This window comes from Plectropomus leopardus, chromosome 2 (genome assembly GCF_008729295.1).
Source record: "Plectropomus leopardus isolate mb chromosome 2, YSFRI_Pleo_2.0, whole genome shotgun sequence".
Classification (NCBI taxonomy): domain Eukaryota; kingdom Metazoa; phylum Chordata; class Actinopteri; order Perciformes; family Serranidae; genus Plectropomus; species Plectropomus leopardus.
In genome coordinates, this window is record NC_056464.1 from 27,768,964 (window position 1) to 28,013,938 (window position 244,975).

The following is a 244,975-nucleotide window of genomic DNA, read 5'->3' on the forward strand; positions in this document are numbered from 1 at the left end:
TTCCTAAAACTGCTTGGAATTGTAGTTGTTAGCAAGCCTTACACAAACAGGAGTAATAAGTGTATTTATTTTTTGAACTGCAGTTTTGGTGCTTTTGTGCCGAATTTTATCATACTGAAAGAACATGTTAGTCAATGCAACAGTGCAACTCACTGATGTGTTGTTAACAGTTTTTTTTGGTTCATGCAGGGCAGCTGCTGTTCAACCCACATTAGTTTTGGCAAGGTGCTGAAAACATCAATAAGTTCCAACTTGTTAAAAAAGATTTCCGTGCACTTACATCTATGCAGTGTTCCACGTTATTCTGAGCTTTCAGTCTGTCAGACCTTCATCTGAGCATTCATGAATGAACCACTCAGTCGAATCACTGCCAGTATACAACACATCTGTGTACAGCCCTGGTGGTAGAAGCTCCACCTCCTGGTAATTGTAGTTTTTCAGTGCTGAATGGAGTACTCTGAGGTATACAAATGGAAGCCATACTTATAACAAAATTTCAACATACAAAGAAAGCTGAAACACAACAGATATATAAAAACATATTCAATCAGGAGGCACCTTTTAGTAGTACCAAAAAATGGACAAAGATGGCACAGAAGAATAAACCATAGGCCTTAGCTACACAGGTAATACTTGTTAAGACCAATTAATTTTTAAAAATTAAAAGAAAAGAATAAAACTACCCTAATCTTTCAGAAGACAGTAAATAACACAGTGAATAATTATGTGAACTATGCAGTCACAAAACTATTGCAGTCAGTAGTATATGTGATTGGTTGGACGGGGTGATAACCTCTCTGTGCGGGGAGTCAGGAGGAAAAACACGGCCGCTGCGACTGATCAGATCATCATTGATGCCGGGTCATGCATTCCTGAAAGAAGGTCTATCCAGCCAAGTTGCTCTGAACACCCTGGAGTATTCTCTCAAAATGAATAACATGTCTCTCTTGAACTTTGACTCTCTGCCGTGCTGAGTTGTGATTGTTTTGCCCCTGTTGGAGTATGATTACATAAGGCTCTTGATTTTAACAGCAACAACAACTTTGTGTTCAGACACACATGCTGGGGGAGAGGTGATGAAGTGAGGGAATGTTAAACCTCAGGAGAAAACCACTTCTGCAGCTCCCTTTCTAACCGTCACACTTACAGGTCTGTAAAGGCATGACACCAAAACAAGAGTGCTCATGATAATCTACAGCAGCCATCAGGGTCACAATTTGTAATCTGAGGGAGCTTTATGATGCTGGATTGTTTTTGCAAAAGTGATTCGCAGAATACATGTAAAAGGAAAGTGCCTGGTAGAACCCTGACGCACAGATTCCCCTCAGAAAATAAAATTAGGGCAATTAAATTAGAACAATAAAACCAATGCTTATCATTGTGCAGCCCTTTAACCATTCAATTATGCTGTCTTGAGAGGCTGCAGGGATCAAATCCTGCCCTGGGCCAAACCACATGAGATGTCTGCTTCATAGAAATAGCTGGGTGTTCCCTCAGTTAGATGCATGTTCAAATATTTTAGCAAGCTGAAACAGAGGTGAGGTCAGAGGAGCTTCTACGAGGAATTCACCTTTTCAAAAAAAGGAATTTCACCACTAAAAGAAATCATTGTTTTTTTTGTTATATATTTGTAATGAAAGCTTTGGTCTACAAAGACAGAAATGATTGCTTTTTAAAACTTTAAAATCTTTAGAGTCGTAACTTCCACGGCGTCTTAAATCTTATTTTTAATTGTACTGATGCACTGCACTCACCGGTAAACATCATTTTGAAGTACTTGTGTTTTCTATTTTAGGCTACTTCAAACTTCTACTTTACTACTTTTCAGAAGCAAATATTGTGCCTTTTACTCCACTACATTCATTATCTCTGCAGGAGAACCTAAGGTGGAGGGGATCGTGCATTTGGTCATGTGTGTGAGTGTGTGTGAGTGCGTGTATCTGTCTGTCCGCACTCTCACAAACTACTGGACCAATCAGCATAATATTTTATCTGCACATTTATGACTGTATGATCAATGATCTTCATGATTGCGGTTATTCACGAGTGTTTAAAAACCTGTTTTATTGACTGCTTTATACCGTCATTGACTGCTGACTCCACTCCTCTTTACTGTCCAGCAGGGAATGCAAGTTTTCCAGTAATCATCTCAGCTAAAAAAAAACAAGCCTAACTGTCTGTTGCTGGCCACATTTTGCCTTTGCTGTGCCTCTAAAACTGATATCAATTGAAAAGTTCTGAACAGGAGCATTTGCAGATTAACTCCATACTTGATATGTTAAGATAAATAATGATACACAATGGAGATCTGCACTCTACTGGGTGTATTTTCTGGTTTGATAACTTTATCCACTAGCTACTTTGAAGATTCAGATTCTCAAGACAAAATATAACTCAACTAATAAATTACAAATTAAAAATACAAAGTAGTGTATACAGCAAGTAAAATTAGCCCCGTCTTAACCAGCTGCAAAATTAGGGTGATGAAAACACATTAATACATCACCAATTATAGTTCAGTTATATCATATATAATTATGAAACAGATCATATTTTCTGCACTTTAATTTTTTTTATTCTAACACTTTTGTTCTGCTACTTGATTAAAAATTTGAATGCAAGACTTCTGCTTTTTACATTATAGTATTACTACTTTTCCTGAAGTACAAAATCTGACACCAGTGCTCAGCGTTGACCTTCATGTTGTCTTCACTTGCACAAATTCAGAGCGATCTCCAGTTTCCAAAGCAAAGGCCGATCATGTGTGTGTACTTGTCTGTTAAAATGTCTGACCTCTGACCTCTGCAGTAAACAGACTTATTGGGTTATGTCTGTTCCTCTGACATTGGAGTCTGAGGACGCCACTGACGAGACAGCAAGGGGTCAGGAATTAGGAGCAGCAGGGGAGAGACGAGTTTTGACTGAGATTGGATTTAAGAAAAATGCAGCCATCTGAGGTGATAAACACAAGGATCAGTCTGCTGAAGTCAACAGTAAAAGACATTATTTTAGAGATGGTTCTGACTTGGCAGAAGCAGGATTTAACATTAAGATACTTATACTATTAATATTAATATACAAAATATCAAAAAAAAATATACACATTTCCCCACAAGCAGAATTGTCAGTTTTCAACCAGATAGAAAAACCTCATTGTACTTTGACCACTTTAACCTCACCAGCCAAATTTGTCCAATCAGTCAGCAATGTCGTGCAATTGTTTGACATTCTGTGTAAGTGTGTCTATGAGTATTTACTTCTTGTTTTGAGGGGCTTGTGAGTGGGGTCTGCTCCCCATTGAACCCGCATGCTTCTCCAGCTAACATGGCTGCCGTAAAACAAACATACCCTGCACCACAGCGTGTAGAAAGGGATTTGTTTGCAGAAGCACATTCAACAGCAGTTCATTAACCTTGGAGAAGCTGCCAAATTCACTTTTGTGTTTGGAGTATACAGCTGGACTAATTGGGTTATCAAAACAGTGGATTAGATTTCACTTCCAGATATCCAAAGACAGACCAAGGTGATGCTGCAGATAATGTGAGGCCTAAATATTTATTGCTATTTAATACCAGATGTCTGTAATACAAGATAACTGAGGCAACTACTGAGAATCTAAGTCAGATTCAGCATTGCGTAGGAAACAGAGTTGCTCAATTGTGGCCCAACATGGCCCAACACTTTGTCATAAGATCTTTCTGAGCTACATAAGAGCACTGGTCCATCCCTCTGAGCATCCCCTGCGAGCTTCCGACTTGGCATCCCCGGGGGAGCCCTCAGCCCGTGTCCACACTAATTGCTCATTGATACAGATTGTGATTATCTGTGCTTATGGGGTAATTATGTAGTGTCAGAGTCACTAAATCAGGGTTGGAATGAGGCTATCACAGTGTTGGCTCTCCGGGGATTAAGGGGGGTATGTCTGGGCTGCTGCGTTATCTCGATTCCTCTCCTGTCCTTATCTCCAGAGCGTGAGCCTGGAGAGAAACAACAGCCGGGCCACAGCCAAAGCAGACAGATAGTTGGAGTGCCAGGCATGCAATGCAAAGACACAGAGCGAGAGGATGATCCACACAATGTGCACACACACACATGCATGGCTCATTTTGTTGCTTTTGTGTGCGCCAGTATGAACAAACGCCATTTCACACTGAGAGATGAAAATTTCCCTGTTAACAAAAACAACTCCAATTTACAATTTAATTAAAATTTGGCTGTAAATTCAACTCCAACATCTTGTCAGCCTTTTTGTTTTTATATGTTTCACCAAGCTTTTATTTGGAGCCCAGTTTTTACACGTCCAACAAATACTGACTAAACTGTTGGTCGACCATTTTATGGCTGGGTGTTTTGACATCACATCATGTGGTATTATATACAGCCTGTGCGACTGCAAAAGTAGGCCAAGGCTGACCGAGTGCCACAATTGTCTTAGGCCCCATTTGTTAAACTGAATGAGAGCCCTCAGCACAAAGCAGCACCAGCACAATGACCTCAGAGAAAACACTGTGCTGAACTAAAAAGTTACTTTGGGCACTTTTGTTTATTTAAATGCATAGAGGGAGAGATAAAATGACCATATATTTTAAATGACCCGAATTTTATTTTGTGACCTGTTTTTAAAGGCAACCGCACTGATTTACTGTTTATTATGAGTGATGCTTCCATTACAATATCCTCTTTGTATCCTCTGAGTGTGTTTGGCTCTCTCAGTTCACTGTCTGCAGGGGTGCCTGTCAGTCAGAGTGAGCGAGCTGAGACCTCAGCGCAGAAATTAGGACTATATGTAGTCATCATTCAGGAGCAAACAGTCTGCCTCTAAATGAATTTTCCATCCTGCAACATTCAACATGGATTTTATAAATTACAGTAAGTTTGTCAGCCTCCAAGAACCGTGGAGTCTAATGTGCAATTGTGGACTCCCTCTTTTATTACTTCTTACGTGGGTGGGTCATTTAATTCTAAATGCTGATAAGATATTTCCACATCTCCATAATATTTTGCAAACCTGAGAGGGGATGCATGTTGTTGGTGCTTCCATGCACAGCTTTTTTCATTTCTTAAAGTCCTTACATTTTAATCTTAAGGCCAAGAAACACCAAGCCGACATCAGAGAACAAGCGATGAAGAAAGCTTTGACACATTTACGTTGTTGCCTCTCAGTCAAACAGTTGCACACTAACACACCAAACTGACAAATACCCCTCTTTACCAGCAGATGCTGTCTGTATTCATCATTCGAAACAGGAAACCGAAAGACCACCATCATGCCAGTTAGCCAGCTAGCATATTAACAACACAATCCAATGCTGAAAGAACAAACCATACTTGCTGTGCACCACTGAACAACATCCAAAAAAACAACCAGGAAAACTTTTAACTACTTTTCACTAGCTTAATGGTGAGGTGCCTCGTAGCTCCACAGGAGGAGCGGGTGCCCCATGTACAAAGGCTTAAAGGCTTAAGCTGTCCTCTATATAATGAAGGCAAATGCCAAAAAAATAGTGATTTTACTTACCTGTGCTCCATGGCCGCCACCAATTCAACATGCTGATTTGTCGGGAAAAAAGCTGATGAGGGTCGAAAATGGTGTGGGACACACTGTGCTTGGCGTGCCCAACGTGGTCAGACAGCCGACCATCGGCTTGGTGTGTCATGGCCTAGAAGGTAGAAACACAATAGAGTGTTGATGAATATCAAATTTTAAATAAGTAATATTTAATTTGTTTTTATAACTGCCCATTTCCATTTGAGATTGTGTTACAATATGGAGTCCACCTGCCTTAATAAATATTTGTTCATTGTGTCAAATGTTTCAAAAGTGATGTCCAGTGAAGAAAAGTTTATCAGTGTAATTTTTATGAAAGCTTGCATTTTAAACAAGTGGCAAACCCTGGGACAAGAGAATTGATCCAAATCTAAAAAAAACACAGGAGTCCACAAAACAATGGGTAAATTTCACTATTTTATCCTATATGAGATAGGCCACTGAATATTAAAATCTTTACCTCAGATAACCACAGATAAAATCAATGCCTTTGTGTGTGAGGGTGTTTTGAAAATTCACTGTGCATGGTGACCACAGTACGGTTAAGTTTATGGAGAGACTGTGGTTATGATAAATAAACTATGGTTAAGATTATCCAACCAAAACATCTGGTATATGAAAAGATTGTGGTTACTGCGGACAAAAACATAAACATTAATTTTAGATCTGCTGTGTGAAAAAAAAAAAACATCTACTGCATGAAAATGAGATGCCATCAACCACCCCACCTCCACCTTTACACCCTTTATTCTCACTCTTCTGCTTAATGGGCACACTACTTCCTGCATTGACATTCAAACATTTAGCATGAAATAGGTGCAAGATCATCCAATATGGATGTAATTCCTACGATTCTTGGGTTGTTCTTACACTTTTACCCAAACCATACAATGACAGCATAAAATAAAAAGCTTCACAAATCTCTTGCAAGTTGGAAACTTACTAAAAAAAGAGTCTTAGTAATGTGCTCCTTGCCATGGTGACATATGGATTCCATATGTCAAAAGTTCTTAAAAGTCAGAATGTTTCTCATCAAAACGTGAAATGGGGAATGTTTCACAAGAGAATAATACTCAATTCTGAGAATATTTCTCTGTGAGCACTTGAACATTTCTGTTTCTGCATCTGCACAATGTAACAGCTACAATTTCTCATGACAACTCTCAAGTTCTAAAGGATCTGCTCTCATGACAGAAACTTCCCATGACCCTGCATCCATTCTTCATATAGCCTCCTCTCTTCCTCTTTCTCCTCTCTGAGGTCCTACTTCCATTTTAGAGCATCAATAAAGTGATTTTTTTCATCTTAGCATTGGCTCTTTCCTGTCTCTGGCAGCAGTTGTTCAGCTTTAATGGGGATCTTAGAACTGGATAACATTGTGGAAAACTATAATGTCACTTGGAGCATGTCTACTTGGCTCAAGAGATTACATGTAAAAAGTTGTAACATGTTCAGAGAACTGCACAAGAAGAATTTATACTCCAACCTTGGGAGCATAAACAGGGATACAGTACTCAGTCGCTGCGGTAAGAATGAAGCACAAGTGATGGACTTTTGATTGATGCATCGTTGGACGGCAGAGCAGGAAACAATTTCTCCAATCACATTCAAATGGGTTTTATGTCTTCATTATGAATTTTCTAATTGGACTTTTTTTTTAGATTGTTTTTTGGCTTTTGCCTTTATTTGAGATAGGACTGCTATTGTGTAAAAGGGGGAGAGAGAGGGGATGACATGCAGCAAAGGGCTGAAGCCAGAATCAAACCCGCAGCCACTGCGGCAAGGACATAGCCCCTATACATGGGGCGCCCACTTTAACAACTGAGCCACTGGGCTCCCCTTCTAATTCGACTTTTAAAGGAATAGTTTAACATTTTGGGAAATATTCTTAGTCCCTTTCTTAGTGTGAGTTACATAAGAGGAGCGATACTGCTCTCATATCTGGATGGTAAATATGAAGCAGCCAGTTAGATAAGTTTATGAGTGAAACAGGGGGTAACAGGTTGGCTGGCTGAGGATACATTTAACAAAATTTACCTTCTAGCACCTCAAAAGCTCTGTAATCGGAATGTAATATCTCATCTGTTTAGTCCATACAAAAAACAAAATGGGAAAAAAAATGTGGTTGTGGTTTTAAGAGTTTTGAATCCACCCACTCCACAAAGTTGAGTGATTCATCTGGCATTGTGACATGAAACAGTGGTTTCTTGGTTTACAAGCTATTGATCAAATGTCAAGCTCTGCGCAAGCATCATAGGATGTATGCAAAGATAGACGTATAACCAACATGTTCTCATCCTAACTCGTCACATGGTGTCGCTCTGTCAGTGACCTTCCGCTTCTACATATGGCATTTTAGGTATCCTTCTACATCAGCTGTTTACACTCCGGGATGCCGTTATGGTGATGTCAACAGAATGGCACATGGTGTGATGACGTCATGGTGGGATGAAGCAGCATGATCCTTATGTTTACACAACAGCGCGGGCTGTCACGATCGTAAGGATTAGGCGAAAGTGGCACATGGTAAGGTGTAGAAAAAGAATCCCACACACATCCACACCAGAAGCAAACTCCAGACTCCCGCACAAAAGTCAGTTGTTGTGGGGAACCATCCACCACCCTTCTCACCTCACCAGTCAGTAGAAGTGGTGATGCATCATCCATCTTTGTATTCAGTGATTGGCTGAAACTACGGTAATTGAGGCTGTTCTAAATTGACGTGTTTTTTCAACACCACCTGATATCGTATGTTTTTTACTTCCTTTTGCTAAACTCCAGCAAAACAAGTATGTTGGCAAGGCTTCACATTAGTGAGGACTTAAAATGCCATTAAATTCAGGTGGTTACGTTGGTCTCCAGTGATTGGTTATGGAAAACTTGAATCTTCAAATCAGTCTGAGTGGAGGCAATGTCAGACTGAAGATGGAAACAGGGTGAAACAAGTTGACAATTTATGGGGGGTTATGTGCTGGACTATTTCTTGGCCTGAAGCAGTGAATTTCTGGAGTCTCTGCTGGTTGACTGCCAACCATTTTTATACAGTACAAATCAAACAAATGAGACATAAGGTGTTGATAAGTGTGCTGAAGAGGTGGTGGAGGATTTTTTTTCAGACACACTCATATTAACATGCCCTTTTTCCAGTCTTCATGCTAATCAGCCGCTGGCAGCAGTTTTATATTTACCATGTGGACATAAGAGTAGTATTGATTTTCTCATCAAATGCTCAGCAAAAAAGTGATAAGCATCTTTCCCGAAATGTTGAACCACTCCTTTGAGTGCAGCATCTCTGTTTGGTCTGAATTTCCCATTGTTTGGTAGAATACAAATGAACTTTAGAAGTGACATAGCCTTTCAATGTTTCACACGTTTGGCACCACCAGTTCCACAAACAAAATAATTGGGACCTGCAACCTTCCAGCTCTCCGTACAGCCCCAAATACACATACTACATAATGTTTAACTACACCAATATGTTGATTGTAGTTGAAGGTCCAAGTTCCCTCACAGTCCTAGTAAACAAAGCTTTGAATATGCTTTTAGTGCCCTTTTCCAGCTGCTCTTACTGTATTTAGATTATGATCGTGGCTTTGTCTCATTTAATGTCTGGATTCAACCTCCATGCTTCATGATGACCATGCCATTGCTGTTTTGCCATTGCTTTGCACGCTATTTGACTCAAGGGTATTGCTGGACTCTCATCCTTCTCTCTTTCTGATCTGCCTCTCTTATCTCCCACTTCAAACAAAAGTCACTCTCCATCCAAAAAACATTGTCTAACAGCCGCTAAAGATGCTCATGCTGCTTTCAACTCACTTAGTCCCCCCTCCTCCCTTTCGCTGTCAATGCACGGCATACAGATTATCAGCAGAGCATCCCTTTGTTGTTGCATGGAGGGCATGGGGGTATTTGAGTTAGATCTCCTGGATAACATTCGGAGCACCCAGATTTCATTTCACGCAAGGCTCTTTCATGCTGACAGAGTTGCTCATACTGGGATGCTGATATGGTTATTATTTTTGGGAGAGTTTGAGAAGGAAACCTCAAACTCACCAACTTCAGTGTATTACTCTTAAGTATAGGGGAAAGCTTGAAAGGTGATGACAAAACAAATGTGTTAATAGTTCATGTTTTCTCTTTCTCAGGCTCCTATAAGCTGTCTGTCTTCCCATCTGTGTGCTTAGACTCCTTACTGGGAGAGGCACTGGGAAAGCAGCCTCCTGCAGACAGACAGCTCAGTGATGTTGTTGCTTTTTATGGCATGATGGACTGGCCTTATCAGGGGGAATTCTGGCAAAGCTGACAGACTGAAGGAGGAGATCTGATCTGGATTTTTGTTTTGATCTCCTCAGACTTCTTATCTCTGAGTGAGTTGGGTGGAATCCAGCCGCAGACGTAACGTCCAGAAAGGAGACGCCACGCTATGGTTACAGGTTATCGTCTCTGCTGAAACGCGCGCGACCCACCTTGGCACCAGCACATCTGTTGCCATGGTTACCTCTCCAAACTGTTTGCATGCTAAGGCAGTATTTTGGCTTGTTTAGCTACTTTGTGTACTGTTGATAGTTTGAGTTGTAACCATCTTTATGTTTTCTCTTGATTTCTGAGCCATGCATAGTTCTAAGCTGACCATTCAATGGAATAGTTTGACATTTTGTACACTTTTTAACTCTCTTGCTGATAAGAGGATTCATGCCACTTTCATGTTTGTACAGTTAATATAAAGCTAGAGCCAGCAGTTGATCAGCTTAGCTTAAATAAAACTGGAAACAGCGAGCATGGCAGCTGTCCAAGGGTAGAAAAATCCACCTACAGCCACTAATAAACACAAATAACACTTTAAATCGTTTCTTTAAGCTGTCCTAAAACCAAAGCCCCTAAACAGCAAGTTGCAATAGTGTTGTTGTCACCGTGACGTTGCCAGGCAACCAATGCATACTCCAGACAGTTAAGCCTAACTTATGCTTGAGCACTCGACAGGTTTGATGAGTGTCGCTCGACGGACATGATGACGCCCATCTATTTCGGCCATAACTCTGCAAAACAGCATGTATTTCTCAAAATACAGTTCAATTAAAGGAGACAGTGGACTTAAAGGCAATCTGTTCCTCTGTGTTTGTGAAACCTCTGGTGAATCACACACAGGTTTTTTAGCCTGACTTGTATTTGTCACTTAGGTGGCACAGCCTAATGTAAGCCATGTGAGTGGAAAGTAAACACATTGAGAAGGTCGCCACAGGAGGCGGAAACAAATATTTAGCAGGATAATACATCACCTGCAGAGTGACTGTGAGGTTTTAGTATCTGCTGTATTCAGAGGCCTCACATCGCATAAACCAATAACTCTCACCTCCATGTGTAAACCTTTTTAAAGCAATATTTACAACATCCGAACGATATCTCAGAATCAGGATCATTTATTTTGGATTACTTTAAAGAGTGTTTACCAGGCTTCCTGTCAGAGATGCTGTCATACACAAGAAGATTGTTTACAAGAGAGGAGAAGGCTCTTCGGAGCTATATTCGGCATCTGTGAAAGCATTTGTCTTGAGATAAAACTATTAATAGGCCACATTGTTACATCTTCTGTATGCTCATGTTAAAATAAGTGTGCTTTTGGGTGCCTGGTACGAATGATAGCATAATGCTCCTAAATAAAACAGGATGAGACTTTATCAAGTTGAGTTCAAGGAATGCCCATATCAGACTTATTCCAGGTCTCACCGAGGAGACCGAAGGATCATTTCTCAAAGTGGAGAAGACTTATCCTCACACTTAAAACAGAGCTCATCCATCTGCTGCTATCAGGGCATGCCTCACTGAGGAACAAAAACAAAACAGTTCATATAGAAATCCAGAGTGAGCTCATATACTGTAAAGCATTATGGGAATACTTCAAAACGAAACCAGACTCCGAAAGTGTGGATTGGGCAGAGCGTCTTGCCAGACTCTGAGCTTTTCCCTCTTTGGGCCACAAATGAGCTTCATGGAGAAGTCATCACACTCAGCACATACACTGCCAATAAAACTGATTTATTCCCATGAGGAGGATTCCCATAAATTGCTTTTGAGTTTTTAAATCCCACCTCCTTTATTTTCTCGATGACTGATGTGCCCTGACATTAGCAATCTCTCTGCGTCATTTGACATTTTTCTTATTTTTATAAGGCAGCTGTAAACATAGTGCTTCTGTTTGTTTATACCAAGTCGCCCGTCTCTCCCTCAGTGCGGGTTAGAGGTTCGATAATGAGTTGGCGTGAAAGTATCATTCAGGGATTGTCAAAAGAATCAAGTGTTTTCTCTTTCAAATTTGATAAACAAATCAGTTTACTAGTCAAAAGTAGGTTCTTTCAAATAAGACTCCTATCCAAGTTTATCCTCTATATTTATCTGCTTTGTATTTTATGACTTTTAAGCACTTTGGTCAACTGCTGTTGTTTTAAATGTGCTCTACAAATAAAGTTTGACTTGACTATAACATTTGCCTGCAATTTTCATCCAACCACAAATGCAGATATGTTTTATCATCCCCATTCATCTGCAGAGGTAAACCAAGCTTGCTTTGACCTGAGAAACATTGATATGATGGAGTCAGATGTGGAGGGCCGAGGTACGAGTTCAGTCTGAGTAACCTACTACACAGTCATAGTACATGAGGAGAGATTGTGTTACACTCAGAGATGTCCTCCTCTTAGAAGTGGCGATGTCCTCCTCTCTTTCTGAGGGGCATTCCACACACACCAGGTCCAGGGAGCGGCTCACGTCAGACGATCCTCTTTCTACTTCATATGCGACCGCAGGGCTGTCGTCAGAGGGCTTTACCAGCGGTGTCTGTGAAACCTGAGTTGCTGGACAGGCTTCACACTGGGGGGGGGGCAAGAGGTGACGGAGGGATGGGTTAGTACTGTTGAAGAGGTAATGCACACCTCAAGTAGTAGGGAAACTGTGGCATGGTGGCTCACCACAGGGCTGCCTGAATGTGAGGAAAGCCAACCCGCCACCTCTAAGAGGATCAAATTTCCTCGCAACTTGTTGCCCGATGCTATATAAACTCTGGCATGCAGTGCTGACACCTGATCGGACTAAAAGGGCCGCTGGAGAGCCGTGTCCCCTGCTCTTTCAAGTCCAATGCCCCCCTCCTTTTGCCCACACCCACCCACTGGCATGGTCACCCTCACTGGGGCCCACGGTGGAGCTCCACCACACAGCTCTCACTCAGTTTCAGTCATCACTGCTCTGCTAATTAGGGTCTCAGGGGACAGTCTGCCACAACTAAAGGGACACTGTGGGGCCAGGGAGCTCCCTTTAGCTACTGAAGGAACCTCCCTCCTCAAATTTAATGTGTCCCCGGTGTGTGACAGCTGTCCATCTGGCTGCCAAAACACTCCAAATGTGAACTGAGACATGATATCATGTTTGACAGGCCTGCATACAATCACAACAGTTGAATGTGGCTCTGAAATAGAGATTAAAAGGGGCACTCCACTAATTTTACACATCAAGATCAGTTCACTCGTCATGAGGAATAGGCTACTACTCAAACAGTGAGCTATTTTCTATTTCTTTCTGCTCTGAAGTGACTTTTTAAAGTCTGGATAAAAAAAGAAACACTGATGATGTCATTAGGTTTATATCAGCTTGGGCTTGAAGACTACTTTACCTCCACTTTAAAAAAAAAACCCTGTGTTACAAACTTGGGGTGTATTTTTTTAAGATATTTACCAGGTAGGGCAAATTAAACCCTTCACTGAGTCCTGCCTCACTGTGCAGACTGGCCAGTCATTATAGTGCAGCATTGGCTGGATCCAACAATGGTCCCAGCACTCGTTTTGGATTTCCCTCATTTTCAAGTTTGTTTTGTGGATTTCTAGCTAAACGTTGTGCCTGGGAAATTATATAACTCATTATTTTGTTCGTAGTAGCTATCAATTTCTTTGAGTAGTTGGACATTTTAGCATATACATCTATCAGCTGTAGCAAGCAAGCAAACTTGAAACAATATAGGATACCAGACAAGCTTATAAACAAATTAAAAGGTAAACTACACACCTGATGCACTTTCTATGTGCTTTGTTCTGCTGCTAAAGCACAAAGGAGCTCTTTGCTATTGCTTCAGGTAAAACATAAGCCATAAAAAAAAACCTTTTTACTTCTAGTGACCATTTCTGAGCAGAGCACTTGAATGCATGTGTGTCATCATTGACTGTTCAACTTGGAAGTATGATATTTCCAAGAAGCATGTGAAGGCAGCATTAGTTCATTCATCATTCATTCATTCATTCATTGAATTATAGAATTTTCCAACAGAGTTGCACTATTATCTGATCACTTTGTGTTTGTAATCATAGTATAGCTAATATACATGTAGCTAGAATATTTTGATAATTAGCAAATGGTGGAGATTATTTTCATCATCTTGCAAACATACAGTAAATATGTCAGGAGTGCAAACAAGCAGCTGAATTAACTAAAGCCATTAGAAACCTTGACCGCCATTACATCAATAAACAACTTGAGGTTGGCAGTTCCACAAGCCCTGAATGGAATAATGAGTGCTTCAAGCATCAATTATTCAACTTTATTGAGCAGGGTAAGAGTTTTCTCTTCTTTCATCAGAGACATGGTGAGCTGGCAGCCGCTGAGAGATGTCCAGTCTGACGTAAATTTATCATAACGCAGAAATCAGCCAGTCGATATCACATATGTCTGTGAAGATAATGTGCATGGCTGACTGAGTGTTGTTAGCTCGGAGAAATGAACCGAGGACGAGAAACTGAGTATGAAGCGGGAACAGAGGAGCGATAAAAGGCTTCATCCTGGAAAAAAATCCAGATGTGCAGCACAGCAGCAATGCCTGTCTACATAAAAAGAAGTCCTTAAATGAAAAACAAAGACAACATGTATGTGGAGGACATTTTTCTGTACTATAACCAATACTTTAGCCATTTAAAAAAGCAGCAAAAAGTAAAGGTTTTAGAAGATGTTAATGAGGATCTAGGCTGTAAATAAACTCGTCTTATGTGACATAACATTTCAAGTAGGTCTCTTTAAATTGGGCATCAGCACCTTCAGTCTTGAACCTCTCTGCTATCGGCTGCTCTGCTTGTTGTGTCAGTGTCAGCTTGAACAATCCTCCCTGTGACCCCCGAGATGCCTAAAGCTCTTTAGAGAGTCACTTCAGATGAGGATTAGGACCGGGTGTAGAAGAAGTATTCAGCAACAGGAGACAGCTCTTTTTGTTTCAGCGAGCGAGGAAACAGAAAAAGACTGCATATTTCTGCAAAAGCTGCAAAGAGACAGAGCAAGAGTTAAAAAAAGAGGGATTAAAACACCAGAGGGCCCCTCTTTCTTCACTCAGGATGTTGTTTATATTGTTGACAGGCCTTTTAACCTCCCTAAGCTCATTCTGTGAGGTCTCTTTGGGAGCTCACTTTGGGTTTGTAGCCCGTGGAGTCTCCATTCAGCCTGCATCCAGTCAAGCAGCTGCATTATTTATGAGTGCTGTTATTCTGACTCCCTTATTGAGATTGCTGATGCCTCATCATGGAATAAAAATAATGAGGGGACAATAAATTCAAGCGCTGTCAACAGCCACTTGAGTGAACAACATGTCAGGTTTCTCTCCCCCAGATCCTGATGACATCAGACTTCTCTGCATGTGATATGTTTTCCTTTTTGGACAGGTCCAATGGTTTGGCCTCAAGGCCCATTTCACACTGGATTAGTTTCCATTTCAAGCCCCGGCCCAACCCCCACCTCCTGTATCAAAGACATCAACTAAGGTTAAATCCTTAGAAAGTCTTTTTCATCTTTTGTGATGGGTTTAAAAGCAGTGTGACAGAAGTTTGCGATTGTGGCATAAATAACATTAGGTCAGGCCAAAAAAAGACTTTCTAATCAAGTTAATTGAAATGGATTAGACAATGACCACAGTGCTGTGCTTAAATTTAGAATAATGCAATCTCATGCCAAGGTTCCTACACATTGTCCTTTTCAAAATACCCAAAGGAGTACCTAAAAGATTGCCCTGAGGTATATGGAATTATACAGTTAAAATTTAACAAAAATAAAAACAATACCCCAAGATAGTATACAATGATAATAATAATAATAAAATAATACATGATTAAACATTGAGTGCTAAAAATACCAGCTCCCTGCCTGTTCTTCTTCCTAATCACCTGATTCTCCTCAAATAAGCCTCGCCGCTCTTTTCGCCACCTGCACTTCATCCCCTCGTCAGACTAGTTTGTAAGTAAGTCCTGCAGCCATATAAAGTTGCTCCTTGTGATGAAATTCTAAGAAAATTGTTAGAATTCTGACATTTTCCAAGATTTTCCCTGTAAAGTTAAGAGTAGGTCCTGGTAAAGACTGAAGTCAGGTTGTGTGGGCTTAAACATTATGTTATTATCCAGTTGCTGGATTTTTTCCATGTAACTCACAACTAAATGTCAATATTCACCTCAGAATGACGTAAGCATGAGAGGTTTTGAAGACACTTGATTTTGATTACTTAATAACACAACACAACTTAAAACCAATAAAATAGCTTCATCAGGCATCAGTACTCTATATCAAATTGGCATTAGACAAGGTCCTGATGTTGAATTTTGGTCACCTGATGTCACAACCTAAATTCAACCAAATATTTATGTCTAATGACATTTTTGAGAAGCTTGTTATTGTTGTTAACTTAGAAATGTTCACACAAATTTGATATTTTGTTAATTTGGATGCTATGTATACGTGCAATTCAAAAACATTGATGCATTTTCTTTCAGACTAATGTTGTTACAGATGTCTGGATTTGGTTTTGTAACAAAGCCCTTGGTTGGGCAGAGATGCTACTTCTTGCTCGTTCTGGCCCATCTCCCTCACACAGCGTTGTAGAAATTTTGGCTGTGCTGTCTGTCTGCTCCAAACGCCATTAAAAACACTCTGCTTCTATGATCTATGTATTGGTGCATTCATCTGGGGTCCTGTTTACCATGTTCACAATATAATTCCATCAGAGACCGCCTCTCGTGGTATTTACAACCTTGTAAGAGGACATTTTGCAGAAGCTCCGAGTTCACGAGTTGTAACGTGTTTGCTGATGTTTTCAGAAATGGCACAGGCAGTGGATGCTAGTTTTTCTGCAGACGGTTGGTTGATATATTATAATTTTAGTTGTATAGTGTTGTTCTTCGTAATTTAAAAAAAAAAAATGTTAGTTTTTAAAACGGCCTCATCTTTTTGTTTTGACACTCTGCCTTTGCATTTCCTGCAAAACGTGACTCACCATTAGCTACATTGTTAGCCTCTGTGGCCTCTAGATGCTGACAGTAGCGTCCATATTACCGTTGCCTAGTAGTGGCGCTCTCATGACTTAACCACTTGAACGCCATCTAATGTTGTAACTACGAGCTCACAAATTCCATTTGAACACAACATTTTTTTTAGATTTTCTGAATATTACATCTTAGAAAACCGAACAGAGGCAGTAGTCTGGCAATAGCTATTTTTCTATACTCTTTTCTTTTTTCCCACATTTATCCAGAAGTGACTAAAACAGTTATATTTTTACATTCTGTGTAGGATTCCTGTCATGTTAAACCTTCATTGCCTGCATATACACTAGTAACAATACTCATCAGACCACCAGCATACAGCGCTGTACATTCTTCTCTTCACTCTCATCAATACACTTTCTGTCTCCAACACAGTATATACACAAGTAAACATGCATGTTTATCCACATGCCTAAAGATGCACTGAGACTACAAACATCAGAGAATATACACACACACAAGCACACACCTGCCTTAACGTGCAGACAGACTGAAAGTGCACAGAACATTTCCCGTATGGGGAGTGTTTTAAGTAGACATCTGTACATGTATAAGCCATGAGCTCCTCATCAGCGAGTGTACTTCCAGATGTGAACACAAATCAGTCACTCAGAGCAGCCTCACTCTCCATCTCCTCACGCATGCACAGAACAAAATGGGTGTTTGTATCAGGGGAAATCATAACAGGAAAGGACCAAAGCGGGCGCGTTATCCCAGCCGAGGGAAAGTTCCAGCACATCTCAGACTCTAGACAGACACCTCATTACCGTCTGTCCACGAAGCATCTGTACCTGACAGAGAATCAGTCCACTCAACCCGTCATCTGTTAGTGGCAAGGACATTTCCGCAGAACCGAAAAGGCAAAGACATTTCAAAGGATCTCAGTGTGTTGAAATCAATGAGAGCACCGGGTACATTCATTGTAACCCTTAAAGCAACAAATGTTATGTTGTATTCTGTTATCAATTGATCTTTTTGTCCTGTTACTGCATCTGTATCAGCTCTTCTCCTGTAGCACCTCATCACAATAAACTTCCAGTCACACAACATTAGCAGAACCTCAATGAGGCCAGTTTAAGGAGTAAAACCATTCGTGCTCTGACCCTTTGACACCAGTTCATGCATCCCTCACCTTTGATTTTTGCAGTGCATGCTAACAAACCACAAAGTGACATAAAATGCCAAACTCTGAGAAACATGACAGAATGTTTCTCACATCAGATTGGCTACGTAACTTGAGGTTATTTTAGAAAATGTTGTTTTTTTCCCCCCAAAAAAACACATTACATCATATTTGAAGTGGAAACAGACTACTTTTCAGCTTTTCTTTGATGTTTCACAAAAGTTCAAGAGAAGACTAAAATGCAAGAAACCACACAGGCGGGACATGAGAACAAAAGTGAGCTTTAACTACATAAAGCTGATATAAAAGACAAAAACTCCATCCAGCATCAAAACAGAGGAGGCAGGAAAAAAAGAAACAGCACACCAAAGAAAAATACAAAAACCAAACTAGAAACAAACCAGTATGCAAGAAACATGTAATGCATGGGAGCAATGCAGATGGACTGGCCAAAGACAAGGGGAGAACAAGGACAAAATTCACAGGAAGAGCAAGAAAACACAAAGGGACAAGTGACAGCAGGGGTGATGAGGAACAGGTGAAAAAGATTAGGGTGGGGATAGACGTTCCTCTATGGTGGGAAAAACACACAAAGGCAGGAAGTTTTTCACTTTAGAGATCCAAGTTTCCAAACATACTAAATACGTGGATGAATTATGCAATATAACTACAACATTTCTATTTGATGAAATAAAACAGCCATAAAAACAGAAAGTCTTGGGTTTGGAAACATAATTCTATTTAAACATCATATACCACCAACGAAGAGCTGCACCAACTGGAGACTCAATTTGTGGAATTGGATATTTTAAGTGAAAACAAAAGAGGAAAATCAAGGCCGTAAATATATTTGAGGGGGCCCCAGTATTCAAATATGTTTGAAATGCCCCCCTGCTGCTCCCCAGTGTTCACTCTGACTATGGCCTTGGAAAAAAGTTATGTTTGCTGTGAATCTGCAAACTGGAACCCTTCAGCAGTTAATTGTCCTTTGGCATAAAAGAAACTTAATGGAAAATATCCCTGTTGTATTTTGATCAGCATCAATCTCAGGGAAGCAATAATAACTCAGTGGGCTCTTTTCTCGTTAACAGCGGTTTTGCTCTGGTACTGTCCTTGGTGCTGCCTGCAGGAGCTTGTAACAAGCATGAGGACCCTCTTAGTCCAGCTCTCCAACAGAGTGGCATGTGGATGACTTTGCCACAAAAACTCAAGGGGTTCTGCTGGCCAGCCCGGCTTCATTAGCAGAGTTAACCTTCAAAATGTGCCGCTGCCTCCTGCTCTGCCCTCGGGTCTGTTATGGCTGAGAGGAAGTTGGAGCAAGACTTGTGTCAAATATACTGTCAACGCGCTAAACAGGAACAGCTTGGACACAGCCAAGTGGCAGTCAAGAGTCCCGCTGGGAGGAGGAAAGTTTGCTGAATACCACAGGAAGTTATGGGCCTGTCTTTGAAATAAAACTGCCTCCTGTCTGCAAGAAAACGTCTTCAGGCTTCAGCTTTTATCTGATTAGTTATAAGGGAACTAACTGAATGAGGAAACAACACACCAGCAGAACTTTGCTGTGGCTCTGGCCTCACCTCACTACAGCGTGAATGGTAGTATTTATGGGACATCTCTGTAAGGTTATGTAGCAGCAGTCTCTGATCATGGTTTCACGATGCAATTTTTGGATTAGCGGTCACTGGATCCAAAGACCATTTGCAATGTGGCATGGATGATATCACTACATGAAAGAAGAAAATAGCTGTCCTATATGTATTAAGCATACTCAGTAATCATGATGCCCTCCCTCCATATTGCACTGGTTTACCTTTCTCTGGAGGCCAGACTCTCACTCTGAAACAAGGGAAGTATTATATGACCTGAAACTAACTCAAAGAAGCTGTGGAATTTGTCAGGATGGATATATACTGATGTCAAATGATAGGGGCTGCTCGGAATCAGTCTTTTGGAGTCTAAATTCATTAAAAATAAGGAAGACCAGTGCCGAAAAAAGTCCTATCTCATCACATAATGCTGTAACTCTCTAGATCACTCTTTTATTCATGTTCACGCTGCTTTTATTGCAAAGCTTTGACTTTAAGACAAGTCTGAACTCATCTGGACGAACTTAAATCGAAAATGAAGTGAGACCTAAGGTGAGGCTGGCTCACCCAGGTGTCACACCTTTGTTTCCTTAATTTCCTCTGCAGAGAGCCCTTGTGCTCTGTGTGAGGCTGTTTCACGCCTCCCCCTCTGCTGGCTGGAGGCCTGATGAGGTCCAGATGTGGTCCAGATGAGGCCCCCTGTCTGATGCACGGGCCTGAGAGGAGCTGTAGACTCTGGGGGCTCATCAAACTTCTAGAGGTTCTGCTCAGATTGATTTCTGACAGAGAGGTGCATGTTCTGCCTTAGATTCAGTGTTTTTATGTATTTATAAAGGTTGTGCAACAAAAATGATACACTAATTCATAATTTACTTCATACAAACCTTCTATATACAGTTTCAAACTTTCTAATTTTTAGCAATGATCATGTAAATAGTCTGATCATGCACTTTGGACAGGATGTGGAGTACTAGATCTAATGTCTAGATTTAATGTCTTTTTTTTTTTTTTTGAGGGCTAACACAGAGGTTAGCGTCATCCTGGGTCCCTTGTTAAAAAACAAAATTATTACTTATTTTTTCAGTGGATTTTGGAATATTGCAGAATAAAAGCTCTGTAGCATATATGTTAATGATACCTGCGCATTTTGTTCAGTGAGATAATTGCCACAAATTAACACCACTTTTATGATATGTGACATTTAAGAAACCCACTGACTGACGTGAGGGACTCCACGTGTACTAAAATACTAACTCATTGCCAGTTCTTAGCACTCATTCCAGCACCATTTCATGTCAACTGCTTCTTACTTTGAAGCATGTTTATCCTATTAATTCATTTTTTAAAATACCTTAATAATATTGGTGCTTATTTGGGACTTATTAGTTAGACTGGTTTAATTTTATGAATATAATAATAATAATAATATTTTTTTAAAAAAACATCAGACTTCAAATGCACTTTTCAGAGTCCTCAAAGACATTTCAGGATATCAAGAAAAAAACCCTCAAAATTCTTTAAAAAAGACAATAAAATAAAATGAAAGATTACAACTGGATTTAATCAACTGCGGAAAAAACATAGTTACGAACTTCTGAAGAGGTGGTTTTGAGGACCTTTTGGAATGCTGACCAAAAAAATGGCTAATGTGTAAGCGCGGTATGTCTAGATAGTTGTGTATCTATGTGGAGGTAATGTTGGTATAATTCACCCACTGCAGACAGATTCGGGATTTGACCAACCAGTCTCAGCAAAGGGCAGAACATCACATGGAAGGTTTAAAAGCTCAATCTATTATCTTGAAATGAAATTAAAATCAAAGAGGAAAAATGTTTGTGCAATCCTCTATGAGCCCAAATTCTGCCTTACGAGAGCGGCACCTTGAGCAGAGCCTGGCCCTGTTAAAATAGCTTTCAGCCCCAGACACAGAAAACAGTAAAGACCTATAAACGAAATTTAATAAACGTAATACATCAAATAAAAGTGTGTTAAGCTTGCTGTCTGACAGTTTTTGTGTTCCCATTTCCACTGACACTTCATGCCATGAAGGTAAATGGGTTTAAATGGCAGGAAGGAGAAAGTATGAGGGCTGTGATACCATGGAAATTTTCGGAGATGGGCTGCGTCTTTCTCATATTTCTTCCATGGCCTCTGTCTCTATCTGCTGGTTCAATCATTCACTTACACCTAAAGATATTTGTCAGCATATTGTGGCCTACTGACCCCATTAAAGGCTCGCTCAGTGCATTTATTATGGTTTTCTATGAGTGGAAACATGTATAGGGATTTGATTGATGGGTTTTTTGAAATAAGGCTAAATATGGATGTTTTTTATTGGTCTATTTCTTCTAATGACATCTAAGTGACATCAAATGAGTTTTACTGTTATTTGGGAGCCAAACAGGTTGCACAAATGTACCTCAAAATTCCGAGAACCTGCCTAAAAATGTCTTTACTTAATGCTCACCCATTGTGTTCTGCTTTATTTTATAAGTATCTTTCTCAACACAGGTGACTGATGTTGTTTTATGGTTTCCTAGAGCTTTTGGGCAAATATTTCATTATTTAAAGGCATATTAACTCTGAAATTATGTTTTTTTCCGGCAAGGGCCAAAATTTCCATGTATCCTGTCTTTCATTTAATCTGGTCCAGTAGCATTTATACTGATCTTTACAGCTGTCAAATTCATCTGGCGTTTGTTATGCTTAGTCTAAGCCCTTGACTATTCATATGGGGCTTGTGGTTGCTGAGATATTCTCAGTATTTAAAGAAATACAATTTTTGATCGCAGACCTGAAAAAGGGGAGCAATGTATAACAGGTTAAGTGTATGTGCGTTTGTGCATGTATATACTGTATGTCGGAGGACTGGTTACAATGTTAGCACGTGTAAACTGTGATGATGGTACAGTGTAGGCAAAGCTCATTCCCTGCAGCAACAGCTGCATGATGTGAGATGTTGAGCAGAGATTGGACAGATGTGTGATTTGAAGTATGCAGGAGATTAAGCCTGCAGTCTGCAGAGAAATCAGAAATGTTAAGCAAGTGTACAGCGGGACAGCGATATAATTTAGGTGCTTTATTTTTTTAGCTTGACAGAAGATAAAGGACATGAAAGAGAAAACTGGAAACAAAAGGTTTAGAGAAAATAAGAATGGGAGCTCTGTACACAGTCTCATATGATACATGACTTGTTTATAAGGAATTTGGTTACTTGATGTGTTTGGCAAAGGTTTTTATTTGCCTCATTAACAACATGGGAGATTTGTTATGCTTCTTATCAGTCTGTAAAACTTCTACAGGGAATAATCATGTGTCTTTTTTGTTTCTTTTGTTTGACCACAGATCAGAGGTTGGTGTGTGTCTGTCATGCTTAAAGTTCACCTCCAGACCATGTGAATTCTCGCAGGCTCAGGCCTCAGCATCCTTGGAAAGTCTGTATGAACAGGATTAGAGACTGAAAGATATGCCTAATTGCCCACAATTCCTGTGTGCTGATTATCTGCATCTCAAGCTGTTGCGCCAGCGAAATAGATCCCATGACAAAAAGACATTTGACAGACCTGAGGATTATGCAGTGCTGCAGGGAGAAATGCAGCCTGATTTATCCAATTATCTTTTCTTTGTTGATATATTTCTCATAAGCCTCAGGTTAGAGCAGTGGGACAAAGAGACTGTAGCAGCTTTTTTTGTTTTGTCTTTACAGGCAAATATAAAAACACAAAGTGTTGAGTCATTTGAATCTCAATATTACATATTTTCTCACTTACATCTGGTGAAATTTAGCTCTCTTTTTATATTCCTGGGGTTTTGAAATATCTGCAGCTGAGATTTCTGCTGACACCCCAATATACTGTAATAGAGCTAAAGGGAATTTCATTTATGGTCTTTAAACCATTAAAAATTCACATTTGAAAAACTCAACAGCAGCTTGTCTTTCCAGAAACAATGCCCAAGTTACTCAGCATAAACCACAGACCACACTGTGAACAGTTTTCATTGGAAGTACTTTCTACTGAAGAAAAAATCCCAATGAACACTGTCTCCGCTGTGGTTATTTTTTTTAAATTTACCCTTTCATTATAAAAACTATAATTTGTAATTCTGAACTGTTAGCATGTCGGCGTGTAAAGATCACACCAAAAAGAATCGGGACTTTGTTTCCAGGTTTGTAGCGCCTACATTTGTCAAGATGCTTTCTGCGTTGTGTTTGACATAAAAATACTTTTGAATAGACACAGTTAAAATGGGACTAAGAAAGACTGAGCATAAGAATCTGAGTAGACAGAAAAGAAGATAGTTGTTGTCAATATTAAGAAATGCACTTTTGTTTCTGTTACAGTGATGGACAGTTAATTTGTATTTAATAAGAGGGATGTTCTGAGATTACGACTTTGTGGCATTAAAGTTTCAGGCATCAGCTCCTTCCACATGTGTTTAGAGTGAAAGCAATGTTGAACTTCTAACATTAATGTTTACGAGTCTACATGAATTTATGTGCATCAAGGTTCATGTTAAACTGTAGAGAACATGATTATATATTTTGTCTTTACAGGGGGATTATAAATGCTGTCCAAAGCTTATCTTCTTTGTCTCTCTATACTACATAAGGGATTTAAAAAAAAAAATCTCAGTAAGCCTACAACACTGTTACAAAAGTACAAGTGAAGTAAAATGTAATGAAAAACAATATCCTGTGGAACTATAACGCAAGAAATTGTAGAATTATAATACATCACCTAGAGATTTTTGGGTGATTACACCGAGGAAACGACTATAACGGCACTTTTACTATTATATTATGAATAAAACAAATTGACCTTTGATTTTCTGCTTAGTGTGTCATGACTGACACACTGTGCATTCCAATAGCCACACTACTTTACTATATAGTTGCCAGAAAAAGATTTAGGGTGCGTTCCAAATCGCATACTAATTCTTTTCACTTGTAGGAGGTACTGCAGCTTCCCTTATCAAGTATGTGCTGTTGCATGCAGCACACACAGAAACAGGACATACTACCTCTCCATAACACGGCCGCCTGAACTTTCAACCTCTTTTTCTTAAATCCATTACCACAGAGATAAAACAAATCACTGATTGCTGAGTGTTCTTATGTTTCAGCGACACTGTAGTCAACATATGTTAAGGTTTATAGGCACAAAAAAAGACTTGGTTATGGTTAGGAAAAGTTTGTATTATGGCTTAAAACAAATGCTTGTAGTGGCACAATCCTGGCTAGAAAAAAACAGCTTTTCATGGCACTACATCCTCAATGAAAACACATTGACCGCTTACTATAAAACCCACTACGTCCGGTGGCTAACAAGCTGATAGTACTCCAGCAATGACTTGCTAAAACACAACCCATTTTGTTGCTCTTTGTCTTGAACAGTCATCAACAGCTTGGCATGCACCTCACCACTGACCATCACCTTCATCTCCCATGACAACATCGACTCATATACTACGTCACTTTTGATAAGATACATGAAACATACATATGGGACATATCCATGTTTTGCAGAAATGTACATTTCTTCTGGCTACTGACCAACTCATGTGGTCATATGTTTTATGTTGTATGGAGCGTTGCACAGTTTATAAATTGTGAAATGAGTCTGTTCTTTGATTAATGCATCGAGGCATGGCTTTACATGTTTCCATATAGTCCTTGTTCTAGGTGCATGCATGTGGTGACACTTCTTTGGCGTTACATTGTTGCGTTTGGCACCCAATGCACAGAACCATGGAAACTTAATCCTGTGTAGCTTTTTTATTTGACCTGAGAAAAAGAAAATTACCTGTTTCCTTCAGGGCTAAGAAAAAAATGGGGGAAAATTGTATGAGCAATTGTATTAACAGCTTTCAGCAGATCAGTTTAAGGGAATAATTCATCTGCCTGTACAGCTACTATATCCATCAAATACCTTATTACCCAACACCTCAAAGCAGGTCAGATAACTGTCTTTTTGGCTTCTCAGTGCGAGCCTCTGAAATCATATCAGCACCTATAGTATAATGTGGTCCACCTTTATCAGCACTGTCTCCAATATCAAAGCTCGGGTTGAGATTGAACACCCAGAAGAATCCAGGTAGATTTCTAAAGCAGAAAAGGAGAGAGACAAAAAGTACTGATAATTAATGGCTGTCACAGGATACGGAGTGGATGCAGAACGATTACAGATGACATATAAATTGCTGTGTAATTTCAGATGCTATGGGCGTTTTCTGTGGAGCAGGTCTCCTCTTGTACTGCCTGACAGATGATATTCGAATTGAAGTCGAGGCCAGAGGGATAACATGCCATTGTTGAAGCATCTGATATGCCAAGGACATACAATGGTCCGGGCCGCATGCAGAACAGCAGATCAAACACGTTCTAGGATTTCAGGGGAGTGCAGTGTAACACAAAACAAGCTCTCTGAAAAGACCCACATCATTATACTCTACACTTCACATCAGTAACTATTGACAGACAAGAAACAACAATTATTTATATTAATGCAAGTGTTGCTCTCCATTTACTGTATTTACAACCTTGGACATTTGGTGCAATCAGCACATCCAGTTTGAGAGCATTCGTGGTCACTGATTAGTCAAATATGCCAACACCCCTTCTCTTAAAAGACCTCATCAAGTTTCCTTCTTTGATTTACGCCTGAACAGCTGCAGAGGTGGCATGCACACCAGCCAGGTCTGACAAAAAGGTGCATCTGTAACACAGTCTCCTCTGTCTCTCAGTCACTCCCGATACAGTTTGAGGACCTATGATGGTTATTAGGGTCACGTGAAACATGCGAGGCACTGGAGCTCGTTGGAGGTAACAGACAGCTGATGAGCTGTGTGTTCCTGGATCATGAGCCCGTTTGCTGGCTTGCAGCACACCATGACTATGATAACATTTTGATCAGTGGTCAAAGAAACTGAATGGCATGGCCAAGCAGAATCTAACATGTCCATGAAGATTAAAACAGATCACATGTGATGTGACCCCTATGTGACTTGTACAGGTCGCGAGGGAAAACATGTTTTAGTCGAATTCACTAATTGAATTGAATTCACTAATATTTTACAGATTTTATATTGCATGCATCAGTACATCTGAGCAACACTGGTTTAATCTTGCAACAATCACTATCTGCAGACAGCCTCTCACTCAAAGTGGCTTGCTGTTAATTATGTGTAACTTTAAGATCAAATATGGTTTAGCAGGCAAGTTATATAAACAGTCATACCCTCGTACAGTTGTCATAAAAAGGGAATTTAGCTATAGAGACCAAAACCATTTGTTGTTCTAGGCTGTAAACATGGAATTTCTGCTGTCAAGTTTGGCATTCTAACATAGGTGTCTGTGGGAATTTGCTAGCTTCTGGAGCCAGCCTCAAGTGGCCATCCAAAGAACTGCACTTTTTGGCACTTCTGTGTTGGCCTCATTTTTCAACCCTGGAGGTTGTCGCGTGTGTGTCACAAAATCACATAAACCTCATGTTGGTGCTATGGAAAAAATCAGAGGATTACCAAAGGCATTTGGAATTATCCTCTGGGCACCATGGATATCTGTAAAAAAACAATAAATAAATAAAAATGTATTGCAATCCATCCAATAGTTTTTGAGCTATTTCAGTCTGGACCAAAATCTCTATTGCAGTTTCAATATGAGGCCAGACCAGATTGTGTCATTATAAGGTTTCTATGTGATGCAGGCATCCTGTCAAATAACTGCAATCCTATAAATCTTTCAATGTACTGACATGCGCACAGATGAAGAGTAATCCCACATCTAAATCCAATCATACTGCAGTCATGGCAGTCCAGACTTGAACGTTTATAACAGACTCTCATGCACTTTGCACTGAATGCAGCTTTGGTTTTACAGTTTACTGGAAATTGTATTTTTCATGTGCATGAAATCAACAAAGAGACAGTTGGCACGGGATTACAACAAGATGTACTCTGATTTGAATGCCACACCACAGTTTTACTACCAATAATTATTCATTAAAACACACTAACCCCATGATACTTGATTAAGTTGCATGCTTGGACATCAGATCTGTACTCAAGGTACAGATTTAATATGGAAAGCTGCATCAGTGTTCCTTGTACCATGGTTATGCTTACAGAGACCAGGAGACAAAGATAAATGACTGTCCTCATTTCCCCTCCAAACATGTTTGCCTTGTTTCTGCACTGCAAGCTATCAATCAGGCCCTGCTAAAGGTCGCCATTCACTGTTAAGGCGGTATATGTGCACGGATACGACCACCCAATCTGATCTGTGATTGAGGGTGGGCTGTGACATGGTGACATATGGCTCCTCCTATTTGGATTAAAGTCAGTAGACTTGGTTCTTCAATGCACCAGCTCTACAAAAGCCCTGTCTTTAATTCCTGCTTTTCAAAGTGAAAAAATTCACCAATGTGATAAGCAGAAGAGAGCTTAAAGGAACATGTCGAGGGATAAGAGGCAAGAGTCACGGTGTTGACACTAATTAGGAAGTAAGGAACTTAGAACTGCAAAAACACTTCAGAATACTCTAGGATTTCAAAGGTAGGAATCTGGGATCAGATGCAACGGGACAGAAACAGCTTGAAAGTCGCTCTCAGCACACTTACGGATCTGTATGCAGACGTTCTGAGCAGAGATATTCAAAGATAGAGGGGAACTGCTAAACAGAAGTGTCAGAAGTGATTGAAGAGTTGCTGAGGTGGACATCAATATATTGACTGCTGATCACAATAAACAATCTGAATGATGGTAAATTACTATTTGCTGTTTAAGAGCCCAACCTGAAAACATAAGCCAAGACAATAGTTTCAAATGAGGATCAAGAAAGCCAGTCAGTGTAAAAGGCTGTTTTTCTGCTGTTGTATTATGTAACAATATAAGAGATCAGTCGCTTTACTTTTTTTAAAACGTTCATAAAATAAGATAAGGCAGTGTCCCTGAAGGTAAATTTGTTCTGGACTCCATCCACAGAAGATAAAATCATATAGAACATACTACTCGGTGGAACATCTCAACAATATATATTCCATAAAATAATTTGGACATACACATCTTCTGACAGTGCTAATCTATTGCACAACCCTTGTTATCAACATTTGCATTAACTTGTCAGTATCAAGAGTCTTAATGGACATGGACAGGAATGAATATTTATAGTTCAACCTACTCAGAGGAACCCTGAATCAAGGTTAGATAGTAGTTAGATTTTCGGCAAGTGACACCAAATTGGTTTATGTATAAACTGTAAGATTTATTACTGTACATTTAAGCAACTACAAATTGTGGGAAAGGTCAGGAAATGTTTAAGTTAGAGTGATGAACGAAGCATGAAATATGCACGTCATTACTACTTTTGACTGATACAGCTTTAAACAACACGTCCTCATACCTAAACAACACAATAGTGCTTGCCAATGACTCCCAAAATGACATATGGCAGCTGTAGAGTACTAGGCACCAAAACTATTTGGCACCAAAAGTATTTGGTTAGGTTTAGGAATAGATCACAGTTTGGGATAAAAAAAAGTTTTAAAATAAGTATGTTTCGTATGTAAGTTAATCTATATTATGTCAGTAACATAAGTTAAGGACATTCAAACATGGTGTAAGTTAGGTATTTTAGGTAAGTTAACTTTGGTATGTAAGTTAAGATACGTCAATGGTGACTTTTGGTTTCACAGAGGGACACAAACAAGGTCTCCTGGGTCATCCTCCAAGCTGGCACCTTACGCCAAAATGATGTCACAAAGACAGACTCTTAGGTCAGACAGATACTAAATTTTGGTTGGAAAAAAAATTGGGTTGATGGTGTTTTAAATGTCCAACTACATTAAAATTTAATTTTGTGTTGATGTTAACAATATGACATTTTGCAGATGTTGAGTTTTGTTCTCCATACCTTATGACTAAATGTTATTATTCCATATCAAAACGACGTTGACATAAGAGATTTGGAAGATGTTGGATTTTCGATACCTAATGACACAACTTTAAACCAACAAAATATCAACATCATCTGTTGTCAGCATTCTGTGTAAAATTTGTGTTGGCAGTAGATGTCCTGACATTGAATTTTGGTCACAGGATGTCACAACCAATGTTAAACCAAATATCAGTGTCTAAGGCCATCCATTTAACCCAACCTTCCCCCTATGTGACCTTTGTCCGCCTTTTAATTACTACAGCCACCAGAGGTTGCAGCCTTACTTTAAACATAAATATGGGTCATAATAACTACTTATACAAACAACCTATGTGGGGGTGCCTTTGGTGGGAGGATGATCTAGTTTTAGATGAACGGTAACTTGCATAATTTTCAGTAAAAGCATTGCTGAAACATCTCTTTTAACCAACAGGAAATTGCTGGCTCATTACAATCCTAAGATAGATGCATTTCATGAAAGCCCTTTTGCCAGAATCACTTCTCTCCTGAACCAAAAGAATTCTCTAGAAACTACATCTCTGCTAACATGCATGCAGATACGCCGCTACACTTGAGGTTTAACAGGCTCCCATTAAGACACACACATTACAGCAGCTCTCTCTTTGCTCTCAAACCCACGCTTCATTCAGGGACGGGCTGCCCTGAATGGCTGTGTTGTCGTCAGTACTCTCTCTCCTGGGAGGTGAAAGTGTCTCAGGTTGAGAGAAGCTTTCTCTGCTATATGTGTGAGCCACTTGACACAGAAAGAGGGGAAATTAAAGGCTGGTAGGTAGATGAAATCATTTTAAACATAAAGCTATTTAGATGTAATTTAAACATACTTACATATGTGTGCATTTTATCTGACATGATCCCGTGCTTTACATGCTCGGTTTAATGCAGTTTGAGGTCTGCGTTTCTAAAAGAGACACAATGATTTATGGCCTCCGTTTGTCACCCACAGGGCCTCAAGCACTTCATCCGAAGACAAATGACATTTACAAGAGACAAAGACTCCTGTTCCTTTCTTATGTACATGCTGACTTTGTTACAGAAAAGGCATTTCTTTCTCTTTTAAATTTTTTAATTACACACAGTAACAGGCAGCAAATAGTAGTCCTGTTTTTTTCTCTCTACATAAACGTTAAACTGATTTGGTTTGAAAACCCCATTACATACAGTAGATAAACACAAATGGAGACTATACCTATCATAGTGAACATCAAGAGGAGACAATAACATTTGCATGTTTCCCACCAGCCCTATCTGTTCTCATTTGTGTTAGTGTGCAGGCAACATTACAGAATGCTATAATCCCTCAAAGCTGACAATCGTGATATGGCTGTTAATGTTGTCACTGTACTGGTTTGTGCCTCCAGGACAATGCATAATTTGTACAGTCATTTTCACTCCAGGAATTGGCTTCCACGCAGGTGATTGGGTTACAACAATGGTGTCATATAAAAAATGCACTGGATGTTGTAAAGCCAAGAGCAGGAATGAAAATATCCTGAAGCCAGCTTAACGGGGATCGAGTTGTAATGTCGAGTGAATGAGAAAAGGCAGCAACACTACGTCTTCATCTGTTTCCCAACACTGTGCTGATAGGTTTATCAGCTGAGGAAAACTAATGTAAACCTACTGCTGATGAAACTAGCCATGTGCTCTCCGGTTCTTTCCACAGATGGAGACGGAGTTGAGGAGAGCTTTTGTTCTGGGGTAAAAAGCTGGTGTTGCGAGTACCTTTCAGCACTCTCTGATTCAGTGCACATTTACAGGGCCCCACTACACAGGTATGGCCCTGTAGGAAGTTTGAAAAGCATGGTAATGTTTCTGTCGTCAGGGGTCTATGAGAGGGATCTGTGTTCCAGCTGTGACAAACTTGCCACGGAAAACGTTCGTGATATCCTGAGAAGTACAGGTACAGCGGCAGCAGGAGATGATCATTCACACTTGTAAGTATTTTGGGGAAGCTGTGTCTGTGAATTTAATGTCAAGGAAAGAAAGTAGTCGAGAGTCAAAGCACCAGAGGAGGAGTGAGGCCTTCTGCTATGTTACCTTCAACCCCCAAGTGTTTTCACCATAATTTTAGCAGTAAGAAAAATCAGGACATACTGGATGGAAAGGGGCTACATTTTACACTCCTGACCTACCAGATGTTGAATGCAAAGAGCTCCAAGTTCATTTCCATGTGGCAAGATATCACAATAGATCAATTCAGGTTTTTAACGTGAAAGAATTTGACCTGTTTGGCAATAAGAACGGTGACAATATTGTAACCCTAGTTCTATAAGCACAGCCCTCTACTGGATTCTACAGAGTGCCCCAGGGATGACATTTTCCAGTAGGCTGACGTAGAAGTTAGCTTTGCCCTAGTTACTTTGTCAAAAATCTATGGGATTTTTCTATTGGATTATTGCAGAAAATAAGCTCTGTGGTGAATGAGTATTTATGATACCTACACATTTTGTACAGCAAGATAATCTAAATGAAATCTACTTTGAAATTTTTGAAGCCTAAATGCAATCACCACAAGTAAAAAGCTAACATTAGGCTATAAAAAAACTACAGTATGGTCACATGACTTAATGTCGCCCCGAACATTAAAGCTGTGAAGCTGTGTACAGAACGGTTTGGCGTCCTGGCATTCTGTAGTCTCATTTAGCCACTTGCTAGCAACCGCCTTTTCGCAAGTAGGGTATTATATGTTGCAGAACAAAACATAAAAGTCTCTTAGGCTTGTGTTAAGCAGAGACCTTATTATTTCAGGCATCTAACAAAAAAAAAAAAACATCCAAACAAACCCAGTGAGGTTGAGATGAGGGAATCAGAGGTGCTAAATTCTAACAAATTTCTAGGTTTTGGGACTCATTACTGGGTTTCTCTACCCTCCCTTCATCCACAACCAAACATTCGCTCTGTGACATTTGCAAGAACATAGCTGTCCAATCAGAACTTGCCTACCTGAATATACTCAAAGCCCACAGTATATGTAGGAGCTATATGATGGCATCAGCATCATTCACTCTTTTCAACCAATGGCGTAATAGCATTAGGGCCCCTCACATGGAGGGCTTCACCTGTTCTAGTTGAACTAGAAGTGCCAAAAAAACTGTTCCTCTAATGGCCACTTGAGGCTGGCTCCAAGACAAATTCACTATACACCCCCATGTTAATATGCCTTTAACTTTAACTTTACAGCAGAAATAAACATGTTTACAGCCTATTACAAAAACAGTTTTGGTCTATAGCTAATTTCAACCCTTAGGCGGCCCTCCAGGCAATCAACACTCTGACCCAAGATAACAACATAGGAAAAACAACCAAATTCTATGGAATTTATTGACATAAGACAAGCAAGCAAGACAATAAAAATCTCAGGCAGAGAGGCAGCAGGATCAGCAGTCCCAACGCTACAAGACTCTCTCCTCTGCTGCTGACAAAGAAGCTTTTGAAAGAGCTCCTTCCCCATTCAGGTGCAATGTACCTCATTAGGTGATGCACACCTGGGCAGATCTACACAGGGGACAACAGCAAAGAACACATACAGCCATAACACAACACTTATGAAAACTGTTAGGATAGTGATTTTGTTTTTTTATAATTCACCTGTAAACATTTTCTTATTATGCCCATAGTTACGCATATTTTAGTGCCGGCTGCTTAAGTGACAAGCTGTTTGAGGCCTCACCGCAGTCTATGAGTCAGATCCGCTCCTTGTTCATCCACAGCTCCAACCTTCCATCCAAATATGTCACACATCCACCCAGCCAAACTGGTAAGTGGGCAACCACCGTCACTTAAGAGAAAAAGGGTGCTGATGGCATCGTACAACTCCTTTAAATTGGGCTCTGCATGTACTTGGGTAGGCACGTCCTGATTGGCCGACTATATTTATGAAAAATTCAGTGGTTAAATATGTGCTTGTCATTCCAGGAGAGCATTACCCACAGAGTCCAGTAAAGATGATTATTCCTCTCAGAGAGAGGTTCCTCAAAATGAAAAATGGACTCTACATGTCAGACAAGACGGTCAGCTAGGTATTTATGTCATTTCTCAAACAGCATAACAAATAACGACAGCATGCTTCGTATTTTCCACAACATCAATACAACAACACACTTTAGCTACAAGCATTAACATGATGCAAAGTTATGAGCTAAGGGATGTACATTGATGCAACTATAGAGGATTAAACTGGATAAAGAGAGAAAATAATACAGGCGCGAGAAGGAGATGATAGTTTGAAAGCAGCTAATATGGTATGAAAATGGACTTTTAGACATGGCCATGCATAATATAGCAGTAATGGCTGATTGCAAGGATGGCTATTTCCACTTCATGTGACTTACAATAATAAACTGAGGCAGGAAAACGACCTGAAATGATGTTTCATCCATATGGCTGCTATGTTAAATTCATCAGATATATTCCCATGGGTTAACATTATTACTGCAAAGTGTTAACAACATTTCTGCCAGGTATTTCTACGCCAAATGAAAGAGTCTTACAAATAAAAATTCAAAATGAAACAGACATGTTGGTTATTACAGACATTCCCTCCTGTTAATATTGACTTAGTATGCGATTTTTTCTTCCCTCATCCTTATGGTCCCTCAGCCTTTTGCTCACTAACCTTATATTACATTAAAAATTTAACAAGCCATTAATAATATACAAGAATAAAAATCTAAATATCTGAGGGCTTGAACTCCTTGGTCATGCTAAATCTTATGGCTGGACAGAACCTGATTCTGGGGAAAAGTTCTACACACCAGCCAATCAATAAGTTTGGTTTTTATTTTTCTCTAGCTCTTTTGCTACTCGAGCACCCAGCTGACTGGTGAGTTAAACATTGAATAACCACACTGACATTTCATGGGCCAGGGGGATGTATGTGCATGTTTTGGAACATGTGTCCAGGAACAAAGCAGTCTGACTGAACAGAGAATTACCAACTTGGAAATATTTTTCATTGCTTTTGTGGAGGGATCATGCTGCTGCCTTCAGGCAAATACAATGCTGTCATATTACACACATGTGGTGAAAGAATCCTCCTGGTCCCCACGCTCAATGCAATTAGCATAAATAGTCATGTATCTAAAATATGCTGATGTCTGATGGGAGGATAAATATGAGAACTGCTGTTTGGCAAGATGCAAGAAGCAAGATATGCACGGGACCCAATCCCAGTCTTTTCAGTCTAAGATTTTGTTGTAGCTATATTTTGAAGAAAGAGCTCTTCAACATTCTTTGTAAGTCCAAAGGTTCTCTTCAGAACCCCTGTTAAGCAAGAGTTCTTCAAGGATTGTTGAAAGATCCTCATCCCTGATTATTCAAATGTTTACCAGTGTTTCTAGTGGTATTTTAAATGTAGCTGTACCTGAAATTACCTTAATCAATTCACTTTACTTGTTTACTTGTGATAACTTTTACAATCATTTTATGCCATGCAATATCACATAGTCTGCCAAAATTCTTTTTTTAGGGGTACGTGGTACTTGGCAGTTCGGAACTGGTTTTAATTTAGAAGCGAGTTTAGTCTCCAAACCCCGGTGCACCATTGAAACAGTAAAGTAACAACAACATATGCCTCTAATTAGCACCTTTATTTCTAGGAGTGTCACATCCCACAAAGCAATTTAACCATGAAAAGATGTTTAATAAATGTCTATTATATGTCTAGTTTCTTTGGCTGTTTAGATTTATTTGTCTATAGATGTATAGATTTTGGATATACAAAGTTGAAAGGTAAAAGTTTAGTAGACGTCTAGCCTTAGACTAGATTAAAAGAGTAAACAGAATCTGTGTATAAGACAAAAATAAACATTCATCAGGTAAACGTGGTGGTATGCAGTACTTATGTTCATTATTTAAAGGTTTTCATGTATTTTTAAGATATTTAATGATTATTATAAAATATGGTCAAAATTCTATATGTCGCCAATAAATCCTAGTCTACTATAACAGGGCTAAAGCTTAGAGAGTTTGTTTAAATTAGGTCTTTGGATCAGTGGGATAGCATGTGTAAGAAGATAAAGCTGAAGATGGTTGTGACATTACAAAAATACAACTTCTTCCTTGGCTACAGTCACAGGTAAGCTTAGAATTAGCTGAACTATGTATCGGAACAAAGCAAAACTAGCATTAAAACTTACTTTTAACTTAAAATTTCGCATTGTGAATGACAACTGCCAAATATAAAGTGAGGTGAGAAAAATAATCAAGGTCTAAACATTGTCAGATACAGCTATTATATTATTATATGAAAAATGATTCACAGAGCATTCAATCCAACTGCCAAGTGTCATGATGGCTGACATTAAAATGATGCAGAGCAGAGCTTTTAACTTTATGGCAACAGGGTTACACTGCAATTATAACAGTCTGGGTATACTTTACAGATCTTTGACGGCTCTCAGAGGGAGTGTTTACAAAAGCAATGCACAGTTGTAGCAACGTGCACAAGAATTGCTTAGCTGTAAATTATAATTACATCAGTCAGTCATCTGAGGGATAATTAAATGAGACGACTGAAAATTATAGAAAGCTACAAGAACAGCTATGAGGGGTTTTTTTAGAATCAGAAAAGGCGGAGAGTAGAAGCTAATATTCCAGCTGTCTGTTTTCTGTATTAATATATCACTATCGCTGCTGTCATTTCTCCATCAGTACTGGAGCGCAAAACCATGACATCATTTCCAAATGTTTTGAATGTATATAAAGTTCTCAGTGACAGTCCGCCAGCAGAATTGGTTCTACTGCGAGCAATGGTCCAAACTTAACATAAGCTGTGCTCTGAAGTATGTCCCACGGCTGGCAATCACAAGGACATTTTCAAGATGATGTTATAGATTAGCAATCAATAACAGACATCGTTTTTCAACTTGAACTTGAAAGGATAAGCCAGATGGTGAAAATTGCTCAGACAAGCGTGATTTTCCTACGAGGCTCTGATGGTATAGTCTCTTTTGTTTGCATGGGGGTGACCACAAACACATGCTACTGCTTAAGGGAGTCATTCTACATGGGATGTGTTTTTGATCATTTGTCATAACAGACAAAGAAGAGATTCAAGATAACCACACAGTCATCCAGCATGTACGCATATTGTAAACTAATCCATTTCATCTTTAATACTACATGGATTTAATTTCAGGCAGCTTCTTTAAGGGGCTTCTTTGAAAGGAAAAAACTGGAAAAACTAGGCGATGTCTGGTAAACTGCCTGTCCGTTGGTGTTGATTTAGATGGATGTTCCAAAATATTTTTTTTGGAACTTTTTATTGATGTTTCTTTTTTTTTAAATAATGCCCTTAAATGGGACCATATAAAAATTACATGTCTAAAAATAAATATTTTTTTAAACAAAAAACAACAAAAATAAGCAAACAAAGAAATAAACACTATTCTTCTGTATACAGTTCAATAATTTAAATCAAATAAATATGAAACTGAGATTTACAGAGAAAGGAGGCATTAACAGCAGAGCAGGTTCAACATCTGAAAACGACGACGCTTTGAATGATATTTCGTTATTATAAAATCAATTACAACGACCAATTCTACTTGATGAAAACCCCAAATATGATGTGACTCGACTTCACCTTTGTGTAAAAGTATCCTTAGTATATGCCTCTGGTCCTTACTATATCTCACTTTAGATATAACTCCTAAAAAAATATCAGTGAGTCTGATGGGACATCTAACTCCATAATTCTGTCAATTTCTATTTTAACACTTCTCCAAAACCCCTGAATTACTGTGCAGTCCCCAAAAATATGTCTCCAACACAATGCCACCGACGTTTCTTTCATGACTAAATAATGTAAGAGTATTAAAATATGTGAATTTTAGTTACCAATCAAACCCTTTCCGTAACTGACAATTAATAATATAAAAATGTTCAATGTGTTTTTTCACCATTAAGAGCATTTTTGTTCATCTGCAGCAGCTTGGAGTCAGACCTCCATGAAAAGCAATCAAATGTTTCTCCCTCCTGTTCTCTCGCCTCTGCCTACTGACAGCACATCTCAACATCTGAGAGTCCTGCTGACTGTGTTCGTCTTCTGTCTCGTCCCCAGACTGCTGCTCCAGCTCCACCCGCCTGCTGCTAAGAGCTGTCCAGCTGGGATAATTGGCCCCCCTGTCCACCTTTTTCTGACATTCACGCTGCCTGAAAGCTCTCTGTCACACATGCAGGGGATACTAACACAGCAGCTCTCCGTGCCTTACCTCTCTGTTTGGCCTCTCATCCTCACAGACGAACTGCACATTCATTTTCATTCCATAGACTTTTAGGACTGGGTAATGACGACATCTGTCACTGGGAGCTGGATGTGTCTTTGGGGTCTTGTGACAGAATGGAGAAAAGAGGAATGGAAATTAGTCCATATGAAATAACAGAAAATAGGGAGATTTCTCCTGCAAATACCCCTCTGCTGCCATTTTTGAGAGAAAAAAGGAATTTTCATCTCGTCCCTCGACCAATGACTTTATTTGAAATTTCTGCATCAATCAAGATGCTACAATCTAATATTGTTGACACTGTGCTTCACATTTGTATCTTATAGGCTCTGTAATCTTGGTATCAGAAAATACTGAATGATAATTTGTGCTATAATCTGAAAATTGTATTTCAGTCTTCTGTATGATCAAACAGTTTATTAAACAGTCTAGGACATGAAAAGCATTGTCAATATAGTCCACGATACCCTAAGTCCATGTGAATCTTGGTAATAAATATTCCATTTATATGCAAATACACAGACAGTGTGCCTAAATCTGTTGCTCTGAAAATGTATTCATTTGATTGATGTCGCAGGATAAACTGACCTACATGGAATTAAAATATGTGATCGCTTCATCCTGCCAGCATGACAGACAGTGAAAAAAAAAAACTGCAAATATGGAAGCAATTTAAAAGGCCTCACAACATCTAAAGATCAAACCTTGGATTTCAAGCAGTCCATTATTTCAAGGACACATGGAAATACAGTGACCGACCACCTACATTTCAGAGAAATAGGCAAAAGTATAATGGTGTTCGTTTGTGGTGGTGTACGAATACATTAATAATTTATATTTTGACAAAAATGTCAGATAGAATCTTATGATTCTAAGGTGGCTATTCTTAAACTTTTATTTTATATGAAACATTTTTTTAAGTAAACAACAACAGGTGATGCTGGCTAATTTGCTGTAACCTGTGGTCTGACGCATGTAACTGAGCAAATACATTATAGAGTTAATATGCAGTAAACATTCATGACTGACAAATATAGATGTTAACTAAAACGTTAGCTTGAACCCTTTTTGGCTCCTGGTAGAACTATTTGTAAAGCGTCCATCTTACAACCCTTTCTGAGGGTTTTACCTTCAATCCAACATAATTCATCATCATTGTGGTTTGCTCTTCGGGTCAAAGGAAAACCTGCTTTTTTGTTACAGCTGAGAACCAACTTTTCAAGATGTGAAACAATTTTCTTTGATCAAAACACAACACAGCTAAATCAAATGATCAGGTATCACACAGCTTCAGGAGTTCTTAAAGAGCTGATCATTTGAATCAGCTGTGTCGGAGAAGGGAGAGATCTAAAACGTGCAAACAAGTGGTACTTGACAAGAGGTTTGGGTAACACTGGATTAAAACCCAAAACAACAGAAGTGTTTGTAAAGAGCACAGACATATGAACTCAAGATGAACAGAACAAGTTTAAACTCAGTGCAGTACGGTATTACCCTTGACCCATCCTGAAGAGAAGGGCATGATGCAGAGGTTGAATACTTGCTTGCTAATTTACAGAATGTGATTTAGATAAGAGTGAAATAGTAGGTTCCTTTGAATCCACACCACCTTAACAGCAGGCTGGCGGTTTCACCTTTAATTCCACTAATGTTTGTCTGGCTCTGCCCTAAAGACTTTCTCCATAAGTAAATGGTATAATTACTTCTGTTTGCTGCTACACAGTTGATAAAGACACAAGCCTTTCATATAAATGTGGATTTTATGACTGAAAAGCAAATGCAAAGGCAAGTTGTATTAGGGTTTCACTGCAAAATATCAGAACCTGCAGATAATAATTGTAGTTTCGTTGCCAACCCACAGAACAAGGTTTGCACTGAATTGTGAAGGTTTGTTACCATGTCGCGCTGTATCCTCAGACAAAGAGACTCAATGTACCATCAGTCACTCTGAAAAAATAATGTACACCTCTGCCATTTTTATTAAATGCCAATTGCAAAGAGACAAGAGTATGGGGGGGATGAAAGTAAAGTGCCTGCTACCTGTTTGTTGACATACTCAGCCACAATTTTCCCATTAGGTTGTCCAAAAGCAAGCACACAATAGGAGGGGGGATTTCATTCAGATTTAAAGGTGTTGGCTCCGGGTTCTCTGCAGTGTTTGAGTGTTTCTGCTGTTTGTCACTGACTGCAGTTCCTCAGGCTCCCAGGTGTTCTAGTTACTGCTCTCTGAGGAGTTAGTATGTCAGCAGACTAAACCCAAGGCAGTCCTATATACATCGAACCACAGCCATAGTGACAGCAGGGGCTGGTTCCTTCATATCAGTAAAGGTCAGAGTGGAGCCTTTTTGATCTGAATCCTTCAGTGCACAACTGGGAAATATGAAAGCTGAATCCACAATGAACTGAAAATGTGCCAAAGGCAAGACAAGTCTTAACTGTAATCCATGGGACAAAGTCTAAAATGCATACACATGAAAATTATCATGCATTTCTCTTGAACTCGATATATACTAATAACCAAAGCTGATTGAGTTTGCATTCTTCCTTTACATCGACACAAAATAGAACATGGTTGTTTGCTGCCATCTAGTGGACAAGAGATGCACGCACGACAGCAACAGCATCTTGTTTTACATATTGAACACAATTTAAACACTGAAAAGACAGAAGGGTTTGTCTGTGATTTTTTTGTTTTACTTAAAAATGTTGTATATACAATAGCAATTCAGACCCATGAAAATGAAAATGTTAAAATTGCTTAGTTTTAAAACAAAATACATCTGTGGCCAGCGTGACAGTATAAGACTACAAGAGCAGTTTTTGGGCTACCTGCCTCTTTTTTATTTATTTTGATTTTCTAACCAATTCTAGCAGTCAGAATCAAGTACCGTACTTTACTGGATTCAGAAGAACCTCAAGTTTCTGACTCATTTAAAGTCGCAATTTTACACTTTTTTTGTCTGATATTGAATGAATTTAACAAGAGGTTTTTAAAAAGCCAGTAAAAAATATGTTTTGTTTTCTTTTTTACTTTAAACACAGACAGAACTTCATGAAGTTTTTTTTTAATTTAGAAGGTTGTTATAGGTTTTGGTATTCCAAATAAATTTTGGATGAATTCTCACCTTCTGCAGTGTCTGCAGGATGCATGCTGATGAGGACAGTGGCCAGGGCATCCCCTTTATCATCCTCTGTAATACAATAGAGAAAATAGAAGTAAATGTACAGATATAAATGTGAAGACAATTATTTTCATGCCTTTGTTAGTTATTTTTCCAGTGCATGGATCATCCTACCTCAAATTCATACACACACACACTAAATGCCCCCTGCCCACACTAGCTAATTTGATGGTATCAGTAACTGAATTGTTATGCAATGCTGTATGCATTGCATAACAACAACGAACTACAAAAAGGTAAGCCTGGTGAAGAAATATGTAAAACACATTGCCTGCAGTATCTTTTCCTGAAATGCATTACTCTAGTGGGTATCGAGATTTTTTTATGCAAGTTTGTTTTGACTTTACATTACAACAAAATTACGGAAAACAGCCATGTATTAGGAGACGCCAAGGACTTATTTTGTCCGTTTTATAGAGAAATAGAAAACAGTAAGTGATTTCCAAACTGTCCAGTTTAAAGTTAGTTATGTTACTCACCTAATATCTCCAAAAGGGACGTTGTCCTGCCTGTCCTCCTGCTGCTGCACCAGCTGTGTGTGCGTGACCATCAGCTGCACCCTTCAGGCCGAAAACACTCATTCCAGCGCCCATTCAACCCTTCGCCTTTATTTTCTCATCTCGATCTTGCTTTTTGCTGTGCTCTGTCTTGTTAAATATGTTATTTTTGGGTATATTTCCATGTAAACAAGCACACGTACTTAGTCTCGTTTTTCCCACGTGTATGTTTAAATTTCCGGAAAAAAAACCCACCAAAACCAATGTTGATTGTTGGAGTAAATGACCAACCACGCATGGACTCTGACATTTTCATCCAATCGGGACACAGCCTTCACAACCCTTGCTGTTTGGCTCAGAGGGCTGAAAAACTTGGGTTTTTCTGGCGGATCAGAGTTGCAGAATTTGATGATGTACGCAAGCTCACTGCGGAGCCGCCGGATGTGCAAACAGGGCATATGTGATATCAACGGAAAGCTTAGTTTCTTCACTTTAAGTGACTTTATAAAGTATGTTGATAGGATTAGCGGTACAAAAGATATTAAACCTTTTATAAACGGTGGCTATTTTTATAGCCGCGGACAACTAAAAAAAAAAAAAAAAACCTACCATATTTAATAATTCTACATACAGGCCAAACATAAAACATGGACAAAAATATTCAAATCGACAGCATGAATAATATACACTTTTTATACAACATCAACTGTTAAGGGCATCAAATAATTCCTGATTTTACTCATTGTATCGCAACTCTAACCTTGTGATGTGATTTATACACATCATTTTTCATTTCAGTGTAGAAAAAAAATGTGTTTCTTTAATGTAATAATGTCTCAGGCAGAGAGACAGTAAAAACAGTCACGGGATTTCTCATGCTAAGGTGGGCAAGCATGTCATATTAATAATTCACATATCAAAGTGAGGATGTGTTCAGATGAGATCACTCGAGTTCCTTAAACCGTGCAAACATGGCCTTGCGTACTGCTTGTTTGTAGGTGGCATGGTTCCAAACGACGGGCTCTTTCTTTTTTCTCTGCTGGACAGAACACAAAGTGCAATGAGGGTTTTAATAAACTAACAAGAAACAGCACAAAAAAAAATTAACAGTGAAATAAAGCTTCACACTTACCGGGACAGGTTCAGCTCCTAAACCAGGTCTTTCACTGACTTTACTCGTCTCCCTGAGAATAGACAACAGACGATTAAGGCAAAGATGTCTTCAGTAAAAACCACTTGAATACTTTGTTGTTGTAATTTCAATAACAAATGTTACTTTGGTATTTTTCAGCCTGGATGCTGTTTTCCAATGTTTTGGGTGTCTAAGTGATTCATTGGAACAATTTCTGATATAGGTCCAGTATTTAGCCAGTGTGCTGTACAGTTGTATTGTAACATCATGTTCACATTGTCAGTTTATCCACTAAAAGAGCTTATTTTCACGACTGATTGGCTCAGGTTATTTCAAGTGTCTGACAACATTATGGAAAGGACTCCCTACGGAGGTCGACTTCTTTGTTTAAGAGTAAGATTCTTTTTTGTTTCATCAGAAACAGGCCTGAAATTGCCATCGCCAGCTTCACCAGATTCCATTTAAATTAAAAATAATATTGGTATGTATAGAGCCAGCATATTTTCACATCTCACTGAGTGAATTAAGGGTTTCTTTTAAACAAATTAGAGTTGGTGATTGTTGAAAGAGTGAAAAGATGAACCAACACTGCTTTTGTGAGCTTTATTTTGCTTCTGTCGACTCTGAATGAAGTATGTTGTACAATGATAAGATTACTGTTTATCTAAATGGAGTCTGGCAGTTACAATTTTAGGGCTGTTTATGTTTAAACAAAAAGGATCTCACACTTTACAAAAAGGTCTTTCTCTGTATGCATCATTTTCATAATGTCAAACACTTAAAATAATAAACTGAGGTTGTCAGAGGCAAAAGAAGCACTTTTAGAAGACCTACATGACACAGCGCTATTGCCCAAGTGGTTAAATTGCAGCCTGTTTCGTGGCTGCTGGCTGCAGCACTTTTGCTCAATACTGGACCAATTTGAAAAACTGATGTCTCCATTAGTCACTTAGACACAAAATCGTGGAAAAATAGGGTTCAGGTTGAAAATACCCAAAGTTACCCTTAAAGCACACAAACCTGGAGCTCCCAGCCCAGGTGTTATGATGCTGCTGCGGCTGTTGGTGTTTTCTTCTTTTCTGCTCAGGCGACCTGGTAGGTTCTCTGGCACTTAGCTGTGAACAACACATTCCACCTTTATTAATCAACCCAAAACCTGATAAGTCTTCTCAGCATATTTTCCCCAACCCATTGAATTTCACTTACTTCTTTTTCCTGGTTCTCAAGTGCCTCTAGCTCCTTCTTTGACCTCTTGATCTTTAGATGGATCTCCATATTTTGCTGTTGAGACAATTATTAAGTATTAGAGGCTGTATTTTTAAGATCACTGTCAACTTTTGTTCATACAGAGATTAATAAGTTGTACTTTGTGCAGGTCGGAGAGCTGCTGATGGCGGATCAGAGCGTCCTTGTTGGGGAACTGTCTCCGACACAGCAGGCAGGCCATCTTTTTCCAGTCTGTCAGCTTGCTGTCCTTGTCTTCAGGCTGGCCACCCTGACTGCTTTTAGCTGCATCCTCCTTATCTTCTTCCACCTCTTCATCACTGCCAGCTGCATAGTCCGATGCCAGCATTCCCAGGGAGCCCATTGGACGCTGGGGAAGTTAAACAGGCAAATGTTAAAAACAACAACATTTTTCCAGTTGCCAAATATCTTAGTGTGATCGCTTCATTTCTGGCATAATATTGTCATTGTGTGGAATGGAAGATGTGAGCACATCTCTAATGAGATCGACCACAAACCTTATCCCTGCACCCTCTAATCTGCAGCATTTCCTTTACTCACTGTCATCCAGTGTTTGAAGAAGTGTTTATCTTTACCAGGATCTAGTCTTAACTTTAAGGGTAAACTTTTAGAAAACCTCAATATTCTAAGAATTTTCTTAGAACTGTCATTAGTAGCAACATTTTGGACTATGAAGTTTTGTGAATACAGCCCCTGGTCTATCAACTTTTGCATTTCTTTTTTAAATTTAGTGCTCTGAACAAAGTTAACGGGTGAGTAAGAAAAGCCACACATCATAAGGTCACAAAATGTGGTTAAAATGAGGATTCTTACCTTTGACTTTTCATCTTTCTTAGGAGGAGCAAGGGGCTTCTTAAAAAGATCATCTGCACCTGATATCTAAGAATATAGACAAAGGACAGGGCCAAAAATGAGTATAAGATACAATAAATTAATACCTCCCTCCCTAAAAAGCAATGCACAGAATAGATGCGGTTGACGGAGGCGAGTTTCTCACCTTCCTCTCAAAGATGGCAAAACCAGCATCAGCTGACTTGGACTGCCTCCTTTCATCGTCCCCTCCGGTCTTCAGCAGCGGTGATGCAGAGCGGACGCTTTCCTTTTGTCGATTCTGAATCTTTGCCCAGCGCTCCATATCTTTCATGATCTGCAAGCAGCAGCAAATGTCTTAACAATCACCCCCTTAAACAACCGTGTTTCACATTTTGTGCACTGTTATTGTAATCAAAGTTCTACCTTGACAGCAGCAAGACTTCTTGGCTTTTCCTCTTTGTTATCCTTCTCTTTCTCCTTTTTAGCAGAGTCTTCCTCGTCTTTCTTTTCAGGAGCTGCTGAAGAAGTTTGGACAGGCTCCAGAGCAGAGGCAGCATCAGGAATGGGATCTTGGGCCAGAGCTGCTGCTGTGTTGGTAGACCCTGATACCTTCTTCATTTCCAAAGGAGCATCTGCTGCTGGGTTGGAAAGAATAGCCTGGTCTTCAGCAGTCATGGGCATAGGTTGAGTCGCTGCAGGGTTCCCTCCTGGAACTGGGATGTAGGTCTTTGATGTAGCATCCCAGTACAGGTAATCTTGGGTTTGAGCATTGTAGAAATACTACACACAAAACATTAGGGGAAAAAAGGAGGAATGAAAGCTTAATGAAAAGCACAACCAATCATTTAAGAATTATTTATGGTGGCTACAGGCTGTCTAGTTGGTGCATATGTAGCGGAAACTGCAGTTTATGTCCTCTCATTAAGATATCAGTCAAAACCCAGATTATTATGATAACACAGTGGCTTCTTTATAAGGATTTCGGTTAATATTTTCCTCTTCCATGCTGCAGGACATTTATAAGTCTTCAGACTGTGACACAGTTAAGGAACAGCTCTTTAGTGCCTTTGAAATTAAAAAAAGAGAGATTCATTCAGTGTTCATCTATAAATAAGATATCTAAAATTATATAGAAAGTGTACTGGTCAATAAATGTGCATATTATAGGACACAGTTACTTCTGTATAAATATGTTTTAGCTCTACATTATCTTATATTCTCTGGTTTGTTACTGACTGCAGTACATACCAAACATTACCAAACCTGTTTCCCCATAGTTACTTTTTTTCCTAATCATAGGCCAGAAGAAGCCAGGACCACTGTGCTATCTTGTATTCTCACCCTTGAGTTGGGGTCATAGTACAGGGTCGTCTCTGGGTCGTAGTAGAAGCCTGACGTCGAATCGTACAAGTAGTTGGTGATGTCTGGAACCTCAGGGCCTGGAAGAATTAGGACATGACATTTACATGACATTTATTCATGTTGCAGACGCTCTTGCCAAGAGCAATGTACAAATAAGGTAAAATCCAAGCCAGAATAGATCAAACAGTCTTCAAGAAGAAGTGCCTTGACATTCAGTTCAACAAATATTCTCTAAATACGTCACCATTTTATATCCGTGAAAGTGCAACACAGCTTTACTGGACTAATTTACTACAATGTGGGAACGATAGACACAACATTACTAATTCTTTTTTGGATTTTAATGCTTGATTTGTTTCTTACCATAGACATAGGGCTGTGATCCGTCTGCGGCAACTGCCATCCCAGCTGATTCTGTGGGCACATGGGGTCCACCAGCCTGGTACAATGGATCAACAGCTGGAGTCTCACCATAGCCAACTCCCTATAAGGCATTAAAGCAGGCATACAGGTTACTACTCAGATTTGAGACAAGATATCTATCTAAAAAGCTTTTGCTTTTCACTTTGTAACTAACCTGTACCATGCTGTGGTCTGATGACAGAGCAGGGTTTGTGCTGACTGTCGTCAAATCACCTGTTGGAAAGAAATGTGAGACTGCTTAGGACAGTTTGATGTTCATGCTTAGTAAGAATAAACAGTGTTTAGGGCACAATATACCAGAATGTGTGCTGCTTGAGTCTCACCTTGCATTATAGCAGAGGCACCAGCTGGTGGCTGTAGAGGTTGTAAGTACTGTGGAGGTTGAGGGTATTGCTGCTGCGGCTGCTGCTGCGGTGGCTGCTGCAGTACCAGGGGAAAAAACACAAGTCATCCACTTTTTAAAAAAATATTTTGTTATACAACACAATTAAGACTTCAACTTACCACCATCATGCTAGGCTCAGGTGGATACCCGAGGATGGAACTGTTTGGTTTATCGTCTTTCCTGACAGTGAAACAGACAGAAAATCATCAGGTCAAAATGAGATGATATTGGTCTCCTAGACATTGCCACTCTGAAAATCCTTGCAAAAGGCTGACTTACTTTTGGTTCTTCAGAGGTCTTGCAACCTCAGCATAAACTCTGACTCCATCAATATAAAGGGGTCTGGGTTTAGTGAGGAGCTCAACCAGGCGTGTCACTTGCTGCAAAAGAAGACACAATGCTAAGTGCTGGAAACTCACAGGGAAAAGCCGCAGTCACAAACTCTGATAAGACATGAAATTAACAGCAAACTCTGTGCATTTATATTTGAGGTACCTCGTGAGAGTCCATGTCAACAAAGCAGAAGCACTTGACTCCTGGCGGCTTGGCCTTGACTAGGCGAACGTTTCTTTCATCCAGATATGCAAAGGGATCCAAGGCTTTCAGAATCATACTGACTGTGGTGGTGGGCTTCACATTTTTTATAATCATGGCTGTAAAGTGACACAAGGAATGTGTTGTTTACCTGATTTGGTTACAATAGCACATACCAAATATATCCAAGGATTGTTATGTTATGCTGCAGAGAAAACCCAGAAGCTTCAGTCAACCTACTTTTGCTGTTTGTAAAGACGGAGAGAGGATGAGAGTGATTGCGGTTGGCCAAAGACTCTGCCTGCTGCTCCGTTTCTTGCTGTTGGAGCTGTTGGTCTACCTGCTGTTGCCAGGCCTCGGGAGTCAGGTCAGAGCTACGCTGCCACTGGTTGTGGGACAATGGGTCCATAGGGCCTTTTGGTTTGGATCCATTTAGATTAGTCTTTAATTGCTCTAAAGGCTCATCTTGTCTGGGCAACGGGGGCTCCTGGAGTTGAGGTACTTTGTGATCTGATTCCTAATTCAAAGAGAAAGGTGGAAGTAAGACTTCATTACTTAAACTAGAATGAAGCTTTGACCAAAAAATTCTAATCAGTTCATCACTTAGTCCAAGTGGAAAATTTTGCCAAATATGTAGACATTGCCTCAAGGTGTCCTTGAGATACTGCGTCTGAGAATGAGGCGGACGTAACATCACACTGATAGATACATTTCTTTTACTATACTCACATGAACACTTCTTTCACACTCATCTGGCTGAATGTACTTCATGGTTGTTGTTCTAGTGCCAACCTTTAGGGATCCCTGAAAAAAGAACACACAATCAATCAGCATCATATGACGTAGGTGACTAATATAAAATCAATGACACCCAACATGCACTGTGGCAAGTTTAGCCCTCTTCTTCACTGCCGAGGATAACACCGGCAAACACTTATGCTGGTGAGCAAAGCCCAGATCGAGGATCATGCTTCACACAGCCAGCTCGCCCCACACTATACTAAATAGTTTGAAGTTTAAAATTACATTAGGGTTGCAGCTAAATTATTTTCAGTATCAACTAATCTGCCGACTACTGAAAATTAGTAAAGTAATCATTTGGTCCTGAAAAAAAAAGGTAAAAGTGGCCATCACAGTTTCCTATGGCCCTGGGTAATATCTTCTAATTGCAGATATGCAGTTTACAACATCAAAATCCAAACAAAAGCAGCAAATCCACACAACTTAAAAGCAGAAACCAGGATATGTTTGGCATTGTTGCTTGAAGGTGCTGATATCTGTCCACAGCATAATCCAAACAACAGAACTTCATAGTGTCACATGAGAACCATGCTCTCAGTAGTTTAAGTGTACAAACCAAACTATGCCATTGTAAAAAAAAAAAACATTTCCAACTCTAGACTGCATTCAGATGAGAAATAAGCTGTTTGAAAGGGAAGCTCATGGCACATCTAAACATACTTAGCAAAATGGGTAGCACTGTGTTAAACATCCAATATTCCGATGTTGGGCGTGTATCTCAAGGCTGTCTTTAAATCCAGTGGTTGATTACAGAGACTACCTCATTCGCACCGAGGTAACCACTAAAACAATACATCGAGTCAAACCATAGAGCACAAAGCAAAAGCAAATCTTTACCACTCTGGATAGCTTCTAAGTGGCTCTTGCAACTGATATTAAAGTTACTGACCATGCATCTGTCTGCATCATATAGTTTTCATCCTGAGATACCACAAGCTGCAGAATGCCGGCCAAAAGCAACCAAATGCTCCAATAATAGCGACAGTAGGGCCAAACGATAAACTACACTGAGCTGATGGACTACTCTATAGTCTTCCAGACATCATCAAAGCACATGAATCCTGGCCAGTGTTGAAGACTTTGTCCATTGTGTCAAGAAGCAAACTAAATTCTCAAAAATGCTCAGAGCAATTAAAAGAAAGTAGAACTCATGGTGCTCAAAGTTCACTGATGATGAGTTCAACACCACCAAGAGGACATAGACTCACACAAGACTGAAAATGCCTTGAACTGGTGAAAGAATTTTGCCACATAAGGACTGCCGCAGACAGCTAAAGATGATAAGAAAAGAGTCTGCAGGCACACGGGCACCTTTGTAAGGCTGTAATGCTGATTGTGAAGAAAACAAAACTGTTAAATAGATAAAATGTAAAGTAGAAAAGCCAAAGAATCAGACAAATTTAAAGTTTGACTTGAAGGCGCTAAATGAAAAGTTAGGGGATCACCAAAGAGCACAAAGACCACAAATTTCTGGATCAAAACAAGAAGAGAAAGATTATCCATCCAACAGTTGTTGAGAAATTTCATCCTGAACCACAAATTCAACCTCATGGTGGTGCTAGAGGAAAACTCAGGGATCATCGAAGGCATTAAAATTCATCCTCTGGGAATCGTGGATGTCTGCATCGAAATATGTGGCTATCCATTGCGTAGATGTAGAGATACTTCACCAGATAAGTCAAGGGGATAACCAAAGTTGTTTCATCCTTCAGAAACCAAAAATGTCAACCTCATAAGAGCACCAGAGAAAAGTCAGGGGATTCCCAAAACCAGTAGGCTTCATCCTTCCAAGGAACACAGTTAGTTGTACAAAATGTCACTGCAATGCATCCAATAATTGATAGTTGACATATTTCAGTTTGCACCTAAGTGGTGGACCAGCCCACTCACAAAATGGCCTACAAAGTCATCCATAGAGCCACTGGCATAGCTAAAAAAAAACCAAAGGCAACGCAGACCCAGTAGTGATCACTACAATGCTTTACCTGTCCTAAAATTCTTATTTAAAAAACAAAACAAAAACATTTATTCTCATAAATGGTCATTTTCTCGCGATAAATCTAGCAAACGTTGTACTAACAGTTTAACCGTAACTGCATGGTTCTAAGCAATAAGGTCATGCTAAGACTAATTTCACCCTGTGTAAAAAAAGAACTGCAACCTTCTCAATTATTTGATTGCGGCCAGTCCGGCAACATAGCACGGGGGGTGGCACAATCAAGTCTGCTGGACCCCAGAGCAGCATCCTCCTGCAAGGTGCAGTGTTCGCTAGTCAATTCCGCACACATTCCTGGTAGATTACACTGAGATTCAACATACTACTTCAGCTGTTTACATTGCAAACATCATCAGTAAGGAACAAATACCTGCCCCCCCACACCGGTTTGGGGGGCAGTATTTTGGTCGGTTTGAAGGGGAGGTTGGTCTGAATGTTCACTAAGGCGCGCTCACTAAGGCATTGGTAAGTAAAGTGTTCAAATCTGCAGCTGCTTCCTTGACAACAAAAAACTTCTTTAATGGTAGAGCAAAGCAAAACGGAAACCAACGGAAACCAGACACAAAGACTTCAAAGTGCTCCAAGTGGTACAAATTCCTTCCATCTTCTTCGTTGCAAAGGCAAAATCACAACAAAGGACATGGTGGCTTCGCACAGTACTTTCATTGCCAATAATTAAGTCTTCCTATAATTATCATAAAATTAAAGATGCATAACCTCTCAACTGTTAGACAATCCCACGGAGGGACAGATGTTTTCCCCCAAACATCTGTATTTTCTGGTTAACTCCATTCCAGAGTTGTGCGCTTGGGGGTTGAAATTTGAAGACTTATGACCAGTAGAGCTGGTAAACAATGGGAGGGAAACCTAGTGTATGTATATACTGTATGTGTACATACTAAATTATTTAACATATTCTGTAAATCAGTGGTTACCAACTGGTGGGTTGCTGTCCAAAAGTGGGTTGCAGATCCATCCTGAATGGAACGCAAGTGACTCCAGAACGTGTCAAGTTCTTAAGAAACACACTTAATTTCGAATTTCTGGCACAGGGCTTTTACTTTGAAGTGCTATTTCTTGCTACTAAGCAACTATTTTATTGCCCTGTTTTGGAATTATCTGGCCAATTAACATTCTGTACCTTTGCAATGTTTTCATGCCACTGATCTTGAAAAAATAATATGTTTTTTTGGGTTGCAATGCTATTTTTTTTACTAAGTTTTAAGTATGTGCTTTGTTATGTATTGTGCTTTATTCTTGCTATATGTTTTATTTAACTGTGTTCTAGCCCGCATGTTGAATACATTTTGTGAAATTAAACTTGGATTAACTTGGAAACTTGGAAAATGGACAAACTCTGGACCCCGTTGCTGGACCAGTTGGGAACCACAATTCTAAATCTTTTGGGCGTTTAACAGGTAGCCCAACCTGACGTACAATTACGGCTTTGTGGATACGTACTTATGATTTAATTTATGTTTAATTTTAAATTTAATATTATTTAACTGTTGAGGGCTGAAATATCAGCATCTAAAAATGTCAAATAATGACACTCTGGTCTCCTTAACCAAAGTTAGCTCACTAAAAAGTAAAGCAACCCCTTCCCAGGTTCTCCCCCTCCCGTCTACTAAATGCCCTCTCCACCCCTCATAATCCTGATGGGAGAGACGGCCTTCGTAGAGTGACGAGGATGGGCCACCTTGTTGGACTCCATGAAGCGGACTGCATCCTCGAGGTTTAAAAACTCCACATAGGCCGTATCGTAGCTGTAACCTGGGGACAGCATTTGAAATACAGATGGGTTTTAGTTAGTCAATGCCAGTAATGACAGTCACCCACTAAAACACAAAGACAGCAGTTCGTGAATACATCGAGATCAGTGTGAGCGAATTCCTACACCTTTACTGACACATACCTTTTCAGGAAAACACACATTTTGTTTATGCTTTGCTCTATTCAGTCTTTTGATGTCATATCAGTCTGTGTCTCTTAAAGCTTGGCTTTACAAAGCCTTTCCGGGCAGATATTCCAAACCAGTGGCAGTGAACAACTACGTGGTGTGCACAGTGGAGACAGAAAGTTTACCAGTCATGTTTATATCACATCTATAGACACCTAATGTCTTTGTTCGATGAAGATTTTGATGTATTCATGCAAAATTTGCAGCCTTTGTGGCATAATAATCTTCAGAAAAAGGCTTGGCATCATCGATATCCATGTCTACAGCGATCCACTGTGGAAAAGTCTCTAAAGGAGATCAACGGGATGAAAAAAGCGCTAACAAAACAGTCTCCATTTCAGGTTTGCGGACACTCTTGTTTCAGTATGGATAAAGTGTCACAGCGACACATTCAGTGAGTCACTTGTCACAGATCTTTTGTAACTGACACCCTTCAAAGCTCCTAATACTGAAACCTTGGTAAGTCCTCTTAACCCTGCAAATGACCCGACATCCTCAGACATAAAAAAAAAGATGGCATAATAGGACTCCCATTCCTTCTTTTTTGAGCAAGTTCACACAGACCACCAACAACAAAAGCAACCAACGTGAAAAAGAAAGAATGCGGCGTTTCGAATGTCGTAAAAGCGAAATGTCGAGGGACATGTTAGCGATCGACTGCCCCAAACGGTTCCACAAAGAAACTTAATTCTTACCTGGCACCACATTTTTGATTTTCATCCCCTGCATTGGCACACCATCACGGACTGCAAAGGCACCAAGAATCTGCAAAAGAAAGGGTTAAAAACAAGTGAGTCATCCATGTAAACGAAAACAGACACAGTCTAAAAAAATTGTATAACTGTTGACACATTATGTTGATTTTCTGTTTGATTATTACCTGCTCCATTGTGGCTGTCTTTGGGATGCCAATTATGGATATTGTGTTGGAAACTTTGTCCTCCACTGATGCATTCCTGTAGTCCTGATCCTTTGACAGTAATTTTGATTTAAATTCGGGTTATGAAACATCAAAACGTTATGATAAATGCAAATAATTTCTTGAGAAATACACCAGCAACAAATTAAAAATGCACATACCTGAGAACCAGACTCACTAAATTTTGAGGGTGTGATTGGTTTAGACTCTTTGATGAGTTTCTCTGGTGCATGAAGTGCATCCCGCTTGTAGTCAAAAGCCCTCCCGGACCCTGTTCTGTAATCGATGTCCCTGTAGTCTTGGTCTCTCGCCTGTCCACTGCTACTGCTTTCGAAATCACGGTCCACCCCCATCTTAGCCCTGGCAGGTCCTTGATTGTGTGGGATATCTTTCAGCCCTTTAAAACAATCATTTGGCTCCTGAATCGCAGGTGAGGGCTGATTCTTCTCTTGATGGTAAGGAGGCCTGTCGTCACGATTTGATTTATTCTGGCTGTGCTTCGGGTTCCTTTCTCCAAGCCAATGTTTACTCTCATTTTCTCTCCCTAGAGGGCCAGTGAGGGGACCTATATCTGGGTGTGGATGGTCTTGTTGAGCTTTGCTGGCAATTGGTGGTAGATTCATAGCTGGAAAGCAATCATCACGTGGAAAGCTGACATCTTTGCCTGGGAAGTCAACAGATGGCCTGTCCCTTTCCTGAAATGGTGGTGGATCTCTGACATTCATGTCTCTGCCAAAATCCACAGGAAAGCTAGGTTTGGGTACACCTCCCATGCCTTTACCCATGTCTAAGTAAGGGTTCTTGTCCTTTCGACGGTTCTTCCATTCCTCTGCAAGAGTCATCTCCTCACCACTTCGATAATCCATAAGGGGGCTGCCACTTAGGTCTGGATATTCTCTTTCTCTGAGTGGGTCTTCTGCACCCATAAATTCTGATCTTGGTGGGCCAGCAACATCTGGAGGCATGTCTGGTCTTGCCCTGTCCACCAGAGGACCATCACTGTTTCCAAATCTTAAGGGTGATCGATCCCTACCTCTAAATTCAGCTGATGGACCAAGACGATTTCTGAAATCCATGTCAGAATCAAATCCCCCTCTTGTATTGAAAGGCGGTCCTCCTCTTCTGTCAGTGTCCATCATTCTCCTTTCACGTGGCGGTAAGTCCACATCATAGCCATCAGAGTCACCCATGCCCATTGGGGGCCTGTCCCGCATGTCCCTAAATCCATCATTTCGTTCCATTCGGTCCATGGGAAACTCTCTTCTTCCATCCATATTTGGATGGTTGTACGGTGGCATGTCAAAGTGAAATGACTCTCTGTCCCTCATGTCCATAAATCTGCTGTTTGGTTCCCGTGGTGGCATACCCCTCCCCCCCATGTCTACTGAGTTCCTTCCTGGTCCCGGGAAGCCAGGAGAATTCATTAGTTTGTCTCTGATGGAAACATCATAGTGCCTTCTAAGACTGAAGTCTGGCTCTTCTCCAGGTCGGCAAAAATCTCTCTGGTCTCTACCTCGCATATCACGCGGGTCCATATCACGTCCCCTCATTGGTGGCCCATCCATCCTTCTCATGTCCATAGGTGGCAGATCTAGAGGTCTTGGGCCCATATGACCCATTGGACCCATGTTCATCCCATCTCTACCTCTATAATCAGGCATGGGACGATCTCTGCCGCCAAACATTTCTCCACGATGATCACCACTGGAATATACATCAACATGTTAGGCTACTGATTTGTTTGAAACGCACATATCCGATGAAGATAGCTTACAACAAAGTGTAATAGACAGGAAAAATTGAGTTCAATTTCAAAATTGCTTAGCCAATCACCATAAAGTCTTACAGAAGGGGTGGACAAACGGGTAATAGATATTGTGAGCCTAAAGAAATGTGTCTGGTATCAGAGATCTTGTCATAAAGTGAATAAGATAACATAAGCTAAAACCTTGATTAACCCCAAATGGGGAAATTTGATTAAAAACAAATGGAGGGAGCAGTCGAATGCAGACTTGCGAGAAAATGCTTTATGCCAAATATGTACATAAATACAGGCACTCTATGGTTTAAAAATGTCATGCATCAGCATATGGGCCTGTAGAATAGAATAGAATTACTTTATTAATCCTGTGAGGGAAATTGTTTTGTTACAGTAGCAAATAAGAGAGCAGCATCTGAATAAAATAGTTGTTAAAAATGTGAAATAATGCAAATATACATACAAAGGAAGGCACTTAACATAGAATAAAATAGAGAATAAAATAAAATAACAATAACAAGAAAGATATGTACAGTATATACTGAGAACAAACAAACAAAAAAGTCAAAAAGATTAAAAAAAAAAACAATAAAAAAGAAAAAATGTACAAATAGGTGTGCAAAAAGTGAAGATGTAACATATAGTATTATGTTAGTACATATACTGTAATACCAGATATTAACCATACTGAAAACCCCTAACAAACAGCATTAGACACAAAGTGCAGTTACTTAAAAATATTTTTATTTCTTACTATCAAGTTGAAATTCTTTTAAATCAATGCCTATGACTGAATGACGCTTTTTTACCGAAAGGGTGGTCCTCCTCGTGGTCCTTGCCCTGGTCCTGGTCCATCCCACATGTTTGTGTCTTAGTATCTAAAAGCAAAATTGAAGGTTTGTATGATTTTATTAGGGTAGATGAATGCACCACTGGCATGGGCAGGTATATCCAATAATGTACTAATTAACAAACACTTAGTATTGGTGTTTTTAAGCATATTATTTATTAATATGGCAAATACAATTAAGCTTTTGGTTGCATACTACAATACTAAAATAAATTGCTTTTTCAGTCCACTTGATACATTTTGCAGCAATAAAAATGATTAAATAGGGATTACTAGACCAAAGACTTTTTAAAAATCTTATCAGACAAACTGATTCTGACAAACATTTCCTTTTGGGAAATAATTTGCAGATGAAACACATGTAAGAAATATATGTTGCAATTAATTGTATTGTAATTCTCAGCACATGTCATATTTCCTTTTCATTTATTTTAATCATTAGGGCAGTACACATTAATCTACATTTCTGTAAATGTTCCAGTGTTCGCCATCAAGCTAATTTTCAACTGTAGTCCTTTGGCAAGATGTTTTGAAACCTATGAAGTGATAAAATTCGCATAACAAGGGCAACAGGACATCACTAAAACAGCAACAGCTACAACAGGAACTCCCAAGACAGAACACAAGCCATGCGAAGCAACATTAAACAGCACACCACCAGCACAAAACAACATAAAGCATTTTAGCAAAAAATAGCCATGCACTTAAAATCAAGTTGTGATTTACGTATTGCGATAATATTGTATTGATGGGGCCTTTGGGGACTGCCACCCCTAAGAAATGGACTTTGACCGCACGGTGCGAAAATAGAGTGATCAGAAATCCATGAGCCCATGGCCACATAAAATTAAATCTGTACAGCATACCACACCCTGTGACCAGATAATAAAAAGCTCCCGGACTAAAGACAACAAAACATCCTCAAGAAGAACAACAGAGGTATGATCTATCTTTAAGGCCCAATAGACATGCAATAATGCCGTATGTACCCTTACAGGGTGGAACAACGTAAAATCACAACATAGACAATCAGGATGACGAATGATACAAATACAGGCGAACTGAGGACAAATTCAAAAGTTATCTTTTGTATGTTGTTGGGTCTAATTTCGGTGCTACAGTGATGATACTTAAAAGACGGCTGTATACGTCAATCCGAGAGCTAACAACACTGGGTGGTGTGATTGCTAATGCTAGCCCACTGAAGAGTAGCCAGCTGCTTACTGCTATCACTAGGCCCCCCAAATCTACGCCACAACATAAACAAACGGCGTGGATGTTAGAGTGCAATAAACAACCTAAAATAAGGAAACTAGCGCTTTGTGACGACAATGTTAGCGTGACTAAAGTAGCGAGCGGAAGCCTTGTAACAAACGCTAGCCCAGCGAAGACCATTCACAGGGTGACGCTATCTGAGCTAACTTGGCTAATCTGCGTTAGCTTGCGGCTGAGCGGCAGCATCCTTGACACACACAACACTCCAGCGGCTGTAACGTTAACATGCATTTAACTGTTATCTCGTTCAGTTTTATATTGTTTATTCATATATAACACCCACCTTGCTAGCTCTTTGAGCTCTGTGTCGATATTGCGGAGGTTTGTCGCCCAGGTCGTCGATGGTTTTAACCGACGGACTGGTAACAAATGGAGACAGACGTCCTATTTCTTCTTCTGCAGTTGCTGCAGCGGAGACGAGCCGTCTTCTTCTTCGTTGCATTTCTGACATACATGCAAGTAGACGCACAATGGCAAGTTGCTGCCACTCAGCGGTTGTTAAATGCAACTACTGGCATCTTTCTCAAATATTTGTATTTTACTTTATTGATTTTACACCAGTGCTGTGAACATTGTGCAAAGGCATATCTTGGTATCTATATCCATATCATATAAGACTTTTGATTTGATTTAATTTGATTTGATTTATTTCAAATATGTTAAAAGGGAAATAGAGAACTGATGATATAAAAGCAGAAGGACCAAAAAAAAGTAATGCAGACAGTGAAGCAATTAAAGCAAAAGAAATGGTCAAACACATGATGATTAGTATTAATTAACTAGCTTCCTTATTCATTTTAACGTATATTATAATTAATTAAATGTATACATACATCCACATACTCAAAATTAAATATCGACTACTTTTCATTATTATTTACAGCAAAAAGAGGAAGATAAACTATGAAAACAATAAATATTAAATGACCAAATAAATAAACAATAACCCCTGTCAATGCCTGGTTACTGTCAAACCCCCTCTTCATCCATGTACTTTGTGAAAATCATCTCCATAAACAAAAACTTTTTCTAGTGGTACAAACACTTTACAATTTGATACTAAATTTTCCCCATAAATTTTAACCACCCTCTCGGTCACTGAACAATTTTTGAATATTTTCTGGTAGTAGGGTTATTTTTAGCCTTAAACATTATTTACACTGTTTGAAATTCCACGAGATCTGTACATTTTAATATTTTTGACTGTAAGGATAATGAGTTAGTGTGATCCAGATATCGACATGATGTGAATGATTCACATTGCTCTTTTATTGGAAAATAGAAAGTGAATATAATGGCCTTTTGTAGAATTCACTGAGATAAGACATACATGACCATACCTACTATTGAGGTCATCAAGGTCAGGACCTCTGTATGTTTTTCTAAGTATACAGTTCCCCTTTTCAAAAGGGAGCCGTGGAGCATTGAAAGAATATATTCTAAAATCACAAAAGCATTGAAAAATATATTCTCTGATACTATTCTGAAGTTAAACTAAGAGTCATTGCTTTGTGTTGCAATAAAAAGGTGGATCAATGTGAAATGGTGGTCATCAGAGAGATACAACTTGAGAAAATGTCACAGTTTCAGCAATATCAGTATTGCTCATTTTATTGATTCACAAGCATCGTAGCAAACCATTAGCTCAGCTAAATGTTGCTTAATACACACAGAAATAAAAAAATACACATGTATACAATGCAAAAATACATAGTGGTACAGTATATGGACTCAGCTATAAACTCTGCAATTTACTAATTACAAGTGACAACACAACAGCAACAGCTAGAACATCACTCCACATACAACGCTCTAAGTTTAGTTTTCTCTGTTTTAATTCGTGTGTGAAAGAGGACGGAACACAAGTATCAATACAGCGGCATTAAACTAAACAGAAGGGCAAAGGAAAACAGCTAAAATATTTCAAAGAAATCAGTAAGTAATTAGAATCAAGTTGTTTCTTTTGAAACATTTCAGTACATTACTGCAACAAATATTAAGGCACTTCAACTTAAAAGTATGCTTTCTTAATGCCTTAAAATTGTAAGTTGACTGAAGTTGTACCGAAGATAAACCAGCAGATATATGGCTAAAATTCAGTAACTGATTATCATTATGAAGTAACTTGTAAGAATATTTCATCAGTGTGTGATAAATTAAAAATAAATAAATAAATAAATAAATAAATAAATATATGCAACTGTAATTCCAATTAGAAGAAGCATGGTTTCTGAAATTTTCACTAAAATACACATGCAGGGAAGTATTTTAAAAAATTAGCACATTTTCAAATCTTGATATGATCAATTTACCAATTCTTTCAACTCATAATTTTAAGTCACAAGACACGAACTCAGGATTGTAAGTTCTGAAGCTGAAAACTAGCATTTTTTTGAAACAGACAAATACACCTATATACAATGAGCTTGATGAATAAAGATGAGCTGATTTCACTAAATAACACTATGACTTTTTACAGTTTTCAGGAAAAAGGAAACAACATAAGAGCTACTTTGCAACTAGCCTTAAAGGGACTTCTACACAAAATAACGAGGGAGAGTGAAAAACACTATTCAATAGACCAATCAATACAGAAGGCAGAAATGTTGAAATGCATGGCGTTGTGAAATAACTCTGCAAACTGGGGGGTAGTCAAACAGCACAGAAATGGTATCATCATGCCAATTGTATTGGCTCTCCTGCACATGTACTTGATAGTTTGGCCAGGGTCCTCTTCTCGCATTTGTCTGATGCCTACTCTGCCTTTCGCTGTGGCAACATTTGGGGAACATCGCCGTTGCACCGTGCCTGTGGCTGCTCTTCCTGTCTGGCTGCACTGGGCAGGGAGAGTGCAGAGATGGTGGCAGTCTGTGTGTCAGGAGCCTTTTCACTAAGAACAGCCTTTATGCTGGCAGCAACGCCCCCACCGCCGTCGGCTGCAGGAGCAGGAGTGCCGCCGGGCGTGTTGGGGTCTGCTGCAGCCCCGGCAGCCCCAGAATCCCCCTGCTCAGACGCTCGAAGTCTCTTCATGAGGGTGGTCACTCTAACAGCTTTCTGTGAGTAATTACAATATGCAGTATGAGTTTAAATAAAGTGAAGGCATACAAATATATAATAATATCATGCAAACAACACAACAACTAAACTTTGAAAAGTGCTTTAAACTGCAGTTACTGCAGTTAAGTCACTTTGGACAACTTTAGGGATATATATTATATATATATTTATATATATATAATTATATGTGTGTCGTATGTATATATGTGTGTGGTGTGGGGGTGTGTGCTGGGTGGTGTGGGGTGTATATAATATATATTTATATATATATAATATACTACATGGGTATATGTTGTCTTTTATTTAGACTGACAATATCCCGTTGATTGGGGGGGGGGGGTCCCCCCCCCATAAAATGTTTTTGTAACACAACTGGCAGAGCCATACGTTAATGTATGGAATAGCACTCAAAATCTTTACTGCACCGATTGTAGTGGTTAATAGCAGTGAAAAAAGTATGTTTTATTAGGATTAGCTGTTGCTATTAGCATTCAGGGTTATGTATACTTCCTCTGTTGGACAAAGTTTTTTGTTCAGATTCTTTACTTAATTAAAATGTACTAAAAACTTGACACTGTAATAAATACTCCGGGACAAGTAAAATTTATTTAAACCCCCCCTAAGGTAAATTAAGTGCAATCAACAAAATGTACTTAAAGTATGAAAATAAAAAATAATCATCAAAAACTTAAAATTTTTTTCAAAATAATGATGATTGCATTAATTTTCTGTCAAACTGCCTAATTGATTAGAACGGATACTTGCTAACCTTTTGTGGTAATTTGATTTACAACTTAAACGTTCATATTTATAAATTTCTCTCATGTTTTCTATGCAAAAATCTTTAACTTGTAAATTAACCAGTAACTAAAGCTTCCAGGATAAAATGAAGTTACGTAAAAGTACCTATATTATCCATTGAAATGAGGAATTGAAGTATTTAAGTGATGTGAAAAACAGGAGACATAGGTCATAGGACATTCTAAAACCACATTTATAAAAGTAAGGATATAAATATGCATTGGACATTTTAGGATTAATGATAATATGTATTACCTTCCACTTTGCTTTTATTTTCTGGGCAAAGTTCTTTTTCTATATTGTGTGCACAAAACGCCATCCTGGATGTTTCGTGTCTGAGGCAGCCAGTCCAGAAATCTGAGTGCAGAAGAAACATAATGATTTTTTCCTCAGTAAACGATAAATATAACATCATTGCGGGAAAATAAGTGTGGTTGGTGTGAACACAATTTATATTTTGATTAACTTTATTTTTTACCATTTCATGGGCAATAGCTTCCGGGGCAGTCAGACGCTGAATCTTGGTCAACTTCCATCAAAGATGCCACCTAAGTTTTTGGCTACATACAAACATACAAAATATGTCAAACAATGACCATGGCTTTCAAATATTATGATTTTAATACAATACCAGCAGTTGAAATGCAAAATACGCATTGCACGGCGTACGTATGCATTTTAATTAAAGTGAGTTCTGTATTCACCCAGAATCTGAGATGTCATCCAATATGGTGACGAATCAAATTCATAGTCCCCTGACAAAATCGTTAGGAAAAGATTTCTTATCACGATCATTATCTTCATCTGCACTCATCATAGAAAAAGAGGGTTTCCAGGACAAACTGTGAGGTTGGAAAGAAAAGAAACCGGTATATGGACTGAAAACACATTTTGGTTAACGGTACTTAAAATATTATCAGAAATAATTACTGTGGTATATTTATGTAGGAGTGCCTTACAGTAATATTACATGGGCGACACCGATGGTCCCAACAAGTCCACAGGGCGTCCATTAGCCTTCTGCTCTCCATACCTCACCTCCGGAGCTGCATGCAAAAACCAAGCTTTTAGTAGCTTTATGATGTCGCTTTACACCAGGGATACTCACTTTAGGCCCATTGAGCGACTAAGGGTGGCAGCGTGGCTTGCCTTCCATTTTCTACACTTCTAATTCACACTTGAGAGGTTAAAAGGATTCACACTATGAAAAGTATGTTGGGCAGTAAATAAGATACCAGAGTGCTATAATAAAAAGCATAAACATGGAGCTTGTCTATACAAGAGGAATAAAGTGAAAAATTACCAATAACACAAAGTTCCTTTTAAAAAACTGCATGTAACGCAAAAGATTTTGATTACGCTCTTCTAAATAAAACAGCTGGGATGTTCATCTCCTCCAGCTCACACTCTGGCTATTTGATTGTACTCTCATTTACTCTTTCTCCAGGGGTTTAGGGTTTCTTTGTTTGATTGTTTTGGTTTTTTGACAGTTGATTCTCACTGTATATATATATAGTATATATACTATTATACATTATAGATTCAGTTGTTAATTGTTTCTATTCACTTCACCTAAAACAAACAAACATTAATTACTTATAATTATTCTATTTTCTTTACTAGTTTAATTACCTTTTTTAAGGTAATAACCTTGTGTTAAAAAATAAGACATGTATATGTATGTATTTTATATATTTTATTATATTTTTCTGTAACAGAATTTTAATATCAAATTCCAATAATAATAAATATGCTTTTCTGGACATTTTTCTTTATTTTTTGGATAGTTTTCTAATCATCCTCCCCTCTTTTTTCAAACTAAGTTTTAGGTATTGTTCTTCGCCTTTCACTGATTTCTTGTAATGTGTGGGGCATTTCTTGTCAAGTTGGTCATTGCCTTTTCCGCCCATGTTTAAAATCAAGAAATTAAGCCAAGTTGCTCAGGTTTCAGAGCGCAGCATAGGAAAACTGATGTTGATCCAGGCTTCAAAGGGTCAGCTAGCTGCTGGCCTCCTTTTGTTTTGCAAAGATTGGCCCCAGGGCAAGCCAAGTTGAGTATCACTGCTTTAGACTAATGGACTACGATTACAAACCTTTCAAATTAACTTGGTTAAAACTTAATTTTACTGATCTGCAGTCTGGTTTAATGTCACTTACCGAGATATTCTGGAGTTCCACATGGGTCCTTAATGAGTTCATTTTCCAGTTTTGCCAACTGGAAGTCACTGATAACAATTTTGGAGTGCTTCAAACGATTAAAGTACACCAAGTTCTCCAACTGTATGAGTAAACACAAGGATTTATCAGCCTGGAAAGCATTCTGGTTTTTCACTCGGGATCCTGTTTGCCGTGTGGTGAAATGCTGCTATTTTTCACTAGGTGTCAGCAGTGTAATATACCTTAAGATTTCTGTGGACAATTTTCAGAGAGTGCAGGTAAGCTACAGCCTCCAACACCTGCCTCATAACATTGCTGGTGTCCCTCTCAGAGTAGTATCCTTGATCTAAAATCCAGTCAAACACCTCTCTGCCTGTAGCGCTGGAGAGAAGGGACATTTCAATTGAATGCATATCACTTGTTGAATAACCACACATGTTGAATAAAACATTAGTTTTGTACAAGTTGAGGAAGTATTTGTGCATAGCAGCAGGGTTGCCAGGTCGGGCTACTTTTGAAGTGTTGCCACGGGTTGAATTTTTTGTTTGCTGCTTGGGTAGACTTGTTTTGCATGCAAATAACATGAATAATATCTACAAATATTTAAAATGAAATAATTTATTTGTGCCCAGATCTGCATGAACGCACATGGACACGGGACACGTCACACGCCCACACACACATAGAGTGCTCTAATGCCTAATTGCCTAATGCTCTCCGCCCACCAACACGGTGTGAAATAAGGTTTTGCATTAACTACAGAAAATGCATATAAAGTAAAAACAGTACAGTTCTTGTGCAGGCAGGGAGGTGGAGGAGGAGTGAAAAGACAAACGAACAGGTTAACTTGTGTGTCAGTAAACTGGTCTACACATTCACAGAGCTACATTCTATCTATAATAATTTTCTGTATCTAATTAAAGAAGACCACTTCGGGGCTTAGGTGAAAGAACTGTGTACGGAAAAGTGCTTTTAATGCTGGCACACTAAATATTTATGGTAGTACTTTGCAGATTTTACAATACATTTGGCAATGATAGCAATGCTACTGGACCTTAAAAGCAGTGTATATGGTATGGCAAGGGCATATTTTCAGTTCTGGTATTGAGCCGTTTTTTTTGGCTTGTTTTAATTGGCCGTCAGGCTGGTTTTGTCACAAAGACCTGGCAACCCTTCACAACAGTCTGAGCCAACATTTCTCTCAAGGGCTTCCCATAATACTCACAGCTCCAGAAAAATGAAGTACTCTTTCTTAGTTTCAAAAGCATCAACCAGCTGGAGGATGTTATGATGTTTTACCCTTTGAAAAGCAGGAAAGAGGGGCAAGGGAGTGACGGGAGGGTGAGGAGAATGGAGGGACATAAGTGGGGTTAATATGAGCAATAAATAAAGTCAATGAGTAGCAGAAGCTGTAGAGCATGCAGTCTCATGTCGAACATTCAAGGCAGTCAATCACATCTGAACATCTGACTACATATGAAAACTACCAGATTTACTCAATTTTGGGCCTACATGTTGATTAATGCTAAAATATTTTATTTTCTAGTGATATATTGGCCTTTAATATGTATTGTTCTTGCAATGCAAATTGAAGCAACAGTTAACCCTTTGAAACATGAGTAAACTGGCCTTATTTCTGTCAAAAACATTGGAGGATGGCAATGAGCAATGAAAAAAAATTATGTAAAAACTAGCAAGAAACTTGTAAAAATTACCTGGTAAAAAACCCACAATGACAAAACAAAAACAAGGAGAAAAAAATAAGAATGTGCTTAAACATTATAATAATTCTGTAACATAATTTGAAATATATAATTATGATAACTATAAATATTATTTTTAGCTTTTCTCTTTCTTTTTTTTTGTCATAGACATTTTTCCTAGCTTTTTTTCTTTAGAACTGTTTTTCTCAATCTATCAATTTGCCAATCATGCCAAGTTGCTCACTGAGTGTTTTTGAAAGAAAACAGCACAAGTTTGCTCAGGGTGCAAAGGGTTAAATACTTGTGAAAGCTGAAAGAGTTATGTCACTCTAGGTTTCAAAGGTGACATCAGAGCATGTAAGCTGAGCAGAGCGCAAAGAGGGCGGGAGCAGAATGATTTTGGTCGGAGCTCAGAGCTTTTTTTTTTTTTTTTTTAAGTTGGAAGGCTCCCTCCTGCTGCAATTTGGCTCCGAAGCAATTTGAGTTCAAAGCATGACCAACTCAGAATGCATTTTTGCATTGCACTTGCCATATACTGTATAGAATAATATAAGGAGCTGGTGTTACATCACCCATTAAAAGACTTCTGTTTTTGTCTTTTTAAATTTTTTTAAGCCAGAAGTGATGATGTTTGGATGAGATGTTGGAGCTGTGGAGGACTGAGGGGTGGATCCGGCTCATAAACTGTGGTGACGCCTTGCACCTTGAGTGTCACTCAAAAAAAATGTATTCTTAGTTATGTAAAAAATGACCCCCTGTACAGTTGTCAGTGTTAAACAATAAGCTGCAGAGACAAAAAATGTTTTTGTACCAGGCTGTAAACATGTTTCTTTCTGCTGTGAAGCTGAACATTTTAACATGGGGGGTCTATGTCTCTGACTCACTTTTGGTGCCGGCCTCAAGTGGACATTTGATGAACTGCAGTTTTTGGCACTTACGCATTGGATTCAGTTTTCAGTTGCTGCTTGGCACATTTTCTATTTTCTGTCAAAAATTGACTACAACAAGCTTGACCATGGAGTTTACAAAGTACTTTCAAAAGAAAACTAAGAAATTGTGCTTTTCCTTTTACACTAAATGATTGTAGCTTGTGTTTAAGATTAAATTACCGACGCAGGTTTTTCTTCTTTTTTTTTTGAGTGAGCATCAAGTGGAGCGGCCTGGAGTGGCACTGAGCGGGGGAGCGGAGGGACAAAACAGTTCTGTGAGCAGGGAGCAAAAATTCTCACCACTCAACTCCACTCACATGCTCTGGATACATTATATCATGTTACTGCAGTACATCAGTATCTTTTACAAAACATAGTTTTAAAAGATAGGGTTGGCAACATTCTATATTTGTGTTACTGTCAAGAAATCTCATAAAAAAGACCAAAACCATCAATGTTGTATTGTGTCACATAATACTTTTATACTTCATGACCCTGTCTGTGGCACTCAGCCTCAAATTCATGGTATCTTCTGAAGATATAATAAAGGCTAATCAGTGGTAGAAGTATTCAGATCCTTTGCTTTAGTGAGAGTGCTAATACCATCCTGTAAAAATACTCTGTTAAGAGTAAAAGTTCTGCATTGACAATAGTACTTAAGCAAAAGTAAGTAAATATAATCAGGAAGGTGTACTTAAAGTATTAAAAGTAAAAGTAGCCACTACAGAAAAACCTACCTCCAAACAACTCAAATTTTTAAAAAAAGAAAGAAAAAAATACCCCAAATTTGAAATTATTAAAACAGAAGTAAGTAGTAGTGTATTTGTCGAGGCCTATTTTAAGTAACATATTTGTTGCTCTGAGTATTGCAGCAGGACAGTAAATGTGGAATTAAATCAAAATAAACTACAATGCTCGTGTTGATGGTAATAAAGAAACATATCATTCAGTGCAATGGTTAAATAGTTTTTGGACAACAGGTGATATCTATGACAGAAGAATATGATATAGCAAAAGTTGGCTACACAGTCAACATTACAGGGATCAATTCATCGTTGGTTTTGGATTTTTCACCAGATTAGTTGACAGTAAGAAAAATCCATAACATCTCCTGACTTGTGCTTGTGTATTTCTCTAAGAATGCACAAAGGTAAAACTTCCTGATGCTGGTTGTTGAGCTTTTGCACAACACTTTGCTGTGTCTTTGAAGAATTAATTTTGCTGATCAGCTGTGCTTAATCTTTGTCTCAGTGCCAGGACAACGCCTCAGACATGGTGGCTCTATAATGAGGAGCTTAAAACATCACTTACATCTTTAGGATCATTATCTCATTCTTGGCAGCTTTCCTCACTTTCCTGCCATCCTTTTTGTGGAACTTCTTACAAGTGTACATTTTCAAGGTGTTCCTATCCTTCGCCCGAAATATCTCGCAAAACTCCTCTCTGTTAAAAAATGGAAAAAGGAAACACACATCAGATTTTGGGCAGATTTCTTAAAAGTTTCTATCAACTTTGCAACAGAGATTTACTCACGATTTAACAATTTGTCCAAGGTCATATTTGTCGGCCACCTCTGAGGGATGGTTGTAATCCTTCTTCTCCCCGAGTGTCAGACAACCAAATGGCATGGCAGCTCGTGCCCTACAGCCAGGGAATCACCTGCCACAACACAATCTGTTGATAATATGCAACATGTAAGATTCACCAGAACAGTAAAGCATGCATATCCTCAGTACAAAGTGAATCTGAACACCGGTGTGCTACTGTACTGTAAATGTTGTGTTGTAAAGATTGCAGCCCAAATTGCTTTACAGAAAAACAAGCTGTTTCATTAATGACAATAACAGAAATGGAGGAAACAGTTGCTCACTGATGGCACTTAACACAAATGAACGCAGTACATCAATGCACACATTTACACGGAGTAGTTTGGGCACATGATTATTGCCTTCTGGGAAACCTTTTTGGTCATACATCTGAGAGTAGATAAGTGTAATTGAGCCAGTGGGAGCAAATTATTTCAAATTACCACAAGAGCAAAACAACATATAAACAAAATTCACGGATAACGTAATCAACCTTGGTGATCTCTGTCAGACTGCCAGGCTTGTTTCTTTCCGCTCTGCAGTGAGTCAGCTCTGTACTGCAGCAGCAAAAGCAACTGTAGCATTATTCATCTGTCTGCTTTCTACAGAAAAGAATATTCAGATTTACTTGACCCTGCGCTGTTGCTGTAACTTTTTGTCTCCTCTTCTTAGATTTTGAAAGACTCTTGAAAGTTGAGAACGCTATTAACAAGCGTAGACGAGTTCTGTTTAAATTCCTGCTAGCAAGCTAGTTGTGACTGCCCGCAATTATAATGACATGCACACTTCAGATCCAGAATTTTCACATTAGCAGAAGTTCATAAACTGACAGCAAAATGAATTATCATATCTTTGCACAATTACATAACATTCGCTGTGATTAAAGCTGTAGCTGTTAACTTTCATTAAATTACCTTTTTGTCATATTTGATGAAACTGTCACTATATCCATACAGAAGTATATTAGACAAATAATATGTAAAAAAAAAAACAAAAAACAACTGTCTAACTCTGCCCTCTCAAATTTCGTTTGATGGTATCACAACACATGTATTAAAACAATCAATCAGAGCAGAAGAGTCTCTAATACAGCTGTCAATAATGTCAATCACTTTGACATTATTGATAGTTCTTATCATGCTGATGTATGATGAAGAATGAGTTTTTGGATTATTTTTCAAAATAAGTTTGGTTTTAATTAGCTATTGGATGCTATGAAAACTTTCAGGATAATTTATTGCATCTAACATTTAGAACTGTAGACAGGAAAAAACCCTATAAATGTAATTCTCCCACGTGAAGTTCTTTAACACATTTATATGCCAGTTTCACAGCCTCACTAAATAAATAACTTAATATTAAATATCATAACACTGCTGCTTTTTCACCATGAAACTGGAGAACTATCATGGACATAGGGTAATGTAATGCTGGTGTATTTGTTAAAACATGTTTTTCTGATATAGCTTGAGCAACTAGGCCTTTAGTTTTTGGAATTAAATGCCTATTTCATTAGTAACTTCCTGACGTGTAGTAAAATACACTATTACTAGAGGACCCCTTTGTTGCAAATTACTGCAGAAGTACAGTAACACACTTATATATAAATAAATACAATTTTAAATTAGGGTGACTTGAATTGCTGCAGCTGCACAGCAGAATATACAGGTCCACTACTACAAGCTAAATATTGCTGGTGAAATGTGATGCTGGTACGAAAAAGAGACCCAGTTTTTTGGCAAGCCTTACATAGAAATGGCAGCCAGCGAGGGAGAGTGGGAGTAGAGAAATTCTGACTGAGGTGCTGTCTGGAGCCTCAGTCAAGACCCTTTCAGAGGCAGAGATTTCTCCCAACTTTAGCACACAGTAGTATCTGCACTACAAAAAAGAGTGGTCTTAAAAATATAAAGTAAAATGGGATTTCAAGACTGCACATGGTAAGGGGACTGATCTATAAATGTGAATTATTACCGTTTCTTACTTGCAAAGCAGAAGGTCTCATGAAGAAAATCTCCTGTTTTGTGAATCAGGAGAGAGTCCTTTAGTTGAAGACAGTATGCTGTGTATACAGTGCTACTGTCCACAAGGGGACTCATTACTCTCTGATCCAATCTCCTCAGATCGCTGCTGTAGTGCTGTTATAAAATGTGAATCATATGTAAATTGCTTGGTTTTTATAACCTTTGAGAGTCTGTTTCCACCAATGTTCCCCATTAACCCCTCGTTACTGACACTAATTTATTGGAGATTATCTCTCTCTGATCAATATACTGCAGGGAGAAAATATAATTCATGAAGTTTTTTGATTCATTTAGATACAGTCCTGCAGGGTATTCAACTTTTTGGGCCCCAGTGCATCTGATATTTTTCGTCCATTATCTTGGAACTCATTGGCTATTGGTCAGACGAGAATAAGCCTCTGTGGACAATGTTTCCAAGTATAGCTGTGGCTGGAGCAGCTACGTCACCCGCCCACCACCTACATGACTTGCCCACCATCAGTCCATGATCAGCCCCTTTTGCTCCTTGATCCGAAAGTGGAAGAACCAAGCAGTAACTTCTGAGGCTGAAAAATGAAGGCAATGCAGAAATGCCAAAAACTGCAGTTCCTCTAATAGCCACTTGAGGCTGGCTCCAAAACAGAGTCAATCCCCACAGACCCCCATGTTAAAATGCCCGATTTTACCACTGATGCCAGCCAGGTAGAAAAAAATGATTTTTGCTAGTTTCAACATCCAGAATTATTGCTGCGTTCAAATGGAACGTGTGAGCTTGCAGTTGCGACATGGGAAGCCATGCACAAGACATGCTTGCAGTCCAAGTGGTTAAGTTGTGAGAGCAACCCCGCTTCACAACAGGATGGAAAAACATGGATGCTATACTATTGGCATATAAAAGCCACCCAGGTTAACAATTTAGCAAGGGCGTGAGCAAGTCACACAGGCTAATGCAGGTAATGCAAAGACATAGGAAAAAGATAAAGCCGTTGGGAATATCAACATTTTCCTTAGACATTTTAAAATTATGAAGAACAGCACTATACAACTAAAATTATATGATATTAACTGACCATCCGCATAAAAATTAGCATCTGTGGCCTGTGCCAATTTTAAAAAAGTCATCAAACATGTTACAACCTGGGAACTTGGAAAATTTCTACTTATGAGGTAGTTAATACAACCCCAAATGAACGCACGATTCTGTATGAGAGCTAATTATTTTTTATGACTCACCCGTTAACATTTTACTAAGGCCCAAAGTTATGCATATTTAACAGCTGGGCTGCTTTACTACAACTTCTAAGGTGATTCATGTCTTCACTGAAATATAGAGTGGACTGTTGCTACATTTGGCCTTGTAATTATTCACTACAATGTGGTGCAAGAAGGGTTTATACAACCGTAGTGTTGATGGGTTTGTCTTGCGGTGGATGCAGTTTGTAGGTTATAGTAGCTATACTGTGCCTTCCAGGTCGAGGCTTCCTGTTTTGTGTGCCAGTCATTTTGGCTAGTCTCTGTAAACAGATATTTGCATATGAATTAATTTTTTTCATTAAAAAAAAAAAAAGCTCATAAAAATCTAAATGCACATCAGATGACAGCCAATGGATACCGAGTTTGCATCTCGGCTAATGTATTCTTCCTCCCCACAACTACTGTTTCCCTGCTGCTTAAACATTATTGTTCAATACTACTTGAAGCACAAATGTGCAAACAAACCGGACAAACACAAACAAAAATCTTGTTTCACTACCTACAGACTCTGCATGCATATGCAGATATCTCCTTGTACAGATTATTTCTTCCCCCATAGACTGATTACATGACCTTCACATGGGACAGATCAACATGTCACTGTTTTTCTTGTTTTTTTGCACATTTTTGATTGCATTGGTTAATAATTAACAGGCACAACACAGGTAACAGGTAACATTAACAGGTATATTAGCCGCAATATGTTCATCATGGGACTGGGAGAAACAACCTGACTTTGGTAACTTTAACCATTTTAATATAATAAAAACACGAAATCTATTCATATGAAGTCTTGAAGCAAAATGACAACAAATTTGTGCATAATTTCTTTTTAATACAACTTTAGCTTGGATCTCAAGGACAGGCATGTCACGCACTGACACTGACAAACACACTGTGTTAAATCATCTTCCTGTAGAACATTACATAAGCAAAACAAGGTGTATACATTTTATAGGACATTTATGGTAAAGCTCTTTACAAGAAGTGCTCATCCCACCTATAACAAGAGCTCTTACCTGCCCCTGATGTTACCTAATCCTCTCAGTGGGGCCCCACATGTAGGCTACTGATCTTCACTGCAGTTACCGGCAATACTATCTGGTTTAATGCCAGAGAAAGAGTTTAAAGCAGTGACAGCCAAAGTAATTTAAGCTGAAAGTTGCCTGCTACAGACCAAATTCTGAAGGTGGAGCGTTTTTAAGTATGACACAGATTCAGTATAATTTACAGGGGTAAAATACTTGTTAATACTTTTTTTCCAAATTAGGCTACAGAACTACATCAGTTACACATTTCAGAAGGGGAACCATGATTTTTCCTAAAGTGGGTTAGGGTAAAAACCCTTGCATATTTCTAATTTCTAATTTCTAATTTATTTAGAATCTATTTCTATTTTCTTATAATTTCTCTGTCCACATGTACAGAATAAGAGCTACTGTGACATATTCAGAGTATTCTGAATCTGAATAGAATGGTAAGGGTTAATTAGAAGAGGTCCAGGATGAGTTTGACTTTACATCGTTTCTGATCAGGTGAGGACAAGCTTTGCTTTACCTCAGCATCTCTAGTTTCTTTAATTATAAAGCTCATATACCATTGTCAAAATGGGTGTTACATTTGGATTTTAAACACAAGCTGAGCAAACAATGTATTCTTATTTCCATGACACTAATTTATTAACTTTAGTTCATGTCAAGGCAAGCACAATCTACTAGTGTTTGTAGGTCACCAATAATTTATGTGAGAAAAAAATTGCCAAAAAACTAAAAATTCTGAAAAGTAGAAAAAAAAACACTGAAAAAAAAAAATCAAAATCATTTTTAAAAAATGTAGAAAAACATCCACAATTTTTTTTTTTAATCAAAATAGATACCAATTTTTTTTTTTGAAAATCAGATAATTTCTTAATCAACTAATCATTGCAGCATTGAAGTACAATTACCTCAAATTTGTCCTTAAGTAAATGCACTCAGTTACATTCCACCACTGACCATCACATGCCGTATACCCCAGTGAAATGTAAGGAAGGTATGCTGTTATGAAGAAACGGATCACCCAATTCTACCATAGAGTGTAAGAAATGATTGATTAAGTCGCAGAGTAGTAGCCGAAGGGATCAAGTCACTTCTATTCAGCTATAATCTTTCTTCAAAGTTGATCCCACAGATGATTTTGATTTAGTGCTGTATTTCTTCCAGAAGTATTTACAAGTGAAGAACACCCAGAGGTGGGTAAAGAAGGTTAGACAAACTCAATAACTATTCAAAAACAGAGCCCATCTCTTACCTTGGCAAACAAACACGATGTATTTCAGAACACCATTGGCCCGATCAACATGCAGCATATAATAACATGCCCCTCTGTGCTGAAGAGGAGGGCTGTCAGTTTACCATTAGCCTGGAGTATGATGAATTTTCTATTCTTCAATTAAATCACAATCTCTGCATGAATCCGGCAAGAACAATACCCACACTCACCATTAGTGTTTTCTGGCTCTCACCTAGATTCACACAACTGCGCTGCCTGGGTATCAAAATGATTTCTTTTCATAATACATGCCTAAATCCTCCTCTGCCATGATGCTCATTCCAACCAATAGATGCATGAGTGATGAAAACAAGGACAAATATTTCTACTTATTTATTTTTTATCATGCCTCAGCTCGGGTGTATTTGGTGTATTTGATCAAGAGATGACAGCAGATCTTTCAAAATGGCTTAGACCGAACGTATCGAGCCACGTCCGAGCAATATTACGTCTCATCTTGAATGCTTTTAAACACCTAGGTGGCCTCTGTTTCTCAAAATAACCAAATAGTCACCCCACAAAGACACACAATACTGTGCATTTCAAGCAAAGTTAAGGGGCAAGGCTTATGTGAGACCATTTAATGCAACCATTACACCACAAAGTGAATCATCGATCGTTTCACCGGTTCTCGGAGGCTTGACTCACAGCACCACAGTGCACCAAACACTAAACAGTAAGTATGATAAGTCAGACAGGATTTTCTGCGCACTTGTTCCACCTCCCCCTTTCATAGCAATCTTGGAGATAAAAGACTGTTCTCCTTCACCACAAGAAGAAAAAGGATAGAAGGCACTTGACTATTGCTGAATCAGGGCTCTTTTATCTTTGCCTTTTGAAAGATCTGAATGAAGTGTTCTTCATTAATGGGAATGTAAATGCTGTTTCAAACTCTGTCGCAGAGCTCAGCATTGAGAAAACTTAGCTGTGGACACCCTTGGGTGATAAAGACAAAGGCAGCGCTATTTGATAAACAGATTTCATATCCGTGTCCAATTAATTTTCAAGCAAACCTCTTCAGTTGAGATTATTTTGTTACCGGAGTAATAATGGGCATGATAAACAAACTATAAGACTTGGAGTCATATTTCCAAAAATAAGCAATTCAGGACTACATGATTTCTTCTATTTCTCAGTGAGTGCAATGGGGATAAAGTTTCTTTGTAGGCCAACTTGGAAGTTAACATAGCCTTTGTCATTCAATAAAATGCCTATGGTATTTTTTCATTTGATTTTGGATTACTGCAGAAAATAAGCTCCGTGGCAAACAAACATCTAGGAGGCTTACAGGTTTTGTTCAGCAAAATAATCTTCACAAATAAACACCACTTTTATAATTTTTTTAGGCATTAATACAATTGCCAGAAGAAAAAAAAATCAAATGTTAGGTAAACACCAAACTACACAACTGTCTCCTGTCTTCAAAATGACCACCAATTAGTTTTCGTGTTTGGTATGATGAAATTTAATGTTCCCATCAATATTTGAAGTCTTGTGTAGCATATTAACACTGCCTTTTAAGACATGTAAAAGCTTAAAAATTCACTAGTGGGGTAGCTACTGAAATATTTTATATCGTAGAACAAAACCTGAAAATGTCTGTTTGTTTTAACCACAGACCATATTTCTGGCAGCCAACCAAAAAATACATTCAAAAAAACCCTTTGACTTTGAGGCAAGGGAATCACAAAAGCAAATGCTAATTCATCTGGGTTTTTTTGGACTCATTCCTGTAGCACTCTATATAATAAAGTTGTTTTTTTATTTACTAATATTGTTAATAATGAGTCACTGCATGGATAAATAACAACTCAATGGAGAAAATAATTATCTGTCATTTATGGTAACACCACCATGACCACAGATCAAGACAGCGCTTCCGAATTCAAAAAGCTTTTCCTGACAATTCAAGATATGTATGTTGGTGTTATTGAGTAAAACTAGCTAGTGTTCAGCTACATTTAGCAAAATGATCACTGCCCCCAGTCCAAAAGAGGGTCTGGCAGTAACAGGGCAAATAATACACAGCAAAAATTTCAACACTGTAAATCAGAAGATAAAACAGAAAAATTGTTGCGCCCCATCATGTGGCTGTCTTGTTCCCCCAATGACGCCAGAGATGGAGCCAGTCAGAGTCTGGCGAACATATCAGGATGCCACGGTCAATGCCACCATTGACATCAATATATACACAGAGTCTGTGCTGGGTTTCTTTTTTTTTTTTAAATGAAAGAAGCAAATGTACTAATCTAAAATCTAATCCATTCACAACATTACCAGAACCATCTGGAAAAATGTGATATTATAAATGTTATGTTGTGTTATGTTATGGTCTGCTGTATTATATCGTATTATATTATATTGCATTATATTAAAATAATTTATATCATTTTATATAACATTACATTACATTATATCATGGTTTGTTGTGAGGTGCAAGAAAATGATGATGGCCTGGAGGCCTAACAGACCTTGAGATTATGGACATCACTATTACTCAACATGACTAACAAATGATGTCACTGTCATTCATTTGTTTATCCACCTGTTAATATCTCCGGTGAGAGTGAGACACCCACCACTTTTCTAAATTTGCAGAATAAAAACATAAAAAGGATGCTGCATCTTCACACTATGCTCCAGCTGTTGCTGCATGACACTGACTAGCCTGAGCGGAAATGCTATAATCTTAAATAAAACATGTTTCCCTCCAACACCTCTCACACACTGTTGGTTCTGCTTTCCACAGGAGGAGAAGGCATCTCTGCACTGTGTTCTACATGTCAGCCTAATTTTGACAAAACTGGGAAAAATTATGCATAGTTCTAGCAATTAAAATGACAGTAATTGGTCTGGTGAGGTTTAGGAACCCAATTCCAATCTCCTAAATCTGTAACTCGTTACACCAACTAAAACTGGAAAGCACACTTAACAAAGTAATGAGGGTAGTGTAATTAGAGGTAAAATATGCAACTAAACAGCATTCCAGCTGTTGCAGATATGCAATGTTTGGCCAAAGGGGAACATTATAACTCAAGCTAAACTATGTTTAAAACATCTAAGACACTCCAACTTTGCTGAAGGGATGATGCATTCTGGCTCTCTGTTCTGGCATTCAGTAACATACCAATTGGCCTAACTGAGGTGCTAAATCTAAATTTCACTGTTTAAAAGTCTTAGAGCAGGGTAACATGAATCTGCTGCCATATTTTAATCCATGTGTGAAATGATTAAATTCATGTTCAGCACACTGAAGTGAAGGGCCATAAAAAATGATAAAATATTTAATTTTAGAGTTTCCGCTTCCCATAAGTGTCAGTTCAGTGTCAAATTGACATGAAGCTTCAGTGTGATCCAGCTCGACCGCTTTCAGACTTTTAAACACTCTAAAACTGATTTGCTTGCTGAGTCGTGCTGAGATGAAAAGTGGATGATGCATACTGCTTTTCCCTAAAGCTGCTCATTTTTATGGATATTGTTTACTGTTGCCTTGTTACAGTTTGTTGTAGGTCCTACTGGCTCACTTTGTCAGTGTCCAAGGGGAGGCATGTAACTGTTTGTGAGAGTGTGTGAGTGTGTGTGTGTGTGTGTGTGTGTAGGAGGATATTTATGAAGTATCAACTGAAATTCCTTGAGCATCTTCTGAATGCAGTTTGGGGGCACTGAGAATACACAGTCACACAGTCCAACTCAATTAAAATGTTTAATTAAGATCACTGAATGAAGATGTAGAGAGTGGAGATTTGGTTTTTTTTTGTTTTTTATTTGCTACATAACAACAGACATACATGTGGTTTGGTGCCATTTTTTTGATCAAATAATCATAATGTTGCTATTTTAGAACTCAGGTTTGTTGGTCAAAGTCATGTCGAACGGTGGCAGTAGGCCAGAGAGAGCCGTGAATTTGGCCGCAGCTGAGCCTCTTCAAAGGGAACGGCTCGGTGACAGGGGGCAGATGGCGGTGGTGATGTTTGAGCCAAATTTTAAAGCCTGTAATGCCTTATTTGTGGCCTAAATGTTGCGCTTGCAAACTGCGAACACAAAGAACACATTCACACTTCGAAATTTTCAAGGACACTGTATCAGACTGGAACAGGTGCAGAGAAATGTGTTTGTTTTTCTCAAACTCCAGAGAGAGGGGAACATTTTGATCACGCAGTCCTCCTTTGTCTTTGACTCCTCTATGCATTGACTCTACCATTCATATCTTCATCACTGGCTCATCTGACCAGTTTCTTCAGATGTTGTTTTGTTGCCATGGTCACCAAGTGCTACAGTATGCACCATGGTACTGTCTGTGCAGAATAGCTCTCTGCGTCCTCATCGACATTACTGCCCATGACAATTGCCACTGGATGTGGCTGAAAATCCCATTTACTGATCTGAACTTAAACACAGTTAAAACAAAGTCCAAAATACCAATAAAACTAATAACAACAAATTATTATTGGACTTCTGTTCATTCTACCATGTCATTTTGTAAACAATGTGTGCCCCAAATATTTAACGGCTGCTTAAACTAAGCTGAATGCCCAGTGACACACACCATGACCCAGGTAACACATTCAGTTCACTGTTACATAAACAGAAGGCCCAAATTCTATTCAAATAAGTCTTTGAAGCATCCTATTCAATGATGACTCTTTCACTGTTTCCCAGAATGAACCATAAAGGTTAAGAGAAAAAACAGACACCTGTGAAAAAGGATGGCGTGTGCCAGCATTTCTGAAGAGCAGAGGCGCATGTAGCAGCTTACTGTACATCTATCGAAATTGTTTTTTATTGATTTTCCTTCATAAACATTTGATCTTGCTAAATCTTTGAATGTCAGCCATTCATAAATAAACCTAAACATACAATTTTAAAAAAAGTATTTCCAATAGCATCATCTTATGCCTATAAAACATCAAAAAAGTGTTTTCTAATCTTAGTGCATTCCAACACAACATCCCTTCTCATGGCAAGTCTGTTTCCTGCGTCAAAGCAATTGGCAGTGCAGCTGGGGTTCCAAAACTTTTCTTTTTTGCACAATAAATTGTGCACATCTGCCAGCCCACTGATGTAATGCCCTATGACTGATCCAAGTGAATTTATCTCTAATGCTGAAATTAAATTTACACAACATTGGAGCGCTCGTAGACATCCACACACACCTTTGTGCCCTCCTTTTTTCTGGTTTACTCAGTAGACGACAGGCAGCATCACTTCCCTGGCCTCTCAGTGCACTAGCTCTCCTTCTGGGGTGTATGAAGTGGCGTCTTGGCTTTGGCAAAGTATTGCAATCTCAAGCACTTTGGGTGTGAAATGATGACAAATAACGTCAAGGAGGCAGGGACACCGCGAGACTGAGACTGTGAAAATGTGAACTCAAGAGGTGCTGCAGTCTGAGTGCATGAACAGCATGCCTTATGTAAACCTGAGGATCAGTTTGAGCAAGTCTTTATGAACTATAAATCTCATATCGTGAAAAGACTTGTTGATCGTAATGAGGAGAGAGAATTATGCGTAAACTTTGGCGTTAACAGCAAAGCAGTTGTCACCGATTATTGCCTGGAAATGTCCTGACAACATCACTGCTCAACAGCTTGACAGTTAAAATATACAGTTTTTGCGCATCGCACAGGTTAGACTCGTGTTGCAGAAAACTCTCCTGCAGGTGTCTTTAATTGCGCGCACTTCTGATATTTCATCCAAAAATCTTTTATCGCCGCAAAAGTTTTCGAAATCATGCACGCAAGGTGGTCAAGACACACTGAATGAATGAAAAAAAGCTTGAAAATTCCTCCACATTCTTCACTTCTCGCGTTTCTGGCAGCAGTGTTTTGCAATCTTATGACGGTGAACAGATTACGCAAATTGCATTCACTTACCTTCAATGAAGTAAACTGGCGACAATCAATAATCCAACCCTCTGTCTAATATTTGGTGTATTTTCCTCTCGCGGCTTCACTTTCCCTTCCACTGATTTTACAGCCCGCGTGCTTGCAGAGAGATTTAAGATCCTCGAGCATTTCCAACAAGTCAGCTTGTTCACGGGAGTATTACGTGAACGTGTGATGGTAACAGCGGGGTATGATGCAGGAAGGAGGGGAAGTGTGTGTGTGTGTGTGTGAGTGTGTGTGTGTGTGTGTGTGTGTGTGTGTGTGTGTGTGCGCGCGCGCGCGTGTGTGCGATGCGCTCAGCACAACTGCAAGTTGTGTGTGCGTGCGTGCAACAGTGCAGCAAATGTTTTGATATCATGTCACCATATTTAGGACTTTTAACAGTGATTGAGCAGGGGCAAAACATTTTTTAGATCGTCCCGGAAGTCGGTGCCACTCATTCAGCAAAATCATCTGATCCCAGAATAAGAGCAGCTTCTATCAACTCAGCCCCCCAAAAAACTTGCTTCAGGCTCACAGTCTCCATCTGTCCTCGACTGTGTTCAAGGGTTTGTTTGCTCATTATCAGTCGTGGTGATTGTCTTTTATATCATTTTTGGCTTTTAAGTTTAATGTATTTAGACAGAGCGGGAGAGGCACACACTGTGCTTTTCATGAAGTAAAATAAAGATTGTGCTTCCATGCAGACAAATTATTGAGTATTTCATCATGAAATTAAAATTAGAGAAGATGAACAAATACATTAACTGGTTTCAGGACTCCATGGGGACAGGGAAGTAGAAAACAAAGCCCCAAAGACACAGCCTGATTGACCTAACATAATGCAAGTAAGTAGGCCTAATAATAATAATAATATTATATCTGCTGGCAGCTGGTCCATACAAAAATGCAATATGTTGGTGAGACAAACAACATTGATTCATGAGACACACTTAGCGGTCACAACCTGCCAATCATGTTAATCAGCAAGCAGCAGATGACTGAATCAGCCTAGTCACCAGAAATGTTGGCATTGCACATTTTTGCAAACCACAGATTTGTTACTTTTTATATGTTTTGTATGTATCATATCAACATTTCTGAAGTGATATAGCTCAGATTACATGTGAGCTGAGGCTGCCAAGCAGCCAAGAGACAACCGAAGCCAATAACGCTGAAGTGACAAAAATTGCAATTTCTTGAATAGTCACAGTTACGTTGCTCCTAAAATGGTTTTGGTCTCTAAAGATAATTCAAACATTTGTGGCAACTGTTTGAGGGGTGAATTTTTTTATAACTCACCTGTTAATATTTCATTAAATCTCAAAGTTACACATATTTAAGGGCGGAGCTACTTGATTGACAGGCTGTCTGAAAGGCAGCACTACAGTCTATCAGTCAAAAAGTGTGCCCTGGGATGACATTTTTCTGTAGGCCAACCAGGAGGCTAACGTCGCCCTGGTTCCCTCTTAAAAAAAAGCCTATGGAATTCCTCCATTGAATTTGGATCATTGCAGAACATAGACAGACGTTTTTGAAAGTTACACAATGAGTTCATGGGTGGAATATTTACCGATGTATTTTATGTTGTAGAACAAAACATGAAAGCTTCAGACCTTATTTCAGGCATCACACCAAAAACCCATTCAAAAAACCCATTGACTTTGAGAGGAGGGAACCGGAGGTGCTTAAATGCTAATTTATTTCCAAGTTTTAGGGCTCATTACTGGGGTTCTCTATCCACCCCTTGCTGCACTACAGCTCCACTCTCTCATCCAAACATGGTCACTTCTGGCTTCTAAAAAACAAGAAACAGCAGAAATTTTGAAATCTGGGCTTCGAAACCAAAGTCCAAAAACCAATGAGTAACATCACAGTTATTATGTCCATTATTTTATACAGTTTATGGAAGCAGCAGAAGACATCAGACCACAGTTAGAAACCAACGAAAGTGGGTATTCACGACACATCTTGACATTTACAGCTGTGTTTGTTGCTACCAAACCAGGTATTTTAAGAGAAAACATTATTTTTTCCTAACTCTAACCAAGTGGGTTTTGTTCCTAAACCATACCACAGCTTTGTAACAACATAAAATAACATTTAAAGTTTCAATGTATCTATAACATATGAAAACTCCAAATGTAACATCTCCATATTTTGCTGAAACATACAATGGCAACATTTACTCTGATGACTGGGTTGAAAGATTACTGTGAGACCCAGCTCTGCTCTCAACTTTTGCAGGCCCTTTTCAAAGTATGAAACACCAACCTATGGAAAAGGCAAAAATCCCATAAGACTGAGACAAAACTTGGATGAACTAAGAGATCTCAGATTCACACACCCGCTTCGCTGGGTCAGTGCCAGCAACACTGCTATGTTTAGAGACAAAGGAGATCATCTCGATTGGCTTGAATTAATCCTAGAGAGCATGAGCTCCTGTCTAGATGGTTTCTGATGTGCATTTTAACACACTGTCTGTGGCGACTTTCACTAAGTTCAAGTCTCTGCAATTTGATCATCAAAGTGTTACTAAAATGAACTGAAACCAGAGCTGATTGGAATGTGTGAAACTGCATTTCCAAAGCAGTTTGGGGGAACAACTTTCCCATTTCAGAGTTGATGCATAAAAATAAAGCCGTGAGGGCAAAAAAAAAAAAAAAAGAAATGTTTTTTCTCTTCTCTCCGGGTGAGATCAGTGCAGGGCTCAAGTACCTGAAGTGGTGCTGAAGCAAGGTAGAAACAACATAAACACCGTATTTGTTCATGCACTCCTGGAGCAGGCACCGGCCTCAACCTCTTTTTTTCATGTGTTGTGGATGAGACCACTATGTGTCATGTTTCATGAGACCAAATGCATTCATTACAACATTTCTGTTTGAAAATGTACATTTTATTGAAAATAATAATACACTATCCAGATTATACATATATATACCTACAAACGCACATAAACAAATTAAATTGCATAATTATAAACTGCAAAACTGCATATATATATATATAAGTCTGTAACCAGTGGGAAGGTTTTGGGATAAGGGTGAGTGGGATATTTGGATTCAGAAGATTAGGGAGTGAGTTAACAGGATTGGTTTGTTTCATGTTCTTCTTCTTGTATGTCTTACATGTCAATTAGAGACCAGTATATTCTGCCATCTCAGATATGCCTTTGCTCAGTGTCCACACTACTGGTGTAAAATCAATAAAAAATATTTGAGAAAGAAAGGAAATAGGGAAGACTGATTTTAAGATGTCAACATACAAGTAACATATCCAAAGTAACCTTGCTACAGAAATCTTCAGTTTCTACAGACCTCTGTGTGCATGCGGTGCAAACTGATCTGACCACCAACAGCACGCTGCAATTATGTACAGGTATACGTAGGATCTGCAGGGATCTTAGCTAGTAGGCAGACTCTGTAGCATTGGCTTATGTAACATGAGTGTCTCTTTCCTAAAATGAGTAATGCCGCTAAAAGGCCATTGGGATAACAGGAGAGAGAGTGGCGGAGCATCTTTAACCTGCTCCCCACCTACCCACAAAACCACCTACTCTCTCTTTTCTGACTCTCGGTATCACATGGCTCAGCAGAACTCTGGTTGTCTTAGCAATACAAGTTGTGCTGTATCAGAAATCGGAGTCCTGGAATCCCTCATATCTCTGTCATTATTTTGGAGCGGGAGGTTTATAATCCTCCTCCAATCCTCCACAGCAGGAGGGAGTCAATCACAGCTGTCTAAAAGTTTAAGTCTAAAAGTGACTTTGAGACATCAGCCTGAGATGGGAAACCTGAATTTTAATGGGAAAAAAACAAATCTGAAATTGTTTAAAGGTAAAAGTACACTTGGCAATAGAGATATAACCCCAGCGACAAAAGTAGAACAAGAGCATTTATTCACCAAAAGCAGTTAGGAAGTGGGGAGTTTGTATCAAAAATAGAGCTCAGGTACACCCTAGATTTGGATATTGTGTAGATAAAAGGTGAGGCGTCTCCATTTTTGGAGACAGCTCAGAGTGCCAAAGGCACAAACATGTCAAGCGCAAGTCATAAATGATCGACATAACATGACAGCATTAAGATTTCACTTCATTTTCCTGTGTCTCTTCTGAACTGCAGGCCGCCTCATCAGTGCATATGTATATTGAAGGATTGTTCTGCAAATATGGCTCAACTCCACACTCAAGTGTTTATGTTCTAATAATTGCACATCTATGCTCTTGACACAACAGCTAAATTGGCATTGACATCCTTGCTTTTGGTGCGCTGTCACCATAGTAACAGCCTCTTCAGGGACATATATATTGCAGCATTTGGTGCCATTTAAAGGACGAAGCTATAATAAAAGTCATTTTGCACTAACAAATCTCACAGCGAGGATCCCTAAAGCAACTTTGAGGATCATTTTCAAATCTCAGAGACTCAGAGGGTACTTGTAAAGTAATGATTATTGTTAGCTTTAAATTAAAATGCTTAAAATGTACAGTTTGGTGGCTGCATGATCATATTAGAGGATTTAGTGAGTCTTGTAGTTTTAGACTAACTTTTTTTGTTTCTCTGACCCTTAGACTCAGAGTACACACTGCTTTTCTTTTTTTTAATCTCTTTTGGGGATCGTCTGATGTCATTTATGAGGAACAGTTCCAATTCTGTTAATCTTTTTATCTCAGTATTAGAAGCTGTGCCCCATTGTCACGGTCACTTCCACTGCCTGTCATTTGAATGAAGATTTACATAGAAATTTGACCTTCAGCAGTCATAGTTGTCTGATAAATGAGAAAGTGATTACAGCCAATACACTGTAGCTGCTCAGGCGATGCAATATGCATGATCCCTACAGGTCATCAATTATTAGCCATCGCTCAAGTTATTTTTATCATATGTATTTTAATAGAGCTTAAAATATCTCATCAAAAAGATACCATTTGCCCCCAATGGTAACAGTGTGCCCATGCAGTACTCTCCCCTAATGCGATTTATATCAGCTGTAATTATCCACAAGCAGCCTTTTTAGTCTGCCATACAGTAGAAGCATACGCAAAAGTGGAATCTGCGTCACAAAGCTCGCAGGCAGTACCTCACTGTGCTTCTCTGAAACTACTCAATGCTCTGCTCATCCTTATGTTACCATGGCTGCATCTAGTTAATCCAGCATTTGTAAGTCTATGAATGGACTCGAGTGACTCCCCTGCTTCACTGTTGCTACATGTCTGTCTTCTCGCCTGTATCTGAAATCCCTCACAGAGTCTTCACGGAGGAATTTAAAATAGATAATGTGGGCAATGTTTGTATCGCATCAGATTTTGCTGTTTCACAGGGATTTATATTGTGAGAGGGAAACGAAGTAAGACACTGACAAAAATCCTCACCTCACAAGCTGTATTTTAGGTGTTTATCCCATTTTTTCATTCTTTTCTAGATATGGCAAGTATGAACTGTAAAGTTTTAAATAAGGCCTCTCCCATGTATTTTAAAACATAGACACTAAGTAAACATTCCCATGTAAGTAACATAAGATGAGACATACAGAAAAATTAGGACTGTGTGTCGAAACACTGCAGATCATCTCCCATAAGTCACACTGTCTCAAATTCAGACTTGACAAGAATCAATCCGGCGCAGGCTCTCCTTTTTTAGGAACATTCTAGAAATAGGTTGCATTATTCAAAAAACAAAAACAAAAACCATATAGAATAAGGTAACTTATCACATAATTTAAATAATGTAATTCTCTCTGCAATCTCTTTTCATTGTTTTAAGAAGACAGGATTGGGTTTTTGTGTGTGTGTGTGTGTGTGTGTGTGTGTGTGCGCGTGTGTGTGTGTGTGTGTGTTTTCAGTGCAGGATTGTCCCTGAATTCATATTCTGGCCAAAATATTTTTCTCCACAACCCTGTACTCCAGCTTGTAAAAGATGAGTCAACTTATAGTTCAACTTAGTTGTCATAGAAACCAAAACCAATAGTCATGGGGTCTGTGATGGAAACCTTTTGAAGGGCTGAAGGCATGCTTCTCACAAGCGTCAGCGGAGACCTTGACAGCTATTACAGCAGATTCTGAGGACATTCAAAACATTTCCAGAGAAAACTTACAATTACACAATGTAACATGTAAGCAATGTTAAAAGTAATAGTCCAAATGTAAGTGAATACATAAATTCATGACAGGGGTACTTGTGATTTATATATAAAAAAGGTTCTTTCAGGAAACAAATCATGCAAAAGAAGGGTTCAGCCATAGAAAAGTACAGTGCTAAAGGGATATCTAAAATCATTTTGCTATAGGAGGTTTTTGTGGATTGCATTCTTAAGTATTTACAAAAATTGAGCATATTTATGCAGGAACATAAACCTTTCTAATGTGGCCAGTTCTGAGAGTCTTTGCGGACAGGCAAGTTTTGATGCCTTTCAAGCAATCCTACAACATGCAGCATTTTAGGAAAATATGTCCTGCAACCACCACATTTGTCTCTGTTTTTGCAAATTAGGCCAGTGTAAATGCTCTAACTTGATAACACAGGCGCCGAAATGAAAAACAACACGCTCGGCGCTGCTCACACACTCCTGATGCACGCCGTGTGAAATGAGCCTTATGCTCCTTGCTTCAGTTGTAATCGAGTGTTTTCTTATAAATTCCAAATTCAATACACTGCCTGTATACTTTTAATTTGTAATTTACACATTTGCCTGTCAACAGAGGTTAAATGTGCTGCTCAAAGCATTGAAAATTCTTTTTTTTTTTTACATGAAAATAAAAACCAACAACTAAACATCTTTCCAGAAAAGAATGTTCCTGTTATGGAAGCCTCAAACATGCATGTTTGCATTTTTTTAATGCCATAATCTTGAGATCATGAGTTAACTAAAAAAAAAAAAAATCTGAACAAAGCTCGTTTTCTTGTAATTAGTGTCTTCTACCCCATATGAAAGCATGAAAGTAGCAGAGGAAATTTATTTTGACAAAATTGGAGACAATAACACTATAAATTCATACAGACGAGCTTCAAATTGAGGCATAAAAATTCACCCGAATGCAGGAAATTAAGTGCTCGATGCTCAAGAATTTCTGGCAGAGGACCCCCAAACCTCCCATTCCATATGTGTCTCCCCAGTATTGAAACTAAACGTATACTTCCTTGCATGCTGGCATTGCACTCCTGTTCTTGTAAGTAATAAGCCAAAATGACCTTTTTTTGTGACATGAAGTTGTCAGTTGGTGGTGTATTCTGTGTATTGTTTGTATCTGAGGAGATCGGCCCTTTAACAGTAAATCATCTCGACAGTTGGAGAGGTCCTGTGGATTTGACTGTTTTGTCTTCCATACAGGGAGGGAGGCACAGTGTCACAGATGATACCCTCACACTTCAAGTAGAACATTTGGTGCTCTTTGAGGTTACCATAGCTACCACAACACAGCGAGACCGGATGTCCATAAAGCTGATCAGCTTGTAGCCGGTGGTGAATCTATGAGTTCTGTGTCAAAGCAAATAGTACATAAAAATCTGTTTCACAGTGAGGAAAAATCAGCGAAGTTGTTAGATAACATGCGTTATCCCAAGTCCCCAACTTTTAATTCAAAGTGTTGACATGGTGAAAAATTCAGTGGTAACAAACTAGTTTGGTACATTTTGTATTGGTTTGTGCACTTGGGACAAAGGAGCAGCAATAAATAAATTAACATTCTTTAAAGGTTTTTTATCCGTGTAATTACTGTGGGGTCTCTGCTCATAGGGAAAGGCAATTTATCTCTCAGTACTCTTGTGCTAATTCGGAGTTTATGAGGGCTGCCTTTGGGTCTGCACTGGCACTTAACCACTTTCATAAACAGTGGGACTCTTTTTCCTAATTGCTGCAGGTTACTGCTGATGCAGAACTATTATGTTTCATACACAATGTTGTATCCAAAGTTATTCAAAATAGCTTTGGCAGATAAGATTTATGCAAAAACAGTGATGGATTTTTCTTTCCTGAAACATGATGACTTAGTTAACCTTTAATGTGAAGTTGCATTATGTTAGATATAACATTTAAAGTAGTCTCTGCTTATCTATTAATTTTGGCTCAAAACCATGTTTAATATTTAGACTTACTTATGTACTGTTATGGTTTGACTCTTACCATATTGACATGGTTTAATGGTCACTATCAGCTACTTTGCAAAACTCATCTTTAATTAACAAAGAATTTCTATTTCTATGTGTTTCTACATACCCACAAGAAATAAGATATCATTTGTTACTTGCAGGGAGTGGAGCGGTACTGTTTCCCCTGAGAGATATGGGTCACTACCTTATCTCCATAAGGAGGATGAGCAAAATCTGCATTTCAGTGAGTTAGTGAGAGAAAAATATGCATTCAATGTACTCACAATAAAATATTCACTTTGAGGCATATACAGTATAATAATCCCTGAATTAATAATGGGAAGGAATCTGACCCAGTGTTACTCAATACATGAATGGATGTTATTTTCTGGTGTGTGTGTGTGTGTGTGTGTGTGTGTGTGTGTGTGTGCGTGTGCGTGCGCGTGCGTGAGCGCATGTCGCTCTTCCAAACTCATTTTATTCATTACCCTGACACAAACACATACACTAAAATTATGAATAGATTATAAAACATGCATAAAGCAGTTTGCTAATTTTCAACCATATCTCTACGCCTTCCTACACACCGCTGATATCAAATGGGGGTTGTCATAGCAACAGGCTCACAAGCCACAACAGGGCTTTTGGAAGACAAATACAGATCAGCATAACAGAAAAAATCTCTCTTATCCACCTTTTCTGTCTACACACCTATCAAAACCCCACTAACGAAAGCCTACGTGATGGATTTTCGCTTCTCTCATTTACAAGTCACAATAAGACTGTTAACACATGCAGCTTAATGAGTTGTTGTCCCTGAATAAATAACTCTAATGGTACAGTTTTATGTGGCATTTCAGGGATTGTGATGAAAGAGGCGTGTCTTGAGCTTTTTGGCCCAAGTGGGGCACTGACTTGTGCAGGGGTGACATGAAGTACGAGCACTGCTGCAGGCACACACGTTGATCTTTCATTTACCATTTTTGTCTCCACTTCCCATAACTACTTTAATTACTAAAATGACAGTGTCTTGCATTCCTGTTTATATTAGTGTGTGGTGTCACAACAGTGTAAAATAAAGCTTCCATACTTTAATAAAGAAATTGTTCTTCAAAAGTAAACAGTACATTAGCAAAGTGACAAAAAAATTAAAAAAAAAATAAGTGTGTGAATAAACCTTTTAACAGTTGTATCAATTTATTCATAAAATTAGTCAGGCTAGACACTACTCTGACACATTACTTGCTCTCAGGTTTAAGACTGAATTGCACCTATAAACGAAAATTCAGTTTACTCATCAAACAATTCAGACTGACAGGGCAGATAGCCAATCATTACCTGTGGTGGCCAATCAGATTTCTGAGGTGGTCTGTGCCACCCCAGGCCACTCCCTAGACACACCCCTGGTTATAATGTATAATATTTTTCTCAGAGATGGTGGTGAACCACAATAAAGCCTCAACTTTGCAATGGTCAGAAAGGCCACACCCGAGGATCCAGGGTTGCAACGGGGCCCATTTGGGATCAGCATTTCTGTTCTGTTCTGTTCTGTTCTATTATTTAATGTTAAGATCACCACCATGTAGTCACTTGAAAATGTAAATGACTTTGTTGGTAATGGCCCTCACATATGCACTTTTGTTTTCTCAGCTGCTAAGAAATGAATGAGTATAAAAGCCTAAACCTCATTTAACCATAATTTAAATTTAAAATATTGTTTTATGCACATGCATGTCATGTTGTTCAATGTGCCTGAAGCTACATGATATGACACTGACAGGAAACGACTGCACGTTTTGTCAGTCCATTACGGTCCACAGCAGACACTGAAACCCATCACACACTGCTGAGCTACTTCCAAAGCTGGGGCCTAAGGGTGAAACTAAAAACTTGACACAGTTTTAGCAAATGAGGATGTGTAATTTTTACAATCCGAAGGAGCCAAAGTCATTGTTACTGAGGAGGACGCTGATAAGGGAGGAATTACTTGAGCACTTGTTAGAAGCCCTGAAGGAGCCGGTTGATGAGGTACACCTGCATCGGATTAACCTTTCTGTGTACTTGAAATCTCTTAACACTGAGTGCATCAGATTATTGTCATTCATTGACACATTTGTTCAATATATGCATTTCATTTATCTCTAAAGCAGAATAATTAATATCTAATTTAATTTAATTTACTATATTTCACCAGGATAATAAAAGTTAGCTCTATTTTAATAAAAACAGAGAGAACAAGCTTTGAAACTTGTGTTCAACTCAACCCAGTCACCAGAATAAATGTTGGTGTTTTACTTTTCTACAAATCACGGTTACAATGCATTTCTATGATTATGTGTCAAAGACATTGAAACTTGACATGTCTTTATAATTTAACAATGCTGTGGCTACTGAACGCCTAGCTTATGTTAAGGCACAAAAAGGCACTTGATTGTTGTTAGGAGATCATGTATTGGCTTAAAATGTTCAATTCTGGTGGCACAATCCCTACTGAAAACATAGTGATGTTTCACAAAAACACTAAAAATGTTTTGCTATAGTAATTGCAGTAGTTGTTGATTAAACCTTGTAAGGTCTTTCTTGAATAGGCTTTTATCCATTAGGATTACAAGAAAACCCTGAAATGCTTTTTTTTTTTTTTTTTTCTGGGCAAGAGGGGCGATGCAGTCCTTGACTGAAGAAATCTATTTTATCTTGCCAGCTCGTTTGACCTTAGGGTATTTAAAGGTGTGTGTAAATAATTAATTGGGTAGATTCACGCTGAAGAAGAAAATACATAGTTGCAGGTGGTTCAGCACAAACCACACGATCCTAGGCTACTGCATATATGAAGGGGTATTTTATATTTAGAATGTCTAATCCATACTAGATTTCATATTTAGAGGTCTTAGACAAGACTGCCTACTTTCATCTTTACTTTTCAACTTTTTATAATCGAACGACTTGCTTGCTTTATTCCTGACAGTTTTAACATCACCAATCAAGATACACATCCCAACACATGCTGTTTAAATGTATGTGTGACACACATGAATGTGTGTGAAATTATTCTCCCAAAAATGCTACAAATGGAAAATGTATATATAAATAAATATATATATATATATATATATATATATATATATATATATATATATATATATAAAAATAATGCTAATAACAATAATAATAATAATCCGTTGTGTTATTACACTACCTGTGCACAACCGGCCGCTTAATTCACAGTGCAGATTTGATAGTGAAAAAAAAGCATTCATTCACGAACGTAATCCGAAGATGTTAAATTTTAAGTCCACATCATACACGACTTGTGCTTGAGATACACACTTTCCACATTTCCTTATCGTTTAATAGCCCAAATGCTCATTATACTGCATGACCCAAAAGACAGCAACAAAACAAAGTACCAATGACTTTTAACAGCGCACCTGACATGTGCATCTTTTCAGGAAGGCCGCTGTCCGTGGTGCTGATTTTCTCAGCGTTAACAACCGCAATAAACAATAACTTCAGCAGAGTGACACATATGGCATAATCGAGGCAAGCAAGACACAAAAGAAATATAACCACATCAAAAATAACATGCATTGGTGAATAGGTAGTTCAGTAACCAGTAAAGCACAGACACAGTGTGCATTTTACTCACCCTATTTGAAGAGGAACGCTATTCTCCTGTCTTTCCTGGTGGTAAAGTGGTCAATAACCAGAAAGTCAGGAATCCTTATCAAAAAGTGGACAGGGCCAGCAAAATAACCGCTGAAGTTTAGCGCTACCAGCCAGCCACTCGGTGCGGATATGATTCTCCTCATTGAAAGTCCGAAAGCCTTTCTTCCTCTGTGCGCAGCTCTAGTTTCGGCGTAGGCCTGCCGTTAGATTTTATCTTAAAATCTTGTTGTAGAGGTAGTTTAGTAAAATAGTTTCTTACAAATAGTCCAAATCTCCACCCTTCATAACTGCACTTGCTAATTTTGCTAACGAGATGTCAACACAAACTTGACGTTACTATGATTTGATTGGTGTGAGGCCAAAGGGTGGGCGGCTTCCCTTAATCACAGTCCTGCCTAATCACAGGTGAAAAGTGTCATGACGACAGCCTCACCTGATTGGTTAATCATTCTTTTTTTTTTTTTTTTTTTTCACCAAGGGACAACTCAGCTTGGCCTCCTTGCAAGGGATGCTGTTTTGGACATGGTAAAATGCTAAATAATTAGAGGAGATAAATAAGGAATAGATGACAGTGACACAACAGAAGAATCACCTAAACTGTTAAAAGGAGTGTTTTTATTCAATGACAGCTACAGTCTGAAAAAGGAGAGGACATATGGCTTCCCTTGGCCTCCGGCAGAAAATGCCACTGCTTCTGGCCATTGCTTCTAGGCTTCAAAAATCCCGAAAGTGGTGTTCATTTGTGAAGATAGTCTGGCTGAACAAAACATGTAACTATTATAAACATTTTTTTTTTATCACAAAGCTTATTTTCTGCAATGATCCAAAATCCAACAGAAAAATCCCATAGGCTTTTTGACGAGGGAACCAAGGCAATGTTAGTTTCAGGGTTGGCCTACAGAAAAACGTCATCCCAGAGGCACTCTATTGTGACTTGGTGATAGGATTATTTAGAAATATGTGAAATGGGAAATGTGGTTAAAGGACAGTTATGTGTAGAAATAAACGGCAGAGACGAGAGAGGGACACACATCATCTGTTGCCTGCTTCATTGTTTCTCTGTCTTTTACAGAACAACATTATTACCTGTCTTTGGGCCTCATGTCCTGTTCCATATGCAGATGAAACACTATTTGATCTGATATTGATAGTTCCCTTCCAAATATGATTTTTTAAAAGGAATTCAAAGCTGTGCGACTGGCTTTTGGATTTCATATGCATTGTCTCGAGTGGCTTAACAAAGGAAGACATGAATAAATCTATAGATAACAGCAGTGTAAAAGCAGTGAGAAAGAAGAGAAAAGGGTCAATAAAACTGGGAAAATACAGGATTTTGTATTAATGGTGACTGATTCGTCAAATGGCAGCCAAGTATGTAGCACTGGTAATGACTAAATGCATGTCGGTGCTGTACTCCTCCTAACTTCAGATTATAAACTGCACCTGTTTTTTTTAAGGGTAGTCTGACTGTCTCTCTTGCAGACAGTGAATATCAAATGTTACCTTATTTAGCAACAACCAACCTGACCTCCTGGAACTTGATAGCTAGAAAAGCCATCATTGTGCCATGAGTGTGACTCACCTGTATTGTTTCTTGTCACCCCAAAATACCATGGGCTGAAGCAGTATCCATAAACAGCCAAACTGAATGAGGAGAAAGAATAGCTAGTAGCTAATACACAGGACAAAATTGTTAAATTGCTTTGAAATATTACATCATTTGAATTTCAATAGGAACAATGCAATTTAATAGAGTTCCAGTACAGAGCATGCATATGATGGGCTACACAGAGAGTTTTTAACTGTTGCTTATTTTCAACTCATCTTTGCCAACATGAAACAACTCAGCCCAACAGTTTTACCTCATAAAGAGGTAAAAACATGGTTGTTTTTTTTCATGAATACATAAGGAAAGGCACATGTCTTTTGTACTGAGGCAATATAGTTTTAGTAGTATTATGAATCAGTGAGGGATAAACACACAGTTTCTAAGAGTTTTCTATGTGAAAAATTAATAAGCATGGGTGTTGATGAAATCTGATCTATTATTAATGGAGAAGTAACTTGATAAGTCAGTACATGAAAAACTGCAGTAATGACATATAGTGTTAGAGGGTCAGCTTATATTCAGTCTATAGTCCAAGGGTATTAGAATTATCCATATCCAATCACATTTTTTGTGAGCAACTAAAAGACATTAAGCATTTACAACATATTCAGCATGTAGTGTTTATAACATGAATCTTTGCAGCAGCAAAGTGTTCATTTTATAACGATGAAATACCCTGGCATACCGATAGCAAGATGGATGATGAAAAACTCTTAACAAGTACAGTTAGCTATGTGCCTGCCGTGGCCTTGTGCCTCTGAAGCACTTTCATTGCTCTGCAAATTTGTGTTTGCCTTTCAATATAATCCCATCTGTGGAGACATTCACTCAGAGAGCAGGGACAGGAACAAACATAACACTTCTCTCCATCTGTGACCTCCCAGTTCTTCATCCTCCCTCTGAATGCAGCGCTACAATGGAGAAGAGCAAGGGAGAGGGAGGAAGATTGCCTCGCTATTCAGGTATCTACCGATGGTACACAATCTCAAGGATAGCAGATTCAATGCAGAGAAGAAAAGCATGAGAAAGGCTACAAACCCACTTGCAAGGTATTTTACAAAGGAAGTTCGGCTTTTAGGATGGAAAAGATTTGTCTCATTTCTAGAGAAAAACAGTAATTAAAAATTTGATTTGATGAGAATGCAAAACGTCATATCATCATCATCATATCATATCAAGTAATTAAACTAAAATCATTTTATATGCATATATTTTTTCAGAAATGTGTCTTTATTATTGAGGAGTGTATAATGTGCTGTTAAATGTTACAGTTCAACACTGTGTCCATTTCTTTGTGACTAATCAAATATTCTTAGTTGCATTCTCACATTTTCTTTCCCCATCCTTCCTCTGCAGACTTTTTCTCACCAACATGTTGAAAAACTGAGAGACCTCAAGCAATGTTGAAAAACTTCAGACTGTGAATGCATAGTTCAAAAACACCTGCAAGGAGAGGCTCACCAACAGTGAATCAGGCAAGTTTATTTTGTGTTTTTTTTTTCTCATTCCATCCTCAAGCCGTTTTATATCAAGTGGTGCAGTGCAGATGATCTGATGCCTGATACAACAGCATACATTTTCAGCTTATATTAGATTCATCATGCAGCTCACACAGCTCATCCTTAACTAATCCAAATTGGCAACAGTCATGTTTGGCACTTTAGAAGCAGTGGTCCATTTACGACATTGGCGTCTTTTCCATCGCTGCAGTTCCAGGCTAGAAAAATGACATGCATGCACAGAAGTTGAGTTTGAACCCAACTAATGCCCCTACACCCATGATTTAGTTAAACTTAAACTTTGGCAGCTACAAGCGGAGTGCTAATTGGCTGTCGTAATCACCCTCTTCTCGTGTTCTCCAGTTCGGTCTGTGAAGGACAAATTTGCATAAGTCTTGACAGGAAACAGCTAGCCACACTTTCTTTTTCCTTGTCCAGTTTGTCATGGATCACACAACAGCTGGTGTATGATATTTGCAGCTTCGCAGATTTCAGCCAAATCCTGCTTAAAAACCAGGGCAGTGTGAAATAAAAGTGTAAAATATTTATAAATATATACACTTGAAGACAACAAAAGGAATTTTAGACCAGATACTTTAGTGATCTGCTCTCAGCTTGGTTCAGTGCAGCTATTCCCCCTCACTGTGCTACTGGGTTTGGATTGTGTGTGTGTGTGTGCGTGCGTGTGTGTGTGTGTGTGTGTGTGTGAGTGGGGGTGGAACATATCTGGTGCCTCTGTGTGAAGACCATCTGAGACTTGGTGTTGGTGTTTGGGAACTCTTTTGTGAGAAACAGGCTTTTCATTGATTCATTGATAGTTGGTTCAATTATTCTTCAGTTAATTATTTGTCCCTACAATAACAACAGACTTCCTCAAAAATGAATTTTACTCATGAAGATCAGTTTGCACTTCATGGAGAGTGCTACATTAGCTTGCTACTCTGTCATCCTGTGAAAACAATTGCATAATGATCCAGCTGACTGGATGACATCTGGTTTGGTTCAACTTGGATTTAATGCCACATTCATGTCATACTAACGTTACTTTATGCAAGTGTTTCTGTCTTTTTGCCTTAAAATAACGTTCATGTCAACATTAAAACACAATTTCTCAAACGGGAAGCTGGAATTTTTTGGTTTATCTGATTTAGCATATTACGTGCACTAAAAGAAGAACATGAATACCTCGCCTGCCAGTCTGTGGTTTAAGACAATATAACCCAGATTTAATGTATAAAGTGCAACTACATTATTAATGCAAGGTATACATTGAAACCAATAGTTCCCATGTATGCATTTATGCATTTTTTAATCTTGCTTTTTAATTTAATTTTTTAAAATTATGATTTTGGTGGGTTTTTTTTCACAAACTGCAGGCCTACCAAAAATAAAAATCAGCTAAATGACACAATTTAATACAGCCAGAAACTTTAGAGTGTCCCTCATAATTCTCCCCAAGTATATGACAGTGTGTGACATGCTAAATAAGTTGTCGACTACTGCTCTAAGCAGAGCCTAGAGAGGCCAGGAACCAACAGTGCACGTATTTATCCACAGTTGACTGAAAGCACTTACTTTCCCCTTTTAACAGCCTAAACCCTATTACATTACAGTACACCAGTATGTCTATTTACAGGGTTAAACTGGGTATTTGCCCAATTCAACATTTGTTCTCTGAGTTGAAACAGAATCCTAAACAGAAACAGAAAAACACTGGCACTAAAAAAACTCTCTGTAATATAGAAAAAAAAATGAAAAACAGATTCATGGTCTAAATTGAGAAAAAAATAGTTTTGATGTCACTGTTCTATTTTGTGATGCCAATCTTTCTTTAACATTTAAAGTTTTGATTTCAATGTCAGTGTCCTTGTTTCATGCCAAATTTAATTTTAAATGCCAACGGCTTCATACTTTCCCAGAAGCTGCGCTGCCAAGTTAATTAAGAGATCACTAAGAGGAGTTAGAGGTACAAATCTGTACAGAAATCTTGTCAGACTGCCTTTGAAGACTTTATTTCATGGCATCAACGAGTCTTTTAAGACTGAACAGTGGAGCCTCAGCTGTTTCGGTTGCCTACTGGGCACAAAATGTGTCCTTTTTCAACTGTAGGTACATATGCAGCTTGAACTGTTTACGTATGTATTGACTGATGCTTTCTTTCCTTCTCCTGAGCTCTTCTTCAACACCCGCAGTCGACATATGCTAGACGATCTGAGTTAAGGCAATAGTGATCACCTTTTTTATTTCTTTAGAACCCTGATGGTGTTGAATACTGTAACTTACCAATTACCATTTAACCACACTCCATCCTGTTTGCAAAACTTAAATGAAAGCAAATCTCAAATGCGATGGTTCACAGAGAGAAATATCTATCATTTTAGTGTTTTGTTTGTTTGTATTTGGTCTCTAGCTGCAAACATCACCTCATGTTCAAATCTAGAACCTCCACCTGAACACAGCCAGAGCTTGTCATTATTGCCACCACCTTGTCAGTACCTTAAGGCAAGGGATAAAAAAAAATCTTTTTTTAGGTCCATAAATTATTCATAGAGTGTATAACAAATGCTAGATACACAGATTAGGCAGAAGCATGCAGTTTTCAGTCTGGTTGAGCAGACATAATTCAGACCTCTAACGGTGTGTGTTTTTCCCTCCCATCCACCTGGCAGAGAACAAGAGCCGCGCTGCCTCAGACCTGTGTCACTGGCTTTGATGAATCGCTTTCATGAAGAACTTCTGTCTGTCTGCTCTTGCTGTAGTGACATGCATTTTTTTTCAACTACACCAGAAAAAAAAACTGGTTACAACTAACATTTTAGGTTAGTTTCTTTCAGGTTGAACTGCCTTGTTTGCCGATCGAGATTTTTCTTACTCAGGATAAGGCTGGAAAAAACAAGTCTAGTGAGACACTGAATTGGTTGATACACTTTACGGACATGTATGCGCAAACCACAATTCATCTGTACAAAAACACTCTTTACAGTGCAACTTAGAGCACAGAAACGTTAGTTCATTCTTGGTAGGAAGGAGAGGAAATGCAGCAATCACAAAAGTCAAGTATACCCTGGTAGAAAGCTTGCTGGTCGTACTGCGTTGTCAGTTTTAAAATTGAACAATCAGTGCAGATTCAATCAGAGCATAGATTGTAAAATTGTCTAATTTGATGTGAAGATCATTTTAATTACATGCAGGAAACAAGGAAATGTTCAATATCGAAAGTATGCAGTGATATGTTGATTGAGTTGAAAAACTGATTTAGTTCAGAGGTTGAGATGAATACAGTCGTACTGTTTGTGTAACATCTTTGTGTTGAGCTGTCTGCTATAGTGCAGCAGACATCACTGCAGCAGCTACTGAGTGTGCTTCAGATGGAGGCATCGGTTGCCCTCTAGCGATAATGACAGGTACTCCATGTTTTTCAAAGCCTCAGTTGACATCAGAACAGCACAGACAGCCGCTGTATTATTCAGTAGGTGCAGAGCTTTTGGCATCAGTGGCTCAGATTTCATGTGTTTACTTTGTCTCGTCTGCATTCTACATGAAGGGATATAATCTTTATTATTTCCCCGTACTGTTGGCAAAATGTGTCCAAAAACCTAAAAATGTTGACCCTTGAACACGTCAGCTTTAATAGACCCCTCTTCTAACAGTGTAATACAATGGCTTGGAAACATATTTTTAACAGCCCAGCATCCTTTTCAATAAGTCTGAGAACAAAAGCGTATTTTACATTCATTTTGTCACATTTGTGTTTCAGATGTTTGAAACAAAATAATGAAAACATTTACTTCCATCTACATGGCTGCTGGGGGTGGATTATTTATGAGGCAATGGGCCCCTGGGCACAGCCGTGCAGAAGGCCCCACCACCTCTCCTCAATAGGAGCTAGACACAGCATTTAATAGCAGTGTGCATCTCTTTGTATTTGTTACACATCTTGCTGTGGTTTATGTCTCTTTGTAGATTTTTTTGTGTCTGTGGTTGTTTTTGTTTCTGTAGTCCTTTTGAGTCTCTTGTAGTCTGTGAGCATCTTTGTAGTCATTTTGTTTCTGTTTGTAGCTGCTTTGTGAGTCTCTTGGTAGTCACTTTATGTCCCTTTGTAGTAATTTTGAATCTCTTTGAGGTGACTTTGCTTCCTTCATTTTAATCATTTTGTGTCTTTATGGCCTGTTTTTCTTAGTGGTTGTGAGTCTCTGTGTCTCTTTGCAGCTGTTTTTTTATATCTTTGTCTCTGTCATTTTATGCTTAACTGATGCTTTTGAATCTTCGTTATGGCTTTGTGCCTTTTGTAGTAATTTTGAGTCTGTTTGTGGTCATTTTTGGGTCTCTTTGTCATCATTTTGAGTCTGCGGGTACTTTCTCAGTCTCTTGGTAGTCACATTTTGTACCTTTGTTGAATATTGAATCTCTTTGAGGTTGCTTTGCATCTTTTTGTAATCATTTTGTGTCAGTGTTTTTTGTAGTTGTTGTGAGTCTCTCTGTGTCTTTGCAGCTGTTTTGCATCTGTTTGTAATCACTTTAGGCTTATTTGTGATCATTTTGAATCTTCGAAGTTTCTTTGCACCTCTTTTTTTCATATTGTCTCTGTTTTCGGTCATTTTGTGCCTGGTTGTAGTCATTTAGAGTTTGTAGTCGCTTTGTGAGTCTCTTGGTATTGGTGATCATTTTGAATGTGTCCCCCTGTGGTTGTTTTGCCCCTTTTCAATCCTTGTGAGTCTATTTATGCCTTTTGACATCTGTTTTGCATCTCTTTGTCATCTCGTTTTAGTTGTTTTATATTTCTTAGTGGTCATTATGAGTCTCCTGGTCAGCAGTGTTTATTTGAGTGACATGTTGTAGGTGAAAGCCCGGGAGGCCCATGACACTTTGGGCCTGCCCATAAATGCCGTCTATGTTTTGCTACTGATAAAATGTGTATGTAAAACTTCCAGCATGATTCAGTATCAGCTCTATCAAGAGTTTATAGTAGCTACAGTGTCTTTGAAATCAGTAGCCACACCTTCCACGTGCTCAGGTCTCCAGACACGATCAACAGTTTATGTCATGCATGAATGTGTCCAGGCCTTTTCTTGTATGCTGTCCAACTTTACTCCTGCATTACTATCAGAAGGTTTTGGGACTTTGCACCCTCAGCTGGTAGCATAACTGTCTGTGTCCAGGTCTGAGGCCTCAGCCTCATCTGTAGATGCAGTCAGGGACGGATAAGGCCTCGGCTGGTCCAAGTTGACATAGTTAACCTTCAGACTGATGTAGTGCTCTCCTTCCAGACAGGACAAGATGCGTTGTACTTCTGTAACCAGGCGATTGAAGCCAGGTCTGCACTCAGGCTCTGGGTCCCAACATGTCAGCATGATAGAATAACTGTGGAATGAATAAATGTGTAAATGAGTGAATGAGTAAGTACATGAGTAAATATGTAAGCAAGTGAGTGAACTATTGAAAGCCATGGTGAGCTCAACAAAAATAAACCTTAGAGAATTGAACCTCTTTAAGAAACTCAAATGAATAGATACAGCAAAAATTGTGTTTTTTCATCATAGTAAATGAAACCTCGGGACATGATATTTAGAGAGTGAAGGTGTGATTCTTACAGAGCATCAGGGCAAAACTGTGGCTGAGGAAGCCGGCGTCCCTTCAATAAGTAGTGTGTGATATCATAGGGGTCCACATCTGGATAAGGGCTAGCACCTCTGGTCAGCAGCTCCCACATTAAGATACCATATGACCACTGATAAACAGAGAAGCAATGTATTGAAGATGATGCATGATAGTTGTAACAAGTACCTTCAAGTGAACTGGATAAAGCGCACTCACCACGTCAGACTTGGTAGTAAACTTTTGTGTTTGCAGGCTTTCGATGGCCATCCACTTCACTGGCAGCTTTACCCGTTTGTGATCTTGAATACTGTAGTATTCCTTGTCGTAGATATCCCTTGCCATGCCGAAGTCAGCCACCTTTACTGTGAAGGTTTCATCCAGCCTGAAAAGAGATGGCATCTTTACAAAAACATAATCTCACAGCCAGTTCCTGTTCAAATTATATATCTCTGGAGTCAGGTGAATTTGAATTTACACCAGTGTGAATAATCAGTGTTGATGAGCAGTGGTGTCCTCATTAGAGATTTGCCATGCACAGGCAGCATGCAGAAATTGTGGAAAAAGAGAGAGCTGTATCAATGATTTAATTTTTTTGTGTGCTGCACTTTTCCTTAATATGTATGAGCAAATAAACAGACTAAAAAAACAGAAATACTATACAACCAGTGTCTCGTATTTATCATTTAAAGAAGCCTTCAGACGGGCACAGTAATTTGATTGGCTTTGATATGTTTTAAAAAATACAATTTATAATTAAATCCTTGTTTTTGGATTTTAATAACATTTTGACATAAGCTTTAAGGATTAATAAATGTCTCTATGCTGTAAGTATTGTAGTTGACCATGGAACATAACCAGCCAAAATTGTAGTGTTTGTTGCTTACACTAAATCCATAAAGATATATTAAAGATGACTTAAAGCTACAGTAGATAACTTGAAAGCTGTGGTTGGTGACTTTTATAAAAATAACTTTTTGTCATACTTGCTGAAACTTCCACTACATCAACAGAGCAGGCAGATAGTCTGTAAAAAAAATAAGCTATGGTCCTCTGCTACTATTAGTGCTTTTAATGGCATTTGCAAGAATTAATCACATGAGAACGAAAGCAGCAAATCAGAAACAGAGTCTCTAACACAGCTGTCACTCATGTCAGTCACTGCAAATGAACTATAGTCAAACTAAGTATCCCTGATCAAAGATAAAATAAAGATTCTGTTACGGTATTGCCTATTTCTCAACTGTTTTCAGATACATATTTTAATGTACTGTTTAGATGTCAAATGATAACGTTTGTGGCCCGGCTGCCATGTTGACAACAGCTGAGTGAAAACTAAGCACCACCCATAGATTATCTTTTTTATATACTCCTGCGGGAATTTAGTGACAGTTTCAGCAAATATCACAAAAGATTGTTTTCATTACATTTGCTTTTATAAAAAATCACTTCGATGTTGCATCAACTTTTACGACAAACAGTGAAATGGCCTCCTGAGGCGTGACAAAGCTTTTCCGCTGATATGTCACGGGCCAGCGATCAGTATATGATTCACACTCACATGCAGTTACGTGCAGCCAGGTCTCGGTGGACAAATTTTTTCTGGGCTAAATACTGCATCCCCTTGGCAACCTGAAGCCCGAAGCCTATCAGGTCTTTCACTGTTGGGTTCTGTGGAGGACAAAGAAGCATCACACAGAGCTGACACACCCTTACATCCATACTACACATACAAAATATATACAGCCGTACTGGTCCAGAAAGTTTTGTTGCGTAATTTACCCTTTTCTCAGAGCGTATGAAGTGACGCACATCCCCGTGCTTCATGTATGGTAAAACCACCAGAGGGAGCCCCTCTTTAGGCAGCATGATGCCCAGCAGAGACAGTATGTTGGGGTGGTGGAAACCTTTCATGATGATGCCCTCTCTGAGGAACTGGTCCACCTCCCCCAAGTCAGTAATTCCTGTTAATGCAACATATACCATTACACAGACTAATTCAACAGTCAAGCACTCGTATAATACTGATTTAAGCGATAAAAACACATACGGTTCAGAGATTTGACAGCACAGTGGGTCTCCTGCTTGTTGCTGTCTATCAGGTATCCATGATAAACTGTCCCAAAGTGGCCTGTGTGAAAAGATAAAGTGTTTATTATGGATATTTTGTGCTAAAATATTCAAGTAGAAGAAAAAAAGGCAAGAGGCTTACCTTTGCCAATTATCTGGCTATCCTCAATTCGAAGCATCTCAGCGGGGATCAGGACATCTTTGACCTCTTCGAGAAGATCAGAGCTTAGACTGACCATTGAGATATCTTCCTGCGGCATTAAAGGAATGGCCAGATGATCATGGCTGGCAGCGTACAATAAACCCTGGAAGGCCATTCCTCCTGAACCTGATGTTTGACTGGAAAGATCCACTGAAAAAGAAAATCCACGAGGGAACCACAGGATAAGGTTGTTGTACCTAAAAGGCCGTTACATCTTTTTTTTTACTACCCTTACCAAATAGACTTTTTCATGTTTTTTTTTTTTATTTAACTTGGTTTGTTATTGAGTTGGTTGTTTAATTTCAGTCATTTTTATCTATGTAAATGCATTTAAAGTACATAAATATGTGCAGTATCCAGCCTGTTTGTAATGTCCCCATATTTTTTTCTTCTAGTTTTTCTTCTGTTTGGATTTTCTTTTCTTTTCACGAGTTGTAAACTTTGGAGCAGCTAATCTTAATATGGTATACATTAAATGGTATAGGGAAAAAAAGAACTACAATAAGTAGGGGTGTGGAACAATACATTTTTTGAAATCTCGATTAATTGCAGGATTTCAATAGTTAATTGCGATTAATTGTGTTTTTTAATGGCATGTTTCTAATTTCAGATGGTACCAGTATCATCACTGTAGCTTAGCCCACTACGGCCTCTTAAAGACAGTAATGTTGGCCTGCTATTAACGTGATTTAAAAAAAAAAAAGTTACATATAGACCTTAAATGCATCGTGATTGACCCATTAACGCTGACAGCCCCAAAATTATGACAACCTTCACTAACAAACAAATCTAAAATGTTTGTTTCTGTTAAGCAGCCTCTGAAAAATACGAGAAAGATTTAATATATACAAATATAAATTTCAGATCTTGTACTTGGGCTGTTGCAGGGCTGTACAGAATGAAGAAAAGGAAAAGGAAGAAATGGAGAGAAGAACTGATCACACAATAATATGGATTCATGAATTCATTTGAAAGTCTTACCTCGTCTGTAGTCCCCTGTGGGGGAGAAGTCAGGGCCACTGCCCATGCGGTTCCGTGAAAGCATTGTTGATAAACGATTCTCTATGTTGGCTGAAAGGATACATATAATTAGTGAAAATCACTGAACAGTAAACTATGAAAATATACAGTAGTACAAAGTGCAGCAAGGGCATAAATTAGGAACTTCTGTTCACAAATGTGACAATTGCAAGTATTCTATATAAAAACAAATCTGAATTTTCTCACCTCTCTTTTTCTTCCTCAAATGTATCATCACCATCAATGCAAGGCCGGCACCTACTACCAATGCAGCAATGATGCCTAGAACAATACCCGCTATTATAGTGCTGTTGTTGTTGTCATCGTTGACTACTGTGCCCACATCATAAATTTCCCCATTCACAGACACCTATAGCAGGGGAAAAGATTATTGTTAGATACAATTCATTTTGTATCAGTTTCCATAAATGATTCAGGGTAATGTTGATGAGTAAAAAGCACACTCTCTCACCTTAACAGGCAACCCCTCGCTGGGAATAACCAGGCCTTTAGGAATCCTGCAGGTTAGCTCATTTAACAAAACCTGGGCGTGGCAGTTCACACCCCCAATAGACATTATGATCTTCATACATGAGCTCACTGTGTTCAGTTTGTTATGCTGTGAAATATATGGAGAAAAAAAGACATATTTTAATGAATAATTGTACTGTGCAAGAATTGAATTGAATTGAATTTTTACACAGCAAAGTTAGTCACAAAAATAAATGTGAGGAAAAATGCTGAGTGTGTAAACATACATGCAGTGAAACTTCCGTCTCTCCTGGTTTTAGAGGTAATTCATTGTCATCATTCTCAAAGGGGATGATTTTGGCATCAGGGTGGTAGTCCAAACGTCTCTTGTAGAGGTTACGTTTCCCATCCATGTGAATAAAAATCTCTCCTGAGTCAGACTTTTCTTCTGGCATTTCCTCAGGAAAAGCAGGAGCCCAGCACTCCATATGTGTGGCATTTGTTGTGCTGCTGCACACCTGCAGTGACATAAAGAACATTATATATTGTTTGCAAGCACAACTACTGTAACAGCTGGCAAAACCGAACAGCAATATTCAGCTACAGACTGAGTATGAGAAATCCACAAACAGGTCCCTGAACTGCAATTCACTTTATATGTTAAAGGAGTATTTTATTTTATTTCTCTGCACACACAAGTTTAATGATGTGTTGAGAACTGACCTGAAATGATGGTTTAATTGAATAATATGAGTCTTTAAAGACTTACAGAAGGATAGAATCAAAGGGTTGACTTACCCGTTCAAGAGACTGCAGGCTAGGATTTTTGGAAGTGTACTGAAGGACAGTTTTGTGGGCAGAGTCGAGATTCTGACCAACTATCACCAGCTTGGAGCCACTGTACGACAGTGAGAGAGTTAGTAATTACATTGTTATGTGTAAACCATAGACTGCATATAAAGATGGGTAGCATGACAGTGAACCCAAAACATCTCGATTACCCCTGTTGAACCCTGCCCCCTCCATGTTAGTGGGTGGGACATGGGCCAAACTAAATAAAGATGTTCTCTGTCATTTTAGAGTTTGGTGTTTACTTGGTATTTGTTGCTATAAAAAAAGGGGTTTGATGACATGATTGACAGCAGTGTTTGTTAACCTTGTGCTTGCTACTAATGGATGTGGTTACGATTGGGTTGGATGGGTGTGTATGCATGGGAAACAGCTCCCCTTGAAGGATGCTTGGCCTTGCTTTCAGTTTTTCTCAGTGGCCATGCAACTGCAGCACAAAATCCCCTTAGACTAAAAAGCATTTTCCCCACAGACCACCCTTGTAAAAGAGATGTCTGTTAAACTGTTGACAGAACAACTTGAACTGCAAACAAGGCCAGTTGTGACTAGGAATGATAAGGAATTTTTGCATCATGGAGATAATATTTATATAAGTTTTCCTCAAACCGCAAAAAAAAAAGAGAAGCGATTTAAAAATTTGACATCATAACAATGTAAAGTCTATGAGCCGAACAGGATCTCATGGATGGGGCCAGCAGGAGAAACATGACTGCATATCAAGCAGGCTGCATACCCTGGAAGTTGACCCAGGAGCTAGAAACTTTTTTTGGCGTATGTGCTAGGTGAACATTTTTCTTTGGACTTAAGAGGCACTGTCTTGGGGTCCTGTATCCAGATCTAATAATGCATCTATGGCAGGAACTCAATACCATGGCTCCGCTTCCCGATCACTACTGTGCAGACTCTGGCACCAAAAGATATGACCAGCGATAGAGAGTAGCGCCTTTATTCCTGATATTTTGGCCTCATTTTTGTATGGTGGGAGGAAGTGAAACCACTTCTTTCATACACGATAATTGGTGCAAGTACTGTTTATTTTATGATGACGCAATGGAAGATAATGGGGTCATATTACTTAATTTGGAGGCTGTTAATAAGACCAGCCCAGAGTGGGATCAGTGTCCTACCTTTGGAAACTGCAGTGAGGATGTATAGAGGTTATAAGAGGGTCTTCCTTGTAGGTGAACATCTTAGAGGTTGTCACTTGATAGTTGTCGATTAAGATTTTCACCGGTACCTTCCCAACACCTGTTGCAGCTGGTGTTTGGCAGACAATTGAAGACGCCCCACCTTCTTCAGGAGCACTGAAAAGAAAAGAGATCACAGTGCCCAAATGTGTACAATACTTACAAACCTTCATTTAAAAGCGGTATCTAAACACAGTGAAATTAGTATGTTGTAGATCAGTGGTTCCCAACTAGTGGGTCGCGGTAAAAAGTGGGTCGCAAGTGTCTCGTGTTCATGTATATATTTTTTTTAAAAACTGGCTGTCTGTTTTTGTTGTTGTTTTTTTGACCCTTCCCAGAGCTACAGATATTTTTCCTTGAGTCTCCCTTCATGTTCATCCCACATGATGTGTTCAAGGATCATCATAAATTTGAAAATCCAACAGTAATTTTTGTTTTTAAAGTTTCTGGCTGTTTCATTTTGGCGATTTTTATTTAGGTGGGCCTGCGTTTTGGAAGGCATGTTTTCTTTCAAAATAGCCAGAACTTTGTAGAGACAGAAATTTTGCAATTTAAAAAAAAACAAACATTATCCAACATTTTAAAGAAAAAAAGCCACATTTTAAAAGAGGATTTTTTTAGTTTGTTTTTTACACATGCCTGTTTTCTTACCAAAGAAAAATACTTTTTTTTTTCCTACAAAGGTCTGCCCCCAGTGTCTTCAAATACTAGAAATGAAAAAAAAAAAAATTTAACTAATTTTTGCAGTTTGTTTTATTTCATTTTGTTTAAAGCCCATGTGATATATACATTTGTTAAATAAAATTGAATATCAGGTACTTTCTCTTATGTGTGGACCTTGACCTAATCACTAAGGAGAAATCTGGTCCCAGTGGCTGGACCAGTTGAAAAACCATTGGTGTAGACCACAGTCATGCATTGGCAAAATAAATACTCTACTGTTTTGCTCACCTTTCAATGTTGCACTTTTTGTCAGCAAAGAAGATTTCTCTCTGTATCCCTGAATTAAGATATCTGCCTGTCAGTGTAACAGCCGTTCCTCCAAACACGGGTCCGTAGTCAGGCCTGATTTCTGTGATGCTCGGCTCCTGATTAGACAGAGATGAAATATGTTATCCACAATGTAACATTATATATATCATTTCCCACTGGCCCTCACAAAGACATGTTAAATGTGTAAAAGCTCAGGATGTGCTTTTCACAGTACATCAGGACCTAAATTAAATGCATGCATGGTGTTTAAATATAGGCCTCAGTGTCATGTCCCTCACAGAAGACAAAAATTAATTGCTGGGACAAAACTCATTTTAAAAATGAGTATTTTTATTTAGTTGCATTCAAGTTTTTATGTATTTTTACCACAAAAGAGAAGCCAGGCATCTGAGCTGTGCCTTCAATAGAGTAACCGCCCTCCACTTCTCCCTCATGGACATCCAGCGTGATGGTGAGGTCCTGGTTTGGTGTGTCTTCCTGAGTCTTACACACTAACCTGCATAAAAGAAAACAAGGGATGATGTGTTTATGAATAGTGTAGATTAAGATATTCCAACAGCTTTTTAATCTCAGCCCCGTGTTAACTCTGACAGCCCCAATATAAATGAATAAATATCACTTCTCCCTAGTTAACATGTTGGCTTGTGACTATCAGTGCCCAGTAATTCCCACATACAGTAAATGCTGAGAAAATGCGTGCCACTCACACTTTACTACTGCTCTTTCCAGGCAGGACTGTACACACGGTCCCAGGACCCACCGTGACGATGTGGGTTTTGCCGCTGATGATGGCGGGTCGCAGAGGAGACTGAAAATCCCAGCCACACAGTGTGACTTCTGTCTCAGCACCAGCAGGTACCATTTTAGGGAAAAACTGCACAGAAAAGTGTTGTCGTCAGTACAATCAGTGTTATCAGTGTAACGTCAGGACTCAGGGTGTTTAAACTTGGCTGATCAGTTAAACCTAGCAGCAGATCTACCTCTGTTATGACAGGCGCGCATGAGTTTTTGTTCCACTGCGCGGTGCATTCTCGCTGCCTCGAGCAGTTTCCCGAGCACCAGCCGCAGTTCATGAAGCTTGGAGCCATCAAACACATGGTGCATGTCATAAAATGTGCACACCCCGGTCCTGCAGAGGGCACCTTAAACAACTTGATCAGGGAGAGAGGAAGACGAGGGCAGGGTAAGCCGGATAAAACAGAGAGAAGTCAAGACAATCAACTAGAAGTTGCATAATGTTGCTTTAAGTGTGACTTTTTATATAAAAGTTTGAAATTTTAGAATCTTAACCTTGCCTATTGATATAAGAGAATGATGAATTTTTCTTTTGCTATTGTAGGAAACGACTGCAAAACAAAATAGCAAAAAGTATATTGCTATGGGCCTAAAATGTGTTATTTACCTGTTTTTTTAACAATACAGAGTGTTTGTATTTTGTCAAAGACCTTTCCACTTTACATTTGATTGCCGGCATCAAAATTAGATGGAAAAAGTAGTTTTATTTGTCTTTATTTTTGTCTTGTTATGAAAATCTGCATATCGGGCCACTGGCATGGACATCAATTCAAAATGGCCACCAAATAAACCCTGTGGGCCATAAGTTTACCTTGGCAACATGAAAAATCTTGAGCTTGACACCATTAGGATCTCAAGAAACACAAGTTACCAAAAATGTCATGTGTTTACATGGAAACCTATTTTTCCTGCTAGACTACATAATCTTGACATGGTTTAGCCTTTTGGCCTAAATGACAAATTGAATTTGTCATGTTTCCTCTAACTGATTTCATTTGAGGGATGCTGTACTTGAATTTTTTGTACTTTATCTTAAAAAAAAAAAGATACATCTGTGTTCTTGTTACTGGTGTGATAATGGGCTTTATAAATAATAAATAAATTATAGTGCATGGGATTGTGGTAGCTCCTCCAAATGGATCCATTATGACAAATGAGCAGCCATTCTGGGTTGATGAGATACTGTATGTGTTTATGTCTTGATTCTTTTGACTCTGATGAAGACACAGACTGTTTCCACTATTAAAGGCTGCTAATCAGTCAGTGTGCTCCAGTTCCCCTTTTCCACCTTAAACAGATAAACAGTACATGCAGTATATAGAACAAAATATACCTTATTTCCCACTGCGAAGAGAAGTGATTTGTTTGAGTATACATCTGCTGTCCTCAACACGGGGGTCTCTCCGAGAGAAAAGTTGGCAAAAACAATCGGTCTGTACAAAGTAAGAATCACCTAAACCACACAAAACAGGGAGGTAATGTCACAAGGATTTTCATTTTTAGAAATCTTAATCAACATCTGCTTCTGACTGAAAGAAAGAAAGTAAAAAAATAATAATTCAAAACATTTTTTTAAACAAAACTGTAAAATTCAACCCACTTTACAGGTTTGGATGATGCTCTCCCTGAGACAATCATGACAATACCCAAAATAAGGCAAATCTGACCTATTTCAACTAATTAAAGTCGCGAAATTGAAGCATATTACTGGTCTGTCATATCGACAAAAAAGTTCATGTCATGCAAATGCCGATATTTCATTTTAAAGCAGTTATCTGTCGATACCGATGGTGCGCCAATATTATCGTGCATCCCTAAAGAAAAATATGCAAATGTTTAAAACAACGGCACTACCCTTTTCCTCTCCTACCTTATTGAGACAGGTATATTTTATAGCTATTTTAAAAATAGCATACACCTCTCCCTACCAGTATGTATTTTGAATTGTACTGCATTTTGAATTGTATTGATTCTATAAGGTTTTTTTGTATTGTACTAGTTCTTTATTTTTATATCAACTCTCTAGAGCAACATTACAATTGATATGACTTTTGAAGAACACCTCTCTCATGCTTTGCTAATGCGCACGTGATGGTTTAAATGGAACAGCTGATGGTGGTTAAACACAGAGTGAATCTGATGTAGCAATATGCGAAAAGCATAGTGCACTCTATTACTACTATTAATAAATAAGTGTCAACCTGAACATCCTGGTGTGCGCTGGAACTTTAATTTCTTTAATACAAAAGTTTAGTTTAGACATTTTAAATAATGTCTTTTTTCTTTTTTTTTAGTAATGAACATATTCGTTATAATATATTTGAACTGCAAAAGCAAGCACTGACACATCACACAATGACTCTACTTTTTTATCCTTAGGCATGATGCTACCTGCAGTATCCGGCCGTCTGAGGTTCCAAAGTGTCCCAGGGTGTGATTCCCAATAGTGGTGACCAGGACAGAGGTGAAAAGTATGTCTCTCATCTGCCTGTTGAAGAGGTCTAATCTGTAGTATGGCTTTGACACCAGGGTGGGTTTAGTAGTGCATGTGTCATTACCTCCAGAGCTCTGTACAAGCAGGACAAGGTTGTAAGTTTTTAATCACCATTAGGAAATCACATGTATTCAAAAATCTAAAGTACCTGCGTCTGTCGGCATCAGTCTCCCTCTAAGCACATGTATCCTGCATATTCTTGTGCATTAGAGGAAGAGAGATAAACAGAGAGACGCTCTTAATTCACCCTTATAGGAAGGAAGTGCTTGAGCTTCGCCTGCAGTCAGAGCAACATGCTGTGAGAGGAACAAGGTCATAAAACAGCAGCGACTCAGGCTACATATGTTGACTCTGTGACTGTTTATGTCAGCCAACTTTCCACATGCACATAAAACAGTCACTGACAGATGTGTGTGGATGGTTGACAGACCACGATAAACTCTGTAGTAAGTAAAAAGTGATCATTTAAAAGAAAAATAGAGGATATGTTAAACTAATGGTAAACATTCCACTGCAAAGCAATTTAGCTGACCTGCCCCAGCATGCCTCTGTTTGCTTCCCACTATTTGAATACCATATATTCACGTCATTTGATCTTTTCAGTCACTTTGCATTTCATCATTTGAAGCTCAAACACATACAAGTTATAGAATTGTATACACTTAATTCTAGAAATAACAACTAAGGCAACACTTGACGCTAATGGTTTTAAGACTGCTTCAATTATCATTTATTGATTGAGTAAAAGAGTGATTCTTTCCTCCCTAACCCCCACTTACTCAATATTCTACCCATTTCTGAGTCAAATAATGCGTAAAAGCCAGGCACAGTCCAACACTGGCCCTCCCCCTGAAATTCCACCTTTTTATCAGTAGGATTTATAACTTGTATTTGTTGGCACACATTCCTGTAGGTGTACACATGACTGTAAGAGCTCAAAGGACACAGTTTGAACTCCACAAAAGGGAAGAGACCACACCTTTATTATTTTGTTGAGCACTGCAGCCAAATTCTCTATTCAGTGAAGGCGTATTGAGGGCGAACTCTGCATGTTATTTTGGGTATAGGTTTAAAGGAATACTTCACCCACAAAATGACTATTTGTCTGTCAATTACTCAACATGTGTTGAGGCTTTTGCACACAATGTTCGTGTTTTCTAAAGTACCCGCACATTTAAAAATATATATGAGCTCACACTGTGTCAATCATTTTTCCACACTAAACTTTGTTTATCTTGCGTGCCTCTGTGGTGTACAAAGAATACAAACACAGCAAACTCTTGTTGAATTGAAGTCATTGGGGTCCATGTTTAACAACAGCAAAAACTATATCAAAACATCTGTTTACAAACTTACACAACTCATGCAGTATAATTCCACTGTCATTTCCAGCGACATACTCAGGTAGCCTTCTTTAAACAAGTCAGTAATATTCATGTGAATAATGATGATGGGGAGGAAGATATAGCAATTCTTACCCGACTGTCTTGATTTTGACTCAAATGACAGCAAAGGCCTTCATGAGACAAGCATAAAGTGGGCATGTCTGTAAAGGGGAGACTCATGGGTACACAGAGAACCCATTTTTATTCAAATATCTTGAAGTCAGAGGTCAAGGGACCCCTGTGAAATCACCATGCTGTTTTTCCATCACCAAAATTTAGCCTTAATTGGAGCATTATTCGGCCATCTTTCGGAAAGGCTAGACATGACACGGTTGGTACCACTGGATTCCTCAGGTCTTCTAGTTTCATATGATACCAGTATCTTCACTCTACGCTTTAAAACTCAGCCCAGCACAGCCTCTTAAAGGCAGGAATGTTGGCAATTAACGATTGCATCATGAGTGACAAATTAATGTTGACAGTCCTAGTGATAATGCATGCATTTCGAAAGTACTAATCATAAGACTAGATAAACGAGACCTGTATTATAATACAGGAGTTGTGTGAGAGTTAAATGGATGATTTGACATAGTTTTGCTGTTGTTAAATGCAGCCCCCTAAGACTTCAACTCATTAAAAAATATTTGTGTTTCTTGATATTAGTCCTTCACTGCGGAGGCATAGATGCTACAATCTTTGGGGGTGAAGTATTCCTTTTACCCTCCACGTTGTCTTTATAGTTCGATACTTTTCACCTCTGGCAGCTTCAACTGAAGGATTTGGGCAGGAAAAATTGCTGCAACTACAAGGATTCAACATGGTGTAATCACTGAGCCTTTTATCTTCCTGAAGCCATTTTCATTTCAAAGGTCTGTACTGTTACTACTTGCCACTCTCTCACGGGAGAGACTGAAACCTAACCGAACAGAAAAACCATGTGGCAACGTGCAGGTCACATTACTGACTCATCCGCCCCTCCCAGTTCTCTCATCTGGCCGTGCTCTATCTCACACCCTGATCAGTTAACAGGCATATACTGTACCACTATAGTCAAGGTTTACTTTACACTACCCCTTATTGCTCAAGACTGTATGAAACTTCAGGCTTAATGATAAACTACACTGTTCCCGTCACAGGTGACTTAATTACACAGTGTTTGTCTGGATAGGTCACTTCCTGTCTGGGCGTAGAGAGACCTTTGTACGGTCCCTTTGCTCTGACAACAGTCTGGCTTAAAAAAAGAAAGAGTTACTCACTTCATGTGGGCAGCTTTCGCACGGCTGGAAGTGACAGAGACCTCTGGACAGCTGCTCTGTGCCTGACTTGCAGCAGTCATCCACGCCTTTATCGATCTCACTGTTAAGGTGGGTCAAAGGGAAGGCACACAGGGCAGAGTTTTTCTGAGGTACACCTCGCTCATTTACCTCTGCAAACACCCCATACAGAATGTCCTCTGTCTCTCTCACTCTCAGCTCAACTGCCAGGTCTTTCCCAGCTCGCCCGAAGTGTGCCGCCTGTAGCCCGTTATAGACAAGGTCCCTGAAACCCTGGCTCCGTTTCCTCCTGCGTTTCGGTTCATAACGACACTCCAGGACCACCTCTCTGTACATCCACACCTCTGGAATCAATATCGGCAGTCGCCCCAGACGAGTCTGAAAAGCTGAATTGCTTTTGAATGGATTTTCTCTCTGCAGAGACAGGAAGTAGACATAATCCTTGGTGGAGAAGCTGTAGATGTAATCAACCTTGTATGAGTCCCGTAGACTGGGGAGCACTGTCAGCCCATTCATGACCATATGAAAGCCATCTTCAGTTGAAAGCGGCCTAAGCACAGATATGGATCTCCTCGGATACCTCTGTGCCACTTTGTCGTTGACAGAGGCCGCTACGAAGAAGAACGATGTGGCGCCTTCTTCAACTATGGTGACTTTTGTGCCAAGGGGACTGGCCAGACAGTCTGGGCAGTTGGTTGGTGAGTTTTGCTCCTTTTTGTATAAACACTGAGGCCCAGCCTGGGGGAAGCTGATGTCAATGAAGTGACAGATCCCATGCTGAGTACTCCCACAAATGTACAAGTAGGGATACGGAAATCCAGCCGGATCCAACAGCAGAACCTCATTATCTGTATTCACTGGATCCTCAGGATCTATTTCTACATCACAAACCCCACAGGTTTTACAGTCCGTAGTGCCAACAGGTCCAGTTTTCACCTCCCATATTTTTTCCATGGCATCGTTGACTGCCTGTATAAAGTTCTGGCATGCAACATACACCTCTCGCTGTTGCGGATCCCTGTTCACCGCTATGTTCTGTATAGGTTTGTGTGTTTGGAAATGGGGGAGGGAGTATTTCACAGTGAAATCCACCAGCCTGCGCGTAGTAGAAGCACATGTGTGCTGTCCTGAGGCTGTCTGTGTTTGTATCCACATGCATACTGTCAGCAAGGCAACCCAAGTGACCATCTCCACGCCCCAGTCCCCAATGTTCGAGTGCTACCTATAAAATATTTTCCCCAAAGAGATCATTCTGGAGAAGCAGCAGGAGCTCTGTGCAGGAAAACACAGAAGGAATGTTGAGATTTAACAGACATATGATTCTTCTATTTAACAGATTCACTGCGCTGGAAGAGGAGGTGGATACTGTAAACATTTTAGCTTGTTTAAACTAAGAAATGAAGCATGGGGAACTGAGGAAAGAGGAAAAAGTATCAGCTGATGTTTTTTTCTTTGAGCCCTGTGATTAAGATAGTGTTTTTGTTGCTGTTTTTTTAAAGTAGGTGTTAGATTTGATATACACAGATATGGCATAGGTGTGAAACTTACAGAGCTATAAAGCCACTGGGAAGATTACGAGCTGGTAGAGTCAAGATAAAATTTACGGTGGGCAAGACATGACTTGCTGCAACATGTGAAGCAACTATAGAGATGTTCAGGCCTTTAGATCCATACACAGAATAAACAGAGTAATGGCTGAGTTAAGTAAATACAAGTAAGTACAAAGTAAATAAATGAATAAATATTCATACATGCAAAAGATTCAGCAGTTACCCTGTATCTAAATTTTAATACACTGCCATGCAACTTACACCTATTTCAACTCTCAAAACAGAGTGGCTATAAGGTTTAACAAAGCATAACAAAGTGACTATAAGGTTTATTTGTGTTGCTACTGACTGCTAAGATTACATCTTCTGTGCAGGTAGGTGATAAACTGTGAATTATGAGAAAAGTCATTCATTGACGTAAATCAAAAGCTCCCCGAGACACCCTCCATAAAAACAGATGTTAAAAAAAAAAATCATCTTACCTCATTTCGAAAAAGGAGGATGTCGCTGTGATTTGTCCAAAAGTTTCAAACTATGTATACTTAAATAGAATATTTTCATGTGCAAGTGAAGCTCCACTCACGAACCCGCACTCACCTGTCAGCACAGGATTCTCACTGGCACAAAGTTTACACTGATACTGAACAACATCAGCGCTGTGTTGAGACGAGCTACCGCAGAGAATACGGCATCTGACACTCGCCTTCAAAATAAAAGCACGCCAGGCTAAAGCCCTCACGGTGGGAGTGTGATGATTCATGATTCACTTTAATTCCTGTCAGCAAGAATTAGAGGCTTTATGAAATTGGTTATTTCATTTATAAGTTATTATAGATTTCATCCAATAATAGGCCCAGGTTGTAATAAAAATATTATTAATAATAATAATAATAATAATATCAAACTTTTTTGATCCCCAAAAGCAAAATTCAGCATGTGAAACAGGATTGATACAGGAAACTGATAGAGAATTGGCCTATTTAAAATTAGAAATAGGCCTAAAACAAAGTAAAAATCATGGGTAAGGTTTAAAAACATGATTTGTTTATATTACAGGCCTCTATAATGAAACTACAAGTCTATTTAACAATTATTTGTAGTAGCCTAGTATTGCAATATTAATGTTTTAACATTTAAACTAGCAGATCATGAAAATAACTTCAGAGAATTACATTTAACTTCAGTTACGTTAGAACATTACTAATAAATTTAAACATCCTTGAATTTGAGCAAAGTTGTTAGCTTAGGTTAGGCTTAAGTGTGAATAAATTGGAGTGTGGAGTGAATTAAGAATATAGGCAAATATATTATTATTATTATTATTATTTTATTATTATTATTATTGTTATTCAGATTGTCCTCAAACTGTCATTGCATAGTTTAACTTGTTATTATTATTATTATTATTATTATTATTGTTGTTGTTGTTGTTGTTGTTGTTGTTGTTGTTATTCAAAATTTTTGCAAGACTTAAGTTTTGGAGAAGATTGACGATTTATTTTGAAAGCTGAGGGCTGGAAATGCCATCGTCATTCTGACGTACTTGACTCTAATATTCTCAAGTGGGAGCTGTCCTGTCAGGCCGCGCCCGCAACAAGGAAGTATGAAATAGTTGCGAAATCGGACCACTTCAAAAATATCCTCATGGTTTCCTTCCTAGGAGTCATATCGTATCACCGACTTCAACTCACTCAGCCGTCATGGTGTCGAATTTAGTGGAAAAACTAAATCAACATTTGAAAACAGCCTTGTATAGCTACACGTCTGCAGGATTTTTTCTTTTTTGCCAAGAATGTGTTGCTCTCAGATGATGGAATGAAGTTACACTTCAAATATATTCAACTCCAGCCAGGAAGTTATGAGAGGAATGTCTTCCCTCCGCAGCCAGACATCCTCATATAAGCTCAGCAATGTGACCTTTAACAAATAAAAAAATACTGTTGACATAAAGGAGAAATGCAATAAGTTGACTCATACTGGCACTTGAAAGAGAACATATATAATAAGACTAGTGATCGTCAAAGAATGTCCAAATAGAAATGCTCAAATAATGAAGCATTACAGATCCAAAAGTTAAACATCTACCACTGAATCCAAAGTTCAGTAATCGCAGAGTGTTTGAAAAAGTCTGCATTGCCATATTCCTTCAGAGGAAAAAATGCATTTTACAGCGTTATTTTTCATACTTTCACTGCTCCAAACCTCAAACTACAAAGATCTGGCATCACTAGAGAGAACTGTGACAGGTACTGCAGGAGCACGACACTGACAAAGCTGTTTTGATTTGAACTCAACAAGGACTCGCACTCGCTGGGGCCTTCGATATGCAAACACTGATCAAACAAACTGTCGAAAACAACAGTGTTAAGGACATCACATCCAGTCCTTGAGTTTGCACCTGTCCCTGTGTATCTCACTAAACATCTCACTCCGAACACAAACAAACATACAGTGCACTGGACCATGCGGATTAGATTTAAATTCAGTCCATACATGGAATACTTTGTGTTGTTACTAAACTGGAGTATCTCCAGAGATATATTGATGTCTGGGATTAAATTCCCAGAGGAGGTTTTTAAAATAAACTGCCATAAAATGTTCATTTCCCACAAGCTTTGCACAGTTTGTTTTGAATTTGTCTGTTATGTTGCAGAAATGTCAGTCAGCAGAATATTAAATCTGATCGCAGGCTCGTTTTTATTGCTTGTATTTGTCTTGAAATTTCTCATTCGCACATCACAGTGATCTCAGAGTGGTTTGCCATCTTACCAGTGCTGGAATGTAACTAAGTGCATTTCCCAAGTACTGTACTTAAGTACAAATTCAAAGTACTTGGACTATTCTATTTTCATTCTATTTTATACTTTTACTCTACTACATTTCAGAGGGAAATATGGTACTTTTTTCTTCACCACATTTTTGCCTAAAAACACAAGAAGAGTTTATGAAATATGATATTTTGTTAAAAATTAAATTACCAAATTTTATACAAGTAAAACAGTTTCCATTGTAAGGAAATTAATTAATTAAGTCTTTATTTTTGTATTTATAATTTTTAGTTTTTGGTGGTGTTCTCTTCCTTTTTTTTCAAACAATTTTAAGTTTTGGGGGTTCTATACTTTTTAAAAAGAATTTTGAGTTTTGGAGGGGGTGTTTATTTCTATTTTTTTACTTAAATAATTTGGGGTTCTCTTTTTATTTTGAGTTTTTTTGGGTGTATTCTTTTTTAGAAATATGAAATAAAATATATCCAAAAGCAGTAAAAACTAGGTACTGGACAGAACAAAAATAGTTGCAAACATACAAATAAAGTCTGCATACTAGATAATGCTCCCATGAACACTTATTACCTTCACACGTGTGACGTTTTGGGCCCAAGCCCCTCTTCAGATAACAGTTCTGTTATATTTTTTCATCCATTTGTGTTATTTTTTTAAGAGATTTTTCTGTATTTTGTACTTTTACTTTTAATATTTTAAGTATACATTACTGATAATACTTACTTACTGTTACTTATGCAACATTTGGAAGCGCGACTTTTACTGTAAGAGTATTTTCACAGGGTGGTATTAGTTCGTAAAGTAAAAGATCTGAATACTTCTTTCACCACTGCGTCTTACTGCCTCTACTTGATCCATAATGATGAATCATTACTCGTCACTCCTAAGCATGCAGCACTTTCTTCTAGAGGTCATTTTTTGACTCCTCACCCGACTGAGATTGTTGAAATGGATGACAAATACATGAAGCAATACTAGGGCGTATTATTGTTATTGTCACCATGGAAATGTTAAATATCCCCTACAGGCATGTTTAAGACATTTAAAAATACTCTGCTTTGAGCAATGATTTGTGTTTGATATGTTTTTTCCACACACAAAAAATAGTTAATGTTATTTTCGAAAAATATTTCCAGACTCTGTTATGTGGAAATATTGTTTATTAGTAAGGTAGTACTGGTAAACAATATTTCTTTTCCTCACTGAAAAGTCCCCCCATGAATGTGAATCTATAGTACTTGTGTGAACTACATATTGGTATGTGTAGTATTGATATTAGTATAATATGCTGTGTTTTTTTTTTTTTTTTTACAAAGGGGGCATATATCATGCATAAACTGATTTTTTAAAACATTTAATTCCTAAAAACATAAGCTTTCACGCCCAACTTCCCTCCAACCCACATTTATGGTATAATTGTATACATTTTATAGAGAAGCTTGTAATAACTCAATAAACAGTCCCGAGTCGCCCTCTAGTGGTCACACCACAAACACCTCTTAACACAACAGCAACAAACCCAAAGAATCAGCTGAAACGAAAGTGAAATGCCATCCGATCATTTTACCCATGCGGTTTTCAGTCAGTTCCTGGTTTGTCCTGCTCGGTTGTTGTTGGCAGCAGTCAGTCCGGCTGATCCTCACTTCAAATTGCTCATCTTAAACGGGAGAGCTGCGCGTGCAACATGTCAGAAATAGGTGAAATCGACGAAGGATTATACTCCAGACAGCTGTAAGTAAAACCGACACACACCTATGATTGATCACTGTTACTGTACTTTTACTTTTACTTCTGGTCCAGAGCTCCACTTATTTTTCTTTTTTTCTTTTACCTGCACAGGTATGTCCTGGGTCACGAGGCGATGCTCCGGATGGGCAAAACCAGCGTCCTCATAGCAGGCATGCGTGGTCTGGGGGTGGAAATAGCCAAAAATGTGATCTTGTCCGGAGTGAAATCTGTCACCGTCCAGGATGAAGGCCAGACGGTGTGGAGCGACCTCTCCTCTCAGGTGCTGACCATGTAGTTTCGATTTATCAAAAATACACACAAAAGTACAATGTGGAGATCTTTAAGTCGGACGTAGCCTAATTAACAGAGGAGGATTTAAATAAACAACTTCCTGTGAGGGCAGCAACAACCTGCCAAACCTGTCGAGTGTAATTTTTCTGGTAAAGTCATATTATAAAAAACATTGTCTAAAGCATATTTTCTTCTTTTCTTCTTTTTCTTTCTTTTTCTCACCATCTTTTTTGTTTTCAGATTTTGGATGATATCATGTAAATACCAACACGTTGTTTTATAATTTAAAAGGTCTTTATTTAGCTTTTTAAATCAGCTACATGAGTCATAAATTAAATGTCTAAATGCAAAATATCACCCATCATAAAGTTTACAACTTTGGCTAAGATGTGATGAAAATAGATGGTTATAAATAGAGTAGGATATGTTCGTAATATTGAATTGCTTTTTAAAAGGAAGTCAGTTTACTTTCACTATTAGGCAACCCCCCTCTCACCTCATTATAGTAAAATGAAACCATAAAAGTAAAATTGAAACCAAATCAGTGTTCCTGCATATGTAAAAATAACAGTGTCATGAAGGGGAAGTATGAAAAGCAAAGGGCATACATTAGTTAAGTCTTCTGTCATGTGTTATGATAAATGTGCACAGCTTGGTCACACCACCAAACAACACCGTCAAAACATCAAAAACTCACAAGAACTGGGTCAGGACCATCCACGACCATCTTTGACCAGCTAAAACTAACTATAACCAGCTACCAGCATAAACTGTTTTTTTAACTTATTTTTTTCCAGTTAGCTGCTGAGGCTTAGATGAGACATAATAAAAAATAAAAAATAATTTTGAGTTTGATGATTCATTCTTGACCTTGTAAAAGAGCTCTGGAGGTGCTTGAAATCATTAAAGCTGATAAAGGCATCAGAGAAAGCTCTGTTTGCAGATGAACACACAGTGATACAGTCAGGTAGATGTTGAGTTTGTTGCGATTGTTTTGTTAATCTGTAATTTCATTCTCCTGCCAGTTTTTCCTGAAGGAGTCCCATCTTGGTCAGAACCGAGCTACATGTTCCCTACAACAGCTGGCTGCCTTAAACCCACATGTGCGTGTGTCGGCCCACACTGGACCTCTGGATGAGGACCTGCTCCTGCAATTTCAGGTACTTAATTTCAGGCACATATAGTACACATATGCTTTTTATCACAAACATAGTAGGATTATTTAATTTAGGATTCCTAAAATTACATCTACTACATCTCTCTTATTGAGTAATCCCAAAATAATGTACTATGCAAATTTTTTTATTTCAAAAGTTCAACTGCTGGACACAAGATGTCCCCTGTTTTGACAGTGCATGTGTGCACTGCAGGTTTCGAGTTGTCAAACTTGTGTAAGTTTGTATATTCGACAGCAATTGGCCTTTAAACTAAGTGTGATGTCCCAAAATCCTGCTCATACTTACGCACCCGAACGAAACACCTCAGATGAAAACAGTTTTTTTCATGCATTGGTCAATTTTGAGATTTGGGCTATTTTGCTTCCATAACATGTCGTCTTTCAGACTTGTGATGGAAAAATGTTCAAAATACACATTGAGGCATTTGTTTTATTGTAGATTTCCGCTTGCAGAAGTTGTTTCAAAAAGTGCAGATTTAATGGCTAAAACATAATAATAAAATCTGCAGTACAAAAAATAATTGTCTTAATGTAATTAATTGCCAGAGGAAATTGCATGGTGTTAATTAGTTTTTTTAACCTTTATTTTGCTGTTGTGTCATGTTATTTTTGGTCTAAAAATGTTTGTGATTATTCATATATTCAGACATATATTCAAAAACAATGCTCTGAAAATGAGTTTTTTTTCTCCTACTCTGAACAAGAAATGTCCACTTTAGTAGCACTATCTATATGTTGAAGGTTTTTACAAACAATTTGTGCATATATCATTTACAGCCTGATTTACAGAGCATTTTATCACTAAAAACATGGGGAAAATGTATTTTTTGTTGCTGTTGATGATCTGGTTTATTTAGTTATATTTCTTTGTAAAACTTTTGTCTCTAATGTGTCAAGAAAAAAAAACAACCTAGTTTTATTGAATATTTAGATTTCTGATTTGGAACTTTAATGCAAATTGTTACATGCTTAATTAGATACTTTTCACGTGCATATTTAAACATGACATTTCAGAAAACATGAAAAAACAAAATTATTGTCTTAATGTGACTAATCAGCAATGGAAGTTTTATGGTGGTGGCGATCTGTTAATTAAATTTTTTACCCCATTCATTTGTGGTGTCCTCCCTTTAGGTGAGCACAGAAAAACAACCACAGTAACAGGTAGAGGGGTAACTGTCTTTTTTCAGGTGGTGGTCCTCACTGACTCCTCGCTGGATGATCAGAAGCGTTTTAATGAGTTTTGCCATTCACGTAGAATCAAGTTCATTGTTGCAGACACCAAAGGACTCTGTGGGTAAGTAGGGAAGACTAAAAAAGTCAATTGAATCTAGTTAATAATGCATGAAAGAAAGAAGTGAAAACCTTGTGGTTCATTTGCAGTCAGTTGTTTTGTGACTTCGGGAAAGAGTTTGAGGTCTTGGACCAGGATGGGGAGATGCCGAAATCAGCGATGATACAAAGTGTCTCTCGGGTAATATCCTCCATTTGTTTTGTGTCAGTGGCATATGGAAAGCCTCTCCAACACATTTAGCCATCCATTTTAAAACCTGCTTATCTGGCTAAGAGTTGTATTGGGTAACATTCACACCTTCCGGCATAGAGTTGCCAGCTTCCTGCATGTCATTGGACTGTGAAATTAAATCCTGATATGCACATGAAGAACATACAAACTCCACACAGAAATCCATTCTGACCTGTATGATTCGAATTAAAATAAATCCCAATCCAAATGTTGTTCACAGGTTTTCTGAAAGTTTCAAAAATAAGCATATTGAATCATTACTGAAATACCGCTTTCAGATTTGAAGGTTGTCACCATTACTTTATTTTAGGCAAATCCTGGAGTGGTGGTCTGTACCGATGATCGCACACACGGGTTTGCAGATGGTTCCATAGTTTCCTTCTCTGACGTCCAGGGCATGACGGAGCTCAACAGCATCGGCCCTGTGGAGATCAAAGTCCGTGGTACGTGTTACTTTGTGTCTTTACAGTTTCTTAACTCAGCTTTTGAGACTAACAACACACAGTGAGAATCAGAATCAGACTTCTTTTTAAATCACTTCTTAAAACTTATTTTTATAGAATTGATTTTATGTGATGTCGTCAGTTGTAATGACAATTTATGTTTGTCTCACTATCCATACGTCATCTGTTATCTCTGTCACCAGGCCCATACTCCTTCAGCATTGGTGACACTTCAGCCTTTTCTAAGTATGAACGGGGTGGAGTAGTCACAGAGGTGAAACAACCCTGCATGCTGAATTTTGTAAGTATTACCATTTGCTTATAAAAGTATATAATGCAGTTTTCTAAAAACAAAGAAAAAAAGGCCACCTTTATGCGATGTATAGACTCATACAGAAGTAATCCCTCTCAGTTGTCACTTATGACCCACCTTTAGTGTGTGGTTGTGTATTTTTCTGCAGAGAATCAGTCTGTATATTCTTATATTCCTTTTATTTTCCGGGAGGTCTATGGGCGTGTACCCCCACAGCGCACAGGTGAGGTCAGAGCCTTGACCAGGTTCAAGAGCGTAAGCAGCAGGCATTTGAGAGACACAGCGCAGAAAACATACAAATATAGCTCTGTGAAGCGCAAAAGGAGGGGGAAATTGGTTTTTGCTTTCACTTTTGCTCGAGAGTGTGTTTACAAACAGTAACCAACAGTCCTGCGTAGTATACCTTTAAATTAACTAATTCTTGTTTTTGAAAATGTGTATCCCTTATTAGTAAAATAACTACAACATAAATTGCAGAAACCACTGAGTGAGGCTCTATTGGATCATCAGCTGCTGAAATTTAATGATTATGGAAAAATAATGCGGCACAACACCCTGCACTTGGCTTTCCAAGCCCTCCACAGCTTTGTGAAGAAAGAGCAGCGACTCCCCAGTCCTCGGTCTCAGGTTGGTAAAAGTCTGAAAAAATGATTATTATGTGACGAGTAAAAACTAAAAGAAGTAAAAGCAGTTTATCAGGATGTGGTGTTGTAATATGATCTTTAAAGCAATGTACTTGATTGTTTCCACTCACATCTTAACATGATTAATCTCATGTAGTCAGATGCAGATGCCCTGTTTGCCATAGTGGAAGAGTTGAATACAGTCGCACAGCTGGAACTGCTGGATGAAGCTGCTGTGAGAAAGCTGTCCTGCACAGCTCAGGGAGACTTGGCTCCTATGAATGCTTTCATTGGAGGCGTTGCAGCTCAAGAAGTTATTAAGGTAAAGATCAAAGGTCAATGCCTGTAACATTAGTTTTATTTCTCAAATTTTGATGAAGTATAACACGGCTAGTGTCAATGCGTACATTTATTATACATAACTTAACATTTTTGATGGTGTTAGTGTATATAGCTGTCTGTATTGTGCTCTGTACACTCTATATTGTTCTTGCAGGCATGCAGTGGGAAATTCACGCCTCTTCAGCAGTGGCTATATTTTGATGCGCTGGAGTGCCTCCCTGAAGAGGAAGACCAACTGGCAGAGTGCTCCTTTTCAGCAGTAAGTAAAGAGATGTAAAGGAGCAGTGTGTTGGATTTAGTGGCATCTAGTGGTGAGGTTACAGAATATAACCAGCTGAATACCGCTCCTCTCACCCATCTCTTTCCAAGCATGACAAGCCTCGTTTCCGTTGCATATTAAAACCAGCTAACAGCCGCTAACATCTGGCCTTTTAGTGCAATGGGAAAGTGTACAATCGACATTCTACTCAAATGACTCTGGAGTACACGCAGATATTTATCTACTTTGGCTCAGGTCGGGATTGATGGAAACACAAGCTCCTAAACCAGCGAGCTGCAATGACGTGTATCCACTAATTACCGTCCGTCTCCACTTAAGCAGTGCTTAAACATCAAAATACTCTGTACTGAGTTTGTAAGAGAACCTGAATTAGTAAAAGATATGTAAAGAGAAGTAACCATCTTAAAGTTTTCACAGGCCAGCCTCCATGCTGTTTTCTGTTTGCCTGTTCTCCACCTTGTCCATGACATCAAACTTAACACCCCCCCCCCAAAAAAACCCACACAAAGAAAGGCAAACTCATCTGCTGCAGAGCTGTGCACACATCTCTGCTCTACTGGCAGTGGGAAAGGAGTCTCGAGCCTTTTTTTAGTAAAAGATGACCACTACCTATGTAGACACGAAGGGCTCATTCTGTGGTAATGAAAACACAGAGATTATTTGTTTTTCCATATTCCATTTCTGCCAGTAGGTCCACCTAAATCCTACACACTGGTCCTTTAAACAAGTCACATGTACCAAACAGAAAGATTCAGTGCAACTTTGGATGTAAATTCAACACTTTTTGTTTTCCTCTCTCACAGAAGGACACCAGATATGATGCACAGATTGCCGTGTTTGGCTCAGAGTTCCAGGAGAAGCTCGCGAGGCAGAAGTATTTCCTGGTGAGGGCAGGTTTGATGTTTGTCCAGCAGGGGGTACACTCTGCACGGGAATGCAGGAGCTCCATCTGTGTTGTCCTTTGATCTTGTCTGGTGTTGATGATGGCACATGCAGGAAACGGCCGTGATCCTGGTGGCATTTCCTGCCAGGGCTGACCTCTTGGTGTGCAGGGGCCGTTGAACAGTGCCAAGCCCTTTCTCTGTTTCCTTTAAAAGTGTTATTTTTGGTGTTGTTTACTAGCTGTTCATGTGTGCTTTTGAGCAAGAGAGAGCATGCTTGTGTTTCTTTTACCACCATATAAACACCACGCAATGGGTCAGAGAGTGAAACAACAATCTGGAACAACAGATTAGTAATTTTTTGCTACATTGTAAAAGACACATTATCTCTTTATCTGTAAAATATAACTTGATGACATACACTTGCATTGCATGAGCTAATCTGCGTCTTACACAGTCTCTCCTGTCATTTTTAAAGGTTGGAGCCGGTGCTATAGGCTGTGAGCTTCTTAAAAACTTTGCCCTCATTGGGCTCGGTGCTGGAGAAGAAGGGCACATCACTGTAACAGACATGGACTTCATAGAAAGATCCAACTTGAACCGCCAGTTCCTGTTCAGGTCTCAGGATATTGGGGTGAGAAAACGCACAACCTTCACACTGTGAAGAAGCATCTCAAATGCCATCATAGCTCACTGGTTCTTGTTTGACCTGGTTAAGTTGAAGGGTCAGAGGGCTCTACTAATGGGATGGGTGGCGATAAAGGGGTTGTGACCGTCCGCTGTGTCAGATTAGACATAGCTGCCATGTTTCATCATTTGAAGCTGTTTTGTCTGGCAGTGTAGTTTAGAGGTATATCAGGCAGTTGATCTCTTGTGTCAGAGTAAACAACTATCACTGTCTAAACAAGTTACGCAACACATAGTTGAGTACATTTAGAGGATATGTTGACAAAAATCCTCAACTTCTCGAGAGAAAAATGTGCTGAATCTACTGTTATATAATAGAAGAGCAGTGAGTGTGTTGACAGTACAGTACACTTACAGTATGGATTATTTTCAACTAAGGACGTCTTCGTTAGGTTTGGATTTGTTCTGATTTCCTGAAATAGTTTCATTCTAAGACCCAATAAACAAATCTGGGTATTGATTTTTTTATGTATTACTATTTTAATGATCCATTTATTTGCCATTACCACCGATGTTTGGATGTGAGGGATTTTACCTACATTGCTCACACACAAGATCTCCCTGCAGTGGTGAAATGTAAGTAAGTACATTTACTTAAGTACAGTACTTCAGTACAACTTTGAGGTACTTGTACTTTGCCAAAGTATTTCTATTTTCTGCTATTTTAGACAAATTTTCCAAATTTTGTACTTTTTACTCCACTACTATTTATTTAATAGCTTTAGTTACTAGTTACTTGACATGTTGTGATCATTAATACAAAGAATAATCAATTAAAAAATATGGTGGATTAACATTAATAAAGCAGCCCACCAGTATATAAAGTAATTATTCAATTTCCAATTCAAGGCAAAAGTCTAAATAATATTAATTTATGAATTTTAATCCAGAACTATATGTAATTTTTTTTTCATGGGCCAAATTCTGCATAATGCATACTTTTACTTTCATTACTTTAAGTTTATTTTTGATGCTATAACATACTTTTATTTAAAAATTTGAATGTAGGACTTCACTTGCAACAGAGTATTTTGGCACTTTAGTATTTCTACTTTTACTTAATTAAAATATCTCAGTACTTCTTCCACCACTATCTCCCAGACACATTTGCCCTCTTTCCCATAAACAGAAACCAAAATCAGATGTTGCTGCCAAAGCCGTGCGGCAGATGAACCCACAAATAAATATCACCGCCCACCAGAACCGTGTGGACCCTGACAGTGAAGAAGTGTATGATTACAACTTCTTCATGGGTCTGGATGGAGTGGCAGCAGCTCTTGATAATGTGGATGCCAGTGAGAGCACTTCCTCTGTCTCATTATATTACATTTCCATTACGACAGTGATTATGCTACAGCGTTTACACTACATATTTGACTACAAATGCTTGAAAAAATACTCTTTTGCTGCTCAGGGGTCTATCTGGATGAACGCTGCGTTCAACACAAGAGAGCGTTGCTGGAGGGAGGAACTTTAGGAAGTCAGGGTCATACTCTGGCGGTGGTGCCTCACCTGACAGAGTCTTATGGGCGGCCCACGTCAAGTTCTGATAACACCATCCCACTGTGCACTCTGAAGAACTTTCCTCACCGCATTGAGCACACCCTGCAGGTACGATGTAAACTTTTAAGCCCATGAAACCTGAGGAAATTGGCTTGATTCTTTTCAAGAACATAAGAAGAAGGCAATGAGAAACTTTACAAGAAAGGACCCAAAATATTGACAAAAAATTTAAGTAACAAGAAAATTAAAAGTTTGCAAAAAAGAGAGTGAAAGAAAAGTAAAAATCACAGAAGAAAATGCTAAATAATAATAATAAGAAGAAGAAGAAGAAGGAAAAGAAGAAGTAAAAATGACTACATTTTTTCTCCATAACAATTTTAAATACATATAATAATTCTAAATACCATTTTCTGTTATTTTTTTATTTTGTTATTAATTTTCTCATACTTTTTTTCTCATTTCTTTTTCAGGCAATTTTTCTTGGCACATTTTACTAATTTTGTCAGTTTGCAGCACATTTTTGTGAAGTTGCTCATTGACTTTTTTTCCATGTTTTCAAAATAAATCAAACCAATTGGCTCGGGTTTCAAAAGCTTAAATGCTCCTGAAAGGCATCTGAATGCAACAGAAGAAAACTGATGTCAATCTAGGTTTCGAAGTGTTAATTAGGTCTAATTAAGCTCTGTGCTTGAGTTACACAGATTCATTTACCTAATTTTGCTTCTGAATCTGACTGATAGATCATATATGGTTTTCTGGTACTCTGTATTCTGTTATGCAGTATGAAAAGTTGCAGTTATACTAATATTCTTTTATCATACCAATATTACAATCCTTTTAGTGGGCCAGAGACCAGTTCGAAGGACTTTTCAAACAAACACCTGAAAATGTGAATCTCTTCCTGGGGTAAGAAATGACACCAACCTCGTGTAATTTACTTTTTTCTCCACAACAAGTGTTGCCTTCAACAAATGTGAGAAATTACATTCACCGATCTGCTGCCAGTGTGCTGGCACTTTAATGACCATTACAAGCTCCTTTTACAGTGCTTCACTGCTCTCCTACAAAGCATTCCAGCAAACCTACTAAAGCTAATGAAGTGCCTCAAGCTCATTATTTTGTTTTATAAACAGGAAAACATGTGGCTGGCTTTTAGCAATAAACCCCCAGTAAAAAATTACACAAACAGTCTACCTTGCTAAGTCTGTTCTCTGTAATATGTCGTTCACAGCAGCTCGAACACTATTTTCTCCAAAAAATAGACCAAGTCTCTCAACTAATTAGACACTTTCTGGTTTCTGCTGACTGGAAAAAGAGATTAGATTAATGCAGAGGAAACATTATGTCTACATCTGAAAATTAATCATACTAATTATAATGTAACAGCATGTCAGTGACAGATCTGAGCCTCCAGGCCCAAACTTTTCTGACCTCTGAGCCTCGGAGCCCCCCTAATCCAGCCATGTTTTGAGATGTCTCTCCCTGTTTGTTTTAGGGAGATTTGATGTAATCCCTCCTCATTGTAAAGCACTTGTAGACTTTCTCATGTCTTTAAAGAGAAGCAAAAATCATGTCTGGAGCAGAAACATTGCTTGCCGGTCCACACAGCCATAAAAGTTTCTCACATTACATTGATGCGTAGAAGTAAGAAAATGTATTATGTGTTTCTACAAAGGCCTTTTTGTAGAGCAGTCATGGAAAACCTTTCTGGATATTTTCATGAGGCAGGTCAGCTACATATCGTAGTCCAGTAAATTTGAAGTCCTGCTTTATGAGGTTATGGAAAGGAACAGTCACACTTTGTTGTGTTATCCTCCCACCTGGGCAGCTCTATGCAGAGCTATGACTCCAAATGTTCCTGTTTAGACATGTTTAGGTGTACGCAGAGGAGGCAGATCCATTTTTTTTGTGCAGTGCACGGTTATGTTTGGTGAGCTGGCACATGATGATGGTGCAAGAACCATCCAGGCGTGTGGTATGGAGTTTCACTGACCAGCACAAGCTTAGTAACCACTTCCTTCCTATTAGTGCACAGCCAAGCGTCAAAGGAATCCCCTCTTAGTCACTAACAAGACTACTCCCTAATTTACTAAGATCTGTTTAGTCATTTTCCTCTCTGCTTCCTAGAACCAAATGTTTTTACATGAGGACTGTTTGCTTTCCAGAGCAAATGTTCTTCCCACAATTCAGCTGCTGCAAAAATCAGCCAGTAAAATAGAAATCAAAGCTTTTACAAAATGAATGTATTATTGTTTTTCTTATCTGGCACAGGGCATAGATCCACCACACGAGACTCTCCAACTGCATCAGACAAACCATACAACAAAACAATAAGTACAGAAATGAAAAAAAACAGCTTTAAAATTCTGCAAAATATCCTTTGTTGACCATGATTCATCAATTTATTCCTGATAAAGTTAACTGAAGGAGCCCACACTATGTCTTCTGGGAGCTCATTCCGTGCTTTTACTGAAGACATTTTTTCTCTTTTAAGAGACACACCTCAGTAGAAGTCATTTTAAAGTGTTCCCTCTTAAATCATATTTGTTATTCCAAAAGGGGATAACAGGCTCAGCAGAAATATCACAAGTTCTGTGGACAAGCTTGTTTTTAACGCAATCATGTCACCTCTGTGTCTTCTGTACGGTAGAATTGGTAAATGTAATTTCTTTGACCTCTCCTCATATGACATCTCGTTTTTATTGTGGAGGTTAGAACTTAAGAGTGTATCATACAAGCAGAAGCTTTGACAATACTTGTCCTGTCTTGTACTCTGCTACATCTTGTGATTATACCTTCTGTATACTGTATGCCTGTCATTAAATCAAAATTAATTGCTGCCCTGTTTTCTGCAGAGATGCAGGCTTTGTAGAGCGGACTCTCGGCCTTGGAGAGGCTGAGGCCCTGGAGGTTCTTGGGGGCGTGCGGAGCAGCCTTCAGGGCATGAGAGCTGGAGGACACCGTCCAACGACCTGGGAAGACTGCGTGAGCTGGGCACGCTGCAAGTGGGAGACTCTTTATAACAATGATATCCGCCAGCTTCTGCACTGTTTCCCTCCTGAAGAGGTAAATTCACAACAGAGGAACTATAACTCCCTAAAGCCAAGAGTTGTAAAGCTGTGATTGATGTTTATGGACACAGAGGGGCACTGTTGTGTATTTGAGGTGATTGCATAATTTAAGCCTGTAAAGTGGCATTAGCGCAACAAGAATGCCAATCAGAGAGTGCTTTAACTTTTCAAGTTTCACTTCATGGAGTAATGCAACACATTTTCCCGGGCTCAGCCACTAATATGAATCTTGTTTGAAACCTGAACTGCTGAAAGCCCTCGCTGATAAATATCTCTGAGCGGCTCTGAGGGGTTGTAATCTGGTGAAGCATGCAGACAGAGTGATGTCACATGTTGCTGTCACACCTGGGGGGGCACGGATCAGTATCAACCCAAACAGACCCTCACTAACCCCAGTCCTAGTCCAGCAACTGGCGGCTTCTACCCTCATTATACGTCCCTGCAGGGTTATAGAAATTCCTCCAGCTGAGAACGGTTTTCTTCCATTCGTGTCTACTTAAATATTTATAGTTAGGCGCAACATTCCCTGCATTTCTTTCATCAAATACATATTTTTTTGCTATCATGCCTTATGCTGATAAAATTAACCAGTTCTCATGTGTAACAATAAGCATTCAAATCAGTCCAGACAACATTCTAACATTTTTGTTAACCTTGTAATCACAACACGCCATGGAGAAACTGTGACAGTTATTGTTGTACTTCTTTACTTCTCTTTTTCCTCCCATAGCTCTCTTTTTCCTGGTTACCTACCGTTTGAGAGTTACGGTGTCACTGTCCTCTTGAAGAGTCACTTTCAACCAAAAATTTTCTGAGGAACTATGATAAAGCACCTAATGTCAGTTAACGGTCACAAACCAACCGAACAAATACATGTGCATAAGCATGACACATGGCCACGCGTTCACCATAACAGTCACTCTGTTGGGTGTGAGCCTTCACATAGAACTTATTGTTGTTCTTCATGTATGTCTAAACTTTGACATGCAGAACAATGGATGGATTTGAACCAAAGACATAATGGCGGCATTTTTATCCTACACTGATCAGAGTTTCCACACAAGGCTCAAGCACAGGGAAGAAAAACAGAATGAGAGACTGGCCAGTATGAGATATGAATGTAGCTAAAATTACATCAGAGCTTACAGTAAAGGCCTAATAAATGCAAATCCATTCATTACAGTGAGTGGCTCATTGCCTGCTAATGAAATTACTGCAGTTATAGATCAGAGAAGAGTGCTGAAACTATAGTTGACAAACAGTCAGTTTATTGAAGGCAAGGCTTTAGCATTGGAGTTATTTTCTACTTTTCTCCGTTCCAGTGTCTATAATTTAATACCAGTTGTTTCTGTATAATGGCCAGACAAAAGAAGTCAATCAAAACATCTGCCACTGCATATTGATTTTACTTTTTTGCAGCTGGACCATTTGTAAGGAGTGCTATAGGAATATATATCTATGCCATTCTGTTATTGACTGCTCCACACTCTTGGAGCAAAGCGCATACTCTGGGCACAGATGGAGCAGTAGAGTGCAAGGTGCAGTGAAAGTGAAACTTAATTATTAATTGCACGGGGTCTGATCTGATCAGCTCAGACCGGATTGACAGATCAATTATCCACCCTGCGACTTTAGGAGATAAAAAGGAACTCATGAAGAACTCAGTGTGTGCGTCAGTCACGGATCTGTAAAAACATTGAAAATAAGAGAAGTGGTCACAAAATCATAAAAAAAAGGAACACACACAACAAAAAAACTGGAAGACCCTATACACTGGACCTTTTAATCACAAAATCAAATGAAATCATTTTATATAATCCAGTTATCTATTAATCAGTTATATAATAAAGAATAATTGATAGAAGTCACATCCATTGTATTATTTTTTAACAAGTTATTAAGAGTTATTAAGAAACTAATACATCCTTGTAATTGTAACATTTTTGATTAGTCTTCATTGGGCCATAAGAACACCATATAAATCCTTAGACTAAGTGGTATTAACCTTTTAAAGGATCAAGTGTTTTTGATGCCATTAAGCCGTCTGAATCCCGACTGTGGAAAGGGAAATGCTGTTGATGCCTTTTGGCTGCTTTAGAAAGCTCCCCTGCAGTGAAAACTGGCACCAGCAGTAGGAGACTCTCTCTTTCCCGGCATATGGACCATTTGGAAACATCAAAGCTCTCAGTCTCTTTGTTCCTTTATCAGACAAACAAGTTGTGTTGTCAACAGACCACTGATAACAATATTAGTCTGGCTGCTCTGCTTGGAGGTTGTGATCCTCCTGCTATGTCAGAAAACTAAAGGATAAAGTTATGTTATATCAAGTAATACATTCATACTGTGTGACGATAAGATGAGAGTCAATGTGTAACAAGTCTTCCAAAACAGAAAGGATTTGGAATCTATAAACTGATCCGTTTTTTAATGTGAGTCAAAGGTCTTCTTGTGGCTGTCACATTTGTGTTATGAAGAACTATCCCAAGCTTTGTAAAAGAATATATGTATTTTTAAGCTGTCAATTATGTTGATATGAATTTTTTCACTTGCTTCTCTCAAGAAAACTGATGTTGGTCTGCCCTTCTGGTCTGGATCCAAGAGATGCCCTCACCCACTGACCTTTGACCCCAACAGCGTGAGTAGTGTCTGGTCCTATGTTCCTGACATGCAGCCTAAAAAAATTAGACAGTAATGAGTGAAAGATGCCACAGTATTTGGTGATGACCACTCGCATTCCTTCCTCATCTTTATCTGATCATGGCTCTCCTCCGTCTGACTGTATATTGGATATCTGATATCTTATCTGAGCTGTGAATGCCACTTAACCTGCATGTGGACAATGAAAGGCAGATAATTATCTACTCTCCATACACGTTTACATCCTTGATAGCCAAGCTGATGTCTATGTAAGAAAGAGGCCATAAATTGATACTGGGCCTAAATTACTGTAACTAAGAAAATTTTAATGGTGCACTGATGCAGTGAGAAACTGACAATTCACAATGTGGCATTGTCTCTCAGAGAAGATTTCCCTCCCTCCCTCTCAATCTTCACGTTTTCCCATGTCTCTCTGTACTGTCCATATCTTATTCAATCTCTTGTGGTCTGACCATTATCTCCTTTATATTTTCTTTTTGTCCTCCCATCTCTGTGAAATGTTTTCATCTTATCTTTTCTATGCTCTCAACTTTGACAGCAAATATTATAGTCTGTGCCAGTTTTTTTTACTTATCTAAAAACTTTAAGTGAAGAGTGTAATACTGTGCGATACTGTATGATTCTTTTTTTCAATTTTAAAATTATTAGCTGGTTTTATTCATGAACTGTGAGAGACAGAGTGCAGCATTAGCACTGTCTGCTATTTAACTTTTCAGTCAATTAAAAACAGTGATATACTTCACTGTTAAGAAGCAAAATAACTGCAAAATGTAAATTGCTGCTGTGTGGTCAACAGCAGTGACTGCTGCAAAATACAATGAAGTGTGTGTGTGTGTGTGTGTGTGTGTGTGTGTGTGTGTGTGTGTGTGTGAGTGGGTGGGTGGAGAGAAAGAAAGCAATTGAGGGTCCTATTGTTACAGCTACCTGCTCTGTTCGAGGAAGTAATTTGGCCTTAATGCGCTACTTTGAAATACCTTAATATCCTTTTTACAATGTCCCTTCAACAGTTTACTGCTGCAGGCAGCCCTATTATGAGGTCTCACTGTTGAATCTGATTTAAATAACAAATTTTATTTCATATGTTGAGTATTGTTTAAGATTTTCCTAAATCTGTGTATTTGCTATGAAAGATACATACAAAACCAATGCCCAGTGACATGATACGTGTTTGGGTTTTTTGTTAAAATGTGACAATGGTTACAATATAATTAAGACTTAATATTTTCACTCTGTCTGTTAGACTACTCATATGGACTATGTGGTGGCAGCAGCTAATCTGTACGGGCAGATCTATGGCATTAACGGAACAAGAGACGTCGCTGTTATCAGAGAAATCTTAGAGGGAGTCCATGCTCCATCTTTCACTCCCACGTCCTCCGTGAAGATTCACGTCAATGATGAGGAGATGAAAGAGGATAAAAAAAAGGACAGTGATGATACCGGTGGGTTTTTTTTTAACTCACTGATATTCTATGTTGTTATGTCAATTTCTTGCAAGGTTTATTTGCTTTACTCTCTCTGTGTCTTTGCACCAGAAAAAGCTCGACTTGAGGAGCTGAAAGAAGAGCTGGCTTCACTGTCTCTGAAAAGCTCAGCCATGCAGATGTACCCCACCGACTTTGAGAAGGTAGGGTAGGAGTGCTGTGACACCTCTGCTGCACGCTCTGCAGATGCCACAGACAGACTGGCGGCTGAGCATTAGCAGGGAGCTCCACTCAAATCTATGGCTGCTTTCAGAAAACGTCTTTTTTTCTCCGTCATCTTTGGTTCCTCAGTGACCCGAATCTGTGCTTTTCCTCAAAACATTCATGAAACAGAGCTTGCTTGTGTTCTGTGTTAGCTGTTGTAACACCTTGAGGCTAAGATATATATTTAGAAGTTTACGTCCTAGAGAAACAGAATACTTCACTCAGCCAGCTCACGTGGAACAGATTTATTTCTATGTAGGCCCATGTGAGAGCTGCACTAGCGCACTTTGGATGAAATACAGTGCATTCAGTAACTCAAGACAGAGACATACTGCTTGCAACTGGCAGGATAATCATCACCTCTATACAAGCTTTCTCTGTATTTTCATGGAGGTTGGGAATGTGGAGTTCGAATAATTCAACCTCGTCAAATCCTCTGATACAGAAGTGGTTACGAATAGCAGTGGCTAACATGTGTCATAGTGACAGCACCTTTACTTCAGGTTTAACAAAGAGCTATAAGAAGGCCAGTTGCTGTAGCTGCAGAGGTGAGTGTTGGAGGAATTTAGAGAGGCTATACAAAATGACTCTCCGGCAGCCTAAATGAGGTTCTGGTAAAGCACTCAGTGACTCAGGAGAAGCAGTAATGAAGGTGTATGAGGTAAGTCAGGTACATATCGAGTGTCATCTGGAATAAGAATGAGATCCCCACTGTGCTCCCCCTGCTCTTCATTTTTATCCCTGCGTGCCCAGGTCATGCTGTGGATAGATGGAATGTGTGTAGGAGGGTTTCAGATGCATCAGGTTGCCAGTTTGGAGCTTCCTCACAGCCCCTGAAGCCATCCCTGAGTGACAGTCGCCTTCTTAGCCTTTGTAGAGCCGCAGCAACAGAAGTATGACCTCACTGGCCATTTTGATCACAACAGAAATCTGATTTCCACCGCATTCTGACAGGGTGACCAAGTCATCTGTTAGGGTGATCAAAGTGACACAACAACAAAGCCTTCAAAGCTCCAAGCAGCCAAACTGAGCATCACATCACTGAGGATGTCACTTTTGATATATTTTGTTCTTTTGTCTCAAGCTTTGGAGTGTGTTCTTTGAATGACTGATATACTGTTTGTTTAACATCCCACCTGGCACAGGACGATGACAGCAACTTCCACATGGACTACATTGTTGCTGCTTCCAACCTGAGGGCGGAGAACTATGACATCCCTGCAGCCAACTGGCACCAGGTCAACATTTTCACTTATATGCATTATCTTATCAAATCTGTGAAGGGTTAAATACATATAGAGTCAAGTCAAGTCAAATCAAGAGGTAAATCAGAGGGATGAAGCTGAAGTGAGAGGCAGAATAGAATAGAAACCTCCCCCCTGAAAAACAGCAGAGTGCTCCCCCTCCCTTGGGGTCATGTTTTTAGTCATTGCTGCACACACCTGCCCTAAAGCCACAGAAACAGCCTCCTCACCTATTGTTCTCAAAGCAGAACTAATCACAGCACTTTACCTGTCGCCTGGGAGGTGACACCTGAGCCAGGCCTTGTACCAGCCCCTGCTGCACACACACACGCACACGCGCACACAGAGCATAGACGGATGGGGGGTGGGGAGGGTGGCTGTTGCTGAGTGAGGGGAGACAATAGAGGGTTACCCTGGTGTAATAAGACAGAGATTTCCACATGTTGGATCTTGTTTAGGAATAACTTTGCTTTTGCTCAACATTTAACACTTTGAATTTGTGGAACATTTCTTACAAAGTTCAGAACATTTGTAAATGCGCTTCATTACACATACTTTTTTTTCACCACTGCAATTTTGTTACACAGTAGAATATGTTCATATCTTCACAGCGCAATTCTATTTTTTCACAAATTTTAACTTTCCTGTGTCTCCCTCACAGAGTAAGCTCATTGCTGGAAAGATCATCCCGGCCATAGCTACCACCACAGCCGCAGTGGCGGGCCTGATGTGCCTGGAGCTGTATAAACTGGTGCAGGGTCACCAGAAGATCAGCTCTTACCGCACGACTTACATGTACCTGGCTGCCCCGCACTTTGTGTTGTCCCTGCCAAACCAGCCCCAGCGCTTCGAGGTGAGTAACAGCTCTACACACTCACAGTTAGTGATTGTGGTGGGTTGATGGACAAGATTTACAAAGCAGTCAGTCACCTACAGGGCCTGAGTAAGGCACTTTATACAACCTGACAGACTCCTGCTGTATACATTTATAATTTAAGCCTGTCTGCTGTGGGGATAAATCTGTTTGGCCCTTTGTAGATTTATATCCTTCCTCTGTGGCTGGAGAGCATTATGTCATGAATGAGTGCTCTCAGAGTAAAGGACCGCTGCTGACTGGCAATCTCTTGCATATGAGCCAAGTATTTAGCTAGCTCAGTATAATCCTCAGGGTATTTCAGTGCAGGTAAGGCATAAACACACACGTCTGCTTCTGTGTTTGCACAAATTAAGTGAATTTAAGGAAACTGTAATTCAAAGCAAAAGGACAGGCACTTATTCTCTCAAGACAGAGTCTTTTTAGGATCAAATCCACTACAGCATTTGAGGTTATACCAGGTTTGTGAGGTCATCATTCTTTATACTGTAGCTTTAAAATACAAACACAAAATGGCTACTAGCCAGGTTCAAAAAGCCAAGCATTTTCAGGGTCACATTTTTGGTCAAGTCTAAGAGGACATCCAGTCAAATAATTTTGCTTCCCCCTTAAAGGCCTGGCTGATTATCCCCCAATATCTCACCTCTGGAGGGAGTCAGATATTGGAGCTGCCCTTGCCAGCTTTCTCCCTCGGAGCATTGAACCTCTGACAGACAGAGGTCACTGGGGTCAGCGAGTGGGGTAACAGTGTCCTCTGGGACATGAGGGTGCAATAGCAGGGAGCTCTGAGACAGTGTAGGTCTGGTTTCAGCTTTGGTTACAGGCAAAAAATGCTGCAGCTGCAATAAAGGCTGTTGTGATGACAGCAGCAGCTGTGACTTTCTGTGCAGTTTGAAGTTCCAGACGTGCCCTCTTCTTTACTCACAAAGACCCTGACGTTCTCACAGTTTTTGTCTGTAAACTTGGTCAGCGAAAATGTTTGCACATACCTCCAAAATTTGCTGGCCGAAACACAACGTTGCCCAAGCAGCAGGGATACACTCAGTCACACAGACAGAGTACCTGACATCATCGCAGCCAGAGGTTATATATTCAAGTGTTGAATCATTCGGTCAGAGGGAATGGCACACATTAGATTTTCCAGCAGGCTTTTTCAGTGGGGCTTACAGTGTTGCAGCATCAGCTTTTAAGCTCAGCTCTATTCAGCAGAGGAGCCGGAGCAGAGACAGACACCAGAGGACAAAAAAGGCTCAGCTAGGGTTGGGGGTCAGTGTTTTGAGGGTTTGGGACAAATCTGGCACTAGTGCATGAGGAACACACATGTGCTGTTACACACTTGCTCACACAGAGGGAGAGAGAGAGAGAAAGCTGGTTGGCTGCCAAACCTTCGGCCGTCTGAGTGGGAGATGCTCTAATGTCTGCCAAAGAAAACATTTCAGCCTTTGGTTCTTATGATAAGTTAATTTTGTCTGTGAAATCAGTTCAGCTCCTTTTGTCAAACATATTCTCCCCTTTTCTATGTAGTGTATATAAGCAGTAGGCCACGAGAGGCTGTGGTTTACAGGAATTTTTACAAACAGCTAAAGGACATTGTTTTCTGGAAGTCTACCTCCACTAAAAACATTGTCGCTGATGAAAAAACTCAGGATCTTTCAATAGACACCAGTATAAGCTGATAGGTGGATCACTGATGTACCGGTTAAGTCAGGCATATAAAGCCAACATAACTTCAGACACCTTAGGATTCACCATACTTGTTTTTTAAACTGGCATAAAACTGATTGACAGCCTGCCATTTAGCTCCATTTTGGTGATTGTTTTAAATTCAACAGCCAGATCATTCTCGGCACACCAGATCTGAAAATAATTGTCCACTTAATGGTCTCAGCTTCATTTATTGGTGTTTCCAGCTCCTCAGTTTCCATCTTTTTAGTCACAGCATGTCCCCTGTGTTTTTATCATCCTCCTCTATCTTGTCCATCTCTTTCAACCACTTACCCATACTTAGTCCAATCAGTAAGTAAATCAAAATTCACAACAAAATCTGACATTTCGAATCAACAGTCAATTGGCTCAGTAATACTAGTACTTTACAATAACTTCAAACACGACTAAGCCCATCATAATCAAGGACCAGAACTATCCATTTTGTCCATTTTGTAAGATCCACATAGATAACCTCACTAAAATTCTGAAAACACATTGCAAAAGTTAATCATGAAATGGTATCAGTTCTTTGATCACTCAAAATGTATTGTGTATTACAGTAAATATCTTGATTATCAGTTCCAAACTAGAGCCCTACCTATTAAGGCTTGGCCAATATTATCAGTTGATATTAGGACTGGGCAGTATATTGATATTATATCTGTATTGCAATATGAAGCCAGATTTTGTGGATATATTGGATATCATAGTATCATAAGTGTTATCCTGGTTCAAAAGGATGAATTACAGTAAAATGATGTAATTTTCTGTATTTTTATTAGATTTTTTATACTGCACATATTACTGCAGATACAAAAACAGAAAACAAGTATGGTACAATACAGAACATTCAGACATTCATAGCAAGGTATCCTCTTAATAAAACTACTAACACAGGACATCACATTGAGTGTTTTTTTTTGTTGGTTTTTTTTTGTTCTAAAATAATCAGGGAATGAAAATGTGACCTACACAATTATTGATGGTCCAGAAGAAAAAAAAACTCAAAGAATAAAAGAGAGAAACAGCAAATAAAAGTATTTACAATCATGTTGTCATCACTGCATTAAGACGAATAGACTTCTGCAGGCTTCTCTCTCTCCCCGGTCTGGTAGGAGATTTCTAGGATTTGGCTATGGTGTGTTTTGCGTAAAGTAAACAGTAGATTGTCATATTTTTTATTTGCCTTGCTTAGTTTACAATTTAAAGGAAAATACCAAAAATACATAGTTTGGGGCATACAATTAAAGTCATACCTATGGCATGTGACAGGATATCCAATCACAATTCTTCAATAACCCGAGTTACAGGATCCTTATCAAAGATGTCTCTGTTATGTGTTTATGTTAAAGAAACAAACAAATGTCAATTGATGTATAATTTCTCAGTACTGCCATAAAATGAAATAAATAATCTATCTTCCTGGATGATGTGTGTCATATTTTGACACAACATGCTCATCTTTTCCAGTTATCCAAAGGTCCCTTGCACCTGAATCTTGGCGTACTTATTGGCTCATAATATAACAGGATAACATAATGTTATAATGAACTACAAAGAAGCCCTGCTTGTGATTTTTGATCCATATTTTGAGCCCTCCAAACTTTTCTGTCCTCCACTAAAATGTGTAAATAATAGTGCAGGATGTAAATATAGCTTATTCAGAATAGCAGAAATTAGCCCTCAGTAATTAAAGCAGAAACAAAAGCAGCACACCTATTAATATTCTCTATCTCTGTAATCTGTCTGAGATTAGAGAGTTTTATTAGGCCGCCTTTGAAGCACCCCCAGGCGTGCAGCTGTGAAATATCACTGATCAGACATGCAGCATCAAGAGCTCAGCTTACTTTTGCCATGACTGAGACGCCTCCCCTCATGAGATCAGTCTCAGTTCATTAATATCAAGTAACAACACTCACATCTCACTGGTAGTACTGGCGGCCCACCCAGTGTATTTTCACCACCACATGACAGCATTGCCAGATGTTTGGCAGTCATCGTAATGTAACCTGCTTTATTATAACTCTAAAGAGGAAAAACTGTGTTTGTCGGATGGTTGTTATGATTGAAGGCTTTTGGAAAAGGTGTTTTAGATGTGGCTGTGTACCACTCTGTCCACACATAACTGTTCTACTCACAGACTCTTTAACTAAAATGGATTGGTGCTCACTCTACCACCATGCTAACCTTTTTCCAGAAATTGTTGCTTTAAAGCAGCTGTTTCCCAAAATAGGAAGTTCTCCCTGGTTTCCCCCCGCTGCTGTGATGGAGGCAGAAAAATGTAAACAAACGGGAGGCTGTCCTTGTCTGCTCAACACTGCGATTCTTTAGTATCATTTTCCTCCTTGTGTTTATGTTTTTCGGTTGAGGAGCCAAGGCACAGGCCATTAAAGGAGGAGCAAATCTGGTAAACTCACAGAGATAGATATCTCCGCACAAAATCTGCATTCGACATCTGTCCATAAAAAGCTTGGCGTTATTTAGCGTAGGAGTTGTTGCCACAGTTTTAAAGCTGCAGCGTATAAGTTATATATCCTGTTCTACTGCCAGCATCTTAATTTCTTATTGTGTTGAGAAAATTAATTGAAACTCTAACACATGAATCTGTCAAACTCATATAAAATAATTGCAGGACAGATTTCCTTCTAATGACAATTAATTTCTCGCCAGAATTAGAAACTATCAACCAATGAGATACAAAGTGTACATTTCCATGCAATTAAAGCTGCAATAATCAATATTTTTACAAGCTATAAATAGCGGGGCAACTAAGAATGTAATCTATAATCTGAAAGGGGTCACCTGTGATGAGAAACCCTCATAGTAACGTGATCTCATACTTGTCATACTGTGCTTGAAATTGATGCAAAGGCCTCTGCCTCAGCACCAGTGCATTGTATCTTAATGCAGGCGTTCTGCATTAAGATACAATGCATCATTCTGTTAGGTTTGGGCAACAAAACTACTTGGTTAGGGAAAGGTAAAGATTGTGGTTGACGTTAGTCAATTCCTGTGACTAACGACTGACTTGATAAAAAAGCTCAAACTAACATCAGTCTCCTGTGCTTTTTTGGACCCATCCACCTCCCCTGTCACCCGCCCAAAATTGACCTTTGTTGTCTATGGCTCTGAATGTCAAATAATGACACAGATGTGTTCACATTGGAGTCGGTTGAAAGCCTAGTGCATCTCATTAAAACACCAAAAGGTGCATTGTGAATTTGAATTTGGTGCCAAGGGCCACTGCCAAGCAACAGTTTTTGACATCCTGGGAGGGCGACCTGGCTACACTGAGAATTATCACACTGTTCAGTGATTCCTCAGCTTTATGTATTGTTTTGGGCTGTATATTCATTGTATGGTTCAGTTTGATTCAACAGGGGTCGACTCATTTTTGGCACCAGGTTGTTTTCTCTATTTAATTTTCGACCATGGATAATATCCCTCAGTGTAAGCAGGCGTGGTTTTGCAGGCTGCCATTTTTTTTTAAAAATGTGGGTTAGTTACAAAGTGTGATTGCTTTTAATAGCTTTGCTAATTTAATTTAATTTTTTTTAAGTTTGTGGAGGATGCTCCATATCGCATAAGTTTCTCCCTGACCAGTGGTCTTCAGTGTTTTAAATAAATTTTCCTGCGTCAACTCAGCTCACTTTGAACCTCGACCAAGGTTTCCTCTTTTCTGGAAACCAGAAAAGAGTGTAGTAAAGTAGAGTCGTGCCCTACCATGCTGCAGCAATGTGGTATTAGTGTCTTCAGTTCTTTGTGCAAAGTTAGTGACTAACTGGTGAAAATGGGGGAGCATTCAGCAGCTACTGCAAGGAGCCAGATATTTCCCTAAAGAGGCTGTGGACACTAAATCAGAGTTAATACTGAATTCACAGTCATTGGGTGGTCAGATATACACTGTAGTAAGTTCAGAGTAGCTTGTTTTCCTGCCTGCAAGAGGCCAAAAAAACAGAAATGAATACTGTTTGAAATGCACTTTGATGCTAGCTGTATAATAAATTACATAGTTGAAAGGAGCTGCATATAGATAGTGCAGACAGTGCATGCCTTGTTATTGCAGAAAACAAAACCTCACAAGACACTAAAGGATATTTCAAGAGCAACAAAGATAAATGAGTGTTGTGCTCCTGCAGCTGTAACTGAGCTGCAGTCTCAGTAAAACATGTGAAGTGAAACACATCCGAGGCCAGGACAGAGGAGGACGTGTTTCAGCTGGATGTTATATTGCTCCATCCTCAACCCCTCCAGCAGCTTGCCCAACTCTCTGTACCAGTGTTTGCTGTCTTTACTTGTTTGCTAGGCTGCCTGCTGGTTGTGTGCCATGTAAAAACTCCCTCTTCCATGTCTGTGCACGCATCCTCCACACTCCAGTCTTAACATGGTGCCCTTTCACGCTCCCTTGGTGCCCCTCTTCCCCATTTTTGTCCTTTCAGTTTCTAATTGAATTAGCAGTGTTTGTGGCGAGGCTCCTGATCTCAAGGAAGCCACTCCAAGGTCGATGCTCACACAGGTTCTTTGTTAATTGCCTGCAGATATGATGGCTATTTCCTGCCTTCACAGGAAGCAGTGTATTGAAACCAGATTTCCCAGTGAGCACTACGTGATCTTGCTGTATGGTCTGCAGAGCACCAGGAGGAGGCTGGGGTTTAACGTTCATCTGTTCTGGCCTCTCTTTCTAAAAAGTTTTCATTCACAGCTTGTTCAGCAAAAAAAGCCCACTTGATATCTTGTTTGAAGTCAGAAAGAGACAAGGATGTTTGCACTTTTACTGGGGTGCTTGTATGTCGTTTTACATGTAGAGGGCTAAACCTGCAGCTACACTTTTTGTGATTTGAGCACTTACATAATTGAAGGTCGCACATCTGTCACACAAATAACAGGGACTAAAGAGAAAAAGAGAACAACAAAGGGGGAGATTTACCTCACATGTGGTTAAATCTGTGTTGGCCTCCTCGGACTGTGCCAGTAAAGAAACAGGGTGAACATGATCCAAGGCCCTCAGTACTCCTCTGGGAGCTCCGGCATGGAGCTGTATTGTGCAGTTTGTAACTTAAGATGCAGACTTGAATAGTGCTCATGGGATAATGAGTAATCTGTGATCAACATAGACGGCTTGTGCCTTCTGTTGTCCTCGGGGTTTTTTGTTGTTGGTGTTATTGTGGGGTTTGCCTTATGTTTTTAAGTCATCTGTTGTTTTACGCTGCATTGTTCCGTTGCTCCTGTTCTTTAGTTCCCCATAGATCATTAGCTTCCCTTCAGAATCATCAAAAACAATGTCTGTATGCGTGTTGTTTATTTTATAGCATCAGACACAGAAAGACATCATCTAGAGATCATTTAAATAAAAGTGCACTAACACGGATCATTTATTTAGCAGCATAAGTACAGCTCATAAACTCAGCATGCAGGTTTCCCATTTAGCCAAATTTAAAGGCCAGAGGCGTAGTTCGAGGCTTTTTTAAATCATGCTCAAGCATATCTCCTTATCTCATCTCATTCATATTAAAGCCACAAGCAAGAGACTAATATGAGAAACACAATAACAGGATGGCTTTTTAGGCAGACTGCCCACCATTCAGTGAGCTAAATAAGGACTGAATTCTCTGTTAACACTGCAGCCACAGTTTCACCAATCTGAAAGGTCCTTGAGCCAGGCAGTAAATCTCACCCTGCTTCAGAGGCAATCTGTAGTCAACCCTGAACTCTCACCTTCCTGGAGGAGCCTGTTCAAAATTGTTTTTAACTTGAATAAAGTATCTATCACAATTTATGAAAGTAAATCATAAGTAGATTAATAGTAAAGTTAAGTACAATGGACGAAAATGGAAATGCAGCACTTCTTTTTTGCTCACATTTTTTTTAGTTTAAAGATTATATTATTATTATTATTATTATTATTATTATTATTATTATTATTATTATTATTATTATTCCTATTATTATTATTATTATTATTATTATTATTATTATTATTATTATTATTATTATTATTTTATTATTATTCCTATTATTATTATTATTATTATTATTAATTATTATTATTATTATATTATTATTATTATTATTATTATTGTTATTATTTATTATTATTAAGTGTTATTTCACAGATTGGCTGGAAACAAGTTAGTAAATAGGAGAAAGCAGCATGGAGGCCCGTGATAAACTGGCTGGAGATGGACGGTATTTTGTGGTGGCACATCATTGCATTGCATTGGCATGGGGAGCCATTTAATCCCCTTGACTGCTGCAGTCATTTGTCCCTGGAGTGAATGCTGATTGTAACCTTTCCCATAAAATACAAAAGCCAAATTTTAGTGGGGGTTAGGGGATTTTTTTGTCCGATGGAAAAGGGGCTTCAGATAATCCATCCACCTAAAAGGTGTGGCATATCAAGAGGCTGATTGAACAGCATGATAATAGACATTTTCAAGTGGTGTGCATGAGGCTCTACAAGGGGTACATGAGTGGTGAGTCTGCTGCTGTTATCGCTGTAAACTGCTTTGTTCTATGCATCATTAACTAAAGTGTGCAGGGCTTGATAAACACTCAGTCATCCGGTCCACACCGAAGGGATGCCTTCACCTAAAATGTACCACAGAAATTATTTTTATAACCTTCACAAATATCTGAAGCTGATTTCAATCACGGAAATTCAAGGTTTGATATGAGAGCTCATCACTTCTACCGTGGGTTTGTCTATTTTTCATGCAGGAAAAGCTAATAAATGTTTAAATAGCATTAGAAAAGCGCTTTAAATATTGTTTTTGGGTTAGTTTTGATACCTCAGCTGTGAGCTGTGATAATAAGTTCATTTTGTTCGTCTGCGGTGTTGAGCACGTGTCTCGTCTGGTAGATTCAGTGGAATGTTAAATAAACCTGAAAGCAGATGAAAATTATTATGTCTTTAATTTGATTTTCACATGAGACTCAAATATAGCTGGAATGAGCTTATTTATCTGTTTTTGTTCCAGTTTGAAGAGTAGAAGATCCAGTTTTCTTCAGCAAAAACTTTGGGTCTAACTAAAGACTGATAATATGGCTTTCCATTTATCTTTTTCTCTCACTATTGTAGGTCCCACTTTGTGCCATGTTTCTCACAATTTATTCACTTCAGGCCTGTTGGACTCAGTGGACGCACCATGTGGAAGTTATTAGAGGTCTCTGTCCTCCTGCTACATTATCTCTCATTAAAGCGCCAATGCTAGCGGGAGATTGGCTGCAGGTTTCTAATTAGTGACATTACATTTAAGTTTGTAGGCTGTTCCTGATGTCAGGGGTTTAAAAATTTACACATTAAGTCTGAATTCTAAAGGCATGCTGTCATGTCTCTCTTCCTTTTTTCCCTCCTTCTTCTCAGCACACACAAGAACCGTTAGCTCATACATTTACATAAAACCTTCCAGCCTGAGTCATCGTATGCAATAATAATGTTACAGGTGGTGCATCAGGCCCATAGATTGTGTCCCCTGCTCTGTGAGGGACTGCAGGACAGTCTGTCTGTAGGCTGTTTGTCATTCTGCCATATGTATGCATTGCACATAAGGCACTGACTAACAACATACACATGTTCAGGTTATGTAATGGAAATATAAATAAAATAGCTTTTTACTGCTCTTAAAAGCCACATGAATGTGCTCATAAATGAATTAGAACAGTTTATGTACATCCACAGACTTGTGTTGGAGAGTTATTAATAGCTCTTAATGGGTATTTGTCATGGATTTTATACAAATTTGATGCTTAACGAGCAAATTTATGGTTTTGCCTCAATTTCCTTTGTAATGATTGAGACAGGAACTTGCACATTTGGCAACAGTATGTTTGACAAAGCTGAGTGACTCAGGCAGTGAAGGCTCAGTCATCATTAGACCGGCAGTTGAAATCAAAACTGGCTAAATTATGTTCCAGCTGAAAGCAGCACTGCCCTGGACTTCTGCATCTGCAAAGTGTGCAGGCCTCCAGACAGTAAGGATTGCCAAAGTATTACAATTTATAATGAGGAGGACATGAATGACTGTACCAAATGTCATGGCAACCCATCCAATAGTTGTTGAGATAATCTGCTAAAAAAAGCCATAAATGTCAACCTGCTCCTGGTGGCTTTAGAAGAAAAGTCAGGGATCACCCAAGTCAGTAGTATTACGGTGGCCCTTTCAACATACCAAAGTTTGATTTTGTAAAATCCAAGTACTTTAATGAGGTCCATTTTAGAATACAAAAAGTACTGCAGGCAAAGTCCCTCCAAAATCAGATTGTGTCTGGTCCACTACCGACTTGATGTCCTGTTCCTAATCTCACATGTCACCTGGCTCAAGCACAATGTCATCACAGTCTCCACAGGCATGCTCAATACACTGCCTAATGGCGCTATTGCACTTAACCTTTACCTGTATTCGAACAGAAGTAATACAATAAACAATGTACCTATAAACATAAACTTAGCATAGTCTACAACTATACACTATTCAAAGTATAAAGTTATGTAAACCTTAACAATATCAGAACCTATATTATATGTCAAAAACCAACACAAACATTTTTACCAAGTATAACATATTTGATCTGGTGGCAAGTATTTATCCCCTGGGCACCATGAATTATACCATTCATGATTGTACCATCATATACCACCTAATGATATACCAATCTAACATAGCGCCTTGATATCTCATTCCTAATCTGACACATCACCTGGCTCAAAATGGTGCAATAAATATATAAATATTTCAGTCTGGGCTGAGGCAGTAGACTGACCAACACTGCCTATAGCAAGGCTGCTGCCATGGCTAAAAATCTTCATTTTTGTACTCACGAAAACTCAACTTTGAGGCTTTTGAGGTGCTTTTGCCTCCTGTCTCAACCCAACATTCTTCTGCTAATTGATTAAACTTTAATCAGTACTCAGTAGTACCGATGTAATTCTGTCCATACTTTTAAGAAGTACTAAGTTTGGCACCCAACCATAAGGCAGATGGATGACAAAAAAGTTTTTTCTCCTGTCATCTTTTTCATGGAGACAATGAATGAATCATTGTGTAGCAATCAATACTTTCTCCACTAGCCCTTCACAATTTCTCCCCATTTCAAGACTTTTGTAGATATTGGGCTGTAAATTTGTCTCTCAGTTCCCATGTGGGAATTTGTGTGGTGTTGCTTTATTTGTGCATGAGAACATTAGTTTGGGATCCTGGGATCACGTCTTAAAGGTAGCAGTACTTCCTCTGTTGTCACTGGGTAGATGCAGCTTTAATTTTCACCGTTTTCACTGCCTTTTGACCAGTATCTAAGTCTCATGTGTCTTATTTGTTTGTGTCCGATATCAGATAACCCTAGAGTTTATTTATTGCTGACATGAGCTGGACATCATATTGACCCACAGATATCAATAACTTGCTCCAATGACCAATACAAGAATTACATCATTCCATACTGCATTACACCACGTAACTAGAGAGCGTGACCTTTGATTATTAAAGCATTTAATCAATACTACAAGCTGGGTTTTAGTAACAGAGGGCACCCTGATCACTGTTTATAAAGCTGTATCTCAAACCAACACTACATGCCAACAGTAAACAGTGTGCGTTATAGTAATCATAGCAGTCATGCTTACTTAGACGTGTATACTGTACAGGCCCTCTGGGATTTTGCTGGCTTTTTGAAGGGACTGTTGTGGCCTAAAATGTCCAATTTCACTGCAGCTTTTCTAGTGATTTGTCTTGTCTGTTGTCAACTCATTTCAGACATTCTCCAAGTATGTTCTGTCATTGTAAAGTCTATATAAAATCAATGACTTTCATTTTTGTTCCAACACAATGTTGCACACAGTGCAGAACAGTGTGTCCCCATTTTTTATTGGTAAATATGAGACATTGGTGTTGCACATGTCTGCATCTTCACAACCACAAAAAAGGAAAGGTGAAAAAGGAAAGGAAAAAGGACTGCTGTGATTGGTGCAAATTACGGTATGTGTATACATTTAAACTAATAAATGTTACTAACAAATTGCTGAAAGGTTTCAGCAGTTGGAGAAAATTGCCATGGTACTGGTTGTAATTGCAACATTGCAACATCCTGCAGGGGCTGATTATACAAGAAATCAATATTCTTTGCCATTTTGTACAGGAATTAATCCAATAGCTGCCCACAGAAGGGAAATAATACAAGACTTCCACTGACTAGACTAGTTTATCAGTGCATCATTCCATGTTAAAATAAGCACGTCACGAAAACTGCAACTGCTTAATCATAAGCTTGCATGTCATACAAAGTTGGTATATACAAACCTTTATTTAATTAGGTTAGTCCCATTGAGATTGAGATCTCACTTTAAAGGGAGACCTGAGTACACATAAAAAAATAAAACAAACAATTAAAATACACAATATCAGTAAATAAAATAATATAAAATCTTTTTTTAGTCATAAATTATAATCAAGCAAAATAATACAACAATGAGTCATTTAAAACAAGTTAAAAACAATCACAGTTAAAGTCAGTCCGAATTTTAACTAGGTTTTTAAACTGACTCATTTGAACGAGAGTACCAAGCTTCAGCTTACATTGCAATTCATCCCATTTGTTTGGTGCAGATAATCTAAAAGCACTCTTTCCCAAATCAGTGTTACTTAAGTTACTTAAGTCCTGTGAAATTGTGTTATGTGTTCCAACTCTCCAGACAATAAGGGGTGTCAAATAAGACGGCAGTTTTTCAAGCGAACTAAAACAAATGCTGGTTTCCTCTCTTTGAAAGAGATGGCCAACCCACTTTTTGGTAAAGATAACAGTAATGAAGTAAGAGGCGCTAGCAGCCACAATCTGTGGTCTCGTGTTAGGACCATCAGATGCATCCCTTTGGAGCTTTTGGGTGATAACTAATTGCTTTATAACTGCAACTTTGACTATTACACATTTGCTGTTCGCGTGTCTCTGCAGGCTCCAGCATGTCAGTGGCCCATTTGTAGAGGAGCATTTTATTGACTCAGTTCTCCTGCCTTGGGTCATTTTCAGTCAGGCGGAGTGCTCTTATCTTCTCATTTGAAAGACAATCACATTGAGATTCTGTTTGCTGTTTTACACGTCAATGGAAGCCTTTCAAAAGGAACGGCCTGCTTTTAGTCTGCGTGTCAAACTCTGCACTCTCCTGAGAAGTGTCTGCGTGCTGCTGAGCTGCAGCCGCTCCTCCCCCACCCTGCATAAGTGTATGAGAACACATGCTTCAAAACATACAGTTTACAATCATTAAAAGTATCTTTAATGTCAACTTTTGCTTTATTTTGTTTGTTGTATTGTTTTAATGCATTTCTATGTTTTTGGATGGTGGTGATGCTGGTACCCTGTCAGTTCCCCAGGGTGTTAGGCAAATAATTGCAGTCTGCTGGAGGGAGCAGTTGGAGGTCTCAGCCATCTGTTTCTTCATGCAGTCTAAAGAGAGTGGTGATCAATAGTGACCAGGTAGCAGATGACACTCCCAATCAGACAAAGGGCACACTTTACATGACAGTCCTGTTGCCCCTTTGTACAACATAAACAAATGTCCCCGTAGACACAGCATTTCTAAATATGGTAAAAGCACCTCAAAACAGGATACACATTAGGGCAGCCTCCTGAAAGTTGGAGATTTGACTCATCAGTCGCACACCCCTCGGTCGACTGAGATTACTTCAAGTCAAACAGTTTTGTTTCATCTATTGCTAGTCAGTGTGCTGTGCAATGTACTTCTGGGGACGTTGTGGTTTATTAATTTAGAATTGCACACCTGTAACATTGTCAGTGACGGACAGTATGAAAAAAACAGATCAAATTCAAAGCAGCAGAACCAAAGACGTTGTCTTTTTTATTCCACATATTCTTTTTCTTTGTCAAAACCTGGTGCATACATTCAGGTTTATCATGTGAGTAGCTACTAATGTGGCCTTGAGCTGCTAGCTTCAAGCAGAGATGCGGAGCAGAGAGGTCTGATAAGCTCATTTCTTTGTAGCGTCACACCTCCAGATATATATTTCTTTCATTTTCTAACTTCTTAAGCCCCCACCAATGCTGATTGGAGTGCCATCACTTTAGGCAATTTATCAGACTTCACACAGCTCCCTGTGGAGCCACAGATGGCTTTATATAACTGTTTTATGCAGCAGTATTCCCTTTCCCTAAAGTCCATAAACAGACTTTGATGTGTAAAATCTGTAAAGTTCCCTTTAGATAAAAACACAAAGTGTCTATTTTCCTATCTGGAAGCCAGGTCTATGGATTTTTATCCAAGAAAATCAGTGTGCTCAGTTAAAATGATACTGCACTCTTATACAGAAAAGTAACTTTATGAGTCATAAAATGCATACCAATCCACGCATTGCTAATGCTTAATTGTAGGTTGGATTATTGCATAAAAAATAGCTGCATTTTGCATCACTTAATGCTTATCCACAATGGTAATGCATCAGACTAACTTGTAAAGTCTCTTTGCTTTCTGTTACTCCTTGTTGAACACACACACACACACTCAGATATACTACTATTCTACTTTTTTCAGTTGCACTTTGGTGACCTTGGAGACCATTTACAGCCATGATCCATTGATGTTGTGATGTCATTGGCAGTGTCACTGCGCATTGCTCTGTGCTGTAGCTGTGACGTAAAGGAACGGGTATTGATGCTGTATGGGTGAAGAGGAAATTGATTTTCCCTTTATGTTTCCTGTAAACGCAGTGGTTGTTTGAAACATGAAAGATACTTCCTAGATTTAGTTTTAAGCTCAATGCAATGCTATATATCTCAAAAAGCAATCAGCGATAACATATATGAGTTTACATATTAAAGAAGATAAAGTGCCAGCTAATTTTTAAATAATATTCTGAATCTCCTATTACTTTCCACTCAGCAAAAAAGTCACTATTCCTATATGCTTTAAAATACTGACGATCCACTATTATCTAAAATAACTTTGGTGCATTCCTGCTTGTACTGCACTCCAGAATATATACAATAGTCAGCAGCAGCATTACCACATGTTAAGAAGTGAAATGCTGCTTGACTTTGAGGCTCCATCAAGGACTAATCTAGGATATGAGATCTTAGAGAAATTTACCAGAATGTCTACGAAATTAAATCTAAGGGAAGCCTACAGGAGATCAAGATGAAAATATAATCTAAAAAGACCACACAGATCCTCCATCTGCCTCCCCTAAAAAGCTCACTTTGAAGCCTTCCAAAGGAAAAGAGTTACCTTTGAAGAAACAGGCCTCTCGCCACAACGGGTTGTAAAAACGTTTCCACTGTTGGGAATCTGTCCAGATAATGAAGCTAAAGGCAGGAGTGTGCCTCAGCAGTGCTGTTTCTATTGGCAGACTGCAGGGAGGAGGACTACTGAGGCTTGCCAACTGATCCCAGCTTCCTGTCTCCAAAAACGTTCCATTGTCTTAAAGTGCAAGATTTAACATTCACATAATGATTACTCTCTACGTGCAGTGACCTGTGTAAAATGACCAGCAAGATTGTGTTCCCTAAAGGGAATCACAATCAGATTTGGATTCATTGTACCTCCTTATCGGTTCACTTCCTCTTGCTGCACTACATTCCCATGCATGTATATCTGCAGACGGAGGCGCCTGTTCTTGGGTCCAGTTGTTATCATAAGAGATTTTATTGTGTATCAGGCTCTCTGCTGTTAAACTGCCTTAGGGAAGTCTCTTAATTCTGGAGGATCCAGAATACAAATCTTATATACTAAATTCTAGCACCATTAATATTAACAGTACCCTTGTTTTCTGAATCTTAATCTAAACAGTTTAACTACCAAATAAACTCCCCTTCCCACTGCACAAAAAAAACAACACTAAGACCTGCTAACATCTGCCTTTTGTATATAGTGGAAAAGGCTACAATTGGCATTTACGCCTGTGTGAAATGACACTGCAGTAGTCACGGATATTTCTCAGCTCTGGCTCCAGTTGACTTCCATCGGCACTGATGGAAATACATCACCTGGTTAAACAAGCTAATTTTAGCCCCTTTACCAGTGAGATGCAATGAGGCACCACCACAAAATAATGTTCATCTCCACCCAAGCAGCACTCAAACATTGATCCAAATTAAGCTTTATTCCCCCTGCCATAAAACTTGATGACACTCGCTAACATCTGGCTTTTTAATGCAATGAGAATGTGTACAATAGGCATTCATGCCCAGGTCAAAAACTTGGGTTAATGTGCTAATTTCAGCTGCTCAAGCAGCGAGATACAGTGCCACAATACCACCCATCTTTGCCCAAACCGTGCTAAAGCATCAGTCCAAATTAGTCTCCACTGAGACTGAAAGACAGAATGAATAATTAAGAGATATATGAAGTAATCGCTATTAAATTTTCACAGACCTCCATGCTGCTTTCTATTGTTTACCTACCCTCTGGCCTGTCTGTGATGTCGGAAAGACGCATCAAAACAACACTTAGATACATACCTGTCTGCTGCAGACTGTGGATGTATTAACAGCCGTGTATATACCTCTGCTCTGTACCGGCAATGGGAAAGCAGTCTGGGTTTACCTGTGTTTTAAAAGCCAGTGTGCACGTGGGAAAGGGGCATTAGTCTGCACCAAGTGTAAAAGAGGGACTGAATAAGTATGAGATATAATAAAGAACTGGTCACTGGATTACATGCTGCTTTCTAATGCTTGCTAACCTAACCTAAAAAAAAACAGAAAGGCATTCTTCACTCCGTATACACGGCTCTAGTCTACTAGCAATGAAGTATATAGCCTATTTTCAGTGGCTTTTCCCTGTGTTTAAAAAACCCATATTGACGCACAAATTTGGGTGGAAAAAGAGTAGAATACTGATTTGTATGATTTGTATCACCCTTTGATAAGCTGTTTGATTGTGGGTCCAGACTATAACTGTGAGGCTTGGTTGACTTTTGTTTCAGGTCTTTTAAGAGATTCTCAGACGGTGCTGTGACTTATTGGAAATAACACTTTGTGATGAAGCCAGATCCTTCTGACCTTTTGATCATGTAATTCTGTAAAGTTGAAGTGTATGTGTTATTGAACGTTGCCCCACATCTACTGCTGAAAGGTCATTTTTGACTTTAAGTTCTTTGGGCTAGATGGAAATCAATATAAATCTATGTAGTGTTGCAAACAGAATTATGAAATGAACTTAGGTGATTTTTTTTCTCCATATATTTCAATATAGTCAAAACAGATCAAAGTGAGGTTGTTTTCACATCTTACCTTATGTAATTTTTTTAGTTTTTCTGAATTTGCACAACAGACACGTAATTTATTGTGAGTTAAAAATCAACTGTTTCTGTGTTCATATCAGGTCTTTTTTTTTTTTTTTTAACAGTTTTAGGATTAGAAAATTGCTTAAAAAAAAAAAAAAAGCTGTCTCTATGATGAAAGTAATTTTAATTTCATTCCTGGAAGCTACATTTAGATATTTCAGGAAGAGCAGCATAGTTCGCCAGGCTTCCTGTCAACAAGAGGAAGCAGCCTGAAGTTTGGGGCTCTTCATGTCAGCTGTAAGGGGAACTTGAAGAATCTGTATCATGCATAATGTAATTATGCAGAGGCCTCATGGTCTCATTTAAAAAGAAAAAAGTATGTTCTGTTAAGCAGAGTGGAGCATTTAGAGTTTGGCCTTAAATCTCAGGACAAAGGCATGAGAAAGTATTACAGTATCAAGCGTTTAATTTGGTTGCTATTATATGAAGAGGATGGTGTTTCCAAATTGTGACTAAAGATAATACATGCAGCCTACATGTGATTATCTATAGCGTCAGTGAAACTATGACGAGTGTAGTGGTAAAATGAGAAGCAGTTAAACATTTGAAATGTCATTGTGTTCCTTTATTGTTTTGGAAAGACCAGCTGTGTCATGTTATAAGGGGAAGTTTAAAGCTCTATTAATAACACAGACTACAGTATGTGGACAGCAGACGAGATATTTGGCCGCCTTCCAACAACAGAGCAGACAGACTGTAAACTTACAGTATATGTCCACCAGTGTGGCTTTATCCCCTCAGGCCTGTGAAGTGTCGGTTTGTCTCATCCTCGTGCTCTGAAGTCTACTCAGTGTAGTTTTATTACCCAGAATTATGTCCAAACAGACCTCTGGATCAGCAGACACATTCAGTACATTTACATAAGTCAAGCTATGCTTGATTAGGCCATTTAGCTGGACTACTGGCCTTGTCCCAGTGTACATGCACCAGGGAAGAATCGATATATGGAAGTATGTCCGACTATGTCATGTATGGTGGTGATATGCTCCCTTTTATAATAACTTTGGGGTAGAATATCGCTATGTCACATACATATAATCAAATGGTTCTGAGCAAACTCTGCCTTAAGTAATTAGTTTTAGGTCACCTAAAAAAAGTCCCACCTAAAAAAAAATTTACATCAGTTGAAGCATACACCATATATATGTATTTTCATTGGGGTGTAACTTTTTGTTTAGACCTAACATAAATACAAAATGCTACTTTCTAAAGTTGAATGTCTTCACCTAATATAAAATCAAAGACTCAAGTCCCTCCTGAGTGCTTAATTAAAAAAAAATGCTTGACCCATTTTGCAGTACTCCCTCCCCCTTATACATAACGAACAGTCCCCATCTCTAACCACAAAGGGAGGCCGGCGCAGCAACTAGGAGCTTGTGCAGAATGCCTACGCCAGTCCAGGTCCGAGTGAGGCGTCCAATGACGGAGAAGCTCGACCTCCCATCACATTATCTAGGTGTGTCCGACTTCAAGAAATTCGATTTAGTACGATTTCAGTGGGATTAACATGTTATGGTGTATTTGAAAAGTAAAGTTCTAATCTAACCAACGCAATAATTCAACTAACATCATGTAAATGTACTAACTGTGAGACAGGACATCACTTGAACACAGAACCTGTGTAGCCTATATAAAAAAGGAAGCCTTTCCTGAGGTTCAGCAACTTGTTAAGTCTCTTTGTTTATGTCTAGCCATTTTTAATGTTATTTTCCAGCCACAATATAATCTTTTATTTAATGCCCTTACCTTGAGCCCACTCAAAAATCACAGCCTGCCATTTTTAAGATGGACACTTCAGCCCTGAGGCCGAGCTGATTTTGTGCAGCTGTGTTTAGCAACCAAGTAGCACTTGGCAGGGATTTGTCAGTGACACTGTTGTCTGCATAACAGGTGACATCTCAGACAGTAAAGCTTCACTCTAGGCTCGAACTTGCTCAACTTTCATTGTATGGAGGATAATATACTATGTAATATCAGTTCTGTAGCTCTTCCTTTCAATCTTTTTTTTTTCGTAACAACAGTGTCCACCTTCAGTATGGTTGAATTATGTCGCGATAATGCAGCCATGTCATCAGAACAACATGTGGGCAGTGTACATTTCTGCCACCCAAGAGAATGTTATATTTGTACATTAGAGCAGTTGATTTTACGAAGTTATCGTTGGTTTCTAGGGCTGAGCTTGTTTCACTAAAATCGTGCTTTTTAAGCCCAAATGTAATCTTTTTTTTAGGCACAACCAAGTGTTTTTTGTGTCTAAGCCTAACGCCACGTGAGACACAGTATTGTTGGAACATAAAGAAGCATATTGTTTCAGTGTGTTCGCTGCATAATAACTTGCAAATGAAATGTAACCTTGGTTTGCAGAAATGCACAATGCCAACTTAAAAAAGAAAAAAAATATTGGCGAATGGGTTGCATAATGTATAGCGAGCAGGTCATTATTGTGAAATATGTCTTGGCAGGGTGATGCAAGTCTTAAATCAACCTGAATTGATTTTAAAGTGACTTTATTGCTCCTGCCAGAGTCTTTGATCTGAAATGCGTCTCTAGCAATAGTCTGTTATTCAGAAATAACAGATCATTGAATGCTTTCATTCCCCAACCAGAATCAGGTATTGAAAAAGAGGCATGTGATGATAAAATATATGGCAGTGGATAAAGATGTGTGTGAAGCAGATTTTGTGTTATTTCGTTCTGGTAATTTGGGTCAATGTGGCTTTAAGAAGAAAACAATAAATCTCTGCTTCTCATTCCTTTTCTTTCCCCGGAGATAACAGTTTCATTGGACCATTTTAGTTTTTTATGGTAGAGGTTTCATGACAAAAAGATACTGAAGTGGTGTTTGTGGGAAACCATTTGTAATTGTTTCCAGCAGCTAGTTTGCTTCCAGCGTTCTTGCTTCTTTTTTTCTCCTTGCTATATTGTTGAATAGTTGACGTCACTCCACACACAGACTGATGGAGTTGTCGACTGGCTTTAGGTTCCTGCCAGAGTTGTGCGACAGATATGAGAGAGAGGAAGGGAGTGGAGAAAGTAAAAATAGCCTGCATGCCTGCTTAGCATTGTGTAAAATCAGCATCTGCACACAAAAGCACTCATGAAAAACTGTGGCGTGGAACCACTGAACGAGGGAGGTCTATTCTTAAGTCCAACAATGACTTTGCATTTGCAAGATCATTAGAAATAACGGGCTTCTGTACTACATGTGCACTTGAGTAAGTACTGTTCTGCCAATGGGAAGTTTAAAGTAATACTGATAATACACTCTGCATAAACATTTAAGAAGCTAACATGACCAGGGCTAGGACGTGCACCTTGCAAACAAAACATGCTTTGTCTGAAAATGGGACAAAGGACCAGACACCCTGTCAGACTTGAGCAGAAGTTTGCCTTGAGTGTGTCTCCATAACCCCAAACCCCATAAGTGGTGGGAGTTGCGAGGGCTAGTCGAAAAGTTCCCCTTGGCTGCTGGAGCAGAGATAATTGGACCCAGGTTTAGCTGGAGTTTTGGTATTCACATCTCGAGCCAAGTTTTGATCTTCACAATTTCTCTCACCAGACAGCGCCTGTGTGATCAGGGTCGTCTGACTTTGTGACATGTTTTCTGCATGTGAGGAATCCTGAGTCAGTTCAGGTCAGGTGATGTTTTCTCCTTAAGTCATACACGTGCAAGTTATGATTGTTTAAGGTAAACGCATGGTGTTATGTGAAAACCAGTATTGGTCCACTGACAGAATGAACAACGGTGTTAATGTGTGCATTGAATCAATCTGTCTCGGTGTCAAGACATTGTGCTCTTTTTTTTTTAGAGGTCAAAGGTCTGTCCTACAAGAATAGAGATAAGAAGGACACTAAATTGGTGTCTTCCCATGCATTAAAAAAATCTGATCTCATGAGATGTGAAAGAAAAAGAGATGTGTTTACTGTTTATGAAGTTCTCTCAATGAATGACTGTTAAAATTAATTTAGACTCACAAGACTCTCACCACGCTTCTCACATCATGTGGTCTTGATGTATCAAATGCATTCTAGCCACTGACTGAAAATATTCAGATTTATGTCTTACTCTGGGTCACCCTTTAATGTCAAATAACATTAGCAACAGTCTGCTTATTTTTTTCATACATACATACATATGTACATGTATAACTGCAGCAATTGTTTTCATTAGGGGTTAAGTGCATAACACTTTTAAAATTCATTTTGAATAATGTGAAAAAATTGTTGGATCAACTTAATTTTTTACTAATCAAATTTTAAAAAATGTGTTCATAAATATGCTTATTAAGTACATAACACTAAAATTCCATTTAAACAATGTAAAAATGTTTTTCGGCATATTTGAATTTCTTTATATCTTTGACAGATGAAGACATTGAAACTACAGTGCAATGTGGTTGTCAATATGTTTATAGATAGATAGATAGATAAATAGATAGATATGAAAGAATGTCTTGTAAGCCCAGTGTCTTGTTTTCAAATTGTCAAAAGTTTTGATACCACTGCTAACATGATAGCTATGATTTTTAACTAATACTGAAATAATTAAACATTAAAGGGACAGACCACCCCCAAATCAAAAATATATATGTTTCCTCTTACCTATAGTGCTAATTATCAACAGAGATTTTTTTAATTCAAAGTGTTGGAGATACTGGCCATAGAAAAAAAACTGAAAAACTCACTTCTCAATACTACACTTGCCAACATCTTTGATGCAGGCTTTCAGTACTTGGTTTCAGTGCTGTTGTTCAAGTGCTAAATACACATTTTTTTCTGCATGCAAAATAGCATTGATGTTTTATACCCAGCCCTATTATCAAAGTGGCCATACAATAATTTTCTCTGATTAACTTCATTCCAGCTGGAAAATTTGTTTCAGCACAATGTACAGCTATCAGCAACAGGGGACATGAGACAATAGCTGCTGTTATAGACAGACTGTCATAAACAGCCAGATTTTAAGTGAGTCTCTTTAACACAGGACTCAAACAGGAAATTTATAACAAAAATAGCCCCACAAAGCTAAAACTTCAGCTACTTGAAGTGCAATCTGGCAAGTTGTCTGGAAAAATTCCTATGTTGTTATTTCACTGCCCAGAGCAACACATTTATATTCACACAGATGCTGGTTTATAAGCAACATTCCTCAACTTTTTCTCAATTTGCAAAAAATATCATCTGCCTCAAACTACACTGACAAGGCACCATGTATTTTTCACCAGAGCGGGATGATTGTAAAACTGTGAGAAACAAGCAAATCTTTGAGATAGAAACTTGAGAAAAGCGAGAGGGTCACTCCATCATACAGGAGGAAGCACCTCCTTGACCTCGTTGTGGCTTTTGGGGGTCTATGCTGCAGCTTTAGAGGGCTGCTGATTGTTCTCAGCTGCTTTATAACACCGTGATGAAAAATGCAGTCTGTCTGTCTGTGAGTGTTCACGACTGTTGTTATGGACCCAAATATTTTCTGCACATCCCTCACAGAAAGAAGTACTTCATCTGTCAACTTTGTGCACGCGTGTGTGTGTGTGTGTGTGTGTGTGTGTGTCTGTGTCTGTGTTTTGTGTGTAACGTGTCTATCGGCAGGTCGCTGGAAAGAAATACACCCTGTGGGATGACTTCCTTGTTGAGGGCAGACGTGGTGGTCAGCAGGAAATGACCTTGGGAGATCTGTTCCAGTATATCAAGGTACGACCTCCGGATTCCTCTCAGCAAGGAAACACACACTTTCCTCACACCCGGTGCTACTGAGTGCATATTTTATGCATGCTTTTTTAATCCCCAAACCTGCTCACCTTCGTCCGGTGCACACAATGGTCATTGTTTGAAACGATTGGCTTCTTTACACCTTCCATTCACAACTTCAGGACTGTGTTCTACCATCCTGGAGGAAGGTCCTGCTGTTGCTGATACATTAACTCTTTTCCAGTGGTTGAACAATGTTTTGAACCTTTTCCCCAAAGCGAATATGTATACTACTCATGTATCTCACTCATTATGGCTAATGTGTTTTTACTGCAAGAAAACAGACCAGATATATTGTTTTAAAACTTTAATTTTTAAGATGTGATGTGTTAGTGAGTTTTAGAGCATGTTTCCACTTGACAGGGCTCACTGTTAGCATCACGTTGCAGTTACCTAATAATTATTAATGGGTTTAACGACAGAGTCGAACTGTTCCAGCATCAGTATAAGTTTGTTTGGACCTTTTAAATGCTGCTTCTGTGTTAGCATGAACATAGCAGACATTGAACTGACCGTTGGCCAGTAGGAGAGCAGCTGCAGCGATGATCCTTCAGCACCATGTCTACTGGTTGGGAGATGTTAGGCAGGGACATCAGCAAAGTCTGCTGTCGATCAATGTAGCCCAAGATGCATTAGGACATATACCACTGGAAGAACGCGACCATATGAGGTCCAGCTATCTCTGAATTTGGTCTAAGCTATCCTATTACGAGACACATCGAGGACATATTTGGTTCATAACACCTACAGCTGTCCACTTGTGTACATTTAGAAGACAAACATGGGAGTGGTACCAATAGTCTAATGTAACTCTGCAGGAAAGCAAATAAATGTATTTCCCAAAATATTAAGATTTTCCTTTTAGGCCTCTACTTTCTACTTTAAACCTAGATTTTTATGATCCATAAGAAATGTGCTTAGATGGGTTAAAGGTTCTAAGCTGTCTTTGCAGGTCTGTGTGCCAGTTAAAGATAAACTATGAAGGATTGTCTGTCACTGTTGAAAACAGCTCATGGGCAAAAGTGAAGGTAAACGTTAACCTCAGTTTCATTCTCTTTTTATAAAGCCTCATCCTCACCTGAACGCTGTGGGGGCACCAATTTATAATTGTCCCAAACACAGACATTAATAAGAAATTACAGGCAGAGTCTCTGCAGACGACACACTTCTTGTGGGTCATAAGTGATAATTAAAAGGGATTACTTCTGTAAGAGTCTTTACATCGTTTTTAAGGGAAATTCTGCGTAGTGCATCTTTCAATTATTCCAGCAAAAGAACCAGTTCTTTTATATATAAACCTTTATTTAAACAGGTAAGTCCCATTAAATCGAGATCTTACTTCCATGTCTTTATACACAGTCTATGATAATAAGTAGGTCACTTGGAACAGAAATGCACGTGACTCCTTGCCTGTTTCTTTACACATGCACGTTCTTGCCCTGAACAGACATGTGGTTTATTGATTCTGCTAGAGTTTGCTCCGAGGAGGCAAAAGGAAAATAAATTGGCCAGTGATCATATTTGCTCCAAGTTTCGTTTAACCTGTGACTGTCCAGGTTCTCCCTGGTTTGTTTGTGGAGACGCCGAAAGCTAAATGAGCTGCTAAAGTTGTTTTAGACTGTGGTTAATCATCAGAGCTTTCGATCTGTGGACTGCTGTCTATGAAGACAATGACGTCTGCATAATGCATGCAGCTGATACTTTAATCTCATCTGTTTTTATGCATTGCCATGTTTGTTTTATTGTGCTGTAAATTCAATTAAATCATGTCTTTGTGCAGGACAACTATAACTTGAGTATCTGCGGCCTCTACTATGGAATAGCTACCTTATACATGGGGCAAGAACAGAGGCTCGAGAAAAGGTATGTCCAGCTAAGACAAAGACAATCTTGAAAATGCTACACATGTCACGCAGCCCTGCACACACAAACAATCACAATAAGCAGCCTCAGTTTGTTTGTTTAAAGCTAATGGCAGGATGAGGTGTTTCCTCCAAGCCTGTGTGCAGAGAGCCTGTTGACACACTCGCACATGCATCACCGAACACTGACAAGTGACAGCGATCCTCCTCAGATTCCTTTCTGTTTGTTTAGGACAAGAGTTTAAAGAGTTAAATTAGTGAGCTTTTTTTCCTCTAAATCCAAGAAGCCACGTTGTATGGGCCTGTTCAGCACTGCAGCATATTATGAGCCCCAGGGTGATTGAAAAGAATCAGGTGTCTCTTGCTGTGAACTCTCCTCATCAACAACTGAGTCACAGTAGAATATGCATCCTCAGGGATGTTTTGATCCCAGGAGGAGGGGGAGAAACACTCATAACTCTGGTTTAACATCGACATTTTACAGGCAGTGATTTGCTGGGTGAATTAAAATATTTGATCATGATCATGCTTTGCTTAAATCTTGCTGTGAGGTTTTCATGCTCATCTTGAAACACACTGTGCACATCAATGTCTGTGACGCTCAAGTCTCTGGGGAGGTGAAGTTGGTGGGTGTTGTGGTTAGATAAAGCTGCAGGGGGAGAGTTCTGACTGTGTAGACAGCAGGCCACATATGACAAATGCCCTCTCCAGTAGTCACTTCCTGTGCAGTCGCCGTGCTCCAAGCTTCCTGTGTTGGGCCATTGAGGGGAAACTTAGACCTTAAAAACTTTTGCATGTCTTGAACACTTTCTTATTAAGACATTTATATGTGCTATATGTCTTGTTTGTTTTATTATGTTCACACACCACGAAGTTACTACTACCTTAGTTGCAGCTAATCGGGATCTGAAGAATAAAGAATGACGATAATATTCAAAATCATTTAATTGTGTAGTTGCTGTCAATTTATATTTTTGTTATTCTCAAATATCCATGAAAAGACTGAAGCCAACAGCATGTTTTCCAATTTGTTTGACTTCTCTGCCCTGTTGGTGGCCACGAGCCCATTCTTTCCAACTGAGTACGTAAATACTTTCCTTTCATTTTTGAAAACAGATCAAATATTTTTCTGAAAGAGCTAGCCACCTTGCAAAAAAAAGAGTAATATAGTGTTTTTGTTAGAGACTACTTTCAGCCTTGGATGAAAACATCTTCTGTGTGCTTCTGTGTGCTGCTGAGTATTTCCAGTTATGGTGGTCTATTTTATAGAGGAATGTGCAATATTAAGATTTGAATACATAAGTACTTGCTAACTGGATCATTTGTGTAGTTTTTTTAAGCAAATTTCCTGACAAGAGATCATAATATTTATAGCTCTTGTTAATGATGAGAAGACACTTTTTAAAAGCTATTTATTTTAGTGTATGTTAAATGAGTCTTAATTATAATGTTATTTAATTTGTTGGTGTTTGCAGTGTGTCTGAGGTGGTGAGGATGGTCACCAAGAAAGATATCCCTCAAAACAAGAAGATGCTGGAGCTGATCGCCTCATTTACTGAAGATGAGGACTGTGAGATTGTCCCTTCTATTAGGTACCTGCTTTAGTGATGAGCAGATACCCAAGTACGGAAATTTCCAGAGAAAGTGTCATCTCGTGAAACCGCTTCAGTGTGACAGAGTAAACTTAACACTCCTTTGATAGCATATCAGTGAAAAAAAACATCCTTATTGTGTTGCTTTAGCTGGTGTTGACCAAGATTATTATCTGAATGATATTTTTCCAGCTTCTGTCCTTCTGTTTTTTCCCATTTCATTACACAAATATTTTGAAAGATTCCACTGAGGTACTGGGATCATTTCTCTATTATTGTAATATTTTTAAATTGCTGTCTTGTCCCTTAGCGTTGCCCTCAATAATACAACAAAATGCAAAAAGAAAACAAAACTTGCCAAACTGAACCTTTTGTTATCACCAGAAGTGTAAGCCCAAAGCTCTGTTTGCCAACTGTTGGTTTTCATTTACATGTTAAATGTGTCTTTGGAGAGGTCAGGCTAAAGGTTTGAGAAAGTGCTTGCCAGGGCATATGGATTAGATGATCTGGCGCTGCTGGGGCTGCACTGGCCTGGTTTCAGCGTTTAATTCAGGTCAGACTGAGCACTTCAGTATCTTGAAGGGGTGCAGTCAGAGGAGGCAGTTGGCACAGTGGGTGCTGTGCGCTAAAGATTCGGGGTGCTCTTGCCATCTGGACACAGCTGTCTTGTGTAAATCCCGCTCTGAGCATGTGTGCACCACCCCATCTATGAAGCCTTCATCTGTCCTCAGATGGCGTTTATTCACACTCGGCCCTTTTCCAGATCCTCAGGTCGTGTTTTACATCACACCCTCACGTTACAATAGTGCCACTTTTAAAATATTCTGCTATTCAATTATCATGAAGAATCCTATTGGAAATTATCACTGCAACTACTTAAAGGGGTTCTTTACTCACTGGGTAATTGGGCTTGCTACTGAAGGATGCTGGTTATGATTTAATTATGTGTGGACCAAAATAATTCAATAAATATGTGTCTATGAGGAACCATGTTTTATCTGTGTACTTCACTAATTGCCTTCAGTTCCCTTACCATCATTTAGATCACGATCATACTTTGCTATGATGACCACACCTCACATTTTAACCAGAAAAGGTCCAGTTGCATTTACTTGGTTTGCAAAGGTTTAGGACATTTACCGAGTGGGTTTTTATTTAACTTAGATTTTGTGTAAAAAATATTTTCTTTAAAGAGAGCATGCTATGCTTTACTTCCCATCACTGTCACTGTCAACAGACTGATAGAACTTAAAAATTGATACGAAATCGATGTCAACGGCAGACACTATCACTCCAAAACCATCACTTGTCTAATGAAGGATTAAGAAGAATCTTAAAATGTGTCAAACACAATGACAGGTGGATACAATAATATATTTTTTTACAGTCAGCACTACTAAAACTGAACTGAAGGCATAAACATAACACATTTTCATTAAATCCAGCACACTTTTATTCCAGATGTATCAACATTTTGGACAACTGCAAAAATAGCAACATCTTATTCAAATTGGAGCTGATGGGTCAGTCCGGAGTTACAGCATCATTTAAATGTATCCAATAATGTCATTGCATATGATGGGCTGTCGGCTGCCCGTCTTCATGAGAGCGGTGAACTGGTAGAAGTCAGTGTCCAGCTGATGTAGCCCCGTGTGCGACTGGTGAAAGAAAGGTTTGAGACCCTGGAGTCCCACGGGACAGGACATCCGTTTGGGAGCCTCTGCAGCCCTGTTGAGCCTCGAGGAGTCAGCTGGCCTTGGTCTCACCTCCACACTTTTAGACATCCCTGCCAGTCTGCGGCGCATGTTGATCAAAATGTCTTTGGCGAGGCGCCGGCCCGCATTGGGCTTTAGCTCTGCTGGCTCAGGACACTCTGGTAGGTCCATCCAGTTCTTTATTAGGTCAGCAAAGCTGTTGTCCCCCAGAACGAGAGGCTGTCTGTTCCTGCTGCGACTCAGCAGTGATGTCGTCCAGTCCTCTGGGTCGCTGGCCTCAAATGAGGTCCATCGCTCCAGGCAAGCATCCGAGGTTGATTTGGGCCGGATTCGGCCAGAGGGTCCTCTGTTTGTGCGGAGGCAGGCAGAAGAGGAGACTCGCACATTCCTGGTCCTCCTCAGCACCACACCTTCATCCTGCCATGAAGCCTCGGAGTAACCTGAGTCAAAGTCCAGACTCTTTTCGCTGCTCGGGGAGCCTTGTGCCAACCGCTCGTGCTCCTGATGTTCTTCTTCTTCTTCCAGGGGGCTGGCGAGGCAGCAGGCAGAGTCATATGTGCTGGCTTCACTGGCGTCGGATACACGTAGACGAGCGAGTCGCTCTTGCTGTGCCCTCTGTTTGCAGAGCCGTGTCATGACGAAGGACCGAGCGCATGGTTCACTCAGTGGCCTCGGCCTGCTTATGTGCTTCAGGTCCTGCAAGGATCTCATCATGCACTGCATCTGGTCCCGGAGGCAGTCGGCAGAATCTCCGATACACAACTGCACGACAAGAAAGACACAGAGAGTGCGGTTAGTGGTGCAGGCAGAGTTTAAATTAAGTCTATTTTAAAACAAAACTTCTGACCAAAAAGTGTCAGTTGACTTTTGCGGGAGTCTATGGAGCAGTTAGGCTGGCTTTCAAAATATCCCATCATGCCCTGGCAGTCTAGCTGAGACACAGTTCCCTCTGTTATTTCCAGAACTTGGCCAATAAGATTTTTACCAGCTGAGATCACTCTGCTCTATGACCATATAACAAGTGAAGCATTCCTGACAAACCTCAGAGCAGCTTTATGGAGACCATCCCATGAAGTCTGATCCCAGAAAATGAAAAGCAGTGGCTCTGAGAACAGGATGCACATTTTAAGCTGCGAAAACTCTCCCCGCCTCCTAAAGTGAGAGGGGAAGTTTAGACAAAGTAGAGCTGAATCGAGGAGGAGTGCAGCGGCGCATATCCTCTGTGGATTCCCCTAACTCACAGGATGTTGACTGCACTGCATTATAAAGCAGGAAGTGACAGCAACATTTTGGAATTACATGATAAGCATGTATTCATTATGAATCATCTTCCAGTCTTTCGATAAACTGAAATCAGTGCAGCCCAAAGGATCCAATGTGATTTTCAATCATCGAAACATAGTTTTACCAGTCTGTCCTCTACTACAATTTGACCTGAGTGCCATCCTACGTTTTCCAGCTTGTTATAATATTTAGTTTGTTGAACCTCCCTGTCCTGCCAGTGTGTGGCTCACACTAGTGAGGACACCACAATGCCATGATGTTATCACAGCTGTGGGTGCTGAACCATTTGGCCCCTGGGGGGACTTATCTGACATACAGAGCCATCCTCAGTGGGACTCTGTGGTCACTCTGCACCTCTTAAAATGCCCTGTTCTCCTTGGCTGCTTTCACACAACAAGGAGGAGTGATTCGCCCAGTTGTATGTGTTTGGCAGGGACAGTTTGGTTTGAATTAACTGTGACCCTGGGGAATTGCAACACTCCAGCTTTCCAAAAAGAACAGTCTTCAGAGAAACAAAAAGAAAGTAGAGGAAGCACAAAAGATGTATACTGCCTTGTGCAAAACACACTTTACAAAGTGTTCCTGCGAAAAGTCCCAGGCAAACACCTTTGTAATCACAAATCAATGCATCTGCAAAACTATCTAAATTTAAAAAAAAAAAAAAAAAACACTTGGAAAACTCACCATTGCTTGTCAGTGAATGTCTGCAGTGAAGTTCAGAGTCCTGTGAATTGTTTCTGCAACAAAACCAATGCATCAGATAAGTAATGTGTGCCTTTTTTCATAATTATTACATGTCTCAAGACAAAGAAATGTATTAAAAACGCTCACCTTTGCACTTGGTTCAGAGTCAATTCCAGCACAATCCGCAGTTCCACAGATTTACAGTTGTTCGGGGATGATGTGTCGCTCTGTATCTGACCCAAATTAAGGTCTGTCGGGGAACTTTGACGATGCTGAGCTTTTCACTGCAGCCAATCATCGCAGGGCACCGCAAAACCAGCCAATAGCAAGTCGCCTGAAACAAGATACCTCCCTGTGTAATTACAGCGGTTCCTACTGAAACTGTATTGTGTTGAACTACACTACGGAGATTCAACATCTGGTGTTGGATAATAGGACAATTATTATTCAGCATAAATAGATCTGTTAATCACGGAACAATTTAAAATGTTTTCAGTCGAATTATTTATTCAGACAGCTGCTAGTTAATATTGCAGTCATTGCATTCAATAAATTATTGCTTGATTTAAAGATTATTAATGCTTCACAGGGGCTGTGTACATGAATGCAGAGGGTAAACGCCACTTTTGAAAAGCTTACCTGGAGAATTGCTGCGCTTGAAAATCTTCATCATATATGTGCTGATTTACTGAAATCTATATGTCGCCACCTTGTGGATCTTTGTAAACAAGACTCCCCATATTACCATTATCCACTGTCTCTACATATAAACCTTTTCACATCTTTTATTATTAAAATCAGGGCAATGCATATGGTCCATTACTCTTTCTTTTCTGAAATGATGTTTAGAATGCAAACAAAGTGTTGGGCTCACGTGAAGATCTTATTTCATTTGCAGATGAGCAAACCATTGATGGCTGACTCTCATCACCTCACCACACCTCACCTCTTAAGATGTGGACATCACTTTGTATTGTAATTCAGTCACAGTGGTGGGTGCTCAGCTCCTTCACTAGAGTAAAAGTACCAACACAAGGTTAAAAAAAATACTCAATTACGAGCAAAAATCATTCTGAAGTAAAAGCACAAGTATTAGCAGCAAAATTCACTCAAATGATCAAATGTCAAAGTACGTATTTAGTAGAAAAACCGGCCCCTATTGTTGTATATAACATTATTGTTCATACATTAATGTGTAGGCATCGTTTTAATGTTAACTGGTTGAGGAACATCCCCCCTTGAAATCGGCCTCGTGTTAAATAGTTTAGTTCAGGTTACCAACAAGTTAAAGATAAATTCATTTTTTTTTAGACTTTTCTTTAATGTTGTTTTTAGTGAGAAATATGGGATAATTTCAGGTCGGTAAGTAGGTGAAACCACCTGACTAGGATGACAAACGTGTGAAAGTTTAAATGACTGTATTGGATTTTATAAGATAAAATTTGGACATCAAAGGTTATTAGTAATTATAAAGTAAAAAAAAAAATACAACAGTTGTCTCTTAAACGTATAAGCATAAAACTGCATGAAATTGAAATACTAAAGTATTTCTCAAGTATCTCAGAATTACACTTACATATGTACACAGTACAGTACCTTCTTCTTCTTCTTCTTCTTCTTCTTCTCCTCTTACCTGTGGATTCCGGAAGTCACGTGGGTCACGGGACTCCTGTTTAAAACACGGATAGTTCCAGCGCCGAGTCATTTTGAGTGTTTTCGAGACATCCTTGCCGGTAAATTACTCATTTTTTGGACGTTTTACCGGACCGGTTGACCTGCCATGATTGTTTTGTGAAAGTCCGCTTTAGTTAGTTTCATTCGTAAGATAATCGGTAGCGAAGGGAGGTTTTAATTGCAGTTAGCTGTTAGCTAACGCTAGCAACACTTAGTTCATCAGATGTGAGCTCGTCTACATTTGACTCGAACTTAAAGGGTTTCCACAATAAAACGATTACATTTTCCAGGCCCGTAAGAGTCGTGAAATTAGTAATAACCATTGAAACGTGGAATTTTGGGAAATGTATTTTCTGTGGCCGTCAAAGTAAAGTAGCTCTAATGTACGGTGATGTGTGACAACGTTTCATATACCATCCTTTACATTTCTCAGTTTCCCTTCACTCTGTCCCTCCCTTCATATATGCGGGGCAAGATAAAACAATGATATGGGTTTTGAAAAGTTATGGAAAAGTTTTGAAGTTCTGTCCATGAAAATGTTTGGGAACCCTTAAGGTAAAATATTTAAATGTGTTTTGGCATACAAAGTTTGTCTTCTTTAAACAGCCTACATGTAATGATAAAGTTAGCAAAGCTTGCGACTGAGTAAGTCCGTGTGAGTAAACGTTTCAGTTAATAGTGTCTTGCTCATACTAGAAATCATGGCAAGCTTTTTCTAGCACGGTTGTACCTTGGTTTATTCACTTACTACACATATATTTTGTGAGGCAGTGCATCAGATAAGCGGCGTAAATGTGGATGATCACAGTAACTTATATTGTATTTAATAATTAGATGATGATGGTGATTATTATTATTATCAAAGTAAAAAATTAAGCAGCCAATTATACATATTTTTAATGGAAAACAAAGTAGACCACCGCTCACTGAATGACTTTAATGTGATTTATTAAGAGCGAGCAACACATTTTCCTGTGGCTTCTTCAGGTTTTTCAGGTTGGAGAGGAGTGATGGAGTTACTGGTGCAGCAATGGAGTGATTGATAAAGCAGTGGAGGGGAGCAGTGGAGTGACTGGTGGTGTGATGGAGAGGAGCAATGGAGTGGCTGATGGAGCAGTGGAGAGGAGGGATGGAGTAACTGGTGCAGCGATGGAGAGGAGCAATGGAGTGACTGGTGTAGTAATGGAGTGGCTGATGGAGCATTGGAGTAAATGACGCAGTGATGGAGTGGCTGATGCAGTGATGGAGAGGAGCGATGGAGTGACTGATGTAGCAATGGAGTGGCTGATGGAGCATTGGAGAGGAGCAATAGAGTGACGGGTGCAGTGATAGAGTGGCTGATGCAGCGATGGAGCTTTCGGGGTGATGATGATGCTCTAAGATTAAGATAGCATAGAATGTTGTCTGCAAAGACATAGACAGTCACTTTCAAAAATTATGCAATTTATATTATGTAGTAACTATACTGTTAGTATCTGTACAATCCACATTAAAAATGAGATACAACAACTTACCATTTGTGTAGGAGCCATAGAGGACTACTGAAGCATTGGAGTGGATGGGGGAGCCATTGAGAGACTGGTGGAGCCTGCCATCCCTATTAGCGGTGGAGTGATGACGAAGCTGGTAAGTGGGGCAATTGGAACAGTGGAGTGATGGGGCTGTTGTGGTGGTGCTGATGCTGTAATATTAAAAATACAATAGAATGTTGTCAAAAATGACTTAGAAAATCCTTCTTAATTGCCAATGTTACCACAAGCAAGGCAGCACATTTTCACAAAAGTCCTAATTCTTTAGATTTAATATGCTAGAACAGCATGTACACAATTGATATAGTCAAGTCAAGTCAAGTCAATTTTATTTATAGAACCCATTATCACAAAACCTGGTTTTCCTCAGAGGGCTTTATAGTGTACGGCATCCCTCTGCCCTTAAACCCTTACATCACCTAAGGAAAAACTCCCGAAAAAGAACCCCTGTAACGGGGGAAAAAATAGGAAGAAACCTCAGGAAGAGCGGCAGAGGATGATGAGAGATCCCTCTTCCAGGACGGACAGATGTGCAATAGATGTCGTAAATAACAAATGAAATACAATTGTGGCAAAGGGGAAAGAGAAGTGGGTCGGGGGGGTTCACCTGTTTGATCCCACTTTTTGTGAGATCAAACAGGTGCTTTGTGCTCCAATAGCTCCTCCATTCTGAGTCCAGGACTGGCAAATGTGTCTGCCGTTGTCATCTTCCTGATAGCTTGATGATTTGACTTTTGACGATTCCTGCGGTTGCTGGTTCAAGTCTTATCTGGGACAGGTGACTTTTGAAGGCTGCTGTCCTAGTACAGAGCTAAAGGGATCATCGAAAATATACAACATGTCTGGTGGTATGGCGCAGCGGGTCAATTAGATGGTTAGTGTGCCTGAGGTTGCTGGTTCAAGTCTTATCTGGGACAGGTGACATTTGACTTTTATGCCATAAATAAAATAAAATATCAACTGATATATCTGTCTGCTCCGCTGATATAAGTCACATTTGATGAGTCAACAATTGACAAAAAAATATACTGAATACTGAATTTTCCCTGCCAAGAACGTAGTTGATTATCAGCCTGACTCATGCTGTATATCAGCAGAGTTTTTGACAGACATCATTGCCAACACTGAGCTAAAGGGAACGTCAAAACCTTGCAAAATGTCTGGAGGTTTAGCTCAGTGGGTAAATCCAGCGGTTAGTGTGCTAGAGGTTGCTGGTTCAAGTCTTATCTGGAACATGTGAATTTTGATGACTGAGCTAAACCCAAAGCAAGCATAGAGCTAAAGGAAACTTTGAATACATGAAGTTGGGTTGAGAGACAGGAAGGACAGTCAAGAGACAGAAAGATGGGGGAAAGACAAGAAGTAAGGTAAAGAGACAGGAAAGCCAGTCAAGTTACATGTAGTTGGGTTGTGAGACAGGACAGGCAGTCAAGAGACAGGAAGTTGGGTTGAGAGGCAGGAAGGTTAGTCAAGTTACAACAAGTTAAGATGACAGACAGGAAGTTTAGTGAAGGTAGAAGATGGAGGTAGAGGATAAGAATATAAGAGGTTAAAATAGGTATAAGAAGGAGTCAGAAAGTAGAAAGTAAGGAACTGAAATGGGAGAGTCAGGAAAATGGCAGAGTAGTAAGGTAGGAAAATCAGGAACATAGCACGATGCAGCCTAGCACGAGTCTGGAAAGGACAGAGGAATGTCGAATGCTTCAAAGCCCTCTGAGGCAAACTGTGTTTTGTGATAATGGGCTTTATAAATAAAACTGAATTGGATTGAATTGAATAACAGAAGGGGATGATACATCTCTTAGGTCTTGAACGACAGGGAGCAGTCCTAAAACAAAGGAAGTCTGTTATATCATTGATAATGTACCTTGCTGCAAACACTTAAAACAGTTGAAAAACGTAACATTATCTCCTTGTCTCCTCAAGTTTCATATACTGAATACTGAATTCTCCCTGCCAAGTTGATTATCGGCCTGACTATCAGTGGAGTTTTCGACAGACGTCACTGCCGATACTGAATTTTGTGTTTCAAAACCATATAATCCCTTTATCAGAAGAGCAGAAAGATATATCAGCCGATATTTTATTTTATTTATGCCATAAAATATAATTTGGCTGTAGATTCATTAAATCAGGTGAAGTGGTCCCGAAACAGGTAAAACCCATATCGGCAGATGCGTCTGTCGAAATCAAGGAATATTGGCCTCACTCATATATCAGTCGAGTTTTCGACAGATGTCACAGTCAATGAATTTTCTTGTACTGAATACTGAATTTTCCCTGCCAAGAACTTTATATATCTGACTCCGTTTCAACAACACATGACCCTTATATCAGCAGAGTGGACAGATATATCAGCCGGTACAGGTTGATAAGATTTGATCTCACGACCTTCGGGTCATGAAGCAAGCGCTTTAACTCTCAGAGATAATCCTCCTGGCACTTCAACAGTTTTCGAAGGTTCCTTTGGCTCTGCACTGAGTTCATTCAAAATACATCTCTGCCAAGTAAGATTCAATCTTACAACCTCCAAGTCACAAAGCAAGCGCTTTAACTCTCAGAGCCAATCCAGACTGATAATCAATGGAGTTCTTGGCAGGGAGAATTCAGTATCAGCAGAGACGTCTGTCAAAAACCACAACTGATATTTGCGTCAGGCCAATGAATGAGACGATATTTTCTTGAACAGATAATGTAGAGTAGAGACATCTGGCATTTTTCTATCGAAGTTTCTTGCTTCTGACTTTAGTGGACAAATATATCAGCCGGTACAGGTTGGTAAGATTTGAACTCACGACCTTTGGGTCATGAAGGAAGCGCTTTAACTCTCAGAGCTAATCTTCCTGGCATTTCAACACTTTTTGAAGGTTGCTTTGGCTCTACACTGAGGACCATAGCATTCAAAATACACCTGTGCCAGGTGAGATTTGATCTCACGACCTCCAAGTCATTTTTTTCTGACTTTAATTTATTGAATTTTCCCTCTGAACTTAGTCGATTATTGGCCTGACTCATTTATCAGTTGAGTTTTCGACTGATACTGAATTTTTGGTATGATGTCATACTGTAGACAATAGGTTTCAAATGGGGGAAAAGAGGTATCTCTTCTGTGATTTGTGGTGAAAATCTCAGTGTGCACCTGAGTGACCTGGGCTGACTAAACTGACAGCCGCGACTGCCATAAAGGCTCTGTACAGAATTCTAACCCTAACTTTACTCTGTCCTGTTGCCCTCTTTACAGACTGCTAAAACTGACTCACCAGTCTGAGTCTGTTGAATCAGAGGCCAGTGACATGACACGTGTCTTGATACATTCATATGAACAAAACCAAGGTCTGATGTTTATTGATGTTTTTCAGAGGAGTTATTGTTTTTAACTTTAATTCCTTTACAGCTGGACTTTCGCTGCAGCTTTAGCAGTAAAAGCTATAGTTTGCAGCTTGTGTTGGGCCAATTTTTTGTAGATAAATGTGACACTCATCCTAACAGATCTAATTCTGTTTTTACAGGAAAGGTTGCAGCTGATGCAGCTGTTAATGCTTCTGGTCATTGTTTAAGATTTACTATATGTGTCTGTTAATTCTCTTTTTGTTAATTCCCTCATAGGTCATTGTTAAACACCCCCACAGAGTTTAACGCATACTGATGCTCCTGTTTTCCCAGTCACTTCTTTCTCCATAGGATTGTGCTCTCTGGTCAAATCTGAAGTAACAGGGGTACCATCTGGGCATGGTAAACTCTGAGATTTTTCTGTGGTTTTTCAGTCTTGTGGGAAATGTCCTTATGTGATGAATTTTATTGAACTAACCCAAACCCTAACATAATGGGTTTGGGTTAGTTCATCAAGAGAGAGCTGCAGAGAGAGCTGCAGAGACTGCTCTTCCTGAGGTCCCTGAGATACAACAGACCACCCCAGAGGCTGCTGATCAGCTTGTACCGCTGCACAATAGAGAGCATTCTGACTTACTGTTGTACTGTGTGGTACTCCAGCTGCACTGACAAAAAAGGCCTGCAGCGATTACTGAAGACAGCTGAGAGGATTGTTGGCTCTCCCCTCCAAACCTGAGCAACATCCTCTGGAGCCGCCTCCTCAGACTGGTCACAAACATCCTGCAGGACCCCTCACACCCTGGAACCCCCCTCTTCACCACTCTCCCCTCAGGCACACTGAGAAGTCCTAGCCCTAGCACATGCAGGTTATGGACCAGTTTTTTCCCCAGAGCTGTGGACAGGGTGCAGAACTCACAACACCACAGACAAACACACACACCCACTCACACACGCGAAAACTGTTAACCCCCCCCGGAACAAAGACCGTCGTGTGTCCCATTCCATCTATTTATTTATACATATAATTAGTGTTTTTCACCACATATTTTTAAGTTTTTACGGGTATGAATGTGTATGTGGTTATGAGTTTGGGTGAGTTGTGCTTAGACCTGTGTGTGCACTTATGTATGTGAATGTCTATATATATTTTTTGTATATTATTTATGTCATGCTGCAAAATGGACAGCTACAGAAGAATAAGTTGTATAACCTGAAATGACAATAAAAGTCTATGTATCTATCTATATCAAAATTGATATATTTTCTACAGACTACAATATGTAGTTTTCAGCTTTTTTTTCCAGGATGCTATATTTGCTTTTTTTAAACATGGTACAATACAACATGTCTCAACAAGCTATAATATGTTGTTTTCAGAAGTTTTTTCAACAAGTGAAAATCACACGTTTTTCGGCATATTATACTGTCTTTTTCAGCTGGTTTTTCCGATATGCTAAATTATGACATTTTGAGCCTTTTTAGCCCTTTTTGCAACTTTTTATGCCGTGCTGTGTCTCGGAAGGCTATTTTATTGGGTTTAATATCGTTTTCAGCTGTTTTTGGGACATGTCATATTTGACATTTTTGCCATACTAAAGCTTTGCATTTTCGGTCATTTTTTGGACATGCCAAATTATGTGTTTTTTGGCCCTTTTTTTGCAACTTTCTATGCTTTGGTGTGTCTTGTAAGGCTAATTTATGTGGTTTAAAGTGTCTGTCAGCTGGTTTGGGGACAAGTCAAATTTTGACATTTTTGCCATACTATTATGCCTTGCGTTTTCGGTCATTTTTATGACATGCAAAATAATACTGATTTTAACCCTTTTTGCGACTTTCTATGCTATGGTCTGCATTGGCAGACTATTTTAGGCAGTTTCCACCTGTTTTTTTGGGACATGTCATATTTTGACATTTTTGCCATACAATAGCCTTGCATTTTCGCTCATTTTTTGGACATGCCAAATTATGGTGTTTTTGGACCTTTTTGCAACTTTCTATGCTATGGTGTGTTTTGGGAGGCTATTTTATGTTGTTTAATGTGTTTTCAGCTGATTTTGGGACATGTCATATTTTGACATTTTTGCCATACTATAGCCTTGCATTTTCTCTCATTTTTTGGACATGCAAATTTATGGTGTATTTGGCCCTTTTTGCAACTTTCTATGCTATGGCATGTCTCGAAAAGTTATTTTATTTCGTTTAAAGTGGTTTTCAGCTGATTTTGGGACATGTCATATTTTGACATTTTTGCCATACTATAGCCTTGCATTTTCGCTCATTTTTTGGACATGCCAAATTTATGGTGTATTTGGCCCTTTTTGCAACTTTCTATGCTATGGCATGTCTTGAAATGCTATTTCATGTTGTTTAATGTGGTTTTCAGCTGATTTTGGGACATGTCATATTTTGACATTTTTGCCATACTAGCCTTGCATTTTCTCTCATTTTTTGGACATGCAAATTTATGGTGTATTTGGCTCTTTTTGCAACTTTCTATGCTGTGGTGTGTTTTGGGAGGCTATATTTTATGTTGTTTAATGTGGTTTTCAGCTGATTTTGGGACATGTCATATTTTGACATTTTTGCCATACTATAGCCTTGCAATTTTTGTCATTTTTTGCCACACGCCAAATTATGGTGTTTTTGGCCCTTTTTGCAACTTTCTATGCTATGGCATGTCTTGAAATGCTATTTTATTTCGTTTAAAGTGGTTTTCAGCTGATTTTGGGACAAGTCATATTTTGACATTTTTGCCATACTATAGCCTTGGATTATTTGTCATTTTTTTGAGATAACAAATTATGGTTTTTGGCCCCTTTTGTAACTTTCTATGCTATGGTGTGTCTTGAGCGGCTATTTTATGTTATTTAAAGTGGTTTTCAGCAGTTTTGGGATATTTTATATTTTGACGTTTTTGCCATACTATAGTCTTGCATTTTTTGTCATTTTTTGGACACACCAAATTATGGTGTTTTTGGCCCTTTTTGCAACTTTCTATGCTATGACATTTCTTGGGAGGGCATTTTATGTTATTTAATGTGGTTTTCAGCTGATTTTGGGACATGTCATATTTTGACATTTTTGCCATACTATAGCCTTGCATTTTCGCTCATTTTTTGGACATGCCAAATTTATGGTGTATTTGGCCCTTTTTGCAACTTTCTATGCTATGACTTTCTCTTGGACGGTTATTTTATGCTGTTTAATGTGGTTTTCAGCTGTTTTTGGGATATGTGATATTTTGACATTTTTGCCATACTATAGCCTTGCATTTTTTGTCATTTTTTGGACATGCAAATTTATGGTGTATTTGGCTCTTTTTGCAACTTTCTATGCTGTGGTGTGTTTTTGGAGGCTATTCCATGTTGTTTAATGTGGTTTTCAGCTGATTTTGGGGGACATGTCATATTTTGACGTTTTTGCCATACTATAGCCTTGCATTTTTGGTCATTTTTTGGAGATTCCAAATTATTGGGTTTTTGGCCATTTTTGCAACCTTCTATGCTATGGTGTGTCTTGAGTGGCTATTTTATGTTATTTAATGTGGTTTTTCAGCTGTTTTTGGGATATGTCATATTTTGACGTTTTTGCCATACTATAGCCTTGCATTTTTGGTCATTTTTTGGACATACCAAATAATGGTGTTTTTTGCCCTTGTTGCAACTTTCTGTGTTATGGTGTGTCTTGAGTGGCTATTTTATGTTATTTAATGTGGTTTTCAGCTGCTGTTTTTGGGATATGTCACATATTTTTTTTTTGACATTTTTGCCATACTATAGCCTTGCATTTTCGGTCATTTATTGGAACTTCTAAGAAATGCCATAGCATAGAAAGGTGAAAAAATGACTGCATTTTCGCTCATAAAATGTCATGAGACATTGTGACAATGTGACAAGTTCCAAAAAAGCTGAAATACCCTTTATACCACTTAGAACATTCTTACAAGACACACTATAGCATAGAACACTGCAAAAACTGCAAAAAAAACCCCAAAAAAAAAAACAACAAAAAAAACACACCATAATTTGGTATGCCCAAAGAATGACCGAAAATGAGACTATAGTATGGCAAAAATGTCAAAATATCACATGTCCCAAAATCAGCTGAAAACCACATTTAACAACATAAAATAGCCTCCCAAAACACACCACAGCATAGAAAGTTGCAAAAAGGGCCAAAAACACCATAATTTGGCATGTCCAAAAAATGACCAAAAATGCAAGGCTATAGTATGGCAAAAATGTCAAAATATGACATGTCCCAAAATCAGCTGAAAACCACATTAAACAACATAAAATAGCCTCCCAAGGAATGCCATCGCATAGAAAGTTGCAAAAAGGGCAAAAAAAACACCATCAAGTAGTTTGTCCAAAAAAATGAGTGAAAATGCAATCTATAGTATGGCAAAAACGTCAAAATATGACATGTCCCCAAAATCAGCTGAAAACCACTTTAAACCAAATGAAATAATGTTTCCAGACATGCCGTAGCATAGAAAGTTGCAAAAAGGGCCAAATACACCATAAATTTGCATGTCAAAAAAATGAAAAAATGCAAGGCTATAGTATGGCAAAAATGTCAAAATGTCAAAATATGACATGTCCCAAAATCAGCTGAAAACCACCTTAAACAACATAAAATAGCCTCCCAAGGAATGCCATCGCATAGAAAGTTGCAAAAAGGGCCAAAAACACCATCAAGTGGTTTGTCCAAAAAATGAGTGAAAATGCAAGGCTATAGTATGGCAAAAACGTCAAAAATATGAACTGTCCCAAAATCAGCTGAAAACTACTTTAAACCACAAATGAAATAACGTTTCCAGACATGCCATAGCATAGAAAGTTGCAAAAAGGGCCAAATACACCATAAATTTGCATGTCCAAAAAAAGAGCGAAATGCAAGGCTATAGTATGGCAAAAATGTCAAAATGTCAAAATATGACATGTCCCAAAATCAGGTGAAAAACACAATAAACAACATAAAATAGCCCTCCAAGGAATGCCATCGCATAGAAAGTTGCAAAAAGGTCCAAAAACACCATAATTTTGGTGTGGAAAAAAATGACAAAAATTGCAAGGCTATAGTATGGCAAAAATGTCAAAATATCACATGTCCCAAAATCAGCTGAAAACCACATTAAACAACATGAAATAGCCTCCCAAGTAATGCCATCGCATAGAAAGTTGTAAAAAGGGTCAAAAACACCATAATTTTGTGTATGGAAAAAATGAGCGAAAATGCAAGGCTATAGTATGGCAAAAATGTCAAAATATGACATGTCCCAAAATCAGCTGAAAACCACTTTAAACCAAATGAAATAACATTTCGAGACATGCCATAGCATAGAAAGTTGCAAAAAGGGCCAAATACACCATAAATTTGCATGTCAAAAAAAATGAGCGAAAATGCAAGGCTATAGTATGGCAAAAATGTCAAAATGTCAAAATATGACATGTCCCAAAATCAGGTGAAAAACACATTAAACAACATAAAATAGCCCTCCAAGGAATGCCATCGCATAGAAAGTTGCAAAAAGGTCCAAAAACACCATAATTTGGCGTGTGGAAAAAAATGACAAAAATTGCAAGGCTATAGTATGGCAAAAATGTCAAAATATCACATGTCCCAAAATCAGCTGAAAACCACATTAAACAACATAAAATAGCCTCCCAAGTAATGCCATCGCACAGAAAGTTGTAAAAAGGGTCAAAAACACCATAATTTTGTGTGTGGAAAAAATGAGCGAAAATGCAAGACTATAGTATGGCAAAAATGTCAAAATATCACATGTCCCAAAATCAGCTGAAAACCACTTTAAACCAAATAAAATAACGTTTCCAGAGACATGCCATAGCATAGAAAGTTGCAAAAAGGGCCAAATACACCATAAATTTGCATGTCCAAAAAATGAGCGAAAATGCAAGGCTATAGTATGGCAAAAATGTCAAAATGTCAAAATATGACATGTCCCAAAATCAGCTGAAAACCACATTAAACAACATAAAATAGCCACCCAAGGAACGCCATCGCATAGAAAGTTGCAAAAAGGGCCAAAAACACCATCAAGTGGTTTGTCCAAAAAATGAGTGAAAATGCAAGGCTATAGTATGGCAAAAATGTCAAATTATGACATGTCCCAAAATCAGCTGAAAACCACTTTAAACCAAATGAAATAACGTTTCCAGACATGCCATAGCATAGAAAGTTACAAAAAGGGCCAAATACACCATAAATTTGCATGTCCAAAAAATGAGCGAAAATGCAAGGCTATAGTATGGCAAAAATGTCAAAATGTCAAAATATGACATGTCCCCAAAATCAGCTGAAAACCACATTTAACAACACATAAAATAGCCTCCAAGGAATGCCATAGCATAGAAAGTTGCAAAAAGGTCCAAAAAAAACACACCATAATTTGGCATGTGTGGAAAAAAATGACAAAAATTGCAAGGCTATAGTATGGCAAAAATGTCAAAATATGACATGTCCCAAAATCAGCTGAAAACCACATTAAACAACATAAAATAGCCTCCCAAGAATGCCATCGCATAGAAAGTTGCAAAAAAGGTCAAAAACACCATAATTTTGGTGTGTGGAAAAAAATGAGCGAAAATGCAAGGCTATAGTATGGCAAAAATGTCAAAATATGACATGTCCCAAAATCAGCTGAAAACCACATTAAACAACATAAAATAGCCTCCCAAGAATGCCATCGCATAGAAAGTTGCAAAAAGGGCCAAAACACCATAAATTTGCATGTGCAAAAAAATGAGCGAAAATGCAAGGCTATAGTATGGCAAAAATGTCAAAATGTCAAAAATATGACATGTCCCAAAATCAGCTGAAAACCACATTAAACCACATAAAATAGCCCTCCAAGAATGCCATAGCATAGAAAGTTGCAAAAAGACCAAAAACACCATCATTTGGGCATGTCAAAAAATGAGCGAAAATGCAAGGCTATAGTATGGCAAAAATGTCAAAATGTCAAAATATGACATGTCCCAAAAAATCAGCTGAAAACCACATTAAACAACACAAAATAGCCCTCCAAGGAATGCCACCATAGCATAGAAAGTTGCAAAAAGGTCCAAAAAACACCATAATTTTGCGTGTGGAAAAAAATGACAAAAATTGCAAGGCTATAGTATGGCAAAAATGTCAAAATATCACATGTCCCAAAATCAGCTGAAAACCACATTAAACAACATAAAATAGCCTCCCAAGTAATGCCATCACATAGAAAGTTGTAAAAAGGGTCAAAAAAAACACCATAATTTTGTGTGTGGAAAAAAATGAGCAAAAAAATGCAAGGCTATAGTATGGCAAAAATGTCAAAATATGACATGTCCCAAAATCAGCTGAAAACCACTTTAAACCAAATGAAATAACGTTTCGAGACATGCCATTGCATAGAAAGTTGCAAAAAGGGCCAAATACACCATAAATTTGCATGTCCAAAAAATGAGCAAAAAAAATGCAAGGCTATAGTATGGCAAAAATGTCAATGTCAAAATATGACATGTCCCAAAATCAGCTGAAAACCACATTAAACAACATAAAATAGCCCTCCAAGGATGCGCCATCGCATAGAAAGTTGCAAAAAGGTCCAAAAAACACCAAATTTGGGCGTGTGAAAAAAAAATGACAAAAAAATTGCAAGGCTATAGTATGGCAAAAATGTCAAAAAATGACATGTCCCCAAAATCAGCTGAAAACCACATTAAACAACATGAAATAGCCTCCCAAGTAATGCCATCGCATAGAAAGTTGTAAAAAGGGCCAAAAAAACACCATAATTTTGTGTGTGGAAAAAATGAGCGAAAATGCAAGGCTATAGTATGGCAAAAATGTCAAAAAAATGACATGTCCCAAAATCAGCTGAAAACCACTTTAAACCATAAAATAACGTTTCGAGACATGCCATAGCATAGAAAGTTGCAAAAAGGGCAAAAATACACCAAAATTTGCATGTCCGAAAAAAAAATGACAAAAAATGCAAGGCTATAGTATGGCAAAAATGTCAAAATGTCAAAATATCACATGTCCCAAAATCAGCTGAAAACCACATTAAACAACATAAAATAGCCTCCAAGGAATGCCATCGCATAGAAAGTTGCAAAAAGGTCCAAAAAACACCATAATTTGGCGTGTGGAAAAAAATGACAAAAATTGCAAGGCTATAGTATGGCAAAAAAATGTCAAAATATCACATGTCCCAAAATCAGCTGAAAACCACATTAAACAACATAAAATAGCCTCCCAAGTAATGCCATAGCATAGAAAGTTGCAAAAAGGGCCAAAAACACCATAATTTTGTTGTCCAAAAAAAAATGACGAAAATGCAAGGCTATAGTAGTGGCAAATGGCAAAAATGTCAAAATATGACATGTCCCAAAATCAGCTGAAAACCACATTAAACAACATAAAATAGCCTCCCCAAGAATGCCATAGCATAGAAAGTTGCAAAAAGGGCCAAAAACACCATAATTTGGCATGTCCAAAAAAATGACAAAAAATGCAAGGCTATAGTATGGCAAAAATGTCAAAATATGACATGTCCCAAAATCAGCTGAAAACCACATTAAACAACATAAAATAGCCTCCCAAGTAATGCCATAGCATAGAAAGTTGCAAAAAGGGTCAAAAACACCATAATTTTGTGTGTGGAAAAAATGAGCGAAAAAATGCAAGGCTATAGTATGGCAAAAATGTCAAAATATGACATGTCCCAAAATCAGCTGAAAACCACTTTAAACCAAATGAAATAACGTTTCGAGACATGCCATAGCATAGAAAAGTTGCAAAAAGGGCAAAAATACACCATAAATTTGCATGTCCAAAAAAAATGAGCGAAAATGCAAGGCTATAGTATGGCAAAAATGCCAAAATGTCAAAATATCACATGTCCCAAAATCAGCTGAAAACCACATTAAACACATAAAATAGCCCTCCAAGGAATGCCATCGCATAGAAAGTTGCAAAAAGGTCCAAAAACACCATAATTTGGCGTGTGGAAAAAAAATGACAAAAATTGCAAGGCTATAGTATGGCAAAAATGTCAAAATATGACATGTCCCAAAATCAGCTGAAAACCACATTAAACAACATGAAATAGCCTCCCAAGTAATGCCATCGCATAGAAAGTTGCAAAAAGGGCCAAAAACACCATAATAATTTGTGTGTGGAAAAAATGAGCGAAAATGCAAGGCTATAGTATGGCAAAAATGTCAAAATATGACATGTCCCAAAATCAGCTGAAAACCACTTTAAACCAAATGAAATAACGTTTCGAGACATGCCATAGCATAGAAAGTTGCAAAAAGGGCCAAATACACCATAAATTTGCATGTGCAAAAAATGACAAAAAATGCAAGGCTATAGTATGGCAAAAATGCCACAATGTCAAAATATGACATGTCCCAAAATCAGCTGAAAACCACATTAAAACAACATAAAATAGCCCTCCAAGGAATGCCATCGCATAGAAAGTTGCAAAAAGGTCCAAAAACACCATAATTTGGCATGTGGAAAAAAATGACAAAAATTGCAAGGCTATAGTATGGCAAAAATGTCAAAATATCACATGTCCCAAAATCAGCTGAAAACCACATTAAACAACATAAAATAGCCTCCCAAGTAATGCCATCGCATAGAAAGTTGTAAAAAGGGTCAAAAACACCATAATTTTGTGTGTGGAAAAAAATGAGCGAAAATGCAAGACTATAGTATGGCAAAAATGTCAAAATATGACATGTCCCAAAATCAGCTGAAAACCACTTTAAACCAAATGAAATAACGTTTCCAAGACATGCCATAGCATAGAAAGTTGCAAAAAGGGCCAAATACACCATAAATTTGCATGTCGAAAAAAATGAGCAAAAATGCAAGGCTATAGTATGGCAAAAATGTCAAAATGTCAAAATATGACATGTCCCAAAATCATGAAAACCACATTAAACAACATAAAATAGCCACCCAAGGAACGCCATCGCATAGAAAGTTGCAAAAAGGGCCAAAAAACACCATCAAGTGGTTTGTCCAAAAAATGAGTGAAAATGCAAGGCTATAGTATGGCAAAAATGTCAAAATATGACATGTCCCAAAATCAGCTGAAAATCACTTTAAACCAAAGAAATAACGTTTCCAGACATGCCATAGCATAGAAAGTTGCAAAAAGGGCCAAATACACCATAAATTTTGCATGTCCAAAAAATGAAAAAAATGCAAGGCTATAGTATGGCAAAAATGTCAAAATGTCAAAAATATGACATGTCCCAAAATCAGCTGAAAACCACATTAAACAACATAAAATAGCCCTCCAAGGAATGCCATCGCATAGAAAGTTGCAAAAAGGTCCAAAAACACCATAATTTGGCGTGTGGAAAAAAATGACAAAAATTGCAAGGCTATAGTATGGCAAAAATGTCAAAATATCACATGTCCCCAAAATCAGCTGAAAACCACATTAAACAACATAAAATAGCCTCCCAAGAATGCCATCGCATAGAAAGTTGTAAAAAGGGCCAAAAACACCATAATTTTGTGTGTGGAAAAAATGAGCAAAAAATGCAAGGCTATAGTATGGCAAAAAATGTCAAAAAATATGACATGTCCCAAAATCAGCTGAAAACCACATTAAACAACATAAAATAGCCCCCCAAGGAATGCCATAGCATAGAAAGTTGCAAAAAGGGCCAAAAACACCATAATTTGGTTTGTCCAAAAAATGAGTGAAAATGCAAGGCTATAGTAAAAACATCAAAATGTCAAAATATGACATGTCCCAAAATCAGGTGAAAAACACATTAAACAACATAAAATAGCCTCCAAGACATGCCATAGCATAGAAAGTTGCAAAAAGGGCCAAAAACACCATAATTTGGCATGTCGAAAAAAATGAAAAAAATGCAAGGCTATAGTATGGCAAAAATGTCAAAATATGACATGTCCCAAAATCAGCTGAAAACCACTTTAAACGACATAAAATAACGTTTCAAGACATGCCATAGCATAAAAAGTTGCAAAAAGGGCCAAAAAAACACCATAAATTTGGTTTGTCCGAAAAAAAATGAAAAAATGCAAGGCTATAGTATGGCAAAAATGTCAAAATATCACATGTCCCAAAATCAGCTGAAAACCACATTAAACCAAACAAAAATTTCGAGACATGCCATAGCATAGAAAGTTGCAAAAAAAAGGGCCAAAAACACCATAAATTTGCATGTCCAAAAAATGAGCAAAAAAAATGCAAGGCTATAGTATGGCAAAAATGTCAAAATGTCAAAATATGACATGTCCCAAAATCAGCTGAAAACCACATTAAACAACATAAAATAGCCCTCCAAGGAATGCCATGCATAGAAAGTTGCAAAAAGGTCCAAAAAAACACCATAATTTGGCATGTGGAAAAAAATGACAAAAATTGCAAGGCTATAGTATGGCAAAAATGTCAAAAAAATATGACATGTCCCAAAATCAGCTGAAAACCACATTAAACAACATAAAATAGCCTCCCAAGTAATGCCATCGCATAGAAAGTTGCAAAAAGGGTCAAAAAACACCATAATTTTGTGTGTGGAAAAAATGAGTGAAAATGCAAGGCTATAGTATGGCAAAAATGTCAAAATGTCAAAATATGACATGTCCCAAAATCAGGTGAAAACACATTAAACAACATAAAATAGCATTTCAAGACATGCCATAGCATAGAAAGTTGCAAAAGGCCAAATACACCATAATTTGGCATGGAAAAAAAAATGACAAAAATTGCAAGGCTATAGTATGGCAAAAATGTCAAAAAATATGACATGTCCCAAAATCAGCTGAAAACCACATTAAACACCATAAAATAGCCCCCCAAGAATGCCATCGCATAGAAAGTTGCAAAAAGGGCCAAAAATACCATAAAGTGGTTTGTCCAAAAAATGACCAAAAATGCAAGGCTATAGTATGGCAAAAACGTCAAAATGTCAAAATATGACATGTCCCAAAATCAGGTGAAAAAACACATTAAACCAAATGAAATAAAGTTTCGAGACATGCCATAGCATAGAAAGTTGCAAAAAGGGCCAAATACACCATAAATTTGCATGTGCAAAAAATGAGCGAAAATGCAAGGCTATAGTATGGCAAAAATGTCAAAATGTCAAAATATGACATGTCCCAAAATCAGCTGAAAACCACATTAAACAACATAAAATAGCCCCCCAAGGAATGCCATCGCATAGAAAGTTGCAAAAAGGGCCAAAAAAACACCATAAAGTGGTTTGTCCAAAAAAAGTGAAAATGCAAGGCTATAGTATGGCAAAAATGTCAAAATATGACATGTCCCAAAATCAGCTGAAAACCACTTTAAACCAAATGAAATAACGTTTTGAGACATGCCATAGCATAGAAAGTTGCAAAAAGGGCCAAATACACCATAAATTTGCATGTCCAAAAAAAGAGCGAAAATGCAAGGCTATATAGTATGGCAAAAATGTCAAAATGTCAAAATATGACATGTCCCAAAATCAGGTGAAAAACACATTAAACAACATAAAATAGCCCTCCAAGGAATGCCATTGCATAGAAAGTTGCAAAAAGGTCCAAAAACACCATAATTTGGCGTGGAAAAAAATGACAAAAATTGCAAGGCTATAGTATGGCAAAAATGTCAAAATATGACATGTCCCAAAAACAGCTGAAAACCACATTAAACAACATGAAATAGCCTCCCAAGTAATGCCATCGCATAGAAAGTTGTAAAAAGGGCCAAAAACACCATAAAGTGGTTGTGTCCAAAAAATGAGTGAAAATGCAAGGCTATAGTATGGCAAAAACGTCAAAATGTCAAAATATGACATGTCCCAAAATCAGCTGAAAAACCACATTAAATAACATAAAATGGCATTTCAAGACATGCCATAGCATAGAAAGTCGCAAAAAGGGCCAAAAACTCCATAATTTGGCATGTGAAAAAAAATGAGCGAAAATGCAAGGCTATAGTATGGCAAAAATGTCAAAATATGACATGTGCTAAAATCAGCTGAAAACCACTTTAAACGAAATAAAATAACGTTTCGAGACATGCTATAGCATAGAAAGTTGCAAAAAGGGCCAAATACACCATAAATTTGCATGTCCAAAAAAAATGAGCGAAAATGCAAGGCTATAGTATGGCAAAAATGTCAATATATGACATGTCCCAAAATCAGCTGAAAACCACATTAAACAACATAAATAGCCTTCCAAGACAAGCCATAGCAGATACAGTTGCCAAAAGGGCCAAATACACCATAATTTGGTATGTGCAAAAAATGACAGAAAATTCAAGGCTATAGTATGGCAAAAATGTCAAAGAATCACATGTCCCTAAGACAGCTGAAAACCACATGTAACGACATAAAAAAGCCTTCAGAGACACACCATAGCATAGAAAGTTGCAAAAAGGGCAAAAAAAAAACCCACAATAATTTGGTATGTCCAAAGAATGACCGAAAATGCAAGGCGAGAGTCTGGTAAAAATGTCAAAATATGACATATCACAAAATCAGCTGTAAGCAACATAAAAACTCATAAAATAGCCTTCAGAGATACACCATAGTATAGAAAGTTGTAAAAAAGGGCAAAAAACACCATAATTTGGTATGTCCAAAAAATGACTGAAAATGCAAGTCTGGCAAAAATGTCACAATATGACATGTCCCCAAAACAGCTGAAATCCACATTGAATGCTGTGCCATGGCATGTCTCTACAGGCTACGACATACGGATTTCAGCCCTTTTTGAGATATGCCAAAATTTGAGATCTTTCACCTCACTATACTAATATCTCCTTTTCAGCCATTTTTTCGATGTGGCTTTTTTTTTAATGTATTTGGCCACTTTTTGAACATGCTATAGTATGACATAAAATTTTGTTTTCAGACATTTTTTTGACATGTCAAAATTTGATATTTTCGTACACTAAGTACTTTTTTTCGTAAAGGGTATTCCATGATGTATTTTTAACATGCTATACTATAACATGTCTCAACAAGCTATCATATGTCGTTTACAGCCATTTTTTGACAAATTCAAATTTTGACATGTCGAAAAAACGTCTGAAAACAACATATTGCAAAAAAATGCATAATCTTTTTCTTTCTCTCTTGCCTCTTGGGCTTCAGGGAATCATAGAGGCATGAAATATGCTTTTTGTGCATTTCCTCGTAACACATCACACAGTAGAATAAAAGATCATGTGAGCAAACTTTTATTTACATTTAACTTGTGAATGACTGTTATCTTAATACTAATGAACGGCTATCATCCATTTGTCTCTGTGTTGTGGTGCATCTTAAATCATGTGAACTGAAGTGGAGTAGAAATAGCCCTAATTCACACTATGGAGATAGCATGACTCTAAAGAACAAGTGTAAACAGATATCAAGGCACAAACATATGTAGAAAGACTTTGAATGGAACAAATAGTACAGAACAATCCATGTTAGGAACAGACATAACCACTTAAAAATCTTGCAGATATCTTAAAAGTGACACTTAACCATTTCTGTTTTGTTTCTTTAAAGAAGTTACTTAAGGAATGTTATTCAGTTTGAGGGGGGTACAGGCTAATCTATGGACAGTCATGCAGAACAATGCACTATAGTACAACCGTGATTATTGATTCCGTGTAAACATTGTACAAAAACATTTTCCCTTCATCTATTTCATTCTCCATGCTTGTTTGTTTTCTTCTAAAAATAAGCTCTGTGCAGTCAAAAGGTTCATAAAATGCCAACATTAGTTAACATAAGTTAATGTGGTTTTTATAAAAAGTTGTTTCTTTTGTACTGTATCTTCATACTAAACTTCAAAGCAAATAAGGAAAGTAAAATGAAAACCTAAAAAACTCAAAAAGAGATCTGAATACAAAAAATGAGCCACATCAAATCAAATAATTACCCTTAAAAGTGGTTCTCAGACCAATCCTTGAAGGCCCATAAAGGATGAAAAATACTTTAATTTTGCTGCATTTTCATTTGCCATGTGGCATGATGAGATAATGGGTTATTATTATGATAAGTTTTCCTCTTTCAACAATTATTTTCCATGTGAGCCAGCTGGATAATATAATTTATGTTACAAATCTAATTTAAAAACCAATAAGGGGGTCCTTGGTCAAATATCTATTTACAGGCACTCAGTATGAATAGAATGAGAACCCCTGATCAAGAGCAGTAAGAAATATATTTCAAAAAAATTTTAACACAATTGACAGAGGATGTGATGGTTGCAAATCAGTGATTGTTGAAGTTATGTAAGGTTTCCCCTCTAGGAATCAAGTCTGTTATGGTTTTCATTATGAAAAGCAGTAATCATCACATGGCTGTTGTAGTCTCTCATGCAGTCTGTTTGCGTCAGGCATTTTCCTGAATGGACAGAAAGACAAAAAATATCACCTTTAGATAAATACAATGAAAAATAAAAGAAGAGCTTGAGTTAAACACACAGATTTAGAGCTGCTCAAAGTCACAACTTTCTCTCTTTAAGGATGCCAGCCATCTGTGCTTAAACTAGCTGCAAATAATAATTACATGCATTGTTTAAGTTGACAATTATTTTCTGGTTGGGGATACAAAATGTCATCCACAATTAATGAAATCGCTGGTTTCCTATCTGACAGACAGCTCAAAACAAATATACACTTTTTTACTGTTGTACGAAAGTAAGACAACCTAAAATATTTACATTCAGGAAGCTAGAACCAGCGTGTTTTGACATTTTTGCTTAAAAATGAGCTCTGGAACCTCTAAACTACCTACAATTGTTTGGTAATACCATATATTTCATCATCCTTTTGTCCTACCTTTAGAAAAGACCACAGTCTTTCAGGTTGTTCTTAATAATGACATCAGTGACAGCGTCAAAAACAAACTGCACGTTCTTGGTGTCAGTGGCACACGTGAAATGGGTGTAGATCTCCTTTGTGTCCTTTTTCTTGTTCAGGTCCTCAAACTTGGTCTGAATATAACTTGCTGCTTCATCAAACTTGTTGGCTCCTGGGAAAGAGACAGTTTGGAAAGACGAGGGAGTGTTTTGTTATTAAGATGACGTATTACATTTTCTCATGCTGTGATTTGTTAGGATGTGATTCGTGTTTGTTAGCTGAAACTGTCCCGACTGCAGCCACCGCAGCATGTCTGCAGTCATACTGAAGACGTTTAACCATTAAAGCGCTTTACCTGTGTATTCTGGGAAGCAGATGGTAAGGGGGCTGCGAGTAATTTTCTCCTCAAAGAGATCCTTTTTGTTGAGGAAGAGGATGATGGAAGTCTCCGTGAACCACTTGTTGTTGCAGATTGAGTCAAATAGCTTCATGCTCTCATGCATTCGGTTCTAAAGAGAAGCAAAGTTAGTCATGGATTAAAGGGAAATTTCTTTATTTTTCAGTCGGGACCATATTTTCCCATATTTTTAATATGTCTAAGTGACAAATGGAGACAACAATTTTTCAAATTATTCCAGGGCTACAGCCATCAACGTCAAAACCGGCTGCAATGTAACAACTTGGGGCATTTTGCACACCGTCAACATACGTCCACTAAAAGTGTGTGTTTTTGCCTCTGACAGACTTAGATAGTTAATATAAGTTCCCTATTGAGATAGCCTTTTTGTTAAAGGGTAAGGTCCTTTTTGTTTAGCCAGAAACAACCATTAACTCCCATTTAATTTATTATCATAAAACACACAATAATACTCATAAAGCCATCTTGGTTTATCTTTCCACGGTTAACTGTTGGATTAGGTGATGGTGATTTGGGGGCTGTTTCTGGTTAAACAAAAAGGATCTTACTCTTTAACAAAAATGTCTATCTTTGTAGGATATTTTCCATTATGTTGTTTGGCACTTAACAATAACAATCTGAGCCTGTCAGTGAAAAAAAATGCACTTTTAGTGGACGTACATTGAGAATGCACAAAATGACCTGTGTGGTTACGCTGCAGCTTGTTTCACGGCTGCCGGCTGCGTTCTTGCTCAATACTGGACTAATTCCAAAAACCTACCTTCTCAATATACATTAGAAATAAAACATTGGAAAATAGGATCTAGGCACAGAAATACCAACATTTCCCTTGAAGGCCTCTACTGAAGCACACCAACACATCAGAGCTGCCACCAGGGGACAATGTTGTTTAATATTTAAAATGGGAGGAATAACCATTGCAGAGGAGGTTCTTCAAAGCATCTTTCAGCCAAGTCTCTCCTGAACACTTTAAACAGTTCAAGAAATTAGGTCAAATGGATCAAATCACTTGAAAAATTTGCTTTTACTGCATAATTACACTCCATTGGTTTAACTATAAATGGACCACTGAACCAGTTTCACTACCTGGACCTTGCTATTATCAAGCTATAAAAAAGGAGGGAGGGGGGATATGTGTAACGCTCTACAATCTAAACTACCTCATACTGAAAATGAGCCAAATTGCAGATTTATGAAGCTCGTAAAGTTAAGTCATCCATGAAGAAGGTTTTTTTTTCTCCTTACCATCTCCTCATCCTCGGCCAGCACCAGGTCATAAGCGCTCAGTGCAACGCAAAAAATAATGGCTGTGACTCCTTCAAAACAGTGAATCCACTTCTTTCTCTCCGAGCGCTGGCCTCCCACATCAAACATTCTGCACAGGGGATGAAGTAAAGGAGATACATTATGCGTGTGTAGAGGGGAAGGAGGTCACAATGAAAGACAGTAAGGTGAAGCAGATAGAGAGCCGGGTACTGAAGAGACATTTCAGGAAGGATATCGGTGAGGAAGGTAGGAAATAGAAAGTTAGTGACACTCCATCCCTGGATGTACATTAAGTTTTCATGAGACTGCTTTGAGAACAGAAGTGATGAGGAGGTGGAGAGATGTCTGTCAGATATCTGATAAAAGACTGCAGGCATCAATGCTGGGCTATGAGAGCAAGAAACGACTGTAGGAGATGAACAAGACATTTAAAAAATGAACAATATAGTTGAAAGCATTCTTCTTCAAAACATCACGATACATGTAATGGACTCAGACCTTTGCTGTCTACCATGCTGCCTGTTAAAAAGTACCTTATTACTACCTCCTCCACCATCGCCTCATTTGTTGTTGTGTGAAGTGTTTGACTCTGCACTCTAATGCCACCTCATGGCTGTATCTATGCTATCATAAAGAACGCATGGAAGTATGAGGGCATTGACAAATACATCATCTGAAATAGACCTAGATCTGTATTTGTACATAAATAGAGTATAAATGCACCCAGATACTTACACGCAGCTCAGATGGAAAAGCTCCACTTCAGCGATATAGTAACGTGACACAAAAGACACTTTGAAATCCAACTTGAGCAGCCTGATAATCTGGACTGAGATGCATCAATATAAATCCAGTTAGAATCTTATTTCAAATCACCGCAAAATGTGGCTTGGATCCGATCTGCAAAAATTACATTTTGAAGAAGAACGTTGCCATAACATGAATAAGCATTCAAAGAAACTGCAAACTCCCCGTGGTGCACAGTATACATTAAAAAATAAATAAACTAAAAATAGTCACAAAGTAAAGACAAGGCACTAATGGTTATGAAGGCACAATAATAAGTAATACAGTATTAAGGGGGACAGTGTGGTAGTGTGGTGTGGCTCTTAATCAATCACACATGATTGCATAATGATTGATTCAACTGCACAACAGCACTTGGGTAAAAAGCTTTTTTGCTGTACAGACTTTCTTAAGTCAATCTGCATACATTCTAGATATGCCAAAATCTGATTCGGGCCGTGAGTCTGAACAAGGCCTTAGAGGTGAGAACAAAAACCCTTCAGATGGCTGAAGCAACGACATCAAGGAGAGCTGCCATATTTTGATGATACACAGGGCAAATGTGAGGTGTCACAAGAAGCATCATTTCGACAGATCTAAATTGAGCCATTGTCAAAAGCTGACACCACTTTGTTTCTACAAGCATTTCCTTTCTGTACTTATTATGGCAAACAGGACAGACTTATAAAAACGTGACTTTCTTCTTATTGATTGCCTTCATGTATTATTCAGGCCAAATATTGAGGCAGTGACAGAAGGTAAATATCAAAGAGTTTATCAGGAAACAGGTCACACAAGAGCCATGACGTGACGTAGCTGCTGTTATCAACCAGATCTATTTAGCTGCTTTAAAAAGTGTTGGGTATTTCATATACATATCAATACCTAAAATAAAGAAAAAGAGCAGAGATACAGTTTTTTCACTATTACATGACATACTTTATGCAGAATACAACACTCGGAATGTATATGTCTTGTTATAAAATGTTTAAACACTGTATATGTCTCACGCATCCTCTATCAAGAGATATACCTATACATCCATTAATATCCCACACTCGAGTGCTCAGGCTGGGTCAGAGTATATTTTATGTAAGACCTACAGCGCCATGTGAGACACACTCAAATGTTAGCACTGTATAAAGCTCTGGTGGTATTGAGCGAGAGCAGGGTGGGCAGAATCTAATTTATTTACTCAGCTCACAGTGAAATCATGATAATTAAGCTTTTAATTGCTGGTATAATTTAGCTTATGCGTAGCTGAGTTGCACATTTCAAGCCAGGAGGGTCAGTCGCCCCTTGATGCTATTAATGTTGAGAATAAAGTCTAGCAATTTGTTTAGGAGGAGGCTGGTAAGGTGATGTCACTGCTCACACTGACAGATCCTGATGCAATATCAAAGAAACGTATGATGACGGACCTGCTTATACTTTAACATCAAGGCTGATCTCCCAAAATAGCCACAAGGACATTTGATTCAGTATCGGTCATGTTTCTTGTGCTGGGTGGCTAACAAGACAAACTGACATCTGGCAGTATTTTTATGTATCACCAAATAAGACTGCAAGCATGCATCAGAGATGAGTGAACATCAGGGGGTCACATTACCAGTCAGGTTACTGGAGGTCAAATACACCTTCTCACTGCAGGTGAATTGCTGAAAGTTCCCTGGACTCTCACATTGGTCGCAAATGGCTAAAGCGACTGTTTTGGTGAAAGGGAGACAGGGTGAGAATGGAGATAGCAGTGTTTTTTTTAAATTTCTTGTTCATTTATTACTATTTTTTATTTGTTTTTTTGTTTCTGAAGTATCTGATGTCCCTTAAAACAGATATCAGATCAGTGCTATATGGCCTTACTTGAAGTGCAGTTCCTTAAAAGTGAAGTGAGTCTCCACGATGCCAGTGGTCTTAACCCGAGTTCGCAGCACATCCTGCTGGGTGGGGATATAATCTGCTTTAGCTATCCTCTCCAGGTCGTTCAGGTAACTGTGAGAGAGACAGACAGAGAGAAAGAGAGACAGATAAGACAGACAGAGATTTCAGCATGATTTGCAGCCTGCATGGAAAAGAAAGAAAAAACAGGCTGCGCACATGCACACGCACACGCACACACACACAAATCTGATGCATTAACATCAGACTAAACACACTGCATTTTACCGAACTGCCTTGAACTGTAATGAACTTGAGCAATTTAGTGAACATTCAGCAGTGAGTCATATTCTGCTGCATTCAATTACAGACAGTTAAACTTTACTTGATAGCTTTCATTAGCCTTTTTAAAAGGCTTTTAAGGGATTATGCAAAGGCCTTGTAATAATTAAGTTATGACCAAATGCATTATGTAGAATAGACACAAATACATGGGTTCTTCCCCAAACTGCAGCTCCAAACAGTTTTACTTAAACCTGGAGTAACTGATTTTGTTTTAACTTTGTAAGGGGATTGGAAACAAGTTGTGGAAAACTAGATGTATTTCATAAGATCTGTATATGATATGGCAAATTTGAAAGCTGAGGAGAGCTGCAGATTGAGGTGGTCGTTTTTAGAAAAATATCAATTAGCCGCTTTAGCCCCACCAGAATGCATTTACTTTTTAAGTAACTATGGCTGCATGCTTGGACATCTACATGAACCAGGACCAGGTGCCTCTACAGTAAAATACAACAGGCAAAAAAAGCAACTTTGTCTTTAAGGGACCGGCTCAACCTACAACATGGTAAAACCAGCAATACCACCAGCATAGTACAACTCAGTACATTGACATGATGTTAGAAAAAGTCAAATTATTACAGCATTATTATGATAGTATGACTTTTTTCAACATTTTAAATGTTGACTTTTTGGACCATTTCTTCCACATTCTATATTATTATAGTCTTCAAAATGCAATACTATGACTTTTTTAACATTTGGAACAATTAATTTTTCAACCATTTTTCCACATGCTATAGTATGGCATTCTGCAACATACTATGCTATGACTTTTTCAACATTTTAAACGTTGACTTTTTGGACTGTTCTTTTGAAATTCTACACCAAAAACGTCTTCAAAATGCTATACTGTTACTTTTTTGACATTTACAATGATGAATTCCTAGCCCTCGCCCTGACCCCAAACGCTACTCCTACTATAGTTAGCCATTTTTCAACATTTTAAACGTTGACTTTTTGGACTGTTTTTTGAAATTCTACACCAAAAACTTCTTCAAAATGCTGTACCATAAGTTTTATCGGCATCTGCAACAATGTCTTTTTTGACTGTTTTTACCGCATGCTATAGTATGGCATTTTTCAACGTAGTTCAGTATGACTTTTTTCAGCATTCTAATTGTTGACTCTTTGGATTTGGACTGTTTCTTCCATATTCTATATTATAATAGAATTTCCGGCTGACGTTACACTGCCCACCCGCACTGCTGGCTGAATTAATTTAACCCAGGAAATTTTTCAGATAACTTCTTCTTTTGTAGTGTTTGGCACATCCACTAAGATATTTTGATTTACCACATAGTGGTGATATACATATGTTTGAGTATCATGAGTGTATACGCTGAATTGGTTTTAAAGCATATTTCCCCCAGGGTTGTTGATGTCGGGCTTTCACAATGGCTCATTGCAGGCACATATTGTATATTGGCTCTGGGGATGTAAGAATGACTGTTGTCTTGCATGCAGCCCATTCACATTATTATTTCTATATTCTGGCCTTAGCTCAAACTCACCATGGCACGTGTCACACACACACACACACAAGACACTCTAGGTAATAATCCACACATCAACACTGCATTACTATTCACAGAATACTAACACAGTACATCAAAATTGTTGGTACTGTTTACACTACTGCCTTTCTCTCTGCTGCACTCTTTACAAACCACGGACATATATATAGGTAAATGTACTTGGTTAACTGCTGCTGCTCAACAGTACATAACATTTCTTAAGAAACTATTATGCTGGAGTTAAATATTATCCACTGCATAGCTAATGTCCTAGTCTACTGCTGCATATCTGTTGGTTTAGCGGTGTTATGATTTATCCATGCCAGTCAAAAATTTATTACATCTCCTGCAACAGTAAGACCTGGTGTAAGGCTCTCTATCTAATGCAGATTTTTGGGAGGGAAAGTTTTATTGTCACTCTCCAATCTCCAATCTGTGCTTTGCTTAGTGTAGCTTGTGGGAAGTGAGATGAGGTTAGAGCATGGATGACTAATATCAACTCTGCACATACTCTGTATTCACATAAAAAATCCCCATGTGAAATGGCTGACTGAAATGTCTGAGACCGCTGGGATTATCGCTAGACCCACTCGTACTATGTACTATCCTTGGCGGGAGGATTTCTATGGCAACTTGCATATTCTCTACTGATTTGCTCCCACTTAGTGAATTTGATATACTAGTGAAAAAATAATGTGTATGTATTCAGCAGTGGAATGTAACTAAGTACATTTACTCAAGTAGTGTACTTAAGAACAAATTTGAGGTACATGTACTTGAGTATTTTCCTCTAATTTCACTTTATACTTTTACTCCTCTACATTTCAGAGAACAATATTGTACTTTTTTTAAAAATACATTTATCTGAATGCTTAAATCATGGTACAGATTAAGAGTTTTGCATTAAAAAAGGAAGAGTTCATATTATATATTATATTGTTAGAAATTAAATTACTAAAACAGTTTATACAAGTGCAGCTGAAATGATTAGTTAATTAATCAGTCGGTTGACAGAATATTAATTGGCAATTATTTTGATCAACATTTAAATCTTTTTCTAATATTTAAGAATTATTATCTTGAGTTTTCTGGGTGTTTGGTGTTTTATGTTTTTTTGTATAATTTTGGGTTTTGTTTGTATGTTTTTTTTTACATGGGATTTTGGATTACTGCAGGAAATAAGATCTGTGGCAAATACGTTTATGATACTTGCACATTTTGTTCAGCAAAATGGTCTTAAAATAAATGAACTCCACTTCATGATTTTCTTAAGTGTAAATGAAATCGGCAGAAGTAAAGAGCTAGCATTAGACGATAAACAAACTACACCACTTTCACTCATTTTAGACCTTATTTTAGGCTATTAAAAAAATACAATGCTTACTCATTTCTGGGTTTTAGGACTCGTTCCTGCACCACTCTATTTCAATTAATTAATTTATCTCTGTCTCAACATCTTCCTGATCAAAAACATGGGAGGTGTGTGTTGAGCCAACAGTCTGCTGAAGCTCCGCATCCCAGTAAACGTTAAGCCTGTCCACTTTTTTAGTGGTTCAATGAAATACTAAGGATTTAATCTAAAATCCTCTTGTGACTGTACACTGCTTAAATATTGTGTTTCACTGGGAAATACCTCACAATACAGAAGTTAAGGATGCTTACTTTCATTTCACCGAGACTTAAAAGTTGACTTGTCTCCTAACAGTAAAATAATGGGTCTTTAGCTACCTGCAATGGGTAGTACCCAAAAATGTTGAATGGAACATTACAAAGGGTCGAAGCAACACAGACATACGTACACACAATTCACACAAAGTAAGAAGACAGTGGGTTGTCTCCTTCTTTCAGTCTATCAGGTTGACTGCATTTCTTTCACTTTCGCTCTCTTTCAGTTCTCCATTCACAACTCTTCTCAATCTCCCTCTGTCCCTTTTTGTCTTTTCTCTGTTTTCTGACAGACTGTTGGTCAGTAGGGGAGTGCGGAGGCATCTTCACCATGCTTGACACAACCTGCTCCACTTACACAAGCATTGCATCATCGTCCAAGGCCAGCTGGGAGCTGTAGTGGCCCAGCCAACCTTCGCTTCACAGACAAAAAGAGCTATAAACCCAGCATTACTCTTGTACTTGTATCATAATAATTAATGAATGAACAAAACCTGGCAGACTTACCGAAGTCAATAAAAAGCATAATAAATTATTAAACTTTTTTTTCCTGTCTCAACACAACAGCAATTAAAAATATTTACTTCATATAATTTACTTTATATAACACTGCCACAACATTTATCAACTTATTAAAAAAAAGACAAAAAAACAAAAACAAAAGTGTCACTTGGGAGATTTATCATCACGACTATCAACTCAGAGTTTACTTGGAGGCTAATGCAATGTTTTCATCCCTCAGGACAAACTATTCAGTTCTATGCATATTAGGTTACAATATTAAAGAATCAAACCCAGAGAGGCAGAAAAAAAATCACTAAATGGAAGTTATTGGACTATCTTTCCAGTCTCTGTAGCTCCCCAGGGAAGTTAAAGACACTTTTTCAATACAGCGCGTATGAGAGAGGCTGACAGGAGTGCACCATTAGATCCATCACAATCCCAACAGAACAGCACCCCCAAACACAGGATTATTAAACAGCTTTAAGATTTAATAGCAAAACCATGAACCAAATACAAACACCCAGACCTTTGTCACTGTCACTTTTTTGCCTCTGTTATCTTTTAAAAAATAACCTTTAGATGCACTGTTTCTGTTGAGACACTATTTTCTCATATGAATAACAAACAGAATGCAGGATGACAAACGGAGCACATTTGGCAGGTAGCTGTGAGGTTTCCTGCTTGGCCACATTTACATTTATAGTGGTGAAACACAAAAGTGTCCAGCGAAAGCAGGAGTAGAGTGCTTAAGGATAAATGTACAAGTAAAGGAGGATATGCGGGGACGATGTTGATAACAACAGCCTGAATGTTTACCAGTCGCAACAATGTTGAAACGGCTGTTATTGTTTTCACCTCATGCGCCTGTGTGTGTGTGTGTGTGTGATGGTGAAATGTGTTCCTGGTGCCACCTATTCTAGAGGAAACTACCACTGAAGCTGTTGAGAACATTGTCAGGTGTTGTAAATGTAGTCATCAGACTTTACAGGTTAGTGGTTGAGATCAAAACGAAGGCAAAGTTGGAAGATGGTAGGAAATAGGAAAGGGACCAATGCCCCCCCAACTATATGCCCCTAGCTCACAAAACTTTACAGGTGTGTAGTTTAGATCAAAGTTAATGCCCAGATTGCAGATAAGTGTGGTCTGAGCAAAGGGGCCAGAAGTTGAAGGGTAGAAAGTAGGAAAGACACCCTCAGATCACACCACTGTGTCCAACATTCACTTTAAGGCAGGGCTGTCAAACATATGGCCCCTGGGTAAGAACCGGCCCACCATGCGTTGGAGGGATAAGGGTGCTAGAGCCAGAACTGGTGCGGGAGGAGTTGTGTTTTAGGTTTTGTTTAGTTTTTTTGGATAACGTTGCTAAGTGTGAGATTTTAAATAAGTCATTAATACCAGAGCCCGACCAATATGATCTCAGACTAATTATGAAGTTAATACTACTAAATTGCGAGAAAAATGTCTTTATTCTTTGATTTTTTGGGTTGCTGGAGATAAAAATATAATAGATAATCCCTGACGACGATTGGTACAATTCAGTTACGGACATTTCTGACTATAAACAGACACAAAAATCAAGCATATTTATTGTATAACTTTGGAAATTTTCCAAAGTAAAAGCCCCAAATGTCTATACTACAAATCTGAAAATCGAGGCCCTATGAAAAAAACATTGCTCCATGAAGTAGTTGATTTCAGATCTGATTTCTCATCTCATCTCAAACTACAGCCAAACTGAAACTCAAGCATTTTTAGTGTATCAAAGTTTGTTAAACTGTAAAATACCTGATGATTTTACTGGCCCAGCCCACCTGGCATCAAATTGTGCTGGATGTGGACCCAAACTTAAAATGAATTTGACATCCCTGCTTTAATAGATAGATTGTTGCATCACAAGTTCTAGTACAAAAGCCGGCACGTTATTTTTTATAAAAAAACAAACATATTTAAATCCTACGTGGCGTCACAGTTTAACATATAAATAAATTCACACTCACTACGCTGCAGAGTCGTTGAGTTGGTACTCTCGCGACCGTGCGAAGCAACTCTGTATGCCGCTGTCAGCCCACAATCGCCTGATCACGTTGGACAGATCATCAGGAAAGATGCCCTGTTCCTCAGCAGCAGCAGACAGGGCGAAGAGCTGCTGGGCATCATCCTGCAGGGGGCGATAAGGACAAAGTCACAATATGAGCATCACTGCTAAAAAATACATGAAAACTGTTACATCATCTGTATCTACTGTACAGACTTGTGTATGGATTGAAGCAACAATAATACATAATTTAAGGATAGTTTTTCTTAATGGAACAGACACATGCCCATATGTACATTGAAAGGGTTTGAAAAAATGATTTTGTCTAACACAAACTGCGTAAGCCTCATATGAGCTTTGGCTCCACTCTAAAATGCATTTCTGCAGTGACTTTTGATCATGTCCTTTATTTCTCATATTGAAATTTTTCTAAGAAAGAATCTTTTTTACAGCGAGGACACCCAGGACAACTACAGAGACCAACATTTCTGATGAACTTATTGGCTAGTAAATATTATTTTAAAGTCTCACTCAAGACACTTTTTAAATGACAATACTAATATTGTGTTTAACATGATTTTCCCATATAAAAGTGAAAAAAAGAAAAGGGGCAGGGTGCAGATCTATTCTGCCTCTCTCACTGAGAAATTTGTTTCGCTATGGCTTTCTGCTTTCTCCAGTGCTGTTCACACAAGATTGATTGGTGAAAGGGCAGCGCACATCAAGACTGCTGCCGTTAGTATCAGAGGAAACCTTGGAGAGAATTGCTTTTGATTTGTCATGTAAATTTTGCCCTGTGTACATTTGAATCTCATATTTTGGGAAAGTGCACACACAGTACCCCCTTCAGTAGATGAATGCGAAAACACCTCTCCAGTGACAAACTTCGCAGAGACACAAGTCAGTTTAGTTTTTTTTTTTTTTTTTTTTTAATTTTCAGTTCAGCTCTTTACTCTGAAAATGAAAAATAAAATGGGAAAATAAAAACATAAGTTAGAGAACAACACCAGAATACCCATCAGGCATATTCAGTAAGCAATGCAAGTATTTCATGTCCCCTACCTCCAAACGTTTTGGGGACATTAACCTAAGGAGAAGGACTTTAAGGCTATCTTGAAAAGATCTATTTAAATCTATCTAAATTTATCTATCTATCTATCTATCTATCTATCTATCTATCTATCTATCTATCTATCTATCTATCTATCTGCCTATCTATCTATCTATCTATCACTAAAACCTATAATAATCCAAGCCAATACATGACTCAGGTAACAGCATGCAGGGATGCAAAAACAGAGTGTGGTTTGATTTCCTGCTGTTTTCCACCATGTTTGTTTCTCTCAATTCTCCATCTTCCTTTTGGCATAAAATGACCAATCCTCTCTGAGCTTTACTCAAAATAAGTGAAATAATACAATAAAACAGTGATTAATCACTGGTCAGTATCTGGCTGCTGGATAAACTGTTTCTCTGTGTACAAGAATTATGAATATGTATGTAGTCTTCTCTGAAATAAAGGAATACTTCACAATGAATACATTTCACAATGTTTACTGTGTGTATTTGTCACATTTGAGGGAAAACGAGTATCCATCTCAACCTGCTTCTCTGTCAGGCAGCAAATACATCCTCGCTCCTTTTGTGGGTAGCTGTGATTTTATATTTTTAATGGTTTTTATTCAGCCAACTGACGTTTATTTACCTTGTTATTTGTGAGCATCAATCACCACTTCTGTATTGTGAGGACGATAACAGTTAAGTTTACAGAGTTTTTGTGCATTCAAATGTTTGAAAAAGACAAATAGTCTTGTTTTATTCTAGAGTTTTTTTTTGTTGCAGTGAGTATGACTGTTGAAATTACACACCACCAACAAAAGAGATGCTTTTTTAAAGCTCATCAATTGGATCCTAAGTGATTTATATAGCAGTAAATTTCTGGGACTGTAATATATTTGTTAGAAGTCTTTCTCCTCCATAAACCAAACTAAACAGCAAATAGCGTGGATAATGTGCACATTTTGATTTCGTTGCACATGCACAATCTGCATGTGTGTACTACAATGCTGTAGTGTGTAAGTATGGGCAGGCTAGAACACTAATTGCCATGTGTGGGAGTCTGTGAGAGTATCGTCACGTACATGCAGCCATTTGAAAAGATCTGTCAGAGGGGGGAAAAAAAATCTATTTATCTCGCTCTAATGACCACAGCAGAGTCCTCAATCCTTTATGACAGCCTCACTTACAGCACACATACGCTGCCAAAGCACACTGACACACACTCCTCCACAGGAACGACTTCAGCCACTGTTAGACCTCACTGACAGCTTGTTCATAGGCCGATAGCGTTCTCAGAGTGCAGCAGACTGCATCTCGGCCCGAAGCTGTGACTTGTTGATGTTGATGGTGGCATGTGTTTTCATGTGTGTGCAGGGTGTGTCTGTCGCTCTGTATGTTTTGTATTTAATGAATGCACTGATGCAGTTCTGTGTATGTGCGTTGATTAAAGCTGTACTTCAATATTATAAATTCTTGTTATTAAGCTTTCAATCTAGGCTATAAAATGTCAAAAATAATCACAAATGGCAAATGGCCACATAGGAAACAACCGAAAGTCCCAAAATCCCAAAGACATTACATGTATAATCATACGAAGGTTAAAAAAAAAAAGGTTCCTCATGTTGGAGAAACTGAAATCACTGATTTTTTACTGATGCAAATGAATTGGTTGCTAAGGGCCTGACCCCATTAGTTTCTAATGCTATGCCTGTCAATCTTTCTGTTTGCATGAGGCAAACAGTTTACAATGGTACTGATGTAAAATTGTAGATTTCCACTTGACATTCTTAGTACAGTAATTTTTTGAAACAGTGGGTCCTTGATTTCAGACATTTGACAAACAAAAGCAAGCAGATTTGATCAGTAGCTAGCTAATGAAGCTCCATGTTGTTAGCTCCATGATGTGGTTGAAAACACACTTTCTGACTGACTTTTTAATGTTTCCAGCTGATTCATAAAAAAAAATGCATCAGGGGGGTTTTACAATCTGTACAACAAACAACACCCTCTGATCTTGGACCCTCACAGCAAATAAGAAAGAAAAAAAACTCCCAAAAGCTCATTTAACAGGCAAAATATGGATGAAAAGTATCTGAGGAGAGATGCATCTCCCTCTCCCCTTTATGTCGTAGAAAAAAACGTGAAAGTCTCTTGAGCTTGCGTTAACCACAGACCTTACTACAAGCATCTAACCAAAAAACCATTCAAAAAACCCATAGACTTTAAGACGAGAGAACCAGGAGTGCTAAAATGGACTCATTTCTGCACCACTCCATAAGAATTGGAAATAACACTTGATTATAGGCAGCAGGAGTTAGCCAGACAAGCTGACATTTGCATCTTATGATATAGCAAATAAAAACACAGTTAAATCCAATTCACACACCTTTACTCCAATAATTTTGTTTCTGAAAGGCAGAAAGGAAAGGAACCATCCTCCAGACTTACTTACTGAATTCCAAATGAAAACCGCCTCAACAAGTGGATATATTCAGATCTTGACAGGCCTGACGTGCTTTGTTAGATCTGCTAAGCTATGATTTGACAATTACTGTTTGGGGGAGGCGTTTAACTAAAGCTCGGGGCAACAGTCGGCAGTCCGCCAACGTTGTGCCAATTTTGAGCGCCCTCTGCACTCATCGCCGAGGTGTGTCCTGCACTGTTGGCCCTCGTCAACCCTCAGCGGCTTTTTTTTGGCCGATTGACTATGTTGAATCAACAGCGGCTGTGGAGCCTGCCGCTGAATGAAATCACCCTGATTGGCAGTTCAGCTCAGTGCACAATAAGACAAACTGAAATGAAAAATGAAAACAAACAGCTAAAGTGGCTAACTAGCTTTGCTGACTGACTGGTGGTCTTCCTTTCCTATTTTAAATGCCTATTACAGATGGCCGCTGTCTGCTGGTATGGACACAGGTGCAGAACACACGCCGTTGGTTTGGTGTGTTCCTGTGCAACTATTTGTCCGAGACGCTACAATGTGAGGATGAGTCAGCAGGGGGCTTTCATCAACACTGATTCTCAAATGACGGTCGGCCCTTGGTCGGTGTCCGGCTGTTGGTGTGTGTCTATCGCCCTAGTTTTTGCGATGTGTCCCTTACTGTTGGAACTAGCCTGCTTTTTTTCTGGCTTACTCAGCATGCTGAATAGGCAATGGAGCCCATCAGTGAATGAAATCCTTCCGATTGGCTGTTCGATGCATGACAAGAAAAGAGCAAGTGCAACTTTTTGTTTGAGACACAGGCGACCTTAAGTGACATAAGGCAACACAACAGTTGGCCTTCGTCACCACTAATTCTTTGATATTGGTTTGTCTTGGCCTTCGGTCCAAACAAAAAGCAGAAACAGACATGCAAAGAAGTTATAAAATGATGAATCACAGTTGTTTAAAAAGCAGAAACCAGACAATTCTTGCCCACCTGTAAGGTCTTCCTTTCACAGGTGGTAGCCTTCAAAACAATGAATTCATTTGTGTCATTGCTGAGGCCGCAGAGAGCACCTGGCAAACTAAATGTTCTGTTAAAATGTGTTGTGCCAGTGCTTCAGAATAAATCCAATACCCAAAGCAGCCCTCAGTGGAGCTGCGGCTGCTGGTATTACGCACACTTGCAGCCTCTTCTCTCTCTGTATATTGCCACTTTTAGGAGAGAGCAGATCAAAGATGGAGGAGGTGAAGCCTGTCGAAGACAAGGACAGTTTTCCCTGCAGGATCCAGAGATGGATCAGAGAAGCATTACACTGTGTTCTAGTTTCTAGTATCAGCGGCAATTCTTACAGCTGAGAAAAAGGGCTGAACAGGTGAATGTTGGAAATCACATGATCAAGCATTCAGTTTGGCACAGCTTTATTGACTGAACAAGAATTGCCGAGAGGAGGCGTGATTTGAGAAACAAACCTGTTTTCCCAGAGGTATCGCAGTCTTGAAATAATCTTGGTTCACTGGGTTATACTGGAATACAGATACGCGAGGGAGTAAAACGCTTGTATCAGAGATAATGGGCAGGGTTTGCAGCTGAGTTTTGCTTTCATTATTATTTTGAGACGGAAAGAAAAGTAAAAGGGACACAGTGTTTTGTAGAAACAAAGGCAAAGTCTTCTGGGCAAGTATTAGTCTTAAGGACTGCAGCGGCTTTGCAACTACAAGATGCTGTTGATAAAACAGGCTTTGTTTTGTTGTGGCCTGAGGGAGATCCTGATCTGTCCACAGTTAGTGAGGCCAGTTGAATTCTGCCTTCTTGCACAATGACAATTTTTTTCAGGCTGCTATGTTATAAATGCTATGTTATAAAAATGCATTGTGTTTTTAAGTGTTGAGTGTGTGCTTGTGCGTCTCACCACTCTGCCAGGGTTGCTGTACTCTATCTTGAGACTGGCCATGGCTTTGACAATGGCCATAACAGACTGGATGGTATTACTATAAACCACAGCTCGGTACTGCTTGCATTCATCCTCTGAATACCCATCTTCATGGATGATCCTGAGAATGAAAAATATAAATAATATTTATTAGAGTGCACATCAAAGGATAGGTTTTCATTTTTTTCCCCCATGCCTGTCTTCCGTCTGATTCAAAACACCCTGTAGTGCTGAGGGAAACTGCACTGGTTCATCAATACAAGCAGCCCCATTGACATTAACATTACATGTAGTCATTTGATCCATTGTTAAAATAAAATTATTTATTTTAGCAGCTCTGAAATAAGATTTTTTTTATGGCAAGTGGGTATCCTGCCGTCTTTGCGACATTAAAATTAAGGTTTCAAAGCAGTCACTAATATTTTATTATCAGTGAGAATACTTCAGCGATATACCTTATTACTTCAATCAAAAAAAAGACAGTTCACCCCCAAATCAAAAAATACAAATACCTCTTACCTGTAGTGCTGTTTATCAATCTACATTGTGTTAGTGTGAGATGCCAAAGGTTGGAGATACCGGCAGTAGAGATGTTTGCCTTTTCTCCAATATAATGGAACTAGATGGCACTCGGCTTGTGGTGCTCAAAGTGCAAAGAAAAAACAGTTGGAAAACTCAACAGCAATACCTCTTTTCCAGCTGTTTCATATAGGAACTATTTTCTTCCTACTGAACTACAAACGCCAACTGCATCTCTGTACAGAAGGTGGCGTGCATCTACTGCTAGCTCACCTAGCATCACTGAGCTAGCTTATGTTACATTTCAGCCCGAGGACGACGCCATTAATATTTACATGCTATGCTGTTATAAGCATGAGCCTCTTGTCCATGAGTGGATGCATGCTTATTTCTGCATGGTGATTAAGTTGGCAGGTTTGGTAGAAAGAAAATAGTTCCTACATGAAACTGCTCACAGCAAGGTCTTGAGTAACGAGGTCATGATTTCTAAAAAGAGACATTGTTGTTGAGTTTTTCAAATATTTAAAAAAAAGACCACCACAAGCCAAGTGCCATCTAGTTTTGTTTTATTCAAGCCAAGGCAGACATCTCTGATACCTCTGATACCTCCAACACTCAGAAACTCACATTACAGCAATAAAGATTGATTAATAGCACCACTGATAAGAGGAAAAGATGTATTTTTGATTTTGGGGTGAACTGTTGTTTTAAATTAATTATTAAAGCTTTGCTGTCTGTGTACAATTGCTACCTTATTCACCAAGAAGCATATACTCTACACTCTGCATCACATTTACCATGTCAGCATGCTGTGTAGGGTCGGTGCTGTATAGAAGTGCAGCTAACACACAATGAGACTGCTTAAACTCTGCAGCACCCAGGTGATGCAGTTTCCCGAATTTACCTCTTAAAATATTAGAACTCAGAACATGAGAGTGAGAGAACTAAGAGTCTGTGCTTCCTATCCTGAAATGCAATCCTCCAGACTTATCGGGCTGCAGGGGGAAGTGCAGAGAGAGACGGCCCCACATTAATTCTAAAGCAGACCTGCCAACTGCTTTTAATAGCGTCAATGCAAGTAATACTGTACAGCAATAATGTAGCAAACAAATAGTTTGCCTCATTTTTTCCTATCTTACTATTCTGTAATGTCATGTTTACACAGGATGCATCAATGTGTAATGTTACATAATCAACAAGTGTTTCTGTCTTGTCGGATGATTTATCTGTATGCCTGTACGTGTTAATAACCTGGCTTCAGAAACCGACAGACTGTTCCTGCTCCAAGCTCATAAAAAATGGATTCAGCGCATGGCTAGCCCAGAGGAATGTGAATAATTAAGCCATTTAGGGTCCTGTGTGAGTGTGTGTGTTCTGATTGGCGCACAGGCATTACAATATCTTCTGGACTCACAAAATCTTCATACTGGTCTTGTGCTATGAGCAGTAAAAGACAATAACAAACAGTAGAGGCTGCAAATGTCCCCTGAAACCACACAGCTGAAAGTCTAATTTATATTATTTAACAATGATGTTGTAAAAGCAAACTATTGAGCTTCAGCGTCTGATTTCATACAGTCATTTCCTGAGTATCTTAGCAAAATGCAGAACATAAGACAAGTGAGGTACAGCAACTTTAACAGTGAGCAGAGAATCATCTACAGCTGAAACATTTTCCTCGCAACAAGGAAAACAGAACAACAGAAACATTAAAGCCACAAGCAGCGATGAGCCGGCCCTCACACCTCCACACACGTCGGGGGTGCGGGCGGGACACAGACTGATGCAGCCTTGTCTTTCTGTAAAAGGGAACACAGCATGCAGCAGTAAAATAGTATTTCCTGTGATGCTGGAGCTGGGGATGTGTCAAGTTGCCTTTCATTTGTGTGTGTGTGAGTGACAGAGGTGTCAAAAAGGGGAGGAGCCAGCCTGTGTTACTTGCTAGGCTGCTTGCGAGCTGTGTGAGAATTGACAGGAGCTCCCAAATAAGCAGTTTGATGTTGTCTTTTCCTTCCTCCCATATCATAGAACAGATTTGTGTGGCTGATGTTAATAAAAGGATATTGGGACTCTGTATCGCAAGTTTGTTCATTGATCAGAGCATGCTTTTTTTCTTTTTGCATACTAAATCTGGTCTTGATTAATTTTAGGCCACTTCCAAAAATGAGATTTGTTCTGGAGAAAAATAATAATTCCTTGCATTCCAAGAGGGTCCTTGCACGGTTCGTGCTCGTGTCCTCACAAGTTGACAGATTAATTTATCTTCCTACATAAAACAAATATTATGATCAGTCGTTTGTGATTACGTAAACCTGTGGCCAGGTTCGGTCAGATTTGGTTTGTGGCAAATAACTGGTCAAGTTTCACAGTGAAAACACTCATTTTGGGATGAAGAACTCATATTTGGGTTAATAGAAAAGACCAAGTATTAAAAAATAAAGTAAGATAAAGTTTGCTTTTGCAACTTACTTCATCTGCTTTACAATGGTGCTCTTCCCAGACTCCCCAGCGCCTGTTGGAACATTAAAAAGATTAGAGTTACAAAAGCAACTTCAAAACCATGTTGTTGTTGTCCTTGTTTGTCTTTGTGTGTGGAATAAAGTTGAACTATGGTTATAGTTTTTAGGCTGTACATCAGTGACCCAGCAATGACTCGGAACTAACATCACATTTTGTTCTTTGGGTTGTCTGGTTTATTTATGTTTCCATTTTTGAGGACATGATGTACAGATATGCATGAAATATTCTGCTATTAGTGTAACGTTGATTTTTCATGCTGATAGAAGAAGGGTGCAGGGAAGAGAGATGGTTTAATAGCTTTTTAAAATTTTAATGCTTCATGATGGTAATACTTTTCCTTGGCTTTGCATGTTTCAATCTATTTAAAAGGTTCAGTGTGTGAGATTACGGGGAATTTGGCATCTCTCAGTGAGGGTGGAAGGGGTGAAACTTCCTTCAGTGTTCACTAGTATGAATAGAAAGTTAAGGCCTTAAAGACAGTTCAGAACTAAAGGGGCAAGAGAAGTCCAGGTTCTATTGATTACAATTAAAGAATTAAAGATACATTAAAATAAGCTTGAAGATTTTCCTTCAAATGAATGTCCATTAAGTCACTCCCTCTCACTGAATGAGGTAACACAATGGTGACTGTGCCTACAGCCCACTGATGAAAGCCGTTGCAGTAGAGTTTTTTCAGGGTTAGGGCTGCCCTTTAAAAGTCGACGGCTCGATTTATCAGTCCGAGACCTAGGTCGACTGAGATTGCTGCGCAATGTACTTCTGGGGATGTTTTGGTCCCCAGACTTTGCTGCTCTTGACTTTCATGCCATTCTTTGCAGCTGCAGACATGTAAGTAGCAGCAAAGAGGGAGAGAGAGACCAAAGTGAAGAAGTGGTGAATTTACAGCTCACAGCAAGTTAATATGATACAGTCTCTGGCTTTTGTTGATATCTAGTGTGAGCAAAAAATCATTAGCACCGTTAGCTTGTCTACTATATTACATGAATGCTGTTGTCACCCTGACGGTCCTGCAGAGCCCATTCAGACTTTATATGGAAAACAAAACAAATAGTCAAATATTCACACTGTACAGCTAAATCCAATTCGACTGGCATAATTCGGGTTCAGCCCCAGAAAAAACAAAAATCGAAGCATTTGATTACTGAGTTGGACGTCCATACCAAGGAAACGATTGAAGCTTCGAAGCATTTGGGTTGTACCTAATTTGCAGTATTATGAGCTGTGACAACATTCATGGGAAAAATCAAAAGCAGCATACAATTAGTGATGCATTTTTCCAACACCTAACAGTGGTTGGCCTGCTAGAGAGGGTAGTCGGGGGGTAACGCAACATACTTGCTCTTCAATTCATTTGTGCGCTAGCGCTGCAATGAATGGTTAGTCTGGGAAGTGAGATCAAAAGAGACTCCTGCATATCACCATAGATGCTGCAAAGGACAACGAAACAGAGATCTTCGAGATTGTAACTTAAATTTAAAAAAATTAAGAACATAAGATCTAAGTGAAAAACTGTTTGACAGAAAGTCATTAGGCACAAAACTTTTTTTTTTTTTTGTTTCATGGTGAATACACCTACCCTGATGAGCCATTATTATCTTGTTATAATAACTAAGCCCGACTGTTTGGCACTTCCCTCGTGCTGTCAGGACCATGCCACCATGCACTGTCCCTTCACGCCACCTGACCCAACCCTGCCAACAAACATTAGCCCAGCCCAAAGCTGATGGAACAAGTGGGACCAGCAGTGCTGTCAGCTCTTATCATAATCATACACATCCAGCACTTTTTTGAGAGAGAGGGTGGAACACAGGGCAAGGGGAGCGCTGTGAAAGCAATGTCAGGGGCTGTGTTCGCTGTCATATGAGCTGTCACTCATGATTTGCTGCTAGACAGGCACGGTGGCGGAGAGGTAGCTTTTAGCTGGACTATCAGGAGATTAGAGTCCCTATGAACAAAAGTACAACATCCCAGAAGACAAAATTAGATTTAATTGAAAACAAATAACAGAACACATGGTTATTTTTTATTAAGTGCTGATTTTCAAGTTCATTTTTTCTCTTTGATCCTCTTTTATTCCCGACTTATACCTGAGTGAATCCTGAGGCAGAAACTTTTTAATCTTACTTAAAGCTAATGAAGATGAAATTATGTAACCAGGCTGCTGCTTCTATTCATTCGTCATACTATCTCAAGGAACACAATGTTTTATCACATCTTGTTCATCTCGTCTCTTAGACCACCATCTACCTCCATCTGGAACATCCTCTAAGTTTCCTTTTATGAGATAAATATGAATAAGTAACATAAAAAAGAATCACATATTTTAGGGACTTGTATGAAAAGGTCCTAAAAAGGTTGACTGTGAAAAGTGGAATTTAAGTCTCCATGCAGACACACATGCACGAAGGTCACCTTTCTGACTCCAGAATAAACTCATCCATTAATACTTCAAACCCAAAGGGAGGTGAACACTTGTGAGCAGCAGTGAAAGGAAGAGTGCTCCCTCACTCTTCATGCTCAAGGTGTTTTCGGAGAAAGGGCCAGAGTTGTTGCTGCATCAGGGGAAAACTTTTTGAATTGACTTTTGATTTTACAGTATCAGGTCATCAGAGGGCAGTAAACAGTGTTGTATAAACATATTGTTTTTATTCATCTTCAGGGTGGTAGTGATCATAAATCATGATAAAAAAAAAATAAACAGAATGAATGATCTCTCTTTCTCTGTTATCATAAAAACACAAACATATAGCAGGGACCTAAATGGCAGGGTTTTTTAAGCCACATACTGATATTTTGGAGTTCAGATAAAAACACATCCACCAATATGTCTTGAACAAAAAAACAATATATAAACATTTTTTGATAAGGGTTAGGATAAGAGTTGTGATCAAGATATGCAAAGAGTGCAGTGGGTCAATTTTAACCCAATCGCCAGAACAAATGTTTGCATTCTACATTTCTGCAAATGACGTGGCAGATATGTTAAAGCACAAAAAACACTTGGTTATGGTTGTGAATGATCATGTTTTGGCTTAAAATACCCAGTTTGGGGGGGTGGTGGGGGGCACAATCATGGTTGTAAATGCCAGTAATGTCTTGAATGTCTTGTTAAGAAACACACAGTTAAATTGCCATGGAAATGCAACCAATGTCTAAAAAACACCCCAAAACAACTGATTTGCTGGTCTCACTGGTCTGCGAGCCAGCATCTGTCTCGCCAAGTTCTCATGCCATCCACTCACATATAGTATATCAATATTTATGAACATTGATATGATATGCATGAAATGTAAATGTAATGTATCTGTACTTCTGGTGACATGGGTGGACATGGGTGGACACTTTATAGCTGAACAAAACTGAAAGGCACGTTCACAGCTCCATGATTCTGTATTTGGGGACTGGTGATACTTTGAGGTAATACTAAAATTGGTTGCAAACATTATGACAATGCTGTCTGACATCTAGGGAGGTAATAGTGTTTACTACCATCATCTTAGTTCTGCATTTTTGCATACTAACATCTACTTTTTAGCACTAAGCACAAAGCTGAGGGTGATGGGAATATAAGTTATTTATTTAATCATTAATCAAACAACTGGATGATTAAATGCTGACCTGATGATGGCAATAGATAAAAAGTTAAGGGATCACTGAAGTTGATTAAATTCATCCTGAGGGGAACACAAATGTCCGCACCAGGGCTGGGTATTATCTAGAACCTGATAATTCAATTCAATTTATTTTCTTTGGGTCACGATTTGATTCAATTTTGATTCAATTCACTATTGACCCAGTTGCTTTGATATCGATTCAGTTCTGTGTGGTGATGTCAGAAATACCCAAATAATTCATTAGAATACCTTCTGGTATGTGTTCATTAAAGCGTGCATTATCTGTATTGATATAGTGCAAACTGACATCATAACTTAGTTTACCATTATCTTTATTAAATAATAATTAAAACTAAAATAAATAAAAGAACAGGAAAGTGCACATTTTTGCCTGAGCCGAACTTAACAAAAAGAATAAAGATTTATGCAGGATTTGTTTACCTGCATTTGTGCGTGATCCTCAGCGTTAGCGTTAGCAACAGGTTGCACATCTGCGTGGTGTCGGCTTAAACGGTCACGTAGCTTCGTCTTATAGTTGTAGTGTTTTAACACCGACTCACGAGGCTCACACACGACGTACCTACTATCGACTTCGTGTATCCAAACGTCGGCTTTTAATGTTGTCGGCGCTGATTTTGACAAACGGTTATCTCGAGTCACTGTCGCCATTTTAATGAATAAACAACAGCTGTTTGGGGGTCACGCGAGGCCTCTGACAAACGTCAATCACACTCCGGCGGCACTCACACTGCCCCCACAGGAGCGGGGCGTCATTACAACGGAAATAATCGATTTCGGGATTTTAAGAATCGATATTGAATTGGCAAAAAAACATATTGCAATGCATTGATGAATCGATTTATTTACCCAGCTCTAGTCAGCACCAAATTTCATTTCAATCCATCCAACTTTTTTTGAGACATTTAATTCTGAACAAAATGGACTTCATGGTGGCCTCAGGGGAACAGTTAGAGGATTGGCAAGTTATTTGGATTCATCCTCTGGGGACCATGAGTCTTCATAGAGACACATATGGCTGCCCATCAAACATAATTCAGTCTGGAGCGAAAGTGGTGGGCCAACTGAGCGACACTGCCATCCATGGAGCTGGCTGCTACCAAGTTCAAAAAAAAATATTATCAACTATTATGAACTATTTTACATATGTAATGAGGGAACCTTGCATTATGAATTAAATATTCTGTACTGAAGAACTTTCCGCTATTTCTTTCAGTCTATATATTTGCACGCTAAACTTGGCCGGTAAGATTACTGAAATATTAGTCAGGCTTAAAAATATACGAACTGTGGATGTGTGAGAAGTGCTCAGCATAAATTCAAGAGGACGCTACACACTACTGTTAGTAACTACCAGAGTGATGATGAAAAAAAATATGCACGTATTTGTCTTCTTCTGAACACATTAGGGAAATGTGTGCCATTCTGCTCCGAGAGAGCAACAGTCTTAAAGTCGGTAAACAGTGTTATCTCTCAAATAATTCATAATAACAAACAGGCAGGACATTAATTTATCCAGATGGGACACCGCCAAACTGCTATCTCATCGTTAATTCAGGTACTGACATGTCTGACAGAGAATACAATAATTCATAACCATGGGACAAAGAGCTGCTGCACAGGATTAATCCATTGCCACTGTACTGGGTATAAATACAATTTTATGTGCCCATAAAATGACTAGATGCATACTTTATCGTAACAACTGTCTCACACAGAGTATATGAGCCCTTTAAAAACCTGAGCAAAATGGCTATATTTCTTTCAAAAATATGGAAAGACGGCAATAAGCAACTTTAGAAGAAATTACCCAAAAAATAGCAACTTGTAAAAAGTTGCAAGAATATTACCTGAAATTAGCAACAAAAAAAGAATGAAAAGAATGGTAACAGAGCAAAAACAGAAAATGAACTGAAAAAAGTGCTAAAATGAAAAGAAAAACTAATCAATATATTAAAAACAATAATAATAATAATTTTCTTGAACCTAATTTTATGTATATAATTATAATACTTATAAATATAGTTTTTTTGATATATTTTGTTGGAAAATTATCAACAAAACTCTCTCTTTTTCTTTTTTAGCTAAGCTGCCTTTTTTTGAGAGAGAAATCTCATTTTAAAGGTTTAATTACTTTGTGAATGGGATCTGAACGCTGTACAAGAAAATGGATGTCCATCCAGATTTTAAAGGGTCAAACAACTACACAACAATATTGACTGAGACATTCAGTTCTTCTATTATGTATAAATCTGCAGAATATTTTAAGTGAATAGATGTATCCCCTGAACATAAAGCCCTGGGCTTCTAAAGAGTTGGAGCAGCAATGAGGACTGATTCATACCACAAAGACTGCTCTGTGCGCCGTGCTGGCAGGGGGGACAAGCTCTTTCTTTTCAGTGATGTTGCAACAGACCCAGAATCACTTTCTGGCAATGAGAAGCCGATGCCACCCCCTCTTTTTTTCAACCCCAACTATTCATAGTTGTTCCTGAGTCGGTTTTCAGTCAGTGCCAGAACATACAGCATTGATAAAAGCATGATTTGTAGCATGAGGAAGTACTGAAGTGCCCAGGCGACAGAAAACAGAACCATCACTCTAAATGCATCCAATACTCTCCCAGGCCCACTCACACTGATGACAGCTTGGCTGTGGTCTCAGTTACCCACTGCTGATGACACAAAGTCTCCATTCATGTTTTGATGAGATATCCCCATCTTGGCAAACACACAAACATCCACACAGAATCTCACAGCAGATAAAGTCAGTCACCTGTCAACCACATAGTGCTGCATCAATTAGTCTATTAAAGCTGCAGTTGGTTACTTTTACAAAAAGATAGCTTTGTGTCGTATTTGCTAAAACTGTCACTATATTTTGAAAGAGGCACTGGGAAAAAAATCATATCATTTCTCCTCTTCCCTCTGCCTCTAATGGTATTTCCCAGAATTGACCATCGCTCACAAACAAACAAACAAAAAAAAAAACCCAAACAATCGGAGCAGAGAAGTCTCCAACGTAGTTGTCAATCATATCAATCCCCGCTCGTGAACGGCGGTCAAACTGTCAAATATGGCAGCACTGATCAAATATGAATCAACAATGAGTTTTTCATTGCCTATTTTTCAGCTTAAATGTTTTCAGAAACATTTTAGTGTACTGTTTAGTTGTAAAAATGAACCAGACCAACTTTTTCATTTTACAGCTAAACAGTACACTAAAATATGTTTCTGAAAACATTTAAACTGAGACATAGGCAATGCAGTAGCAGAGTCTTGATTCATTTTTGATCTTTGCTGCCTAGTTTGACAATTTGACAGCACTGCTTGGCTCTCATTGGATGTTTTCTATAATGTGGTGTAAGGCCATTTTAAATGCTACAAGGCAATTGAATGAATTTAGGGAATATAATTTATTTCACAGATTGTCCATCTCATGTGGCACTGTGGGAATACAGCAGCAGTTTCTGCAAATATGACAAAAGCTATTTTAAAAAACAGCTCAAAATTGAGTAATTCTCTAGATTATTTAGTCAGGCGAAATGACAAATACTGGCATTTTTCAGCTTCTCAAACATGAGGACTGGCTGCTTTTCAAGATGATGACTTGACCTCTGGGAAACTGCGTTTTTGGAAGTTTGTCATATCTTACCAGTGAAATTGACATATTAATCAGTAATGAAAATGACTGTCAGTTACAGCCTGTTGTACCTACCGAAAATACACTTCTAACTTAGCTGATTTAATGTCTTATTCAGTTTGGCAGTTTTTAGAAGTGGGAAACCAGTGAGGGATCAAGTCTTCTCAACTCTGTTTTGACATCCACAAAAAGGCGTGTTGGCTCTGTATGCAATACCTCCACATGTGTACTCTCTCCCAGTGAGGCAGCTTGTCTTCTGGTCAAAGAAAAAAAAAGGAGTGGCAGCATGACTCCATCAATGTGTCTTTCATTACGCTAAGCTCCTCCAGAAGTCTTTTCTCTCCTTGCTCCTCAAGGTGCATTTATGGGATCGGAAGATCCTCCATGAGTGGGGACCGATTTACAGGTCATGGGGAAGAGAGGACATGAGTTAGTGCAAGTTAGGGTAATGAAGAGCACACTGTGTCTCTCAAAGGAGACAAGTGGTCGCCTACATTCTCCTCAGACCAGCAGGAAGAGTTAGCAGTGATAAGGACTGCAGTGAGGGGTAAGCTGGTTTGTCCAAACTGGAAGAAAAATGGAAAAAAACATACATAGTAAAAAGCATCAGTAACACCTGCCTTCAGTGGCCTGTACTTCATCCATATGTTTTAATTATGAGCTTGAGGTCAAGGTAAGTCATATTATAAAGTTGCTGAGAATAGCTGCGTACAACAGGGAGGAGGTAAAACGTGCTCTGGTTTAGCACACAGGGCACAGATTCCCTTTGGAAAAGCTGACACAGTAACACCTCAACCCTGTAAGGTGTGGAGACACTGAGCAGAGACAAACCTGCATCTAACCACTAGTCATTACAAAGATGCTGAAAGTATTTTATCTAGGGCTGTTAGCGTTAACACTTTGATTGCGATGCAATTAAAGCGTGTAGGTACTGCATTATTTATCTGTTTTGTTTTTTTTGTTTTTTTTTTTTTTTTTATCATAAGCTGACATTTCTATCTTTAAGAGGCTGTACTGGGCTGGGTTTTAAGGCTACAGTGATGATATCTGAAATTAAGAGACTTGAGGTACCAACCATGTCATGCTAGCTTGAACATGAAAAGAAAATGTGTTCTATGGGAACCCATGAGTCTCCCCTTTTTTAGACATTCCCACTTTATGCTATTCCCATGCAGTTTTTTGCTGTCATTTGATTCCTAATCAAGACAGTCTGGTAAACAATTGCTTTACCCTGTCAATTTGGACATTAAAACTGTTTTTAAATGCAAAACAATGGAATTAAAAACATGAATAAAAATAGGATTAATCATCTACTCAAGTTCTGTGATTAATCACAATTTTAATTTTTTTGAAAGACCTAATATAATAATTTTTTAAAATAGAATGAGATGGAGGACAATATGGAGGAAAACCAGAGAAGAGAAAGCACCTTAATTAAAAGGAAGTTAAAGAAGACAGACAGTTAGGAGACACTGGCAGTAAAGGTGGACAGGAGTGAAAAACGAGCAGGAGATAAGAGTGGGAGGATGACGATGCAGAGAAACTGGGAGCGTGCGAGAGGGCCCTGCATGACGGGCACTGGTGAAGAGGAAAAGTGGTGGGACGAGGACTGACATGAGTGCCCAGTAAATTTATGAATATTCACAACAGGTTGTCTGCCAGTTTGCACATAAAGTCAGAGTTCAGCTCAAGTTTAGTAACTACAAGCGACATGAAAAATTAGAAATTGAGGCTCAATATGTAGAGTGTCGGAATTAGTAACACTGAAGCTAAAGCTGAAAAGCATTCAGTGAAAGCCGTGGGCAACCACTTGTTTTGTTCTTGCTTTCTGCGTTACTTCGCTGACAGCAGAATAGTGGTTTGCTTGACTGTGAGCGAAAGCAAATATGAGCAAGTCAGAGAACAGCAGACTATTTTATAGAGAACTCTAAAACTCCCTATCCTAATGCAGACTGCTCTTAAAAGGCTCACCACTTAATGACCCATTTAATATATTTACTTCAGAAGAGCCCTCTCTAATTATGGCACTAAAACCAAAATCAGTGTATCACTTTAATAGGCTGTTAATTTACAATCTTGGGGCAAATAATTTCAGGTTTGAGATCCTTAAATTTTCCTTTTAGTACAACTTTAACAATTAACAATGAAAGGAAATGAAAGGAAGCACATTATAACTTGATTGTCTATTAGCAATCACACATTTTTACTTTAAATGTGAGATATTACTTAGATAAATGTCCATAAGGCATACTATTACAGTAACAGTAGTGCATTTTTACTTTTATTTCTTTTAATGCACCCAATTACTTATGCATTCTACCTATCTATCCCACAATAGATATTAAGAAAATGCTACAAAACATCTGACACACAATTATAGAGGGCTTTGGCTTTGGTCCAGTTGTGGGGAACAATTGATTCATTTACATCTGAACCCATTTCCTGGATTGACAGTAGGAGATGGTCTTGCAAGTTTATCCTAACAGCAGCTGGGTGATAAGACCCATGTTAACTCGTCTGTGTGGACTAAGACATGTGCTTCTTTCAGGGCTGCAAGACTAGCGAATGTGACACTTTGCATTTTCCATAGAGTCCAAACAAGACTGTCCAATCAAAAAGCAGCTGTCTCACAGAAAAACTAAACCTGTCTTGGCACATTCGACTTACTGGAGAAGCGAGTCAGGCCCTGCTCCTGCTGCAGGAAAACATTCTCACTCTTTGCAAACTGCATCATTCTGACTTTCAAGAAAAATAACAAGACGGAGAGTCACGCTAGCAGCACGCCAACATAAATATTTTCAGCCCCCCACCCGCTGAGATGCACCTTGTCATATTTCTTATCTTTGTTTTGGTAACTGGTGTAGATTGTAGACTGTGTAGACTGGTGTAGTTTGGTGTAGATTCATCATCTGCTTTATGTTTACCTGGCACTTCATTCACAAGCTTGTCCATGCTTTACTAGCGGTGCAGAACTATGCATAATTTATGTTTAGCCTCATGTTGCCCCCACTTTACAACTCCAGAACCACAGGCTTAGTGTGTTAGTGCCCACCAAAGTTATTACACTTCAACATGCACATGAAATTTCAGTAGGGCTGTACCCAAATCAAAAATATGCCAGTTGATTTGGATTTGGCAGTTCAATACATATAAGCGCTGATTTTTTTGTTTTCCATACAAAGTTTTAAAGGCTGAATGGGCTCCACGGGACTGTCAATGTGACAGCGGCATCCACATTATATAGCACTATCAGCACAAATGGCAGATCAAAAATGTGCAACATTTTTTGCCTACACTAGATATCAAGAGACTGTATCGTATTAACCTGCTTTGAGCTGCAAATTCACCATTTATTCACCTTTCGGTGCAGTTGGTCTCTCCCTCTGTGCCGCTGCCTGCATGTCTACAGCTGCAAAGAGTGGCATCAAAGTCAAGAGCACTCACTCCATAGCAAATTCTGGAGACTAAAACATCCCCAGAAGTACACTACACAAAAAAAAAAAAAAACAACTACTCGACTTAAAGCAATGAGGGGTCTCTGACTGACTGTTCTCCCCAACAATGCTTTTCAGCTCCTCCTAAAGGGATCTCAAGGTGTTTACAGGCCAGAAGAGATGTATAAGAGATGTATAAGTGCACTTGCATATTTTGGGTCATTCCTCTGAGGCCTCCTACCAACTGGTAAAACTCTAATGGGAGGGGTCCAGGAGGCATCCTGATCAGATGCCCGAACCACCTCAGCTGGCCCCTTTTGATGCAAAGGAGCAGCAGCTCTACTTCGATCTCGCTCCAGATGTCTGAGCTCCTCACCCTATCTCTAATGCTGAGCCCAGCCACCCTATGGAGAAACAATCTCATCTCAGTTGCTTGTATTTGTGATCTCATTCTTTCCGTCACTACCCAAAGCTCATGACCATAGGTGTAGGTCAGAATATGGATTGGAAAATCCAGAGTGTTTTGCTCCAGCTCAGCTCAGTTGCTGAAATATTTTACTAAAATTAAGAATTCAACCAATGGTCTCCCACACATTCTTTGAAAAAAAAAACACCCGTTGCTTCGTACTGATTTAATATTTTCGAAGTAGAACCGTTCATCAGGAGTGCTATTGGAATTCATTCAGGTATGCATTGCACCACACTCTCGGAGCGCAGAGCATACTCTAGGCACAGATGAAGCAGCAAAACACCAGAAGCAGTGACAGTGAAGCTTTACCATCCATTGCGCTGGGTCTAAAAGATTGCTTTCACTTGCCTCAACAGCAGCTGCTGTTCTCGTTCATCGATCTGACCAGCTCTGACCAGATCAAGAGATCAATTGTTGTCACTGAAGCTCAAACTCCTCAAACTGCTGGTGAGGGAAAAAAGAACTCATGACAAGTTCCACCTGCATTCACGGACGTGCAAAAATGTGCAAATTTAGAGTGATAGAAAAGGACACACATTTTTACCTGGTAATGTCAGTTTTCCAAATGCTTAATATACTGGGGACCGCGGATGTTTGTAGAAAATTTCATGGCAATCCATTAAATAGTAACGGAGATATTTCACTCTAAACAAATAAAGTGGACTGAATGACTAACCCTGGCATCCCTATAGCCATGCAGCTAGCCTGGGTAAGATTCTGCCAGCCAATTAGAGAAACTTAATACAGCTTAGGTGAGAAAACAACTCAGCAAAGGACACACACACACAGAACAAACACACAAAGGCAATGTCATAAATCCATTTTGCTATTTCAAAACAATATCACAGCATCCTTGCGAGGCCTCTAATCACAAACACTATGTTTCAATTCTCTGTGTCACACAGCCCACTGCCGTGGCATTTCTTCAGTGGGAACATGTAACAAATCTCAGCATATGCCAGCGTCATAGGCTTTCTATTGTCTAAGTGACTGCCGTGAGAGAATGACTCACTGGCCTGGCTGTGACACGATTCCTCCTTCGCTCTCATCCTGGCCCAGTGCCCCCACTCGATGGTGTCACGACTGCTCACATCCAACTAGCTTTTACCGCCATTTAAAAGGTTAACCCCCTCTGGGCGTTGATGACACTGAGCAGAATACACAACAATGATGCTGATGCTATTTCTAGCCTTGTCGCAGTGTGTGCTGAGAGTGCTGACTGACACAAGCAGACATGAGTAAATACATTTAAAAATAGTATTCTTACTGAGCCATACTGACGTCTATCCAGCCATACAGTATCTGATGAATAGAGATCTGCTGTAGCAGAAATAATATCCTTACTAATGAAATATGCGTGTTTATGAGATTGGTCATCAGCAGCAAAACATTTAATTAAATCTGAATCCACTATTAAGTCTCATTATTTTCTGACAGCAGAGCAAAAGACTTGAGATTTAAGAGCAAAGATCCAAATTCAGGATTGTCTTTCAATTACTTGGATTTGACCAACTTGAAAAAAAAATAGACAGGTCAAACGTATTAGCCTCAGCTCTGTCATAAAAAAAAAATCTAAAAAATAATTTTGCATTGACTCCCAAGTGTTCTGACCCCAAATCAATCCCTTATCCTACATATTACAATGACCTCTGTCTGTCATAGTTGACAGACAGAGTCACATGATCAATATGATGATATTGATTGCTGACTAAGTGTCATCCCAAAGGTGTTGCTTGTGATGATGAACTACCCAACACTTCAGCTTTTGATCCATTCTCACCACTCTTACTAGCCTTGTTTCCTGCAGGAACAGGGAGTTTTTTAAGCAAAAAAAAAAGCTGTTGCTTGCGCAGAGGCCATCAGAATTTCTGAAGGTGCATCTTTGCATTACACCAGAATAGGGGTGAAATTTAGCGCTACTATTGGAGTGACTACAGAGTCACTTGACCAAGGAATAAATGCTGACTGTAACCTTTTCCCCACTTAAGAAAAAAGCCAGACAATTTTTTTCTGTTTTGTTTTGTTGTCAAATGGGAAAGAGGCAAACGAAACAATTAATGAAGTAATTGATGAAAAAATGAGTGTATGTGCTTAACACTGAACTAAAAATGTTCATGAAATCAACCTTTAAGCCTTTAGATTCTGCCAGGTTATGAAGACATATTTTTCATTTCATAACAGTAAACTGTAAAAAAAAATTGTTAGATGGAGTAAAAACGCCGGTAGAGCAAACAGTGTAACATTTAGCCCAAAGGTAGGAAGATCTCAATGACCAACCGTAAATCATCAACACTTTCAGTTATCAGTCAGTTGAGGAGACTCAGCCTCTGTGTGTGTTTGTCAGTGAAAGTGGATACACTTTATTATTTGTGTGAGGGAGTTAATCCAAGACACTCTAAATGAGTGGAAAGCACTTGGTTCTAGTCCATTGCCCTCTGTCAGCAGGCTGTTATTAACAACCTCCTCCTTTTCACCCAGCCTGAAATCAAGTTTTTCTCTATCTTCCTTTTTTCGCCTGCAGATAGCAGCCGTCTTTAAATTATTATATGCAGCTACTCCACCAATTCAAGCAGCCAGGGGGAACAAAGATCTAGCATAGTGAACTGTATAGCAACGTACACGTTCTAGTGGGTGACGGTCTACAAACTAGAATAGGGAGCACAGGTGTTTTAAGCACAGTCAGGCAGTCAGCTCCCCCCTCCTCCTACCAACCCTGCATCCCTTTTCACATGCAAAGTGGAAAGAAATGGAGGAATTTTACATGGCTGGATACTGTACAGTATGTTATCGCCTGGAGTGGAAAAGTAGGTCATCAGCCTCACAGGGAGCAGCGGAGCTTCACTGCTTTTCTCTGCAGAGTAGGATGCTTGCTGCACTGTGCTGTACAGCCAATGATAACTAATCCTGTGTTACGTGTGCTCACAAGCAGCAATTGACGCATTGATGTGACCCGGATGCTCAATTTACGCCCTGCAATCCATTCGAAACTGCTAATGTGCATCTCGAAGCCTCTGCAGTATTCCAAAAAAAAAAGTCAATGTAGCACATCAAGCAGAACACAAAGGAAGTGATGGAAGTTTCACAGTTTTTCTATATTTGGTGTCTAAATCATCAGTCACGCTTGCGGAGAAAGTTAAGCAAAGGAACAGGTGTAGATTTTAAAGACTCTTGTTTAGTACAGTCTAGGGAAAAGAGAGCATCAGGGAGGAACAACAGAGACAAGAGGATGCTCATTCTGATGCATACAAATCTACAACAGCACACTGAGAGCCCCAGACAAACAAAGGCAACTGTTACATGACATCCAGATATGTATGCAATCCAATCAATCACTTCTGCCTGAGAAAGAGCACTGAGCTTATATGATGAGCTGAGACACACTTTATTACTTCCTTTAATAACAGAAGCAAGTGCACATTGACTTTTAATCCTTTTAGACCTTGGTGCATCCTTCAGCACCATCAACCATCCTGCTTTAAATGAATGCCTTTAAGCAGTGGGTAGGTGTCACCGGCACTGCTCTTGAGTGCTTTATACCTTTCCAATACAACATTCTCAGTCACCATTGGCAACTCATCCTCCTCCTCAATAAAGCACATGCTGTGCAACAAGGTGCCATTCTTTGTCTAATCAATTTCCTTCTACATCCTCAGCTGCGACTGTGTAAAAAACACACAAAACAGATTATTTCATTGCTCCACCAGTGATGCCCAACTGTTCTCTCTTTAAAGCCAATCATCCAACCACTCTCGACATCGTAAGATTTCCTGATGTCAAATGCAGAATGTTTCAAAGCAAAGTACATCTCAGTGAGACGCTGCAATAAAGAAGTCTTTTTGCTAATATTAGATCATTCGTAGGTGATTTTCACAGTGATGTGACCTTTCAGGAATTAGGTTATGAATGTATCATTGTCCTGATTCCTACCTTTTGAAAAATGTCAGCTTTGTACTTTTAATTATTTAATGCTTCTCATTTTTATCCCATTCTATAATGGAACAGTGCTACCAGTGCAACAGGGATTTCCATCTTGTTGTAGAAAATTATTATATATGAAAGTATGTGAATGTAATCATGAATAATTGTATAGAGATGTATGATTCACACATTAATGGTTTAGATATTACTGAGGACCTCAGATTCCTTCACTGACTCCAGGGTGTCTGAATGTTAAGATATTATGAAAGTAAGACCTTGTGGATGTGACTATAATGACAGACGCATTTGTATGATGTGTGAAATGTTATGTATAAATCTGGCTGATCCTCTGTTACTTTAAACTGTCTCTTTGTCCACACATTTTCATGCTCTACTAAGAGCTTCTCAGATGTGATTTATGTTGTCATTAAACCTATATATTCATATAAGATCAACTGTGGCTCGTCTTTTTTTTATTATTCATCAAGATGAAGATTGACCGTGAGTACAAGTTTTCATACTCGTCACATCTCCATACATCTTATGTGCTTATGAGTCAATGTGAAGTTTTTTTTGTCCACCCTGCTGGTGTTATTGTGGTCAACTTGTACTGTTGTCAGTGTTCTTTCTGGACTGCACAAATGTTCGCCAGATGCCCATCACTTCCAGCTTGCTTGCAATGTCTCTAAAGCCGTTTTCATATTCTTCTTGCAACAGCAGTGTCGTCCTGCATGGACTTCTCACTCAAAACAGCAAGCAGGGCTTCTGTTTCATCCGCAGGCCAGGTGCTCGCTATTCTACTTTCTCATTTCTTTTTCTGAGACATAGTAGAATCTGATAAAGTATCCTCAGTATGTCTGGCAATAGCAACAAAGGCTATTTAAACATGTCGCTGAATCATTACTGAATTTTGACAACGAATAACCTTGACCCCTATGAGCCCTTCTAACATCACAGCAATCTGCTTAGAGACGCTCAGACAAGCTTTGGCCCAATTCTGAGTCGGTCCATGTTAAGCACAACTCTGCATGTTTAAACTTGTAAAGGAGACGCAAATCAGTGCAGCATGGTTTGACTCAGCATGTCCAATAGTGCCAATAAAAAAAAGCCCTAATCAAGACATACGTTTTTGTGCTGAGCCTCCAATCATATTTCTAGGGCTGGGGATTATTTGAAATGTATTTATATCAATATGATGCATGAATTTAAAACCCAATATTTTTTCGATACATGATTTGTGGAAAATAAAAAAAACAAATTCCTTAATTATTTAAAAATAAATAAGCCACATTTTTTAAACGGTAAATATTGTCCTAAGACAGGCTGTCATGGGAGAATTTATCTGAAATTAAAATTAATCTCACCAAATATCAAGCTTCTAATCCCTCAGGTATGACCCTGCAAATGCTGGAGAAAAGAAGGTGTGAGCTACAAAGATAACTTGATTTGGAAATAGTTGGAGGGATATCTACTTGGATAGCTTTCTGACACTGATCTTGTCATTATCTAAATCCTTGGCTCAGACACACAGGCAGCGTGCAAAATGTTGTGCTCATATTACCTTAAAGGGAAGCCTGTGCACAAATCCACACACCATAATTCAGCACAATTTGGGTCAAATTGTCATCAAATAACTTATCTCATAATAAAAACTGGGTTTTTAAAGGGTTTTTAAAACAAGGGTTTTTAAAACAGAAAGGGGAAGCTCACTTTTTATTTGTTTGCTTTAATACTACACAACTGGCATAACCTTTTAATTGTGGGTATTAATTCGGTAACAAGATGAAATTCCAGAATATTACCAAATTCAAATAGAAACAGCTCAGATTTATTTATTTATTTATTTATTTATTTGCAGCTTAGTTAATATGTTCTTCAGATTTCATTATGGACATTGTTCCTATTTTTTTTCTCCATCACATATCATTAAAAGTATTCCAATTGTACAGACAGTGACACCAACAACCATGGAAGCGAGGAAATAATACTAATGATACAATTATTACATATCTGTTATTACATATCTATAATACATATCTGTATCTGGTATACACGTCGCCTTTTATCAACAAGAAACTGCAGCAAAGAAATGCCTATGAACCACAGTCTCCATTACAAACTTTGTCGACCACACACACATTATTTTTCTTCAAACTGTAAAATGCCACTGAGTAGGTTTAAGTACCAAACCTTGGTCCGTATATAAAAATATCTTAATGGCAAAAACATTATTAGATATTTGACCAAGAGTCAACCTCCAGGCCCAAAAACACAAAGAAGTGCCCAAAACTGCAGTTCATCTAAGGCCTCATCTAAAGCCTGCAATGAAGTACAGACTTTATAGTGACATAAGACTAAGAAATTCAGATCTTTCCAGCCCTTTCCTGTACTCAATCTACTGTGCCTGGAAAGCGATTCCTCTCATATCCAACCATCACAGCTGGTGTTTGCCTGGCAGTCATACTGCTTACTCTCCCACCTCCCTATGTTTCTGCATACCGTCTTGTCAGCTTATATGCACTCGCACACACACGTCAGCAAACAGATGAGACATCAGGAGTGCCGGGCAGCTGCTGCAGTGTTAGAGAAACCCCATAAAACCATCCCGCATTCTGTCAGCACAACAGATTGTCAGGGAGAGTGAGGGCTCTGCTACCAGTGGCACATGGCAAACAGGGCAGTTGTGCATGTTTGTATGAGCTAAGACAAATGTTGGGAGCTTTGGTTGGCCAAGGAACACAAAATCTTCCAATGCAAAAAATAGCCTAATTTCCCTGAAGGTAGCGGGTTTATGAAGAAGTCATTTCAAAATTAAAGATGCAATAGGGCTTTTTCATTGAAGACATTTCAATATGCCACAGTAAGAGAAGCATTTGACGAAATTATGGCTGAATTCCATTTAGCTGCCATTAGGGTCCTGGTATTGTGCATGCTTGCTCAATGTTACTCTCACTGGGACTTTTGAAAAAACACATCTTTATCTTAAAGAGCAGTGTAATTTATAAACTCACCCTTGCATGCATATGTAGTGTGCTTCTGTGTATTTGTGTTGGGTGGGTAAAAAATGACTATTCACACCTGACAGTCTGTCTGTTAACTAAAAAAACAACAGATTTTCATGAAATGCCCATGTGGCTATGAGGTGCTTGCTGTGTGTTACAGCAGCTGTTTCATTACTGTTGACAAAACAGCTGATGGCTGATATGCTTGAAATGAAAATGGGATATTGTGTCACTTCCACCTGGAAAACACGTCCAAATGTTGGAATGGGGAGGTCGGATCCGGCAGTGTTGGTAGTGAAATGAGGGTTGGCATTGCATGTGCATGCACTAGTAAGTTGCCATGGTTACAGCACCACATTGCCTCACCATAACTAAATTGCAAACATTAACACATTTACACGTTTGCATGGGCCCACAGTAGAAAAACTATAATACTCTAAAAGCACAGACTCATTGAGTAACAGCTCTTTATGTGCTCTGTATCGAACCAGTTTGTTGTGTTTTAATGGAACTTCAAGTAAATACTGGAAGGATGACGACAGAGACTGTGAAGAGCATTGATGGTACTTATCTGTTTCCTTTTGTCAGTTTAATTTGGAAATTAGTTTATAGCTATAGCGTTTATAAGCTAAACGATGTAGACAAAACCACAGTAGTTTTCTCATCTGTGTATGCCTCTGAAATGGCTTGTGATGAGTCCTTATTCACTGTCACACTTCCATCTAATGATCTCTTCATGCTTTAATGGTCCAACACAAAGCTGAAAGGCATGGCATTAATGTGCTGTACTCGTGCTTTGACTTCAACACTTAACCTATCCATTCATCTGGAGAGCAGGGCCTCTGTGTATGTAGTAAAGCTCATCTGAATTGCATCTGGCGATATAGAAAATCAATAAACCATTAACCACAGTCTTGACTTGCTGAGAGAGGAACACAAGGAACACAAGGATCCAAGTCACTGACTAGTCTCGAGTCTCACTGAATTCACAGCAAAACAACAATGAGCAATGACAAGTTACTAACATGCTGCACAAGTCAAATGTATGATCACTAAGAACAAAAAAAAAAACAATTATTATATCTGTAATAAACTCAACTGATAATAAATCTAATCTAGTGTGATGTTATCAATACTATCCTTGAATATCCTACTGTTATGACTCGGTGCTCTAGGGGAAAAGCATAAAAAGTTATTTATTGCATGGAGCATTCATAGGTAACTTAGATTTACAAATAACATAAAAAGATGAAAACCTACAAAGAAAAATGGACTGAAGGTGCTGCTTATATCAATCAAATAAATACACTACAAGAGTCCTCACAGAATTAAAGAGTTTTATCAAGGTCACCCTGACTAAATAAAGGGGTAAAAATAAATAAAAGCTCAACTGTCTGACCTGTCCTACTCTCACATGGCGACTCGGGATAACGTTACAAAAGCGTAAGCCAGTGGCTAGTAATGAAGGACAGAGACTGTGGGGGAAAAAGGCAGATTTTCACATCTAACTCGGTAAATGACGGGTTTATTTATACCACATAAGACCTGGCGGCTGTTGGAATAGTGAACCAACTAAATGACTAAGAGGACTAACCCACATGGTTTGGCAAGCTTCATTTTGTTTCTGTTGCGTTTGAATGAAGCATATTTCATGATGTGTTAACAAGGCAATTAAGCAAAGGCTAGTCTTAGACGAAAAAGAGAAATTTGAATTCAGAAGGTGTATGGTTGCATATTTATCTGTATTTCTCAGAAAATAAGTGTATATTGTATAAGTATATTACCTTTTTTTGACATTTTGTGACTTCAGACTAAAGCGTAGTGAGCTTGTGCGGGGGTGGGTGTGGGTGGGGATGGATAGCGTCGCACACAAACACTGTCATAACTGTTTACCCCAGCGAAATTTCAGGAAGGCATGAAAAAATAGATACCGTCCAAGCCTACAAAAGTGACTATATCCTAATTATTTTCATAAGAGAAACACGCAGAAATAAAAATGTTAAACTTAAGTACCAGGAGATAGATATAGACAGAAAACAGAACAAACAAGAAAGAAACCACTTTGCTGTTAAAATAATATCCATTTCTAGGACCTACGTTTGTGTCTCGAGTTGAATGTACTTCATAATCTAGAGAGTTTTTTTTTTAATGATATCAAAATCTTTTTCCCTCTAGACTGGACAGTTTTGAATTACTGATAAATTAATGGCACATTAATTCAGGCTGGATCCAACCAAATTAGGTCTCCCACAAGAACAAACAAGAGCAATTTAAAAATTCGGGGCATTTTTTACACAGTTATAATATTCCACGGTGAAACTTAATGCATCAAATGCACACAGACAGGCATCCTGTCCGTCGTTCCGGATCCTGATCTGAGCCACAAAAGCAGGCAATACAAATATTTTTAGACATGTGATAGCATAACACCAAGATGCATAAATTAAAGGTTTTTGTATAATTATTAAAATCGTTTCGATTGGATGGAAATCGGCCATTAATAACAGGCATAAACTTTGATCATTCTTTGTCTCACACCATTATCTATGAAACAGAAATGTCATTGAGGTGACCTTGAATGCTGTGCGTTTAAGATCTTCTCACTTACTTTACTCTTTTTCCAGTGTGTGTTGTAAATTAGCGTGACGCTTTGCTTATTTTGGGGAACAAAATCACACTGCCTCTGGAGAACAGTATCATGTCATCTCTTGTTTCTGGTTAATTTCTTTATCTATCTGGCCTAAAGTTATAATCAACTGACTGGTCCTTTCCTTCATTTTAATCTGTTTTGACAGACGCCAACCTTTGCTTGTTCATATGAAATCTTTCTGAAACATCTTAGCCAGCAGTGAGTATTGACTCGTTTTACATTCAAAGGTGATCGCTGAAAGCATTTTGGTTTTCTGCTGTTTTGGCAGAATGAAAAATGTATTAAGGGTATCATTCACTATGAATGTAACCATGGCAACCAGGCACAGACACTGGTTAATTTCTGTGGCTCCAAAATTTGACATACTCAGTACACCCATGATGACACTTTCCCAGTCTGAGAACTTTTCCAGTGCAAATATGCATATTTCAAAAAACATTTAAAGAACCCATACTTTACAGGGTACATATGGCAAAGAAATCAAGCTGTTATTGCATAAATTTAGTCAGTGTTAACAGATTCTTTCTAGTGTCTGATTACTTAAAAAAACACCAGCACAGTGCCTGTGTGATGCAGGTGCTGCCTGTGTTTCTGCAGATGACACCAACTAAATCTATCGCCCACACAGTGCTCCTAATGCAATTCCTGCCTTTACATAAGTCACATCCTCTGTTGGCTTGGGTCTCATTCTAGTGTTGCCATCCTGGAGACTAATGTACGAGCTGCATCACAGACTCAGGAGCTCGTTTGCCCTATTGAGACTTTTATGTTACCCTGTATTGCTTCTGTAGAGTGGTGCAGGAATGAGTCCTTAAACATGGACAAGAATTAGCATTTTAGCACTTCTGGTTCCCTCCTCTCGAAGTCAATGTTTTTTTTTGAGTGGGTTTTTGGTTATATGTCTCAAATTAGGGTGTGGTTAACACAATCTTGAGAGACTTTCACGTTTTATTTTGTTATATAAAATACATCTGTAAATACCCCATTCTAAAATTTTAAAGCCTTTATGTGTCTTAAAAGGTCAGTTGCTAGTAAGTGGCTAAATGCGGTGACAGAGCGTCATCACCATAGACTGCAGAAATAATGGATGGAGCTACTGGGAGGTTACCCAGTAATTTGTAGGCTGCTGTTTTAAAGTCTCAAGATTGACATTTCAATCGGTGTCATCGTTGTCATGGAGGAGCGACTCACAGACTGTAGCAACAGGTAGCAATGACTCGCAGACAGGCCATCACTCAAGCAGTCCCCCTTATGCATAACTTTAGGCCTTAATAAATTGGAAAAAGGTGAGTTATAAAAGAAATCATCTCAATAGAGTTGGCATCAATTTTGAAATAACTGACCTAAACTAATTTTTTGTACCAGGCTGTAAACATTTTTATTTCTGCTGTAAAGTTGGGCATTTTAACACGGGGATCGATGGGGATTGACTCTGTTTTGGAGCCAGCTTCAAGTGGCCATTCAATGAGCTGCAGTTTTTAGCACTTCTGTTGTTGGCTTCATTTTTCAGCCTCAGAAGTTGCCACTTAGTCATCACACCGAATACGGCTTCAAAGCCTCCATGTGGTGGCAACACTGAAGTCATGTTATCATTGTGTAGTCCATTTATAGCCTAACATTAGCTTTTCACCTAACGATTGCATGTATGCGTCAGAAATCATAAAAGTGGCATTCATTTGTGAAGATTATCTTACTGAACAAAACATGTTAGTATCGCAAACTTTTGTTTGGCTTATTTTCAGCAATAATCCAGAATCCAATAAATAATCCCAAAGGCCTTTACTCAATAGAACCAGGGTGATGCTAATTTCCATGCTGACATTCATATAAATGTCATTCCTGCAGCCCTCTGTAGACCTCACTGTTGACCTAGATCACTGTAACACTGGCCCACATGGAACCGTTAGTCCTTAAGGGAGTTCCCTTTGATCAAGTCAAGAGGTTTGATCCAATTTTTAACTAATGAAGGGTTTTTGAGTGTTTTCCCTCCACACTTACTTGCAGATTTAGGTCTTGTTTACTATGAAAATTGGGCCTGCAAAGCCAAAAAAAAAAATAAAAAATGACTACCTGTGATAAACGCGCACTAATTAACTAAATATCAAAACTTAATTTTTGTGCATGTGCTTATGACTTGCAGAACAAATGTGTGATGTATCCTTTGGTCAGTACTATGAGTAACCGGTCAAGCTACTCTATATTTTATGATTTTATGAATGAGTGTGTGAAAGGGGGGGTGATGGATATGCCAGGAATCAGCTGGGAGGCAAATCAATGAGCAACCTTGAATGTTGGCATATGGAGCTTCAACTTCATGCACTCTGCATCCAAGCCACTGAATATAAGAATATAAATGCTATTGAATACACTGAACACACATTGCTGCTAAGCAGACATTTAAACCTTTCAGCAGCTGGTGATGAACATTATGTAAGCTAATTGCTTCTCCAAAAATGTTAACAGGAAAGAGAAAAGATGACTGGCACCCTCAACAATGAAGCTGCCAAATTTCTGAAAGTTTAACTGTGGGCCAAATACCTCTCCATGCAGCAGGAATTCTGTGATGAGGGAGCAACGCTCACATTGTTCATCACTGCCACAATATCTTTATAAACTTATATAAAGATATTCATTGTGAAAAACTAGTTAGCATTTTGAAAATGCTTTTATGATCAAATTAAAATGTTATGTGAAGCTCTCGCCCAGCACTGCCGAAACCCTGAGGTTTCATTTGCAGTGGCTGTGTGTTAGGCTTAGTCGTGCATTCCTTTGAGCAGAATTATTTGTGTGCATGGGTGCAAAGCCAGTGAAGTTGTTGTTCTTGTTGCTGCACCAGCCAAAACTATTGGTCGCTACTGCTCCCTCTACTTTCCGTTGTTTTGATGACACAATTTTGTCTTAGAAAACCCAAACTGTTGATATGGCCACAAGGGGATGCAGTTGATAACTGTTCCTAAATCACCCTCTATTGGAATAAATTACTTCTGATCTCCAAAAACAGAGCTGCTTGTTGTACTGCGAAAATCACAGATGGCATTGACACAATTATTGATGGCTGAAATCCGTTGAGATAATCCAGTGTCAGGGCTCTGGGATTGTCCTTGTTGGCTCACTGGCGTGGCTCAATGGGACATTCAATAAAACCTCACTGACAAACCTTATTTTACCTGCTACTGAAGATGGTGCTTCAAGAGGACAGTTCACCCCAAAATTCAAAATACAAATATTTCCTTTTTCCTGTAGAGCTATTTATCACCCTAGATTGTTTTTGTGCGAATTGGCGAGTGTTGGAGATATTGGCTGTAGAGGTGTCTGCCTTCTCTTGAATATAATGTTGGGACTCAGCTTGTAGTGATAAAAGCACCAAAAAAAAAAAAAAGACAGAAAAGAAAGAGAAAAACTCAACATCAATGTTTCTTTCCAGAAATCATGAGACGCTTACTCCAAATAATCCACAGATCTTGATGTGAGCAGTTTCATGTAGCAACTATTTTCTTTCTAATGAACTACAGCCACTATTGTTACAGCTCACCGGAGGAGGATTAAATAACATTTACATCTCAGACTGGCACGAGCAAAAGCCTCTCGTCCATGAGCAGACACACGCTTTCTTCTGCACAGTGATATGGTTGGCTGGTGTAGTTTGGTAGAGAAAAAATAGTTCCTACATTAAAAACTGCTCACAACAAGGTCTGTGACTTATCTTGAGAAACTGAGTCATGATTTCTGGAAAGAAACATTGCTGTTGAGTTTTTCAAATATATTTTTTGGTGCTTTGAGTGCTACAAGGGCCATCTGGTTTCACTGCATTTGGAGAGAAGGCAGACAGCTCTATGGCCGATATCTCCAACACTCAGCAACTCACACTAAAACAATCGCAATTGATAAATAGCAGTACAAGTAAGAGGAAAAATATGTATACTTGATTTTAGGGTGAACTGGGCCTTTATATGCACATATTGTATGTTCAACAGTCTGTCATCAGCAGCATTTCATTTTAGTCTACCACCTCTGCAGAATACAGAAATTTGAAATATAATGGTTCAACTAAAGGATATTATTTGGCACATTTAGGAGTGACTGCAATATACCTGCAGAGTTACCAGCCTCTCTGTGGAACAACCTGGCTGGTAGGACATGTGAGACATGAGAGATCTCTTTTGTTCTCCTCTTCACGCTTTGATTGTACCACTGAACAAAGTCAGGGAACAATTTATGTGGGATGTTTGCAGAGGTGCATAAATCAAATCTGATCACATCGACATTTCATGTGGCCCACTGCCCTTTAAAGTGTTCTGACATTTTTTTCAAACTGCAATTAGTCATTTGCGCCTATTTTCAGAGTGAGAGAAAATCATCCACAGAGGGAATACTCCTGTTTCATCACATTGTTTACAGTCCAGGACCTACAGCTGGTACCGTGTATACAGTGTGCGCTTTTTAATGAGCAGAGGACGCATTTTGATTGCATGCTCAATTATGAAGCAAAAATGCCAGACATTCCCTGACTCTGGCATCTCTGAAGTAAATATATTTACCTTTTGTTTGGTGTTAACAGAATAAACTGTACTTTTTGCTGCTGGCCTACTAATAGACAGTTTGATGACATCACCTTAAACTTTTTTTTTATTTTTTAAAGCCTAAACTATCTAAAGATTAGTTGTAAAACTAACAGATGAACTGTTTAAGAAAGCAACAATTAGTTGCATCTTTATGGGCTTTACCTTACTGTGAGATCATTCACACTTTCCTGCTTTCTATCTCTGTGTAAATGTAATCTTGATTATGCTTTCACTTAAGAATAATAATGACATGAAGTTCCTTTATTTTCTGATGAATGGTCTCACACTATATCCTTGTCACCTCAAATTTTAATTTCGTCCTCTGAGCTGACAAAATGTCTTTACTAACGCAAAATTTTAAAAGAGAATATTAAACGTTCCCATTTAATCTGGCCTGATTTTTTTCTTTCTAATTAATTACATGGATTTATAAATATCCTTAGCACAGTCTTTCTTTTTGCCTTATCCTCTGTCATCTACTAACTCTTCCTCTGATCCTTTATATTGTTCTCATTCTAAAGCCTACTTATTTTTTGCAAAACCAATCAAAAGGTCATGATCATACCAAGTCACATCCAGCATCTCCTGCGTTAACTGTCTTTCATGTCAAGTGTAACTTACATGAGTGGGTTGATGTTGACACACGTTACGCCTTTATTTTAAAAAAGACTTCACCGCTTGCTGAGGCAGTCTTACACTATTCACCTACCGTACGAAAGAGGTTGAGTAGAATATGAAAGGATGAGAAGGGAAAGAGATAAAAGAAGCGTGCTAAATTATAAATGGGGCTGATAATGGAAATGTGATTGGAAAATGAAAGATGGGTAAGAATCAGCTGCTGTCATCTGCATAATACAGGGTTGAGAATGGACTTTGGAACAGATTACTATTTTGCATTTATTTGTGAGCTTTGATAAATATGTAAGTTAATTAAACACAGCTCTCATCCAACACTTCCATTATAACTTCAAAGGCTGCGGAAAACTGCTGGATAACAACTGCAGGTATCACAAAGTCAGCAGATAAATGTACTCCTACTGCAGTAACATAAAATGCAGAGCATGTTGTAAATAACCTCAAAATTACATCAGTGCCCAGGTGGCTTTACCTTCATTCACTCTTCTGTACACACAGTCCAGGTCTACTAGGAATAACTATGAAGAAGTTCCTACAAATAGGCAGAAATCAGATATCTCTGCAGAAACCTCCAGAAGCAACAATTCAAAGTTATTCACAGAAACAGGAGATTTGCATGCTGGTATTCCAAAAACAGGAGTTTGGCTAATTTGGCCTGCTTACCATCATTCAGCAGTAGGAGACTCACAGCTCATGGAGGCAGTCTCCTTGTAACTCCAGAACTTGCTTGAGAGGTATCACATTTTTAAGTGGTTTCCAGTTTCAAAGTAATCCAGTGGCAGTTACATGTATATCCATCGCTACAGTGTAAACAGGATCTGCTAACAGCTACTTCGGCATACTTTTAATTGTTCCAATTCGCCAAAATGTCAACAAATACAGGCTAAGAAACACAAGGTTTAAGTTGAAGAACACAGTGCATCTCACTGACCCTGTTGAATCATTTTACTTCCTGTTTACAGCCCCCAAAGCATTATGGGAGCTGTAGTTCCAAAATTTAGAGCATGATTATCCCCAAAACAGAAATCAGACAAAAGATAATGCTAATAGAAGAAACACAATCTAATAATATTAACGGTGTATGTTACACTATGCTAACATTATGGCTTTTTTAAGTTTTAATGCTCAGTTCAGATTAGTTAGATAGATGATATTCATGCCCAAACTGTTCATACTCATCTTTCAAGGAATCTAAATCAGACATCTTTACCCTGAAATGCTTCACAAGCAACTAGTAAAGAGATGCACATGCACATAGGGACAACAACCAAATTGTCACATTTGCAGGAGAGGCAAATGGGGGGAAAAATGAACAACATAACTGTGCAAGCCCCATCTCCCAAATGATTTGTTGCAGAAGTCACATAACCATTTGATATATTTTGAGGATAAGGCTGAGAAGACGAAGAAACACAAAAGCCACAGCTATAGCTCTTTTAGCAGCTATTGCTGGTAGTTATGACGTAACAGAGTAGGAGTCAACAGATGATCTGTATCAACTTTTTACTTTAATGACTGTGGATACAATTAATTAATTAAAAAGTACAAAGAAAATGTCAGCACCTTTAGTTGGAGGAACTTGTAGTTCTTTAAAACCTCAGAGAACAATTTTTATTTATTCATTTTTTATTTTAATTTTCACTTTATAAAAAAAGCTCCTTGCTGTATGTGATGTTGAATGTTTCAGTTTTGTTTTTTCAGTTTCATATCTGAAGATGAACTGTTCCATTTATGTTGAAAAAACAACTGTGACATTTATTTTGTAGCAACTGTATGTTCCTTAAATAGTATTTTTTTTTCACATCACATTATCACAATATACCCTGAAACACTGCAATATTATTGTATGCCCGCTCCTTCAGTGAACTATCGATCAGAACCTACAGCACAGTTTGGCTATCAGTGACAGTGCTGCTGTTGACCCTTTGCACTGCGTATAAACGCTGTTTTACAACAGAGAAAGGTTATGTCACAAGTGTGTCTGTCATGACGTGTGTGGAAGATTGTCTGCCCTCGAGTGGCTAAAAAAATGACCTTAAGTAAACACAAACACATGTACACTCTCCCATATATACACACACATCATCTCATTCACAGACTCAAAGGCACACACACACAAGGCCTGAAAGATGTGTCTCTGCTCATTAGTCCACTGTGACCCTGAGCCAAGCCGCCTCATTAAGAAAAATCCTTAAATCGCCTCTGATACTCCTAGCAGAGGTCACTCTTTTATGCTGCTACCAGAAATAATCTGTATCAAGGGATTTATTGGACGTTGTTCATTTTCTTCACACAGAAAACTCACCAGTGACTCTCAGCTGTTTAATCTGTGAAGGTGCAACAACTACATCAAAGTAACAAATCCTAAATGAGGCTGCAGCGAGCGTCTTTTTTGCAATTTCAGCACATAAATACGCACGCATTTATTGAGGACTTAGTGGTATTCAGAGGAGACATGACTAAGAGCATATAAGTATATTCTTTCAGTTTGTGGGTAGTTGTGAAGTTGTCATCTCTGGACGGACAGTCTCACCCGGAGTCCTCATCTCTGTCATGAGAAGCGAGTCATGTCTGTGAAGCACTATTATTATCGTCTGCCTGGGGTGAGAATTAGAGATAAGCTGCAGTGAAGGCTAATTTAAGGGGGGGGGGGTTCAAAGGAAAGAAGCTGGGCAAAAATAAGAGTATATCCTCACTTAACATTCTCTGTGAAAATGTGTTACAGGGAAACTGAAACTGACCCTCAGTTTGCCACTTAAAATACTTTTAAAAGTGAAATTCCCCTCTGATTGCAACACGATGTTAATTAGACATCACTAATGTGACAGATAATAGCTACATGTGCTGAATATAAATTAGTCATGATTGCAAGCAATTATAATATTCGGGCTTAAAACTGGTCATTGGAATACATTTTATCATTAATCATAACAAGCAGCGATGATTAATGATTAGTTTGTGCCCAGTCATATTTTTCTGCTAAATTTGATCTCATTGCTTCTACAAATTGAATGGTTAAAAATACCTTATTATAGCTGCAACATTCTACATTAACTTATCAGGCAACCAAATCATTGCACAGCCCTCTGAGGGCTTTAAATCAGTAACTGTACATCACCAACAGCTGCATCGCTTTGCATTTATAATAGTGTTACCTTAACTTCAAACAGCTATTCTCCTTTGAATCTCAATACCTACTCTTTACTATACGACAGCTGGCATAGATTTTTTTGTAAGTGATGCGCCTTAATTGTCTGTTACTGATCCCTAACCCAATTTTTCTTCAAATAGTCCAAAAGGCTCAAGGGTATAATTTCAGAGTGATGCACTCAATAAGATCTCTATGTTATTACTGACCAGCCACCAAAATTCAGATTCAGATTTTTGTTTGTTTTTCTAGTAGGAGTACACCTGAATTAATATGTTTCTAAACCGACACCTGGGGCCACACAATATATTGATTTTATATCTTCATCATAATATGATATTAGATATTGTCTTAGATTTTGGATGTGTTGTCTTTTCTTGGTTTTAAAGACTGCATTACAGTAAAGTGATGTCATTTTTTGAATGACTCGCCACAGATATTTATCAGCTCCGGCTCTGATTGGCTTCCAATGGCAATGATGGAAATAAAACACCTCAGTGGACGCACAAATTGAGCCCCTTGGCTGAGGTGAGGCATTGACGGGCTCTCAGAAAATACTATCCATTACCACCTGAGCAGCACTCCAACACTGAAAAGAAGTAACCGCCATCACATTTTCACTGGCCTCCATACTGCTTTTTATAGTTTACTAAGCTGTGGTCTACCAGCTCTGGTCTACTGGCAATGGGAAAAAGGATTACTGCCTATTTTAGCAGGTTCATCTGTATTTAAAAAGACCATACGCACAAACATTAACTTTGATGGAAAAGGGGTAATTTTTTCCTGTACACACTTAGTCATTATATCCACATTACTAATTAGTTTTTATCAAAAATGCCATTGTGTGAATATTTTATGAAAGCACTAATAGTCAACCCTACAATATTGCAAAATATCGTGATTGAGGTATTTGGTAAAAGAATATTGTAATATTTGATTTTCTCCAGCCACACAGAAACCCTCGAATTAAAAAAGATCTGCATCATTATGATTAAAAATTATTTAAAATGGAACAAATGGGAGTTACTGTTGTTTAAAAATCATTCATCACTACATATATGTGTGTGTAAGCGATGCCAAGATGTTGCATCACAGATTTATACAACACAAGTTTTTGTTCCTGCTTCCAGGTCTGAAGAAGACGTCTAGTCAGTTAGTTAGAGCTCTTGAGTATGGTGCAACATGGTGAAATCAGTGTTTTCTTACAACACTGAGTGGTGAGAGAAGAGTCCTCTGAACCTGTCAAGTTTTCTTTTTAGCCCTGTGCTGAAATATAATGTAAAGTATCATCCCGGCCAGTTAGAGGACACGTAAAAGCTCTCTATGTCTGGAAAGAGCTCAACTAAATGTTCATAAACTCTGTTCTCCTCCACATAATTTGATTCTGACAGGCCATCCTTAGACCTCACTGACACTTACCATGAGCTGTTACATTAATCAGACACCTCAGAGATAATCCAGTTGGTTTTTGCATTTTGTGCCCAAAGACAGAACTTAAAAAAGGAACAGGCTTTTTGGTTCCCCCGACAACTCACGATGAAAGAAAAAAACGTCTTGGCCAAATGCCATCAAGCCATTAAAAGGTTTTGATGCTCCCCTTTCCTGCTTCAGTGGCTACCATCAAGTGACTCATCTTCTCTTTGGCAGAGAAAGTTGGTATAATTTCATACAGAAGCGAGACAAATACACAGCAATACGTAATGTCCTCAACTCAACCTTAAAGTAAATAGTCTGCAAGCTGAACCCCCCTCCATGTTCTCACTGCGTACAGTAAATGGCCACTAGGAATGAGCCAGAGGGTGTTGTCATATTATCTACATTTAGTGATTTTGTTAGTCTGACATAATATCATGATGGTGGGTAAATACTGGTGTGCCAGTGCTGATTTGAAGACTTGAACAACTACAGTAATTACACAGTGTTATGTGTAAGAATCTTCAGACGACAGAGAAAACGTTGCTTGAAATACCAAACTCCTGTGTCAAAAAGTAACTTTTCCCAACTGAGATGCTTTATTCCAGTTTGTTAAAGGAATGGTTTAACATTTTGAGAATCTCTCTTATTCGCTTTCTTGCTGAGGGTTAGATGAGAGGACTGATACCACTCCCATGTCTGTAGGCCCAATATGAAGCTATAACTGGTGGTCAGTTACCTTCGAGACGGTCTCGTACTCTCCATGCTAGACAGATATAATCATACCAGAGATCACGTTAATAAATAGCACCTGTTAGATTTCAGATATGGAGCATGAAAACAAGTCTAAGGAGAAACATGCCCAGAGACACATATATCGTGATGATAAGGCTGAGGAAAGCAATTCAGAGGTAACCCACGTCTTTTTCCTATATCTTTAAAAAATATGTTTGTTCTGTTGCTGAACGATTCAGTCAGCAGTCACCTTAAAACCTTTCTGTAACAACAACTCCACTCGTTGACATTATACACAATGTTTTTAGGATACACATCTCATTTAAAAGTGTCTGTGTGTGAAGAGCACATTGAGTGGCTCACACAAGGAAGCAAACAGGGTGAATTCATTGATGGATTTTCCATGGAGTCAAAATAGGGCAAGATATTACAGATTTAACCGACAGCAATTGAATGACGCCACCAACGGCAACATGCCCAAGGAACTGGATGAAATTTTCACAGTAGCTGCTGATTTTAATCAACTCATCCTTCACCTCCAAAGATGCAGCAGGATCAAGAACAAAAGTAATTTGTTTTTTTTAACTTTTTAAAAGGTTTAAAAAATGACCAATAAATCTACCATCTACCTTCTTTTTGAGAAGTTTGTATGTTAAGAGAGAACATACTGCATAAAAACTACACTTACACAAGGGCCTTTCGGTCTTCAAACAGCAAACTGAGATTTTCATTGATAAACATCTTAGTTTAAGACTGAAACTGAGGATAAAACTCAGTATTATGATTCTTTCGACGACTGATATTCAGTGAGTATGAGTCCAGTCAAAACGCCTTAAAACATAACAACCAGCCATCCTCCAGCACTAATCCTGTCCTTTATTAACAGCTCGTCGCAGTGAGATGACACCCGCCCAAGCCCAACCACCTCACCACTTTCACTCCCCACAGCACACACACACACACACACACACACACACACACACACACACACACAGAGAGTCCTCAAATTCCTGAGTAGTTGTATTCCAGGCCATCTGTCAGGTGATGTGTGTGCACACACATTTAAACGATAAGAACGACAAAGACAAATCAAGAGCAAGATGATGTCAAACAAAGACAGCTGAATCGGATAAGAGGGAAATGAGAATGTGGTAGTGAGTGGGAGGGTGTGTGTTTGTTTGTGTGTGTTTGTTGTGTTGTGTGTGTGTGTGTGTGTGTGTGTGTGTGTGTGTGTGTGTGTGTGTGTGTGTGTGTGTGTGTGAGTGCGCACATGCAAGTAGAGTGAAATACAGAAGAAGGGAGGGGGAGTGTGTTTTTCCAGCTCCAGAATCTATTTAATGAAAAATGTTTTTTATAGTCAGCAGACAAACAGGGATTGTTTTTTACTGTGTTTCTCTGTGAGAACAGACTGATGTGTATTTCAGAGCGAGGCGCTGAAGTGTTACACTGTTAATGTGTTTAGTTTTAGTCCAAAGGTTTTGATTTATTGAATTAAGCTTCCAGGGCAAAATGCCAGCTCAAAGTTCTGAGAAACTGTGTGACATGTTGACATGATGATATCTGACTTATCTCAACGTACTTGTCAGAATCAGCTTTATTAGCGAAGTAAGTGGTTTTTTTTTTTAATGAATCATTTGACAGCCCTTATTTATATATATATATATATATATATATATATATATATATATATATATATATATATACACACTCACATATATACATATGTGCATATACACACACACACACATATATATATATATATATATATATTTATTTATATAGACAGATAGATCAATAGATACACAGGTATAGGCCCTATATTTCTATATTTTTGGGGGCCCTGAGCACATTTGTCTGGGGGTCCCCCTCATTGTAATGTGTTGCCACCCACATGGCACTAAACCAACTTCTGTATTATTACATTAAGCACACATAATGTACAAATAAACCTGTGAAGACTCAAGTGAGACCTATTAGAAATACATCTATTCTCAAAATGACTAAACAGGGTTTCCCACATTCATTCACTTGTGGCTGACCGCTATGATAAAAACATCTACCACCAAGTATAGATTTCATATTTTTGGAGCTGAACCATTCATTAGGATCAGTAACAGAATATAGTACAGTTCGGTTATTCATTGCAACACTCTCTGGGAGTGCAGAGCATACTTGGCACAGACAAAGCAGCATAACATGTCTCAAAGTTCGCATTCACTCACTGCTGCAGCAACTGCTCCTCTTATCCATACTTCTGATCAGCTCTGATTGGTTGGACAGATCAATTATCCACCATGCGACTCAAACTCCTAAGGCTACATAGGTTCTTATTCTGTGGGAAACACTATTTATTCTATTGTTTTATTCTCAGCTGTGAACAGATAATGTACCCATTTACTCAGAAAATTCAGGGTCATCTAAAGTATCTTTTGAAATTCACTGTCTATGGAGCAGCACCAGACTATAACTTACAGCATCATAAAACTGAGTTTTAGCACTGTAGGTTTTGGAATCAGGAGCACGTTCTTCATGTTTTCTAATATTTTGGACCGTGAAGAATAACATGTATGAATTTTGAAAATAGGTGTAGTTCCCTTTTAAATAATCTACAGTCAATACAATATTTGTCTATTACTCCCAAAGCTGTGAATAGTCCTTCTCGTGGCCTTTTGTTTGATCTGGTCGAAGTAAGATGCATATTTTAGTGTTTTAGTCTGATTGGGGCTGAATGTCACCTGTCTTCATCTGAAAGTTGTCAGAATTAAGGATATGACCTGACCAAAAGGACACGATGCACAAGGCAACCATATGGTAGAACAAAAAGTATACGTATGGACACTTGGGATGGCTATGTATATATGTGTTTTAGTATAAGTATTGGAAACATGAGCATTGGCATGGCTTCTTCTCTGCACTGTAGCTAAAATGATGTGCACAGGTCTTGGCTATTTGGAGGAACTGTGGTTTGATGCTTGGTCAAGTCTTAACTATATGTCTTTTTCCTTTAAATTCATATTTCCTCGACAGCATCTTGTTGAGCTGCTGGGTTATTTATAAGATCCTGTTTTTTAATGTTTAATCAGGTGGTCTGTGGATTTGTTGTGATGTTTCTCATCTGCAGCACCAAACATTCCTTTTACTTTCTCAATATGACTTGAGGAGAGGAGCAACCACCAGCTGTGACCTACCTAACAAGAGCAGTTTCACTTCTCTGGCTGCCTTCTCTCCGTCCTCTCGGAGGTTTTTGTCAATCATCTTTGACCTCTCCGCGGCAGCCTTATCCTCGGCGCTCACCGTACAACCCATGGCTCCAAACGCAGGGGCGCACCGACCGCTTGCGCAAAAAAGGCTTCACTGCTGATGGTGTCAGCGTGCCAGCTGATGCCAAGAATAACGATGGAGCAGCCTCCAGCACTGCCTTCTAGAGAGGAAAATCGGAGCTTTTACCCACGCGTAAAAAGTCAATGTCCCTGCTCTTCTGTCCAAGTAGAAGCTCAAAGATGAAGCACCCAAAAATTTGGTTTATCACAGCAGGCTGTTACCGCTGGTCCATGTCGACACACTCAGCCTCTGTCCTGCACCCATTCACAGGATGTCTGGTGTTGTCGGCCTGGTGGCAGCACGTTGCTCGGTCGCGCGACTGCTGCAGTCGTTGTCGGTTGTCCTCAGTAATTCTCAGATACTCCTCTGACAAAGTGCACGAGCAGTCGCATCGACGTCACTTTGACAACTTGTCGCGATAGTCCAATTAAAACAGGTGAGCTCTCCACTGACTCGTGTGGAACCAATTAGAGGGGGAGGCAGCGAGGCGTGATTTTAGGAGTGCGGCGTGCAGACTGCAGTGGGCGCTGTGCCAGCTTCATTCCTCTGCATTTCACATGCAGGCAGCCCCTAAGACGACAAAACACAGTACAGCAGCCTGAACTGCTCCCAGTGAATGGCTAAACTGCGCAGGAGCAGGTTTGTCTTTGCAAAGATGCAGGACGGGCTGTTAAAATGGATAATGGGTCCTTGAGTCACATGTTAATGAAATACCACAGAATCAGTCTGAGGGAAGAGTTGATTAACAGCGCCCCCAAATGGACATACATAGACATTTCTCTGGCAACTGTATATTGGGGCATATGTTCTGTAAAGCCATAAAGACATAACGATCATAAATAATACGTTTATTTATAGAGCACCCTTCAGACAAGAAATGCAGCTCAAAGTGTTTTACAAAAGGAAAAAACGAAGAAAAAATCAGTTTACAGTTATCAGTAACATCTATTGGGTTTGAAGCAATGCTGCTCAAGGCTGCAGGGATTGTGCAATAGTTCCATTTTTCTTTTCATATCATTTATTTTATTTATAAGGACAACACACATTAATAAACATTTCTGTAAATGTGCCATTGTTAGCAATCGGGCTAATTTTCAACTGTACATGTACTCCCATGTACTCCTGGTAGACAAGATGTTTCAAAACTCTAAAATGATTAAATTGTTTTTTTTAAATCAGGGCGTGCGCTATATGTGTTATTTGCAATGTATGTGCAATATTTTGTATGTGCTATTTGGATTATGTGAGGATCCAAGGAGCGGTATATTGACACAACAAGGTCAGCAGTGAGGGATCATGGCGACCTAAAGTTCGGGTTTAGTGTTTTTTAAGCAAAGCTTAGACTTGACAGATACTATAAGACCACTGACCAGGTTTAGATAAACTTCTCCTTTAAACCATGTTTGGACATGGAGACATCTCTATCAAGATGTAAATGTCTATTAAATGTATAAAGTATGTTAAAAGGCTTACAAACACATTGCAATACACACAAAAAAGCCAAATAATTAAAGTTAATTTGATTTGTTCATTTGCTCTGAAAAACAATAAGGGATATGTGCTGCTTAAATAAGGATTAGTTTAAGGGGAAAGGATGAGAACAGAGACAATGTAAAAACATCTACAATTATTTTATTGCCAAACTAAAACTGTCCCTGCTATTTACACTTTACAAGCTATTGTAAATATGCATCACAAATATAAAAGGTTTACATTTATATACATTATTTATAAAGCCACGTCTTATTTGTCAGAATTCATATACCATATAATCATTAATATTATTTTATAGTCGTGTCATTTCCATAAATCTATGTCTTGAACAGCAGCTATAATAAAATATCACATACATTTGTTTAGGTACATGAGAAATGCATATTTGATATACTGCGTCTGGTAAAACTGTGGTACCTGTTTAAAAGTTAAAGGCATTTCAAAGCAGCAGGTAGTCAGTTGTTATTTTGGCATGATCCCTTAAAGTGAAGCAAAACTCTATCCACTGAACATGACAAAACTAAACCTTCATTTGAAACAACCACAGGAAATACATGTGAAAAAGCAAGGGATGCAGGTTGATACATACACTGAGTATTTCCTTGGCTGTTGTTCATAATTTATCCATAAAAATCAAAACTGCTAAACAAATAGTCATTAATAATATATAAATAAAATGAGACAAGTGCTGATTTACGCAGGACTTTTCTGGAGCCTGAGAGTTGTGACAATATAAAACCATCTTTGGGTAAGAGCAGCAAGTATTTGTTTTAACATTTCTTTGATTTATTTAATTTCAGGTTTAAATCTTCTATTTCATTTTAAACTTGTAAATTAGTGATCTCTATAAAATGTAGTCTGTTAAAAGGTTAACTTAAATGCAGTTTGTAGCATTAATGTGATACACAAAAACACCTGAAGGATTACTGAAAGTATCTATCCACATCCCTAAATTAAAGGTACAGTGTGTAGGATTAAGTGAGGATTGCAGATTGCAACCAGTAGAAACTTTCCCCTGTTAGGATTCCCTCAGTGTTCATTGTTCAGGTGGTTTTTAGCAGAGCAGAATTATCCGCAAAGGTCTCTCCCTCTCCAAAATAAATGGATCCGGTGATCAAAACCAGCAAAAATACTGAATAAAGCAGTTTCACATTACAATTCAGTGTTTCTCTGATGCTGTTTGGCATGTTTAGAGACAGGCCGCCAGCCCAGCACCTGTTAATGTGTGCTCACCCTTTTTTCTCTGATAACTTAAGATCCTCTCCAAACAAACACACCTGGTAATTTAAACTGATACAAACACTAAATAAAGCAGTTTCCCATTATAAAAATCTTCTTTTTTTCTGATGATACTCTTTTTGGAGGGGCTGCTTGCTATAGTGGCAGACACAAAAAGGCAAATGTCATTATTTAGAGCCAGTGTTTGGTGTCCACCTCTTCTGTACCAATCTGAGGTACTGTAGGAACATGGCGGTGCAACGTGGGGGACTCCATATACGAGGGCCCGCTTCCTACATAAACTCATCAGTCTAAGCAAACGAAAACACAACTATTCTTATTTTCAGGGGATTATACCCTAAAGAAAACATACTTGTTATATTATATCCCATACTGCCAATATAACCCCTAAATCCTGCACATTGGACCTGTAAGCTCAAAATTAGTGTGTCATCACTGGCGGAGGATCACAACAGTAATGTCTAAAACATTATTTCACGTAGCATCTTTCAAGAAGGGCTTCATAATACTAATTTAACACTAAAACACCTATAACACAGAATGAGGCTTCAATACACTTCACTGTAAGATGCCAACTGCACTGTATTACAATAACATCTACCTATGACAGTGTCAGAAGAAAACTGTGTTCACTATATCAACTACAGGACAGACTGGACATGACGACATGCAAAACATTAACCTCAAGTCTAAATAGTCAACAAGTGAAAGCAGATCAAAATATTACAAACCAGTGAGCCAAAGACGTTAATCACAAAAGCCTAATACATCTTCAAATTAGTACAATTAAAACTTGTTAAATTCTGCCAGACGGCAGGTTAATGTTTACAAATTCACGGTGCTTGGCTAGGCATTGTTCAAACTAGCAGAGGTTAGCTGGGTTCACCCAAATTATAAAAACAATCGAAACATATTTTCCAACTTTCCTTTAGTGGTGTCTAATCAATAATGTTTTGGGGTTTTATTTGCATAGGCTTTACGATATGTAACTTGCTTAGCTGTCCACATATTTTTGTCCTTTTAGTGACTCTCAAAACTCGTGAAAGTACATGAAAAACTACCTGCACGACTGGATACCATATATCAACAGAGGTAAGTGATATCCTGATATTAACCTTGTGTTATGTTGAATTCATTAAGAAAACATTT

The 244,975-nt window shown here is 38.7% G+C and overlaps 6 protein-coding genes and 1 long non-coding RNA gene across 13 annotated transcripts; 2 read left to right on the forward strand and 5 right to left on the reverse strand.

Annotated features, from left to right (window-relative positions):
- Nucleotides 1–42,128: 42,128 nt before the first annotated feature.
- Nucleotides 42,129–57,310, reverse strand: LOC121958312 (RNA-binding protein 6). 3 transcript variants are annotated; one of them, XM_042507232.1, is made up of 23 exons: nt 57,187–57,310; nt 55,588–55,656; nt 53,181–54,723; nt 52,981–53,070; nt 52,796–52,865; nt 51,840–51,913; nt 48,073–48,147; nt 47,584–47,860; nt 47,305–47,462; nt 47,089–47,189; nt 46,929–46,989; nt 46,748–46,841; nt 46,579–46,637; nt 46,365–46,485; nt 45,981–46,078; nt 45,063–45,419; nt 44,824–44,973; nt 44,640–44,705; nt 43,948–44,175; nt 43,788–43,862; nt 43,602–43,696; nt 42,582–42,633; nt 42,129–42,488 (listed from the first exon to the last, which is right to left on the reverse strand). In XM_042507232.1, the coding sequence occupies exons 2-23, from the start codon at nt 55,638–55,640 to the stop codon at nt 42,393–42,395; spliced, it is 3,993 nt and encodes a 1,330-aa protein (XP_042363166.1). In that variant the 5' UTR covers nt 55,641–55,656; nt 57,187–57,310; the 3' UTR covers nt 42,129–42,392. The 3 variants fall into 3 exon arrangements, with proteins under 3 accessions (XP_042363166.1, XP_042363157.1, XP_042363149.1); XM_042507223.1 differs by having other exon boundaries at nt 42,129–42,485; nt 46,748–46,844; XM_042507215.1 differs by having other exon boundaries at nt 46,748–46,844.
- Nucleotides 57,311–59,459: 2,149 nt separating this feature from the next.
- camkva (CaM kinase-like vesicle-associated a) lies at nt 59,460–78,782 on the reverse strand. The gene is given in 14 exon segments (XM_042503174.1): nt 59,460–59,957; nt 61,017–61,118; nt 61,240–61,278; nt 61,280–61,309; nt 61,311–61,321; nt 61,466–61,541; nt 61,543–61,603; nt 61,732–61,807; nt 62,919–63,039; nt 63,161–63,299; nt 64,144–64,218; nt 66,862–66,993; nt 67,084–67,224; nt 78,571–78,782. Coding segments are annotated over 13 exon segments (1,257 nt in total). The 5' UTR covers nt 67,179–67,224; nt 78,571–78,782; the 3' UTR covers nt 59,460–59,657.
- Nucleotides 78,783–96,333: 17,551 nt separating this feature from the next.
- LOC121958329 (macrophage-stimulating protein receptor-like) lies at nt 96,334–113,947 on the reverse strand. Of its 2 annotated transcripts, XM_042507244.1 has the most exons (21): nt 113,787–113,947; nt 111,737–113,026; nt 108,993–109,169; nt 107,935–108,054; nt 106,787–106,957; nt 106,514–106,680; nt 106,173–106,302; nt 105,765–105,901; nt 104,754–104,930; nt 103,576–103,675; nt 103,065–103,295; nt 102,779–102,925; nt 102,514–102,676; nt 102,268–102,357; nt 101,227–101,436; nt 101,065–101,145; nt 100,797–100,978; nt 100,576–100,685; nt 99,234–99,399; nt 99,011–99,147; nt 96,334–98,780 (listed from the first exon to the last, which is right to left on the reverse strand). In XM_042507244.1, exons 2-21 carry the CDS (start codon nt 112,940–112,942, stop codon nt 98,549–98,551), a joined length of 4,134 nt encoding a protein of 1,377 aa, XP_042363178.1. In that variant the 5' UTR covers nt 112,943–113,026; nt 113,787–113,947; the 3' UTR covers nt 96,334–98,548. The 2 variants fall into 2 exon arrangements, with proteins under 2 accessions (XP_042363178.1, XP_042363182.1); XM_042507248.1 differs by lacking the exon at nt 106,787–106,957.
- A 3,713-nt stretch (nt 113,948–117,660) lies between these two features.
- Nucleotides 117,661–162,592, forward strand: uba7 (ubiquitin-like modifier activating enzyme 7). The gene is made up of 24 exons (XM_042507249.1): nt 117,661–117,815; nt 117,924–118,092; nt 119,129–119,263; nt 120,471–120,577; nt 120,664–120,754; nt 121,116–121,248; nt 121,452–121,549; nt 122,039–122,188; nt 122,342–122,506; nt 122,681–122,785; nt 123,610–123,690; nt 124,166–124,321; nt 125,504–125,669; nt 125,789–125,985; nt 126,719–126,783; nt 128,733–128,943; nt 131,509–131,583; nt 132,847–133,048; nt 133,142–133,233; nt 134,440–134,532; nt 135,200–135,391; nt 157,990–158,091; nt 159,929–160,011; nt 161,486–162,592. The coding sequence occupies exons 1-24, from the start codon at nt 117,769–117,771 to the stop codon at nt 161,613–161,615; spliced, it is 3,045 nt and encodes a 1,014-aa protein (XP_042363183.1). The 5' UTR covers nt 117,661–117,768; the 3' UTR covers nt 161,616–162,592.
- A 445-nt stretch (nt 162,593–163,037) lies between these two features.
- Nucleotides 163,038–166,881, reverse strand: inka1b (inka box actin regulator 1b). Of its 2 annotated transcripts, XM_042499964.1 has the most exons (5): nt 166,862–166,881; nt 166,232–166,297; nt 165,433–165,619; nt 165,286–165,338; nt 163,038–164,079 (listed from the first exon to the last, which is right to left on the reverse strand). In XM_042499964.1, exons 4-5 carry the CDS (start codon nt 165,286–165,288, stop codon nt 163,150–163,152), a joined length of 933 nt encoding a protein of 310 aa, XP_042355898.1. In that variant the 5' UTR covers nt 165,289–165,338; nt 165,433–165,619; nt 166,232–166,297; nt 166,862–166,881; the 3' UTR covers nt 163,038–163,149. The 2 variants fall into 2 exon arrangements, with proteins under 2 accessions (XP_042355898.1, XP_042355906.1); XM_042499972.1 differs by lacking the exons at nt 165,286–165,338; nt 165,433–165,619; nt 166,232–166,297; nt 166,862–166,881 and adding an exon at nt 164,359–164,446.
- Nucleotides 166,882–166,947: 66 nt separating this feature from the next.
- LOC121951610 lies at nt 166,948–172,870 on the forward strand. Its single transcript, XR_006106399.1, has 4 exons — nt 166,948–167,018; nt 167,947–168,321; nt 168,485–168,585; nt 172,479–172,870. It is a non-coding gene; the product is annotated as an uncharacterized LOC121951610 (long non-coding RNA).
- Nucleotides 172,871–186,048: 13,178 nt separating this feature from the next.
- Nucleotides 186,049–241,742, reverse strand: gnai2b (guanine nucleotide binding protein (G protein), alpha inhibiting activity polypeptide 2b). 3 transcript variants are annotated; one of them, XM_042507258.1, is made up of 9 exons: nt 240,961–241,742; nt 206,483–206,525; nt 203,474–203,615; nt 198,042–198,202; nt 192,005–192,133; nt 189,338–189,467; nt 188,030–188,183; nt 187,654–187,846; nt 186,049–187,216 (listed from the first exon to the last, which is right to left on the reverse strand). In XM_042507258.1, exons 1-8 carry the CDS (start codon nt 241,076–241,078, stop codon nt 187,656–187,658), a joined length of 1,068 nt encoding a protein of 355 aa, XP_042363192.1. In that variant the 5' UTR covers nt 241,079–241,742; the 3' UTR covers nt 186,049–187,216; nt 187,654–187,655. The 3 variants fall into 3 exon arrangements, with proteins under 3 accessions (XP_042363192.1, XP_042363206.1, XP_042363199.1); XM_042507272.1 differs by lacking the exon at nt 240,961–241,742 and adding an exon at nt 233,140–233,199; XM_042507265.1 differs by lacking the exon at nt 240,961–241,742 and adding an exon at nt 210,589–210,806.
- Nucleotides 241,743–244,975: the final 3,233 nt, after the last annotated feature.

Bases quoted from the DNA above. Each gene is read 5' to 3' on its own strand.
- LOC121958312 (XM_042507215.1), bottom strand. From the start codon at position 55,640: ATGTGGGATGGACCAGGACCAGGGCAAGGACCACGAGGAGGACCACCC. The intron at 47,190-47,304 runs GTACCTCAAATA...CTTCTTTTGCAG, and splicing joins TTGACATGGACTCTCACGAG to CAAGTGACACGCCTGGTTGA. The intron at 45,420-45,980 runs GTGAGAATACAA...TTTTGTGTGTAG, and splicing joins ACTATGACCCCAACTCAAGG to TATTTCTACAATGCTCAAAC.
- LOC121958329 (XM_042507244.1), bottom strand. From the start codon at position 112,942: ATGGTCACTTGGGTTGCCTTGCTGACAGTATGCATGTGGATACAAACA. The intron at 102,926-103,064 runs GTATGTTTACAC...TATATTTCACAG, and splicing joins AGACGGAAGTTTCACTGCAT to CATAACAAACTGAACACAGT. The intron at 102,358-102,513 runs GTGAGAAAATTC...GTATCCTTTCAG, and splicing joins TTTGAGGAAGAAAAAGAGAG to CCAACATAGAGAATCGTTTA.
- uba7 (XM_042507249.1), top strand. From the start codon at position 117,769: ATGTCAGAAATAGGTGAAATCGACGAAGGATTATACTCCAGACAGCT. The intron at 117,816-117,923 runs GTAAGTAAAACC...TTACCTGCACAG, and splicing joins GGATTATACTCCAGACAGCT to GTATGTCCTGGGTCACGAGG. The intron at 124,322-125,503 runs GTGAGAAAACGC...TCCCATAAACAG, and splicing joins TCAGGTCTCAGGATATTGGG to AAACCAAAATCAGATGTTGC.
- gnai2b (XM_042507258.1), bottom strand. From the start codon at position 241,078: ATGGGTTGTACGGTGAGCGCCGAGGATAAGGCTGCCGCGGAGAGGTCA. The intron at 198,203-203,473 runs GTGAGACGCACA...CGCCCCCTGCAG, and splicing joins ACAGCAACCCTGGCAGAGTG to GATGATGCCCAGCAGCTCTT. The intron at 192,134-198,041 runs GTGAGTGTGAAT...TCTCTCTCACAG, and splicing joins CTCAACGACTCTGCAGCGTA to TTACCTGAACGACCTGGAGA.